The 288,358-nt window shown below is 41.8% G+C and overlaps 1 protein-coding gene across 1 annotated transcript; it reads left to right on the top strand.

Moving 5' to 3' along the window:
* Nucleotides 1–28,034: 28,034 nt before the first annotated feature.
* On the top strand, nucleotides 28,035–160,582 carry RB1CC1 (RB1 inducible coiled-coil 1). The gene is made up of 23 exons (XM_088469541.1): nucleotides 28,035–28,238; nucleotides 39,350–39,479; nucleotides 43,922–44,048; nucleotides 44,995–45,165; nucleotides 48,534–48,736; nucleotides 51,899–52,313; nucleotides 67,104–67,274; nucleotides 87,595–87,779; nucleotides 89,879–90,065; nucleotides 93,685–93,766; nucleotides 95,375–95,436; nucleotides 100,224–100,327; nucleotides 102,447–102,573; nucleotides 110,435–112,356; nucleotides 121,153–121,303; nucleotides 122,443–122,551; nucleotides 125,729–125,969; nucleotides 126,526–126,574; nucleotides 127,261–127,308; nucleotides 140,511–140,569; nucleotides 147,725–147,852; nucleotides 158,457–158,527; nucleotides 159,476–160,582. Exons 2-23 carry the CDS (start codon nucleotides 39,409–39,411, stop codon nucleotides 159,551–159,553), a joined length of 4,761 nt encoding a protein of 1,586 aa, XP_088325667.1. The 5' UTR covers nucleotides 28,035–28,238; nucleotides 39,350–39,408; the 3' UTR covers nucleotides 159,554–160,582.
* The last annotated feature ends 127,776 nt before the right edge of the window (nucleotides 160,583–288,358 follow it).

The following is a 288,358-nucleotide window of genomic DNA, read 5'->3' on the forward strand; positions in this document are numbered from 1 at the left end:
TGCTAGCAAACAGATTGGGATCTTCTTAGTATAATAACCACTAGATTGGGGTCTGCTTAGTATACTGGTCACCAGATTGGGGTCTTCTTAGTATAATGGCCACCAGATTGGGGTCTGCTTAGTATACTGGCCACCATATTGAGGTCTGCTTAGTATACTGGCCACCAGATTAGGGTCTTCTTAGTATATTGGCCACAAGATTGGGGTCTGCTTAGTATACTGGCCACCAGATTGGGTTCTGCTTAGTATACAGGCCACCAGATTAGGGTCTTCTTAGTATACTGGCCACCAGATTGGGGTCTTCTTAGTATACTGGCCACCAGATTGGGGTCTTCTTAGTATACTGGCCACCAGATTGGGGTCTTATTAGTATACTGGCCACCAGATTGGGGTCTTCTTAGTATACTGGCCTCCAGATTGGAGTCTGCTTAGTATACTGGCAATGAGATTTTATTCCTTATACATGTAGATCATCTCCACCTTGGGATAATTTATTTGGACACAGGATTTTTTTTCCTAAACTGAGAATAAGTGAGCTCATCACTACATCCGGAGGGTCTCCTGTGTATTTGGGACACTATCCCTAATAGATCTTGCTCTATAAAACAGTCTTCTAAACCCCATGGAGCGGCTAAGTGTGGATATGGTGTATTCATCTACATATTATATACCTCTACCTGTTTGTATTGAAGAATTGTTATTGATATACTAAGAGATATACTGCCCATCAGATTGGGGTATTCTTAGTATAATGGCCACTAGATTGGGGTCTGCTTAGTGGTTTGTACTGGTTTGTACTGAAGAATTGTTATTGATATACTAAGAGATATATTATATAGAACTTTTAAATGAAGAGGTCCTGCATAGTACTGACCAGAATGGACTCTTTTTAGTATAATAGCCAAAAAGGAGGAGGGCCCTGCTAGAGAGAGCTTACATTCAAAAGGGAACAGATTAAAATAGTGGCACAAGGGGGTGACATGAAGAGGGTAAGGATTTGGGGAGGAGGTGGGAAGGGTAACTACTCTCATATGTTCAAGTGCAGTATTAATTTAATAGAAATAGAGCATATTTTACTACAAGCATAGCTTCATTCTAAAACATTATAATGAGTGACTAGATATATTATATATTATTGGATTATATACGTTTTTCCAGGTTTATCTGGAGGTTTTCCATGCTTATGTTCACATTTCTTAGTTTTATAAATTTAGCTTATCTAATGGACCACTGCTGGACACAATAAATGTAAGACTGACAATTATCTTTATTTATTTTACAACTATAATGGACTATGGACCTCATTCAGAGGCGCTCGAATCCAGCGTATGCCAATTTTTCAAAGTGATGCCATGGGAAGTGATCACTTGCCAAGGCATAAGCACACCCACTTTGGCTGTGCGAGCGATCGCTCTGTGTATGCTGACACCCATTAGCCTATGTAGAGACGCCCACTAGCACACGTCATCTCCAGGAAGTGTATTAAAACATTGGTACATCGAGCACCATCGGTAGTGATCGCAGCGCTTGTGATTGCCTTATCCTGCCGCAAGCACTGCAAGGACTTCAGTGTAAAAAACAAGCATGTGACGTGTACTATGAAGCTGCATGTTAATTATGCACGCCTTAAAAACGGCGTTGAAACACTCAGGCACGCCTGCGTTCGCACATCCACTCCCCCGTTATTAGTGTCCTGCCCCTGTTACCACCCACAAACGGCCTCTCCTGTCACTCATTTCACTGGGCTGTCTTTGCTGGGCGAGCGAGCGGGCTGTGATCGCACAGAGTAGTTCACGCACGCGCAGAACGAAGCATGCACATGCGCGTTCGCAAACCATTGGGCCGCTTGTGAGTGCACAGCGCTTGCGAGAGACTCTGAATGAGGTCCTATGTTTCTGCCAGGTCATTTCCATTACAAGAAACTTATTTTTCCTTTCTCCAAATTGTTTATAAATTATGATACACAAGGACTAATATGAGATGCAAATGTCAGTGTAATGAGAATTACATTGGTAAGTAGTGGGGTTAGGGGGAGGGTTAGGAGTTAGGATTAGACACTAGGGGGGGTTAGGGTTAGCTACTAGGGGGGAGGGCTAGGTTTAGGCACTAGGGGGGAGGCCTAGGTTTACAGTGCCGGGTCAAGGAAAGTGAAAGCAGTCACAATAACACAGAGCACTTACGGTATTGCCAGATGTTTCCTTGGCGAGATCACAAGGGCAATTTATGCCGCAAACCCCTAAAAGAGAAAACAGATACCATAGTACCTAAATGACTCCATGAGAACATTATACAACTTAACGAGGCTGAATCACTTCATTGGGACACTGTCATCCTCATTTTATACTAATCAGTTATTCTATATAATTATACAGAAAAATAAATATGTTACAATGACATTTAAATAAACTGTAATATGCTCTATGATAGTTACTGAGATGTAAAGATTAGTATATGAATGGGATCCATAACTAGATATTATGGCAGAGCTGTAACTAGACATTGTGGTGCCCTGTGCGAGAAGGAGCATCAGTGCCCACCCCCCCCTCCATGTCATATTTTGATATTACTGTTAGTTTGCAACACTGGAGGGGACATGGCAATTGATACAGTCTGGTCCAGGGGCTCTTGGCTGCTAATATTGTTTGTCCCCATTTTGTGTGTTTAAATGCTGGAAGGTATGTACATAGGGCCTGATTCAGCTTGGATCGCAGTTGATAATACGCACGCAATCGGCTGATTGTTGCGTTCTGTGAAAGCATATGCATCGCAGAACTGTGATCGCAGACGCTACGCAGACCCATCAGAGTGATTGACAGGATGTGCCGTTTGTGGGTGATGATGGGGAGGTGGTCGGGGAAATGCTGGTGTGCTAGTGCGTTCGCACGCTGTTTCAGGGGCGTGTATAAATTAGTCACTGCAAAGCCATATGCAGCCTGAGATCTCATAGCGTGCGTGGCTGTTAGCAATTTCTGAGTAAGGTCAGGGCTTGTGCAAGTGTGTGTATGGGTCCGATGGTACTCATTTGTACCGATGGTTTCACTATTCTGCTGAGTATTATGGATGTGCGTATGGTAAAGTGGGCGTCTTTATGTAGTGCTGAGTTTGCAGTGCGATCGCAGTGGATTAGCTTGCTATCGTAGTTGAACTGTGCGTGTACTCAGTATTGCAATCCGCAGTGAATCAGGCCCATAGATTGAATAACACAGTTGAACACAATATATTATTCTCTGTAAGACACAATTTCCTAATAGTAGAGGCTGGCAGTAGTGTCCTTACATTAGATTACTAACATGAAATCTGTTGTGTAGATGAAAAATATCCCCATGGTGTAAAGTAATATAGTATAATATATGTAGTTCCAGTGAGTCCCTGAAACTGCTACATACATACTTTACATTTTTATATTAGCTTTACTATACAGTAGGTAAAATGGTGTAACTGTCAGTATGAGGGCACTTTGATATGTGTAACCTATTTACCTGCTGTAACTGTGCCCTAGAGTCCAGTGTGTCAAACTGACTCTCACACTGGGCGCTTCTATGTAGGATACTGGCGCCGGACCTGTAACGCTGCCTGCCGCTGTCGTGTCCTGCACGCCCAAGTTCCAACTTTCAACAAACAGCTTCTATTGGAACTGTGGGAGCTAAGGAGAGACGTCATGACATCTCTCCCGTCCCTGCAGATGGGTCAGCAGGCGGAGCAACCTGAGAGTGACAGGCAGCGCTGCAGCTACAGTAAAATAGCCGGGTGCACTGCTACTACTAATACATAGCAGTGGGCGCCCAGTGGCATATAGAGATTGTGTCGGGCAGCCGGTTCTGCCCTCAGGGCATGTGACACCCTAGTTATGGCCCTGTTATGGTATATGATGAACATTTAAATAGAACTAGCTAAAAATGTTTCATAATAAACCATTCTTATCTATAATTAACACTATTTTTTATTATGTTCAATTTTTATCCATAATTCCCATTGTTACATATTGTTCATGCGATATCAGCACAAAGTACGTACATGCATCTCATAAGAACAATGTCCCTGGAACTAAGCCTGTTCTCCTTCCAGTCCGGCCCTATGGAAAATAATACAGAAATAGTACAGTTACTATTGTGTCTGGTATATGTTGTGCATCAGGTATTCAATGGATTATAGTTTGTAAGTATAAACTTCTATTTGTTCCTCTTGTTCCCAGGTCAGTCGCTTCCTTTGCCTGATCTGCATTCCAGTCTTATGTAATATACACCCCTCCATTACAGCATACCCCAAGGTAGACTTTTTTTTGTTTTTTTTGAATATTGCACAGCTGTAAAGGCCAGCATATGTACACACATCCCAGCATGGTAACTTGTGGGGTAACTACAATTTGTATTGCTGCGATAAGATGTGATGTAGATTGTTAGTCCACAACTATAATAAACAGACCCCTTAAACATTTAATTACATGGTACAAAAATACCTCGAGGACGAGTCTCAGCTGAACATTGGTTGCTCTGGCGCCTTCAGGGATCTTGTAGGCCAGACTCAGATGGTGCGCCTTCACCTGCAGGAAGAAGGGTGACAGCTGAAAGTTAGTTACTGGGCACTGGCACACTCAGAGAAATCAGGGAGACAGGAGATTATGGATGGGTAACCTACGTGTCCTCACACAGACATGTAATACCACAGGTGTAGCTTTTATGACTGATTGAGCCTGTGGTAGATATTTTTAACATATGTTAATTGCCAGCTGAATTTCTAATAGAATTTCAGTATTTATTTATATAATACTACAATGGATGACTAGATAAAGTATATATAATTGGAATATATTTGTTTTACTAGAGGTTTTTCATGCCTTTGTTCACATTTCTTAGTTTTATATATTTAGCTTATCTTATTCCGCGATTCAATTCATCGCACTGCTAAGTTGGAGAATGACGGTTCTCATGAATTTACATGGATATTTAGTCGCGAGAACCGCCATTCTCCGACTAAAGTGCCGGCCGCAAGGCTGTTAGCGCACTTTTGTCGGGTTTCTCCTCGCACCCCCAGGAGGGTGCGAAAAGAAATCCTTTAGTTGGGCCAAACATCAGGCTGAATTGATTAGCTCTGGTAGCTCCCTCCCGGGGCTATTCATCATCGCTTTGATTTCAATCGTGGCCATGGATTTGTTCACTACCAATTATTTTTATTTCATTTACAACATATAAGATGTAAATGTCAGTGTAATAAGCATTACATTGTAGGACAAAGAAATATATAAATACTACGACATAAAAGGAAAAGATAAGTAACCACAATGACATTGAAAGCATTTACCACAGGTATTGCCAGGTGTTTTCTTGGCATAGGGATCATGGCCTCAGGTACTGCCAGGTGTTTTTTTGGCATAGGGACCACAGCCTCAGGTACTGCCAGGTGTTTTCTTGGCATAGGGACCACAGGGGGCAGTTTATGCAGCAAAGCCCTAAAAAGAGAAAACAGACACATTTGCACCTAAAGGACTCCATGAGAATGTAACAATAGCAAAGATTAGTACAATATAATAATGTACCCATAGCTACATATTATGGTGTGTTATGATTAACATTTATATAGTAATAGCTAAAAAAATACTTAATCACAATCTATTCTTATCTATAAATTACAACAATTTTCATCATTTTAAATTTCTATCCATAACTCATATTGTTACATATTATTCATGTGATATCTGCACAAAGTACTTACTCAGAGCGTCTCTTAGGACCAGTGTTACTGGAACTAGACGCTTTATCCTTATGGTCCTTATGGACTGGCTCTGTGGAAAAGAATATAGAAATAGTACAGTTACTACTATGTCTGGTATATGTTTTGCATCAATTAGTCAATGGATTATAGTTTGGAAGTGTAAACCCCTATTTGTTTTTATTGTTCCTGGGTCAGTTGCTTCATTGCCTAATCTGTAACTGTAAATACCAGCATATGTACATGCCTCCCAACCACCCAACATGGTAACTCGTGGGGTAACTACAATATGTATTGCTGTGATAAGTGGTGATGCAGATTGTTAATGTACAACTATGATAAACCAACTGCTCAATCTTTTCATTATAAGATACAAAAATACCTGGAGGATGAGGGTCTTCCAGCTGCCCTTTGTTTTCTCTCGTAGGCTCAGGGATTTTGTGGGGCGCACAAACACGGTTCCTCTCCACCTGCAGGAGGAAGGGTAAACAGCAGAGAGTAAGTTACTGGGCACCGGCACATTCAGAGAAAACAGGGAGACAAGAGATTATGGATGGGTAACCTACGTGTCCTCACACTGGGGCCAATTCATCAACTGATAAATGGCCCTGTAACCATGCGGAAACGCTAGTTTCCATATATTTAGGCTATTCATCATCATCAGGGGTCCCAAATGGACCACCTGATATTCAGCAAACTCCGAAACTGAAAGTTTTTAGAGTTTGCTTCCGAGAACAAGCGCCATCCTTCAGCTTTCGGAGTTTGCTGAATACCAAGGGGGTCCTATCAGACCCCTGATGAGAAATGGCCCGGTAACTTAAATATGAGGAAACTAGCATTTCCGCATGGTTACCGGGCCATGCATCGTTTGATGAATAGGTCCCTTAAACTTTTAATTACATGGTACAAGAATACCTGGGGGACGAGTCTCAGCTGAACATTGATTTTTCTGGCACCCTCAGGGATCTTGTGGGCCAGAGTCAGATGGTGCACCTTCACCTGCAGGAGGAAGGGAGGATAGCAGAGAGTTAGTTATTGGGCACCAGCATACTCAGAGAAAACAGGGAGAAAGGAGCATATGGATGGGTAACTTACGTGTCCTCACACAGACATGTAATACCACATGTGTAGCTTTTATGACTGATTGAGACTGTAGTAGATATTTCTAACATATTTTAATTGGCAGCTGCATTTCGAATAGAATTCAGTATTTAATTATATAATACTACAATGGATGACTAGATATATTATATGTAATTGGAATAAATTAGTTTTACTAGTTTTATCTGGAGGTTTTTCATGCATTTGTTCAATTTCTATATTTAGCTTATCTTATTGGCCGCAATTCAATTCAGCTCGCTGTTAAGTCAGAGAATGGCGGTTCTCGCAACTTAACATGGGTGTTTAGTCGCGAGAACCAGCATTCTCCGACTAAAGTACTGGCCGCAAGGCTGTTAGCGCACTTTTGTCAGGTTTCTCTTAGCACCCCCAGGAGGGTTGGAGAAGAAATCCTTTAGTCGGGCCAAACATCAGGCTGAATTGATTCGCTCTGGTAGCTCCCTCCCGGGGCTATTCATCATCGCTTTGATTTGAATCGTAGCCATGGACTTGTTAATTACCAATTATTTTTATTTCATTTACAACATATAAGATGTAAATGTCAGTGTAATAAGCATTACATTGTATGACAAAGAAATATATAAATACTACGACATAAAGGAAAATGTAAGTAACCACAATGACACTGAAAGCACTTACCTCAGGTATTGCCAGGTGTTTTCTTGGCATAGGGATCATGGCCTCAGGTACTGTCAGGTGTTTTTTGGGTATAGGGACCACAGCCTCAGGTACTGCCAGGTGTTTTCTTGGCATAGGGACCACAGGGGACAGTTTATGCAGCAAAGCCCTAAAAAGAGAAAACAGACACATTTGCACCTAAAGGACTCCATGACAATGTAACAATAGCAAAGATTAGTACAATATAACATGTACCTATAGCTACATATTATGGTGTATTATTATTAACATTTATGTAGTAATAGCTAAAAAAATACTTAATCACAATCTATTCTTATTATAAATTCTAGTAATTTTCATCATTTTACAATTTTATCCATAAGTCATATTGTTACTTATTGTTCATATGATATCTGCACAAAGAACTTACTCAGAGCATCTCTTAGGACCAGTGTTACTGGAACTGGGTGCTTTGTCCTTATGGTCTGGCTCTGTGGAAAAGAATATAGAAATAGTACAGTTACTATTATCTCTGGTATATGTTTTGCGTCAGTCAGTCACTGGAATATAGTTTGGAAGTGTAAACCCGTGTAAACCCCTATTTGTTCCTATTGTTCCTGGGTCAGTTGCTTCCTTTGCCTACTCTGTAACTGTAAAGACCAGCATATGTACATACCTCCCAACCACCCAACATGGTAACTTGTGGGGTAACTACAGTATGTATTGCTGCGATACAGTGCATCTGGAAAGTATTCACAACGCTTCACTTTTTCCACATTTTGTTATGTTACAGCTTTATTCCAAAATGGAATAAATTCATTTTTGTCCTCAAAATTCTACACACAATACCCCATAATGACAATGTGTAAAAAGTTTTTTTGCAATTTTTGCAAATTTAATTAAAAAAACAAAACTAAGAAATGACATAAGTATTCACAACCTTTGCTCAATACTTTGTTGATGCACCTTTGGCAGCAATTACAGTCTCAAGCCTTTTTGAATATTTCACAAACTTGGCACACCTATCTTTGGGCAGTTTCGCCCATTCCTCTTTGCAGCACCTCTCAAGCTCCATCAGGTTGGATTGGAAACATCAGTGCACAACCATTTTCAGATCTCTCCAGAGATGTTCCATTGGATTCAAGTCTGGACTCTGGCTGGGCCACTCAAGGACATTCACAGAGTTGTCCTGAAGCCACACCTTTGATATCTTGGCTGTGTGTTTAGGGTCGTTATCCTGCTGAAAGATAAACCGCCACCCTAGTCTGAGGTCAAGAGCGCTCTGGAGCAGGTTTTCATCCAGGATGTCTCTGTACATTGCTGCATTCATCTTTCCCTCTATCCTGACTAGTCTCCCAGTTCCTGCCCCTGAAAAACAGCCCTACATCATGATGCTACCACCACCATGCTTCACTGCAGGGATGGTATTGGCCTGGTGATGAGCGGTGCATGGTTTTCTCCAAACATAACGCCTGGCATTCACGCCAAAGAGTTCAATCTTTGTCTCATCATGGTCTAAGAGTCCTTCAGGTGCATTTTGGCAAACTCCGGGCGGGCTGCTATGTGCTTTTTACTAAGGAGTGGCTTCCGTCTGACCACTCTACCATACAGGCCTGATTGGTGGATTGCTGCAGAGATGGTTGTCCTTCTGGAAGATTCTCCTCTCTCCACAGAGGAATGCTGTAGCTCTGACAGAGTGACTATCAGGTTCTTGGTCACCTCCCTGACTAGGGCCCTTCTCCCCCGATCGCTCAGTTTAGACGGCCGGCCAAATCTAGGAAGAGTCCTGGTGGGTCCGAACTTCTTCCATTTACGGATGATGGAGGCCACTGTGCTCATTGGGACCTTCAAAGGAGCAGATAATTTTCTGTACCCTTCCCCAGATTTGTGCCTTGAGACAATCTTGTCTTGGAGGTCTACATACAATTCCTTGGACTTCATGCTTGGTTTGCGCTCTGACATGCACTGTCAAGTGTGGGACCTTATATAGACAGGTGTATGCCTTTCAAAATCATATCCAATCAACTGAATTTACCACAGATGGACTCCAATGAAGCTGTAGGTACATCTCAAGGATGATCAGTGGAAACAGGATGTACCTGAGTTCAAGTTTGAGCTTCATGGCAAAGGTCCTGAAAACTTATGTACATGTGATTTTTTAGTATTTTTTTTATTATTAAATTTGCAAACATTTTACACATTGTTATTATGGGGTATTGTGTGTAGACTTTTGAGGACAAAAATTAATTTATTCCATTTTGAAACAAGGCTGTAACATAACAAAATGTGGAAAAAAGTGAAGCGTTGTGAATACTTTCCGGATGCACTGTAAGTAGTGATGCAGATAGTCAATGCACAACTATGATAAACCGACTCCTCAATCTTTTCATTATAAGATACAAAAATACCTGGAGGATGAGGGTCTTTCAGCTGCACTTTGTCTTCTCTTGCAGCCTCAGGGATTTTGTGAGCGGCACAAACATGGTTCTTCTCCACCTGCAGGAGGAAGGGTAAACAGCAGAGAGTTACCGTGCACTGGCACACTCAGAGAAAACAGGGAGACAAGAGATTATGGATGGGTAACCTACGTGTCCTCACACTGGGGCCAATTCATCAACCGATAAATGGCCCTGTAACCATGCGGAAATGCTAGTTTCCATATATTTAGGCTATTCATCATCAGGGGTCCCAAATAGACCGCCTGATATTCAGCAAACTCCGAAAACTGTTTTTAGAGTTTGCTTCCGAGAACAAGCGCCATCTTTCAGTTTTTGGAGTTTGCTGAATACCAAGGGGGTCCTATCAGACCCCTGATGATGAATGGCCCAGTAACTTAAATATGAAGAAACTGGCATTTCCGCATGGTTACCGGGCCATGTATCGTTTGATGAATAGGTCCCTTAAACTTTTAATTACATTGTACAAGAATACCTGGCGGACGAGTCTCAGCTGAACATTGATTTTTCTGGCACCCTCAGGGATCTTGTGGGCCAAACTCAGATGGTGCACCTTCACCTGCAGGAGGAAGGGTGGATAGCAGAGAGTTAGTTACTGGGCACTGGCACACTCAGAGAAAACAGGGAGACAGTAGATTATGGATGGGTAATCTACATGTTCTCACACAGACATGTAATACCACAGGTGTAGTTTTTATGACTGAGCCTGTAGTAGATATTTCTAACATATTTTAATTAGCAGGTGAATTTCTAATAGAATTTCAGTATTTAATTATATAATAGTACAATGGATGACTAGGTATATTATATACAGTATAATTGGAATAAATTAGTTTTACTAGTTTTATCTGGAGGTTTTTCATGCCTTTGTTCACATTTCTTAGTTTTATATATTTAGCTTATCTTATTGGCTGTGATTCAATTCAGTGCACTGTTAAGTCGGAGAATGGCGGTGCTCGCCACTTAACATGGGTGTTTAGCCGCGAGAACCGGCATTCTCCGACTAAAGTGCCGGCCGCAAGGCTGTTAGCGCACTTTTGTCGGATTTCTCCTCGCACCCCCAGGAGGGTGCTAGAAGAAATCCTTTAGGCAGGCCAAACATCAGGCTGAATGGAAAAGCTCTGGGAGCTCCCACCCGGGGCTATTCATCATCGCTTTGAATTGAATCGTGGCCATGGACTTGTTCACTACCAATTATTTTTATTTAATTTGCAATTATAATGGACTAGATTTTTGCAAGATCATTTGTATTACAAGAAACCTATTTTTCCTTTCTCATATTGTGTATAAATTGTGACACTTGTGGAGTAATATAAGATTTAAATGTCAGTGTAATAAGCATTGCACTGTATGACAAAGATATATAAATACTAGGACATAAAGGTAAAGTTAAGTAACCACAATGACACTGAGAGAACTTACCTCATGTACTGCCAGGTGTTTTCTTGGCATGGGGTCCACGGCCTCAGGTACTGCCAGGTGTTTTCTTGGCATAGGGACCATGGGTTCAGGTACTGCCAGGTGTTTTCTTGGCATGGGGTCCATGGCCTCAGGTACTGCTAGGTGTTTTCTTGGCATAGGGACCACGGCCTCAAGCACTGCCAGGTGTTTTTCTGGCATAGGGACCACGGCCTCAAGTACTGCCAGGTGTTTTTCTGGCATAGGGACCAAGGCCTCAGTTATTGCCAGGTGTTTTTTTGGCATGAGGACCATGGCCTCAGGTACTGCCAGGTGTTTTTCTGGCATAGGGACCAAGGCCTCAGTTATTGCCAGGTGTTTTCTTGGCATGAGGACCACGGCCTCAGGTACTGCCAGGTGTTTTGTTGGCATGGGGACCATGGCCTCAGGTACTGCCAGGTGTTTTCTTGGCATAGGGACCACGGATGACAATTTCGGCAGCAAAGCCCTAAAAAGGGAAAACAGACACATTTGCAGCTAAAGAGAATGTAACAATAGCTAAGGTTAGTATAATATAATAATGTACCCATAGCTACATATTATGGTGTATTATGGTTAACACTTATATAGTAATAGCTAAAAAAATTCTTAATAACAATCTATTCTTATCTATAAATGACACTAATTTTCATCATTTTACATTTCTATACATCAATCACATTATTACTTATTGTTCATGTGATATCTGCACAAAGTACTTACTCAGAGCGTCTCATAGGACCAGTGTTACTGGAACTAGGGTCCTTATGGGCTGGCTCTATGGAAAAGAATATTGAAATAGTACAGTTACTACTATGTCTGGTATATGTTTTGCTTCAGTTAGTCAATGGATTATAGTTTGGAAGTGTAAACCCCAATTTGTTCCTATTGGTCCTGGGTCAGTTGCTTCCTTTGCCTAATCTGTAACTGTAAAGACCAGCACATGTACATACCTCCCAACCACCCAGCATGGTAACTTATGGTGTAACTACAATTTGTATTGCTTCGATAAATGGTGATGCAGATTGTTAGCGCACAACTTTGATAAACAGACCCCTCAATCTTTTCATTACAATACAAATGAATACCTGGAGGTTGAGGGTCTTCCAGCTGCACTTTGCTTTCTCTTGCAGCCTCAGGGATTTTGTGGGGGGCACAAACACGGTTCCTCTCCACCTGCAGGGTAAACAGCAGAGTTATGCTAGGTACACAATGGCCGATCATATTGATACAATATATCTGCTGGCCGTCGGCCAGTGTGTACAGACAATATGTCTGTGAACCGTGTCGTTCAAAGACATATTGCATTGGCTGTGCTGCACAGCCGATGGACAGATATGTCTGCAGACATATCTGTCCATCGGCAAGTGTTTACATACCACTCGTACACATACAGCGGCAGCCGTGGGGAGAGGGGCGGCTCCGATCCGCCTCCCTGCCAGTGGGACCAGCGGCTGCCAGATAGATGATGGCAGTTTAGTGTGTATAAACGACCATCATCTACATATATATTTGCAGATCACTCGATCTGCAGATATATCTTTTAGGTGCGTTACCACCTTTAGTTACTGGGCACCGGCACACTCAGAGAAAACAGGGAGACAGGAGATTATGGATGGGTAACCTACGTGTCCTCACACAGACATGTAATACCACAGGTGTTGCTTTTATCACTTATTGAGCCTATAGGAGATATTTTTAACATATTTTAATTGGCAGCTGAATTTTCAATAGAAAGTAAAAGGACACATTCCAACCAATCTTCTAATAAAACTGATTTTGAATATTCCTAATGATTGTTTTATTTAATAATAAATCCCTTGTTCCACCACAGTTATACCCAGTAACATAGATAAATATGCCGTTACCACTTGGGGGCTGCTCACCAGTGTTTTGATGTGCTTGGCCTTGCTCCCATAGGTGAGTGTGCTGCGAGAGTCTGCATAGGCAGCATCCGCAGGGCTGATGTGTGTGATCATCACCATTCTGCTCCTGCCACTCAGTGCGCCCTGTGATAGATAAAGCTCTGGTTATAGGGGAGATCACCGAGGAATCCTTAAACATTGTAATGAGCAGTTTAAAGATCTACTACTATTGTTTTATGCTATGTTTGTGAGAAACAAATGATTACACTAATTACTAATATCATGGTTGATTGCAGCTATTATCTGAGATAAAACAACAGAACATTGTGTTAGGAACAATATTCCCGATGACTGGTGTTCAGGCATAGATGCTGTGGCCACATCCCCTGAACACAGGACCTCAGCATTTACAATGGGGGTTGGCCACACCCCCATACACTAGACCACACACATCTTTAGTACCAGGGCATAATAAAGTCTCTTAATGGCCCTGCTTGATAACTCACATTCATATTCCTAAATGCTTATATACCAAAAAGCTATCTAAGAAGTGACTAATGCTACTTATACATCAGCTATGGGTGTATCCAGGGGCTTATTAAGAGATGTCAGTTCGCTGACGGCAACCGGGGAGAGAGGAGGGGGGGAGTGAATACGGGCCCCCACCCAGGGGCGGATCTAGACTGTTGTATTAGGGGGGGGCGAGATAACGATTAAGTATGCCCCCCTCCCCCCCTTGCGGCAACCCTCCCTCCCTCCCTCATCAACCCCCCTCCCGGCAACTCCCCTCCTTTACTTTCACTTACCTCCGCTGCTCCGGTGATGTTCTCCCATCCTGCACTGTGACCCAGTCAGCTGTTTAATGCAGCAGCTGACCAGGGTCACAGTGCAGGAGCCGGGAGACCACCTGACTGGAGGGAGGACATCACCGGAGCCCCGATCTTCGTTCCCTGGACAGAGGTAAGTTGTTTTTTTTTTTTTTTAGCAGTGATCAGCGTGTGGTCTATTTAGACCACACAGCTGATCACTGGGTGTGTGGAGCTGGCTGTGATCGCTTCCTCCCCAGCTCCTGGGTCAGGTGACAGCCTGTCACTGACACATCCCCCTAACTGGGAGACGGGAGCTCCGATCACAGCACAGCCCAGCCATTATCATATCTCTCCTCTGAACTTAATGATGCAGAGGAGAGAGATGATAATGGTCGGACAAACTGTTCTAGGGGGGGCGATCGCTCCAATCGCCCCCCCCCCCCTGGATCCGCCACTGCCCCCTCCTCTCTCCCCGGCCCCCTCCTCTCTCCCTACTGAGTCTACTAAGCATGCGTAAATCACCAGGAAAATGGTGCGTCAGCAATTTTCCTGGTGACTTCCTACTGCACATGCGCAAAACACTGTAAAAATAGCGCTACTCCGTGGGACTTAGGAGTGGTAAGTATAAAATAAAAAAAGGTTGCAGGGTGTGTGGTGGCCCCCCCCTAAACCGCACACCCTGCACCCATTAGAAATAAGCCCCTGGGTGTATCTATAATGGGTGCAGGGTATATGGGTTACATGTCCAGTGGTCTCACACAGCACACCCTGCACCCTGCATAGTAATAACATACATTTAGCAGCCAGGTCAATTTGCTGTCCCGATAATTGATATGGCTGCCTGGTCTCTTGCGTAGCGCCATGATGCAGTTCCTTAGGGCCAGAAGGGAGCGGTTTATATAGCCACTTTCTTTCATGGTTTGGCCAGTGTTCTTAGTCTGATATAGAAACAGAAAAGATAATGAAAACACATCTGACTTCAGGTGTGGATGTGGTACAAACACAAACTATGATTAAACTAATTACACAATTTACTTCATTTGTGTCCTAAGACAGTGATTCCCATTCACCTTTATTTTAGTTAGTGATATGGGTAGAAATGCTTTTCTTACTACATGTAATTTAACCTAAGCTACTAAAGAAAACAAAATGTAATTCAATTATTAGTATGATTACATTGATACTAGGTTATGTTACTAATTAAAAAATAACGTTAATCTAAATTTTATATAACTTGTTATGAGTAAGGTCTCAGTGAGTCGGGGGGGGGGGGGGTCACAGAAATAAATGTATGTAACCAAGGGGGAAATGGCCGGTAACAGATTGGGAATCACAGCTCTAAGAGGAGAAAGGCCACACTTAGGCCCGTACTCAATTTGGAGCGAAAAGCCGTTTTCGCGTGTTTTTGGAGAAAACTTTTCACCGATAACGTCATTTTCGCCTGTTTTGATTTTACCCCATATTCAATTTGGAAGACTTTCCACCTAGACGAAAAGTCAATGCAATGTAATAGGCGGAAAAGTTTTGCCTATGAATAGCAGGCTTAAAAAAAGTGCAGAATTGGGGTTTTGGGGCGCAACGTTGCGGGAACCCTCGTGCAACCTTCAGACAGTCCTCCAAAGGTAAACTGTTTCAACTTTTAAAAAAAAACTAGTAAGGACACCCAAAAAAATCACTTTGAATTTGGGGGTGAAAAAAAATATTTGGGAGGACAAAGTTAAAAACTAGCGAACTTGACTCTGGGGGGTCCCCAAGTATGCCCCAGGTGTTTTTTTCATTGCAGGGGCTTGCGGCAGGTGGATTTTTCACGATTTTTTCAAGTTAACTTTAGCAACTTTAAAATATGCTGACCCCCATTTTCAAGTACCCCAAATTTGCTGGGATGTTATTTTCTGCAAAAAAATCCCCCAGAATGCTATTCTGCACCACTTATATAAAAATGCTATTTAGCAGCTATTGAGCCCGTTTAAAAACACCAAATACATTCAGCAAGCCAAATCGGGGGGTACCATAGCTAACCCCCATGTCAGAGCATCTTTTGGGGGGTGTCAGGCTGATTTCCACATGGAGCTATCGTGTTATGTGTAGCGCGACTTGTAGTGCACGGAGGATAGATGTATGTGGACACATCTGTATATTCTTGAAAATACATTGTATGTTCTTCTTTGTGATTGCGTGGGTACTTTCTAGGTGCTCTGGTTTGCTGCAAAATCATACTGGCCGGTGAATTGGCTGCTGGTCCCAAAAAATTGACCCCTGTATGTGAGTGTGCTAGTGTGTGTATGCTAGTGTGTGTATGTGAGTGTATATATGTGAGTGTGCATGTGAGTGTGTGTATGTATGTGTATATGTGTGTTTAGACTGTAAGGGGAAAATTTACTAAAGTGAGAGTTTTTAGAAGTGGAGATGTTGCCCACAGCAACCAATCAGATTCTAGTTAACATCTAACTAGACCTTCTAAAATATAATAGCCAGAATCTGATTGGTTGCTATGGGTAATATCTCCACTTCTAAAAACTCTCACTTGGGACTGATATGATTGAGAAATATTCTCTCCATAGAGTAGACAGTGGGCCTGATTCAGCAAGGATTACAACTGCGAATGTAATCGCAATTACGCACGCAGTCTGACTGCAAAGATGTGCTAATCCTCTGCGATCGCTATGCCATCACAGCACAACATAAGGTTGCGCACTTTACCTCACACACATCCGTAATACTTAGCAAGACTGCAAAACCATAGGTAACATCAAGTACAATCACAGCCTCACGCACACTTGCACAAGCTTTGACCTTACTCAGGAATTGCTAACCTCACGGCATGCAGTGAGTACACATGCTGCGTATGGCATCGCAGTGGATAATTTATGCACGCCCATGCAATGGCGTTCAAACACACTGGCACACCTGCGTTTCACCGGCCAACCCCCTGTCACCACCCTCAAATGGTACTTCCTGTCAATCACTCTGTGATGGCCTATGTAGTGATTGCAGTCCGATTGCAGTGGAGTGTTTGCGCATATGCAGAACGCAACAATCGGCCGATTCCGTGCGTAATCATAGTTGTGATCCTTGCTGAATCAGGCCCAGTGACAACTAGTGATAAGGCATGAACTTTGCAGAAGGATAGCAAACTACCGATATTTACCTCTTTGGCATTGCAGGGGAAATACAAAGAAATGATAATGATATGTAAAATACAAGGGATACCTGGCATGCGCGCTCTGATCCCGCCAGGTCTACCATGTACAGCCGGCCCGTGCACACTCCATCACTGCTCGTCTGCTTTACGGTGACTTGTACAACAGCATGGGAGCGGGATGAGTTCTTATTGGCAGCTGTGGCTGCCTTAGAGCGGCGCTTATTCCCTTTAGTTAGTAATGCGATGGCCTGAAAAAGAAAGAGTAATATACAGTAGATGCACCAACACTCTTGTGGTTACGCAAAACAACTCATAAGGTTACACTTGCCCACTACACCAGCGATCACATTCATATGGGCTCTGCTTACCTGATTGTATTAGGTTGTACTTATATACAGTAACTTATTGTCATTTGTATCCCCCTTGTTCCATGTTGAGGAATCCCTTGTGGTCAGTGGCATCCCCCCCCCCGCGGTGACACCCAGTGTGGGGAAGAGTGCCATGGGCGCAGCCCAGCCACGCACCCACGAAAAGGGGGCTTGGCATCGGATAGGTGGCGTGGTCTCTGGGAAGGGGGCTTGGCCTCGCTGCCCACAGTGTCAGGAGCCAAGTGCTGCACTTAATGCTACAGTGCAGCACTCGGCTCCTGTCACTGAGGGAGAGTCTGCACCTTGTTGTCACCCCTCGGTGGGTGACATCCGGGTGCGGCTCACCCCCCCCCCGCACCCACCTTGTTACGCCACTGCTTGTGGTGCCTTATAAATAAAAGATGATAACAATAATATAGACAGGGATAACTAGTGGTGGAGCATGGACGCTGCATAAGGGTAGCACAGGCTAATGATAGTCACCTCCTCAGGACTGCTGGGGAAGAACTCTGCAATCCCTTCTATCTTGGTGTTGCCGTAGGGAACCTCTCTAATGTTCAAACATCCAGAGGACGGTCTTAGCAGATCCCGAACAGTTTCATTGTAGACCTGAAAATGTAAAGAAGGAATAATCACTGTCTGCAATACAAACATGACAAGTGCGTAATCCACATTTACTCTCGGGAAAGGGCATGTGTCACTTGTGATTCTCCAGATGCTGCATATCATAAAGAAAAGGTTTTCGGGGCCGGTACATACATGGCAGGGGCCCATCTTACCTTTCAGTTCTGCATCAGTCGCCTTACAGTCTCAAAAAAGCAGAGTAGGGGGTCGCAGTTGCCCCACTTAAACTTTGTTACGTGGCCATGTGATTGCTAGTTATACCTGATTACACATGTACGGGAATCACTTACAGTTGGGCACATATGTGCGCAGAATGTACGTGAGGACACATAAAAAACTTATTTCATGCATTTTTGGGGGCTAGAATAATCTCAATGCATCCAGCTGAAATACAGCATTTGCTGCAGGTATAAGTCAGGTGTAATAAGTGTGTATAGCGCACAATAACACAGAGATGGTGTATAGCGCACAATAACACAGAGATGGTGTAGAGATGTGGATTGATAGCGTTATTAGTATATTGTAAAGTAGCATTACCCTATTTTTACACAACTAATAAATGCTTAAGCGACATGTCCCATATAGTGTAAATAGATACAGTGATTGCATATAAAATAAAATTATTTTACATACTCTCTTCTTCTGCCTGTTCCCATATTGCTTCAATATCTCCCTCTCATCAGGCACTATCCCCTCTGCATTCAGGCATGCCCTTTTCCCCAATTATTACACAACCTACCCTTGATCCTAGCACTCTCTCCAAATGCCGACTCATCTCTCTAATCCCTTTTGCCCACAGACTCCATGAGCATATTGTTTACAACTGCATTACAAGCTTTATTTCCTCTCACTCCCTGAATGACCCATTTCAGTCTGGCTTCCATACTCTCCACTCCACTGAAACTGCCCTGACGAAAGTCAGCAATGACCTCCTTGCTGCCAAGTCCAAGGGCCATTACTCTCTGCTCATGCTCCTCAACTTCTCTGCTGCTTATGACACTGAGGACCACCCTTCTCCTCCTGCAAATCCTTCACTCTCTTGGACACTGCTCTCTCCTGGCTGTCCTCTTACCTCTCTGACTGTTCCTTCTCGGTCTCCTCTCATGACTCCAGTCCCCCCCCCCAAATTCCACTAACAGTAGGTGTCCCCCAAGATTCTGTTCTTGGATCTCTCCTATTATCCCCCTATATATTTTCTATAGGTGAACTCATTGGCTCTTTTGGCCTACAATATAGTCTCTATGCTGATGGTACTCAGATCTACCTCTTCTCCCCCTCCCCCTCCCACATCTCACTCATGTCTCCAAATGTGTCTCTGCTATCAGTCCATAAAATGCTGCATCCATATAAATGAAGAATAATAATAATGTTAATAATAATAATAATAGTGTTAATAATAACAATACTAATAAAAACATATCACATATTCCTCACAAATTTACCTCAGCATATGACAACGAAACAGAGAATTTATTCTGCCCTCTCTGCACCTCGATGGTCTTATATAGATCTTTCAGAGTGTGGAATATCACTCCGGGCTCATGACCATTGCCCATCATGGTAAAGGTCTTCCCGGTGCCTGTGATAAATATAAAGGTATTAATCATACACTCATTGACGTTACAAGAAAGAATGGCAGATATGTAATTATACAATGTGTCGTGTCAGTAATGAACAGTGATAGACATCATGTGACTAAGCCAATATTCATCAGTTCACTCTCTCAGGGATGTCACCGCTTGTTAGTGAATGGGTAGACTGTGCACTATTGCATATTTGTTTTGCCCATAAAATGCTGCCTCCACATTTGGTGATGGGTGCACCTATTCCCTGGTCAGTGAGCGTTAGAAGCAGCGGTAACCACAGCCATTTACAAGCTGACAATGTAACAATTAAAATGTAAACATCATTTAAGATGCTATATAAAAATCAAATATATGCACATTTGTTTTTTTTTTATTCAGCACAAAACAACATAGTTATGTGATCCAATACAATTTTACCAGCACTACCACACTTGTCACCATTCTCATGCTATTACCATGCCCCAAATAGAATAGTTATCCTTAAGAACTATGACTTGTGCCCTTATTGGATGTTTTCAGTTCAAATGTTAATCTATTATCCTGTATCTGTCATCACTATACTGAGGATTCAGTGCTCAGACCCGGATTGTGCCATGTACCTAACGCCTCACTTTCTGGAACCACCTGAATAATTACACAGCCCGTAAGGAAACTACTAGCTCACAATTACTAACAACAATACAGATGGTCCACATGTTTTACCACCACTCATTTCCCCAGCTCACTACTTTTACATATACAATATAAACAATTATACTTATGTATTAATAACATTAATATTACCTGTAGGGCCGTACGCAAATAAAGCAGCACTGTACCCCGAGATGATATTATCCACTAGGTTCTTCATTGTGGACTGATAGACATGCTCCTGAAATGAGACATATTTATTGATGATACATAAGCAATCATGAAAATAATGTAACATATGCCCTATACTGAATAAGGAGAAATGATAGCTATACAAGCATTAATGGCTGATGCTACAGTCACATGTGATGATAAATTGTTCTCATGAGCTATTTTACTCCCTTACAAGATGCAGTATGAGCAGCGCTGACATATGTATAATGTATGTGTAGAGTGTGTGGTGCACATGGGCACCTGAATCCAGGGGTGCCCACACCGCACTCCATACACCCATTGTATGTACGGAATCGGTATGAAATACCGTCAGCCGCATGTATTTAAACCAATCTAAACCAAACCCTCCCCCCCGCGGCTGTCTGCTCCCGGCGCCCGGCATCCCTTCGATCGGGATGCTGGGCGCCGGTCTCCCGGCGTCGGGGAAGACGCCCGGCATTTCACCCTCACCGGGATATGACAGTCGGGAAACCGGCTGCCGGTATTAAGGCAGCCGGCTTCCCGATTGTATACCGTATGTACTTACCATGCAGCTGTCTCAAAAAAAAAATCTACATTGTGGCACCAGTTTCCCAGAGATATATAGTACTGTATGTCTGCACAATAGTCTCTGGCACTGTACCAGAGACTACACCTAGCGTACAATGGTTTGGAGAGGGACCCGTTCAGAGACTACACACAGGAACCCTCATCTCATAAGATGTCCCTGAGTACTGTATTAAATATATTAACTTTTATTATTCTTTGTAAATAGTTCAGGATTACAATCACCTGGGTAGCTGCTTGATCAAACACCTCATTAAAGGTGAATGTCCTCTCCCTGGTCCTGCAGCAACGCAGGACATCATCAGGATCCTCGCCAGGGTCCTGCAGTAGTACTGTCTGTACGGAAAGGGAAGACACATGTTCATTATATGCCACAGTCTCTACAAGCACCTCTGCGGCTGTAGCAGAAGGTCTTGAGTCCGGTTTATAGTAATGGATAAAAGCAAAGTCACACATGGGAACGTGATCTGGAAGTATAGTCATATTTGTCAGCATTTCAGCACAGTTTCCAGGAACATTTTGCTAATATCTATATAAACTCTTCTAGCCACTGGTTCTTAGGCCCATAAGACACAGAATGGTCTAACTCATAAGCCTGGGGGTCTGTCCAACTGTGAAACATATTATAATAACTTATTGGATTGTGCCTCAAGTGGGTTGCCCCCTATTGTGTAACTACAAGTCAGCATAATATGTGCATGACAAATATCCCTACTGAACCGAGAGCCCTGGATTGGGCAGATAGGGTGAGATCGAAGATGTTATCTGGCCTCTCTGCAGTATAAACATAGACACATCTCCTCCTCACATTAACTTCATAGGATATAGCAAAAGCAGGTGCTGCATGACCACGCAGACCAATAGGAAGCCACAATGAAAGAGATCACCACATCCTACTGGTCTGTGGGGTCACATCCCTATATGACAAACACATTCAACTGGTTAGTAAGAGGGAGGAGCAGTAAGGATGGCCATCGGTATGGTTACCATCGATAGCAAATTATAAAGTGGCCATTGATGGTAATCAACTATGCAATTTACGACCATCGATGGCTTTGCCAAACAGTGGTCATCCCTATTCCATGACTGACTGGACTGTAGGTCAATCAGAACTGGGGGGCGTGGTTTTGTGGGTGTCAGGGGCGGAGCTATGCTCAGTGTCCCATCACCTTGAAAAAAAAAAAAATGACTATTCAGTTATGTTCTTCTATCGATGGAGGGAGACCATCTGGTTCTCCCCCTTCAATGGGAAAAACATTCAAAATCGGCCATAAACTATTGATGATTATGAATGGTCGATGGCCATCCCTAAGGAGCAGCTTAGGAGCCCTGCAATGGTGTTTTGCAGCATGCCCAGCATTTGAACAGTCCATGATTTCCCCATTTCTTGTGCACAAACAGGTAACACCTGGCATTGGTTATTACTCTAAATTGCTTATGGGAATATGAGGACTGTGGATAGCGTTCAACCTCTGATACACAAAGCAAAACATTTTCTTTTTATCATATTTATAAACACAGATATATATATACAAAGTGAAAAATTAATTAAACAAAGTAAATTTAAGAATAATGTATTGATAAAAAAAAATCTATTTATAATTAACTGTGTTAAATGTTAAACTATTTCAGTTGTTTAAACTAAAATAATGTTATTAGCATTTTCTTACCTGCGGCCCAAGCTGCTGTATAATGCATCGGGCGCTGCTCTTAGCCTCTGTCCTATTAAATGGACGGATGCACAGAGCGACCTGTGAAATAATGAAACATACATAAGAACAATGCAGGATTATTAATACCAAATTAATCTCCCAAACCAGCCTATTCTGTTCCGAGAGAAAAGACAATTGTCTTGGTCTGACTTGGTTATGTGTAATAAATTAAGGACTATTTGACCGTTGGAGCCAGTTGTACAATTCCAAACAGTGAAGGAGGGTGTCCCAGTGGTACTGAACCAAATCCCGACATTTTAACCTTCAATAGGGGTTTTCCACAACTTTTCACCTGTTCAAGGGGTCCCAAAAAAATGCTTGCGTTAACACCTATACAGAATTAATGATCGATAACTGGATGGCTAATCAACAGGCCGATTTTTTTTTTTTAAACACTCAAATTTGACTTTTACACTCGAAAACGGGTTTTCAGACCTAATGGAATTTTCCCCATAGTGGCAAAAACAAAAACCACTACTATAAAGCAAAGCAAACAGTGATATAGATGCACTTCCCTTTGTATAACAGCATTTCACAATATTTTTGCTTTTATTTTACATAATTTGAAATCAGAACCTTACATAATAATTAGAAAGTCTGGAAAACTACTAAGCAAAACACAAATTAATACTCCATAGTAAATAGTATAAATACAGAGAAAATTGATTATTTATAACTAATGTATCTATCTCTACCCTGAACTTATATGAAATCATATAACAGTGACCTATTATCATTACCCATCTGTAATACAGTGAGTCCATGGCGGCTCTATAAGAGATACTTACAGTCATTTGATGGTCTTTAGGATGGTTATTTCCTGTCTTCCTCATCGTAAAATCATTTTATCCACTCAGAAATGAGAAGAGAAATATCTGTACTGTCACTAGTCCAGCAATATCAGATATGACACAGGAAGCATCCAGCTGCCTTATTATACCCATCACACCTCCTATTGTGGCATCATCAGCTGCCACTATGACATCACTAGGTGCCCTGTCAGGGGGGCACTGCCATGTATCTCAGGTGATGTGATGATTACATGACAATAAATCAAAACACATAATTGGGATGAGCAGAAATTTAATCATTACACACAGCAGTGATGTGTATTATCTGTGCACTGTGGGCCTGATTCAGACCCGGTCACAAGCGCTGAGTGCTCGCAACTGGGTCGATGGTGGCCCAGAGCATATGCGCACGATGGAGCCAGCTCCATCGTGCGCATGCGCAGGACCCGGATAGCGATGGGCAATGCGTCGCTCCGGGTCTCGTACCAAAGGGGGCGTGCTGTTGATGTTGAGAGACAGCACGCCCCCTTTGGTGGGGGGGCCTGGGGGGTGGCTGCCCAGACGGAGGCGTTCCCATGTGAATGCCTCCGTTTGGGGGCGGCCCCACTGACATCACAAATGATGTCAGTGGGAGAGATTTCGGCTCTGTTAGAGCCGAAATCTCTCTGGGGCTTGCGGCAACAAGACCCTACCACAAGGGTCTCATCACAAGCCCGATGGTCTTGACCATTGCGACCATCTTCCTGGCCGCTCGCTATAGCTGTGGGTGGTCACCCACGGCTATGCGAGCGACCAGGAGGCCGTTCTAAAAAAAAAAAGACCAGCCCTGATTCAGAGTGAGCGAACCCATAAGGAACAAGGTAAGCTTAACCCTTATCCCTAAACCTAACCCCCCCTGCCGAGTGTCTAAACTTAATCTCCCCGCCCCCCAAACCTCCCCCCTAGTGGCTAACCCTCCCACTAATCCACTAATGCCTAACCCCGCAACCTAACCCTCTTCCTAATGCCTAACCCCACACCCTAACCCCCGATTCCCCCTAACCCCAGATACTTACCTTTGGGATGCCGGCGGTCGGGATACTGGTGCCGAGATCCTGACGCTGTCAGGATTTCGACGCCGGTATTTTAGCTGTCGGCATCCCGCATGCCCAGATGCTGACTACATACCTCCCAACATGACCCTCGCCAGGAGGGACACAATGCTCTGAACCTGGACTTGCCTGGTAAGAGGCGGGGCTGCAGCGCAGTTCAAAAGTAAAATAGGGGAGACACACCAACTGCCATTTCACACGCTGCCAAACATCACTGGCTGGGACTCACTGGCAGTTGCAGACCCTCCAACATGACCCGTTCCATTAGGTACAAAATGCTCTGTTCCTGGACTTCCCTCTTAATTGATGATTGCAGCCACCTGTGGTGAAACACCTGCCTCATCAATTACCCAGTTCAACACAGGTGACTGCAATCATACATTAGGTGGGAAGTCCAGGAGCAGAGTGATTTGTACCTAATGGAACGGGTCATGTTGGAGAGAAGGCAGTTGGTGTGACTCCCCTATTTGAATTTTGAACTGTACTGCAGCCCCACCCCTGGAGCCGCCACCAATCATAAATTACCAGGGAAGTCAAGGACCAGAGCATGGTGTCCCTCCTGGAGAGGGTCATGTTGGGAGGTATAGTGTCAGGATTCTGACTGTCAGGATGCTTCTGTCGGTCATCTGACCAGCAGCATCCCGACTGCCAGGATCTCATACCCAACCCCACAAAGCACAGCCAGGGACAAACAGAAGCACACAGCAGAGCCAGCGACTAACAGCAGCACACAGCACAGCAAGGGACTAACAGCAGCACAGAGCACCAGTGTTTCCACTTTTGGGTTTTCTCCCTCCAGTTGTTTGGCAATGTTAAGGTATACTGTTTCCATCTTTGGAGTTTTTTTCCCTGGTTGGATAAAATATTTTATTTTTTTCTGTAGTTACAGTAGTTGTGGCAGCTCTCCTGTTAGGTAATCAGCACAGCATTTTATGAAAAAATGTGTCAGGGAATTTTTCCTGGAAAACCAAGACAAAAACTGGTAAAGACCAGGAAATCTGAACATTTGAAAGTGGAAACACTGCAGAGCACTTCAGGGACAAAGCAGAACACTGCAATCATGGACTAACACCAGCACACAGTATTGCCAGTGATTAACAACAGCACAAAGCACAATCAGGGACTAATAGCAGCACACTTTGCTTTCAGGGACTTAAGTTGGGTACACATTGGAGATATTGGCCCGATATAATGTTTCGAACGACATTTAGATGTGTCCACATCAGGAGCATTTGGGAAAATGTCCGCCACCATTTTCCCAGCGATTTTTGCAAAACAACGGACGGGTAAGTATAAAGACTAAGGGGTCTAGTTACTAAGCAGTGTTAGGAGACAGAGTGAAAAGTGATAAGTCTGTGATAAGGTGCCAGCCAATCAGCTCCCAACTGTCATTTTTCAAACACAGCCTGTGAGATGACAGTTGGGAGCTGATTGGCTGGCACCTTATCACAGACATCACTTTTCACTCTGTCTCCTAACACTGCTTAGTAACTAGACCCCTAAATGGGTGCAGGGTGTGCGGTGTGGGCCCCCCTGGTTCCAGACTGCACCCATAGATATGTCCCTGGTCCACATACATCTAGCCTCCTTGTGCGTTACACAGCCCTTCAAGTCGCGACATGCTGTGGCCTGACTTAGTAGCGCTGAGTGTCTATTTGTTTTCAAATGCGTCTTATTCTCACCACAGCTGCTGACACTGTAACGTAGCTTTTCGCGTGCAGATACACCCGCAGTTACACACAGAATATAGGCATGCTGCATATCATCTTCATCAACAGAAACTGCTTGTGCGTTCTATTCGCATCAATGTGCGAATGACACATTTGAAGGCAAAAACTTGCACATAAAAGACGCTCGGTGATATTGAGTCACACGGCACTCAAGCGTTATGTGTTACGTGACTTGTAGTGCTCGGAGGATAGATGTATGTGGACACATCTGTATCTACCAGATCGCTCTGTGTGTACGGTCAATCTGAGCGATCTTGTGGTCGTAAGCGATATCTTCCCATGAGCCTCGCTGCACAGCCAACCGGACGATATCACACATGGCGCCATACAAGGTAATGAAGGACGGACTGAGGGATAGTTCTGATGTATACAGCAGATACAATATTTCGACCCATCAGCCGCCATATTGACCAGGTAAACATCGTCTAGAACCCGCGTCTCCCCCCCCCCCCCCGAACTGGGAACACTGGTCTCTGAAGCAATCAGACTAAAGCTGGCCACACATCTAAAGATTATCTGTCCAACTAGCTAACTAGTTGGTTGGTTGGCATGAAAATCTGGTAAGGTATGAAAGCAAATGACAATCAGCAATTTGCTCCCAAACGCTGGAAAATGGACCAAAACTGTTGTTTGAACAAATAGTTTAGATCAAACATTTAACAAACTTGTCTGAACGACCATTTTCATCTGTTTTCTGGCATTTAGAAGCAAATTGCTGATCATCGTTTACTCCCATACCTTACCAGATTTTCATTCCAACCAATCAACAAGTTGGCTGGTTGGATGTAAGTTGGTCTAGTGTGTGGCCAGCTTAAAGAAGCCTCTGATCGCTTCAGAGGCCAGCGTTCCAAGTGATGCATTGCGCGGGTTATGTCCTGACGTCACCCACGATGTGAAGAGCCTGCCCTGCGCTCCTGCTGAATCTAGTTAGATCCAGTCAGAGGCAGCGCGAGACAGAGAGGGAGTCAGAGCAGTCAGGTAAGTACTGGGCTGGGGCTCTACTTTAGGGGGCACTGCATAAGGGCCAAAACTACAGGGGGCACTGCATAAGGGGCACAACTACAGGGGGCACTGCATAAGGGCCAAAACTACAGGGGGCACTGCATAAGGGGCACAACTACAGGAGTCACTGCATAAGGGCCAAAACTACAGGGGGCACTGCATAAGGGCCAAAACTACAGGGGGCACTGCATAAGGGGCACAACTACAGGGGGCACTGCATAAGAGACACAAATAGGTCATGCTCCTGCAAATGTCATACCAAAGGCGTTCGCACAAAAATGGGGCATGGCCATGTGACAGCTAGGCCACATCCCATTTTGCGTGTGTGTTTCCTGTCGGCTCTTTAGCTAAGCTACAGGTATTATTTGTCTCTGACTGGTTGGCCACCCCGGGTCTAGTGTCTACACAGCATAAGCAGCACACAACTGGTGCAAGACTAACAGCAGCACAGAGCACTGTCAGGGACAAAGAGCAGAGCACAGCATGGCCATTTACTAACAGGCTCAGCAGCACACAGAATATCAGCAACAGCATCACAGCAGATGGTCACAGCCCTGCCCAACTTCCCCTCCCCTGTGTGTGTGTGAGACCGTATGTGTGTGTCTCTCCTAGAGTCCCAGTCTGACTCCAGTACAACGCGAGATCTCGGGGCACTCTCGCGATGTCAGATCGCCGCCGGAAACAGGCAGCAGCCTGAGCGATGCTGAGTCGTCAACAACAACAACAATAACAAAGGGATCTGCTTCCAGACTGCCGCCCGGACTCTGCCCTGGTAGGACGGGGTCACAGGTGGGGGAGACAGGGAAACGTCACTGGGGGAACCGGTGCGGCTCCCGGTTGTGATTTACGTGTAGAAGGAGCAGACAGCTGACAGCCCCCCTCCCCGGCCTGGGATAGGAGACCCAGGCCTGTAATCCACCATCCTCACCCAGCATCACAGCCCTGTGCGAGACATGCCATCTCCGTGTGCACAGGGCCACCAGGGTTGTGTATGCGAAGGGCCACAGAGCCTTCCTTATATGTCTGAGCACTACACCTGCCACTGCATTGTGTGACAGCACAGCTTGTCTGTACTCTGTATATGCTGTGACAGCACGCCAGTCTTCCTGTAAGATATAGAGATATATATAATGCCCCATGGTCAATGCATAATCATGGTGTCTCAGGGGTGTACAGCTTTATTTATTTTTTTAGTGGGGGGCTATGACCCATATACTTACTCATGTTATGCTTTTAGATTTTAAGTTACTTCTAATTGATTTACTGTTCTCTATTGTATTACAGTTTTGCACACAATATTAAAATAAATTATATGTGGTGTATGCTGTGTTATAAACAAGAGGATCATGAAAACAGTATCATAATACTTGATTTGGGGCCTGACGTATTTAAAGCCATTGTAGAATGTTCTATATACGTAGTTCCATAATATTTGTTGTTATGACCCCAACAGCAGATATTGAATGTACTAAATTGCTGCCACGTTAACAGCGCTGTTGTGTTTTGGCACAGTCCTTCACATACGCTTCATCTTTCATTCCATATACCTTAGTCAGTTACCCTTGTTTATCTCCTGTTAACCATCAGGTACCCAACTACACCTGCTCCCAACTTGTTCTCTTTGCCACATTTGGCTAAACTTGTTCTAATTTAGGGCCTGATTCAGACCAGCTCGCAAGCGGGTCGATGGTGCCCTACTGCGTATGCGCACGACGGAGGGAGCTCCGTCGGGTGCATGCGCGAGACCCGGCTAGCGTCGGGGTAGCCGTCGCTCCGGGTCTCGCACCAAAGGGGGCGTGCTGTCGATGTTGATTGACAGCACGCCCCCTTTGGTGGGCTTGCTGGGGGTGTTGCTGCCAGACGGAGGCGTTCCCATGGGAACGCCTACCGTCTGAAGCCGGCCCCACTGACATCACTAGTGATGTCAGTGGGAGTGCTTTTGGCTCTGATAGAGCCAAAATCACTCCTGGGCTTGCGGCAGCGAGACCCTAACGCAGGGTCTCCGTCGCAAGCCCGATGGTAGCGATGGTCTTGACCATCGTGACCATCATCATGGACGCTCGCTATAGCTGTGGGTGAGCGTCCAAGAGGCCGCTCCATTTTCATGTAGGAGGGCCCTGGTTCAGAGCGAGCGCTCTGGTCAGAGCGTCCGGCTCTGAGGGCCTGATTCAGAGCCGCTCATAAGCTGCGAGCGATGTTCGCACAACTGCGCATGCATATGGGTTGTAATACGCATGCGCGAACCAGTCATTGCGGTCGGAAATTGTGTGCTCGCAAAATAGCGAATGCCTGCTAATTTGAGTGACAGAATGAGGCGTTTGTAGGTGGTAACAAGGGAAGGTGCTTGAAAACGGGGAGTGGAGATCCGAACGCAGGCGTTACAAACGGTCAAAACGGGTGTTTTAAGGGTGTGCATAATTAACAAAGCAGCGTCATCGACCACGTCACTTGGTTGTCTTTTAGCCTGAACTGCTCGCATGATTGCGGTAGGAAAATCCTACCACAAGCACTGCGAGCAGTTCATACGCCTTTCGATGTACTCGATTAATCTAATAAACAGCGGAGATGACGTAGGATGTGAGCGGCCAGGGGGCATTTTTAAAAAAATAGCGAGCGCATGTTTCGTTCGCTCGTTCAGACATAGAGGCATCAACAGACCGCAAAGAGCGAGCGCTGTATTTAAATATCCAGCCCCTTTTTCTGAACGAGCGAGCGCAAATAGCGTCCGGCTCTGAATCAAGCCCTGAACCAGGCCCCTAGTTCCACTCTGTTAGCATCACATTTTGTTTGCAGCTTGTTCTAAACACCTGATGCAGCTATGACATTTGCAGTGTAGTCAGGTACCATATTCGATACATATGCAAGCTTCAGCAATAAACTAGTCTGTGACACTCACTCGTGTAATTCACATGTGTCCCAAATTAAAGGGTTTATATGGCAAGTGTACGCATTAGCATAAGGTTAGTTATTTTTTTTATTAACATTTACTTATATAGCAAGGGCATTCTGTTGTGCTTTACATTTGGGAACAAAACAGTATTAAAACAAGACTGGGCAATAACAGACAAACTAAAAGGTATGAGGGTCCTACTCACAAGCTCACGCTCTTGTCCAGATCATCAATGGGAAACATTGATAGTCCGGGACTGATGGATGTTTTTTTCCATTAATGGCAGATGAGTACTTGCCACCACTGATGGATTCATACTGATATTTATGGAGACATGTCAGACTGTTCGCATAGAACACGTTTCTTACACATCTGTCCTGTGAGTGGCTTTGCAGTTAGAGATGCTTATGTTCCTCCTTCTCAATGCTATATCAGAAAATTAGGTGTTCTTGGCCCCGAGTCTGCAATGTGATGATGGGGTGTCCTGTAATTGGAGGCAGTGATCACTATTCCCTGTGCTAGGAGAAAGTACAGTGTTTTCCCACCAGTATACTGTATATAGTAGCCTACACTAGGTGGAAAACGACAGGGCGGGCAAGGAGTGACAGAAGATAACCTGCTGCAGTACACATGGATCTGAGTGTTACACTATTTTGAGCGTGCAGAGTAGCAACACTGTCTAGTGTTACACTAATTCACTCGTGTAGGGAATTGATCATCACTGTGCAGTATTATACTTCACTAGTGAAAACGTTGATGGTTCAGACCATTATTGGTTTCCCGGAGATGGTTGCCTGACATCGATGACAGAGTGATAGTGACATGATTGATGGGCACACCTTTAATGTGCAACCCTACATTAGCATCTTAAACCACTTACCATAGTCACATATTCCCATACCTCCCAACATTAGATTATTGTCACTCGGGACATCCGTGCGCCGAAGGCGCACGCTCACGAAAAGGGGGCGTGGCTTGCACGTGAAGGGGCATGGCCTATCGGCACCCCCCGTTTTCATCACTAAGAGGCGTGCCCAGCATCTCCGAGGGCTGCCCCCGGGTTTCCCTCCGTACTGTGAATAGATGCTGTGCGCATGCGCACAGTATCTATTCTCGCTCTGCATACACTCTGCTCTGCTATGCAGAGCAGCGGTGTATGCTTCCCCCAACTTCCCCCCCCCCACCGCGGGACGGGACTGTCCTGCTGAATGCGGGACAGTTGGGAGGTATGTATTCCTGTTTGCACCAAACTTTGAGACACACAGCAGTCAGCCACAGTACTTTTCCATTCACTTGTTGCACCTGTTATCATTGGGTTAAGCTGGGTACACACTATGCAGATCACTCTGAAGATCAGATAAATGCTCTGATACTCAGGGGTAAATTTACTAAGATGAGAGTTCTATTTAAGAAGTGATGTTGCCCATAGCAGCCAATCAGATTCTACTTTTCATTTATCTAGCTCCTTCTAGAAGATAATACCTGGAATCTGATTGGTTGCTATGGGCAACATCACTTCTTAATAGAACTCCCATCTTAGTAAATTTACCCCTCAGAACGGTTATCTGATCAGTGTGCACCCCATATATACTGAGCTATTATCATCTCAGTGTGTATTTTCTTCTATTGGATTGTGACGTCAGTCATCTACATTTTTAAGACGCTCATAAGATGCGTCCTCAACATCCGACCATTACAGGAGCAATTAAAGCCATTTATCATCAGCCCTTCTCTCCCTTCTAACCACGTTCCCATCAGGCCCCGCTCACATGTCCAGCAGGACCTCCCCCCCCCATCCACCTTACATCACTTACATGAATATCAGACCGCATCTCTTACATGCCCATCTGTTCTGAGAAACATATTAAAAGAAATGTAATTTCACATCTAAAATAGATTTGAAAAATTAGGAGATGCAGCCATTATTATTAGAGATGATTTGTTTTGTTCTACTCTGTTCTTTTCACCAAATTAGCACAAGTTCAAATTTATCCTAATGGCTATCCAAAACACGTGAGACCTGAATAACCAATAAGATGCTGTTTCTCAGATCCCACCGTAACCGTGTAGGACCAAACCGCTCATCCTAATAATTATAATGATTATTATTGATCACTGCAGATGCAGCTAATATTACTGTCATTATTACTGATCACAGGAGAGGATGCAGATAACAATGATAAAAGCTGTTATGGCCAATAAATGTAACATTATTATGATTTATGGAGAACAAGGTAAAAGGAGGGACAGCACCTCATGGGTTGGCATACTTCTAGTACAAAATTCCTATAAATTCAATGCTTATTATTTATAGTAAGTTTGACTTACACAACACAAGACCAAACAAAAAAAAAAATACAGATTAGCTTTAGATTTATTATTTATTTTATTTACAGTTTCTTATATAGCGCAGCATATTCCGTTGCGCTTTACAATTGTCAACATTGATAGAACAAAACTGGGTAATAACAGACAGATATATAGGTAGGAAGGCCCTGCTCGCAAGCTTACAATCTATAGGGAAATAGGCATTGATACACAAGGATAGGTGCTATATATTGCATCTTGGTCCAGCCACAATGCACAGTTTCTTGGTTGGCTGCAGGATCCAGTCACACAGGAATGTCGGCCAAATGTCATGAGGATGTGAGAGAAAGACAATGTGTGAGATTATGTGTGGACTGTAAAAGGGGATGTAACTAGATATGGTAACTATGAAGGTTGTGAGGGCGGTTCTGGGATCTGATAAGCTTGCCTGAAGAGGTGAGTTTTCAGGGATCGCTTGAAGGATTGGAGACTAGAGGAAAGTCGTATTTAGATAACCCTAAGTAGCAACAAATGGAGTCCTTATTAGTTGAACCTAATAAGATGGCGCTAGTATATAATTAGGTCAGGAGTGCTCATACTGTATACTATCACCATTTTGACTGATCTCAGGATGCGGTGGGTGTAATAATAACACTGATATCCTACACTGCAGCTCCGAACTCACCACCCCAGGTCCTCTTGGACAGCTGCTTTCTCTGCTCTCTAACCCCAGCTTTCGAGTCTGCGCAGCCCCAATGTTTACTCACCCCCTCCCCCATATACAGCCCACCTCTATCCCCGGTACAAACGCCCCGCTCTCCTCACTTACATGCTACTGCTATTGTATAAAAGATCCCCAGGGATCTTGTGTCACCAGAGCCACCCTCTGATTGGCCACTGATCAGGGCAGCCTGCAGTATAAATCTTCTGAAAGTACTATTATCCAGGTGACCCAGCCTCTGTCATTCAGCAAGTGGGGAGAGAACCCTCGTGTAAACCTAGGAAATTTAAAATGGAGATTTGTCTGTTTATATTTGTTTTCCATCCACCTGATGAGGTTATTGTAAGTTTCTCACAATGTTCAACTCACTGCAATCACTTTTGACCTATTCACACCACAGTGCACCATTTTTATATGGTGATAAATATGAAACAGTCCATTGTGAAAAGGCTTTTAGATCAAAGATACTGTACATGCCAGTGGGTCTTTTTCATTAAAGCTCTGTTGCCTTCACTTTTTTGGCTTTAATAGAATATGAAAGTATCTTCAGTCTATTTTTTATTTTATTTTGAGCAGATGACAAACCATGGATGAAAAAAGTGATAATAGGCGATCAGTGTGATACGTCTTATGTTTGGTTATCTAGTTAAATAAGAGAATACTGATTTAATTTCTATACTCCAGATAGATACTTTTTTGAAAATCCTTTAAAGCCTACAACATTATTTAGCTGTGACAGAGAAAAGGAAGTCAATGGGGTAATTTCAGGGGATGTAGTCAGCATCCTTGCAGACAGGGATGCCGGCAGTCTAAATACCGGCGCCAGGATCCTGACCGCTGGCATCCCGAAGGTAAGTGTTAAGGGTTAGACACTAGGCGGAGGGTTAGGGTTAGGCACTAAGGGTGGAGGGTTAGGTTCAGGCACCGGGGTAAGGGTTAGGTGTAGGGAACTTACCTTCCAGTGTTGGGATTGTGAGTGTCGGGATGCCGCTGTTGGTATTCTAACCCCATTTCAGATAGGGACAAATTACAGGTGTTGCCTACAATGTGCCTTTGGAGCACCAGCAATGGTATCCTAAACTGCATCAATTTTGTTCTAAATTCACCCCTAAATTGTACATTTTCAATCACAGACCTATATGGGTGCTTAATAAAATACATGATTTAGGGGCTATCGTGAGTGCAACATAGGAGTGTACTAAATCGCTAGCATCGTACCTATTTGAATCAACCCTAATATGTTATAGTAATACTGCTGGTTGGCATTATGATATAGCCGGTGTGCGGGAGTAGGTAGCACAGCAAGTAAGTAGCAGCCCATCGTGCACCCTCACCCCCTCCAATCTGGCATTTCACTTAACTGATGGGCACCAGCTAGTAGAGGGAAAATCTGTGTCTGTGAGGCTGCAGTGGTTGTATTCATTACAGGATGAGCCAGGGTCGAGGTAGAACTGGCGTTCGGCATCCTCGTTCTGGGGGTGGTGGCTACTATAGGGTGAGCTGGGGTCTCAGGTGGAGGGGTTGGCTGGCATCCTCCTTCCGGCGAGACGGTGAGCGACACTGTGACACGGCCGAACATCTCACTGCACTGACGTCTCATGTGGAAACGACTTTCGGCTACGTCACAGTGCTGGACGGCAGGGGCATTTTGCTGGGTAAAATGCCTGAGAAATATAGCATGGGAAGAACACTAAGAAGGCCTGATCCAGAGATGGATGCAAAGCCTATGTTTTCACAGTTTGCTGACGATTACATTACATGCATCTGAGTCGCACGGCACATGTGTTTTGATTGATACCCGTTGTCGCTCACAGTGAGGCTTTATTTTCAAAGTGATTGACAGGCAGGGACCATTTGTGGGCTGCAGTGAGGGGGGTGGCAACTCAAGCAGGTGTGTCGCTACTGTTTTTGGCCGTGTCTCAGCCTGCAACTACGGTCCCGTACGCAGTTGCAAAGGCTCTGGAATCTCAAGTCTGATTCCCAAAACCATAGGGTTAACTCTGTTGGACAATTTACTGATCTGCTTCCAATGGTACGTCTTTGTATGCAATTGCATTGATTTGTAAAGATGCCAGTGGGTGTCTAAATACAAATCTAGAAGACTGGGACATTTGCATATTTTTGCGATGAGCTGTGCAGCCATCTCTGAATCAGACGCATAGTTTAGATTTGTTTGTAATAATTCTGTGTTACCCCAGAACTCCAAGACAACACAGCACTTTTACTGAAAAAGTAACCAAATTAGTAGCAAGTGCCTTTTGCTTGTAAATAATTTGATGTTACCTTTTGAAGTGTTTCTGCCATAAAAATACAAACATCACGTTTTAATTTATTTTTAAAGTTCACTTCACTTTGAGGCCTAATTTTTAGTGATGTATTCTGCCTTTTTAAAACTTTTACTACAGTTACCTGATACATGCTTTGAACCGGTGTTTGCTGTTGGCTGCAAATATTAAAATCATAAATTTATTTTCTGTAGCAAGAAATCATTCTTGACTCATATAAACGTTGTTTCATTGGCATGAACATTTTACATAGCAGATATCCTGTGGTTGGTTGTGGCTGGAAGGAAGTGGATGTCTTACAAGGAAAAAGCATAACAAACATATCACCATATTTACAATCAAGATCTTAGAAAGTATTTAATTAGTGTTGGTACCCAGGTATGAACACTGCAACACACATGTCCAATGTTAGTTTAGCTTTCCTCGGTAAGTTGGAAGTGATACAGAACATCCTCTATTACCTCATATTTTCCAAGCTGAAATAAGTAAAAAATAAGAAAAAAACAAGAGCCCCAAATGTTCTGGCATTTGAATGTTGGGCAACTGCAATTTATAATTTTAGCTTTATTACGGTAAACCATGACTCAACGTTTTTAGAATGAAAAGCTGCCTAGCAATCAATCTACATCATGCATGTTATTACTTCCACAAATTCCTTATTGTGTTATTTGCTTCTTAATTGGTTGGCTTAAGGTGCCCATACATCTGACAGGTTTTTCCGCGATCCTGCGACGCGATCGGAAATGCCGGTCTGCCGGGGGGAAACGCCGGCTTCCAACATCGATGCTCAGCGATCTGTCGCAGGATCACTGAAAAATGACATGTTAAATGTCCCCGATTTGATGATCGCGATGGTCAAATCGGGAAAATCCAACATGTTGTATTTCTGCGGTGCCGGGTTGCAGCATCACGGGATCTCAGCAGTCCATTGCTAATGGATGGGCCCCATTACTCTCTTGCTAGCCATTCCTCTTACATTCCTGAAACTGCTGTTATTAGGCCGTAATGCACAGTAGTGGGGTGTTTTATTGTACATCTCCTGCAGTTACAAAAATTGTAGTCAATAAAGAAATAATTGCAGTGTACAGTTAAGTCCATGGATGTCTTGAGGGATCAGCTATAAAACTATGCCTCTCCCTTATGAATTCTCTAGGTATTATTTAAATTAGCTGGTTGTATGGGCAATTGTTCCTATAAAACTTATCATGTGATCGTTCAGAGCTAATGTAATAAAAGCTGTTGCCTATGTTTCCACCATTATCTCATTAGCCAGTGTTTGATATTAATATATAGCAAAGGCCATGTATTATCCCGCTAAGTAAGGTACATGAAATAAGGTAGAAGTCCACCATTCTCTTGTTTATTTACCTGCTGCAGTTTGCAAAGTTAGAAGAGAACTTTTACTTTTAACAGTTTGGCTGACTTGCTTTGCAGAAATCCACTGTGGTGATTGGTTGATATCAGGTAGGGGCAGGGCAAGACATGTCACAGTAGCTCAAATAACTGCATTCTCAGCTTTTTGACCTTTTATATATCCTGATGAGACCTATTTCGGAAGATGTGTGAGGATTATAGAGCTTTTGTAATATAGTAAAGAATACTTCCTCCGTTATGGAGATTGTTCAGTGCACCACTGTTAGTGCTACAGCTGCAAGAGACTCCTGCATTCCTACAGGTCGCTCTGATTATCTTGTCACTAATGTTCCCCCCACAAGCAACTCCTTACACAGAAGTAATGACAGCTATATGTAAAGCTGGATATACACACATCAGATATATCTCCAGATGATTGTTGTTCATACACACTAAACAACCATTATCTGTCAGCTGGCCGGGGAGCGCGTTACACCCTCCTCCCCTAGGTTTCTGGAGCATGTTTATGGGGGAGGAGGGTGCAACGCGCTTCCCGGGCCAGCGGGACCCACGGCCAATGCACAGATATATTGTGCATCGGCTGTGCAGCACAGCCGATGCACAATCGTTCACAGACATATTGCTGCTGGTACACACTGGCCGACGCACACAAGATATTTTGGCCGATCAATTGGTCGGCCAATATATTAGCCAGTGTGTACCCAGCATAAGGGTTGAAGCTAGTAATTGATGGCAGTTTTATTAGCTACTGTACAATGGGGCATTGGTGACAAGAATCTGTCGAGCCCTGCTTTTCCAGTAACATAAATGACTTAATCTCTCTCCATAATGATCCATGGTACACTAATAAAAAAATAAAAATAAAAAAAAAATTGCGATTAAGATGAGGTGCGTCTCTTTTCTACCCTAGTGCATGCTGCATTGTCAAAAAAGTTTGAACAATGTCGTGTTTACTACATTTATGCGTGTGGTTTTTCATGCATGTATGTTTTGCTGGTAAGTATTTTCTTTATCATTGTGTAAAATTTTACAATGCAGCTACACTTAAGGTACAGTCCTGCTAGAACGTCTGTGAACACTTTAGAATTCTCTGAATTTCTGTATGACTGTGACTAAATGTGTTCAGATCTTCATCTAAGTGATAACAATAAAAAAATACAATAAATCTAATAGCTTACAAAATGATATTCCTTTTAATTTATTAATTAAAATATTCCAATATTAAATATTTTTGTCTGAAAAAAGTATGTGAACCTCTAATATTCAGTAATTAGTGTAACCCCCGATAAGCAGTAATCAGTGTAACCCTAATAAGCAGTAATTAGTGTAACCCCCAATAAGCAGTAATTAGTGTTACCCCAATAAGCAGTAATTAGTGTAACCCCCAATAAGCAGTAATTAGTGTAACCCCAATAAGCAGACTACTTTTCTGAAAACTGCGACGATCTCAGCAAGTAGAGAGATGGAAGAGAGGTACAGGGCAGCTGGGATGTAAATATGCTTGCGGACTATTGCTGGTGCCTCAAGTGTAGGGTTAGTACATACCCAGCATGCCTTGCCACAGTTCTGCTATTTGGCCATGCTTTAACTGTTGCAAGGCATGCTGGAATTTGTAGTTTAACAACAGCTAAAGGGCCGCTTATTGCCCACTCCTGCTCAAGAGAGATGTTCCAGGTGCAAAACACACACAAGTCTTTGAAAAGGTAATTTCTTTCAGAATAACTGTATTTGTATACCATTTCATATATATATATATATATATACACTGTACAATTGATGCAAATGTAAGTATGATTTGATACAATAAACATCATTTCAAACTTCTTATATAATTTATTTACAAAATATGAACTTTTTTAAACTCGAGAGAGAGAAACAACCGGACCTGATTGAGCAAAATGAGTTATATTGTTGGATTTACTATGCACAAATTATAAAAGATCATTTAAAAAAAACCTTTACCACAAAAATGATGCAGAACAGTGTACTGTATTTGTTCATCGCTCGCACATGTTGAAAATTGGCAAAAACGGTCATCTCAACTTGTTGGAAAATCAAGACCTCAATCTGCATATATAGAATTGTGTCAACCTTTTGTTTATTGTTATCATCTATGAATTTATCTGTTTTCCTCAGTGTTTGCACATGTTTTTGTGGCAAAATAAATTCCTGGTGGGTACGTTTTAATCTTTCTTGCTATGTCTTTCACTTTAGAGGCTCCGTGTTATATCGGCAGTTCTGAAATGGGATTTGTGTGATTATTTTGTCTGTCCCACATGTAACATTATATTTTTCTTTTTCTCCAGTTTCTAAATGAGCAGACCAAGGTGCAAAGCAGTGAGCAGAGGAACATAGAGCAGTCATCATGAAGTTGTATGTATTTCTGGTGAACACTGGAATCACCCTTACATTTGACACAGAGCTTGCAGTTCAAACGTAAGAATATTTAAAGAAAAAATACTTTTTATTTTCTTGTTTTCATTTATGTTTTATTTCTTTCTTAGAAAACTTGTGGCATTCTGTTGCTTTAAAAGAAAACTTTCATTATGTTAAGTGCAAAAGCGACTTGTACATAGGTCTTTCTGTATAGTTATATCTGTATGCAGCAGAATCCCTGACACCAATAATGATGATACAGTAATTGTGAAAATTACAATTTATATTAAGCAATAATATTTTACACACAGTGATACTTGTAGTGTCAGTATCCTAACCCTCCCCCTCTTCCTACCCTTACCCTCCCTCCCCGGTGCCTGAACTTAACAACCACACCCCTACTGCCTAAACCTAACAACCCCATCTCTGCACTCTAAACCTAACCCTCCCCCTAATGCCTAACCTTCCCCATAACCGTAGTACTTACCGATGGGATGCCGATGCTGGGATTCTAAGCGCCAGCATCCCGACTGCAGGGATATTGACCAGATCCGGTGCCAACTAATCAGCTTTTAACTGTTATTTTACAGGCTGTGTTTGAAATATGATAGTTAGGAGCTGACTGATTGGTACTTTATGGGTGAAATTAAATTAGCCGTGGTAATTTACCGTGGGCTAATTGATCTTCCGTGACTATCTAATTAGCCCTGAAGTCAGCCAGCAGGCTGCATTTAACACATATTTATTTTCAGTTCTGAACAAACTAGAATAGATACACGCGATAATTAGCCTGTTATTGGGTGCAAATAGTGGGTTAACACATATGTCCGGGAATTTTTCCCATATTCTGTGTTTTAACACCCGATAACAGATCATTTATTGGGCAACAGAAAAAAAAAGGGGCTATAATTGAATACCCCCGAGGCTACCACCTTTTTTCATCCCCGATATATTATGATTTTGATTTTCTCACTAACTCCCTCCAGGGCTTGATATACTGTATATTCCCCTAAGTTACTTCCTGTTATTAACTGTACCATGTCCACTGTATCTGGGACATTGATCACGACTGATCGTAATTGAATGGAGAGAAGAGAGCTATGTATTAAGTTACATTTTAACTCACCCTACGTGTTCATCCTGATATCTTGATAAATAACATTCCAGATGCTGATAAATAATTTGTTTTACAATTGGCCCAATGTAGTAAGCTGATTACAGAAAGTTTAGAAAAGCAGCATCAATGAAGGTTCACTGAAAATAACATTTTGGGAGGAAATGAAAAATAAGTATTTACTGTATTATTTGATTGCCTCCAGCAGTGGCTGTGTAGTTTCTTTATTTTGGCGAAAGGGAAAATTGAATTTGAATTAAGTTTTAATGCTGGTGATCATGACCCCCTAAAGTTCAGAAGAGCAGGAATTTAGTTCTTTTACTTTAATCGAAGCATCAGCATTTAAAAATCACCTAGATTTGGTCATATCTAATCTGATATGTTAATATATCCATTAGTTATCGTGACTGCTCATATATCACTCAAATATGCTACATAGACTGATTTGTTATAAGAGCATATGGTAAGATAGGGGGATATTATTTAAAAGAATTTACCAAATAGAAGATGAGAGTGAGTTGGTAGTTATTATGGCAGGACTCCGCTCAAAGGTTCAGTTTACTCTGTTCACATTTAAATCTAATGTGTATTTATATGTGATGCATTGCTGGTCTGATCCAGCTGGCCAGTGAGTCAAATATAGGGAAATGTTTTGTTGATGCCGTCGAGTCATGTACAGGAGAAAGCATAGGGCTGTTGTGAGCTTTGGGGACCCGGCGGATTGGGTTAAAGGTGCATCACAAGTAGGTAAAAGAACATATATTTAGGGGTAAATTTGCTAAAGGTTAGGTTTGTTTTCTTGGTTGGTTTTGCAATCCACCCATTTACAAAAGGCAAAACCAACAAAGAAACAACCAAAGGGCGACTTTAGAGCAATGGACAAACTATCGATTGCTTTACATAGACCTGTATATAAACTGCAGATTCAATAAGCATCGGCTTGCAAAGCTGACTGAAACCGACCAAAAATGTACATCCAACCTACCCCATTAATAGCCAGGCCTATGTCAGATGTGTTGGTGTGAACTCTTGCATAGATCACTATAGTCTATGCAGTCTAAAGGTGCGTTCACACGCAGCAAGTTTTTTTGACGACTGAACAAAATAAAAAACTATTACCAGGCTCGGACCTCTGAATCTGGGTTGGTATTGGAAAATAGAAAGGGGGGTGGGCAGCTTGGAGTCTTTCTCTATTTTTCCAATAACCAGCATTAGTCCCCGTGCCATATTGGCAACCAGCTCTAAACTGGTTAGCCCTAGGGTAGACCACACATGGGGTCACCCTCAACAAGGACAACCACCCCTGGCTTTTGGGTGCGGACATAATAGTTAAATAATAATGTTTTTTTTACAGCTGATCTACAGGTAACAGAAAGCCTGCCAGGGCAGGATGGCACTTGTCGAACCACAAGTACCAGCATGCCCAGACAATTTTTTTTGTAGCCGGCCTCCTGGCGAGTGGCCAGGTGATGGTCGCGACCATCGTGCTTGCAATGAAACACTTGTGGTAGGGTCTCATCTGCCACAAGCCCCAGAGAGCTTCCTGCTCTGATAGAGCAGGAAGCTCAGTACTGACATCACTCGTGATGTCAGTAGGCCCGCCCGCAAATGGCAGGCGTTCCTTCGGGAACACCTCCATTTGGCCAGCCACCACCCCCCCCCACTACCCGCCTACAAAATGGGGCGAGCTGTCGATAAACATCGACAGCCGCCCAGTTTTGCTGCGAGCCCCGGAGCGAGTGATTTCTCGCTCGCTCCGGGGCTCGCGCACGCCGCACGTGCGCACTGCCTGACCATCGACCTGCTTACGAGCGGGTCTGAATCAGGCCCGAAGTTCTAACCCTAGTGATCTAGTTGTGCATCATATGTGGAGGCTGATTGAAATGTTTTCAGGATGCTTGTAATCTGGAGAAGTGGTTTGGATAGTGTAGTGCAGTGGTTCCTAAACTGGGTGCTGTAGAGCACTTGCCAGGGTGTCATGGGTTGTTTGTCCAGTACCAAATAACATTTTTAGTCAATGTGATAGGCAAAACAAGTGCTAGTGGTTGCCAATCAAAAAAATATATGGACAAAAAGAGGCGCTGCCTTGTCAACCACCACATAACTGAACCTAAGGGTGACAGGTAAGCACAATTTACTGTACTTCATTTAATAACTGTTGCTATATTTCTCAATTTCCCGAGGATAAAATACTAATACTCTAAGGCGCCATGAATCGAATATGTTTGGGAACCACTGGTGTAGTGTACTGTATAACATGGTTTGCACATAAAGTAATGACAGAATAGTTAAAAGAAAGTTCAACAAAAAAAAAAATACTGTGAAGTGCAGGGGATATGACTGTCCTGGACAATCTCCTAAGTATATTTGAGCTTTGTATCTTGTGTTATATCAGTAAATTTTATAACAGGCTTTTATCTTCCCTAGATCTAAAAAGATGTGGCCCACCCCTGTGAAAAGAAATCAGGCATCACTGTTTAATATCATTGTATCTTGCCCAAGTCCAGGCTTTACATTCCTTTTTGGCTATCTGTGTGTCTTTTGGATGAGATTACAATGGAAAAGGAATTACAAGGATTACAATGGAAAAGGAATACACTTAGGTTCAGCTTTTAACACTGGATCTCTGGCGGCATCTACAGTGACTGATTTACTCTCAGCCTGGTGCCAACAGATTTCCATCATATGTAATACCATGATATCCTCTCTTTCGTATTATTATCTATTTGTTGTCTGATAAATGTTTGCTTTATTATTTTATACTTTTTTCATGCTAAAACATTTTTACTTACGACTAGTATCCAAAACACACAGCCTTTACTAGCGTCTTTATGTTAACTCCACAGCCGATGGGTGTACTATTGAGACGCCCACCGGCAGTGGCATAAATCGATTGATGTGCGTACAAAGACGCACTATCGGTGGACCATTGGACATTGCACCTGCCTATGTCACAGGGACCATGACACAGTCGCTGACATCAACACGCCCGCGACACCCTGGTTTGTTACTGCCCAGAAACACCCATGGCTATCTTCGTCCACCGGTGGCAACCATCGGAATCCTTGTGTAGTGTGTGTCAGATGCATGCGCACAAGAAAAGTAAGCGTCAGTGCTTTCCCTGTGTCCGACTCCCACAAAGTGGCTCTGTTTAACATTTCTTCCATTTCTTATGTTACAGTGTACTAGTGTGCTCTGTCCTTGTTCCCGATTTGAGTGTATTTTGGGTAAACTCAATATGTACAAATGGACCCCACTATTTATTTTAGATATTTTTAAAACCAAGGGTTATAATGATTATTAGAACATTATTTTCTACTGCTGAAGTAAAAAAAAAATATATATAAATATTTAATTTAGACCTTTGTCTTTTTATGTACATAATTAGGGTGACTGATCTTAAGCATGCTATCCAGTCTAAGTATAAGATCGCTGTTCATCACCAGATACTTGTGGTAAATGGAGGAGAATGTATGGCACCTGACAGGAGGGTCTGTAGTTACAGTGCTGGTACTGTGAGTAATAATATTTCATTATATCTTCTTTATTTGTGTAAAGTATAAGCAGCCATAGATATTTTAGTTTTGACAAGAAGATTATTACTTGTCTGATCTGTGATCCTTTGGGTCATTTACCATATATTGGTATTTTTTTTAAAAGTGGGCTGTTTCTATAATCGAAGTAGTAAGGTTAGAGTCCCAGCCCTGGCTCACAATTGGGGGAATGTGAGCGGGAGGGCTAATGAAAGCAGCAAACATTGGGGCTTCTGCTTTGTAATGAAGGAACGCGTCTGGTAGCGCTATTTATCAAAGTACTGGCTGCTCTGCAGTCACCATTATCCGCAGAGTGTAATTGTTATACTAATAGGGGCACTGGCTGTGGGAAAACTGCCTGGTCACTGCAGGTATATGCTATATTAATAGGAAGGTTTGGAGATGAAAGGGTATTTGGTCAGGAGATTGACAGCGACAATTTCACAAGTGAGTCTGTTGCCACTGGCATGCCAACATGGGTGTAATGCTACTTAATGCATCTTACCCTTGTGCAGTGTTATTCTAGCACCATGCACCAGTCGCAACCCATGTAGTTCTTCTTTCGTGCATGGGGTGTCGCTCTCTGCTGTGGTGCTTCTAGCACACTCTGGTCTTTAGCTCAGCAGTTTGTTGCATTAGCAGAGTGTGCTAGAAGCACCAGAGCAGAGAGCGACACCCCAGGCAGGAAAGAGGAACTGCACGAGTGGTGACAGGTGCAGGGTGCTAGAATGAACACTACTTTCGGATGTTATAGCTTTTGACATCTGTCAATCTCTTGACTATATACTCTTTCATCTACAGTGCTGTTTGACAAATTATGTTTTTAAGTTTATGATACAATATGAATATTAATATGCTGCATGTTTTCTTATTCACAAGTCTGTAGTACATATTTATGCTAACAACCTTTTTTTTTGGGTGATCACAGGACACCAATCCAATATTCCTGTTCAATAAAGAGATGATATTGTGTGAACGGCCTCCGGTTATTCCTAGAACCACGTTTTCAGCAGAGAATGAAATGGAATTGAAGGTAGAAGAGTCACTTATGATGCCTGCGGTATTTCACACAGTCGCCTCCAGGACACAGCTTGCAGTGGTGAGAGATTTAAATGTATTAAAGCCTGACAAAAGCATAATAAACTCAAGTGGCCAATGGATATTTGGAAGGTTAGGATATTAATATGGAAAATACATGTTGGATTGGAGCAGGAAATTATTGTAATAGCCAATTCCATTATACGATGCGGGGACGACGGCACGATTACGATGCCGTCGTCTCCCGCGGGGTGAACTGCATACACTGAACGTTCAGACGTTCTGTGTATGCAGATCAATCATCCCCGAACATGGCAACCTGACAGCGGTCGTCAGGTTGACCGTTATGTTTGGGCGATGATTGATGTTAAAAACGACCAGCGGTCGCGCGCATCACTGGTCGTTTTTAACCTTTTACTGCCCGATTTGCGGGCGATTACCAAGTGATGGAGCGATAACGACCATCGTTATCGCTCCATCGCTAGGTTTAATCGCCTAGTGAATGGGCAGCATAACTCCTGGCTTAAAGATGCAGGCAAACAGTGCCAACAACTCTCAGGTCCTTACTTTCAAGAGTGTGGTTTTTTTCCTGACATTTCCTCTGCTTTGTCAACAGTTAGGACATATTGACACGTGTGCTCAAATGTTTGTGAAACACGTGCTGCTTTTAAATAGACACTACAGGTGTGTCCTCATTCACCTAGCCTCAGCCATGCGGAGCGAGTGAGCCACGCCGAGAGGTGTCGCTTGTTTTTCACGTCTTATTCGCCTCAAAATGTGTTTTTGACGCAATCGGATGTGACAAACTGTTTTACAAGACTGCACTAATTCATGTAATATGCAACACTTGTATATCTGTGTGCGACTGAGCCTGCGTATGAAGCACAACAGGACTTGGCGTGGAAGAAAGCCTCGGCCACTGCGTCATAGCTGTCATGGCCAGGGTTTCTCGGCATGGTGGTCACCGGGTTATACCTGTGAGGTCATTGTGGCGAGGGGTCTCTGGCAGTGGTGCTGGTGTTTGGCGAGGGGCATTGGCTATGCGTGGTTCTGTGCGGGCACATTGTCACTGAGGCCTGGTGGTGTTTCCGTTCCGTTTGGCATGGGCGCCGCCATATTGCCTCAGGTCATGTGATTCAAGCTGTCCAATCCTGGTGCGTCTTGTGCTCTTTCCAGCCAGTCACAGTACGGCACCTGGTATTTAGGAAGGTTCAGAGCCTTCATTCATTGCCAATGCAATATGTTTCTCAGCTGCGGCTGAGAGAGAGTACCTGTGCCTTACCTGTCTGCCTGAAAGCGCTACTTGCCTGTTACCTTGCCTGCTCCAAACCTGCTGGACTCACCCTGCACCCTCCATTTACCTTTCCCCTGCCTGAGTACCTGAACCTGCTGTTTCCCTGCACCTTGCCTCACACTCTAACTCCCAGCTGGACTTCATTACCTCTGCCTGCACTTTGTTACAGCTCACCAAACCTGCATACTGGACATTTCCTGCCTGTCACTATCTGGACATTCTCCCATTTACCCCACCACAGTTATCAAGTGCACTTTAGTGCTAAACCTGGACATTTTCTTTTGCCATTCCCATGTCTGCTAAATCACTTATTAAAAACTCCACCTTTTTATTTAAATCTGCTTCTGTGTCACCACTCCAGGTCCACAACAAACCCAGATCTTCACAGTAGCACTTCATATACAGATTCAGACTTAATTGCACAGAAATATACGTGTTGGATGTTAAATTAATCAGTGCAGTCTTGTGAAGAGGTTTTCTCACATCAAATTGCACCTAAGACGCAAAAAGATGCTTGGTGCAAGCCAGACCGCACGCCAAGAAGGGCTGTTTTAGTCAACTGCAACAATAGTAGATGAGGACACGTGTAGATTGATACATGACACATTTGTCCAACTTTTTTATTTTGATGCATGGAATTTTTTTTATTTTAGCTTCCTCTGTCAATTACAAAAGCACAATGAGTTCATCTCCTGGGCGCCACATATACTAATAAATATATTCAATAGAGGAACTTATCTTATATTGTAGAGTAAAATTTATTTTTCGATGTTCTTTTATACAATATGAGAATGACTCAACACATGTAAACAGAAAAAAACAACAGAAATCTAATGCACACAATTCTTATTTTAGAAATTGTACTAAAATGCATCAAGGAATTAGTCCAGAAACCCAACAGACTTTTTTTTTTTTTTTTTTTCTTTAACACCATCGAAAGTAAGTGACTAATCCCTTAACATGCGTCTGTTACTAATGTTTCTACAACTGTTAGGGGTATACCTGCAGTAAATGCATGGAATTAAAGACTGTTCACTTTAGAAAAACAGAACAGTCCAAAATACAAGTGGTTATTGTGTCCTTGCAAACAAGCTATATTGTCACCTGAGCCGAAAGGCACAATATTATTTGTATATGAATTTGTGCTGACTATATTGTACATGGCAATCAGGCGTTTTGTGAATGGATCTCAATTCTTTGGACTTTGTCATAGTGTGCACACTATTTACAGCACGCTACTGTAGTATCGGCAGTGAATATCTTATTTATAAGGAACCTATGGTATGTATAGAACTTATATGCTATAGGAATTCATCAACCAGAAAAGATCAATTCCGCTGTTCCCCTCTTCTTCCCCCATTTCCTTTATTACAACATAAAGGTATTTGCACAATGGCACATACAGTAATCACAAACACGTATAGATTGTACAATTGTTTATTTTTTTTGGATCACTTGATTGAAATTTGCTGGTAATGTCTTTGGACATCACCACTCTTTTTATACCATATTGCTTTAAACTTGCCTGCACGTATCTAGTGTATCTTGCATGGTTAAATGGGAATTGTACCTGGAGATCTTAGTTGCATTTGTGTTTTTGGAATAGAGGGCAATAATCTAACTATGCTACCTGTGATTTCACTGCTGTCTTCTAAAGGTGCATACACACGTAAAGCTTTTCTATCCAACCATCCAACTAGTTGATTGGTTGGAATGAAAATCTGGTAAGGTATGAAAGCAAATGACAATCAGCAATTTGCTCCCAAACGCCGGAAAATGGACAAAAACTGTTGATTGAACAAATTGTTTAGATCAAACATTTAACAAACTTGTCTGACGACCATTTTCATCTGTTTTCTGGCATTTAGGAGCAAATTGCTTACCATCAGTTACTCCCATACGTTACCAGATTTTCATTCCAACCAATCAACTAGTTGGATGGTTGGACAGAAAATCTTTAGGTGTGTATGCAGCATTAGTGAGGTGTTGTACGCTGCATGTTCCAGTACATATGGCCAGATGCTGATTAGTATTGAAAGACGACAAGAACCAGGAAGAGAAAGTATTTTTTTCTTTAAATGTTAATGCTGTATCTAATTTCTGCTAACATCTATATTATAATTACTTATTTACAGGAAATGTATGAGGTAGCCAAGAAGCTTTGCTCCTTTTGTGAAGGTCTAGTTCATGATGAACATCTTCAGCACCAGGGCTGGGCTGCCATTATGGCCAATTTAGAAGATTGTACGCATTCATATCAAAAGCTGCTTTTTAAGTTTGATAATGCCTATTCCAAGTATCTGCAATCAGTAGATGAAATGAAGATGAAGTTAACAAAGTAAGTTTGTAAAAATAAGTAGATTGTTACTACTTTATTTTAAAAGCCTTATATAATGTGCGTTTTCTCCAATTATGCTATTTCTCCAGACACATACAAATATGCGTCTCCCATATTCTTTGGTTTTCACCTTTTTTATTTTAATAATATTCCCTTACATATACTATAGATGCTGTCTTAACTTAAGCTCAGCGCATCTTATTGTCATGTTAAACTTTTTCAATCAGTCACTTATTCCCACCTCTTATTAATTAACAAACTAAACAATGTTACCGCATAAAGTTATGAGCAGCAATGACTACAGTATGAAATGAACAGTTGTCCTGGTAATTGGAAGAGTCAAGAACAGCTGGGTACACACTTACCCGACTCAATGGCCGACCCACCAGCCGATATGGTAAGATATACACACTTGCCAATTGGGCGCTCAATATGGCCAGGCATCACAACTGGGCAAGCATTGAAATTGCCCTCCCAGTTGTGATTTCCGTGTTGGCAATTCCTGCAGCCAGTGTATGGGCGGTTGGTTGGTCACCCATACACACAGCCAGACGCACCGATGTGGATGACGTATCGGGTGTACACACCCACCGATGCACTAGTGATATATCGTTTGTTGTCCGAAGTGTGTACCCTACAGTCAAAGTTGGACCACCTTTAGCCTAGCAAGTACATTTTAAATTGCCAAATGAGGCTGCCAGAGGTTTCCCATTAATATGGCAAGTGTAAGAAACCGTGATGCCATGGACAGAAAACAACAGAAGTCTGAAAACATTCTGCATTAAGAGTAAAATTTTACATTATATACTAAGGTGGAACCTCTTAAACACTGGTCCAAAGAGCCCCTGTAAAGTTATGGTCTGTTAATGCAATATGCTAATGTAAAGGTGGGTACACACTGGACGATGTGTGCTGGGGCGATATTATCGTACCGCAGGTACACATCTGAACGATGTAATTAACGACGGAACGTTCGTTCGTATTAACATGAACGGGGCCGCATACAACATCGTCAGGATTGATGTGCAGCACATAACTGTAATGAAAGTTTAATCAATATTAACACACAAAAGATAACAAAGTTAATTTCAATATAACTTAATTAGTACAGAAGTTCTTTAAAGATTTAGAGACCCACTTTGCAAGTTGTACAATAAGATATAATTACAGCAAGAGCTAGTTATTAACAGGGTACACAAGACCCCAGGTAAGTAACCTTTGGGAGTTGTGCTTGTTTGTTACTATCACAAAAAGGCATTATTATGCAGACCATTAGTTTATTGGCTTGTACTTACACTGTGCTATATATGGCTTTGTCTTTTTGGCTTTGTTGGGTCACTTTCAACTATGTCCTTATTTAAACATTTTAGGACTGCTTCTTACAGTGACTGCAGGAGAAAGCATATTATTACTAAGCAGCTGCAATCATTTGCTTCCTGTGTAAAACATCTTATATGTTGTATCATATGTACATGGCTTAAGAGCACAGAATGACACCTGAAAGATTGTGCAACGCATTTGGTAAACGTTACAGGAGGTCTTTCAAATGCAAATACATGAATCCGAAGCTGGACATTCACTTTTAAAGCAATACATATATTTTGCTACTTACCTTATGTATAAAAACCAACACATATACTGTACATTCAGACTTTTAAAATCAAGATAAATCTGTAATCAGGGATGTTCTTCAATGTTATCCATACGTTCTATCTGTAAGATTTGAAGGACACTGCATGATGTATTTTATATTTTAAAATGGATTATACATTTTTGTATGCCCATCCCCAGCCCTTTCTACCATTTTGCCCACCTTTAAAGGTGTTTTACACGTGTGCTGATAGGGCACATAAATTGGGGCTGAAACTATAACATTTAATTCTTTTTATAACTGCTTTAAAACTGCATTAAAATGAAGCAATCTTGAGAACTAGCCGGTTACATTGTGGTGTAAATCTTCGTTAAAGTGGGTACACACAACACGATATTTTGAACGATTTGGCTGATTCCGAAGCATCGGAACAACAAATCGCCCAAAATGTGTAGTGTGATACCGATGCGCGCTCTCGGCGGTCTTCCATCGCATCCACAGATCTTCTGTACATGCAGAAAGATCTGAGGATGTCGCTAGTGATGCCATGCTGCTGAATGCAGCATGGCCCCTGCTACCCCCACGCTGTAGCTGCCAGCATAGGCATGTGTGTATGCACTTGCCGATGCCGACACCCCTGCCGGGTCCGTTGCTAACAAGGTCGGTACACATTAGACATTGGCTAGTGTGTACCGGCCTTTAGGGTAACAATCATGGAATACTGTAATCTTTTCCTAATGCTGCCTCCTTTCCCCTAGATTATTATTCAAATATATATATATTTTTTTAAATAACATTGAATTTTCCTACCAAAGCTTGTCTTGTGTGTCACATAAGAAACAAAACTCTTTTTGGTAGACTAAGAAAATGTTATACCCACTTGAACTGGTCTAAGGTTTGGATTACTCCAAATGTTATTTTCTCATAACAAAGTACTATTTGCCTGGGATGCGGCATTCTGCTTTTACATGATACAGCGACATGCCTAGAAGGTTTTGACTGTATAGCGTTGTTCATACTGTGCAATTGCTTTTTGCCTGGTTCATACAGGCATTAGTTCTGTCAGTGCCATGTCTTTGTGAATCGCCCAATGCCACATCCTTGCAGAGTAGAAAGTAGCACTGGACCAATAGAAACATTAGAGGAACCTGTTAGCTCAAGTAAACACAACACCCTAACTCATACATAATAATTAGTCTACCCTCAACACTCAATCATAGTAATGTTTAAGAAGTATTGGTGATTTCACACTTAAATGCCTGCTTATTAATGTAAGCCCCAGGCATATAGAACTATGTACATTTTCATCTTTGTGAACTCCAATTAAGTGAGATGTTGGAGTTCTTTAGGTAAAAAAATGGGATATTTTACTTCCAAAAAGTAGCTTTTATGGTAACATCAACCCAGAAGTTTTTTGTTTTCTTTTAATAAACCTTCTCTTGCAGGTGACCTAAAACTTGATATGGTCACGTCTATTCAATGTCTCAATTGTTACAGTGCCTATTTTGTAAAATGTAATGTATATTCCCTGAAAACATTAAATGCTTATATTTGAAATATCCATTCTCTAGTTTAGGAACCGCTGTTTCTGTCATGGCCAAGATTCCACTGCTAGAGTGCCTAACTCGTCATAGCTATAGGATGTGTTTAGATAGGTTGCTGTCTTCTACGGATAGAGATGTTGATGAACTGGAGAATGAGAAGACTACTGACATGGTGCAATATGATAATGAAACTAAACTGAAAAATATGGCTTTGCTAGCCTCTCTTTCTACATCTGGGGAATGTGCATCACAGGAAGTACGTGGCAGTTGCACTGAACACGACGTTATGGATTCTACTAGCCAGAATATGGAACCTTCAGAGGAGCAGCTGGCTAATGACAGCCCATTGTTCAATGTTTCACTGCTGGACTGGATTAATGTACAAGATCGGCCGAATGACGTTGAGTCACTGGTCAGAAAATGTTTTGACTCTATGAGCAGAGTAAGTAACTGTACTACACCCCATTTGTATTTCTAGATACAATGTGCATCTGTTAATGTCAGTTTTCAGAATACATTTTAGGGTTCACTTAACCCACATGAACTAAACCTGTCTGTGTTTTAAGTTGTTGTTTATTTGCATTTTCATATAATGAACTAGTTACCACAGTACAATAGTTAGTGTAGTAGTGGTGGCAGTAGTACACAATATAAAGGTATCTTCATAGTGACATCACAAAAGAAATTTAGGATTTTCCACATTTTATTGGCATTTGCTGTAGTTTAAAGAAACGATTCCTGTTGAAGTGTCTGCTGTATTCTTAAAGGTGGCTGAAAAATAAGTTTAATTAATTACTCTTCTTTTGCATAATTTTCTTTTTCCTATATGCCTAATTCACACATTTGTTTCTCAGGTACATGTAATTTTATATATGGAATAAGCCATGCTGCATTGTAAAGGGTGTGTGTGTGTGTGTGTGTGTGTATGTATATGTGTGTGTGTATGTATGTGTATGTGTATATATATATATATATATATATATATATATATATATACACACTGCAATTTAGATGTGAATTTGGACACACCCCTCCCAGCTATAAATCTCTCCGCACATTTTACATCTGCCCCACCTGCAGTGCATGGTTTTGCCAAGTTGCAGAGTTACTTGCTTTATTTGTAGATAGACCCTGTATTAACTTTTTCTTTTAAGTAAAGTATTGAACATTGTGCAGTAAATGATGCGTGACTCTTTCATCATGTAACAGGTTGAGCCAATAAAATATATGGGTATAAGGCCATAATAGAATATGTAACAGCGTAGCAAGTTTTCCCAGAATTGCATAGTCATTTCAAGAAATGATTTTCTATCCATAACTCATGCATTATTTTCTTCATGTAACATCCCAGTCCTTTAAAAATCTTCAAAAACTTTTGTTTTTATATGATTAGTAACAGCTTTTTTTCACACAACTTCTTATTACTATTTCTCTGTCCATCAGCGCATCTTTCTTAGGTCCTGTTAGTAAGACAAGTGACTTTAGTTCACAGAGGGTTTTTATGTGTGTGTGTGTGGTGTTAGTTACTTGCCATACATCTCGCATGTGGTAACTGGCACAGTTGGCAGTGGCAAGTACTGATTGACACTTGCACCAATTAGTAAGTGTGCACTAAGGTTCCCTAAGTGTGATTAGAATGGGTAAAGAAAGAAGGGTGGTGTGTGTGTGACTGTTGATTTGAGAAGGTTCTCAGAGATTAGAAATAGAACTGTATTAGAGTGTGACCTGCGGTTAATAACAGGCCGTGTTTTGTTCTATTGATTTGTCATATCCTATTTATACAGAGGGAAGGAGACATGATATAATTATTTTATCATTGGTTTGGAGAAGTAGGTGTGTATACTTTGCATGTGTTGTTAGTGGGTCGCTTAGGGGCCTATGTATTAATAATCGCGAAGCTGCCGCAATTAATAAGGTGTCATGTCGCGGCGGATATTGTCATTTTTAGTGAAACTATCCTTGCTATGTACAAAGGGAAACTTGCAGGAACAGTGGTTGCAGTATCCGATGTACCTGCGAGTTACATCCCCAAAAGTTTATTGAAGGGAGATTCTAGATTTTAGTAAGCCATCAATGCTCCACCACCAAAACATAACACCTACTTTTTAGGAATATAACTTTTTTGCCGAATGATTTAGTTATTTTGATACAAAAATATATTCATAAATACTTTGATATTAATTTTGAAGAACAAATGATTGGATACATTCCCAAGCATTGGCGCGATTCCATCAAATGTATCAATAGTTTTGATGCATTATTTTGTTGAACTGAAAAGGATACAAGTCATTAAATTTAATCATATAAATGCTAACCACAAGCTCTCCTATTTTGTGGTGGATACAGAAGGGTATGATATGAGGATTATGAAACCTGACTTTATTTTGTCTGTAAGAAATTGAGTTTGTAACTGTATGGCATTATTAACATTGCCAGAAAGTTTTGAAGGTACAGTACATACCTTCCCTTTGTAAAATCTGTATGCATTTAATTCATCATTGGACAGGGAGAATATTATATTTGATTTAGTGTGTTGAGAATTAATAGATTGCTCTACTCTGAATGATAACAGTTCATATTTGACTGATGGAAATTAGCACAAAGGTGGAATTCTAAATAAATCTAAATGAGGAAATAATTCCTATATACATACAATTCAACCAGCGCTATTTAATAAAATAAATAGGTGACTCAACATTACTTAGAAAGAACAGTACAACATTAATGGTGTGTATATGATTAAAAATTTTACGCGTATTTATGCAAAAAAATATACACATTGGCAACTAACAGTATCTCTTAATACTTAGTGTCCAGTTCTGTGAGTGGATACACTGTTCCACTTAATGGTTCCTAAACAGCCTCAGTCCATATATATGATAAAATTCACAATAAAGACTTTGGGGACTAGAGTAATTTTTGAGGGCAGTATAATAAGATGTATTGATGGTTAAATCCAAACAAAGAGGTAGTTGCCTGCCAGCAGCACAGTGAGATCCCCCTCTGGGTATGTAATTACAGGCAAGGTGTATGAAATCTGGAACACTGTGTGTTTCCCTCATGCAGCGATATTAGGCAGAGGTAGTTGTACGCTGGCAGCACAGTGACATCCCCCTCTGGGTATGTGATCACAGGCAAGGTGTATGAAATCTGGAACACTGTGTGTTTCCCTCATGCAGCGATATTAGGCAGAGGTAGCTGTACGCTGGCAGCACAGTGAGATCCCCCTCTGGGTATGTAATCACAGGCAAGGTGTGTGAAATCTGGAACACTGTGTGTCTCCCTCATGCAGCGATAGATATTAGGCAGAGGTAGTTGTACGCTGGCAGCACAGTGACATCCTCCTCTGGGTATGTGATCACAGGCAAGGTGTATGAAATCTGGAACACTGTGTGTCTCCCTCATGCAGCGATATTAGGCAGAGGTAGCTGTACGCTGGCAGCACAGTGAGATCCCCCCTCTGGGTATGTGATCACAGGCAAGGTGTGTGAAATCTGGAACACTGTGTGTTTCCCTCATGCAGTGATATTAGGCAGAGGTAGCTGTACGCTGGCAGCACAGTGACATCCTCCTCTGGGTATGTGATCACAGGCAAGGTGTATGAAATCTGGAACACTGTGTGTCTCCCTCATGCAGCGATATTAGGCAGAGGTAGCTGTACGCTGGCAGCACAGTGACATCCTCCTCTGGGTATGTGATCACAGGCAAGGTGTGTGAAATCTGGAACACTGTGTGTTTCCTTCATGCAGTGATATTAGGCAGAGGTAGCTGTACGCTGGCAGCACAGTGAGATCCCTTTCTAGGAATGTGATCACAGGCAAGGTGTATGAAATCTGGAACACTGTGTGTCTCCCTCGTGCAGCGATATTAGGCAGAGGTAGCTGTACGCTGGCAGCACAGTGACATCCTCCTCTGGGTATGTGATCACAGGCAAGGTGTGTGAAATCTGGAACACTGTGTGTTTCCTTCATGCAGTGATATTAGGCAGAGGTAGCTGTACGCTGGCAGCACAGTGAGATCCCCCTCTGGGTAAGTAATCACAGGCAAGGTGTGTGAAATCTGGAACACTGTGTGTTTCCCTCATGCAGCGATATTAGGCAGAGGTAGCTGTACGTTGGCAGCACAGTGACATCCTCCTCTGGGTATGTGATCACAGACAGATATATGAAATCTGGAACACTGTGTGTTTCCCTCATGCAGTGATATTAGGCAGAAGTAGCTGTACGCTGGCAGCACAGTGACATCCTCCTCTGGGTATGTGATCACAGACAGATATATGAAGTCTGGAACACTGTGTGTCTCCCTCATGCAGCGATATTAGGCAGAGGTAGCTGTACGCTGGCAGCACAGTGGGATCCTCCACTGGGTATGTAATCACAGGCAAGGTGTGTGAAATCTGGAACACTGTGTGCCTCCCTCATGCAGCGATATTAGGCAGAGGTAGTTGTACGCTGGCAGCACAGTGACATCCTCCTTTAGGTATGTGATCACAGGCAAGGTGTATGAAATCTGGAACACTGTGTGTCTCCCTCATGCAGCGATATTAGGCAGAGGTAGCTGTACGCTGGCAGCACAGTGAGATCCCCCCTCTGGGTATGTGATCACAGGCAAGGTGTATGAAATCTGGAACACTGTGTGTTTCCCTCATGCAGCGATATTAGGCAGAGGTAGCTGTACGCTGGCAGCACAGTGACATCCTACTCTGGGTATGTAATCACAGGCAAGGTGTGTGAAATCTGGAACACTGTGTGTTTCCCTTATGCAGCGATATTAGGCAGAGGTAGCTGTACGCTGGCAGCACAGTGAGATCCCCCTCTGGGTAAGTAATCACAGGCAAGGTGTGTGAAATCTGGAACACTGTGTGTTTCCCTCATGCAGCGATATTAGGCAGAGGTAGCTGTACGTTGGCAGCACAGTGACATCCTCCTCTGGGTATGTGATCACAGGCAGATATATGAAGTCTGGAATGCTGTTTGTCTCCCACATGCAGCGATATTAGGCAGAGGTAGCTGTACGCAGGCAGCACAGTGACATCCTCCTCTAGGTATATAATCACAGGCAGATATATGAAGTCTGGAATGCTGTTTGTCTCCCACATGCAGCAATAATAAGGGAGTGTGCCGCTAGAAACTGCAGATGTCCAGCATCAGTTACCTTCCAATGTGTTACACCTCAATTTCCCTGATACAGGTCAAGTTGCCAAGTTGTAAAGGTTAGCAGTAAATTAAAATCCCCACTCCTCTCACATGTTGGAATTTGTAATGAGAATACAGAGAGACATCCTTGGTTCTCTAAAGTCGCAGGTCATGCCTGCGTCATGAGATGACTTTAATGAGTGCTAGTTCAGTCATGTGATGACAGACAAGAGACTTACCTATAGTTGTGTGTATTCATCTTACTACACATTTCATGTACATTTATCCTTCTCCCACACTAACAACCTTCTTCTTCAAATTAACACTAACTGACAATAAGTTACATACACTTACCATACCTACTGTTACACAAATTATATTCATTCCACATCTCCTTATACCTCTAAATAATTAGTGTTTCATTCACAAATACAGACATTGCATTATATTTCCCTCTTTAGTACGTAATAAATGAAATCCATATCAGTGATATCAAAACCGAAACCTTGGGTAGACTATTAGTTGTAGCTCAAGTTTGACCCATTAATAATGACTTTATGTCTTTATAACAGGTGTGATATGTTTTGTCAACATTCATAGTGTCGACATGAGAATGTTGAGATGGTCAAAACGTGGGCAGGCTGCTTGACATGCTCGCTGGGTAAACGATGTGTGTACACAGCGACCTCGCCAGCGATGGACCCGGCGGGGGTGCCGGCATCGGTAAGTGCATACATAGTTACCGATGCCGGCAACGATGAACAACTACGGGTGGGGGAACGGGGCCATGCTGCATTCAGCTGCATGGCATCGCTAATGACATTCCCAGATTGAGCTGCAAGTACAGACGACTGGGCATGTTGTTAGCGACCTGTGGGAGCGCACATCGCCAGCAATCTAGTGCGTACACACTGGACGCTAAAATACATTTGGCGTAACGATGTCATTATCGGCAAAATCGTTTAACATGTCGTCTAGTGTGTACGCATCTTAACTCTCCGTTGCTGGTTCGTGCAGAATGTTGGCTCACGCTGACATGTATAACTGTTAACATTATAAATGTCGACACTTTGACTACATCCCCTTTATAACACCATCCTCACCACCAAGTTTATTCTCTTCACAAATAAGGATAGGGATATATATTTTCTTATGTCATCTTTGCAGTGCCACCTTTACTGGAACACAATTGTGGCTTGCATTTAAAGCTATATCGAAGAAATAATGTATATAGAAAATAAAATGATCTAATACACCTCTGTAGTTAGACAAGTGTCGTCATGTTTACTTTTATACAAACATATCTGGCTATGATGCATCTGAACTGCTTATTTAAACTTTAATTCTGAAATGAAAACTGTAGGTTTGGATGGAGACTGATGAGTTGAAAAAAAAATGTATATAGTCTGAATGGAAGGTGAGAAAAAACATATACAGAGTATCTGCTGGTGTCCTTGCTCGTTTTAACAGCCCCACGCTGTGCCACCTATATGTAAAGCTAAATACATACTTGTACAATCATACTTGAAATCCAACTCTTCTTCCAATTACACTTACAATTGAAAGTCCAGATGAATATGCAGATTCATGCATACACTCAGTTACAATCTACCATGCGCTCTGTGATCCTCATCTCTTGAAATCATCTTCTGAAAAGGTTGTGACTGCGGGAGCATGAGCAGAAGTGATTGATTGAAAGTGCGTATACACTCCCAGGTTTGTCAGACAGCAGATGCGACTGGTTTTCTTGAGATAAAACATGATTGTGGGTGCGTACACAATCTTACAAAATCTCACCAAAGGGTCTTGGATCTAATGATCTGTCAGACGATTGTATAGGTGTGTAATTGGCTTTAGCTTCATGAGGAGGGCTATCTACTTCCACTGCTTGGAATTTATTTAGTGATTGTGCAAATGGAATGTGGGAGCAAAGTAAATTGTTTTATTTTATATCGTAATTATTATGGGTGAAATTCTCAGTGTGAAAATATTCATATCCTTTCAGTAATCTATTAAGCAAGATATGCCTTCTTTAAAAACAAAATTTAAAATGATGTAAGAAGAAATCGTTTAGTCGCCCTAACAGCGTGCTGAATTTAATAGTTCCGGGTACTCCTTCCCGGCGCTATTAACAGTGAGCTGAATTGAATTCCCCCCATAGTGTATTTATCAGGGGTTATGTAACATGTTCTGATATTACAAAACCGATGGGATATCGTCGAATTTCAGCTGGTTTTGCCTTTGTGATTGCTGATTTAAATTTAGTGGCGGACTTGCTGAAATCCCACTGGTTCCGTAATATCAGAACATATTGCGTAACCTCCATCATCTGATACAAATGATCTCACAAATGATGGTAATGTCCCATCCAGTTGATCACAGTAGTTACTGTAGTGAGCAATTGAATATTTATAAAATATAATTACAAGGGTATTTCTGATCTTCCAGAATTCTGATAGAATAGTGCGAATCAGCTTTTTGCGGATTCATTGCTAGTGTTTAGTGAGGACATTTCATTCAGACCTGTATGGAGACGGCTAATTCCTCAATGAATAATCGGAACATCTAGACGGTTCCTCCGTTCTATCACTCCAATGAAAATTACTCTTTTTATTCTGTACAGGATGAGAATTTCTAATTAAAATAGGAGTTGGCCACTCTGCGCTATGTAATCAGCCTTTACACGTTAACTCTCCATCTGCAGATCTCGTAATATATAGAGATACAGTGATATAGTAGTAATTTGAAATCCGATGAATGCACGATAATTGATAGTTACCTACAGTAGCTACCGTATAGTTATACTTTTCCTGTTCACATAGTTAGAACATAAAGACAAACTACTACAGTATATCAGCCGTCTAGAATATCAGAAGTACGAGCACCCTTGCAGTAATCTTTTAATGGTGATTTTATATATTCACCAGCCTAATGCTAGGTACACACTTTAATGATCTGGCCCACTGTTCGATTATTGTTTGGGAATATGTTGTGCAGCAGGTCAGATGAAATCGTATGAGCCTACTGCTTTGCACACTACAATTGGCCATGGTAGCTGCATACACACTGTGATAATCGGACCAATCAGTCGTGAGTCAACTGCAGGATGGGGCATTAACATAACTGGAAGATGATTTGTATCATTCAGTATTTCACTATATGGGACACGTTAGTTATTATTATAGTAATTCTGCTATATCTTTACATAACTTTGGAGAAAAAGAAAACAAAAACTTTAAATTTGATCATTGTCTATATATGTAATTGTATTATTTTTTATTTGAGTCATGTCTTTGTTTTATGAACTCTGGCAAGAGTTTTAATCATTTCCTTTTGATACATACATTTGAATTTGTACATCACTTAGACACCTTTTTTTTTCTTTTTCACCAAAGTTGTATTAAAGATTTTGGCACTATCATAGAACTAGCTGACCATATGATGTTGGTTATATTATTAGACTTTTTTGTCTTTTTCTCTGTTGCTTGATTGAGCGCTATAATACTCTCCATTTTCACCTCTGTTTGGGTTGCTTTTAATAATATATTTTATTTTAGTAAACTTTAAGTAAAGATCATCCTACGCTTCTTGACCAAGTTTTGACCTGTTCTCCTAATTGTGGTAAAATATATTTAGAAAAATTTGTTCAGCCTGATGCTGTCACTGTGACATTTCTCTCCAAATGATGTGGTTCCTTTGCTACAATATTGAAGATTTTACTTTACCTCTTCAGACCGTAAATTTGAAGGAGTTTTAAATTAAAGTTATTCATAAACTGCTTTTCTTTGTTGAAGTCTCTGAACTTGATTTGATAAAAACTATTTTGTCCTTGCTTGCTGTCTGCTATAATATATTATGGAACAAGAACTTCTATTGCTGCTTAAGTTTATCATCTTATTGAAGTGAAGGTCTTGCACAATTTTTCAACTGCTCAATCCTCCAATCTCAATTGCAACATATTAGATTGTGGTTTAGAAAGTACTAGGCCCGAGTTTTTTGTCTGTGTAGAATTTCTTTTCATGTTAATATTTGTAAATGAAGAACATCTCAAGATTAGAAATATTACTCAGAAATGTAAAGGTTCATAGTCCATAGACCAGTGGTTGTCAAACTCTGTCCTCAGGACCCCACACAGATCTCATTTTCCAGGTCTCCCAGCAGGTGCACAGGTGTAGTCATTACTCACTGACACAGGTGGAGCTAATTATCTCACTTGTGATTCTGTGAGGAGACCTGGAAAACATGCACTGTTTGGGGTCCTGAGGACCGAGTTTGAGAACCTGTGCCATAGACTTAAAGGCTAATTCCAGCCTGAAATAGAAATAAAATGTTTTAGTACCAGTGATTGGTGGATCTGGCGACTTGGCAGAAAATCATCCGTACTGCTCCAGCAATGCTTCTTTTGGGTTGTCAAAACCGCTCTCTTCTTCCCAGTTTACCTAATGCCACCCAAAACAAATTTATTTATAGTTTGTGGAGTAAGTTTTTAAGCATTACCTTCAGCTACTAAGCTAAGCTACTGGTTTCACAAGATTATTATTATTTTGTATTTTTTACTGTCATAAATCCTTAGTATATATTCATCAATGACTATTGCATATGTTTGATTTAGTTTTGGGTGAAATTACCTTGACTGAAATAGAATACAAAGTTTCACATGCTGCCAATTGCAGATCTGGCGATCCGGTAGGTCCCTTGATGTAGTGTTCATTCTAGCACCCTGCATCTGTAATAACCGGTGCAGTTTCTCTTTCCTGTCTGGGGTGTCACTCTATGCTCTGGTGCCTCTTGCTTACTCTGGTTTGTATTTCAGCAGTTTATTACATCATCTGAGTGTACTAGAAGCACCAGAGCAGAGCGTGACACTCCAGGCAGGAAAGAGGAACTGCAAGGGTTGTGACAGGTGCAGGGTTCTAGAATGAACACTACCTGAAGCATGTAGTGTTCAGAGCAGAATATACTTTGTATTTATTATGTGGCAATTACTCTTAAGAAGTATGACTTACAGCTACAAGTAATTTTAAATTGCACGTAAATTAACCCGGAAAAGTTACATACAGTATCTTTTATAATGAAATAAATGACAGCATCTGTGATTGTATATAGTACACATGTATGTTATAGATTACAGGCAGCAAAAAATTTAATGTGTGCTTTGTAAGAACTATGCATAGAAATGTGTTTTCAACTTTTTGTAAGAAAGTTTGCTGTATTTGGTTATTTGGTACACATTTATTAACGCATTCGTTTCCTGACCTGCCCTCAAAATGCAAATCATTGTGTAAGTTAATTTGTTCCATCTGGACCTGACTCACTAATGTGCCTAACTACTGGCACAACATGAAAGTAACAAAAAAATCATAAATAACTAAGACTGGTATTGCATAATATAACTGAGTACAGAACAGTTTAGTGGAAACCTCTCTGTTTGTGTTGGATATACCATATAAGGTCGCAGGAGGAGCCGGTGGCAAGCAATGACATGGATTAGCTTTATTCACTTAAAAATAAATTATTATTAAGAAGTATCTCTGAGTCTATTTTAAAAAATTATTCTTCACAAGATGTTTAATTGTGTATTTATTGTCTGTAGATCTATTAATTAGCACAACCAGAGCAAATGAAGGATCTGGAGTGCACGACAATTATTTTGTCATGGTTTAGATAGTTCAAAGTAAAATAGAGAAAATGTGTAAATTAAAAAAAAAAGTTAAGTGCAAATTATTTTATTTGGACTTTTGCATAAAATATATCTTTTGATCTAAGTTGTTATTGGAGCCAAACAAAGGTTTTCCCATAAAGCTTAGAACTATTTTGGTTCAGATGTGTCACTGAGGGGAAATAATTTTATTTATGTGTGTATTATTTTTAACCAGTTTGAATTTTTTGTTCTCAAATGTTTATCACTTTGGGTGATATTTTAACACTAATACTTAGTCTAAAAGCACATTTCTTAGGCTATTAAAAATGAATGCATGTTTGACTGATAGACCAAACAGAATGGGCCCATATACAGTATAAAACCCCTTCTGACTTATTTTTGCATCTGTTTCATTGGTGCAGTTCTAATGCTGAGTACAATTCATTTACTTTCTATAGCAATGTTTGTTAGGAGAAATTGTTCCGTATAAGATTACCTTCGAGGCGCAATAATCAGCGCACTTCTGACACTCTGTTGAAGACAGGAAAAATATTAAGAAATTATACAAATTTTTCTAAATACTTGCTTTGTACTTCAAAAGAATTGTTGGTTACAGCACTGAGGTCTTGGATTCGATTCCCACCATGTCCTTAACTGTGTGGAGTTTGTATATTTACACTGTGCTTGCGTGGGTTTCCTTGCACACTCCAAAAACATACTGGTAGGTTAAATGGCTCCCAACAAAAATGTATCCCTAGAATGTATGTGTGTGAGCATGTGATAGGGAACATAGGCCCTCATTCAGAGCTGCTCGCTAGCGGCAGTACGCTCGTTCCGAGCGATGTTCGCACATCTGCGCATGCGTACGGTTTTTAGTACGCATGCGCGAACCAGTCAGTGCGGCCGAAAATCGTTTGTACGCTATATAGCGAGTGCCTGCTATTTTGAGTGACAGAATGAGGCGTATGTGGGTGGTAACAGGGGAAGGTGCTTGAAAACGGGGAGTGGAATTCGAACGCAGGCGTGCTTAAAGGTCAAAACGGGCGTTTTAAGGGAGTGCATAATTAATACAGCAGCGTCATTGACCACGTCACTTGTTTTTTTTTAACTCAGAACTGCTCGCAAAATAGCGGTTGAAAAAACCAACCACAAGAATAGCGAGCAGTTCATACGCTGTACGATGTACTCGATTAATCTAATAAATAGCGGACATGACGTATGGTGCGAGCGGCCAGGGGGCGTTTTTATCAAATAAATGAGCGAATGTTTTGCTCGCTCGTTCAGACTTAGAGGTGTGAACAGACTGCAATTTGCGAACGGATCATTTGAATAGCCACCCCTTGTTTTTGAACGTACGACCGCAAATAGCGAACGGCTCTGAATCAGGCCCATAGGCCCTCATTCAGAGCCGCTCGCTAGCAGCCGTACGCTCGTTCCGAGCGATGTTCGCACATCTGCGCATGCGTACGGTTTTTAGTACGCATGCGCGAACCAGTCAGTGCGGCCGAAAATCGTTTGTACGCTATATAGCGAGTGCCTGCTATTTTGAGTGACAGAATGAGGCGTATGTGGGTGGTAACAGGGGAAGGTGCTTGTAAACGGGGGAGTGGAATTCGAACGCAGGCGTGCTTAAAGGTCAAAACGGGCGTTTTAAGGGAGTGCATAATTAATACAGCAGCGTCATTGACCACGTCACTTGTTTTTTTTTAACTCAGAACTGCTCGCAAAATAGCGGTTGAAAAAACCAACCACAAGAATAGCGAGCAGTTCATACGCTGTACGATGTACTCGATTAATCTAATAAATAGCGGACATGACGTATGGTGCGAGCGGCCAGGGGGCTTTTTTAACAAATAAACGAGCGTATGTTTTGCTCGCTCGTTCAGACTTAGAGGTGTGAACAGACTGCAATTTGCGAACGGATCATTTGAATAGCCACCCCTTGTTTTTGAACGAACGACCGCAAATAGCGAACGGCTTTGAATCAGGCCCATAGATAGTAAGCTCTACTGGGGCAGGGAGTGATGTGAATGGACAAATATTCTCTGTAAAGCGCTGCAGAATATGTATGCGCTATATATATATAACTGGTAATAATAGTAAATATTATGTTTTGTAGATGAATTGTACAGTATACAGTACAATTTAGTCATTTTACATTTTGTTTTTAACGGGGTGAATTCAATTTTCTTCATGGAGATGTAACTGCTGGGTTAGGTTCCCGGAGCTATTCATTTGACTATGAGTTTACTGCTCTGGCAATTGAATAGCTTCGGGCACTTAACTCGCGAGCTATATCCCCATGAAGAGAATTGAATTCCCTACAAAGAGAATTGAATTCCCCCTAAAGACAAAAGCTATTTTTCCAGAACAACACTGTGTAAAACTTGATTATACTGCTAATCTCTTGAATCTTTTACACCTCCCTACTACACCCACTTTTTTATTACCTTTTGGATGTCTATTTTGCCCTTCTTTGGACCATTACATTTGATAGTTACTGTCTTATTGGTAATCTACTGTAATAAATGCTGATACTTGACAAATTCTGCTTTTACAATAAATGATTATGATATATACTATGTACGTAGCTAGTGCAATACTCACACCAAAACTATCTGAGCTAAAAAAACAACAACAACAAAAACAATATTTGACTTAATTTTTTTTAATTGTTTTTTTTTTGTTTTCTTTGAAATTATGGTTTAAGAGCAGTATAAGAGTTTCTTTGCAGATGCATTGTGCAGCACTACTTATTTACTTCTCATGACTTACTGTAATGTATTTGAATATATTTATAATGTATATGAATATATTTAATGTAAAAGGATTAGTCAAGTGTACCTTGAAAATTGGATTTGATTACAATAATTTCTGACTGATGATTATTTTGTGAATAATTATGAAGCCAGGAAATCTTTGCATACACAAGCTCATTGTGAGGTCATTTGCACATTAGTTAATATGTTTATATAGTGTTGAGTTAGTCAAGTGGGTTTGAAAAACTTTTAGTGGAGGGGGTGATATGTGAGCAGGAACACCAATAACAAGCTACAGGCACTCTCAGTCCACCCCACCCTCATTTTCTGGCAGGTGCTCAAAAGGAACAGATGAACTCGGGAGGGTGGTGGCACCAGGTGGTTGAAATGATTCACCTGGTGTGTCCTTAGTTAGTGTACAGTGTGGTTAAGTACAGGGGATTGAGAATATCAGTAATTTCAGTAGAGACAAGGGTTCTAGCTGCATACACCACAGGCAAAATGTAATATGAATATGTACCAACTAAGTAAATAAGCAAAGAGAAAGAGGAGGACATTAGACTACCTAGAGGAGTGCCTAGTTCTCAGGTCTGGATGATCTCTTCCAATAGACTGACTGCACCTGTAGGGTGTATCAGTTACATGAGTCCAGTATTACTTCATTGGCAACGTAGAGCCATAAGTAGGTGCAAAAAACACAAGTGTGCCGCTATTCTAAGGATTTTTTTTCATAAAAAAAAAATTCACAAATTAAATCCACCGTTTATTTGAACAATTTGAGATCTCTGGGCTGATGGAGAGTTTGCTGCAAATTACCATCAATTACGTTTGAAATAGCCAAATGCAAATAAAGTGTATTTCCACTTTTATGCAGGGCATGAGATGCGTTCCAGTTGCTAAGAGTAACACAAGCACCTGCCTTACGCCAGGCGCAAATGACAGGCACGTCCCATTTGCACCTACCGTATGTTATAAAGCATTTATTTTATATGCAACAAATGCAATTGCTATTGGGCATCAGTTACATTACAACATCTTCTCTAATACAGCAGAATAAGTTCCCCATTTTCGCATACACAAAAAAAAATTAAAAGGAAATTTGCTTACACTCGGTCACAAAAGCATAATCTATGCCCAAGTGGTGACTTTACCACCAATCCGTGTCAGCGGAGCATCCGCAAACAGCCAAGCGTTTTACTGGTGCTGTGGGCCATCATCGCCTGCTTTTTGCACCTTCCCCTGTCCACCCATACTGTACTTGTCCTACATTAGAACGCCCCGTTCCGTCCTTTCAGGCACATGGAAACATAGAATTTCACAAATCTGCATGGGCACATATGCCGCTGGGCACACACAGTCCATATTCATGCAAGATACACTATGCCAATTGGGCTAGTACTCGCTCAGCATCAACCCCATACTCTTCAGACATCAATGGTTCATTTTAAAATGATCACAAAATTCTAACTAAAGTACTGTCAGGGTATTAAAAACATCACAAATTGTATACATTATTGATTCTGTTTTGCATTCTATTAATATGTTAAATACTAATAATTAAAACTTTCATGTATTGTCACAGATTATGTTAATGCTTTCCTATATCTTTTACATATTCTTTGAAAATGTGAAATGCCAAACTCTTTTATCATGTTTTGTCTTCACTAAAAAATAACATTGTGTTTTGAAAATTGCAGCTGGATCCGCGAATAATTCAGCCATTCTTGGCCGAATGCCGTCAAAATGTTGCCAAATTGGATAATCAAAACATGAAAGCCATTAAGGGGCTTGAAGATAGGCTGTATGCACTGGATCAGATGATTGCTGGCTGCAGTAGGTTGGTTAATGAACAAAAAGAACTTGCTCAGGTAAGTGCATACATAAGCAGACTGACCTCTACTTCTTTGTAATGTATTCAGAATAATTTGCACAATGGCAAAATTCTGGTATTTATTCTAAACTGGTTAAATCTTTAAATGTAGTAATAACTTTCAGAAAGCAATCAGTCGTCGATAACCGTGAAGAACAGAACCAAATAATAATTTTTTTTAAACTCTGTCAATAAATGCAAATATTTATTTAGTGTTCCCTCTAGCTCCGGCGGCAGGCAGGGCGCCGGAGCTAGAGAGGGCAATCTTGTGCGCGCGCCCCCTTTTCGTCATACTTGGGGGCGTGCCCGGCGCTTACGGACATGCCGGGCAGCCCCCAAGTGCTGCAGAAAGGGAGAATAGACGCCGGGCGCATGCGCCCGGCGTCTATTCTCCGGCGGTGACCTGGTCACCGCATGTTTGTCCACCCGCAGGACACTGCGTCCCGCAGGTGAGAACGGCTCCCGCAGGCTGTTAGGGCAGGGCGCTTTTTGCCCTCCTCCTGGAGGGCAGGGTGCTTTTTGCCCTCCAGAAGGAGGGCAGGGCGCCGCGCCCCGCTAAAACAGCCTAGCGGGAACGCTATTTATTCACATTTTGTCTTGTAATGGCCATGTAAAAGCTGTTCAGGCAACACAGTCACTTTTATAGTTTATACAAACTATGAGCCATTCTTTCAACTCAGATGTGCTGGTTTCATCCTACTAGATACCATGATCAGTAACTGCACAGAGTTTTAACATGGTTTCAACCTGTCTCCAACATATACTGGAGGCATCCATTTTGTTACCTGAACCAATATCAGAGTACAGCCTATAAATGCACTAGAAAATGGCGATACCATTGTAGCCAACATCATTTTGTTATGTCAGCAGTGTATAGTTGTAGTCTGTTGAAGAAGTGCTAGTTGTTGTTACATTATTTACTAACTAGCTGTTGCCCGCAACTTTGCCCACAATGAAATTGCTTGTACAAACATTTTTTTTTATTTGAGGTGTTCTAGTTGTATTGCTTTGCATAGGGGTCCTGTCGCGGGAGTCGCCCACGTGACCATCAGCGCTATACAGACTGGTGACAACACCGCCTTCACCCACCACTTATACCATTGTCACTGTGTGCCCTGTGCACAGACTGCTATGTAGCCTTTCCTATTAAAGTAAATGTGGGCCCAAAACACCTCTCCCTTACCGGCCGCACGCATGGTGCCACACCTGTCTCTTGCATTGATGTTGTCAATACTGTTTGTTTTTTTTATTGCTCAGCTGTAACTTGACTGGTTATTTCTAGGAGTTTCCACTCCAAAATCATGAAAATCAATTCAGTAGTTATTACATTAATCCGTGCAATCTCGTGAAGCGGTTTGTTGCATCACATTACAAATAAGACATATTTTCAGGCGAAAAAGGCGCTCAGTTCAAGCCGAGTTACACAGGACTTGGCGGCCAGGTGTCTTGCGCTACATGACGTATTGAGGCTAGGTGTATGAGGACACATCTGTAGATTCAATTTACAATGAGATTATTATTGAAAAAAGTTGGGCCTCTTATGATTCTTCTTCCCTTAGCTGGTATAATAAAATTAAAAATGTCCAATTATATAAATCAAGAGAAAAATCTTTTCCAATGTTTATGGTCCTATGGTTATCTAAGACCATAGGACCATTTTTGGTACAATTACAATTTACAGAAAGACTGGAAATGCTGCATACAGTATATGTATGTGTATATAAGGGATCGGTATGGATAACGTGAGCCTGGCGGTTCAAATCCTAATGCCGGCAGTCCGAACAGCGCAGATCCCGACAGGGCAGGTAAGTAAGCTATCCCTAACTTTCTCCCCCCCCCAACCCTAACCTCCCCCCCTAGTGCCTAACCCTAACCTCCCCCCAGTGGTGCCTAAACCTAGCCCCCCCCTCCCCGCACCCTAAATCTATCCCTCCCGGTGAGGTGCCTAACCCTAACACCCCTCACCCTAACCTAACCCTCCCGAGGGGGCTGCCTAACAATAAGTCCCCCCGGGAGCCCCTAAACCTAACCCCCCCCCCCTTGGCTGTCCGTTTGTGACGCCCGGCTTACCTTTGTTCGGTATGCCAGGCGTTGGGATTTCGGCGGGTTTGATAATGATAGGCATCGGGATTTCAATGCCTATCATTCTTCCCGTACCGGGAAATGACAGTCGGGAGGTCGGAGGTCGGCATTTCGACCGCCGGCTTCTTGACTACATCCCGTATATAGTTCCAATACGCAGCCAAAGGACACCTTACATTATGTCTTGAAATAATTACTTCTGGAGAAACCAGCCTAACATAAAAATTGTTCCTCTATCGATTATGACAGGATTAATAAAAGACTTGTCATGTACCAAGCTGTCTAATACTCATACAATTAATGTATTTTCTTAATGATGGATATTGGCATTTGGAAATTCAGCTGCAGTGCTAAGTATTGCTTTGTTTTTCCTGTATATACCAACTTGGATAAGATAAAATGCTTAGACAATGTTAATGTACAGGCAAGAGCTTTAAGCACATTTAGGAGCTGTAACTAAGATCCGATTATACATGAGGAAATTTTGTTAATGACCCTGTAAAGAATTCATCCTGACATCTCTCATCAAGCTTCAGAAATTTTACATATTTTCATGACTCTCTTAATCACCCACATTTTATCTACTTGGCCAGTCATTTTTCCTGATGTCATAACACAGGGAGGCCTTCAGGGTGCTGCCAAATTGGGTATAATTTATGACAGGGTCAACTATCGTAGTATACAAGACATTCATATATTACTGTTAAAGCTCTATATTGTCTTTAGTGTAAGCTCATCTTTCAGTTGCTTCAGGGCTAAAGTTGTAGTTACGCCAGAACGCCGGACACCGGAATCCCGAACGTCCGGACCCTGGTATCGTAGTTTACCCGGAGATGGGGGAGGGGGGTTAGGTTTAGGCACCCCAGGGAGGAGATTAGGGTTAGGCACCCCCCTGGGAGGGTTAGGCTATGGAGAGGGGGGTTTAGGGTTAGACACCCCGGGGGAGTTTAGGTTTCGGGTGTGGTAAGGGGAGGTTAGGGTTAGGCACTAGGGGGGATTAGGGTTAGGCACCAAAGAGTGAGGGTTAGGGTCAGGGGGGTAGAGGAGCAGGGATAGAATACTTAGCACCCCTGTCGGATCTTCAGTGATCGGGCTACCAGCGTCGGGATTTGAACCAGCCACCGGTATTTCATACCCATTCCTCTCTCTCTCCCTCCTGTCCGTTCTCTCTCTCTTTCCCTCCCTATGTACCCCTCCATCCCCCACTTACTCCCCCCCTCTCTCTTTTGCTCTCTTATACATTGCTGCAACAGTTGAGAGTACAATAAAACCATTGGAGGAGAGTGATTAAAATGTTTTCATTGCAGTGTCTTCTTATGTGGAGAGTGTAGTAAACTGCTTTAATAATTGATGTGTTCCAGAATGGGGAGTGTTAGGATTTTCATTTGTTACATATGTTTGAATCAGGAGTTGTGCCAATATGCAGCACAAGACAGCAGACTCAATTTTGTATCTATAATACCGTAAGTGCCCATGGATCAAGGGGACCCAAACTGCACCTTGCCCCTATTGAATATTTTTACCTTTAGGCCAGCACCATTTTCCCAGAGACGTTTGCATGCAGGTTAATGCAATGTCTGCGGAATGCTCATGCGTAGTAGCACAATGCCACAGTCCTCACTGAAAATGTGCTGGCGCAAGAGGGAACCTGGCACATGCTCCCTCGGACAAAATGCCTGTGGGAAGGCATCTAAAAGAGTAAAGCAAATGCTTTGCAGATTACTCTGATAACCTTCAAGAGAGATGTGCACTGTATGATGGGAAATAATCTCTGTAGGCTTTGTCACAAGCAATTGTAATCTGATGTCTAGGGAACGGGCTTTCCATGTTGTAACACTGTTCATTTCAGCCATCAAAGAGAAAACCACTTTAGATACATATATAATGGCAGAAACTTGGTAAAAGTGTTTTAAAACCAAAGAGATTGGAGTGGTTTTGCTGGTAACTACAGTGCTTACTATGACATACAGTACATTTTGCCTGAACCATTACTATTGGTATCTCCAATGATGGCTGTTAGTTATATCACTCTGATCCATGCCATTTAAGCGTGTAAGAACTCTGAAATGCACATGCTCCCCACATTTTTGTTAGATAGTCCACACAACTGTTCTTGAAACAAAGTAACACCATCCGAAAAGGCCCCAAGGATACAATTTCTGACATATAAATGGTGATGATCAAGTAAAAATACTTCTGCTGCACAGTGTTTGAGTGATTGCAGACAAGCGTAGCACAAAGTATTGATGTGATTCATCATCTAGTTGAAGAAGTCGTTACATAAACAATTTTAAGAATTTGTCTTGGGCATTTTTATAGGCATGATCATAGTACTTAATATAGTATGGTTTCTAAATTGTGGTCGTGCCATTTTTGACTAATCCTGGTAGGCAATGATACAATCACTGTGGCATTCTAAATCATAGTCTGTAAAGAATTTAACATTGATCGTTGTTTTATGAATAATTCTTAAAGGAATTGTCCAGCCAGAAGTTGTTTTTTACCAAACTTAATTTCTTCTTCCTCCATTGGGGACACAGGCTTTACGCTGGGTATAGGTTGGTGGGTTGGAGTCCAGGCACCAGACTCCCCCCTCCCCCTATATCTCGCCCCCCAGCCACCTCAGGTTTGTGTTGGTGCCTGCAGAGGGCACAATGTGGAAGCTGTACTAACAGCTTCATAGGTTTAACTTGTATTTTATTTTTACTTTTTTCCTGTTTTCAAGGTGTCCTCCACGTACAACCTCCGGTTGTACCACCGGTGGCTCCTTGGAATTTGTCTCTGGTTCTTCGGGACCTTCAGTCTTCGCCAGTTGAGCCCTTTGACATTGTAGACATTTGTTGGCTTACCTGGAAGACTGTCTTCCTCCATGTCATAGCGGGTGTCGGACTTGAGCGCATTATCTTGTCACTCTCAGTTTCTAATCTTTCACCAGGACGGAGCTACCCTTCGGACACGACTAGGCTACTTTTCTAAAGTTGTTTCTAAGTTCCACATCAATCAAAGGCTGTGGTTCATTCTTTTCAGGTTCCGGATTCCTCACCGGAGGAGGCTTCTTTGGATGTCGTGTGAGCTCCGGATTTACGTGGACAGGACAAAGGACTTGCGTAGGGCAGATTCTCTTTGTCCTGTATTATTTTCACAAACGGGGCTGGCTGGCTACTAAGATGGATCTGTGTTGACTATTCGCCACGTTTATGTGGCGGCGGATATTCCAGCACCGGCCATGGTGATGGCTCATTCAACCTGGTCGGTGGGAACTTCGTAGGCAGTGCAACATGGTGCTTCTGCGAAGCAGCTGTGTAAAGCGGCCACATGGTCCTCTGCCAATACGTTTCTAAAGTTCTATATTTCTGATACCCTGGCCTCCCCTGATGCGGCTTTTGGGGGAAGAGTTCTCAGCACAGCTCAGGAGCATCCCCTCCCTTAGGGGAATAGCTTTGGGACGTCCAAGCGTAAAGCCTGTGTCCCCTATGGAGGAAGAAGAAAAGGAAATTTATGTGCTTATTTGTTAAATCCTTTTCCTCGTTTCCATAGGGGACACAGGGCGCCCACCTTGACGCACCTGACCTGCCGGGGCTTTGCTTTGCTTCCGGTTCTCCTTTTCACATTTCTTGTGTGTATGGACCTGAATGTGTGCCGATCTTCCTTCTCCTCCTTCTCGCCCCTGGTTTTAGGCTTGATAACTAAACTGAGGTGCCTGTGGCTGGGGGCGGGGTATATGGCGAGGGAGAGTCTGGGCTGTGCTAAACAAGTTTAACTGTGTGGTTCCCGGACTCCAACCAACCAACCTATACTCAGCGTAAAGCATGTGTCGCCTATGGAATCGAAGAAAAGGATTTAACAGGTAAGCACAGAAATCTACTTTTATCCATCAAAAATTATAGATATCCTTATTTTCCTCCTATCCTGCCACCTCTTCTCTGAACAGAAGTACCAGTACTCATTATAAGGCTATGCTCATAGTGCAAAACAAGTGGAAAATGTGCACCACAGGTTTTCACATGTCACACTGAATTATAAAGCAGGGCCTGTGACATTTTCACATGTGCTCTATCTGTGCATAACAAAGTGATAGGACTCTCTTCTTTTGTTCCTAGGATCACACATTGGTACCTTGGTGCATTGCAAAAGCTTGTAAGCGGCACACAAAAATCAGCACAGTTGCTATGAGAAATAGTTTTTCTCACACTATTTTTTGATTGTTCTGTTTTACAGAGCTCTCTGTAGACATATATAGCGCTTTACAGTACTGCCGCCTCTATAATTTCACTTTGACTTGTGTCCCATTCTGGTCCCAAAAAAAACATGAAGCTAGCCAAGCAAATATACTGTATGTGTCAAGCCTTCTAAAGAGTAGAAAAGTGGAGAAGTTGCTCATAGCAACCAATTAGTTTTGAGGTAGCATTTATTATGTACATTCTATAAAATGATAGGTACAGTAGAAGCTGATTGGTTGCTATGGGCAACTCCACTTGTCCACTTCTCCATTATGTAGAGGGCTTGATCCATCTCCCCAACAGTGTTTTTGAAATATGTATAAATTCTTGTTTTATGGTTCTAATGAAAGCCGCAGATACAGTCCAGGTATTGCAGCAAAGGAGCTGAAAATGCTGTTTAGTAAAAAGGCACCTAAGTAGGGCAGTTAACATACTTAAATTAATTTATAGTGCATTATGGGGGAACTCAATTAGCCACGGTAATTTACAGCGAGCTAATTTATCCCCTGGAGCTATCTACTTTGCCCCGAAGTCCAGTGATGTGCAGTCACTGAGATAGAGCCTGTCCTGTTATACTTGGGTATACTCCAGAGTTTTGACTATAAAAATAAGAAAAAATATTATAAATATCTTCTTTGTACAGTATTATTCTAATCATTGTTACAGTCAAAACTCTGGAGAAAAAAGTGTATGGCAGGTGAGGCTCTGCCTCCCCCTGTCTACCTTTTCCGCACATCCCTGATTAAAACACACCTAATTTCCAGCATTATATACTGCTGCACTTTTGTCTAATGCCCACATGAACCCTCAGGTTCATATATGTATCTGTTAATCTGGCTCTGATACTAGCCAGAGCCTCCCCAGCCATTTACCTCATGGCAAGTCACTGCCGAAGTCAGCCCGCAGCACTGCACTTAATGCGTATTGTTTTCAGGTCTGACCAGACCCAAAAAGATATACGCGTAAATTAGCCTGTTATCTGGTGCAAATAGTGGGTTGACACATAGGTCTGGGAACTTTTCCCAGATTCTATGTGTTAATTACAGATAAATTATGCAAGAAAATAGGGCTGTTAAATCCCTAGGCTACCACCTGTATTTACCCCCAGTACCAGTAACCAACAAATACATTTGATTTTAATATCTTGTTCTATTTTTTGCAAAGTGTTTTTTTTTTTTTTACCAACTTTAGGGTTCTATTTGCACAATGCTCTTATGTAAAGGTGCCCACACACATACCGACCTGCACACGATCCCACGATGTGTGCGATTTCCCCTGAACTCTCCCCCGGCAGCTCCTACACACGATTAGTAGGAGTAAAAAGCATAAGATCTATCGCGCTTCTTAACTTTTTTTTTTTTTTTCCCCAGAGCATTTTGTCCCAGATTGTCAGATCTGCCCTACTGCACGGCAGATCTGACGATGCGATGTGCGACCAGCGGGGACGCGCATCGCATCGTGATCGTGAGTTAGGACTCACGATTTCCTCACGATTTGGCCATATTTTACACAATCTGTCGTCACGATTCGTCGGAATCAGCCAGATCGTGTAAAATATCGCTATGTGTGTGGGCACCTTAAGAATTGTGTGGTGGAGTATTTTAGTGCAAAGTGAATGACACTCATTATGGTAATAATATTATAGTATAGTGCTCATTACTATACGTGTTTGCTGTAGCAATTTCCAACTTCTCCAGCACTTGGATGCACTAATATGCCTGGCCGGGTTAGTAACAAACTATTGGTAATGGGTTGCTAGACATTTGTTATGTAAAATAATGTTTGTACCAATGATGATGATCTGTGTTAGAGGCAAAGTCATTATAATAGTGTGGAATATGTATAGGATTTCACAAGAGGGAGTACAGCTTTTTTCAAGTAAAGAGCCATAATATATATTTATTAAAAATTATCAACTAAATAATGTTCAACGTGACTTTCAGTTGTTTTTCTAATTGTTGCAGTGCACAGAAAATAATACAGTAGTTCAGATTAAAGGAATATTTCAAACATGCTGGGTTCCATATTCAACAAAATTAAGTATTTTTTTTTATTTTTAACTTTAAAAATAAAATGTGATATTTTAAAATCATGTGAGTAGGATTTGGGCCCAGGTTTTTTTTTCATCTACTCAACACATTTAAAACAAACCCCAGGCAGCGTGAATAATGTACCCATGGAACCGTTCATCCAAACACTGGAGGCTACTCGATGCACCCATTTTTGTTCAGAATTCCATGGGTCGTGCGTTTGAAGACAAATCGGAAGACGCAATCTCTTTTATATCCTTGAGATGTTTTTCTTATGGCGCTCCCCCTTCCTCTGCATTCATTTAAAAGCAGTAAGCCTAATAGCTCCTATCTTTGAGTTCAGCTTTAATATAATTTCTTTATGCTGCTTCCCCTGAAGGATGAAATATGAGCCTTTGTATTCACTGTAAAATACCTGCAGAGACGCCTATATAGTCTTTGCTCCTTCTTCTTTATCCCTCTCTCCTTTACAGATGAGCGATTCTATTTATGTAATACTGAAGTCATGATTGAGGCATGCTAAGCAGAAGTCTTTTTGTTAAGTAGAACTAATATGAAGTATTCTAAGAGAACTACAGGGTCATTCCACACCACATCAACACAGGGTTTCAACCTGACCATTTCAGATTGTAATGAAATTTGGTATAGAAATTGATTCCTTGGGTGTGAATATACATTAAAAGTCTTAGGCTGATATGAACAGTCTTTTTAAATTGCTTTTGCAGCTAACCTAATTGAGCTTTAGAGTTGGGCAAGGTCTCATTTTAAACCTTGTTTTATGGGCTTTTATATTATATATAGCACATCAGTATGTTTCAATAACAATAAAAAAGAAACATTTTTAAAATTTAGATTTTCTCAAAAAGCCATATTTTTTAATTTTTGAAAGAACACTCTCAAAAGTCTTGAACGACATTAAGCACACCCTGCCAGGGACACACTAGACGATATCGCTCAGGGAGCATATCGTCTAGTGTGTATGCTCCATTACACTCCTAGCGCACAATACTGTCTAATATAAATAAACACATTTAAAAATGGTCACATAAAATATATAATGAATAATAGAATACAATTTTAAATGCGCCACACCACTGGTATTCAAAAGTAGTTATAAATTTATTTTAAAAAAGTATTTATGTAACAGTGTTTAAAATATTAACATATAGGGGTAGCTTTCTACAAGGCTAATACTGGTATACAACATATACAGCATTTAAAAAATTGGACCAATATAACAGATGTCAACACATTATGTAGATTATCTTCTTCAATTAATAATGTTGATCGCAGTCCCAATTAGTAGTGGGGGGCATCCACTAGACGATTTTATCCCTGTCCAACCTCTTAACGATTTTGCCTTGAAGTTTCCCTTGAAATATGACCTTCCACTCTGAACAATATGCAAAAGATTTGCAAAAGATTTGCAAACGATTTGCAAAAGATCTAACAATAAACTATGTTGTTTTAATCACTGATTGAGAGCTTTCAGCTATAGTGGGCAGACAGTGGTTCATCGTTTGATCGTTCAGCGTGAACGATGTGTAAACGATGTGTAAACGATTTGTAAGCAATCAAGTGAAATTGACCTGCATGTTCAGTCGATGGAGGAGACGATCAAACGACCAGCGGGAACGCGCATCATACATCGTTAGAAACAATTACTGCACGATTTGCAAACGATGTTTGAACGATTATCGAACGATTATCAAACGATTTTATCATTATCGTTCAATCGTTCAACTTTATCGTCTAGTGGATACCCCCCTTTAGTATAGTTATCCTCAAATAGAGGTAGGGCATACAATAGTGTCTTTGTATATATGCACACTTTGGACAGGGCCAGTTGGTAGAGTTGAACTTAGCTGAACTTAGGGCCTGATTCAGAGCCGTTCGTTCAAAAACAAGGGGTGCTATTCAAATGATCCGTTCGCAAATTGCAGTCTGTTCACACCTCTAAGTCTGAACGAGCGAGCAAAACATACGCTCGTTTATTTGTTAAAAACGCCCCCTGGCCGCTCGCACCATACGTCATGTCCGCTATTTATTAGATTAATCGAGTACATCGACCAGCGTATGAACTGCTCGCTATTCTTGTGGTTGGTTTTTGCTACCACAATCTTGCGAGCAGTTCTGGCTATAAAATAACCCAGTGACGTGGTCAATGACGCTGCTGTATTAATTATGCACACCCATAAAACGCCCGTTTTGACCTTTAAGCATGCCTGCGTTCGGATTTCCACTCCCCGTTTTCAAGCACCTTCCCCTGTTACCACCCACATACGCCTCATTCTGTCACTCAAAATAGCAGGCATTTGCTATATTGCGAGCACATGAATTTCGGCCGCACTGACTGGTTCGCGCATGCGTATAACGATCCGTACGCATGCGCAGATGTGCGAACATCGCTCGGAACGAGCGTACTGCCGCTAGCGAGAGGCTCTGAATGAGGGCCTTAGTCTCTTGGTGTCCTTATGCTGCTGTTGGGGAGCGGGTTAAGCAAACTCTTTACTGTACCTGAGGGCACTGTTAGTGACATTGATTAAATGGTACCACGCTAAACCAAAAACAAGTTGTCTTACATATAGAAACTATTCTTAAAATTCTCCAAATATATACATGCTGATTTTACTGTCCTTCATTGGGATTATGTAAGAGGTGGTCAGTATTCAATTGTTGTCCCTGTATTTATTTGATCCTTGTTCTTCTTGTCTAAAAAATATTTGCTGAAATCAATGAACTAGAATTGTAGATCACAGTAGATGATCCTATTCCTATATCTTGGGTTGTTCATGTATCCCCTTTTTAAATCTAACCATATTGAATATACAGTATTTGCTCAGTTTAATTATATCTACAATTTTTAAGTTGTGTACAATATTCAGCTTTATAGTGATATTAAACACCACTGCATTTATTTTAAATAACATGATGTCCATTTTTGGACATGCATCTCAAAACTTTTACATTTCTATATAATAATCTTCCTGACAGAACTGAAGTGTTTATACTATGCTGGCCATCATGCTGTGCAATAAAGACTTGCCATTTTAAATGACTTTGGGTCAGTGCAGAAGCTGGGTCACCAGTTTAAAGATCCTAATTACCAGAAATACTTTGTACGTTTGGGCAGATTCATACACAGGATCAGTGCTCAGTTACAGCTTAGCTTTGGTGGGAAAGGGTGTGTACATGTGATACAAAAATGTTGCTCTCCACCTATACGAATGGATAAAGTGACATTTAGCCATTAATACCCATGGAGCATGGCTTGTAGTTACTGGAATTGCTGACTTTGGATAACAGGAGTAGTGTGGCACAGAAGCAGGGGATCTGTAAGTGCTAGATGACAGAAACATGTGACGATGGATGGTGTTAAGTGCTACACTATGAAAAACCGGAAATACTGTAATACATTCACTGTTGTTGTGTCTTAATGATTTATACAGTGCAACAATAACGATCATCCTCTCTCTCCCCTCCTTACCTGCTGCACCATTCTGTAAATCCCTACGCTGGCTCCCCCCTGTCCTCCTGAATCCCATTAATGTTTTTCGTCCAACATAAAAGCCCTTTCAGAGAGCTCAAATCTCATCATGAAATAGTCTCCCTATGTCTGATGTGCAATTTGACTCGTCTCTGGGAACCATTTCTCACTCCTGCCTACAAGACTTCTCCAGTGCCTCTGCCCAGCTATAGAATGCTCTTTCACACACACTCGGGCTCACACAGTGTTAACATGTTTAAAGAGTCTTTGAAAACCCATCTCCATATTGGAGCTTATGCTGCCCCCACCATTGTATCCACACTAATGCACCCTCACACCAGTCCCAATCTCACACAGCATTTACTTTCTCCGCTGTACCCTTTTCCCTTTAGATTGTAAGCTGTCTCTGGAGCAGGGCACTTTCTACCCTTTGTTTTCATGTCTGGAGTATTTTCTCTACCTCATATGTCCCTACGTTGTATTTACCTTGTTTTACCCACAGTCTGGTGCTGCAAGCATTGTGGTGCCTTACATATCAACATTAATGATTATTATTTTGAAGACCTTGAAGGGGTGCAAGAGTGTGGTTGGGAGAAGTAAGAAGTTTGTTCAAAAAAGGATTTAGAGCGAGTGACAAATATCAATAGTGATTGAGCGAGGGAATAAAGGAAAAGGAGGATGAATCGGTTGTGGTAGAGAACTTGAGACTGATGTAATGAGAGAGTGTAGGAAAGTATTAGATAGATGGATGAGTTGCCCAAATGTAATGGTCTGTGAGTTGCAGTCATTTGGCGATTTAGCAGCTAGATTTATAGTGGTAATAATTTAAACCGCAAAACCAACCCTGTATTTACTAAATCAGATTAATGCTTAGGTGTGGGCCACAATCTGAAATTAAGGTATAAGATAGAGGGCAGCAGGATAAGATAAATGCAGAATAATCAAGCGGTTGTTAAGTGGACATCAGATATAAAGAAGAAATGTATGTACACACAAAATGTCACAGAAGTAGATAATACAAATAATCGATTAGACTCAAGGAGAGTGGCTCTAGACTGCACACCCTAATGTAATGAGAGGTGCTATCTTGCTGAGATTTATAGCACTACGCATAGAAACAAATGGATGCAGATGCACTATGCAATCATTACTAATCAAAATGTAAATATATATTACAAATTAATATCATATAGAAGGCTGTTAGCATAAATTTGGCCAAAAATATGGGCCTGCCCCCCACTGTCCAGGTCACCTCTTGTCGGGAATGTCCAGAAAAGCCTGGCTGGGCCACTTCAGGGCATCACCACTTATCACTTATAGTCACATTTTTTATAATTTTCCTTGTTTGTTTTTTATCTATGTATTTTTTCACACATTTTATTCTTGTAACACTCTTTACACTGAGTATCTGCCGTCACACACCTGATAATCTGTAACACTCCACTGCCAACTTTCACCATTGTGTTGTCCTGGGGTGGTTTTTGGCTGGGCCGGTTTGGGGGCGCCCTTTGCTCTAGATGTGAACCCCAAAGTGTTAGGGACTTGCCCGATAAGAGGTGATCTGGACGGAGGTGGGCAGGCCCATATATTTGGCCAAAGATATGCTAACAACCTTTTATATGATATTCAAATGTAATATATATTTCAAATATGATTAGTAATGATCGCAAAGTGCATCTGCATCCATTTTTTTATGCAAAATAATTGATTAGAGAGTGTAAGAATTACTGCCATACCATGATTTGCTAGTTTATAGTTTAGTCACCCTATAAATTTAAATGAATTAGTTAGCGGAATACTCTTGCTAAATGAATACTAATTCTGTAGAGTCTGCTTGGCAGTGACTACTTATCAGGGACGTATTTCGCTCTGACTTCATATCCTATTGGCTGTCTAGACTAGAATTGTAACACGACAAATAATTTCTTTTTGACGTTTAACATATAGTGGCTATTGTATCTGTGTCAGATGTTCATTAAATATAGGCACAGCCCCAACTACATATAAAAAAATCTGACATTTCATTGCCTTTTCAGAATCGCTAAATGCAAACAAGAAAAACTAAAACCGTTTTAAATAGACAGAAAATAACTATTTTGATTCTTCCACCAGCTGTGGCTAAAATCGTTTTTCTGCTTAAATAGAGCTGTTATGAAGAGTCTACTTTTCACTATAAGTATAAGATAGCCAACCACGAGTGTGTCCGTTTAACTATTGGTTCTTATAGCTTGTGTTTAAATATAACAGCAGCATGTAATGGGGAGATCAGTGTAGGTGATCTGGTATGCACTTAAAGCCACATTATGTTTTAATCCAGGACCAGGCAGTGCACAGTTAGATGGTTAGTACATGTGGTTCATGTAACAATGTAACCTTTGGAAATGATGGTCATTATTATGCTGAAGTAGTAGCAAATAATATATAAGTGTATGGCAAGCACTGAACGTAAGCAGTAGCTACTTGGCATCACTCCACAATGAAATACTGCTATATGATCATTTGACTTAGTTAGAGTTGATATATTGCAGGTGGAAAGTATTTTAATTATTTTCCATTAAGGGATGAAGTAATATGATCATTTTTACAGTAAATGCTAGAAATATGTAAACAATTAGGTCTGTCACAAACTTGTTGGATTACTTTTCACACATGCAAGCTGGAAAAAGTTTAGCTAAGTACATATTGTATAGCAAATGCTATTACTGGATAAGGCTTCAGAATCAAGCTCTGTACGTATTACTAGATACAGTCATATAGATAAATTATAATTATCTACCTGTAAAAGTGCACCACACAGCGTCATGCAGTTTTGTGTTATAGAGCATCAATGGAAAATAATAATACACTATTAAATAAATTACATTTATGCCACTTCATCTTTTTTCCTGCATATTTGTTTGAAAAGTAAATTAGGGATTGTTTTTTTATACTTAAGTGGCAGTAATATTGGCAGTTCCCATTTGTGCACCATTTGACAAAAAGGGGTATATTTACTAAAGTGCAGGTTTTTAAAAATGGAGATGTTGCCCATAGCAACCAATCAGATTCTAGCTATTATCTTCTACAAGGTGCTAGATAAATGTTAAATAGAATCTGATTGGATGCTATGGGCAACATCTACACTTCTAAAAACCCGCACTTTGGTAAATATACCCCCAAGAGTTTCATTATGTGGTTAATTAAGGCACATTCTTCATAAAATCACATATCATTATGTTGCCAATTCCTTCTCTCTTGCACTTCATGCTCAAATTTTAAATTGGTTATTGCTGGGACCTGTCCTGTGACTTGAAAATCATGTGACATAATATCATGTCATGTTTCCCAAACATTGTCTTCAAGGAGCCTTAGCAGTGCATGTTTTAAAGATCTCTTCAGCATCACAAGTAAAATACTTAGCACCACTTGTTGATCTTTTAAAATTGTGACAGACTGTAATAAATACTCCTGTGATGAATACACCTACTAGGAAATCTGGAAAACCAGTGCTGTTAGGGGTCAGTGAGGTCTGAGTTTGGGAATCACTGGCCATATATCTTATCATTTAGTGCAGTTCAGCTTTTTGACTACAAACAGATGGGTGATGAGCCTAATGTCATTAGAAGGTATTTAACAGGATGTAGTGCAGTTAGTGCTATTTCACAAATGCCCGTTTTGCTCGGCCAGCTAAAAAACGTCCAAAGCCAGGACGTTTTTTTTCCGGCAATCAGTAGCTCTCACATGCAACGGCTTTAAGCCATTTTTAATGCTGTGGTTTGTTTTTTAAAGTAGCAGGCATGTGCAGCAGCAGCAGATGGAGTTGTGAGCGGGTATAAGGTAAAAAAAAAAGCCGGTGTGTGAAAGGGAACATTGAAATTTGTGCTTCAGTGATGGCACGGACACAGCATGGCAGCCGTCCTTGTCAGTGGTTATTGCTGGCTGTAACACGGCGACCGTGCCATGTCCATGCCGTCTGAAAGGACCCGTTTTTCATGCATTATTAGAAATACGACATGGCAAAAAAAGGCCCAGTTTTTTGCCGTCCGGTGAAAACCGGCAGGTGTGAAATAGCCCTTACTCTAACATTATTTCAATTATTTTGCCCTGAAACCTACAGTTATTAACTGATGGTTTTCTCTGTGACAGTGTTCCACAGACTAAAGGGGCCTATCCATTACCCGACTTTGTGAAACCTCCGACCGAAACCAGGAGGTTTTGGTCGCATTGTTCACAAAGTCGGGTAATGGATAGCCGGCAAGGACCATGAGCGTGCACGCTGGGTCCTTGCTGACCCCAACTATCTACTGAACATGCCCATCAACCTGACTACGCTCGTCAGGTTCGGCATATTTAGAGATAGGAGGTCGGGCTCCGGCACTGAATGACGTTCAGTGCGGGCACTGCACCTCGGCGACCTGAAGGTCTTAACGCTAGACGTTCAGACTTTCAGGTAACCTAATGGATAGGCCCCTTTAGATAACCTGTCTCTATTTAGGTGTTGGAGGTACTTATATTGTGCCCTGCAATAGTAACTGTGCATTTCTTCTAAAATAAAGGTGCCCTTCTATTCTTCCCTATCCCACCTGTAAAATAGTGAGCGATATGGTAAGAGCTTCATAATGCATGGTCATGTGGGCCAGCTTTCTCTGTAAGGCTTGGGCAGGGTAGCTGTGACATATTTAGAAATCACCTTGGAGAAAGCACTGTGCAACTCAACTCGGAAGTTATTAGCTAGCGTGGGCTCTCTGTTTTAAAAGTGCAGTCCAGCTCTCTTGTGTTCCAAGCTCCCTGTATGTAGAGCAATGCAGTTTTTATACTTGTGTTTCTACAATGAAAATGACTTTCTATGTTGGTTTAAGATACCTTAAATACACAGTTCATGAACAACATGTAGCAGAATTGTTAGCTGTGGAGTTGTGTGTTTGATTGTGTAGTTGATTGATTCAGACTGTCATGTTAGTTTGCTGTTCACTTTTGGAGGACACACGGTGTATGGTAAATATTAGGTGCCAGCTTGCAATCACTGGGAAATAGCATAAGACAATACGGTATGTCATGAACTTGGACCATATTTCATCTGTATTCTCTTTCCAGTGAACTATGGTAAACTAGTTAATTCTGATGTTAAATCCCACTGCTAGGTTCATATTACAGATAGTGCTGTCTTGACCCTGTTGCTAATCAGTTTCATGACTACTATAATCTAAATCAATTACCTTCCACTTCATGAGAAATGTTCCGCTCATTCCTAGAATCCACAGAATACTGTATGCCAATTAGCTTGTATGCCACTGCTGACAGCAATGGTTCATTCATGGTATAAACAAGAGGTGCGCTCAGTAAAATAGATGTACATGTGTGTGGTTTTGCTCACATATGTACATTTATAAACAAGAGGTACGCTCAGTAAAATAGATGTACATGTGTGTGTTTTTGCTCACATATGTACATTGATAAACAAGAGGTACGTTCAGTAAAATAAATGTACATGTGTGTGGTTTTGCTCACATATGTACATTGATAAACAAGAGGAACGCTCAGTAAAATAAATATACATGTGTGTGGTTTTGCTCACATATGTACATTTATAAACAAGAGGTACTTTCAGTAAAATAAATGTACATGTGTGTGGTTTTGCTCACATATGTACATTGATAAACAAGAGGTACGCTCAGTAAAATAAATGTACATGTGTGTGTTTTTGCTCACATATGTACATTTATAAACAAGAGGTACGTTCAGTAAAATAAATATACATGTGTGTGTTTTTGCTCACATATGTACATTTATAAACAAGAGGTACGTTCAGTAAAATAAATATACATGTGTGTGTTTTTGCTCACATATGTACATTGATAAACAAGAGGTACGCTCAGTAAAATAAATGTACATGTGTGTGTTTTTGCTCACATATGTACATTTATAAACAAGAGGTACGTTCAGTAAAATAAATATACATGTGTGTGTTTTTGCTCACATGTATATTTATAAACAAGAGGTATGTTCAGTAAAATAAATATACATGTGTGTGTTTTTGCTCACATGTATATTTATAAACAAGAGGTATGTTCAGTAAAATAAATATACATGTGTGTGTTTTTGCTCACATATGTATTTTTATAAACAAGAGGTACGTTCAGTAAAATAAATATACATGTGTGTGTTTTTGCTCACATATGTACATTTATAAACAAGAGGTACGTTCAGTAAAATAAATGTACATGTGTGTGTTTTTGCTCACATATGTACATTTATAAACAAGAGGTATGTTCAGTAAAATAAATATACATGTGTTTTGCTGAAATTACTATTTTTTGTAATATTTCTTACTATGCTAGTTTAGGCAGTTTATCTGCTACAATATGTCATGATGTCCCTATGAACTTTCTTACTTGGGTGATCTCTCATGTGATGTCTGATAGCTTCTTATAAAATGTCAGTTTTATTTAGTTTTCCTTTTTCCTTTCATATTGACTGGTCACACATTGTCCGGAATCTCTCTCTGGTCTGGCAGCATGTGACTTACCACTGCAGTATGTCATGGTCCTCCTAAGATCTTTCTCTTATGTGGGTGATCTGACATGTGATGGTAGTTAACCTTTCCTGGGCTTTAAAAGGATGTTCTTGTCATTATGCCTATCTGGTGCCTTACATAGAATGTATGACCCTTCTGAATTTATATATAGGCACCAAAGGTGTAACTCAGAAAGGTAATGAGATTCGTGTCGACTCAGGAGCAAACACTCAGGTGAGTCATTAGTACAGACAGCTGGCAAGAGACACTGCTCTATACTGCAAGGTGTAGTGCAGGGGTGGGGAACCTTTTTTCTGGCAAGGGCCATTTTAATATATATAACATTATGTGCGGGCCCAGTGGAAGCCACGCCCCCTTTGTGTGACGTCACACAGGGACGGGGGCCACAATCGCCAGTGATTACAGCAATACCCGGAGCAGCCTGAGAATATTCTGGAGAGCTGTAAGGGCAGCGGTGTGACCGCCTGAAGCGCTCTAAGGATGCTCCAGGGGGCACTGCTGTATAGATTCCTGCTGCAGGCCGACATTCTAGGCACCCTACTAGCCAGATGAGGCTAGCAGAAAAAAGCTCAGAGGGCCAGACCAAATGAATCCCAGGGCCTTATACGGCCCCCGGCCTTTGGTTCCCCATCCCTGGTGTAGTGGGTATGTGGTTATTAGGACCAATAGGTTCCATGCCCATACCTGTGTGTATTGTATGCTTTTATAAGTATTAAAAGAAAGAAAAAAACACTGCAAGTAACTGCCCTAAGGCAGACACTGCATCTCGTTCACTGTTTGTAAGTATGAAGTTAATTTGTTCTGGTTCATTAAGTGACACTTTCTGTAAAGTCACATCTAAAAATATCTATTTTCCAGCATTAACTGCTATTACCATTGCTTAAATAGTTTGGAAATTCCTGAAATGTAGACATTACAAAGTCTGATGCATATTTTCACAGGCTTTGGGTGTCTCTGAGAAGTAAAATTCCTTTGAGGTCAGCATGTCAGATCACCACTACAGTTTCTGTATTTTCTTTCTTTTCATATTGACTGGTCGCACGTTAAGGACAGTCATCCAGGAGTCTCTGTACTGGGAGCATGTGATTTACCCGCTGTAATCTGTCATGGTGCCCCTAAGCTCTCTCTTATGTGGATTATCAGTCATGTGATGGCTATTGCTGCCAATTAACCTTCTCTGTACTCCTATTAGATGTCCTTGTCATTATGCCTCTCTGGTGCCTCTCTGGTGGTCTCTGTGTATTTGGTATAGGCACCACAGGTGCATCTCAGAAAGTTAGAAAGCTTGGTGAAGAGTGCCCCAACAATTGTACTCGCTACCCTGTTCTGTAGGGCCCCATTTGATCTTAACCCAGTACTTAAAAAGGAAAGATGGGAAGGCTCTTCATTATATATGGAAACATGCTCCTTCCTCCCATCTACCTCATTTGTGTCACCCCTGTTTGTCTTCCCCTACCTTTTAGAATGTAAGCTCTTACGAGCAGGGCTTCTCCCTACTTTAGTTTCATCTACTTCTTACTCACCACTAGGGCACCTAACACTTCATTGCTTATGCTCTGCTGTTTATCTGGGTGTTATAGTCGCTAATGTAGCAATGTATATTATCCATGTCCTGGTCTTGTATTGTATTGTTCTGTAAGTCGCTTGTCTACAACTTGTTTATGTACTTTGTAAGGCGCTGTGGAACATTTGTGGCGCCATATAAATAAATGATGATAACTTTAACCCTGCCCCAAACCCCCAATCAATAAACTTGATATTTTTATATTCACATTTTTATAGTTCTTTAATGCTTTATAAAGAATTAAACTAGCTTTTTTTTTAATACTGGTGACATGTTTGGTTTATGCAGGACAGTTTTTGTGTTATAAAAAGCAATGTTCTATATATTATTTTTTTATATTCTAGCCAAATAATGTAATATAGTATTGCTATGTCCTTATGAAAGTAAGATCAATAACCTGCAGTATTCTGTTTTCTTTTAGGGATTTTTAGCCAATCAGAAGCGGGCTGAAAACTTAAAGGACCCTTCTGTGTTACCTGATTTGTGTTTGAGCCATGCAAATCAGTTAATGATCATGTTGACAAACCACAGAAAACTGTTGGATATCAAACAGAAATGTACCACTGCCAAACAGGAGCTTGCCAATAATTTACAAGTTCGATTAAAGTAAGAATTTATTTCTTCTGAAAATATATTTATATAATGTCACTGCCATTTAGTTATTTAAATAAAAATTGTGTTTCTAATGTGCATTTGGCTAGTCTGAGCTCTTTTATTATAATTCATCATCGCCTGATCATCCTTTTTGTTCCATTTGGATAATTGAAATGGTCAAAGCAGCACATATTATTTCAGGATAGGTGTGCAAACCTTGCGGGGGCAGTAACCTGTCCACTTGTGTGATTCTGTTAGTAAGGACAAAGCTGCAGGTGAATGGAGAGGAGTGGACTCAGATGGAGCATTAGGTACTGAAAGCAGTGGGATATAGGTAAATCATCTTATATATCCAACTTGTTCATTTATGTCTGCTTAAACCAGCATATTGAAAATCTGAAAATGTTCTGGTCCCTTTGCTTGTTTAAAATATGTAAAACACTAAAGGTGCGTACACACACTAGACGAGAGTGGAACGACTGCACGATAACAACATTGTAATCGTTCTTCATCTTGTGCAGTGGATAATGTATCGTTAAGTGCAGGCACCCTCCCTCATCCCCGAACATGCCCAACCTGTTGTTATCGGAAGATTGGCCTGCATATTCAGGCGATGATAGATGTCAATAAAGGCCAGCGGGAGTGCGCATCGCTGGTCGTTTTCGACATTTTACTGGACGATTTATGAACGATTAATGAGCGATTGAACGATAACGATGTCGTAATCGTTCAATCGCTCATTTTAATCGTCTAATGTGTACGCACCTTAAGATAATACATAAAATGTATGTTTTTTTCATAATAATTGCATTATACCTTTCAATAGGCATTTATTCATTGTTTGTATCGCATTAATTAACCCTGTAAAGAAAAAACCCAAATGCATACGTTTGTGATTCATTCCTTTTGACACCTATTTATAGGCTTTAAACAAGTTTATATAAAGAATAATTCCAGGCTTATGCTGGGTACACACTGGCAGATATATTGGCTGGCCAATATATTGGGTGCCCGACGGCCAATGTGTACCAGCGATTTGTCTGTGAACGACGTTGTTCGGACATATCGCGTCTGCTGTGCTGCACAGCTAATTGCAGATATATCTGCAGATATATTTGTCCATCGTGCTGTGTGTACGGACCCATAAACTTAGAGCAGGGGCCGCGGGAAAGGGGACGCGACACACCACCGGCCAGATGATGGTTGTTCAGTGTGTATGTACAACCACCATCTGCAGCTATATCTGTCAGGTGTGTACCCAGCTGTACTGTATATTATTTTGCAACAAACATGTTCATCCAGCTAACAGAAGTGTGTGTGTGTGTGTGTGTCCACTGTAATTTGTCAACACTCAACCCAGTTACCTACTAATCAGGAGAGCCCGTTTAAACCCAACTGCAAACAGCACTGCGTACAGATGTGTCAATATACACTATTGCTACAGTAGCACCAAATAGACCATCTCAGTGCGCCAGGACCTGTGCGACTTGGATTGTGCCGAGCTTGTTTTTCGTGTCTTCTTCACTTGAATGTGCGTCTCAGCTGCAACAAGATGTTACAAAACCCCTTAACGAGACTGCAATGATTGATTTGATGTGTAACACTTCTAAATCTGTGTGCAACTAAGTCTATATCTGTATACGAAGAGCTACTATGCAGCGGTCACGGCTTTTTGAACGCCAAGTTCAGTTGTACAGATTCAGACTCAGTCGCACACAGATATACAAGTGTCGGAAATCAAATGAAAAGTGCAGTCTCGTAAATCGGTTTTGTTGCAACTAAGACGCACATATGAGCGAAAAATACAGTACGGCGCTCGGGGCAGCTCACTCACACCAGGCGTCTTGTGTCGTATGGTGTATTGAGGCTAGGTGTATGAGGACAAATCTGTATGTACCTAACCAATGTGATGACTGAATAATGTCACTGATTGTACCAATAGCAAGCTGTTAGAGAATCAGACTTGGGAGTGACCATGGCATGGGAACCCACAGATCTGCTATTTAAGGGAGGAGGTGGTTTGCTTATGCTATGCCTACTACTTGTAAATTGAGTAAGTGAATGCAGTGCTAGAGTAACATGTAGTAACTGAAGTGTCTGTTACTTTACAGGTGGTGCTGCTTTGTAATGCTGCATGCTGACCAAGATGGGGAAAAACTCCAGGCTTTATTCAGGCTCTTAACAGAGCTCCTTGAAAGGGTCAAAATAGTGGAGGCACTTAGTACAGTGCCTCAAATGTATTGCTTAGCAGTGGTTGAGGTTGTCAGGAGGAAGATGTTCATAAAACACTACAGAGAGGTGAGTGAATAACACTATGCTTGCACATTGTTTTGTCTGTTTTTGTATACCTGTGTGAATGGCTTACAGGATATAAAGTGGTTGCTTCATTTGGACAGTGAGATCACTCAGCAACTCAGCAAAAATAGCAGGTTTGTTTCCTTTATAAAGGTCAAATTATAATAATTCCTCCCGCTGTTTCTCAATGACTGTTGCTTGTGAAATAGCAAAGCGGTTGCTCCATTACAGAACAATATTGAGGTGAACAGTATAACTGCTTAAACAGGATGTAGTTTATATCCCGGCGTTTGGGACACCAGTCAGAATCCCAGCACCAGCACCCCGACTGTAAGTATTAGGGTTATGGGTTAGGCACTAGGGGGAGATTTAGGGTTAGTCACCAGGGGAAGGTTTGGGGTTATGCAGCGGGGGGGGGGGGGCAGCGAGGTTGGGTTTAGGCTGCGGGGAGGGAGGGTTAGGTTTAGGGGGAGGGTCAGGATACTTACCAACAAGTGCCAGTATCCTAACCCTCTTGGGATACCAGCTTCAGGATTAGGAACGCCGGGATCCTGAGCGCCGACATCCCACACCAACCCCGCTAACTTTAAGCAGGTTAAGTTGCAATAAACTAAAAACTCCATGTTACACTGAGGAAGGTGTATGGATAGGTCTCATCTACAGTGGGAAGGAGGTTAGGGTTCATTTAAATTAGGCTGTGGAAGGTAATTAGGGTCAGGCTGCAAGCGGAACAGGGCATACAGGCTGTTTACCGATGCTCGTAATGTCAATTGCGTATTTTGTGTTTTGGCTAAAATCTCTGTTCGGAATATTATAAAGAGCCTCTACTGTACCTGTATTTGATTTTAATTTCCTCTCAAAGGCTGGGAATTACATCCTTCCCTTCCCACTTCTTTCTCAGCCAACACATGACCATGGACCAGCTTCCTAACCTACTGACATTCACTCGCTGAACAGGGGCCAATGTAATAGGGTGAGCGTTTAGAAAATATGAGAGAGAACTCAATGTAATAAAGTCACAGAACTGGGAAACTCGCATGCTTTTCAGACTCAAAAACCTCTCAAGATTTAAACTCTCATCCAGATGTTTCCTGTTTTGAAAATACAACTCGATCAGTGTATTAGTGAGAGAGTTTTACTGCTAAACTCTCATATTTTCTAAACTCTCACCCTATTACATTTGGCCCCAGGTTACACCGTTCTGTGTTAAAACCGAAACCAAACGGTTCCGTTTGAGACACAGTGTTTGCAGTGGCAGCAGTAACAGCCTCACTTACATATTGATTTTGCAAAGGAAGCACTTAGTTATAGGAGAACCTCCTGAAGCACAAGTTACACAAATATCGATGTGGGACTGCTGGTTTTATGTACTATTGGACACTGTAAAAATGTAAGCATACAGAATAATTTTGTAGAGGTCTGCATTAGGCTGGGTACCCACTGGCTTTTCAACATTGATTGTTCAAGCACCAGCAACATAACATGTCAAATGTACTTGAGGTCAGCAAGATCGTTGCATGATACTGAGGTGGCTTCAATGCATTCGAAATGAAATGAAGACGCAACACTCCTGATCAGAAGTGCCAAACCAAGTGTGTATGATGACATTTGAAACAGTGTGTTCCAATGTCACCCCATTTACATGAGTTGTCTTAGCTTTAGAAGTGGTCACCGGTATGAACACAAGTGTGTGTATTTACAGTGGAAACGGTGTGTTCCAATGTCACCCCTTAGCATGAGTTGTCCTAGTTTGAAAATAAAAATAACAAAAAGCTGGTGAACATACTATATGTATTTTGAGCTTAGTGTATATGCAGCCTTTATAATATAAAAGATTGTTCTTTCTTTTTTTTAACTCAAAAAACTTCAGTAGCAATATTTACTAGTCACTGTTTTCACCAGCATTGTTACAGTTTGTAGAAAAAATCTAAATCATGATTGTGTAAGCCCTGTGCAGTATTTGCAAAGCCATATAACGAACAATAGGTGGTAACCTGCGCACTACATGGTGTATTTTTGGTAATTATCTGACATTTGTGACTTTTGTGCAGTTTGTATATATATATATACATATATATATATATATATGTGTGTGTGTGTGTGTGTATGTGTATATATTTATATATATATATGTGTGTGTGTGTGTATGTATATATATATATATATATATATTATAAAATATGGGCCATTCCGTGTAAAATCAACACACCTCACCAGCTCAGATTTTGTTAAAATTTGTTTTATGGAGAGAATATATGTAATCTAAGAAAAATGCTAATTTTTATTTAAATATATCATGCCGTTTCCAAAATATGGCTATGTAAAGTTTTCAAAAAATCAAAAAAAATGCACAACCAAAATACTTTTAAATCACCAAAGCAGCTCTTCTAATTAAGATAGAGAGGTGGGAGTGGAGTAATTTTACTGTGTTTTTTATGCCCTTTCCTATGATATACAACACAATAGTCTTTGTGAGGAAAAACTTTTTGCAAATTCAAACTGAAATTTTTGATCATGATTATTTCAAAAAGTGCATTGACAAAAAATTCTGGAAATAGTCTATACTAGTGTTAAATGTTTGTCAAAAATTAAAAGTGTGAGGATAATGGGTTCATAGTTAAAAATTATTTTAAAGCAAGGTAGTTCATTCAAAAAAGCCAGGTGTATTACAAGTAGTAAGCATGATACTGTTGTGTTCCCTGAATAGTTACTGAGTGGCTGAAATGATTATTCAAAAATGTTTCAGACTCAATATAGTAACTATTCAGTGACTATAATAGTCCCTGGCTTCTCTAAAGTACATCAAAAATATAAAATCTATTATTACCTATTATTACTTGTAATGCACCCTTCTTTTTTAAATAAATGACTTTTTTGTAAAATTATTTTTAACTATGACCATTATCCACCCACTTTTAAATTTTGAAAAACATTTAACATTAGTATAGCCTATTTCCAGAAATGTTTAGAACTTTTTTGTCAACGCACTTTTTGACATAATTAATGATAAAAAATTTCAGTTTGAATTTGGAAAAAGTTTTGCCTCACAAAGCCTATTGTGTTGTATATCATAAAAAAACACAGTAAAATGACACCACTCCCACCTCTCTAGCTTAATTAGGAGAGCTGATTGTGTGTCCGATTCAATTTGTAAATAAGATTCATTTAAAGGTAAAAAGTTGCATAAAAAGACGCTCTTACCTACCGAGTTGCATGACGCTCACGCGTTATGTTTAACGCGACTTGTAGTGCACAGACGTAATGTACGTGGACACATCTGTAGCATAGGACGAATACTGATGATAAATGAACAAAATGCAATTTGAGAACTGGTCAGAAATGCTGCTTGTACAGTGAATGGTCCACACACGGTTTGGTATGTTTTTGTGAACCTAGCTTTTGATCAGATAACTGTGCCCTCGTTGGCCTTAAAGACTTTGTCCATAGTGTTACACTAAAGACTGTCTGAAGCTGGATACATCCTCACAGGTAGTATATTGCTCTGTGCTGTTAATTTTTTTAAACTAAAACAAGCTATGACTTGTGTGTTGTGTGTTTACAATTATTTCTCAATTGATATTCAAATTAACGGCAGCTTTTATTAATATTGTTCCCTCGACAGTGGGCAAATGCTTTAGTAAAGGATGGAAAATCTCTCTATGAAAATGAGAAGGCAAAAAGGGAAACTTTTGGGAAACTGTTTAGTAAGTATCTGTTATCGTGGTATCTCACAAACTAGAATCTAGTGAGCCCTAAATGTACTATTTAGACTAAGACAATATTCATATGACAATGACATGTTCCTGCTTATTCTTAACTTTTACCAACACCCACAATCTTTAATTCAGATGATATTGTCTTCTTGTGAGACGTCATACAATGGGATGGGCTCTATTAGGGTTGGATGTGTGAATTATGGCAAATGACTACTGCTTTCTGTCTGGTGCATTTATCTACACTATTATTATTATTATTATTATTATTACTACTACTACTATTATAATAGTGCTTGAGGTGGGATATTAAGCAGGCCTATCCCCTACACACCTCTGTACATTACACATATATTTGAACACATAGCATATAACTAAATTCTACATTTATCATTTGTTAAAGCTGCATTGTCACTTCTGTGTTCACATTTATCATGTAATCATGAAGTTTGTCATCAGCTACATATATTATGAGTGTGTGACCACTCCGTGTACTGGAAGATAGGTCCACAAGACTTTGGATGGGCCTGGGTGCTGTGAGTGTGTGGCAACTCTAGTCCACACAGAGGCCCAGGTAGTCCATACCCGCTCCGTACCTCTAAGCACCCCTGCTGGCATACTTAGTGTGATCTTGAGAGATATCCTGTGATATTTTCAAGTTGCCAGCTTCCATTGGCTCTAAATGATCATGTGAGCACCGTGTCACAGCACTTTCTGACTGAGGAAAATAAGTCAGTGTCACAGATAAGGGCATCTTTCACAGTTGTTTTCACACCACTGATGAAAGAGAAATACACACGTGACGTATAACAGCTAAAGTCCAATCGTTTTTTTGTGCTCTGAAATCTTGTAATCATTTCTGTATTCTTAGCAAATAAAAGTAGCAGAATATATAAACATAATTTTTTTTACCTTTTTTATTTTGTGGCTATTATGGTATCTCATTTTATTTGAAGGAGACACATTAAGCATAGGAAAACCTACAATGACGAGGGATCAGTTGGAATACACGGGCTGTGGTCAGGATTCTGACAGTCAGGATGCCGACTGTCACAATACCTACAGCGGCATCCCGACAGTTAGATTCCCGACATATTCCGGTGGTAAGTTTCAGGGTTTGGGGGAGGGTTAGGTTTAGGCTGTGGGATGGGTGGGTTAGGGTTTGGCTGCGGGAGGGGTGGGTTAGGGGAAGTGTTACAACACTTACCAAAATCTGTCGGGTTTTTGACCATCAAGGATGCCTTTGTTGGTATTGTGACCATTGGCATCCTGACCGTCGGGATCCCGTACACAACCGAATGCACTATGCTGTATCTTTGCAAACTTGAAGATGTTTGTACTTTTATGTGCTTGTCCCCTAAAAAAATGGCATCTGTTTGACCTGACCTAACTGTAAAAACTGTATAAAGATGTGTTCTCATACACCTATCACAAAGTCCATGACGCGCTAAACAGTGCTATTTGGTGCAACCTGAGGATAGGTATAGGCGGACATTTTTGTACTATTGCTTTTATTCACTTTGAAATCTATTAAGACAACTAAATTATGTTGTTTAGTTTACTATTTACTAACTTCTAATTCCATTTTTATTCATATAGGGAAATCCTATTTACGCAATCGTCTCTTTAGAGGACTTGACTCTTGGCCTTCATCTTTCTGTGTATGTAGAATTCCTTTTTCAGTCCTTCTTTGATACTTATATGTTATTTATTGTTTTATTAGTCATCACAATAAGTAAACATTTGTAACCAAGTTTCTAAATAATTGCAAATCAATATTGTGATATTTAAATTTATGAACCAAAGGGCTCATGCACATCGGTTTTTGGGGCTGAGTCTTATGGAGCATACACACGGTCAGATTTGTCAGACTTGTCAGATGAACGATTTGAACGATTTTACCAAAGTTTTGAACGATTTGAATGATTTGAACGATTGAACGATTTTTGACTGCATTAAAATGAATGGAATCGTCCAAGTCTGACTGCAAACACATCAGATGTCAGATATCGTTATCTGACAAACGGGAACGCGCATCGTTGATCGTCCATCGTTCAGGTATGTCAGATATGTCAGATTTTCCTTCAGATATGAACGACTGGACGATTTTTAAATCGTTATCGTTTATATCTGAAGGAAAAATCTGACCGTGTGTATGCACCATTAGTTGGGAGCAGAAGTGTCTATTGGCGGTTGCCTGTCTGCGACTTTATGCAAATAACCCTACTTAGTCCATCCCTGTTGTACATCCATGCGTCTGAATGTACAAAGACTGAGATGCCCAATTTCAGTGTCTGTACATGCCATAATAACGCACCATCAAACTCACACCAGCCCAATGGCAGGTGATGGTTCTCTGCTGTGGAGGCAGCCATTGTTAATTTGTGTATAACTGAGACTGGAGCCATATAGAGGAGGACAGTGGTTGAAGGTTTTGTAGGCGAGTGAGAGTAGTTTAATCTTGATTTTATATAGAACAGGGAGCCAGTGAAGCAACTGTAAGAGGTGGGTAGAAGAAATGGAGCAATGAGAGGAAAATAAAGCAGGCAGCAGTGTTGAGTATAGACTGAAAAGGGGTAAAGCGTGAGTTTGCTGGGCCAGTGAGAAGATTACAGTTATCTAGGCATAACATGGTAAGGGTGTCAATGACAATTATAGGAGAAGATGTATCAACATTTTTAAAGAGCACAGATGGAGAAGTTACCTACAGTATAATAACCAATCAGATTTTAGCTATCATTTATATAATGTAACAGATAACTGTTAGCCAGAAGCTGATTGGTCCCTCTGTTTTCTTTAGAAGATGTTATACATCTCCCCCTTTAGGGGCATATTCAATTAACTGAAAATTTGCCAAAAATCTTGCACATCTGAGTTTTTCCCTCAGGTGCTAGATTTTTTAGATTTTTTCCTAAAATTGGTTGTTTTTAGGAAAAATTGTTGAGACTTGCTTCGGGACCCCTTGGATACCCCCCTTCCCCCACATGTCTAATTAAACATTTGGAAGTTTACAGTTAGCTTAATTAGTCCATAATAACTTACCTTCTGGCAGCGCTATCCTCCTCCTCTGCTTCCCCGACGTGCTGGAAGCCTTCCTCCGTCTTCCCAGTATCTGCTGGTGTCTGTGTGTGTGGTTTGCTGCGTGTGTGGTGTGTTTGACCCCTACTCTGTGAGAGATACTGTCAGTCAGTGTGTGTGTGTGTGTCAGTCAGTAGGCAGTGAGATAAATACGACAGCTGGCTATTGGAGCATCCAGAACACATCGGTGAGTGCCCGGTGTTCCATGGTTGCATAATTTTTTTCTTTATGAACACCGCAGGTATCAGGAGCGCGCATACCTGCGGTAATTCAAAATTGGTCACGAGTTGGGCAAATCCCTCACCCAGTTGAATGTCCATTACTGTCTTACAGGCTGGGCAAGTGCATTATTTTGGAAATATTATGTAGGTGGAAGCAGCATGATTGAGAAAGGGACTGAGGCCCTCATTCAGAGGCGGTCGGAGGATGCAAGCGGTCGCTCAGAAACTGGGCGGCCGCTTGCATCCTGACTGGCCGCCTCTGTTTCGGTCGTTAGGCTGTGGGTTTAAACCCACAGCTCTAACGACCGCTAGGGTAGGGTCTCACTTGTCGTAAGCCCCGGAGAGCTTCTGGCTCTGTCAGAGCCGGAAGCTCTCCACTGACATCACTAGTGATGTCAGTGGGGCCTCCCCCAAACGGCAGGCGTTCCCATGGGAACGCCTCCGTTTGGGCTGCCATCCCCCGGCCCGCCTTCCAAACGGGGCGAGCTGTCACTCAACATCGACAGCTCGCCCCCTTTGGAAAGAGACCCGCTACGACCGGCGCTGTCGGTCGTAGCGGGTCTCACGCATGCGCACGAAGGAGCCGGCTCCCTCGTGCGCATGCGCACTGGACAAACATCGAGGCGGCCGTGCGGTCGTAGACCGTATGGCCCCCCTCTGAATGAAGCCCTGAATGTGGGGAGAGAATAATAAGAGAACAAAATGAGAGTGACAACCTGACAGTGGACTTGGGGAGTAGAGGAAAGGGAGTGGGTGGGATAAGTGCTGGCCTTGGTGGGTAGAAAGACAATGGCTTCAGTTTTACAGCTGTTTAATTCAAGGAAGTGTTGGATCATCCCTGAGGTGGCCAGCAAGCAGCAAGTGAATTGAGACCATATGGAAGGAGACAGCTCAGTGAAAGAGAGATAAATTTGGGTGTCATTGCGGTACACGTGATTATGGAGACTGAAGGAGCTGATAAGATCATTGAGGGAAATGGTGTAGAGGGAGAAATTATTTATATTATGTAAAAGCTTCTGAATGCTGCAGCCAATGCTGAAATTAATGCAAAGCAAATGAGTGTAACAAAGTGTGTGTGTCAAGAGAAAATTGGCATATTAAAAATCCCAGACTTGCCAATTCATACCCTTTTCCGGTCTTGGTCGGGGTATCGAGATCTTTCAACATGTTGAATATTCCTGATCTCACAGCCTCAATCCATCGCAGATGTATGGGGGGCATTACTGTCATGCACCAATTTGAAAAGCTTTTTACAGCAGGACAGAATCTATCTGCATGCTTAGGACAAAACCACACAGAGGTTACTTGCTTTTGCAGGTATTTTATTGCTTTTAGAAATGTGTCTTAGACATACTAAAATATGTTAAAGTGGTGATTACAGGGTTTGAGTTGAAGTGGCAAAATGAAGCTCTTAAACTAGTTTGGAATGGTAAAATACCTGAACAGACTGTATACAACACATTTGCTTATAACATTGTTGATATTAACTCATTAATGTCTTATTCCCTGACATTTTAATATGAGTGTTCTTCTGTGGAGAACTAGAGAGTAGACGTTCACCATTACCCTGTGATTGCAGTGCGTCAAAATTCAAAACCATGACACCTCTGATTATAACACATGAAAAGAAGAAAAAGCCCTAAGCACTAAATTGTAAGCACTTAACAGAAGGCACAAACAGGATTATACACCCCTGGAGAGCACTGTTAGTGACAACCTGCTTCAGGAGTCATAATGTGTTGAGTCAGACAGTGCAGATGTATCCTTTCCTGACTGTCAGGTGCTGGTAGTGTGTTATATTTGCATTGTGCTAAGGGGAGCAACAATTTTAATAAGTATACTGTTCTTGCTCATGTCAATAATGTATTATTGCATTAATGTCCATTAGCCTAACTAAGAAAGTATAACTAGTAGACTTGTAAGATTGTTTTATTTCATATTTGTTTTCACCAGCTATAGATGTTAGGGCCTGATCCAGAGATGTACGCTAACCCGATGGTTAGCGTACATCTCCGATGTTTAAAGGACTGCACATGCGAGCCCGCTCGCAGTGTGTCCCAGCCACAGCCTGATTGACAGGCTGCGGCATTTGGGAGGCGGAGCGGGGGCGTTCCCTGGCAGTGTTACCGGAAATGGCGGCACGTCACCCCCGAATTCCAGGAGTGACGAGGCCAGGTCCTTCGTGGGTGCACGCAGACTTCCTGGCCTTGCAAGCTGCCAGGACCGGGTCAGGCTGCAGGAAGCTTTAGCTCCCTCAGCCTGGCCAATGGAACATCGACAACAATCGCGACCAATGGTCACGATTGTTTCGATGGTGACCCCAGGCTGCGACCAAGTAAATGCAGTAAATGCACCTCCTTCTGCATTTGCATTTGAAATGGACAGAATTGGATCTGAATCAGGCCCTTTGTCCTTTACTTGAAGTAACACTATATGAGAAAGCTATTTATAACATTCATAATGTACATTTATACATGTGAAAGGTTGCAAATCTAATTAACATTGTGCCAAGTACATTCATATTAGTGCACAGGACAAAGGTATTTACCTTTATCCACCAGTCAAAAGTTTGTAATCAACTTGTGTGCCGTACTAGAAAAAGTGAGAGTACCTGGTAGATGCGCATTAGAGCACCTTTTCCTGTGCACCAATTATCATATATGCACCTACTCTCACCCTTCCTTATTTTGAATTTGGTATTTGTCCTATCTGTTGGAAACAGTATCCTACCTTACCTATTCAAGTAATGTGATCAGTGGCTGTATACCGACATACCACGTGTGTGTCACCAGAAAATAATTTGATTTAAATTAAGGAACCCATACATTTGGGACTGATTGCCATAGTTCCCCAATTCCCTGACTACTTGGTCAGGGAAATCCAACATGCTGGAGTTCCCTGATTTGCCGAACCCAACCAAACAATTATCGGGATTGGCGAGTTGGGGATTTTTCACATGCAGAATTTCCCCAATTCCCAGACGGACGCCAATCATCATTGCTCTCTGATTATGGTTATGAATGCCGATCAGCATTGAGGAATTTGCTGCACTGTTGTATGGCCCACATTATTCACCATTTTTTATTTCACTTTTAGAGATTTCTTCCCTCCCCCACACACACTATTAACAAAATTGTATTGCCATTTAGACTCGAAAGCCAAGGAGGTTCGATAGTGAGCTACCTGATATCTCTGTAATCGACCTGCAGTTTCTGCAGTCTCTTTGTCCTCCAGAAGTTCAACTTTTCCTCAGGTAATTGACCTTAATTTTTTTTTATTTTCCTGACATGTTTATGAAAGTGTTTTCTCAAAACCGTAAATAACTATTTACATATTTACCATCGTAACAGTGCTTTATTGGGCTTGCGAAGAGACATACACATAAAGATGTGTCTATTTGCTGTTTTAAGTCAAGAAATTATTGTACACTGGATATATACATTCCCAGATATGTTGTTCTTAATTTATGTCCATGTTTTCACAGTTTCTCACACTGACTCGTGCTCATTCTCTGCTCCCTATCCTTTTGCTACCTTCCTTTCCTTATAATATTTTTTAATTTTACAAGTTATTTTTATTGAAACACTGCACATATTCACAATCAAAAGCTTCAAAAACAACAGTACATTGAGTATGATAACATTTGGTATGTAATACAAATATATAGTATTGCCAATGTATTCATAAAATATTGAGATCACATTCACCAAATAACTGCATCATTCTATCAAATGCTTCGTAATTATAATTTTCGTAAACGTACAATGTGCTTTTTAACTGTAATACAATACAATTCTACAGATAGGATATTGAAAATTTCAAATATTAACAAATATAATCAATATCAAGTATTAACTAAAAAGAAAGAAAAGAAAAATAAATAAAATCTTTCTTCCACGCGCCCCCCCCCCCCGCACCCAGAAGAAACAAGGCTCCTTCCACATTCAATATGTTTCCTTGTAATATTTTAAGCCCATTTCAATAACATTCCCCATGGGATGGCACCTTCAGTCAATATTTCCATTTAATGTAGTGCTCTTTTTTTTATACTTCTTTCCGCCTCCAAATTCCCACTTGTGCCTGTGTTCTCTTCCCTTTCTGACCTTAACAAGTTAACTGCTGTTAGAGCATGCCTCAGGAAGCTTAAGAGGAATTAAGCGTTTTACAATGAAATCTCTAATTGCGTACTTCATGTATCTTTTTGAAATACAGTCCATTTTTCATGTTCTTATTGTCATTTTATATTGCTTCAATTGTGAGTCATAGGAGCAAGCAGGTGGTGATCTGGATGAAAATAAATCTTATTAAATTAAGGTTGCATTCAAAAGCAGCACATATGATGTCTGACATTTGAAATATAGTGCAAAACAAGTTGAATCCCATATCACTGTGAGGGTGGGGGTGGAAGAGATTTATTGTTTGAATGATTGTACATCCCTATTTCAACTCTAATAGTTTCATCAAGCCGAGTCTCTCAGGGATTATTTCAGTTGTCCATTCATTATAAAGCAGAATAGGTGCATTTAATCATAGAATTTGTCAACATTTTAATGCATTTTCCCACTAACAAGCATTTGTATTTAATAGGGAAATAAATGATGATAAATTATAGATAAATGTTTAAACAATTTGTTTTTTTTAATTGCTGATGTGTTGCACATTTTTTTTCAAGAATAAAGTGTAAATTACTTTCTTGGAAGAATGTCAGTTTTTAACAATATTTTATATATATGTTTTTGGTACATTAAAAATTGTAATATTTTTACACTTAGCTGCCAAACTACCCAATTGTCTTTGTTGATGATCCATCCAACATAACTTGATGATAAAATGATTTTTATACTTTGTTCTACTCGTGATACAAAGTTTATTTTTTTCTATTTTATTTTTTATCCTTTTTTATGACTGCATACCTCAGGGTGTGACTTTTTGAGATTAATTTACAGATTTGTGTCAGATATTAATGTAGAAAAAAAATAACTGCTCAGTTTTCTAAGTTTAAAGGGAGCTTTAACCATTGTTTGTTTTTTTTTTTTTAATTGCTTTGTTTTATTATGACACTTAACCTAACTTTTTTTTTTAGAACATAAACATTTGTTTTTATTATTGCAAGGAATCATTTTAGTATCTGAACTGATTTTTTTTTTTTTTACTGGATGCACTTTTTATGATTGACTACCATTAAAATGATTGCATACCTTTCAATAGAGGGTGTCCTATATAAACATTACAACACCTCAATCAATTAACAATGCATGTACAGGCTGAAAAAAAATATATGTATTTATTTTAAAGTCCACAACAAAGCTACGCTTTGCTAAATTACATTTTGTTTTTATTGTTGTAAGTATCTGTCTTCTTTCCACTCACAGGGTTCCTTTACTTTGTGATTTTGAGCCTCTACACCAGCATGTACGCGCTCTTCACAACTTGGTAAAAGCTGCACAAAGTTTGGATGAAATGTCACAGACTATTACAGATCTGTTAAACGAACAAAAGGTGTAGTACTGTATTTATAATCAACTTTGTTAGATCACTGAATGAAAGTAATAATCCAAAACAATATAATGTCTGCTTTAAAATCTTTATCAGTTTTCTAATCTAGTTAGCAGTGTTAATTTTAACAAAATTGTATTCTGTTCAAAGACAAAATAAAGAGTATGAAAGATAAATCTAGTGAATATGGTTTTAAATTACAATCAATATATATTAAGATGCATACAGATGTGTCCTCGCTTCAGTCGCGCCAAACAGCCCTTCTTAGTGCGCCAAGTCCTGTGAGACTATGCTACCACCGGACATATTATTTGCACCTTTTTTGCCAAAAATGTGTCTGTCACAATGCGATGTGACTGGGACGCACCAGGAGACTATAATGATTAATTTGATATGTGGCGCTTGTATATCTGTCTACGACTGAGTCGTGGAAACATAGAATTTGACGGCAGATAAGAAACACTTGGCCCATCTAGTCTGCCCCATTTTTAAACATATTGTTACCTCAACCCTTATTTCTACTTCAGGGTCCATAGGGTATCCACAGGATACCTTGGGGTATAGGTGTGACGTCAGTCGCAGGGCACCAAAGAGTTAAGCTTTCAGCCTCCCAGGATGCACTAGGTCCCCCTCCTATACCCCGCCCCCGGGCCAAGGCACCTCAGTTTAGTTTGGTGCCCGGCCGGAGTCGGGTGCACCTGTTGGAGTGGGGGCTAGAAGAGCCCCTGAAGCTTTTTCTTCATGCAGCTGTGGCTGCACATCTGGATGAACAGCATGGACAGTCAGTCCTGACGTCCATGCTGTCTTCCCTACACCCCGCCGGTACCAGAACGCCGGTACTGATCCGGGGATGCTGGTGGGCGTCTGGGGTCACAGCTAGAGGTGACCCCAGATGCTCCGGACCATGGCCGGATTCAAGGGGGACAGAGGTAAGCAGCGGGGTCCCGCGGTGGGTCCCCGCTGATCACATGGTCCTAAGTCCCCAGGCAGGGGGCTCCCTGGGGACTGGCTGCAGCGTGGAGCCAGGCGACCAACCTGCGCTTCCACTACCCCCTGGGACAGCGGACCGCAGCAGAGCGGTAGCGCTGCGGCGTCCCAGGGGTTAAATGCATGCCAGGGGAGCGCGCCTTCCCTGTCTCACAGCCGGCGCCTCCCCCGCTGCACACAGCCCTCTCTGCACTGTGCTGACTGGTCCTGTGTCAGCGCTCCTCCCCCAGGCCAGCTTCTCTCTGCTCCTCGGCGGCCATCTTCTCTGCAACGCATGGTGAACGCTGCTGGAAGTCTGGAAGGAAGCATCGTGGTCTGGGTCCCCCCGCATACCTCTCCTCCGCTGTGGCTCAGGTCTGTGTATGCAGCGCTGTGTCCTACCAGGCCCTGTGTCTGTGTAGTTGAGTGATCAGCGCTGTTAGTGCAGGAATTGTTATTTCTCTGCATTGTATGTGACTGTGCTAGCGCTGCCTGTAACTTTTCTTCTCTAAACTGTCAGCTTTATTACTGTCCCTGTTCTTTCTGCTAAAGCCCTTGCGGTGCGGTGCTGCAGGGTGGTCTCTCGCCTATTTAATACTTAATTGGTGAGAGAGGTCACATACGTGGTGCCATCATGTCTGAAAGTGATTTTCCCCTCCGGCTACAGTGTACCACGTGCAAAGTACCGTTAGCGGAGGGGGAGGGTAGCGCGGAGGGCCTTTGCCGGCAGTGTTTGTCCATGGCGCGGCCTATTACGGTTACAGCACCGGTACAGGAGCCGCCCTGGGCTTGTTTCGCTCAGGCGTTAACAGCTTTAGTGGGCCAGTTAGCTCCACAGCCCGCGTTTACTCCGATGGGTTTGTCCCAGCAGTCTGTGGTGTCGTCACCCATGCAGGGGTTCCCACGACAATTGGTGGTACCCCACAGTCTCCCTATTTCCCCGCTCCCGGGTTCTCAGGAGCCAGCGTGGGTTAACTCCCTGACGAGTTCTGTACAGCACTTGTCGGATGTGTTGCAAGGGGAGTCTGTGATGCGGCCTCATAAAAGGCCGGTGGCGTCTCTGTCCGCTCCTTATGAGGATGACGAAGGGACGTCTGATGATGGGGAGATTCTGGATCCTTACGATCAGGAACCTTTCCATACTAAGGACGCTGATGCTAAGTCCAAAGTATATATATTCCTGGACTTATTCGGGCGGTCCGCACAGCCTTGGTGATTGAGGACGAAGTTCCCCCAGCGGCTAAATCTAAGTATGCCTTTTTCAAAGATGTGAAGGGCGATGCCAACCTGGCAAAAGATACCAGCCGCAGAGACGCCTGGCGGTGGCTTATCCGTTCGCGGATAATTATTTTGCTAAGTGTGAATCCCCTCCACAGGTGGATTCTCACGTGACCCGTCTTGTCCGTAGTGCCACATTGCCGATGCCATCCATGTCCTCCCTTAAGGATGCTACGGACCGCAAGGTAGAAATCTGCCTGAAGTCCGCTTATTCCCTTGCAGGGGGGGCAGCACGGCCGGCTATGGCCATTTGCTGGGTTGCCAGAGCGATGGAGCGCTGGGCGGATTCATTAGAGGCTTCTTTTGAATCCGACTGTCCGGCCGAACAGGCGGAGTTGATTGGCAATCTCCGTGATTCGGCCACCTACATCAACGAGGCGGCTCTAGACATTAGTACTCTGGTGTCTAGAATTTCTTCAGCAGCGGTAGCTGCTCGTCGCACCTTGTGGCTGCGATCCTGGAAGGCGGACGCAGATCCAAGAAAGGTCTGGAAGCGTTGCCGTTTACCGGAGAAGTTCTCTTCGGTCCGGATCTGGATAAGATTGTGGCCACGCTGGCGGCAGCCAAATCTGCTTGTCTCCCGTCGGCCGCTGCTCCTTCTGGTTCTGGACCATCGTCCTTTCGGTCATCTAGGGCCCAGGGCAGGCCCAAACCACAGTCGTTTCCTCGACAGGCTGGCCCTAAGAAATCGGTCAAGCCCCGGAAACAGGCATGGAGTACCAGACGTCCGGCCCCCAAGCCAGATGACAAGCCTGCGGCCTGACGGTCCGGGTCTCCCCTTGGGGGATCCCAGGGTGGGAGGCCGCCTGCTGCAGTTCTCCCGGTGTTGGTCGTTCACTACGACAGACACTTGGGTTCTGGAGGTGGTCTCTCACGGGTACGCCCTCTCCTTCCGGCACAGACCCCCGGCTCGATTCTTCACCACGGGTCTACCATCAGACCGGAACAAGGCTACGGAGCTGCGGAAGGTATTGCACACTATGCTCCAGGCTGGAGTTATAGTGCCTGTTCCATTCTCCCAGAGGGGCCAGGGTTTCTATTCAAATCTATTTTTGGTACAGAAACCCAATGGGTCATATCGTCCGATTCTCAACCTCAAAGCACTCAACAAGTCTTTGCGGGTCCCGAAGTTTCGGATGGAGACCTTACGGTCCATCATTCTGGTGCTGGAACCTGGGGACTACATGGTGTCATTGGACATACAGGACGCTTACCTGCATGTCCCTATTCTTTTGCGCCATCAACAGTTCCTCAGGTTTGCAATCCGCAGCGACCACTTCCAGTTTCGGGCGTTACATTTTGGCCTGGCAACAGCACCACGTGTTTTCACCAAGGTGATGGCGGTCATGGCGGCTTCTCTGCGGCTGCAAGGAGTCCGCATGTTGCCGTACTTGGACAACCTGTTATTGGTGGCAGGATCTCCAGAGCTCCTGTTACACCACTTGGACTTGACCATTGCACTGCTGCAACGGCACGGCTGGCTAATCAACTGGCAGAAGTCCACTCTAATCCCGTCTCGGAGGATTCTGCATCTTGGAGCCTTATTGGACTCGGGACAGCAAAGGATCTTCGTGACGGAGGACAAGATCTCTGCTTTACAGTCAAGGGTGCGCAGTTGTCTGCACAGCCGCCGGGTGTCCTTACACTCGGCGATGAGGTTACTGGGCTCCATGGTGTCGGTGTTCGACATGGTGGAATACGCCCAGTTTCACTCCAGACCTCTGCAGCACCTGATCCTGTCCAAGTGGAACGGGCTGCCTCAGTCTCTGAAGTTCCAGACGATTGTGCTCACCCCGGAGGTTCGCCTGTCCCTTGCGTGGTGGTTAAAGACGACCCACCTCAACAAGGGACGTCCGTTCTGGGTTCCAAATTGGGTCCTGTTGACAACGGACGCCAGTCTTCGGGGCTGGGGAGCAGTTTCGGGTCCACACTTGTTCCAGGGCAGGTGGACACCGACAGAAGCGGAGCTTCCAATAAATATCTTGGAACTCCGTGCGGTCTTCAATGCTCTCCTGCAGGCACAGCGGTTTCTCCAGGGTCACCCGGTGCAGGTCCAGTCGGACAATGCTACCACCGTGGCCTACATAAACAGGCAAGGAGGAACTCGCAGTCGGGCGGCTCTCGTAGAGGTCTCTCGGATCCTGGTTTGGGCGGAGCGCAATCTTCCGGCCATATCAGCGGTCTTCATCCCGGGAGTGCTAAATTGGGAGGCGGACTTTCTAAGTCGCCAGGACGTTCATCCAGGGGAATGGTCCCTGCACCCGGACGTTTTTCAACTACTGGTGGACAGGTGGGGTCTTCCAGAAATCGACCTCATGGCGTCCCGGCACAACAACAAGTTGCCGGTGTACGGGTCTCGCACAAGAGACGAAGGGGCGTCTCTGGTGGATGCTCTGTCCGTCCGGTGGACGTTCAGGTTCGCATACCTGTTCCCTCCGGTCTCCCTTCTTCCACGGGTAATCCGGAAATTCAAACAGGAAGGAGGGACGCTCCTGTTGATAGCTCCCACGTGGCCCAGACGGCACTGGTTCTCAGACCTTCAGGGTCTGTCCGTGGACAGTCCTCTGCGGTTGCCGCTACGACCGGACCTTCTGTCTCAGGGTCCTTGTCTTCACCCGGACCTGACTCGGCTGTCTTTGGCGGCGTGGCTGTTGAGACGGCCATGCTGAGGTCCTGGGGGTTTTTCCAGCTCTGTGGTGCGTACCATGTTACGAGCTCGGAAACCGTCTTCCGCGAGGATATACCATCGCGTGTGGCATACGTTCTTCCAGTGGTGTCGACCGAGAGGTTATGCACCGCGGGAGTTTCGTCTGTCTCGGATTCTCGCCTTCCTGCAAGCGGGACTAGATCATGGGCTTCGCCTTGGTTTCGGCCCTATCTGTCTGGTTTCACCGTAGGATTGCTACAATCCCGGATGTGCGCACCTTTATGCAAGGTGTTCTCCGTACTCAGCCGCCCTTTGTTCCACCTGTGGCGCCTTGGGATTTGGCTGTGGTCCTGAGGGCTCTCCAAGGACCGCCGTTTGAACCACTGGGCTCAGTGGATATTAAATGGCTAACAGCTAAGACTGTTTTCCTTCTGGCCGTTGCTTCAGCCAGACGTGTTTCTGAGTTAGGGGCTCTTTCTTGTAGACCCCCTTTCTTGGTTTTTCATGGGAACAGGGCAGTGCTCCGCACTCGGCCCGAGTTTCTTCCCAAAGTTGTTTCCCAGTTTCATGTTAACGAGGAAATAGTTGTTCCGGCCTTTAACTCACCGGGTCTTTCCGTGGGTGAGGCCTCTTTGGATGTTGTGCGGGCCTTAAGGACTTATGTTGACCGCACTTCTTTGTTTAGGAAGTCGGACGCTTTGTTGTCCTCTATGGCTTCTGTAAAAAGGGTTGGCCTGCTTCAAAGCAAACTTTGGCAGCCTGGATCCGTATGGCTATTTCTGAAGCTTATCTTCATGAAGGCCTACCGGTCCCTCCTTCTCTGAAGGCTCATTCCACTAGGTCTGTGGGTCCTTCGTAGGCAGCTCGACGTGGTGCCTCGGCAGTTCAGATCTGCAAGGCTGCTACGTGGTCTTCTGTCCATACCTTCGTGAGGTATTACAGGTTTGACACCTTCGCCTCTCAGGATGCTTCCTTCGGGCGGCGGATTCTCCTTTCTGCACAGGAGCGTCCCCACCCTTAAAGGATACTGCTTTGGGACATCCCCAAGGTATCCTGTGGATACCCTATGGACCCTGAAGTAGAAAATATGAGATATGGTAAGAACTTACCCTTGTTATCTCTATTTCTACGAAGTCCATAGGGTTCCACAGGACTCCCGCCCTGTCGCACCTGTGCTGCAGATGGGCTTTGCTCTGGTCACCGGTTTTCCGTCTCCCTCTGGTGAGAATGTGATTCTTGTATGTGTCCAGATCTTTGTTCTCTCTCTTCCTTCTCCTCCTCCGGCCTATGGCTTGGTAACTAACTGAGGTGCCTTGGCCCGGGGGCGGGGTATAGGAGGGGGACCTAGTGCATCCTGGGAGGCTGAAAGCTTAACTCTTTGGTGCCCTGCGACTGACGTCACACCTATACCCCAAGATATCCTGTGGAACCCTATGGACTTCGTAGAAATAGAGATAACAAGGGTAAGTTCTTACCATATCTCATATTTTATCCTTCCTTCTTCTGAAGGATATCCTTATGTCTATCCCATGCATGTTTAAATTGCTCTAGTGTCTTAGCCTCTACCACCTCTGATGGGAGACTATTCCACTTATCCACTACCCTTTCTGTGAAGTAATTTTTCCTCGATTTTCCCCTGAACCTACCACCCTCCAGTTTCAGAACATGTCCTCTTGTTATAATACTTCACTTTCTTTGAAGAATGTTTCCTTCCTTTACCTTGTTAAAACCCTTTATATATTTGAACATTTCTATCATGTCCCCCCTTTCCCTTCACTGCTACAAACTATACATATTACGGTCTTTTAGTCTTTCCTGGTACTTTTTGTGGTGTAGACCTTGCACCATTTTAGTTGCCCTTTTTTGTACAGTCTCTAATGTATTAATATCTTTCTGGAGATATGGCCTCCAGAACTGAACACAGTAATCGAGATGAGGACGTACCAATGATCTATACAGTGGTATTATCACTTCTTTCTTGCTGCTACTGATCCTCTCCCTATGCAACCAAGCATATGACTTGCCTTCCTCGTGGCTTTGTTACAATGTTTGCTTGCCTTTAAGTCACCTGAAATAGTGACTCCTAGATCCCTTTTCTCTTCAGCAGTTTCCAGTATAGTGCCATTAATACTATATTTAGCCTTTGGATTTTTCAGACCCAAGTGCATGATCTTGCATTTTTTGGCATTAAACTGTAGTTGCCACATTCTTGACCATCCCTCTAGTCTACCAAGATCATCAATCATTTGTTTTACCCCTCCTGTTGCATACCTTTGTGTCATCTGCAAAAAGGCATAGTTTCCCTTCAATACCATTTGCAATGTCACAAATAAAGATATTAAAAAGCACTGGTCCAAGTACAGATCCCTGGGGTACTCCAGTGGTAACATTTCCCTCTTGAAACTGCACTCCATTAACTACAACTCTCTGTTTCCTATCCTGCAGCCATGATCTTATCCATTCAACTATCTTTGTATCCAATCCCATGCTTTCCAGTTTATTTAACAGTCTGTGATGTGGAACAGTGTCAAAAGCCTTACTAAAGTGTAGATAAGCTATATCTATTGCCTCCCCTTTATCTAATCCTTAGTCACCCAGTCAAAAAAGTCAATAAGATTTGTTTGACATGATCTCCCCCCAGTAAACCCATGCTGTTTGGGATCCATGCAAATTGCTGGATCAGTCTCTGAACCAGCATACGAAGTGGACACTGCTTTTATCCACGCCAAGTAATGTTTAAAGGCTCAGTCGCACACAGATATGCAATTGTCACTTATCAAATTAATTGGCACAGTTTGCTGGTCCATACTAGTCACATTGCATTGCGACTTAGATGCATTTTTTTCCAAAAAAAAAAAAAAGACGCCCAACTCTAACAGAGCTGCATGGGACCTGGCGGCTAACTCACACCAAGCATGTTGCGCTGCGTGGCATATTGAGGATATTTGATATGATTGTGTTTATTATTTTCAGATTTCGAATGGTCAGCTCTCACCACAATCTGTTACTACACCAAGGATAGAGAGTGTAACTGAAGCTACAACTACTACCTCATCCAAATCTCCTCCATCACTCAGTCTTCAGGGTCCCATTTGTCCTTCTGTCATCATTCCAGGACCTTTAGAAGAACTCTCTCCAGACAGCATCGATGCTCATACATTTGATTTTGAAACAATTCCCCATCCAAATATTGAACAGTCTCTTAAACAGGGTTCTTTGGACTTGGATTCATTAGCAGATAGTCCAGAATGTGATTTTATGTCTGCAGTCAACGAGTTTGTTATAGAGGAAAATCCTGTTTCGCCCAACATAAGTGATACACAGAGTCCAGAAATGATGGTGGAATCTCTATATTCTTCTGTTATAAATGCAATTGACAACAGGCGTATGCAAGACACAAAAGGAAAATCAAAAGACGACACTGTTGAAAATATCTGTTTAAAAGCTTGTATGGAGAAGTGTAAAATTGTTGCACAAGAATCACAAACCAATTTGAGGAATTTCAAAGACGAACTTTGCCATTTGAGAATACTTGTACAAAGGGAACAGAGTCAGTTTGCTAGTGCTATTAAATCTGTTTCTGCCGATATTCTAAATTTAGTTGAACGTGCCAATTGTTCTCTTGAAACCAGATTAAAAGAGAAATATTTAGAAGAATTTCAAGTTTTAGAAATATCCTATGAGAAACGACTGCAGTTATCAAAGGAAGATATTGAAATGAATGCGGAAATGATTAACCAGTTGAAAGTTGACATTATGCGGTTAAACAATGATTTACAGACTAAAGATAATGAATTTACCGCAATCACAAGGGAAAAGGAAACACTTATTTGTTTGCAAAATGAACGGGATCAGAAAATGATCTGTCTTGAAAGCGCCATGAGGGAACAATCAGGTGAAATTCAGAAGCTGAAACGGTCAAGGGAAGCAGCGCTAGAGGATTTTAAGAAACGACATGCTGAAAATGAAGAAAAACTCAGACTTCTTAAGGAGGAATTTCAGTTTTTAGAGCAAACACACTTAAAAGAATTAGAAGACAATTTAAAGCTCAGGCATGCACAAGAGCTAGAAAATGTGTCGACTGAACATAAATGTTGTACAGACAAACTGAAAATGGATAGTAAACTCAAAATCGACCAATTGCAAGAATCATCTGCAGCAGCAGCTCACGAGAAGGATTCTCAGTTGCAAGAATTAAATCTTCGCGTTTCCAATCTCTCTGATATTAGATGTAAATTGGAAGTTGAGTTGGCGCTAAAAGAAGGAGAAATAGAGGAAATGAAGTTAATTTTGGAGGAAAGTAGAGCACAGCAGCTGGATGATTTACAAACCCAAGTTGACAAGAAAACGGAAACCCTGAAGAAAGAGATTGTTAGTCTGAATAATCTGTTAATAGTTCAGAAAGATGAAAACGAGCATGGACTAGCTGAGCTAAAAACTCTATTGTCAACTGAGAAAGATCAATGTATTTCAGAGCTTTTAAATAGGCACAAAGCGGAAACGAATTCTTTGCAGCAGGACATTAGCACTTTAACCACTGCCCATCATCACGCACTGGAAACTGAGAGTAGACTACAGGAAGAAATAAGTGTCCTACAGAATAAACTAGAAGACAGTTTGAAAGCACTTGAAAAACAATCCGAGCAACATGAGAAGTCTCTAAAGGAACAGAAAGAAATGTATGAATTGTCTATTCGGAAACTTGAAGAGCGAGAACAAATTTCGTTAGCACAGAAGCCTGAAAAAGAAGCACTCTTACAGAATTTTGAGGAAGAGGAATGTGAAAAAGAGGACTCTACATGCCTCGCCGTTACAGACCTCGCAATGCACAGGCAGATTGTTGAAAAAGAACTGTTGGAAAAAATCCAGCTCCTTGAACAGCAATTAAATAAGAGGTAGGATGAGATATTCATACCATTTACAAATATGATGAAATAATAAATTCATTTCCAATATGTAGATATTACTAAAAGGTTCATAATAGCAAATTTAAATCATCTTTATCTAATTTGATATTTGTGCAGTACATATAAAACTTTTATTTCAATCCATTTTGGCCCTAAATGTTTAGCGTGTCTCGGTCAGATCTTTGATGAATTGTCTACTTGAGGAACAAAGCTGTGGAATTTTGCCTTAAAATGTTATTTAATTGGTACCAAAAGAGAATTTTATAAATGATGTGCGGCTATACCATGTTGCTGTTGTTTGGCTAAATTATGTATTCTTCTAATACTTTCTTAAGCTGTGCCAGATTTTAGTAGAGACTTGTAGACACTTGACAAGTAACAGGTTTTAAACTCAATTATCACCAGATTGAAAAATTAAAGAAATGTGAGATATTTACCGCTTTTCTGTACATATTATTTTATGTTAATCTTATAAACTAGAGATGAGCGATTTGGTTTTGACTCAGTTCTTTTTTTGCCAAATTTGGGCAAGTTCAGATTTATTTTATTGGCTATCCAAAACACCTGAGAGCTGGATAACATGGGGTTTTTTTTGTATCCGAACATATCTGAGTAAAACTGATCCGCTGATCTCTACTATAATCACAGTTTTGTTCTTTCCTTGTACTCTATTTTTTACATGACATCTCTTCTAACCAAGGCCTCCTTTATATTTTCATTAATTTTCTAACCTTTTTTATCCACTATTAAACATGGTACAGATATGTCCTCATAAACCTAGACTCAATACGCCAAGCGGAGCAGTTCCCATTGTGACTCTGCAATCGCCAAATGTCTTTCACGTTTTTTTTTGCAACTTTTTTTTCCCCAAAAATGCATTTTAGTCGCGATGCTATCCGACTAAGGGCCGTATTCAATTAGTGGCGATTACGGACGCTATTTTCACCATCTGCAAAAACATTTGTCTTTTGCCAAAAACGGCAAACAGGCGAAAATGGACCAGGAGAAAAAAAATGCAAAATCCCTATTTTTGGATAGAAATCTGGGGATTTCTTTCAGAACCCTTTGGACACCCCCTAATGACAAATGACCCCGAAAATGTATCGTAAGTTGCGTACTTTGGCGAAAGACCATGCAAATTTTGGGTGAAAAAAAAATAAAAATCATTGAAAATATTAGTAAGCATTTTTTTTCCCCAGGAAACTACTGTTCCACGTAAATTGGGGGTACGTTAAAATGGGTGCAAGTATATTTTCGTGTCGTAAAAACGCAATTTTAAAAAGCGCCTGCGTTTCAGCATCCATATGTTTCAGCCACTGATACGTAGCGTTTCGCATGCAGATACTCCCGCAGTCGCACACAGAGCATAGGCATGCTGCATATCATTTTAATCAGCAGAAACTGCTTGCACTAACAAATCGCATTGCTGTGTGAATGAAGCGCATATGAAGGTAAAAAGTCACACGAAAAGACGCTCTGCGCTACCGAGTCACGTCACCGCATGGCATGACTAGAGAGGCTGTTAGCGCGCAAAGAGGCTAGATGTATGAGGACACATCTGTACATTTATTTTGTTCTGTTTTCTGACAAATGAGTGACGTGAGACAGATACTAACTTAGGAATCAATAACCTTTATAGAGTCATACCGGTGCACCATACATGAATGATTTACTTTAGAGGGTGAATGTAACAGAGGGCCTGATTCAGAGTTGGGAAAAGAGTAAGAAGAGCAAGTAACTGTGCATCTTGGTAAAATCATGCTGCACTGCAGGTGGGGCAGATATAAATGTGCAGAGATATTAAGATTTGGGAGGGGTGTGTCAAAACTGAACTCTAAATTGCAGTGTAAATATAAAGCTGTCCAGCATTTGTGGGCTACATGCAAAAGCAGCCAGTATTTACCATACACTGGCAAATAAAATAAGTATATATTTGCACCTCTTGTATTGCAACATGTCTTGTCTTCCGTGGCCTACAAGTCGCGCTACACATAACGTGGGAGCTCCGTGTGGCTTGGTAGCGCCAAGCGTCTTTTTGTGCAACTTTTTATCTTAAAATGCGTCTTATTCGCAAAGTGGTGCAAATAGGACACACAAGCAGCTTCTGCTGATTCAAATGATATGCGGCATGTTTATATTCTGTGTGTGACTACGGCTGTATCTGCATACAAAATGCTACGTTACAGTATCAGCGGCTGTGACACTGTAACGTAGCATTTCACATGCAGATACACACAGAATATTGGCAGTCCGCACATCATTTTAATCGGCAGAAGCTGCTTGTGCGTCCTATTCGCATCACTTTGCGAATAAGACTCATTTTAAGGTAAAAAGTTGCACAAAAAGACGCTCGCTGCTACCAAGTCACGCCACGGAATGGCGAAACTAGAAGGGCTGTTTAAAGCGCAAGGAGGCTAATCTGCATTAGGCCCAGAGAATGGGAAAAATATGATGTCCTCTGTATCCACCATCATTGTCCTGTCATCGATTTTGGTAAAGAGCAAGTATGCACATTAACGGTGTTTCTCCATAGTGATATTTACAGTATCTGTAAGTCAGTGTTGATAATTGAGGCCATCATTAATATAAAAGGTATACAAAGAAACTAGAAATGAGATGTGCCTTCAAAAGTGGAACACCTCTGTAGATTGTTGTCATTTGCTGATGCCTGCATTCCATATTTGCATACATACTGTATACATTCTGCTTTGTACATGTAAATGTATGTTTGTGTGTGTATATATATATATATATATATATATGTATATATGATGTGTCCTCGTACATCTTTGCTGCAGTTGCGCCAAACAGCCCCCTCGACACGCCAGCTGCCGTGAGACTGATAGCGTCGGGCTTCTTTTTTGCAGCTATTTTGTGCGAAACAGCATCATTGTTGCAATGCGATGCAACTACGAAGCACCAAATGACTGTGCTCATTCATTTGATATGCGACACTTGTATATTTGCGACTGAGTCTCTGATTCAGCATATGAAGCAACAGCCGCACCAATTTTCCACTCCTAGTTCCGTTGCGCTTCTTTTACAGCCTCAGGTGCACAAGTGTTGCAATTCAAGTTAATCAGCACAGCTTCCTGGTGCGTCCTAGTCGCAACGCATGGTGACTTAGACGCATTTACTGCAAAAAAAAAGACGCCCAACGATGGCAGAGTTGCACGTGATTTGGCGGCTCACTCACATCATGCATGTCGCACTGCATGTCACACTGAGGCTAGATGTAGAAGGACGCATCTGTATATATATTATTTCGTTTATACAAATTTCATATGAATGATACCATAAATTGCTCCAAACCACCTTCTTCATACTGCTTTATATCATTTCCTCATAGGCGGATGTTGATTTTGCTAACAATAACCTTGTAATAAAGTACACAATGTTACAATTTTTTCATGCTGTTATATGTAATCTTTAAATTGAATGAAGGGATATGCAAATGGTATGTTTGCTAAATATTTAAATGTGGCTATATACTCAGGGGGACAATTTCATTTATTAATAATTCATAAAATGTTAGTACATCTCACGTGAGATCACTGGTTCCCGGTGAATTAATTGGCTTATTTTTCCTTACGTTTCACAAATAGTAGCCTTTAATATTATCTGAAATTATTGATATTAATTTCAAATGTAATTATTTGTTCAAATAAGTTAATTAGGACTTATTTTTATTGTCTTCAGGGCCATAACTAGGGGTGTAACCAGTGCCGCTGCACTGAGCTCTATGGGCGGCACTGGTGTTGCCATATGGCTCTTGCTTCTGGCTAGCAGGGTGCCTGGTGCAGCACCCTGCAGCCAGTATCGCCTGCGGCAGTGCCACCCTTAGCGTCCTTAGGATGCTACAGGCAGACACCCTGCCGTGTGTATAGATGGACTTGCGGGTGCAGGCGGTACCGCCCCCCCTATGCATGACAACATGGCATTGTGCAGAAAGGGGACAGGGCATTGTTAAGCCGTGTTACAGCCCTGATTGCCTTATATTTATTAGGCACTACAAAGTGTACACAGTGCTGTACAGGGTAGACCTTAAAAGCATTTCAAGTGTGGGTCCACAGCATGTTGGGCATGGCTGCACCCATTTGTGGGTGGGTATAGCATGTGAGACGCACCCACTCACAGGAGCATGGCATAGCACCCAGCAGCTGGGATTAATGTAGTCACTACTGTATCAGGATGGCGGGACAGTCCCATAATATATCCATTTTTTATCAGGATTTATTTAGATGCTAAAATGTAACACACAATAATTAAAGTGCTACAACTTTAGTTTGTACATCTTTCATGTAAATAACATAATCAAAATCTATTTTCTGTCATAGGGATAGATGTATGAAAGACTTAATTTTGACATAACATCAGGTCATCTTAAACACACACATTCCGCAGCATATATCCTAACCCACTGCTCCATGCTCCTTCCTCACTATCTACCCCTCTGTGTCGCCCCTGTGTCTGCCCTTCCTCTTTAGAATGTAAGCTCTCACAAGCAGGGCCCTCATTCCTCACGTGATTCTCCTCCCCCTCCTCCCTATCTTTTACTTCTAACTCCCAAATTGGCACCTAACATTTGGTTGCTGAGGCCCTGCTGCTTGTGTTATGCAGCTATGTTTATAAACCATGTCCTTATCCTATATTTTTTTATATTACTATTAACTGTTTTTCTTGTGTGCTCATTTATATACTGTGTAAGGCGCTGCGGAACCTTTGTGGCGCCATATAAATAAAGTATAATAATAATAAATTATCAGAATATCAGAGCATTTGTACAATACACTGACAGCTAACAATAGGATTAATAAATAATATAAGCATTACACCACAGACTGGATAGGACAAATAACTGGGGCAAGGACTGGGCAACTCAGTTTGTCAGTTCACTACTCAAATGATGCTGTATCCAATGTATGACAAGCAAACACTAACAGAGTCGCTGAAGGGGAGACAAGGGAGCTGAACACTGGTGACCTGGATAGAGCTAGGGTAGTCAGGAGCTTACATACAGATGTTTCCTCATACATCTAGCCTCAATACACCACGCAGCGCGACTTGCCTGGCGCAAGTGAGCCGCCAGGTTCTGTGCTACTCTGCTTTGATCGGGCATCTATTTTGCCGATAATGTGTCTAAAGCTGGGTACACACTGTGCCAACAGGAGGATCCGCAGACATAGCAGCTGATGAGCTACACAGACTTACCGATCAGCCGCTCGATGTTTGCTCCCAGACATCACAACTGGTCAGTCATTTGACTTTGCCCGCTCAGTTGAACTTTCAGTCACTGGCGGTCCCTGCAGCAAGTGTATGGGCGGTCGGCTGACCGCCCAGTGTGTACCCAGCTTAAGTTGCGATGCGACTAGGATGCACCAGCAGACCGTGCTGTTTTATTTGATATGCAGGACTTGTAAATCTGTGTGCAGCTGAGTTTGTTTATGAACCACAACGGAATTGGAATGAAAAAAGCTGCAACCTCTATACAGCACTTGCTTTACAGATTCAGAGACTCAATCTCACTCAGATATGTACAAGTGTCGCATGTCAAATTAATGAGCACAGTCGGCTGGTGCTTCCTAGACTTCTTTTTGAAAACATGGGGTCATTATAGTGCATGTTCTTTACAATTGGAAAGTAAACAGCATGTATTTATCATGCTAATATCCTCTAGATTTCTAGTACATCAATTTTGCTTCATATAATTGTAGTTTTACAGATGTGTACTCATACACCTAGTCTCAATACACCATGTGGCGCGAGACACCAGGTGCAACTGAGCCGCCAGGTCCTGTGCATCTTGGTTTGCGCTGAGCGCCTTTCTCACCTGTAAATGCGTCCTAGTTGCAATCCGATATGACAAACCACTACCAAGACTACACTGATTAATTTGATATGTGATACTTAAGTCCGTATACGAAGCACAACGGAACTTTGCGTGGAAAACAGCTGCAGCCGCTGCATCATAGCTCTTTGTACAGTTGGGGGTGCACGATTTCTCTTGGCTGACGGGGTGTGAGTCTGTATGTGTTGCAAACACGAGTGCATTTTTTAATAGATTTTGTATACCTGTTTCATGTATCAATTTAATTTAGCTGTTTCATGTATCAGACACTTCAGATGCTCTTGGGAATAAAGGACCACAGTCTGGTTGCAAATATTCTTTGTAAAGCGCTGTGGAATACATGTGCACTATATAGTTAAATGTTAATAAATATAATAGAAGTCACACCATTGACCTCACCCAGCCAACATACATATATATATATATATATATATATATATATATATATATATGTATAAATGTAATTAATATAACATAAATATGAGCCTCAGCTCTTTTGCCATTACATCACCTACAGAGCAGCTGTTATAGGATACAGTTAAATTCTCAAATGTATATGCTTGTAATACTGTGGTTCATAGCATTTTATGATCACACCATGCTACGTAAAGAGGAGGTGAGAGGTTGTACTCTTGTCACGTGGAATGGTAATTTATTCTACAGCAAGGCAGGCATAATGGTACCCATACATCTGCAATATGTTGTCGGAATTCTCCATCCTGTTAGGGAATCAGGGAAATTCAACATGTTGGAAATCCTAGATTCACCGATCCCGACCAAAAATGGATTGGTCAGGGATTTTTAACATACAGTTTTTCCCCGATCTGCTGGTGGTATCGCCAATTATCGTTGTTCGCTGATCGGCACTTGTGATCGCCTATTGGCAGAATGGGCAGTCGAGGCTGTAGAGGTATGGCCCACTTAAGATCTATCACACTAGTCCAGAGATTCTCGAACTCGGTCCTCAGGACCCTACATAGGTCACGTTTTCCAGGTCTCCCAACAGGTGCACAGGTGTAGTCATTACTCACTGACACATTTTAAAAGATCTACAGATGGAGATAATTATATCACTTTTGATTCTGTGAGGAGACCTGGAAACCATGCACTGTTTGGGGTCCTGAGGACCGAGTTTGAGAACCTGTGCACTAGTCCAACACAACTAGCTAATGGGTCATAACGATGGTCTTCCTTGGGATGGATGAGATTGGCTGGTTCCTAAGTAAAGTAGCAATTCACAAATTACCCTTTAATTATGCTACTCATCTAATGATAACAGTTATCTTTAATGCAATAGTCTTTGTATCCTAGAAGGTAATTGAATTATTATTTTTCTCTGAGCCAATAAATCCAGAATCATGTGATGAAATGAAAGGAAAGGAATCCTAACTGCTGCTTAATGGAAATAACTTAATGTAATGTTTGTATGTTTGATAATACATAACGTGCTGACAGCTTTATTAGATAATCATGAATACTGGCAAAATGAATCCGCTAACAGCATTGTGGTCCAATTTAAATTCAATGCAAATCCTAACTTATATTTGGAAAAAATGAGAATAACAACCTTCAAATAGAGGTGTGAAGGGTGAGTAATCATGGACATTTGTATTGGTGTTATGTCAGTAGGATTAGTAATAAAATAACCAGGTGTAATTGTAAAACGCTTGTTACCTACACACAGCTAAGGCAAGCATTTGCATGGTCTAAACCAGGGCTCGACAAATTTTTTGTAAAATCTAGGAGCCAGCTTAAAAGTTTAGGAGCCAGACCATTGTCTGCGAGGGACAGTTATTGGCGAGTGGCATATATACAGAACCCTGTACAGATAGCAATACCCAATACACAGGGTACCCAATAAAATATTGCCCCCCCCCACCCCACCAGGCTGCAACACCTGCAGTGGAGTTAATGGAAGGCTCCCCCATACCCCCATAGGGACTTTCCCCTGACAGTCAAGTCGATGGAACAGGCTGAGGAAACTTGTTGGGGAACTACAAGTACCAGCAGGCACTGTAGGAGCCCCAGGGCAGGATTGCAGACTTATCTACCACCCGCTGTGGGAGCTAGGTGGGGTATCAGCCACTTGCTTTCAAAGCCGTAGTCCTCGTCCCCTGTCAAGTTGATCCTGCAGGTGTTAGTCCTAGGAGCCGCGGCAGCCCCAGCACCATCCTGCAGCCAGCAAACTCCTTCAGGTCCTGAGGCCTCTGGCAGAAGAACTCCACCATGTAGTCCTGCAGCAACTCAGTCAGGCCAGACAGGCTTCATCCCCTTTGGCGGGCAGTGACAGCGCGGTGGCTTGGCCTGTGAGTTAGTCTGTCTGTCCCGTCCCTGCCCCTTACACTCTGCAGACACTGCTAAGGGGCTGAGGCAGCTTCTCCTCCACCACACACGCACACTTGTAGGAAGGAGGAGACGGAGCCAGCCACACTGATTAAATATGGCGGGTACACACTCCTGTAAGCACCTTCTGAGGAGCGTTTTTTTTTTATATATATAGTTAGCTTTATTTGTAGTGTATCTGGATCTTGTAAAACCTAGTGGCCAGGACTATAATCTTGGTCACCCTGGCGACCGGGATTTGTCGAGCCCTGGTCTAAAACAATACTTGTTAAGAATGTTTCCCATCAATTCCCTAGCAACTTATGCCATATTAGTCATGATGTACTGACGTGATGTCACCAGTGCCTTGTGAATAGATAGGTAAGGTGCATGAATTTAGCCCACAAAACGATGTCTCTATGTGTGAATGACCTAATTTTATATAAACTGTGTTCTGGCTATTACTTATGTGTATGCATTGATACAGCAATCGCAAGTTATCTGCGGGATGTTCTAACCTATGCGGCTGCTTCATACTACCAGAAGCAGATAGGCATTAAATATATTTATTATTTGAAAAGCTCCGTTAACAAATCTTTGTTTTCCCTTGTAAGTCCTGCTGGACCCGCACATAGTTTGATCTGTGAGCTCCAGGAAAAGCTTCAGCAAGAGAAACAGTTATTTGCTGAGCAACTTGACCAGCAGGAGAAAAAGAAAACTGAAGAATTACAGACCCTCAGGATCTCCCTAATTGCAGAACAGCAGGTAATGTGTTATGTGTTCTAAGTTTGATGACATATTTCATATGGATTAAGTATGTCAAGACAACACTGTTGCTTGGACATGTTACTACAGGAATACAATTGTAATTCTAATACAAATATTATCCCATTTCTTTTCTATCGATTCATAAAAGGATATACAGTAGTTTATTTTTTTGGGAAGCTCAGAACTGGGGCAAATTTATATTGTGTTTTTTTTTGCATTTTTTTTAGCAGTGGTTTCAAGCCCCTCTCCCTATCCTGATGAGTGAGAGGGGTCGGCCACTTGCCCATACCTGCTAGAATCTCTTACATTGCAGAGAACATAGATTCTCTTAATGATCATGTTGCATTGAAATCTTTCTCACTGCTGGGAAAGTGGAATGTATATATCCTAAAAGGGAAGACGTTTGGGTTATTCATGCCCTTTTAGTGCAGCTATTTGTACTCAGCAACATTTTTTTCAGCTTCTAAACTTTTGACAAAAATATATATATATATTTTTTTAGATATAAACCATGAACATTTCAGTGTAAATATCTTACCAATCCCACTTTGATTATCATAGCAACTAACAAGCCGATAACACCCTTTTAGAGACATCACTGTAGTCTCCAGCAGGCTCAAGCAACATGTTCACCTTAGCATGATGGGACTTATAGTTCCACAAAACCTGGCGAGCCACAGGTTATCATCTCGTCTGTATACTTTTCTTTTCCGCACAGCTAGAGGCTGATTCAAAGCAACTTTACGCCTTGGCAAAACCTTGTTGCACTGCATGGGGGGCAGATTGAAATGTGCTGAGAGATTTCTATTTTAAAGGGGCATGTTCTAGATTAACTCTAAACTGGGGTGTAAAAATAAAGCTGTCCAGCATTTGTGGGCTACATGCAACAGCAGCCAGTATTTATCCTGCATACATAAAAATAATAAATGTATTTGCACCTCTAGCATTGCAATATGGTTTGTTCAGGTGCAGAGTTGCTTCCTATATTTTTGCTTTGCTCCCACCTCTGAATCACACATTAAGTGGTACAGAAATGTAGCTGACCCTGTCATAAATCACAGTACAGGCACCTAAACAATCAGAAGACGCTGTGCTTCATCCATTTTCTTTAAATTAAAATTCCCTTTTTCCTTTAGACCAACTTTAACACCGTTTTAACAAGAGAGAAAGTAAGAAAAGAAAGTATAATTAATGATCTGAATGAGAAACTGAAGAGTGTTACACAGCAGCAGGAGAGAGACAAAGGTAAGAATAGGCCTTCTATTTGTCACATATTCCATCTATACCTATGTGTAAGGTTTATGTTCCCATCATCAACCACAAATTATTAGTGTTCATGTTAGACCACGGGCAGGGCGCTGAGGGTGTGGGCAGGGAGTCTGCGCTCCCGAATAGAGGTCATGGTCGATCGGGGAGGGGGCTTGTTTTTGTGACACGCCCCACCAATACGTCACACTATGGGGCGTGCCCAGCACTTATGGATGTGCTGGGCTTCCTCTAAGCTCTCCCCTCATGGTGAGAAGATGCCTTGCACATGCGCACGGCATCTCTTCACTCGGCGGAGATCGGTCACCACAACATATACCACCTGCAAGACACTTAGGCCTGCGAATGGGGAAGGCACAGGGCATTCTGTTTTAGCGGGGTGCCGCTAAAAAGGCAGGGCGCATTTTGCCCCTTTAAAATCGAGCAGGCACGGCGCCGAACAGGCTAGCCAGAACACTATATTATTATGGAATAGTATCCAAATTATTATTAGTAGTAGTACTTGTAGCAATTACTGTACCAAACAATAATTTGTGAATATACATGTCTTGCACTTAGGCACATCTTACAGAGCTGCATGGCATTGCAAGTAATACATCTATTTATTTTACTGTTGTTGATTTGTAAGATGCACATAAAATACAGAAAATATAGATGAAGATGTGAAAAAAAGGGTATTGTGAGACACTTATATATATATATATATATATATATATATATATATATATATATATATATATATATATAAAAAATATGTGTGTATGCTGTGTTGTGCCATTAGGGAAATAAGCCCATTTTTCCTATATCTACAATATAGCAATAAAATGGCTGCAGTATCAAAAAACAACAGCAGATCCAGTCTTGTGCATAAGTAACATATAAAACCCTGCTTCTATTCCCATGAAAGTCGCAGTGCCCCCTGGAGGCCAAATGATTCATGCATTTGACAGTTGTACTTTACTGCCTGTCTACTGTGGACAAATTCTGTAACCATTGGTCTTAGTAATTATTGTACATAGTGTTGCATAAATGTGTTTGTAGTACATAGCTATAACTTGGAAACATTTTGGTTATACAAAGGACAGTAAAATTTGAATTACTTTTTTTGTCTGGCTCTTCATCTTTGGTCTTGGCATTTTTAACTCAGGAAAGTTACTTTAATCAAATGACACCGTGTGTCAATCAGGAACCAGTTATACTAGGTTTAGGACAATGATATCACTAGGATGACAGAATTGAATGGGGTGAACAAGGCTGTAAATGATCTTTCCTTTTTGCAGGTCTAGGAGCTGATTATGGAAAAAATGTTAACACATACACAAGGCAATTGTAAAACTATAGGGGGGATTAACAAATACGTTAGGCTTACTGCTTACTTAAAGACCAAAATGGTAACTGAACTATTTTGCTGTCATCTGTTTTACCTTGAAATTACAAAAAAAAAAAATGAGAGCATAACATTAATATAAACACCCTTAAATTCCATATATAAAAGCTGCATAGCACACATGGGAGAAACCATGTAAGGCTCTGAACCTGGTCTTCATGTAAAGTGGGCAGCAGTATAAATACCAGAAAAGGGCAGAGTTTAGTACTATTTTAGGGTTGGTTATGGGAGACCAGAGGTCGGGATGCTGGCTGTCAAAAGACCGACAGCGGAATCCACAAGCTCAGAATCCCAACAAGAAGTATACTAACCTTCCACCCTTCATCCCCTAACCCTCCCTTTCTGCTTCTTAACTTTAACCATCCCCCCCTAGACCTGACCCTCTCTTAATTACGATCGGGATGCCGGCTGTAGGGATACGGCGTCTGCATCTCACCCGATGTCGGGATTCTGGCGCCGGTGTTGTGCCCGCATGTCGGGATTCCGCCGACGGGATTCTGCCTGCCGGCATCCCGATAGTAGGTAAAGTAACTACATCCCCTATTGTATACCTTTAATTGTAAATCAATAATGTTATAAGCGTACATTTTATCGTTAAAACAAAAGCTTACCTGAGTAAGCCCCAAATAATCCAACGCCCAGTCAGGCTTCTAGTGATGCAGTCAGTAAAGTTTTACTGTAACTGAGCCCCAGAATGTGTTGCCCTGAAAATAACCGTTGATAATTTCCAATAATTTCCATCAAAAATGTCATTTCCTTTCTAGAACAGACATGTTTACGTTTCTCATATTTACTTACATACTAAACCACACGTCCTCCTTTGTTGCATCACTTTTGCAGAATAAATGCCTGCTGACAACAGGTCTGGTCACAGGCAGGCTGTCACTATAAGTCTCAGAAGAAAGGACTGTACTGTATGTTTCAAATCTTTACACATCACTGTGAATTTTGATGACAAGATACACCTACACTTTATGTATTATCGGTACACTTGGACTTAAATACAAATTGCCTAGTTACCTAGGTTCTCACTGTTTATTATTTGATATTCAAAATATCAATAGAGTTTTATTAGAAGAATCAAACATGCTAGAAAACATAAAACGAATATGCGTGCTCGGGGATGTGATTGCTCACCCTTGGCCAAGTGGCAATGCTATCACCTGTCTTGTGCTTCATGTTCTCACACTGTGTTCGCTTTATTTGTACTCTCCACGTGAAGCACCCGTTCGTACCGCTGGGGGAGCCTCTCTCCCCCCCTCATTTCTACTCTTTGTCCACCGTCTTCCCTTTCTTCCTCCTTTGTTTGTCTTAAGCCGGGTACACACAGAACGATATGCTCCATGAGCGATAACATTCAGTGCTTCCCCCTCACCTGCCGGGCTCAATGTAATTTCCGACATTGAGCATACACACTGATCGATACCGTTCAGTGACGTCACCGGCTGCATCCCCAAACTAATGTACTGGGTGAGTTGGGCTCGTTAGTGTGATTATTACTATTGTTTGAAAATGTTAAATTGTTGTGATTGTGTACTGTTCTATTCACTTTTAGAAAAGTGTGAACAATAAAATGAGATTGCTATCCATATTTCCATTTTTACTTGTCTGTTTTGTGTTTGTTTGTTTTATCGTTTTTATTTATTTTTCCATGTTTTGTGTTTTAGGAGATTATGTAGTTTAATATAAATATATATAAAGAAAGTATGTTTTTACAGTTGTGTGTACTGTATGTTGATATTTTCTCTTGCTTGTTTACGTTTCTCTAGATTTAATTGAAACTCTGTCTGAAGACAGAGCATGTTTACTTGAAGAGAAGAAGAAACTTGAAGAGGAAGTTTGCAAGCTAAGGAGTGTTATGTCTTCAACTCACGTGGCTCTTCCTTCTGAGCCTAGTGGAGCTTCCGCGCCTGACCTTCCTCTGGAAATGAATAGACCCTTTTATGATACCACTGTCATAGATGAAGACCGAATGGAAACCACTTTAGAAACCAGCATGACAGCTGTTCAGTAAGTGCAGTCAGTGTTTTTGGCTAAACTATTTTAGTGTATTTAAGCCTTTTACTGTCAACGTTAATGGTAACCTACTGGGCTTAACAGAAACAGGATATATAATAAAAGTGCTTTTCACAAGACTTACACAGTTTGAGAGATATTTCTTTCACACTGCAACATATGCTGCAGTAAAGCCTTGTAATAAATAATACAAATGTGTCTGAATTGTTTTGGATTTTTTGCACCTGCCCTGAATTGGTAATTTAAGCTCTTGTAAACATCCCTGAAAGCAGTCATGCCAATAAATGCCACTCTTGTCCCCAAACGTGTTAATTAACGCAGCTGGGGTGGGTCAAAAAAGTCCCCAGCTCATTGCATGACGGTGCTTGTTACTGCAGGTAGGGGAGCTGCTGAAGTGACAAACTAATGGAAAATAGTTTCTTCAGCCTAAGTGATGGGAAGGGTGCATTCCTAATGGCATTCGGTACTGTGTAGAGGGCTGCTCCATCATTTGCACTGCATGTGATTTTTGCACCAGCAAAGTTATATTTACGCTTGTTCTTTCTTTTAGTGATGTTATGTTGTCAGAAGAAAAACAAAAGATAATGCTGCTAGAGAGAGTAAGTAGCCTTTATTGTGATACTGAATAGCAGGTGATTGTATTAGCTTAGATATGCTGTGTGATAGAACATATATCACTTGTATGGTTGTTTCAGAATTTCAGTACTATCCCAGATAGAGGTGTTAATGCTGGTTCATCCAATCCCCTATTACACATACATGCCTACTCTCCCGGAAGTCGCAGGAGACTCCTGATTTTTTCCGGTAACCCCCCGCACCCCCGGCAGGGTAGGCACTACTCCCACATTCCTGCCCACTTCCTAGTGAAGTAAGCAGAATGGGGGAGAACTTCCAGGGCAATCACGGATTCCCGTGTAGGGGGCGGGACTTAATCACGCAATTCTGCAAGAATCGCGTCGTCATTTGGCCCCGTCCCTATTTAAATTTGCACCAATCATGACAATTTACCGCGAGAGGGTGGGGCTTAATGACGCGGACCATCAGGCCCCGCCCCCCATCGCCACCCAACTGCTTCTCCCGGGGAGGAAATAACAAAAGTCGGCAAGTATGCTATTACTCTGTTTTGTCACGCTGGGGATGTGTCATTTTGGTGGGAGAATAGATTCCCTTTTTACAGTTTTCTGTTTTTGGCAATTTTCATAAATTGAGTATAATATATTAAGTGACTTTTTATGAATGTTTATTTAATTGTAATGATCCATGTATGTTTTATATTTTTATTCAGACATTGCAGCAGAAGGAAGAAGAAAACAAACGATTAAACCAGAGATTGGTGAGATATTATTCTATTGTTGTTTAAGAATATAACGGCCTGTTTGTGCATTTGAAACACGTTATTATTAAAGTGGGTCTGTTACCTATACACTGCTGACAGGTGAGGTACAATGTGCCTTAGTGATGTCATTAGTTCCTAGCAATCTCTAGGCTGTCAGCTGTCACCAGCAGGGCCCTTTATATTCTCTCCCTCATGTTGGAACCTGTTGTTTTCAACCAGTTTTGTGTGTGTTGTGTCATTGTGACTGTCTGAAGCTGCTGAGTTTTATGATACCTACAAATAAACTATAATGATTTTGATATGATATATCAGCATTTCCTGGCTGCCTATCCTGTATGTCAGTACAGGCATCACTGTAATGTGAGCCTGGCATTGGGGTGTTCGTGTGTGTGTGTGTTTAATTAACTTACCCACATCATTTATTACCAGATTGTCTTTTTACTCAGCACTGTTATTGCCTGTCCTACATGCTTTACATTGCTCTTAGATTAAATCTCTATGTTCCCTCTTCTCACACACATCTCGTCACTTTCCTGTCTTTATTACATACTCTGTCTAATGTTAAATCTTCTCTTCAACCTTTATTTTTTATTAACGGTTGAAAATCCATCCCCCTATTAAGTTGTCACAATGTCCTCATGTCTAACGAATGTAAGATAGAAATGGAGCAGTAAAGAAAAACTATCACTGAACATCAGAATGTTACCTTTAATTGCACTGAGCCAATAATCAGTCATCTGCACTCTTTATTTATCTGAAAATACATTTTGTTCTGTGTTTAAAAAGAACTCATTTTGCAGTGCATACTCTAGTAGATTTATGTATTATGTGATTTGCTTGTGATCACATTGCTGCTCTATTACACCAGTAGGCTACAAATACAGTTGACTGTCCTGAAATAAATGTCTCTTAAGCCTATTAAATGTGTAATTGTTTAAACAAGTTATATGTGCTACTAAAACTGTTCTTTAAATGTAATTGAAGACACAGTCATATATGGTAATAGGGTCAAGATATGGTACGTTATTCATTGCACTGACGGCATAGTGTATGCTTCAGCATCCCTTTCAACACATGGTTACATTCTCTTCCTATTTTGTACTAATTAAATTCAATTATTATTGCAAAATGCAAATTTTCAGTAATATTACTCTTCTTATAGTGTCAAAAATAATGCAATACTTAATATAATAGCTTTAATTAGCTTTACCCTAATTTTAGTTCTCGAGTAAAATCTGCGGTAGCCCTTTTTTTTTTCAGCAGACACAAAATATGAAACTGATACTACAGTATAAAAGTAGTTTTCATAGTCAGTGTTTTGTGAGGGGGAAGTAACACTGTAATATAACAAACATAAGTCTTAACCTTTAATAATAATATTAGAAAACAAATATTAATTTAAATATAATGGGGATACGGTAGGAGGAGGATAAAGGGTGTAATCCACAAATAACAAAATAATTTGCATAAATTATAAAATAGAATAAGTTGCCTAAAACACAAGAGGACAATAGAGACTTGAGGGAGGTTGTATCAAACCTTCAAGAGAGATAAACTGGAAAAGTTAGCAACCAGTCAGCTTCCAGGTGTCATTAATCTAGCACAGGCTAAGTGCAGTTAGAAGCTGATTGGTTGCTAAGATCTTTTACCCAGCTACTCTGTGAGAGGCCTTTAGGTGCATACACACACAACGATTTTTTGAATGATTATCGTTAAACGATATCGTTTAACAAAATCGTTCACTTTCTGAGTCAAACGATGAACGATTAATGTTCATGCGCGTTCACGTTTGTAGTTTGTAATTCAGTCAGATTTGTCAACTCAACGATTTTCATTAAGTTAATATGCAAAAATCGTTTGTAGTTCATAAAAATCGTTCATTACATTTAAATGAACATAGTAAATGAACAACTTTAGTAAACGATTTTAGTTCATTTTTTCAAGGTAGAAAATTGTTTACTAAAATCGTTCATTAACTCAATTGTTGTGTGTGTATGCAGCTTAAGAGTTGGTTTCTAGTCACCCAAGTTTTGTTGGCCAGAAGCCTCTGTGTTCTGTGGCAGCTACTTAGGTATATCCAGTTTGGATTAGAGAATTTACCTTATCTGTGCAATTGGCTTATTTATGCCTCTGTTCAAAAAGTGTCTGCTGATGCTTCAGGTTTGGTATGAGTCAGGATCTGACACTTTATCCAATGTGGAGTGCAAAGTGGCACCATTTGAAACTAAGGTTTTCTTGCAGCTTGAGGATGAGATCATTGTGTCAGCAGAACATGGATGTCTTGGTTAGGGTGCTTCACCAGACACTGGATCTCTCACTATCTGAAATTCTGGAGGGTCACAACTCTTCTTGATTTAAGCATATGGTGAAGTCTTTGGTTTAGTTTCTTCCTACCCCAAGCATGGGTAAAGCCGCATAGAAGACTGCAGATCTTCTCCGGTTGTGTATACCTCCAATTTGAAGTTGACCATGGTTTGCCACCATCACTATCCCTGTTGTGGTGTATTATAAGGACAGTGCAGCTTGCAGGATATATAGTGACCTTAAGTACATTTTTGTTGCTGCTGGGTCCTCTTTGAGGAGTAACATGGCTTCTGCATGGGTGATCAAGGTGGTGGGAAATGGATGTTTGACTTTACGAAAGGCTTCCTGTTCAGTTGACCAAGAGCAGTGTTGTTCACCTTGGTGGAGCATGCCCGGGTTACCCTATAGTGACTCAGTGTAGTGGCTTTGGTTGCTGGTATATGTATATGGGTTCCAAGAAAGCCGGGGAATAGCTTTCATTCTCAGATGGGTCCTTATTCAGTCCTGTGCTGGGTAAGATAAATTTGCAGACCTTATGTGTCAAGAGTTCGTTATTGTCGGTTAATGCCCCTAGACATAGGGTTTCCTAATTTAAGTCAGTTGGTCCCTCAGGTTGCGTGTGAGGTCAGTGCTTTCAAGGTTAGCCCTCCACCACTGAGGGAGTCAGTAGAGAGGCAAACAGGCTTTGCTCAGTTTGTCGTTGTCCATGTTACAAGTCTGGCAATGGCTCCATAATTGCTGCTCTTCTATCATCTAAGGGTATGACAATCATTCCCTCAAGGACATTTTTTCTTTTTTTTTTTTATATTGCAGATACTACAATTCCACTGTTAGATTGTCAGTTAAAATTGACTCTTACACAGCATATGGTTTCTGCCGGAGGGCAAGATCCTTTTGTTGCAGGGTTTTTGAAATTTTCCTGACTCACAAATTGACGTCTCTTTATATGTGCTTGAGGGCTCTGGGAAAGACCTTCGTGGAGGTCCTTCCTGTTTTGCTCAAGAGAGTTCCAGGTCAAGCTTATTTTGAAATGGAATAAGTCTCACCATCAACAGTCTTTCTTCAGTTGGTGGAAAAGTGGGGTCAGCAAGACATTGGCATGATGGCATCTCAATTGAGTTACTTTATAAATAAAAAAGAAAAAGTTCTACTCCAGCAATCCAATACCAAGTGGATTACTAAACAACATTAGAGTTGAGCAGCTGTTTTCTTTAAATGTCAAGGAACATTTTACTAGGTCGATAAGTGATTTATGGACAGGGCAGCATTCAGTTTTGACTGAACATTTGTACCGGGTAGCCCCCAGTTCATCTGTTCATACATTTACCAGATTCTACAGGTTTAATGTGTTTACATCCTGGGATCCCATTTTGGAAGGAGGATGCGTTTCACTGCTTCCACTAAGCCTAGCCACTCTTAGAGACAACTTTGGGATGTCTCCAACTTTTATCCTATGTCCCCCAATTGGAGGTCTAAGAAAAGAGGAATTACGTTTAATCCTTCTCTTTAAATTTATTAGGGAAACTGGCCACCTCCCCTTTACGCTCTTTTTATTTGCTATATTTGTTGGTTGATGTTTTAGTCTTTCTGCCTTCTTGTTTGTTCATCTCTATCCTCCTCTGTGGTGTATGTTCTATAGAGGGACAGCACCACAGACTAATGAGTTATTTGAGTTATTTTTAAAGTGCTCCTCCTGCACCCATTATACTCCAATGTTTACTCCGTGTTGACCAATTGACTTATAATGATTTAATGTAAGTACAACAATCCTCTTTTTGTGGGAAGCATTTGAAGCTTCTAGTAATGAATTGAGAAATCTATTACCTTTGTTCCAAAATAGAGGTATCTTTTGACAAATCCACCATATGTAGTTAGTGGTTCCGTTATGTCCTCAATACTTTGGATCATATGTTCTAAACATCTTGTTGAGTTTATTGAGAGTATAATACAATCTATTTTAACTTTTAATTCACATATATGAAGTAACATGCAATTATCAAAGTGACTAATTTTATAACCAGTATATAAAATCTTTTACTCTTACACAAACTTTCTGTATTTGTCTTTGTTTTGGAATTCTAATATTACAGTACACAGACATTCTGTATTTGTCTTTGCATCAGGGGTGTATCTAGGGATCCAAGCGCCCCTGGCAATGTAATGGACTGCCCCCCCCCTATGCAGTGCCCCCTTTAGTAACATTTCAGTAGTAATCCCCCTATGCTGCATTACCCCCATCACTGTGGTCTGCCCTACACTTGTGGGCCCAGGTGACTTGTCCACCCCTTGGCTACTGGTGGCACTGCCGGGTGGCGCCCCCCGTTGGTCGGCGCCCCTGGCGAGTGCCATCCTGGCCAATGGGTAGATACGCCCCTGCTTTGCATGACTGTCTATCTCACTATTAGTTTTATAGAGAGCATTGCAACATCAAACAGCTGAATACAAAAATAGTGAAATTCAGACCCTATCTTAATTGAGATTTAATGGCCTATTTTTTTAACCTGATCAACCTGAAAATCATGCATAAATTCCATGATAATTGTAACTACCCTTTTTAACAAAGCCTGAATGCAGGAGATGTTATAGATACCTCCTGCACTGTCAAACTAACGTTGCAGACTGAAATACTCATTATTCACATTGGGATTTGCAGTCTGACCCAATTTAACAAGCTCCGAAAACCTTACAGTAGCTTCAGAAGGCATTAACAGGCTCTTTCCAATGAAAAGATCAAACCGAGTGTAAAGAGGAGTCTCATATTATCCCATCATTCCTTTAGGCTCTTTTTGAGTACTTACTCAGGAACACTGCTGAAACAGAACACTTCAGGGTAAACTTAGCCGCAGCGAAAGCGAGGTGTTAGTATTTGCTAGGACAGCTGCTTATTGGCTTAGCCCTCTATGCATGAATAAACTGATAAATAGCCCCCCCCCCCCCTAAAAGGAGGGAATGGCTCAGTGGTGGCACAGTGGACCACTGGGGACATAATTAGCAATGGGGATGCCATTAAAACTGCGTTAAGTCCCTGGGGTCTTCACCCAGTTCTCTCCTCCCATAACATTTGGCACACCCCAACTTAGGCAGCCTGCCGAAGGCTTCCTCTCCCCTCCTCACAGACGCGGGGCAGCCTACAACTGCTGTCCATCTGTCTTAGAGGGACATTGCTCCTGCTTCCCCTATATCTCATACAGCCGAGTGTCAGGTCATAGTTTTTTCCTGTAATATATGCAGAGTCTTGTATAATTACTTGTTTCAGACACTTCAGTTTACTTTTAAAGTTTATTTTCCAACTGTCTGTTACTCAGTTTGTAAAAAAGAAAAAAAGGTTCATTAGATCAATTGTTAGTTTTAGTAAAGCAGTTCTCTGGATAAGTGTGTGTGTTCCAATAATTTGGATTTACAAATATGTGTGCCATTGGGAATTCCTCTATGGCTACCCAGAAGAGGGGTGCTTCTATGTTGAGAGACAGTTCCTGCACAAACTGTCAGGAGAAATTGTCTAGTTTGGCACAGGATCATGATGTGCTTTTTGGGAACACAGCAAGTGGTTTCCTCAGTGGTGGCTCCCCTTCCCCCTCCTGCAGGAACCAGCTTGTGCTTCCAACCTGTCCCAGGCCAAGTTGTTCCAGGTCTTTCTCTATTGATGGATATTCCGCCGATCTGTCCTCTGGCGGTCGCAGTCCATCCCATTCCGGTTGGATCTCCATGGGTACAGGGTTGTCTCAGTCAGTACGGGGCCTAGCAATTTCTACCCCTTTTGCAATAGATGTTGTAATCTTCGTCCACCCAGAGATCTTCCAAATGTCAGAGCTTTACTCAGTCGGGATAGGTATCGGACTCTGAGGTTTCATCTTGTCCAGAAAAGGAAATTACACAGGACTCAGATCTAGAGTCGTCCACCATTTAGGGTGACAACCTAGTCCTATAAATGTGGAGGCATTAACCGATGTGGTCAAATCTACCTTTTGTCATTAGGTATTCAGATAGTACCCCTCCTCAATAGGCACCTTACTTTAAGCGCAAGAAGTAGAAGTCTATCTCATTTCCTTCCTCCACTCAACTAGAGGATCTCCTGGCGGAAGCTTAGACTCATCCAATAAAAGTTTTCCAGATATCAAAACAAATCTTAACCTTTTATCCCCACCCTTCTACCGACAGAGCAAAGTGGGATCACCTTCTCTTGTGCATGCTCATATAGCGAGACTGGAGAAATCTACCTAGTACATTTTTTTCGAATGCATGTGAGCTCTACGTTCAACTCTCGTTTCAGCTTGGGTGACTAAAGCTTTGGAGTGGTATTTGGATGGAAGATCGACATTTAATAGGTCGACAGTGCCAGATGTCGGCATGGTTAAAAGGTTGACATGTGCAAAAGGTCGGCACACAAACAGTCATCACATTTTTTCAACAGTTTTAGGGTTAGAAACTTGGGGAAGTGTTAGGGTTAGGCTGCCGTAGGGGACGGTTAGGGTTAGGAGTAGGGGGAGTGTTAGGCTAATTTTAGACACTAGGGGGATGGTTAGGGTTAGACATCAGGGGTAGGGTTAGGCACTAGGGGGAGGCTTAGGATTAGGTTTAAATCACAAAATAAAATGTGTCGACCATATTTGTGTTAACCTTTTGAATGTGTCGACCTTTTGCACTGTTGACCATTTGTCATCTTTTTGACCTTGTCGATCATCTGGTGTTGACCTATTCAATGTCTGTCTATTATACCACACCCCTTTGGAGCGGAAAGTACAGTCCCAGGAAGAGAGAACCCCTCGCTCAGACTTAATGTCCGTTATAGACAATATTCGGGAGCGACTTCTTAAGTTGAAGAAGAAGCTATTGACTCCAACTTCCTCTAGAGTTTTGGCTTTGTACGCAGAACATCATTAGTTGTCAGTTGCCCCTCCTTGCCGTCTTCCTCTCAGGCCAGACCTGTCTCAGGGCCCATGCCTCTAGCCTGATCCTACTCTGCTATCTTTGACAGTATGGCTATTGAAACGTCCCTCCAAAAGGCATATGGGGTATTTCAGACACAGTAGTGTGCACTATGATATGCACCAGAAACCAGTGTCGGCGGGCCTATTTTGACTGCTGCTCCTTGATGAAAATTGCATCCACAGCTGTCATCATTAACATTGGCACTTACGCTTAGTACATGTTGGGTGCAATAGAGCCATCAGAAACAGGTGTCCCTTCGTCATACGCACACACAATAGCTACACTCCCATGAAACAGATCTCTTGCGTCTGTTTGCAAGGTAACCACCCAGCTGACAGAGAGAGGCTTATTTCACTGATAGAGAGAAGCGGCCCACGCAGACGATGGGTGTGCGGGATGCAGACCATGTGCAGTTTGCTAACAATCACTAAATGAGTCCGCATGTGGACTTGCGTTCTACTCAGAATCGGACCCTATGAATGTAAATTACATCTGGATAAAATGTACAGGTCAATGAGACAGACCTGTTACTCTGTTGAATCGTCTATTGCACCACAGTTCTTGAAGTCAGTAATTAAAGTGACACAACCCTACCTGCTGTAAATGACTGTTGTACGTATTATACCTACAGTTGAAAAGCATATTTAATTTTCATTACACATCGTGTTTATTGCACCTAGAAACATATTACATTTTGTAATTCACATACATATATATACATGTACATGTGTATAATAACACACACACACACACACACACATACATATATATATATATATATATATATATATATATTATGCATGCATAGATTTGTGTGTATAAATGTAAGTATATATATATATATATATATATATATATGCATAGATTTGTGTGTATAAATGTAAGTATATACAATATATTATATATATATATAATAATTTATTTATTTATTTATTTTTTTTATAAATCTTTTTATGTCAAAAATAGTTATATTACAATGCCTTTCTTTGTATCATTGGCCTAAAGACTCACTGTAACATGTTTTTTCGGCAGACTCACTGTCACGCAAATTTCTTCTTTCTTTAATCAGAAAAATATGTATAAATTCTTCCCTTAGGAGATGTAGATATGTGAATGATGTATTGCTTAAGTGTAGAACATCTAAATGTTCTTGACCTCTTTCAGGAATGTACTTAATTCTGTTCCCGTGCTCCTCTATTCCGTAAATACTTCTTGATCTCAAACCTTATTACATAAATGTGGGAATGAGAAACCCATTGTAAATATGTCTGTTATTTTGAGCTCTGATGATAACAGATGAGGGAAATAATTATTTGTGCATTCTATAATTAGGACTCAAATGATGCTTCTTAGTCCAGGTTTTTCACTTTGATCAAGGGTACCCTAGGTTTGAATAGAATTGTATATCCAATGGACCAGTCATTGGTCAGAAGCAGATGTCATTTCCAAAAAATATTCATCAGGATGGAAATGCTCAGTATGTTTTATAACATCAAATTTAATCTAGCAATGTATTTCAATACAAAAAGAAATGTCAAATTGTTATTAGTGTTATTTTTTGTCATTATTATTCTCTTCGTTTTTTGGGGGTAATCATTGTTATTGCAGCTTTTAGCTGAGCAGTATAACCTGAGTCTAAAAGCCTTTTATAGCCAACAACATAGAAGAAAGTAGCATTTGGACCATATAGTAAATATAACTTAAGGTGCATATCCACTTACCGACTGTGAAATGAGAGCACGATTACGACATTATAATCGTGCTGTCGTTTCACAGTCTGTGATGAGCATATACTGAACGTTCAGTCATTCAGTGTAGGCACATCCATCATCCCCGTACATGCTGAACCCGATGTGATCGTCAGGTTGACCAGCATGTACAGGGGATGATAGATGTCAAAAACGACCAGCGGACCTGCGCATAGCTGGTCGTTTTTTACATTTACATGGCCCGATTTGCAGACGATTAGCAAACGATTGAATGATAATGATGTTGTTGTCATTCAGTAGGCCTGTTTAATCGCCTAGTGGATACGCACCCTTACAGATGTTCAGGAAGTAAGAGTTTAGTATACAAAAAAACAATTTCTTCAGATGTGTCCTCACTCACCTAGCGTTTGTGCGTTATATGACACAAGATGCTAGTCGTGACTTAGATGTCACACCACTGATATCCAATTTCGTACTTTGGCGTATTTTTCGCACCTTAGTCGCACACCAGAAGACTTGTGTATTTGGGACTTACGTGGAATTTGCAATTTTTTCACAATTGTAGAAGTATAAATACACACTATGCTGCATGGTGCTGCTCAGTCACATTAGTCCCTGGTCTCTTGCATTTTTTCTCACCAGTCGCGATGGTTGCTGCCCTTGGTCAGGCTGTGTAAGCCAAAGCTTACTCAGCCTGGCCGGCTCCTGGTCGCTTACGAGACAAGAAAATCTGTGTCCAACGACGCAGACCCTGGCCTCTACACTCCCAGGAAATGGGGGCGACACACAGCGGGGAGGGGGTGCCACGCCCATTCCCCAATGGCAGCAGACTGTCACTCACCTAACGTTTGCAGCTGTATTGCGTGCGAGAAAGCAGGACCCGACCTGCTCATGCGCAGTTTTCCTAACATCAGAAAAATGTGTGAATACCCGAATTACTGTCCGTACCTGAATCAGGCCCTTTGTATGGAAATCTACTAGTGGTGTACTGGGTACGCATACTTTGTGCTTTATCACTTTAGCAGTGTGAAAAAGTCTCAAATTAAGTCAAGTATTGAGCGGAAAAGGCGAATGGCTTGCGATACGGGGATTTGTGGCGCAATAGAAGGTGTAGGTGGACATGTCTTTATCTTTTACTGATAAAGAAATATAAAGCAAAAAGTATCAGGTAGGCAGTAGGTCTGTAGTCCAGTCTTCAAGGAACTGTACCAGTACATGTTTTCCAGATCTCCTCAGTATCACACATGAAATAATTAGTTCCAGCTGGGGATCTTTTAAAATGTGTCAGCCAGTAAAGAATACACCTGTGCAACAAATAAGAGATCTAGAAAACATGCACCGTTAGGGGTCCCTGAGGACTGGAGTTGGGACACACTTTAGATGTGTAAGGTAATCATTGAAAATTACATAATTACATAGAAAATGTAAAAAATGCGTTTTATCATATAGTTAAGCACAACTTTCCTCTATATGACTCTGAGGGGTAAATTTACTAAGATTCGATTTGGTCCCGTTTTTCAACTCTGATAGGATCAATCAAAAATGGACGTTTTTTTTTCACTTAAAAAATCGGGAATTTACCAAGGTCCAGGTTTTGACAGGATCATTTTGATTAATGGTGTATTTGGTCGATCCTGTCCGTTTTGAAGTCCCGATTTAACCGCCCGAATTTCTCTCCCGAACAAGCAGGCTGCACATTTCAGTGAAATATGTGCAGACTGTTTTTTTTTTTTAATTATTATTGGGGTTCTTTTTTTGTGACGTGAGGTCCCCCCCCAGATCGGCCTCGGACTTGCCAGCCGTCCCTGGTACCTAAAATTACGAGGGAACAAAACGAGTAGGGTTTCACCGTAATTTAGGTACCATCACCAGGCTGCAGGGCCAGTCCTGGTTTTAATTATAGGGGGGGGGAAATTGCGGCGGAGTTCCTCTATAATTAAAACCAGCACCGGACCCTTTCTAGCGGGGGTGCTGATTCCACAGCCAGGGGAGCCCTTTCACCGGGCCCCCCAGCCGCAGCATAAGTCCTGACCGCTAGTCAGCCCAGGCCAGGGATCCCTGGGCAGTTGGGGACCCCCCAATAAAGGGGGCCCTCTCTCCAGGGCACCCCTGGCCTAGGCTGATAGCCCGGGACTATCCCCGCCACCTCTGGGCGGTGGGTGGCGGGTTGATAGTGTATGTGGTGTGTAAAAAATAGAATTAACAACATTGTCTTTACAGTCGAACTGCAGGTCCCAGCAAGCCACCTTCGCATGCTGGTACTTGGAGAACCACAAGTACCAACATGCGGGGCATTAAGGGACCGCTGGTACCTGTAGTTCATCTGTAAAGAAATGTGTAAAAATAACACACATCACACACACCTTAAAAGTACAGTTTTATTACATACATACATACACACACATACTCACCTACATTACCAGGAGTGGTCCCCTTATCCAAAGTACAAAAAAACGAAAATCGTGATCAACGCAACAGTCAATGGCGGGAACCGCAGAATGAACTTTAGCAATCTGCGGCTCTCCATTGCCTTTAGTGGAGGAGCCATTTATTGGCTGAGAGAGACGGGGGCTCACCTCTCTCAGCCAACGAACGCACAGATACGGCTCTATAAAGGCCGAAGCCGTGTCTGAGCGTTTCATTCGGGAGATTTCAACCATCCTGGTTCTTATCTGTTGCGTGGATCGCGATTTTTGTTTTTTTGTTTTAATAAGACCTTGGATGCTTACTTTGGACAAGGGGACCACTCCTGATAATGTAGGTGAGTATGTATGTATGAAATAAAACTGTTCTTTCACATTGTGTGTGTTGTGAATTTTTTTACACATTTCTTTACAGGTGAACTACAGGTACCAGTGGGTCCTTAATGTCCCGCATGCTGGTACTTGTGGTTCTCCAAGTATGGGACCTGTAGTTGCATTGTAAAGACAATGTTGTTAATTCTATTTTTTACACACTACATACTTTATCAACTTTCCACCCACCGCCCAGGGGTTGGGTGGATAGCCCCGGGCTATCAGCCTAGGCAAGGGGTGCCCTGGAGCGGGGTATCCCTTTATTGGGGGTCCCCAACTCCCAAGGGATCCCTGGCCTGGGCTGACCAGCGGTCAGGACTGATGCTGCGGCTGGGGGGCCTGGTGAAAGGGCTTCCCTGGCTGTGGCATCAGCCCCCCACTAGAAAGGGTCCGGTGCTGGTTTTAATTATAGGGGGAACCCTACGCAATTTTTTCCCCCTATAATTAAAACCAGGACTGGCCCTGAAACCTGGTGCTGGTACCTAATTTACGGTGGAACCCTACTCGTTTTGTTCCCCGTAGTTTTTGGTACCAAGACAGGCTGGCAAGTCCGGGGCTGATCTGGGGGAGAGGGGGGACCTCACGTCATTTGTTTTTTTTAATTAACCCTTAGAACACACTTGCCATTCAGAAACATACACAAATCACACTGATTTGTGTGTGTTCGATGGCAGCTCACAGCTCAAGAGGTGGTGCATTTAAAACTTCTATTGAGTCCCTGATTTGAGTGTAAAACAGGCGACTTTAGCAAAACGAATAATGGTAAATTCCCGATTTGTATAAAAAAAGTGAAAAGTACTTCCAATTTGAGCCGATGGTGATATAATTTCTATTGTTCAAAACGGCCAAATTTGCGGCATTAAACCACCCGATTTCAACCTGAAAAAATTAAGAAATCATCCGACTTTAATAATAGTAAATTCCCGATTTGCAAAAAAGTGGTGATATCACCCGAAAATGCAAATCGGGACCAACACGAATGTTAATAAATTTACCCCTGAGTGTAAATCTAAATGAAATAATTGTTGCTGTATTGTTAACTATCAATTTTACATAGAGCTAAGCAATGACTTGATACCAGCAATAAGTAAATAATGCATATTACATTTCTCAGTATATCTCAGACTTCAGAATGTTTTGAGAAGAATCAAAATGAACTGAATTTTATGGAATTTGTAATCCTATAAATAGATATGTTATATATCCTCTGCGCGTGTTATATAGCTTCAAGAAATCTTTGCCAGCTATAAAGTTCAGATGTAGGCTGTTATGTGAATAAGTAAGAGCGCATTATTGGAGACCATTGCACTGCTTATGACCTATGTAAATAGCTTCCAGCAAGGGGTTCAGGCCACATTACACCTCTGACTTGACAACGTTCCAGCAGTAACTATTGTGCAACTAATTGTAACTTGAAAATTAATTACACTATTGATCTATTTTTTCACGTTTTTTCTTTTAGATGTCGCAAAGTTTGTCTTCGGTTTCTTCAAGGCATTCAGAGAAAATAGCAATTCGAGAGTAAGTTATTTATTTTCATATGAAAAAAAGATATGCTTTATCAGTGGAATTTCAAGATATATTAGTCATGTTGTTTGATTACAAAAAAAAATATTTTTTGTTGTTGAAATTTTCCTCCCGGTTCTTGTTGCCCTCCTATACTAGTAGAATAGGTAAAAGCATAGACTAACAGAAGGGCTGAAGTCTAACTACATTGGTAGCATGCAAGTGGTGGCATCTAAGAGTTCTCCTAAGGTTCTCCCGTTTCCCAATCTCCATCCATTAGAACAAGCACGAGGCAGTGGGAATCATATGTCAGGATGTGTAAACTGGGATCACAGGTTATCTGCCTTGTCATGGTGTGGTGGGCATTAGGGATTTTTAAGGATTAATGTTTAACCAGAGAAGGTACCTAGTGGGTATAAGAAAATAGAGCCATTGGACTACTAAGCATGTTTTGTTTTTTGTTTTGTTTTTGTTTTTAAATGAAACTTAGTGCATTTTATATAATCAGGGGAAAAGGACATGTGTTTGCTTCCATATAAATATTTACAGATGTCTCCACATACACCTATCATCAAATCGGTCAAAAAAGCCCCTTTTAGCGTTCCATGGACTTTGCGGCTTAGCCACGCCAAATCACTAATTTTTACTTAGTACATTATAAGCGGACTAATACGCAAAATGGAGGAAAGAGTACACCTTCTAGGGTAAGCAGACAAAGTACAGGTCCAATATGAGTGATCATCACCATGCTTCTGTGACTTTATACCAATTCCTTTGCGAAAAAAAAAACTATTAATCCAAAGTACCTAGTAAAAAGTATGTAGTCTGTGTAAAAAGGCAAAATACAGGTGCAATATGAGTGACCTGCTACATGCATCATTATGTTTTATCTGCAACTTTATACTAATTCCTTTGCAACAATAAAACTAATCCTAAGTAGCTAGTAAACGGCACACTATACGCAAATTGAGGCACATAATTGAGAAAAAGTAGCAAAATAGAGTAATAAGTGTAGAGCACAGTGTAGGAGGACACATCTATATAGCCGTAACCTACATGGTCTGTAGCTTTCGTTTCCTATTTAAATGTGCCACCTGGCTCTTATTATTTTCAAGACACGTGCCCTATGATGTCCTTGTAGGGCCTGGCTGACAAATTTTTTTTTGAGGTTAATGGGGGCAGAAATGTTAAATACTGAGGAATATGGCAACAGAATATCATTGTATCTGAAATAACAGATATTCTGTGCTGAATTTGCTAGCATTGGGTGTTTTGCTGATACAGGTGCATGGCATAGCCTTTAAAGTTGACATGCAGGTTACCTTATATGACAGAGTTGCTAATAACATTCACAAGCATGGGAATAAAGTTCCTGTACCTTGGCACAAAGCTTGGGCTGTTGGATATTCTGTTATATTGTTATGTAGTTCAGTACGAAGTGCTGATCACTGTTATTAGTGATTGTATAGAGTCTGTTTGTAGAATTGTTTATTGGTTACAATGGACAAGATGTCTGGTGTGTAATGGGAAAATTCTATCCGTCTGATCACAACTTTTGTCTTCAGTATTTTCTGTCCTGATAAACTCAATTTACTTACACATTATTCACCACTCTTTTACATAAGGCAATGTGTGCTTTGGGTTCAGTGGAAAATTAATGGTAGAGATGGGAATCCCTTATGACTGAGGAATAGCTGATGATAGTAAGGCCAGGTATACATCAGAACGATGTGTATCATGACCGACGGGATGAGATGTCAATTGGCCGTACACACTGAACGATATAGCACACGATTGCGTGCTATATCGTTTATGGCCACATTCAGCTGTATGCTGTGGGTCGCTGGGTCGTCACATCTGGCGTGCAGCACAGCAGATTGGATGACATCGAATTCAGCGGACGGGAACGCATGGTAGTGCATGCACATCAGACAATGTGTACAATATGTTGCTCAAATCCGCGAGATCTGAAAACATATCGGCTGATGTGTACCCAACCTTCTATTTTTAACTGGAAAGTGGTATTTAATTTCCGGTAAAGCACTCTACTAATTTGCTATCCAGCATTATTGGGTCTATTGTGTTCATACTTCTCTCTACCATAGTAGCCAAAACAAATTTACTTTCTTGCCAGACTCATGTGGATGATGAATTAATCCATTTAACCACAATGGATTGGATAAAAGAGAGAACCTGTCACATTCCTATTACATTACATTTTATTTTATACTGATGTAGTAATATGAATGCTATAATCCATTTTAGGACCGAAAGCTTCATAATAAATATTATTATGAATATACTCGTATATACTCGAGTATAAGTCGACCCGAATATAAGCCGAGTTACCTACTTTTACCACAAAAAACTGGGAAAATTTATTGACTCGAGTATAAGCCTAGGGTGGGAAATGCAGCAGCTGGTAGTGCCCCCAGTAGTAATTCTCCCTGGTAGTGCCCCCAGTGGTAATCCCCCCTTTTAGTGCCCCCAGTAGTAATCCCCCCCTGGTAGTTCCCCCAGTGGTAATCCCCCCTTTTAGTGCCCCAGTAGTAATCCCCTCCTGGTAGTACACCCAGTGGTAATCCCCCCTTTTAGTGCCCTCTGTAGTAATCCCCCCCTGGTAGTGCCCCCTGTAGTAATCCCCCCTGGTAGTGCCCCCTGTAGTAATCCCCCCTTTTAGTGCCCCCAGTAGTAAGCCCCTCTTGGTAGTACACCCAGTGGTAATCCCCCCTTTTAGTGCCCCCTGTAGTAATCCCCCCCTTTTAGTGCCCCCAGTAGTAATCCCCTCATGGTAGTACACCCAGTGGTAATCCCCCCTTTAGTGCCCCCTGTAGTAATCCCCCCCCTGGTAGTCCCCCCCCCCAGTAGAGAGAGACGTAATAAAAATAAAAATCACTTACCTGAAACTCCCGCTCCTGGTCCCGCCGCTAACATCTCCTCCGGCCGCTTTGCATGGGAGAGACGTCATTACTCATGACGACGTCTCTCCCATTACCCACTGCGGGAGCCGGAAGATGGCTCCCGCAGTGGGAGCAGCAGCAGCCAATGAGAGTCTGACAGACTCTCATCTGCTGCTGATTACACCAAACACACAGCTGCCGGCTCCGGCGGCTGTGTGTTTGTGCTGTGTAGCGCTGACCGAACTCCGAATGTGCTGAAAAACTCGGCTTATACTCGAGTATATACGGCAGTAATCCTCTTATATCTATGTGGCAAAAATAGACAGTTCTTTGCAATAGTTTGTTAGAGGCAAAATATTTGAAACTTAACTTTGTAGAATAAAATTCATGTAGCAATTCAACTGGTGAATTTTGAATGAAGAACTGAGATCAGTTTGGTGGCTACCTTGGAGTCGGCAACATGTGGCCCAGATCTAAGTGGATAAGACAAATGACACTAATTAAAAAATATATCTTAGGGTATTGCCTAATTGAAAGGTTTACAAATGCGGTCCTCAAGGCTCCCCAACAGTTCAGGCTTTAGAGATATCCATGGTTGAGCACAGGTGGTTAAATCAAATTGTCTGAGGTACTAATTAAGTCACCTGTGCTCAACCATGGATATCTCTAAAACCTGAACTATCGGGGATCTTTGAGGACCGCGTTTCGGAACCTGTGGCTTTAATTGTTTGTATGTACTTCAAAATATTGTGTGTTATTTGTATTTATCAGTGCATTCTTATAGCAGCCTTACTACTTAATTATTATTTTTCAATGACTAATCAAAAACATTTCAGCAGAATAAATGAAAATTGGAATGGAAATGGAAATCTGTAGTTTCCCTTTATATATATATATATATATATATATATATATATATATATATATATATATATTATCTCACCAAATGATAATAAAATAATATGCTTATTATTTAATAGGAATTTTTCACCCCTATATATTTTTTCACTTTAAACTACTTATCTTTCACGTGGGCCCAAAATGTTCTTTCAGAACATTTTGGGGTAGTTGTGTTCAGTGGTATTACTGGCTTAAAACATTTCTTCTTGTTGAAATAAATGGTACAGTATGCAATATAATAGGATGCCAGGGTAACATTTAAAAGTAATGTATACAGTTATGTCTAAGTTTCTGTTCTATAAATAAGCCGTTAAACCACACGCAAGACATGAAGTTTTTATTAGGAAAAATAAATTGCTTGTACAACTGATGCCACCATACAAATCCTAAAATATATGTACATGGGTGAATATTTACAGACTCATGTCTTTAAATTTAATGCTGTTTAGATGTTAAAAAACTTGCAACTTTAAATTTTGATTTAACTGCTTAGGTTTCATATACTGCCTTCTTCAGAATACAACTTCCTAACTGCTTTGCAAAGAAGAGATTTATAAAGATAAATTTGACATTTGTTTATTTTGCAAAACAATATTTATTAAAAATCATTGAAGCACTATTTATATGCATTCAGGCATGTCTACTTATTAATATTTGTTGAATAGTTAAAAATAAATCTCTACCATACAATATATATTTCAGGAAATTGACAAAACTGAAACAAAATAAAATTTTCTCGAACAGGCAGCATTCTGTACACTGACCTAAGAGCGATTCACAAATGAGGTTTCCCTCCTGTAATTACCCTTATTGTATGCAGCGTGAAGGTTGTGCTTAATTAAATTCGCCCCTTAGAGGTTAAAGAAACATGAACAATGTTAGTATTGTATACCTAAACATTCATAAAAATGCAACTCCTGGGTTAAATGGCAAATCTGTGAAGTTATATTTTGCTAAATAATAATCTTAATGATTTGTAGATAAATACATTAGACCTAATGCAGACTTTGGCCCGTATTCAATTAGATGCGAAAAGTTGGAGCCTATTGTACCTTCCGCCGCATTCACCTGTTTGAGATGCGAAATCGCGCATGCACGTCCCCGCGATTCGCTCTATTCAATTACAGAACAGGCGAAAACTTAAATAGGCGAATGCATTACAGGCGGAAAGTACTGAATAGATTGGGGAAATCAGTATGTACCCCAAAATAAGACGCTCTGACACTGGAAATCATTACAGATGTGTACTATTAGCCCTAATAAACATACTTTGTGTCCTTAAGTTGTGTTAAAAGCTTTCTAGAAGCATATTTGTAAAAGTGGTGAAGAATGATAGTAAACAGTATTGTTTGGTGAAAATAAATAGTCCAGTAAAATTTGGGGTACTTGAAAATGGGTGCTAGCATATTATTATGTTTCTAAAGTGCACTTTAAAAAAATTTGAAAAATCCACCTGCTGCTAGTACCTGCAATCCTAAAAACTCCTGCCCCATTTATACAGCCCCCCAAGAAACCTATTTTGCTACTTTTTATTCTTGTCACCCACTTTTTTTATTTTTTGCCCCAAAAATTACCTTTTTTGGGGGTGTTCTGGTTTTTTTTTTTTCTGATTTGTCCTTTGGGGGGCTGTCCAAGGGGTTCTGAATCAATTCCCCACATTTGCCCCCCAAAATAGAGATTTATCACTTTTTTCCTCCTGTTTCAGTGCATTGATTTTGCACTTAGGCGAATTGGTCCTGGAATTGAATTTGGAGATAAGACACAAACAGGCGAAAAGCTGCAAAAAGCACAAATATTTTGCCAATCACGGCTATTCGCCTCTAATTGAATCCGGCCCTTTGATGGAAATTGAGCGTGTGCCCACACTTTGTCTGCATAGAAAAGATGTGTTCTGTATATTTGGCAATGTCTATATGCTGTATGCAGTTGTACGCATCTTGCGCTTCCCCGTATCCCTATGGGCAGACTTGATTTGATATTCGTCATCATCATCATTGCACACTTGTATCAACTATATACTTGATGCAAAAGCTGTGCCTAGAAAGAGGCGCATCTACTCTTACAGCCAACTCTGCCCATGGTTCCATCAACATCCCCACAATGAACTTTGCCTAGATGAGAAAGCCCCATTACAGCCATGTTACACCTATTCAGTCATAAGTATAGATGTGCATAAAATGCGTACCACTCTACATTGCCCGTAGTTACTTCTACAGCTCTGAGAGCATCGGCAGTGCTATATCACACAAGATATGCTCCGAGAACATGCATATGTTCAGCATCAAGCCCACTGTCTTTCTATCTGTGCTGTGCTCATATATTTGTATTAATGTGCTGTTAAAAAGTTGATATTTTATCCAGCTAATAGGTGTCCCAAGGAGAATGTTTAACGCCCAATATGTCTTTGAAATTGGAAGCCACATATATTTTTATTATCAGTTTTTATTTTTACAACCCCAACTGATTAAATTATAATCAGAGAATGTTTATCGTAGTGCATCGCTATTGACTTTGAAATCTAATTTCCCTACTTTAGACCCACAAACAAAACTCTGCGTTTTTTTAATGTTTTATAACAATATATTTTTTTTACGTTGATAATAACATTATTAATTTAAAAATGTATGGATGATTGAGTTATATTTTTGGGGGCATGCAGTTATAAGGTTGACATGTCGATAGGTAACATGTCCACACTATCGACGTCTGAAATGTCGACATGTGAAATCCCAACATTGAGTTACCGCCGCTCTGTCAGAGCTCAGCGCCAAAACTGCTCCACACATGACTGCCAGAAGACTCCACTTGAGACGCTTCTGCCGCCTGTGGCAGGCAAGTCACCGTTAGACCAACAGAGATGGTTTGCTGACATGTCGACATTTCAGCAGATTCCACATGATAAATGTTGACATGCTAAACATGCCTACATTCCGACGGGGTCGACATTATAAATGTCGACCCTATATACCACACCCTTTTCTTTTTTATGCTTTTCCTCAGTATGGAGTTTTTAATGGATGACCGTCCTTTCTTTAGCCTCAAGATTTTCACAGGGTATTTCCTGAATGGTGGCAGCCTTATTTTAAAATGTGGAAACAGTGATAAAGCCACTTTATAGTATTGACTAGAGATTTAATTAACTCAAATACCGAGATTCTCTAATGAGTTTACCTTGTTCCTTAAATTTAAAATTGCGTTAGGTAGCTATAAAATGATCAATGCCACAACCTACAGTACCAATTAAAAACAATTAGTTGATCCCTAATAGTCACATAATTAAAAAAAAAATACATGAAAGTAATGACATGAATTGTGATGAAGTGAATGTTTTTTGTTTGTTTTAATATCTGTGTGTTTTTTTTATTCACAGCTTCTTAGTTGGTGATTTGGTACTTATCATCTTGGATGAACGCCATGACAATTATGTGTTATTTACAGTCAGCCCAACATTGTATTTCTTGCATTCAGAATCACTTTCTGCATTAGATCTAAAACCAGGTGAGTTTAGTAAGTGTCATAAATATTCGCAGAGAAGTGGTACAGTGTGTGTGTATGTATGTATGTATGTATGTATGTATGTATATATATATATATATATATATATATATAATCCAGATTAACCTGCACTCAGAAAAGTATCAAATGCTTGCCCAGGTGCCCTCCATACACTATCAAGTGTCACAAATACAACCGCCAACTGGTGGCACTCACGGGAATTTGTAGTAGTTTAAATCATCCACTGCACGTCACAGGATATAATTTTCCAATGTTTCAGATCATATTTAATCTTTTATCCCGGATACAGTGCGTGCAAGGTCTGGCACTCCCTATAAAATAATTGCTTGACCGGGTGCCCTCCAAGGTATTACAACAGTCTTACATGCGGGTGGCACTCCTGGTATGGACAGAGACTCCAAGGCAGCTCGATTCAATAGTCCGCAATGTAAATAGCGCCAGGAGATAGCTCCCGGAGCTATTCAATTGTGCACGGTGTTTAGTCGGAGGATGCCCGTTTTCGCGACTAAACACCCTGTTTAAGGCGCGAGAACGGGCATTCCCCGACATAACTTCCCGGCGCGATGCTGTTTTCCTGGCGCTAAGGGCAAAAAACAGCCTCGGGCCGGGACTTTTGTCAGATGTCTGCTCGCATCCCCGGAGGGGTGCGAGAAGAAATCCTTAGTCGGGCTTAGCAGCGCGGTGTATTGAATAGCTTCGGGAGCTGATTCCTGGAGCTAATCACATTGCGCAGAATAGAATCGAGCCCAAAGTTTCAAACTTTAATCTAGCATTTTCATGAGGACTGCAGAAAAAGAACAACAACATCTTACCTTATATCTACATCACCACACAGCGGCAGCACGCTGAGCTCAAAGCGGAATCAGTCCCCCACCAGGTGGCGCTGTACATACACATCATCACCATTGTTATGGTGTAGATATAAGATAAGATGTTGTTGTTTTTTTCTGTAGTCCTGATGAAAAAGCTAGATTAAAGCTTTGAAACGTTGACTGTACTATATCGCTGCCTTGGAGTCTCTGATCTCTGTCCGTACCAGGAGTGCCATCCGCATGTAAGATATATATATATATATATATATCAAGAAATAAGAGGTGCACTCACCAGGGACTTTCCAAGCAAAGATCTTATATTCAAAGTCACATCATAAAAGTCAAGTCGACGTTTCAGCCATATACTGGCCTTTCTCAAGACTAAACCACCACCACTAAGAGGGATGAACTGCATGTTCATACATGCATATATATTTTTTTTTTACCATAAACATGCTATAAACTTTAGAACATCCTTGTAAATCTCTCCCAGCTGTGCTTCGTGTTTCCAATCCCTTTAAACACGTGCTCCTGTATACTACACATTTTAGGTGTGTTTTGCCAAAGAACAAGGTTTACTTTCGCTCAATGGGGTAATTGTAATAGACTGCAGGTATCAGCGAGTTCAGTGCGAGACTGCCTGATTTTATAAAGTAGTCGTCAGTTAAAAGGCATTTAAATGACTGCTACTTCAAAGCATCAGGCAGTCTCGCAGGGAACTCGACAATGCCTGCAGTCCGCAGGCTATTACATTTGCCCCAATGTATCTTATATTATTTTTTTGCAAGGCCACATGGCTCTATAATTATTGATTATGACTTTGTCAAAATGTTTCAAGTTTCTTGCAGGTCATATATTCAAATATTCATACTTTAAAGGAAATTTACCTTTGTTAAAATAAAGTATATTTAAAATGTATGTACACAAATGGACTTATGTGCATAGAAAATATTGTCACTGCATAGATGTAGCCATTAAACCTTTTCCTGCACATGACAAGTCTATCACAGTGAGGTGTAGCAAAATAAGCTTGGGTACAAAAACAGACTATAAGTAGCAGTAACCTTCTTGAAAAGTATCTACTGACTCTTTCTAAATCAGAGTTAGTATCAATGAGAAAACATTGAAAATCATCGACATTAGTGCAGAATACAAATCACTGTCCACAGCAAGCAGACCAGATACAGGAAAACCCTAGTATGGCAGAATAATAATATTACTGTAGTATGTATGTCTCAGATCTCCCTATATCTCTTCTCTGTCCTGGGTCTTACCATGGCTGGTGGGGTGGGGTTTCTCCCAGTGCCAACCTCCGTAATGAGACCCAACTACACATCAGTTAGGTCAATTGACAGCGTATCAAAAGGAAAGGAGGGGATGATGTGTTACTACAGAAGTGTTTGCGGGGGTTGGATTTGTTTAGTGGTTTTTGCACGAATGTGTTATTACAGAATAGAGAGGGGAAATGTGTAACTCCCAATGCGGCACTCAGACTGAAGAAAAAAAAAGTTATGCATCCTTGGTTTTCATACTGTATTGTACTTTACCAAGCAGTAGCCAAAATTGTATAGAATATTTAAAATGTTTGCTTCATAACAGTTCCAAGCTGTAACATATACTGGATTCATCTAGTGACAAAGGAGACGAGATAGCGAGGGCACCGAAAGTACAGATGTGTCCTTACTCAGCTTTGTTGTCAGTGCGACACATATTCACTTCAGTTTGGCCAGATATCGTGCTAAGGTTTCGCACTAGCTTTACTATTGTACTGTACGTAACATAGCACTTTCAGATACACAAAAAGTAGAATAATATTAGGGAAAAAGTAGCATCCTATTAGCGTGACGGCTTATTAACATACAGAAGATTGACAATGAGGCTAATTAGCCGCGAAAAGTGCCGTTTGGAGAAAAGTTTTTACCGATTTGGACTTTTCGCCTGTTTTCAACTTATCTCCGTATTCAATTATAGTTTTCGCCTAAGCGGAAAAAAAAACAGGAGAAACGTTTTCTCTATGTATAGGTGGGCGAATTGGAAGTGCAAAATCACTGTCTTGGGGTGCAAATGTGGGGTTTTGGTCCAGAACCCTTTGGACACCCCCTAATGACTACTCAGTCCAAAAAACTTAAAAACATATTTGAGAAAAAAAAAAAAGTGTTAGAAAATAGGTACAAAGTGGGGGGGGGGCCTGCTACGTTGGGGGACTATATGGATGGGACAGGTGTTTTTGGGATTGCACAAAGCTATAGCAGGTGTATTTGTAAGATATTTAAAGAGACTTCAAAATATGCTAGTACCCATTTTCATGTACCCCAAATTTGACCTCGGTACTTACCTTTTCTAAAAGATATTGCTTTCTGTCAATTTCCTGCACTTATGCATATAAGCATATAACAACCAATTCTGACACTTTAAAAACACAAAATACTTTTATTAGGGCTATTAGAACACTTCTATATTGATCTCTAATGTGAGTGCAGCTTTTTCAGGGCTACAGACTGATTTCCCCAAAATCTTAGGGACTTTTCGCGAGTTTCACTATTCGCATGTTTGCCTTTTTGCATCTTTTGGAATTGAATACAGAGATAAGCGGGGGCGCGCAGGGAAAAAATATCGCCTAATAACACGCGAAGGTGGCGAACACATTGCGGCTCAGCTTTTCGCGGTTAATTGAATACGGGCCTAAAACTGGAAAATCATGTTGTCATACTGTACGTGTCTGGTCATAGATCGCTTTATTATACTGAATGACATGATTTTTCCATGTTTATCCACATTGCTTGTTTTAGGATATACAGCAATGTTGATTTGTCTGAATGCTCTTTGCACCTTTTTTGCTAATATTATGTTATTCATTTGCTACAGCTGCCCATCCACTAGGCGATTAACCTAACAATTGAGCAATAACGACTGTCGTTATCTCTCAATCGCTTGGTAATCGCCCACAAATCGGGCAGTAAAATGTTAAAAACGACCAGTGATGCACGCGCGCTGGTCGTTTTTAACATCTATCATCGCCCGAACATGACGGTCATGATTTGGGGGATGATTTTTCTGCATGCACTGGACATCTGAACGTTCAGTGCATGCACTTCATCCCTATGGGGACGACGGCACGATTATGATGTCGTAATCGCGTTGTCGTCCCCGCATCTAGTAGTGGATGGTCAGCATAATTCTGTTCAAATTTTGTGCAATTGGAAGTGCTATTTTATTGCATGTTTCATTTTGCTAAAAAGGCATGTTTTCAGATCATTTTGCACATTACGAATAGCCTATAACACAGGTTCTCAAACTCTGTCCTCAGGACACCAAACAGTGCATGTTTTCCAGTTCTCCTCACAGAATCGCAAGTGAAATAATTAGCTCCACTTGTGGATCTTTCCAAATGTGTCAGTGAGTAATGAATACACCTGTGCACCTGTTGGGTGACCTGCAAAACGTGAACTGTGTGTGGTCCTGAGGACCGAGTTTGAGAACTACTGGCCTATAAAATGGCCCACCACTGTGTCCATTACTGTGGCGCAAGACAGAAAGGGCTTTTGAGAGATTTTGGGAAATCTTAGTAAGGACACATCTGTACAGTTGGAGCCAGCTACAAGACTGGAGCTGGAATTGGTGCTCGCACACTGGAGTATGAGCAGGGATTCGGAGGTCAGCTTCTATGGCTGTGCTAGTAAGCTGCAACCTATCTACAATCTATCACTGAGTAGAGAATGATCATTTGTAATCTTAGAAACTATCATTGTATGTTACGATGTTTAAGTATGTTTCACTGTGTCACTATACATTAATAGTGAGAGGAGTTTTTTCCCCTGCCAGCACCAAAGTGTCTGTTTCATGCAAAAACCTGACTGATCCTTTATTAAAAAAAAAAAATTGACATTTAACAAATATTTATATCCAAGTAACATTTCCATTAAAATGTAAACTAAACGGAAATAAAACCGTAGTTTAATGTTGAAAGTTCTAGCGTTAGAATAGTGGTTGGTAGAGCAGCTAGGAGCTGAGAGTTTACCTGGTTCAGCACCTGGAGAGAGGCTGGAACCAGAGCAGTGCTGATAATATACAAGCGTACAGTATAGTTGTAACTTGAAGTAGTATTACTTTTAATATGATGCTGCAAATGTAACTAGAAGATTGGTTTATTTTTTAATCTAAAAAGAATATTTTTATTACTATGGAGTTGCATGTTCCAAACATAAATATTATAAACTCTCCTCCATCATTAAATCCCCTGACCATTTTAGTGTCCAAATTTACTAATGGGTACACGTAAACTATTTCAGCCTTGCACACACTGGGGCAGATTCAAGTAGCCGCGAGGTTTACCTGCCATTAATTGTTCGGCCCAGAGCTATTAAATTGAGTGCAGATACCCCAGCACATTAAGCGCCAGAGAGAATCTCGCAGCTCACAGATTCCAGGCACTAAACGCAAATCTATGGGTAAGCGCTCGATAGCCCTACATGGAAAATGTGTTAAACCTGGAGATTTACCTGCACAGTAAGAACCGCGGCTAATTGAATCTGACTCCGCTTCCCTGCTGCAACCTGCATATGCTTCAACACGTGCTCTGTTTTTATGTGCACACTTTTATGAATTAGGCAGAGGACACTGCTAGATGGTGGTCTGTGATTAATACTTTGCGCTTCTTTTAGAAACAGACAGACACAAAGCCAGTAATCTGTAATGAGAACCAGTGAATAAAATAAAGCTTTGTTTCCTTGCTCACGGCTCTTCGTGGTGTAATTTGCACTTCTTTATCTGTTTCTGTTTATAAACTGGAACTGTCCAGAATATTTTAAATTGAAATGGGTTCATCTCACAAGACAAGATGCTGGCACAGAAAACAAATAGTGTGGTCTGTTGTTAATGTGCAAACCTCCCTGACCTTTGAAGACTGCTGACTATGAGTCAGGCAACCTCACAGTTTCAAGCATCCAGAGGCATGAGCCACTGCAATATAACTATAGACATACTAGCAATTTGTTAAGGTTGATAGAGAAAAGAGCAGTAAAATATTATAATCTCCATAAATAAGTTACATACTGTATGCTTCTGAATAGCCGCGTCTAGTTTATTTTTCCGTGAATGACAAAACTTAATTTCCATGTGCAAATATCAGATTATTTTATTAAGTCTTTAGTCAGATATTATTGACACTGCTCATTAAAGACACAGTAACCTCAAATGTTCTTATGTGATATTCTCATTCAGTCAGCACTCCATATGTATAATATAATCAGGTGCTTGCAAAAAAGTGATGCTAATCAATCTATAGAGATCCACAAAATTCCACAATCTTCATTTTAGTTTCTTTCATCCAAACTTTTGTTAACATCAGCACCAGACTTTTTTATGACAAAGGGAATCGTGTATCCCCAAAATGTCAGATTATGGAGTAAATAAAATGAAGAATAACTTTTAATGGTAGACCGATATTTTGTTGATGTTGATTTATGTCTAGTACAAAGTAATGTATATGCTAGTCGTGATTTCATACTATCTCTATGTACAGTCTGATGCATACTTGCCTACTCTCCCAGGAGTCACAGGAGGCTCCCGATTTTTCGGGGGACCCCCCACACCCATTTCCAAACAATTTGCGGGTCCGTAGGGTGGGGCGGGGCTAAATTACGTGAATTGCAGCATTTAGCCCCGCCCTCTCCTCACGGACTTGCAAATCGTGGGGCTTTCCTGTAAATGGGGCGGGCCTAATGACAACTATAGTCAGGCTCCACCCCCTGAAGAAGACAGCAGCCAGGTCTCCCCCGGGAACGTGCAGCAAAAATTCGGTAAGTATGGTCTAATGCTGGATACCCACTATGTGTACCCAGCGATGAAACGACGCAATGTATATTGATACATCTGGCACGCCGTACACACGGCATGATCCAGTGTACGACATCGCTATATATAATTACATGCCTCGTGTAGCAGCATGGCATCAATCATTACATCGTCCCATTTGCTGTTCAGAACAGCAGATTGGACAATGGAATGAAGGACCATTGCGAAAGACGGATCGGGCATACACACTGCACAGTCCGTATGATATATATATATATCGGTCCACATCAGAACGATCTATCGTATGACAATAGTGTGCACCCATCTTAATCAGTTCAAGGATTTGTGATTTCCTCCCTATTGCTTGGTTTCTAATAGTTTCAAAGATATTTTCACAACCCCATTGATGTCAGGCTGACGGATTGTTGGAGCAGCACTGTGTTACCTACCTCTGTTCTGGTAGATCTATATATGTCAATTTGAACTTTTTTTATTTTCTATCCAATTTCTCTATAGTTTTAGAACAAACATTGATTTTCTGAAATACTTGTTTATGGTTTAATACATAGGTTCTCAAACTCGGTCATCAGGACCCCAAACAGTGCATGTTTTCCATGTTTCCTCACAGAATCACAAGTGAAATAATGAGCTCCACCTGTTGATATTTTAAAATGTGTCAGTGAGTAATGAATACACCTGTGCACCTTCTGGGTGACCTGCAAAATGTGAACTGTGTGGGGTCCTGAGGACCGAGTTTGAGAACCTCTGGTGTAATAGATTTGTCACAACACTATGGTCTTTCAGCTGATTGCCCGTTTTCCTTTCTGTGCTGCAATGCATTTAACTGTTGGATTTCTTTCCATGCATTATGATATTACAAAGACGCTCAGCTCAAACTGCGATGTTAATCACGTAATACACCAGGCTCTGTCAAACAGTGGCTCCTATGATGTGGCAGCAAAACGACTCTTGCAGAAAAGATGTATGCTTTGTTGATATTCTGAGGACATAGTATTAGCTGTGCATACCTGTTTGCCAGTTCTCAAACACTTTAACTGATTTGAAGCTAATATTTAGAATATAAATACACACGTATTTATTGTAGGACATTAAACTTCACCGTTTATGTCTAAACTGAGGTAAAATAAATAACATAAAGCAGCAGGGGCTATCTCAGGCAATTGTCAAACTAACCCTGAAGGTTCTTCAAATATAGATTGATTTGTATTTGAAAGCTTTTTACACGCTGTGAGCTCTCTTGGACTTTTGTTGTGTCTTAACTTAACCTTTTACATTAATATGATGGAAAGTTAGAGATTCCAGATAGTAAAAAAAAAAAAATCTATCCATTAACATCTGCATTTCAGTCCATGTATGCAAACATTTATATTTATTTATTTGTGGATTTTCTAAAAGGTCATTTTTATGTACACCACCGTTCAAAAGTTTGGGGTCACCCAGACAATTTTGTGTTTTACATGAGAACTGACTTTTATTTATCAAATGAGTTGCAAAATTAATAGAACATATAGTCAAGACATTGGCAAGGTTAGAAATAATGATTTTTATTTGAAATAATAATTTTCCCTCAAACTTTGCTTTCGTCAAATAATGCTCCTTTTGCAGCAATTACAGCATTGCAGCCCTTTGGCATTCTAGCTGTTAATTTGTTGAGGTAATCTGAAGAAATTTCACCCCACACTTCCTGAAGCACCTCCCACAAGTTGGTTTGGCTTGATGGGCATTTCTTGCGTACCATATGGTCAAGCTGCTCCCACAACAGCTCAATGTGGTTGGGATCTGGTGACTGTGCTGGCCACTCCATTACAGACATAATACCAGCTGCCTGCTTCTTTTCTAAATAGTTCTTGCATAATTTGGAGGTGTGCTTTGGATCATTGTCCTGTTGGAGGTGGAAATTGGCTCCAATCAAGCGCTGTCCACAGGGTATGGCATGGCATTGCAAAATGGAGTGATAGCCTTCCTTATTCAAAATCCCTTTTACCTTGAACAAATCTCCCACTTTACCAGCACCAAAGCAGCCCCAGACCATCACATTACCTCCACCATGCTTGACAGATGGCGTCAGGCACTCTTCCAGCATCTTTTCACTTGTTCTGCGTCTCACAAATGTGCTTCTGTGTGATCCAAACACCTCAAACTTCAATTCGTCTGTCCATAAGCCCGGAGAACCGCGTCAAGGAGCTCATTTGCCCAGTTAGTTTGAGCCACTGACTTTGTTTACCACTCCCACATACAACAGGAGGCACGCCAGCCGGCCATTGCATTACAGCATCCCACTACCTCCCACTATAACCGGGTGATTGTTGCCGAAGAGGACTTAGGGCCTGATTCAGAGCCGCTTTGAATCAGGGCGTGTTTTTTTTTCTCCAGGCCACTCGCAAAGCTGTGGGTGACCTGGAGTCAGTCGCGATTATCACGACCATGGGGCTTGTGACGAGACCCTGTGGTAGGGTCTCGGCTCCCGCAAGCCCAAGTGGACTTCCTGCTCTAATAGAGCAGGAAGGCCACTACTGACATCACTAGTGATGTCAGTAGGGCCGCCCACAAATGCCAGGCGTTCCTAAGGGAACACCTGCGTTTGTGCAGCCACCCCCCCTCCCCGCATACAAAATGGGGCGAGCTGTCACTCACCATCGACAGCAGCCCCGTCTTGTAGCGAGACCCGTAGCGACTGAGCTGCAGTCGTAAGACGGGTCTCTTGCATGCGCACACCAGAGGCGGCGCATGTGCAGTGGGGGACCATCGACCCGCTTGCGAGCGATGTGCACTTGCGAGCGGGTCTGAATCAGGCCCTTAGCCCCACACGGAGCTCACCAGAGGTTCACCCAACGGCTTTCACATACAGCCGCGACTCACCATCACCTCTAGCCCATGTTATGCTGTTGAAATGAGCCCGGCAAGTGTACAACGCCAGGTACCCGTTGGGAACGGATCACGGTTTTCTACCACTTTCTTCTATCATACAGGGCATTATTTGGACGGCATTTTACAGGTGACTAATCATTTCCCTTATGAGGGCATATCCATGCACATTTTCCTCACGAACTATTCATACTTAGAGGAATATTTACCATTCAGGAGTGGATATTTATTCATAACTACTTCAGTGAACCACCTCGTTTAAGTGATCTATGTATGGTCCTTAACTACTTGAATTGAAGTTCATCGGTTTATCTATATTACTATGGCTCATGTTATCATCTGGTTTTTTTTACCCTTTTTCATTACATTTTTTTATGTATTTGTGTGGTCTTCTGTTTTAACCAGCGCTCCACTTCTTTTCCCATGTATACATTGTTTAGCAGGAGCAGCACCTGCTGTGTGAGCTGCTCGCTAAATCAGTAATTTACATCTGTCCTGTCAGCGCACATTCATTTAGTACATCGTCTGTCCATAACACTTTTTTCCACTCTTCCTCTGTCCAATGTGTGTGTTCTTTTTCCTATATTAATATTTTCTTTTTATTGGACAGTCTCAGATATTCCTTTTTCTTTGCCACTCTGCCTAGAAGGCCAGCATCCCGAAGTCGCCTCTTCACTGTAGACGTTGACACTGGCGTTTTGCGGGTACCATTTAATGAAGCTGCCAGTTGAGGACTTGTGAGGTGTCTATTTCTCAAACTAGAGACTTTAATGTACTTATCTTCTTGCACAGTTGTGCATCGGGGCCTCCCACTTCTCTTTCTACTCTGGTTAGAGCCTGTTTGTGCTGTTATCAGAAGGGAGTAGTATACACCGTACCCCAAACTTTTGAACAGTAGTGTAGGTAATAGATGTTAGTGGACTGTTAGTTCCGTTAAGGTGGTAAAATACTGTAGATTTGTTGAATACTGAAAGCTTTTAAGGTATTTGAGAAAGCACAATGTTTGTGAGACGACAAAACTTGATGTAGAGACTGATCAAAATAAAACAGTTAATGCTAACCACTTTTTGCTTAATTTTCCAATTGTTTCTATAGCTTCTGGTTCATCTAGAAGACCCTGGGTTCTAGGAAAAGTGATGGAAAAAGAATATTGCCAAGCTAAAAAGGTAAACAAAATATACACCTTAAATTGTAATTTATATTCTGCTTGGTCCATGCAGGTAACTTTATAGATTGTGACGTGACAAATACAGTTTTACTGAGCATACCAATGAGAAACCAAATTGGAGATTGAGATTTATAAAAGCTTGGAGAGAGATGAAGTACCAACCAATCAGCTCCAAACTGTCATTTTTCAAATGCAGCCTGTAAAATAACAGAAGCTGATTGGTTAATACAATATAGTCTACATTTTTACAATTTATTTTTACAATAATATTATACACACCTAATGAAAGGTATAATTGTGTTTTTACTATTACAAAACATGGTGCTTTCCTCTCTGTCTTGTTATAGTAGACTGACGATGTGCTATTTAAATTGCCATATAGACCTCTTGTTACCTTATTTGTTTGGGCCCTGTGTGTCCACAAGCCACATGTTTTCAGAAGCTCCACTTTGAGAGTAGGATCATTTTGTAAACTGTGTTCCAGTGTTCGGTGTTTCTGTAAATGAATAGCATTACTATAATGTAATTCTAATATGTTACTGTTTAAGGCACTTATCTTATAGTTACTATTTTCATGTAATATTAATAATTGAGAGCTATACCCCAGACAATATATAATTTAGTACAGTGTATCAATGATGACTTTAAGTATCAGTTATAAAAATTAAGTATAAAACCACTACATACCCCTTTTTCTGTCCTTGCTATATTCTTGTACACAACACTGTTCATGTCATATAGTTCCCAGTAAAGGACATTAGTTTATGCAATGGTTTTGAACAATCATATTTTTTATTAAATTCCAATTTAAATCACATACTGTATGTCTATATATTTTATAAACTGTCAGAGTGGTTTCCTTTTCAAAGTTTTGTAAAATAAATGTCTTTTTAATGCAAGTTAAAATTGGAAATTACTGTTAAATGTTTCTTACATTTCTGTTTAGGCTCAAAATCGGTTTAAGGTTCCACTGGGTACAAAATTTTATCGCGTGAAAGCAGTGCCATGGAACAAGAAGGTCTAAACTTCCCACTAACCCTACTGTCGCACGTTATGCATCGACTTGTTCTTACCATACCATTCATAATCCAAACAATTGGTTATATAATTAAATTTTTTAAGGGTTATGTTCTAGAATTAAAAATCAGATGATTCTGTATATCTGCCCCAGTATTTTTTTAATAAACTACTTAGAAATGTGGACCAAGACAAGTTCATTCTTTCAAAGTGTATATTCTATGCATCATGTTTTTTTTTTGTTGTTTTTTTATGTTTAACCATACTTTCTGCCTGTTAAATATAAATTAGCTTGTACTTAGGTGTTTAATGTTAGTTACCAGCATTTGTCTCTTTGTGAATCACATTTATCTAAAGTACTGGCACTCTTCAAATCGTCCTTTATAATCTGTATAGATTCGGAGCGAAAGTGAGTGTGTATGGCATGCAGATAATCACCATTTTCTTTAATATGAGTTTGAAAAAAAATATGATATCTATTGGACTTTGTATATTTACTTAAATATGGCTTGTTAAATATTAATAGGAAAAAAATAAATACAGAAAAAAATATATAATTATACTGGCTGGTCACTGCAGCTTTCCAATGCACTTTTGACTGATTTATTTAGAACATAAACCGTGCTGAAGCAACCCCAGCCATATGGAAATCTTTTATGTTAAATAAATCATATTGATAAAATTGTATTTTATGGTTGAGTTTCAGGCAAAATAATTTCATTGTACATTAACCATATTTAAGTAACAAATTATTGTATTGCAAATACATGTAGACTTTTAAAACAATAAAGATTTAAAACTGTAAATGTTTGAAAATTGGTCTTTTAAAAAAAACATGTATACTGTATATATAATAAACACGTTATTATAGTGCATTATTTTATTCATGCATCTAAGTTATGTGAAATGTTATGCTCCAGTAATGTTGTTTTCCAATAAAACAAAGGGGAAATTGTGACTTTTCTTTTGCTACTTGCAAGTTTATGTTACAAATTATTTTTTGTTATAAAATTAATAAAAGGAGTGTTTTATGGGATGTGTTGTAAATATTATGGATAAAACATGTTGCGTGAGGGCCATACAAAAGTAAAACATAGATATAGCTGAAGTATTATATGTAATGGATTCTGATATATTCTTAAACACTTTTAAGAGTGAATTTTTTTAAAAAATGGATTCCAACACCAGTTGGTAAGACTTTCATGATCGTTCCTTTAAAACTAGTATCTATATGATCTATTCATATGACCACAGGAAAAACTAGCAATAAGGATAAAGAATTACCTACATCTTGTTTTTCTTAATGTAATGTTTGTGAGATTGTTTATGCCAATCCCGTCAAACCAAATTGTAGATGAATTAATTCCACCATCAGTATAAAAAGGGCTTCTTCTCTGTAAGGGAAGTCATACAATGAAATGCTTTACCAAGGTAGGCTGGTAAGGGCAATTCAATTTAAAAGTGGTTTGGATGCCTTTCTTACATTGAGTGATTGGTAGGTCCAGCTATAATTATTAAACTCCATTATCGGGGCGAAAGATTCAGAGAATTAATTATTTGTAGGCTCAAAATAGAATTTGTTTCCCCACTAAGGATGAATTGGCAGCTTCTATGCTAACTTTTTGGTTTCCTTTCTTTTGCTAGTCTTGGTTGAAAGGACTTTTGTGTTCATTTCCAACCTGCTCAATGTTTTACTCTTTGTTGACTGCAGTTTAGATATCTTTCTGCGGTGGTCTATGCCCTGCCTTTTTAAACATTTATCTGTCTCCCTTGACCAAGCAACTGATTCTCAAACTCCAACTCCATGCGTTGTCTTTCTGGTGACACCAGCTGGTTTTAAAGGTCAAGTGAAAATGCACAATAGCTCCATGAATTATAATGACAAGATGTTTTCATTGAACTATATTATGGAGGAGCAAGCATGTTCCTATCTGCTCACACACATACCACACAGGGTGCATGTCCTTTCAAATTTTCAGTAGCCATCCGGCAACCTCGCAGTGGCTATGTCAGCCAATACATGTCCACTACATTGTATGTACACTATATGTGGCCATTGCTGGTGTATTTAGGCAGTGCCAAATGCCAATGCATCCACATGTGTTATGTTACCATAACCAGGATTCTTGATATGCTGCACTGTGATTGTTCAGTCTTGATACATGTGGACTTCAGTGGAGCTACTATTGAAAAGGTTGTATGTTTTAAGTTGTAAAGGACTCGAGTGTCAGTTGTGTGTCAGCTAAAATCTAGATAAGGTCAGAGTGCAGTTACACATTTATTTAATATATAACAGGTTAATAATAAAGGGACAAACATAACATATATTTAGTTAGAGAATATGTAAAACATTTGAAAACAAGACAACTATAAGGTGGGGGAAGCAGTGAAAGTAGTAGGGTCAAAGTGTTGGAGGCAGCTGGGAGATCAATATACCGATAATTATCTGTGTCTGTTTAGACTAATTGGTATTATTTGCTTTCTGTAACTGAATAAGCAAATTGCTGCTTTAATAATCCCATTATTCGACATACCATTGCTGACACACATACCAGGGGGTGCTGGCCCCTGTACTAGAGCCTACTATGCTGAAAAGTGAATAATAAGTGAAACCATTTACCATCAATATGTTTTCTTGTTTTCTTCATAATGGAAGCCTGGAGGGGAGGGAAAAGTATGTTAAAGGGGATGTAAAATACACAGTACCTAAAAATATTTGTCACATTTCAGTCAGGGGATTGGATATAATCTCTATGTAGCTGGCTGTAGAGGTTGTACTAGGATTGAATGTATCAGAAACTAACTTGGATGCAACAAATCCAGTATGGTCAGCCCTGTGTTATTACCAGACGTAACCACCAATGATACACAAGGGTAACAGGAGCAGGAGATCTGGATCCCAGGCACATGGACCAATAGAGAGCCAAACAGAGTCCAAGTAGCAGGGCTGACAGACACAAGATCTGGCAGTATATATTGTGTTCAGTGCCCAGGTTACTGTAAACTGTTTCTTTATTCATATTTTGGGGTTAAGGGTACCCCTTATAGTGGCTACAGCCCGCAGATCCAGTTTGCACTCAGAACCCACCAATTTGTTGCCTTTACAAGATCTGGCACTGACTAGGTGTACTATGTAAATTTAAATGAATGAATGGGGAGGTCGCTATTGTTATAATGGTCACATGACCAAGGATTATAGATGCGTGAGCGCACGTCTGCCGATGAACATAGTGGCACATAGGAGAAGGAGGAATTTGCAGCACTCAGGAAGGACTTGCCTGGCATTGGACACCCTGCAGATTACACACCAGAGCAGGTAAGTGCATTTGAAGGTTTGGTGCATGATAATGAGTTACATGATCAGCTCACATATACCCTGAAAGTATATCCCACTTTGGCCCTTTATCCTCAGTTTCATATGTACATTACATCCAGAGATGCATAAGCCAAAACCTGAGCATGGTTGTTCTCTCCTATTCTCATCAACCAAGGTTGAGACCAATTAATTATGCAGTGTAGCTATTATGCAAAATAATAAAATAAATACATAGTTTCAATAAAGGAAAAAAAAACTCCTCATGGGTCCGATTCAGAGTTAGGAGCAACTGCCAAAACCATGTTGCACTGCATGTAGGGTACATTTAAAATGTGCAGAGAGATTTAGATTTGTCCTAGCTTATACTGTATATAAATTGCAGTGTAAAAATTAAGCCCAGCAATTGTGGGCTACATGTACTGTAAGTCACGGGGTATTTTTGTGTGTTTATACTGTTTATGCATGTTTTAAGGCTTTGTGAATCCCTTGTGGCTCCATATAAATGAAGGCTAATAATAGTTACTCTACATTAACTATTATATTAACTACTATCTAGAAGCAACATCTTGCCAAAGAGTTCCATCTAATGTCTCCCTTAAGACATTGGTTATATACATACCGATGTAAAAATATGAAAACTAATGTAGCAAGGAAATGATAATATACATAATATTCCCGTTTATAATTTAATATTAATAACATTAAAACATTTTAAAATGTCTTTGGCAATTAAAGTATATAACCGCATACCCTTTGAATTAGCAATGTTAAGAAAACAATGTAAGCTACACTATTTTATTCATTATCCTTTACTCTATACAGTGTCAACATTTCACCCCTAGGGGACACTGGAGGCTTCATGACAGAGGGGTATAGATGGTGCTAAGTGGGAGCTGGCACTTTAAATTTTAGAAGTGTGACTAGGTCCTCCTCCTTTATACCCCCCCCCTACAAGCCCAGTCTGAGATTGTGCCTGAGACGAGCTGGTAGTGTTACCACATTCCTAAGGGTTTTCAGAGTTTTATAATAGCGCTGAAGCTGACAAGCTATGAAGAATGGCAGGCAGCATCTGCCCCTGCCTGTCTGCTCTGTTGGAAGCTGCCAAATGAGACCCACTCGTAAGTGCAGTTAAACTGGGGTCCCTGACTACAAAAGAGACCACTGTCTCTGGGGGTACTGCATGCCGCTGCACGCAGAGAGGTCCCCTGTTAGTCTAACCGCTGCCGGCAGCCAGTATGCACTGGCTACCTCGATTAGCGAGGTAGCAAGGTTAAACATCACAGGTGGTCTTTATTTTTTTATAAACAGCAGTGGCTCCGATTAACGGAGCCAGCCAGCACACAGTAGCGGCTTTGTGTGGTCTCCCTCACACAGCGTGCTTTCTACACTAAAGTGAGCGCCATAGCAGGGGGGGGAGCGCGGAGCCTGACTCTGGAGTCCTGCTCCTTCTGCCCATCGGCCCCAGCTCTTCTCTGAAGTGTGTGCTGGTGGCCATTACATGGATGACACTGTATGATGCTGCGCTGAGACTGAGAGCCAGACCTGTCCTGTAAGTGCACAGTGGGGTTTAGGCTTGTTAGGAGAGCATTTAGGCAGACAGTAACTACTTTATTCTCAATTAGTTACTTGTTTATAATGCCTAGCATTTTTAGCATTGTTGGAAGCGCTTTTGGGGGCAAGTGTGATACTCCTTTTCTGCCATTCTCTCCTACTTCTGCATATCTCAGTCTTTATCTGTTTACCCACTACACTTTACTGTTTTGTGTGGGTTTTGTATGTACCATGGCTGGAAGGGACTCTAAGGCTTCTCAGAAGTCATTTACCTGCGAAAAGTGTGCAGAAAAGTATACACCGGGGCAGTCATCTTGCCCCACATTTTGTGACTAATGTAATCCATAGCAAGATTCTCCACGGACGATAGAACTGCTGTCTTGGGTGGAACAGTTTGCATCCTTTATGTCACATCTCTCTGCTGAGCTGGAGCCTTCTTGTAAAGAGAGAAATTTCTAGATCAGCTACTATAGTAGAATCGGCATGCGCTCGGTCTTTAGCTACATCTATGGAAGGGATCACAAAAGCCATGGCGTCCCGTGCCACGTCATTAGGACCCTCACTGCAGGTCTCAAAAAAAGAGACCGGCACCCTCAGTTCTCCAGTCGGACGAAGAGGAAATGCCAGCTCTAGAGGAGGGCGAATATACTCAGGATTCACCTGAGGAGCTCCAAGAGGAACCTGAGCCTGTGTCCCAAGGGATAGAAGGGATAATTTCTGCAATTCGACAGGTATCGCAGATAGAAGATGATGAAAAGGGGCCTGCATGGACGTCTTTTTAACCTAGCAAAGGCAGGTTACATCTTTTCCAATTTCAGAAGAACTAGATTCTCTTCTGGTTTCAGCTTGGGAACATCCGGATAAAAAATTTCAGATATCCTGGCAGTTATCTTCCTATCCTTTTCCTGCAGATAGCAGAAAATCTTGTGAGACTTCTGTCTCTCATCTATCAAAAGAGACTAGTCTACCGGTCCCTGGAGCCACATCTTTGAAAGAGACATCAGACAGGAGACTGGAGAATATGCTCAAGTCCATTAATACAGCTGCCGGGGTGACTTTGCATCCTGCGATTGTAGGCTGCTGAATTAACAAAGCTATTGCGGTTTGGTCAAAACAGTTAGCTGGTGGGATGAGAGATCGATGAGAGACTAGCTCATAGGGGAAGCTGTAGCCTACCTTGGAGACGCATCCAAGGATTTTGTAATCTCGCCTCAAGAACTTCAGCTCTGGCGGTTTCAGCGCGCAGGGTGCTTTGGCTTCGTCAATGGCAGGCGGACACGGAAACAAAAAAAACTGTGGAAGGTCTTCCCTTCAAGGGAAGTGTCTTATTTGGAGCTGAACTTGATTAGTTGATTTCTCAGGCTACTGGGGGTAAATCCACTTATCTTCCTTTGGCTGCTCCGCCTCCTAGAAGGCCCTACTCAGGGCCCTCGTTTCGGTCCTTTCATTCCCCGGGTCGTTTCTGTGGTCACTCCAGAGGAGGACCTACTTCCCGTAGTTACAGAGGTCATGGCAGATTCGTAGCAACATCTGCTCAACAGGAGACTAAGGGCATGATTCAGCAAGGAACACACAGGAGAGAACGCATGCACTCGGACAATGTTTCAGCTCTGCATATGCATTGTAGTGCGCAAACTAGTTATTGTGATGAGTACTGCATATGCAGAGGCAACGCAGAACCAGAGAAAAGTGATTGACAGGAAGTGCCGTTTTGTGGGGTGGACGGGCAAACGCAGGCGTGCCTGTGCATTTGGATGGCGTTTTAGGGGCATGCATATTTAAGCCCTTGTGGTGATGTCCGTAGCCTGAGGTCTAGTTGCACGCAGGAAGTGGCACACATCCTGCGTGGAGTCAGATCAACCACTAATATGCTAATGTGTTCGATGGTTCTCGATGGTAACCGATGTCTCCACTGTCTTGCGTGGTATAACAGAACGCACGTTAAGGGAAGTGGAAGGTATTGTGTTTTGCTAGGCGTCTGCTTATTCTGCGTTCGTATGCATTAGCATATACTCGCAGTGGATGGGTGTGTGCGTCTGCATCCGTGCGTTCCTTGCTGAATCAGGCCCTAAGTCCACTACCAAACTTAGTGCATGACGGGTTTCCCTCTCACCTGGGGGACCCCAGGGTGGGAGCATGTCTTTGGGACTTCAAAGAAGTATGGACGGAATCTTGTACAGATGCTTGGGTTCGGGACCTCATCACCCAGGGATACAAACTAAATTTTCTGTTTCTACCTCCCCCTCGGTTTTTCACAACAGGTTTGCCAGTTTCCAATGACAGGAGTGTCGTATTACAAAAGGCGAAAGACAAACTTCTGTCCGCGAGGGTTTTGGTCCAGGTTCCCAAGCATCAGACCAGACAAGGTTTCCACTCGAGTTTGTTTGTGGTTCTGAAGCCGGACGGCTCAGTCAGACCTATTCTGAACTTGAAGGATCTCAATCCCTACCTAAAGATTTTCAAGTTCAAGATGGAGTCTCTTCAGTCGGTTTTTGCGGGACTGGAAGAAGGCGAATTCATGGTATCTCTAGATATCAAGGATGCCTACCTTCACATCCCAATCTGACTGCCTCACCAGGCGTTTCAGAGATTTGCCATTTGGAAATCACATTTCCAGTTTAAGGCCTTACCTTTCGGCTTATCATTAGCCCCCAGGGTATTCACAAAGGTCATGGGGGTGATGATGGGTCTCCTTTGGAAACAAGGGATCACGATTATACTTTACCTGGACGATCTCCTTCTGAAGGCTCATTCCAGAGAACAATTACTGCAGAACATCGCGGTGACTCACAAGCTCCTCATAGGTCACGGGTAGATCCTGAACTTTCCCAAGTCTCATCTTCATCCGACATAGGCTCCAGTTTCTAGGAATTATTCTGGACACACTATGTCAGCTGGTTTTCCTTCCCCGGGACAAGGCAGCCTCCATTCAGGAGATAGCGAGGACGGTCCTTCGACATCATCAGGTATCGGTGCACGTGTGCACTTGACTCCTGGGAAAGATGGTGGCAGCATTCGAGGACATTCCTTACGGACGTTTCCACTCCAGAACGTTTCAACTCTACCTCCTTTCCCAATAGTCAGAATCCCATCTTTTCCTCCACCAACGCGTGGAGGTTAAGTCCCAGAACTCGGATATCCCTTCTCTGGTGGCTGAACTCATTGCACCTTTTGGAGAGCAAGAGATTCGGACAGTGGCATTGGACTCTCCTCACCACAGACGCGAGTCTGAGAGGTTGGGGGACAGTGCTTCGGGAACACCACTTCCAAGGCTGCTGGACCTCACATGAAGCGAATCTGCTGATAACCATCCTGGAATTACGGTATTGTTCTACATTCGTCAACCAGCACATCACCTGTTGCGGGGCTGAGCAGTCAGAGTCCAGTCTGACAACGCCATGGGAGTGGCGTACATAAACTGACAGGGTATCACCCAAAGCAATGAAGGAAGTAAGCCACATCCTACTCTGGGCAGAAAAGTTTGCGGTGGCGATTTCAGCTATTTTCATTCCAGGTGTTGACAACTGGGAGGCAGACTACCTCAGCCAGCAGGACATGCACCCAGGGGAATGGGCGCTCCATCCTCAGGTGTTTCGACAGCTTGTCCAATGGTGGGGTCTTCCACAGGTCGACCTCATGGTGTCCAGACAAAATCATCAACTGCCTCTGTACTGATCTCGGACGAGAGACTCGGAGGCAGTTGCAATGGACGCACTATCAACACCATGGCGGTTCTGTTTTGTCTACCTGTTCCCTCCTTTTCTTCTCCCTCAGATTCTACAATGCCTCAAGAGGGAGAGGTCCAAGGTTCTCTTATTGGCTCCGGATTGGCCCCGCAGAGCTTTGTATTCCAACCTCTGCCTTCTGCTGATCAACGATCCATGGCCCCTACTTCTGAGAGCAAATCTTTAGACTATCCAGACTTAAGGCGGCTACGTTTGATGGCGTGGCTGTTGAAAGGGCCATATTGCTATGAAGAGGAATCCCATCCAGGGTGATCCCTACTATGCTTCGAGCCCGGAAAGAAGTTACTTCGAAACATTACCACCGTATAGGCGAGAGTCGCCTCCTACAGTTTTTAGTCTAGTCAGACTCCTGCTTTTTCTGCAAGCAGGCTTCTCGGACGGACTATGCCTGGGTTCCCTGAAAGTTCAAATTTCGACACTGTTGGTATTTTTCCAGAAGAGGCTTGCCTTAATTCCAGATGTTCAGACCTTTTTGCAAGGAGTTATCCGGTTACAACCACCTTTTGTGCCTCCGACGGCCCCATGTGATCTAGATCTGGTCCTTTCCTTCATACAATCTCCACTGTTTGAACTTTGGAGACTGTAGAGTTTAAATACATTTCATGGAAGGTGGTACTTCTACTCGCGCTGGCCTCAGCTAGACGGGTGTCGGAGCTTGGGGCCCTATCCTGTCGTCCCCCATACTTGGTATTTCACTCGGATAGGGCGGAACTCCATACGAGAATGGAATTCCTTCCCAAAGTGGTTTCGGCATTCCACATCAATCAACCTCTTGTGGTACCGGTTCTTCCACAGGATTCCCCAACTTCAAGATCCTTGGACATCGTTAGAGCTCTTCAGATCTATGTGAAATGGACTGCACCTATACGTAAAACAGACGCTTTGTTTGTCTTATATGACGCTGCTCGTCATTGTTGGCCAGCACCCAAACAGACTCTTGCCCCCTGGATTTGTCTGACTATCAGTCAGGCATATGTGGCCTCCTCTAGGTGGCGCACAGAAATATTATCATATTTAATATAATCAAAAAACTTAACATTTATTAGATATACTTTAAACATTTCCTTTTATCCCTAGGACAAGAGCTAGCGAAATATAAGTAAAAAATAGAGAAGTAGTGATAAGAGATGTAATAAAGAATGTGCAATAAAATAAAGTTGACCCTGCTGTGTGTCTGTATTACTATTGCTGCGTGGTTTGTAGAAGGATATTAAGGTTAGACTTTAGGTCACATAGGTAATGAGAAAGTGAGAATTATAATATTTTCTTCAAGTAATGAGAAAGTGAGAATTATATTATTTTCTTCAAGTTAATCTTACGGGAACTGGTAAATGTACAATATTCGTCCTTGACAGGTAAGGTAGAGTCTAGTGTATAGATCTCCACACATATATCCTGACTCCTCCAATCAATACCTATATTCCACTTATTCAAGTATGGTGTAATGTTTATTATAATAAATCTAGATATATCTTGCTATTGAATTTCGCATTTATTGAGGTTCAGTGGATTAACTGATACTCCTCTAACCATATAATATTGTTATAAACAATTTATGCTTTCAACTTCTGTTCAGGATCTCCTATCCTGTCTTTACCTATGATGGTATACCTGTATATTACTTATATAGTCCGGGATCAACATATAATTGTTGTCCCTAAAGTGATCTGTAGTAATCTTATGTCTCACTGCAAATTGTGTTCCCATTACTACCATCTAAACATTACAGAAGGGATACATTGTTGCTCTATTGCCAAAAAGTTATTATTTGGAAAAGTATTATAAAGGGGCTTGTTTGTATCAAAGAACCCTTTGAGCAAACTAATGTCTACTGAATTTTTATTATCCCTGCAGCGTTTTCTTAATCTGCATGTGCTTCCTCCAGTGACTACTGTCAAGGAGGGGAGGAGCTAGTCACACTTCTAAAATTTAAAGGGCCAGCTCCCACTTAGCACCGTCTGTACCCCACTGTCATGAAGCCTCTAGTGTGCCCTATGGAATCGGATAAAGGGCTTTATCAGTAAGTACCAAAATTCTGTTTTTCCCCAGTGCTGTACATATGTAATTAATTAGTAGTTCAATTTCTATCTAAATTTGATGAGATTAAAAATATTATTTCTCTCAAAGGTAAAATAATTTCAGGAAAACTGGAAACTCAATAGAGAATTGATGATAATATAAAACAGTTATGCAGAACTGGATTGCACCTTAATGCAGCAGTGATTGTAATTAGTAAAGTGACGTGTACCTTGCTATCTGTTACCTTTCTTGATACTGCTCTCACGTGTATATTGAGCCATCATAAAAAAATATATGGGGGGGGGGAGAGCATGCAGAAAGGCAGAACTGATATGGAGAAAGGCAAAATTTCAGATGCATCTTTTATAAGTTGACATTTAAATATTAACTAAAATTAGAAAAACAATCTTACTTTTCAAATATTGTAAATGTTAATAATGCTCGGCTTTCTTTTCTATAATTGATTGTTTAATAAACCCACCACCAGCTATCCCATCAGAGTTTTTTTCATTGCTAAATGTGTGACACTTGCTGCTTTATTGATAAGATACAGTAGCTAATAATAGGTCTCAGATTGAAGAAACTTCAACAGAATCATGAACTAATTTCCTACAATCAATTAGTAAATGTATCAATAAGAGTATCATAGCAAAATTTGGCTTAATTTGACAATTTCAAAGGAAATGCTTTCAACTCTTATATCATCCTTTAGATCCATTTTTATAAAATAAAGATTGTTTATATAATAAACTTTATTGATTTCTGCCTATGAGATAATATTCTTGTCATGTATTTCTTATTCTCTAGACTTCATTAAAGTATATTATAATATAAATCAGTAAACATGGCATAATAGGAACTACAGTGCTTCAAGGTCCACCGACAGTAGTACCGTGACTGATGTGCTACCATACACCAGGTCGGCAGCTGGGCTTCCTTGGTAACGATTATATAAAGTTGCATATATTCAGAGAGTTATCACTGTAAAACTCTGCTACTGTACACATTAAATCTTCAGCAGTAGACATCAATTAGAAAGCTCTCAATATTAATAGCTGTGTTATAAAATCCTCACTTGGTGGTTACACTCGCAGTACAATATTTAGACTACATGCAGGTGGCTACAAATTGTAATAAAGGAATATTAGAAACAAAAGGAGAAGTGATAGTGGAGAAGGGGGAGAAACAGTATTTTTATGTAGGAAATAACTGTTAGAGCAGTAAATCATTCTAAGTGAATGCAGAGCTAGGACTGGACATCTAGGGATACACAAAAATATTTGTCAGAGCTCTCTATGTTTTGCTGCTTACATCGGAGATAGCAGAAGGGGATCTGCTGGACATGCAGGATCATCATTCAAAACTGTAATAGAAGTGTCCAGAATTTCCTTGAATTCCTTTCTATAAAATGTATTCAAATCAAAGTGTGTTGCTAAATTCACACTGCACATGTCTGGTATGTGAACGCACACAAATGAGCTTATGCCGACCCGCATGTCTTTTGCTTCCATCTAACCTTATGACCAGAGTCAGGATGAAGTTGAGTTTGGTAGAGGCTTTCTCAGGAATACATACAAATTACTGCCGGACACAAGTCCGGTGGTCCCGACAGCCGCAGGCCGACATGGCTGAAAATCCCGATCGTCCGCAGGTAAGTATGAACTAACCTAACCCCCCTAACCCTCCTTAGGGGGTGCCTAACCCTAACCTTCCCCCTAGTGTCTAACCCTAATCCTCCCTCTAAGTGTCTAAACCTAACCCCCTTCCCCACCATCTAAACCTAATTCCCCCGGGGGGGTGCCTAACCCTAAGTCCCCCCGGGGGTGCCTAACGCTAATCCCCCCCCCCCTAGCCTAACCCTAACCTCCCGGGGGGATGCCTAACCCTAAGTTCCCCCCCGGGAGCCCTAAACCTAACCCTCCCCAACGCTGCTGTGTGCTGGGCTGCAGTTGGAGATTGCACACTGCTGTTGAGCAGCAGCAGTCTCCTCTCTCTTTGGCCTGCGGCGCTGCACAAAGGTTTTATTTTCTGAGGTGGGCGTGGCCACGCCTCCTGTGGATAGGCCACGCCCCCTGGGCCTGGGCTGTCTTTCTATGGCCCTCATTGCAGCATGGAGTGTTTTAATAGCTTATGTATGTGTTTCAAAAACTATAATAAGATAAATGAGATTAAGCACCCACAAGGATGGAAGTTTATTCCTATCTGATCCTCCTGCGGCCCCTTCTACCAAACACTCGACAAACAACAATTTTATCATGCATTACCCAGAACAAATGTGATTTACAGGGTTCCACTGAATTCAGGGGGGGGGGAAATAAACATAATAGTTGAATTACAGACAGTGCTGAAGGGAATTTAAACTATAACAAAATGATAGAACATAAACAAACCAAAATAGCTCACATTAAACATGTAACTAATTAAATTATGCTACACATTAAATTACAATAAATATGCAGGCTGTAATAGATGTCATCCAAAGTTAAGTGCTGTCCTGAATAAAATATAGTCCAAGTACAGTCTGAGAACACATACATGCAATTTCAAATTGTTACTGTAGTCCTGTAGGAATATGAGTGTTTCAATTGAATCATCAAGTGACAGCTAATAAGTAAAAATAGGCTCATGGCAATAGGAAGTCCCGGATCCAAAGGAACTCCACTGATGGCAATCCACAGTAGGTAAATGTAAAGAAGTAAAACATCCCCGGTCAAGACCTTCAGAGAATAACTTTAAATATATGATAATACCTCCTTGTTGGTGCCAGTGTGTGAGTGCATTCTAACAACAGGCACACAGGAGGTAGTGCTTTGGGATGCTGTTCGCTTGAATTCATGTATACCTCAAACTAACACATCCGGCTGCACCCTTCTGGCTCTTGTACATTCAATTTTTGTCAGTGCCTATCTGTAAAAGATTTTGTGCGGAGCTGTATTATGATGCACACCCTTATGACATGTGGCATCAATATACCACCACCCCTCAAGAGGGAGGGACACACCCTACTCCAAAAAAAGTCATGGAAGTATGCCACTTGGTACAAATAGACCGCAGAGCCTGATGGGGACTGCAGTCTGTAGTCACAAACTGGTGATAGCATGAGAAATAAGCTTCGGTTTGTGGCGAGTTATACTCTTTTCCTATTAAGGATTACTTGTTTGCTATTTGCTTGAGAATTTACTATGATATTAATATGTTTGTATATTTTAGTTTTACTAGACACTTATGTTGAAAAAGACGCCGCAGAGCGTTGAAACACGTCCTAAGTGTCTTTATTTCATGAACATCATCTGCCCAGTGTGACCCATATTGCTTACATAGCGGTATTCCTGGATTCCATCGTCCGCAGTAATCCATGTTGGGATATACACAGGGTATGCATATGTTATTTCTATGCATTTAATAAGTTGATGGTGGTACAGCCATCTTTGTGATTACTTCTGTTTCTTTTTGGGATCTTTTTTTGGACCTAAATTATACGTTGTTTGTGGAGCAGCGTATGGGAGATAATAAGGGAACTGCTATGGGTTTATAACATACCTTACAAAAGTAAGCATACTTGTAAGCATCTGTGCATGAAACTTTGATCACGTGTGGGGTGCTCATCACGGGACTTTTTAATACCCCTGAAAGGAACTTTCTGGATTGGGACTCTTCACTTATCATTTTCAGTACCCACACATTGGGGTGTGAAAATTTAATGTTGAACATTATGACAAAATAGTTTCTCTTGATGTTTTTTTGCATATGGACTTATATACTAGAAACATCTGGAGTTTGAAATAAGAATTGGAACAACTTTATTAGGCGGATTTGTAAGATCAATTTTATTTGCACATCAGGATCCTGTACCTAACCCACATATGATTTTTATAATTTTATCTTATATTCATATAGAAGGGTAAGTGTCCCAAAGAAACAGGTGCAATATCTTGGCTGATGTACTTCTACTGTCGCGTCATTTGCCTAAGCAATGAATGATCGGGATGAGTGGGTGATCTGACGGGTGGCTACTGCAGAATGATAGCAAAAGAGTGGCTTCTGCTGCAGCAATGCTTCTTCCCAGGTCACGCTTTTATCCTTAGACATTGCAGCGTAACCCCAGCAGACACAGCACCGTGAGAGAGCGAGTAACTGAAAGTAGCTTCCTTGGTATTGCTAGGTGGCAGATATACCCAGTGCTTCCTGCTGCTTGTAATGGGGTCTGGTCCGTGCGCATATCAGAACTCTTTATACTGTATGTGACATACGTTTTGCCTCTGAAAGAGCTTGTTCACACACTGCCTTCTATTTCATTAAGAACCCCTTCTTAAGGTCTAAGATAATGTTTTATAATTAATTATTTTTGGATCAGAATTTGGAATAAATGGCATGAATCCATGGATCCATCCTGTTTTTTGTTTAGCTTGATGGGGGTGTAATGGTGTGGGGAATTTTTATTTTGGTACCCATTAGGACCCTAAATACCAATTGTGCATGGTTTATATGCCGCAAACTACTTAGTAGTATTGACTGTTGTTAACTATGGGCCTGATTCAGATTTGGGAATGGAGAGAGAGATAGCACTTAACTGTGTATCTGGACAAACCATGTTGCAATGCAAGGGGTGTAAATACATAATTTTTTTTTTTTGCATGTAGGGTAAATACTGGCTGCTTTTACATGTAGCCCACAAATACTGCACAGCTTTATTATTACTCTACAATTTAGATGTCAGTTTGGACACCTCCCTCCCAAATCTAAATATCTCTGCACATTTTAAATCTGGTTTCCCCAAGATGATCAGTTGAGAGACATATCTCACTCTGTTCCCAACTCTGAATCAGGCCCTATTTCCATTTTATGGCCACATTCTACCCATTTTCTAATGGTGACTTCCAGCTAGATGACGTACCATGTCACAAACCACATATCATCTCAAGCTGTTCCCACAAACATGACAATGAGCTCAGTGTACTCCAATACTCTCCTCAGTGACAGGATCTCAATAAAATAGAACATCATGTGGTACAATAGCAAATATACAGCATGAATGTGCAGCCAACTCTGTAGTAATTGCTGGATGCTATCATGGTAACATAGACCTGAATATCTAAGGTATGTTTTTTTAACACCTTGTTGAATCAATGTCATTAAGAATTCAGGCTGTTTTGTGGATATCATATCCAGAATGTGTACCTAAGAAAGTGGCCACTAAGGTCATTCATACTGTACAGATGTAAACAGCTACTAGCATAGAAGCATGCGCGGAGCGACTCGTGGATAGTCCCAGAGAGGCTCATATAGAGTTGGAAACATTTTGCATCAAAAATGCAGGAACAAAGGACCTGATTCAGAGATGGTTGGTATTGCAACCGCGTTCGCAGCCGCTCTCGGAAAAGTGGTTGCTGGGAATATGCAAATGCTTATCTCAGCCTTCCTTTTTTTCTCAACGATGCGATAGAGTGTGTGAGCAGTGAGACCCCCACATTCAGGTTATGTGGTCTGTGCATTTGTGATGGAGATTGTAAAACACCAACATTGGTGTTGCACCATTGACATTTGCATTAGCTTAGGGCCTACTCTAGCTATTGTCCTCTGAAGCATTGTATTTGTGATGGGAAATGTAGCAACCTTCCCAGACACGGCCGTAGCACTCCCATGAAACGATCACTTTAGGTCACCCTAAAGTGTACATGTTTCAGTCACAGAGGTGACTGAAACGCGTAGTTGTTCCTGGTGCTTTGATTATCTTTCCTTGTGCGGTTATTGATGAATTACCTACCTGAACGGCACACAGCAGTCAGCGGCCTAGAACCTTCATACCTGACGAAGTGATGGCGGCCAGCGCTCCGCCTTAAAGACTGGATTGATTGCGGCGCGGTGGTTACAGCTTCTCCCGCTTGCCAGCTACAATCAGCGGACGGTGAGTCAGACTGGATCTGATGCTAGGTTACCTGGAAATCAACAATCCAATTGAATTGTTACTAATACCCCTTTTACATCAGAGCTAAAACCCGGGCTTTTGAAGGGTTAACCCGGGCAGCTCCCTGGTGTAAAAGGGGAGAGAGTTGGATCGCCGGGTCGAGTGACCCGGCAATCCAACCCAGGTAACTAGCAGGGTTTAACACGGGCGTAGCCCGTGAAACACTGCCGTGAGAACAGCGCACTCCGGGTCACGATGATCTGGAGTGTGCTTCTAGCCGGCCGATTGGTCCGGCTTCAGTGGCACTTGGAGATGATGTCATCTCCAAGCGACCACTTTCACTCCACAAAAGCCGGGTCTATGCAGACCCGACTGCGGTGTGAGCGGCGCTGACTCAGGAATATCCCGAGTCGGCGCCGGCAAAATTCCGGGTCTGATCCGGATAGGAACTTTGGCCCTCATTCAGAGCCGTACGCTCTGAATGAGGGCTGGGCTCCATTTTCATGGAGCGTCCTCCTGGACGCTCGTATAGCTGTGGGTCACCACCCACAGGCTATACGAGCGTGCATTGTGATGGTCGCGATGGTCGAGACCATCGCGACCATCGAATTTGCGAGCCGGAGCCTGCGGTTGAGGTTTTCAACCACAAGCTCCGGAGTGATTTTGGCTCTATCAGAGCCAAAATCACTCCCACTGACATCACTAGTGATGTCAGTGGGCCGGCTTTTGACGGGAGGCTTTCCCGTGGGAACGCCCCCGTCAGGGAGGCACGCCCCTGGCACGCCCACCAAAGGGGGCGTGCTGTCAATCAACATTGACAGCACGCCCCCTTTGATCGGACACAACGAGCGAAGGACTTTCCTTCACTCGTCGCATCTGGCGCATGCGCACGACGGAGCTCCCTCCGTCGTGCGCATGCTCAGTCCATAACATCGACCCACTTGCGAGCGGACAGCCGCTCGCGAGTGGGTCTGAATCAGGCCCTTTGTTCCAACTCCAGGTCAGACCCGGAATTTAGGTGGAAAAGCGGTATAAGTGGTGTTTTTGGGATTAACCACTTAGGTAAAAGGAACACTTTACTTGTTCAAGCTGATATTATCTTATATACAGGTTCTTATAGTTAATGTAACATATTGTTTCTAATTCCTATTTTAAAGTTATGTTTATATGCTATGTATTGATTACAATCTAACTCAGGGGTTCCCAACTACGGTCCTCAAGGCACAACAACAGTCCAGGTTTTAAGGATAGCCATACTTGAGCACAAGTGTCTTAATCAGTACTGCAGTTATTTTTATTTGAACATCTGTGTTCAAGCATGGATATCACTAAAACCTGGACTGTTAGTGTGCCTTGAGGACCGAGGTTGGGAAACACTGATATAACTTGATTATACATATAGAGGTAGTGATTTAAAATGCTTTTACTCTAGACACTGCATATAAGAGCTAAAGAGAGAGCTACATATACATATACATGGTGTGATATTTATGCTGCTTTTATTGAGATACATATGGTATGAATAAATGTAATTGATTGAACTTGCACTCCAGGTCAGACTCTTCTTTCTTTATTTGTTTAGTTTTGTGAGGTTGTTTTACATATTGTTATATAGTACCTGTCACGATCCTGACTTATTTCCCTCACCATACTGATTTGTCCCGTGACTTACTTCTGCTACCTACTCTGCAGGTCAGGATATCCAGATTGCCTGCAGGCTGTAGCATGTCTGTATTGCTAGCTCCTGGATTCCCTTCTGTACTGATTGCACACCTGTGAGTCTCCCTGTCTGTGAGAGTTACAGACTCCTGACTACAAACAAACTTTGCAATTCAGCTAATGTGTTGAACCTGGACTGCAGGAATCATGTGGATATACTGCATCCAGTTCTCTTGTGCTGACCATTCTCTCTGCATAGCTCCAGTGTGCAGCATTGTCTTCTCTGAGGTGCCAGTGTCCAGCGTTCTCCATGTGCTCAGGAGACTAGGTGCCGCCATGACATTTTCGGTCAGCTGACCGCTGATCCTCCAGTCTCTGTCTCTGCAGTGAGCACATGATTCCATACACCCCTCAGCACTGGTTTCCTTTCCTCCAATCATATTCACTACAGCGGACACCTGATTCTATTAGTTAATCAGGACAAGCCATGGGGGATATAAGGAATCAATTGAATAGCAGTCAGTGCCTTGGACAACACGTCTCACCTCTGTGCTACGTGTCTAGGCTCCAGACTCCTGCAGCTGTGGAAGTCTTTACCAGTAATCATCCCTGTCCAAAAACCAGCAATCGGTCCCTATCCAATACCAGCACCATCGGTCCCTATACGATACTTGAACCATCGGTTCCATTATCATCAGCTGCAACCGGAATCATCAGATCTCTATCATTGACACCTGCTTGTCTGTGGATCTGGGGTTTAGGCTTCAGCATTCTCAGAGAGTTCTAGATAGAGTCCTTGGGTGACCCTACCAGGGGGCCGCGACCTGCACACCAGTCGCAGCGAAATCCAAATCTCCTTGTGGGGTTTCCTGGAGAAGACCGCTGGTGTGTTTAGACTCTATGCCCTTGGCTAGGGTATTAGCCAACTACTTGTACCTATCTAGTTCTCAGTCCCCCGAATTCAGTCTATCTGTGCTATCTCCAGAGTCCAGTTTATCTGTGCTATCTCCAAGAGTTCAGTCTATCTGTGCTATCTCCTGAGTCCTGTCAGTCTGTGCTAGTTCCTGAGTACAGTCTCCTTGTGTTCCTTCACCATAGTCCTGGTCTCCGCCAGGCTCCGGTACCTGAGCTCATTCCTTGAGTTCTATCAAGCCTACTAATCTCCAGATCCCGAATTTCTCCACTGAGCCAGAAACAGTGGTATATGCATTTGGTTACTGCTAAGCAAAACAATAGTATATATGCCTAGTTTACGCTAGGAGAAATTAATTTACACTGTTAATAGTAAAGTTACAGTACACAACTCATACACAGTCCAGTAGTATGAAGTATCATTTACATGGAATAGTCTGCCCGTGTCTGTGTAAGAGGTAGTGCGGTGCAGTGCCTGCTGCCATGCAGGTGTACATCTGTTCCTTACCTTGCGTCGCACCCTCTCACCTTCAGGCCATGTGTTGAACAGACGGTCCTGGAACCTCCAAACAGAACACGGACACGATGACCTAGGGGGAAGGAGACGAGGTGAGTACCGTCCTTCCTAACGTCGACCGACACGCCCTACCGAACCGAGGGATAAATTCAGGTTTTAAGTGAAGATCATCATTGGCACTTTTGGCCTCAGATCCCGAATTTTCACCTATCGGTACTCACGCACCAGGTGAAGATCCGTCCTTGCACTGGGTTGCAAGGTTCACCGTCTGCCCAGAAAGAAGGAAGGATAGGTAGTGACAAACAAACAGGGAGAGACAGTACACACAGATATTGCTCACCGTGTCCACTCCTGCTCTTCGTCCGCTCACTCGCCTACAGGTCCCTGTAAGGAGATACACAACACAGCCGTGCAGGGCCTAAACCTATGTCACGCAACTACACATACTAAAACGATATAGCCCTCAACCTACAGAGTGTGTAGTGCGACATGTAAAACAATGACTGAACTTTTACCCTGCACAGAACACCAAACACAGACTATAAGTATACAAGAGCAAAACACGGTGCTGTCCCTTTTAAATGCCTGCTTCCTACCTATCCAGAGTTGGCCAGCTCCTCTTCTCAGTGACTGGGGAAAACACTACCTCATTGGTGGGAGCCGTACAGCTCTCCACCACTGCTCACACCTCTGATCATCTATGCGGGCCTACCTTTCTATATGAGGGGCACACCTAATGGGCTCAGGGCCCTGGGCCTAACGCCCAGGGTCTTACCAGTGGCTCAGGGCTTATGCCTGTCTACTGCAGGGTACTCAAGGGACTTGGGCCTACTTCCCAGAGTCCCGTCTCTATTTTGCAGATACACCTAGGGGCCTGCCTAATGGTGGGATCTGGTAGTGGCCTGGGCCTAATGCCCAGACCACTTTTTATGGGGCTCAGGCCTATTTGCCTGCCTATCTGTGGGGCTCACTTAGCGGTCTGGGCCTAATGCCCAGACCACCTTATATTTTGGGTGGCTCGGGCAGTTGCCAGCCTACTTTATTATTTAGTGACCTGGGCCTAGTACCCAGGCCACTCACACCTGATTAAGGGCCAATCCTTTTAACAGGGCCTAATGCCTGCTATTTTGCCTTGGGCCTTGTGCCCGACTAATTACCCACGGGCCTAGCGCCCGACAACCCTGGCGGTCTAGGGAGGGGGGTATATGGTGGGCCTCACGGAGGGCCTACCTGCTATGTTGGAAGAGGGTGAGGGGGGGAACTTCGTGACGCTCTTTTACTTCCCTCCCCCGCAGTCCTCTCCGGTCCTCAGCCACATTCTTCGGCCGCTGGCCCGTCCTGGCCAGCGGCGCCGCCTCTTCTTTTCTTCTTCCAGTCAGCGCCGCCTGTCTTCTCTCTTGACAACAGCGTCTTCTGGCCTCTTCTGCGGCCGCCGCCCCTGTTGACACGTTGATCTTCCGCTCTTCGGGAGGTCTTCTCTCCTCCCTCTCCGCCACCGAACTCCCTTTTCCCGCTCGGCGCCGTCTGATACAAGATGGCGCCAGTGGGCGGGGCTATGATGCGGCGAGCCGTGATTGGCTCGTCGTGTCTGCCTCCTATTGGCTGCTGGCCCGCGAGCCAGGTGTGGCTCGCGGCCAGAGCCAAACATCCGCCGCACGGAGCGCCGCGCCCAATGCCTGACCGGCGCTGGGAGCAGGTACTCTGTCCCAGCATCGGCTACCCGCCGCTTCTTGGCTGTCAGACACCAAGCTCCACTGAGCTTGTGCCCGGAGCCAAGCTTCTCCCGGCGCCACAATACCGCCGGCACTGATGAAAGGGACCAGGCGGTCCCTTCACCAGGTGCCCACGGCGTCTGCACCGATGCTAGGGACATCACTGTCCCAGCGCCGGCAACGGCTCTGTCCCGCAGAGGACACATCCCCTCTGCCTGCCCCTGCAACTATGCTGATGCTGGAATCAAACACTTGATCCCAGCACAGCCTTCCACATCTGTATAGTGTTAATAATAAAAAAAATTGCAAATGTAACTTTAAAATACTAGTTAAGTTCAATTCAATAAAGCACTTTGGTGTCTTCCTCTAAAATATCAAATGAGAATTTACTTTCCTGCTGTGGACCAAAATAATTCGAATAAATAACAGCAGCCACAGCGGAGATGGCAAGACGCAATTACCAAATCAGAAGCGGTTGCCAATTGTCATTATCATCAATACATATCTTGCACCAGGTGTCAAGCAGCCTCGCGACAGGCGTATGTGCGGCTTTCTTTTTGTCTCTGTGGGACTCAGCCAATTCGTGCTCGCCACCTCTATTGTCTGTTTCTGCTTTTCTAAGCGTAAAATGGTGTGAGCGCGGTATGGGCCTGAATCCGCAAAGGCATATATGTATACATTTTTGCACAAAATGCACCCCCCAAAAATACACATTCACTCAACTCTACTTCAACCTTGGAGTGTGGAATAATTCTGTGCATTGAGTAAAGAGCCAAGTATTTCTCAGCTGTGAAACAAACATGCACTATTGCTGAAGTGTTTATTGCAAATGTTAAAACATCTCACATTATAAAAGTGGTTTTATGTAAGTGTCATTTCAGAATAAAGGAGTCAAGTACTAAGCATTTCCATAACAAGTGTCTGACAGCATATGTAAAATTGCTGGGATTATGCTCATCCCTTAAGAATGAAAACATACTACAATGACTTATAATTTATATATATCTAACTTGTCAGACATTTCATTTTGCAATCTCTGTATATTTAAAATGGAAATTCTGTCAAACAAAGATGTAAGAAGTAATTGCAAAAAAATGCAGTTTACATATTTGTTGGAGGGCTCAGACTTCCCAAAACTTTGGTAAGAATCGAGAAATCCCTCCTTATTTTTGAAACGCCTTTTCAAGCCATTTAATGTTTAAAGTGAAAATGTGTGAATGAACCACCTTTGTGTGGTACTTTTTGTTTGTTTAAAATTGTTATTTAGATTATGCTGCTTAATAATGTCCTCAAAGTACCTTGAATTTGTGTGAAAGGTGTTATGGCGAGTGCTCTGTGCTATCTCCTCATTCCTACTCCCGGAGCTGGAGGGTCCCCATAGTAAAGGAGGTGTGCTGACGTCATGTGAGCGACCTCTGACCTAATGCACTATTGTGCATGCGTGCCCAGGGCCGGATTAAGGTCTGTGGGGGCCCCTTATGCAATGTCCCCAGTAGCAGTGCCCCTTATGCAGTGCCCCCAGTAATGGTCCCCCCTATGCAGTGCACACTGTAGTAATGCCCCTTATATAATGCCTCCAGTAGTGCCCCCAGACCCAGTAGTGGTCCCCCCTTATGCAGTGCCCCAAGTAATGGTCCTCCATATGCAGTGCCCACTGTAGTAATGCCCTTATGCAGTTCCCCCAGAAGTGGTCCCCCTATGCAGTACCCCTTATTTAATGCCCCCAGTAGTGGTCCCCCTATACAGTGCCCCTTATAAAGTGCCCCCAGACACAGTAGTGGTCCCCCCCTATTGCCCCCAGTAGTAGCCCCCCTATACAGCGGGGCCAGTAGTTGTCCCCACTATGCATTGACCCTAGAAAATGCCCCCCAGTGCCCCCATGAAGCAGCCCCCTATACAGTGCCTCCTATAGCGGCCCCCCTATGCAGTGCCCTCTGTAGTGGCCTCCTCCCCTATGCAGTCCCCTGTAGCTGCCCCCCCATGCAGTGACCTCTGTAGCAGCCCCTCCCCTATGCAGTGTCCCCTGTAGCTGCCCCCCCCCACCATGCAGTGACCTCTATAGCGGCCCCTTCCCCTATGCAGTGACCTCTGTAGCAGCCCCCTCCCCTATGCAGTGTCCCCTGTAGCTGTCTCCCCATGCAGTGACCGCTGTAGCGGCCCCCTACCCTATGCAGGGACCTCTTTAGCGGCCCCCTCCCCTATGCAGTCTCCCCTGTAGCTGCCCCCCCATGCGGTGACCGCTGTAGGGGCCCCCTTCCCTATGCAGTGTCCCCTGTAGCTGCCCCCTCCCCTATGCAGTGTCCCCTGTAGCTGCCCCCTCCCCTATGCACACACAAACAAAAAAAAAATCACCACTTACCTGAATTCCCGCTCCTGACGCAGACGGCGCTGCCCGCTCCGAGTCCCGGCTCTTCCACTACACTATGGGAGAGACATCAGCGTCATGACGTCTATCCCATTATCAGCAGATGCGGGGGGAGCCGGAAGTCGGAGCTCATGAGTGAGCTCCGGCTGGCTCCCTCCATTGTGCAGCAGCCAATGAGAGTCTGACTCTCATCGGCTGCTGTAACATACACACAGCTGCCGCCGCCGGCGGCTGTGTGTATGTCACTGTGTAGTGTGGACTGCGCTCACTGCGCGGTCTACACTACACTAGCGGAGGGGTCACTAGCGGTGGGTGCAGACAGTGCACCGCTGCTAGTGGGGGCCCCTCCGGGTGTGGGGGCCCAGGGACGACCGCCCCTGTCGCCCCTCCCTTAATCCGGCCCTGTGCGTGCCTTTACCTCACGTCTTCCTGTTCATCCTCCATAGGACTTGAATGTGCCCAAGAATGTCTTCTGAGGTAGACTGTGCCAGAAACACACTGTGGTCCTTATATACACCACTATATACACTATGTAGACAAAAGTGATCGGACACCCCTACGCAAGCGAAATGTTGTGCTCCTTCAGCAGACACATGTTCGTGAAGGTATAAAATGAGAATTGTAGAGATGTTCTTGATAGCGCTGTGCTCCCTAAATTGTAGAAGTTCTACGGAAACAACTAATATTTTTATCAGGACAACAATGTCACCTGTCATGTTTCCAGGGTGACGCTGGACTGGTATACAGAAAATTCGGTAACCCGGATGAACTGGCCAGCGCAGAGTCCAGATCTTAATCCCATTGAAGACCACTGGGACTAATTGGAGTGACGGGCACATTCAAGGCCGACTCAACCTTCTTTAGTTTCACAGTTGGTCACTATACTTAAGGCTGAATGGCAAAACATACCTCCTGATGTTGTCCAGGAACTTGTGGACAGTTTGCCAAGAAGGGTGTCTGCAGTAATGACTGCACGTGGTGGACCTACAAAGTACTGACGTCAATAAAATCTTGTTTATCTATTTGCTGTGTCCAATCACTGTTGTCTACATAGTGTATATATGAATATATAGATAGGATGCTGTTGATATCTCAGCAATTGATATCAGTAGGCTTTCAAGTAGACAAGGATGGCGATGCTGCAAAAAGTCAAGGGTGAATCAGTTGTCACAGACATAGAAGAAGTACAATTTGTGCCGGTTCTATGAACCAATCTCATTGCTATCAATGTACTGGAAAAGAAGTGATGCAAGGCCCAATTCATAGAGGGACAAAGTGTTGTATGCAATAAAAGAGGGACTGTAATTGTAATAGCAACTTGGTGCAAACAACTGTACATTGTAGACACTGAGGAGTGTTTTGCGATGGTGGCTTCAGATTCCAACCAGTCTGTGGAACTGTGGATTAGTAGACTGGGTCACCTAGGATATGACAATGTACAGAAACTTCTAGATGGCATGGTGACAGAGATGTCGGTGAACAATCCTGAAAGACCAGAATGTGAAAGTTGTGTGAAGGTTAAGCAAACACTTTGCCTTTTAAATTCGCCAGCATTCAGAGCAAAGTTACCATTGGAACTAGTGCACATCTGATCTGAACTGATGGAAGTATAGTCAATGAAAGTTAACTGCTACTTGATGATGCTAATTAATGATGCTACATGGATGATGCATGTATACTTCCTGAAAGCTAGAAGTGAAGTAACCAGCAAAATCATAAAATACAAGAGTTTGGAAAAAACTCAAACAGGCCTAAAGATAAAAGTGCTGAGGTCTGACAATGATAGATAAAATGAGAACAGAGATATAGCTTTCTTTCTAGAAATGAATGGCATTTAACACCAACTAATGATTGCCTATACACATGAGCAGAATGGCATGAGTGAAAGAGCAAACAGAACAATCTTTGAAAGAGCACAGACTATGCTAAGTGATGCGGGTCTGGATAATAGACTCTGGACAGAGGCAGTCCTAACTGCAGTATACGGGGAATGGGTTTGAAATCCCGATAGTCAGGATACCTGCTGTCAATATACCGTCAGCGGCATCCCGATGTTCAGGATCCCAAGGGTCGGGTAAGTATAGTAACCTTCCCCCCTTCTACCCCTAACCCTCTGTTTCTACATCCTAATGCTAACCCTCCCCCAACCCACCCTGTTAGTCCCTAACCCTCCCCCCTTGGTGCCTAAACCTAACCCTCCCAGTGGTGCCTAACCCTAACCCACCCTCGGGGGTACCTGACCCTAATCTCCCCTAGCCTAACTCTAATTCCTGTGTGATGGCTAAACCTAACCCCCCCCTGCGGCTAAGTCCTAATCACCCCCACTATAATTACGTTCGGCATACCGGCTGTCGGGATTCCTGCGTCAATTTTTCACTTACTTCGGTATTCTGGCGCCGGTCTTCTGGCCGGGTAGCAGCATTCCGGTGCCAGGATTTCGGCAGCCAGGATGCCAGGTCTAGGTATATTTACATACTGTATACGGTCCTCTAGAATCGAGCACCTACAGAGGCAATTAAAAGTAAAGGACCATTGGAGACGTGGTCTGCTAAAAACCTAAGTGTCAACCATCTCTGTGTCTTTGGGTGCAAAGTATATACCCATATCCCTAAGAAAAAAAGAAATACAAACTAGACCCAAAGTCCATCTCAAGTATCATGTCTGGATACTGTCTAGAATGTAAAGGGTATATATTGTGGGACATTGACGATCAAAAGCTTGTAAAGACAAGAAGAAAGACTCCTGTCCGCACTGGTGTTTGTAGTTTGTTATAAAAAGCCCCTAATATGATTATGTACATTATCATTGTATACCAGAAAGTAGGGGGTGCTAGTTTAGGAAAGTTGACATTTGGTGGTCAGAAAGTGATATTATAACCTATTGACTATGCAGGATGCTTCCTGGTCCGACATATACTACAAGACGTGCGGATGATAAGTGTATGAGAACACATTTGCAGGTGTGCCGACAGCCGGGCCTGGGTGATGGAGGTGTGGCCTAATCGTGTGAGGCATAGCCACATCCCCTTAGGGGAAAAAAGAATAAAAAGATGTTTGCAGCGCCGCTGGGGAGGGGGGCCTTGTGAGTCCCTCAGCCCAGAGCAAAGCTAGTGTATGCACGATCAGTGTGATCGCTCCCCACACAGGCATAGGAGACTCCCTGTGCAGGCGGTGCCGGACCCCCCAGCAAGCACGGGCCCAGGTAATTAGTAAGTGCCCCCCCCTCTCGGCACACCTGCACATTTGTAACATACCTGCCAAGAGTTCCTAATTTTGGTGACAGTAAGGGTCGTAGCTGTCAGAAAATGTATGTGTATTTGACTGAAATAATACTAGTAGAATAACCTAATGCAAGTGAATTCCTGGAAAAATTATACAATACAGTTCTCATTCTCCGGTGGGTACTGTACAATACAGAATTCAATCTCTGATGTGCAGTGTACAGTATAGAACCCATTCTCTGCTAGATGGTATGCAAAATAGAGCCCATTATCTGGTGGCATTAGTGCAACACAGACAGGGGTGCTGAGAGAGGGGGGAGCGGGTACAAATTACCCAGGCCCGGGCTTCCCGAGGGGCCGAGAGGGGGCCTGGGTCTGACGCCGCCCCCCTCCCTCACAGCAGCCCTGCACACAGTGTGTGCTGAGCTACTGTGGGAGACTGCTCGTGGCTGCTAAGTCTCCTATGCCTGTGGGGGGGAGCGATCACACTGATCGCACCCCCCCTGGCCTTGCGCCGGGCTGAGGGGGCTCACAGCGCCTCCCCTCACCAGCGTGCAGCGCCGCTTCATGGCGCTGAAAGTTTTTTTGTTTTTCGAAGGGAGCATGGCCACGCCTCCCGCAATTAGGCCACACCCCGTTACCAGGGCCCGCCGCGGCTCTTGGCGGGCCTGAACACAGAGCCCACTAACTGGTGATTAGTACACAATTTAGGGCTAATTCACTGATGGTCAGAGTAAAATGCAGAATCCATTTATTTCTGACAAGTTTATTATCCATAATGACTATTTTACAGAGCTTATTTCCTCATGGCTAGCACAGTCTTCAGTCTTTGGTGCTTCCGTCTCCAAGTCAATTTCAGCTGCTGTGATTACTGGCTTATAGCAATAATAGTTCAATGCAGACTACAAAAATGATGTACAGAATCATCAAATACTAGAGTTGGCTGATCACTTTCAACACTACTGCTCTAGCAGAGGCATATTGTGGCTCAGAGGCATTTAGCAATCAGGTGGCCTGTGAGTTTCCGCTGGATGCAAACCTGCATTGGTGTGGGTGGTGTGTTCAGTTATTTTTCAGTAGGTGCTCTTATAAATGGGAGATATAACTATAGTTTAGAGAGCTTTCCTCCATGCATCTGCTTGGTATTATTACCAGTAGTGATTGCCAAACCACCTGTAAGTAGCTGATAAAATGTATATCAGTTTCTTTGAGCAGTGTCTTACTACCTGGGGAGCAGATAGATAGACCTGTTGAGAGACACTGCTATGTCCTTATGTAAGTACGGTATATAAATGCTGTTCTGTGTGATTTGATATTAGGTCCTCCCTTCCATAGAGAGGGAAACTTCTGTTTAGTTAGAGCCAGGCAGGGTAGGATTTATTTTAATTTGTTTATTTTGTTACACATATGAACTATAACATCCAGAGACTGATCCTTGGAGACTGGAGATTGGCCCGCTGTGCCAGGAATGTTCCCGCCCCGTATAAGACTTGATCAATATATGATCAGATGTTTTAGATGTGGTGGTTTGGGCCATGCTGATGCTAATTCTCTAATCTCTAACCGCTGAACCTATGCACTGTAATACTGCTTATGTAAAACACAGAGTATTTAGCCTGCTCTGCAGAAGAACAGCCTGAGCCAGATAAACAAATGTGTATAATTACTGTAGAAGGCAAATGGGTAGAGGCTCTGTTAGATTACACTTATAAAAGCTGAGTAGGTGGACCCCTCAAAAAGTCAGTGGAAAACTATTGGTGTAACCTGTATACAGTACATGGAGTACTCTGCATTATGATACTGCTGAGATGACCATAGAAACACAGGACCTCATTCAGAGCCGGTCGCACAGAGCATGTGGTCAGTCTGAATGAGGGGAGGACGTCTTGAATTTTAACACCCACAGCCTTACGACTGCCTAAGGTGATGGTTGCGATGGTCAAGACCATCGCGACCATCGGGGCTTATAACGAGACCCTAGGGTAGGGTCTCCCTTGTCGTAAGCCCCGGAGAACTTTCGGCTCTGTCTGAGCCGGAAGCTCTCCACTGACATCACTAGTGATGTCAGTGGGGCCGCCCCAAACGGTAGGCGTTCCCATGGGAACGCCCCCGTTTGGGCTGCCACCCCCCCGGCCCACCTTTCAAACGGGGCGAGCTGTCAATCAACATCGACAGCTCGCCCCCTTTGGATCAAGACCCGCTACGACTGGCGCTGTCGGTCGTAGCAGGTCTCACGCATGCGCACGACGGCGACGGCGCCATCGTGCGCATGCTCTGTGGGGGGCCATCGACCCGGTCCGAGTGCATCGGCGCTAACGACCGGGTCTGAATGACCCCCACAGTGTGGTCCCACGATAGTCACTGTGGGATTGGTTCTTTATTTGATGCTGGATATTAGAGTACAGTATATTGTGGAGAGATTTTTCCCATTTCTGGAAGCTGTGGGAAACCCAATATCTTTCAGAAGTAAATAATTTAAACCTGTTTGATAATGTTACTGATACAGTGACAGTAGAAGTGTTCTCTTTTTTAAGCATGATTGGGGAGTCAGAAAATGACGAGAGCAACAGTGAGGCTTGGAATTATGTACCTACTTCTGAAGTAGAAACAATTTTGTTGAACCAGTTGACAGTATGCCTGATTTTGAGGTAAGAAAAGATATCTTTGTCTCAGAACAGTTAAATGATGGTAAAGGCTAGAGCATTAGCTAACATTTTTGATGGAAACCCCTCGAGCCTGATAGTACTTGTCATGCCCTCACATGGTATGACAAGATTTGTTGTATCAAATGTCCGAAAAAGGAGAAGATATTGTGGAGAAATTTATAGTTACTAAGGCATATAGAAGAACAGTGTTAGACCTGGCTCATGGTCACATAACTGCAGGACATCTAGGGGTAGATAAAACCTCTGAGAGAATTTTGAAGCATCTTTTCATGTGCCCATAAAGACGTATCTGAATACGGTGCATCCTGCCTTGAGTGTCAGTACAGTACCTTGCTCCCAGGCCACGTTATAGAAGTCTGCTTGTCCCATTACTCATTATTGAGGTCCCATTTGAGAGAATAGCTATGGATTTGGTTGGACCACTAATAAAGTCTGCGCAGGGTCATCAGTTTATTTTAGTAGTAATGAATTATGCTACCAGATACCCGGAAGCAATACCATTGTGCAATATGGCAATAATGACAACTGCTACATGTCTTTAGCAGAGTGGGAAAACCCAAGGAGATCCTAACTGATCAGTGTACCCTATTATTTTATACCAAGAATCATGAAAGAGTTGTGCTGCCTGTTTAAGGTTACTCAGCTAAGGACCTCCATTTATCATCCTCACACTGATGGCTTAGTGCAGAGATTTAACAAAACTTTAAAGAGTATGCTACAGAAAGTGGTGGATAAAGATGGGAGAGATTGGGATTATATGTTACGCTATTTATTGCTGGCCATATGAGAGGTTCCACAATCTTCCACAGGGCTCTCATCTTTTGATTTGCTATATGGGAGACACAAAAGGGGATTGCTGGATATTGCAAAAGAGACATGGGAGTTGCTACCCAGTCCTTATAAAACTGTTATTGAGCAAGTTTCTCAGATGCAGGAAAGAATAGCTGCAGTTGTGCCGATAGTGAGGGAGAACTTGAAACAGCCCTAATGGACACAACAAAGGATTTAGAATTGCAATACCCAATTACACACCTTTGCTCCTAGGGACCTTAGGGTCTCGTCGCAAGCCCCGATGGTCGCGATGGTCTTTATCATCGCGACCATCAACCTGGTCGGTCGCTAAAGCTGTGGGTGGTAACCCACAGCTTAGCTAGCGACCAGGAGGCCACACTTAAAAATACAAGCGGCCGCCCTCATTCAGAACGAGCGCTTGCTTCTTGCGAGCGCCTCTGAATGAGGGCCAGAGTGCTTATTTTGGTTCCCATGGTAGAATGGCAAGGGCCATTGGAAATCATAGAAAAAATGGATGAGGTTAATTATAAGGTGTACGTAGTACTTCGAGGTTCCCCTGTGCACACATGGGACCCCACATCACACTGCATAGCTACACCGCAGGGTAGCTGTACAGTTACCTTCTCCTTCCTCTCTCCTATCCACTCCCACCACTCTCATTAGAGGGACTTATTGTAGGTGCCTTGCACTGCTGATTTGCATCAGGGCACCCTTCAGATTTGTCTATCTAAAAACAAATGCCGATGATGCTCTTTGCTTTCCTGTGCTGGTGGCTGTGACTCTCATCCCTTGTACAATTCCACAGGCAAACAAGGGACAGTAGATCACAGATCACAGTGAGTGCACAGATCTAATTTCCTGACTAACTCTTGGAGGGAATATTACCTGTGATTCCTATTAACCATTGGAGGAGGGGCTATACATCTAGCAAACAATTATTATTCATTGCATTGTTATTACAACCCTGTACAGTACATATTATCCTGTGATGATTTATCCTGTGGTGCAAGCATCCATGCAATGTAATGTAATGCATTTTCAGAATTATGACTACAAACTTGCAGTGCTGTTTTTAAATTGTTCAATTGTGTCTCCTATTTGTTTTAAATGTTTTTTGCACATATTTTTGCCTTTTTCACATATTTGAGTCACGTTTTACACACATATACACCTTTTTGTTTCTTTGTACCACTGTATGTATGTTTATTTTCCACACAACGGTCTGTTTCTCTATTAGATTATGATTAATGGATGTCTGACACATGCTCAGGTTTGATGAAATTCTCTACATGCATGTTATAGAGCTTATGTGTTTATTTACAGACATCGATTTGCTTTGAAAAAAATTGCATTGTTTTTCTATTGAGTGTTTCCTATAGTTATATGGTGTTGGTATACCTTTTAGAACATTGATAGATTAAAAGTTATGTTTTTACTGGGATCTCTAATAATATTGAGTGTGTCTCAGATATAGAGGACTTTTTTCTTTCCTCTTCTTTGACAGTTATAAAGTGTAACAGCCTGGGAAAAGAAAGCCAGAAGAGATCTACCATATAAATCGTATAAAACCTTGGACAGATAGAGTAGCTGTCAGCCACCCTGGTCCCTCTGCTAACCGCAGTACCTTTGGGTCTTGAAGTAACAATAGCCAAAACCCTCTCAACCATTCAACAACATGAGGCAAAATAATTTCTTGTAAGAAATACAGATTAGTTTTGTGACATACCTGGTAAAACAACAGTCAGAGGAGAAGAAGAAATGAGAGAAAGTAAAATGACAAGAGAGCAAAAACATGTACACAATAGATAGTGCACATACAGGGAAACACATCCAAAGAGGTAAGAGATTTCCCAAACAGGAAATCACTATTATAAACCAAGAATTCAGCCCCCAAATTCCACCCTCAACTATTACAGGACTATACAAATCAGAAAATAAAAGTGGACACCACTTTACATTTTTAACCCTTGTCATATGAAATTACTTCTGTTTTCCTTAGAATCTAATCCCATGTAAACACCAAATCAAACCATTACAGGATCATTTGTTTATGTAAAGACTCTCACGGGGCCGTAACTATGGTGGTGCGGCCAGTGCCACCGCACAGAGGGCGTGATTCAGACCCGCTCGCGAGTGCGATACGTTCACAAGCGGTTTGATGGTGGCCCAGTGCGCTTGCACATGATGGAGCCAGCTCCGTCGTGCGCATGCGCGAGACCCGGATAGCGATGGGCAATCCGTCGCTCCGGGTCCTGTACCAAAGGGGGCGTGCTGTCGATGTTGAGTGACAGCACGCCTCCTTTGGAGGGTGAGCTGGGGGAATGGCTGCCCAAATGGAGGCGTTCCCATGTGAACGCCTTCGTTTGGGGCTGGCACCACTGACATCACGAGTGATCTCAGTGGGAGAGATTTCGGCTCAGTTTGAGACAAAATCTCTCTTGGGCTTGCGGGAACGAGACCCTACCACAAGGGTCTCATCACAAGCCCAATGGTCGCGATCGTCTTGACCATTGTGACCATCTTCCTGGCCGCTCGCTATAGCTGTGGCTGGTCACCTACAGCTATGCGAGCGGCCAGGAGGCTGCTCTAAAAAACCAGAAGGCCAGCCCTGATTCACAGCGAGCACTCTGTCAGAGCGACCGGCTCTGAATCAGGCCCAGAGCGCAGGGTCCCCTGGGGCAGAACTGGTCGCCCACCTTAAATTTTTATTTGCCCACCAGCTGCTATATATAGAAGCAGCGGTGTGCACCAGGCTCCTTCACAGCAGCCCCTGCCATCTGTCAATCTCCCTCGGTTGCACCCGCACGTAGCGCACTCACTGCATGGTCTGGGAGACTTCATGACTTCTCCTATCCACACTCCCACTTGCACTGGCAAGAGTGAGGACTGCAGTTGTATTTTGGCTCAGACACTAGCAGGCAGGTAGGATCCAGCCTGGGCAGTACTCCAGTCCAAACACAGGTGTCAGTCACTCAGCCTGTGCCTGGTCATAGAGTATTATTGACCAGGTGAGTGCTGCTGACTGCATATAGGAGAGAGAGCCTCGGGGAAGAAGGAGGTGGAGGGGGGGAAGCTGGTTCACAAAATGACCTGATATTATATTACTATTACAATTATTTTTTTTATTATACTGTGCCAAGTATGATGTTATAATGTAGCAGTTGACAAATAAAAAATAATGTCTGCATCCTGTGTCTTTATTTAATAAGATTATGGAAAAAAGAAGACATTATTGTATATTTGATGGCCATCTGCTACATACTTGACACAGGTGGGATAATTCTAATTTACTGGGCAGGTGAGTGCTGCATCTTTGGGGGGGGGGGGGGGGCAATGATCTATCTCGTACAGGGCACCAGATCATCTAGTTACAGCTCGGGACAAGGGATTATTAGTTTCAATGAAGTAACTAATTGGTGAACACTCTAATTAGGGTTCATATACTTTTATAAAATCCACCTGCTGCCTACCAGTGAAAAATAAAACCAAGGATTCTTTGTGAAATAATTCTCGGTACTTCAATCTTATTATACATTTCTATTACACAATAAGACATACAGGGAAACAAAGTTTGAATCCACATTTTTAATTCTCCATATATCTTTACCTTTTATTTCATCTTTACCCCCTTATAATGGTAAATTATCAGGATTGCATTAAATTTATTATACTGCCTGTTTGCAATATATTTTTAAGGTTTATCTTTCTTGGATGTAATTCAAATCCCAGCTGTCAGGATACCAGCACTCAGAATGTGTTAAGGATCGGATGGTTAATCAGGCAAGAGTTGTCGGAGGGCTGCTGCAAGTTGACTAGTTGTGGCCAAGGGTAGAAGATGAAGTGCAGCCTTTGGGCTGATTGATAAAGACTAGTCGTGGCCAAGAGCAGGAGACGAGGTGCAGCCTCTGGCCGATTGAAGCAGCATTGAGGGCTGCTTGATATTGGCCAACTGCGGCACAGAGCAGATGATGTGAGGCAGCCTTTGGGCTGTTAGAGCAGCCTTGAGGGCTGATTGATATTGACTAGTCGTGGCCTGAGGCAGATGATGTGATGCAGCCTTAAGGCTGTTGGAGCAGCCTTGAGGGCTGATTCATACTAGTCGTGGCCTGAGGCAGATGATGTGATGCAGCCTTTGGGCCGTTGGAGCAGCCTTGAGGGCTGATTGATATTGACAAGTCGTGGCCTGGGGCCCCAGGGCTGGGTGCAGCCTTTGAGCTGATGAGACTCTGGGTGAAGTGGTACATGGATGGTAGAGCTGCTACCAGTGCCGCTGGGATGACACTGGCGACATAGTGTTGGATTGCGCACTTGCTGCCGGGATGACACTGGCGACAGTGCGCCGAATTGCACATTGATGATGCGGAGATGCGTCCAATGCTGCCGGGTTGACACTGGCAGTGATGCGCCGGATAGTGCACTGGAGACGCTAGTTAGAGACCAATGCCGCTGGGTTGACACTGGCCACGGGACGCTAACCTGCACACTCAATGCAGGGAGGCAGCTAGTGTCGCCAAGTTGACACAAGCCGCCGGTCAAGGATTTGGCACTTCTGAGAGAGGAAGTGCACCGTGCCGCCTGGATGACACAGACAGCATGAGGAGGTGGACTGCAGACCATGCCATCTGGATGGAACAAACGGCAGCAAACAGACACAGCAAACTGGCTCAGGAACTCGACTGACTGAACAGGAGACAGGAACAACCGGAAGCATGAGAAACTCTATCACCGGCATCAGGGCAGCACTGTCAGCAGGAGGATATGGATTCCAGAGCCAACCCAGACTAGTCCCAGAATTACAAATGGTAGGTAGATGGAGAACTAGCCCGGTGTTCGCCTCGCACAGCACTGTCCGTGAGGCGGCTTGTGACAGAATGCCTGCACTGGAATCCCGACACCAGTCAGAATCCCAATGCCAGCATCCTGACCATCGGCAACCCTATGGTAAGTAGTGGGATTAGGGTTACATTTAGGGGTTAGGCGCTAGGGGGAGGTTTAGGGTTAGGCACTAGGAGGGAAGGGTTAGGTTTAGGCTGCGGGTGGGAGGTTAGGTTTAGGCTGCAGGGCGAGGGTTAGGTTTAGGAAGCGGAGGGTGGTTAGGTTTAGGCAGTAGCGGCTGCTTAGGTTTAGGCTGCGGAGGGGAAGGTTAGATTTAGACTGTGGGGGGGAGGGTTAGGTTTAGGGGTATGGGTAGGGTTAGGATACTTACCAACAGGTGTCGGTATCCTCAACTAGTCACGATGCCGGTGTCAGGATTCTAAATGCCGGGATCCCAAGCGCCGACATCCTGTACCTAACCCTTCTTTTTTTTTGGAGGAGTATGCAACAACTATAGTACTCAATACAGAGTATCTATTTTTTCTAATTATCATCTCATCCTATACAGCTGACATTTTGAAATTAACTGTTTAATTGGTGTATGCCAGAGGTTCCCAAACTTGGTTATCAAGGAAACCTAATGGTCCAGGTTTTAAGAATATCCATGATAGAGCACAGATGGTTAAATCGTAAGACTGATGTACTAATTAAGTCACCTGTGCCCAAGCATGGTTATCCTTAAAACCTGGACTGTTAGGGTGCCTTGAGGACAGAGTTTGGGAGCCTATGGTATACATTGAGATAATACTGCATTCAGCAAATGGTTTTGAGAATGCTATCTACTGAGGTCTTTAGAATGGACATATTGCAGTTGTATGTACTTTTCTGATTTGGAGCAGTGTTCTTGTACTTGGACTAAAAATTATTTGTGGAAATACAATAGTGTTGTTTTGTGTGTTTATTCAATGTTGTGTTATCTTCCTTTGTACTGATAGACATTCCCAGTGCAATGTTTTTGTGACCCCTTAGTTCTTCTTACAAGCACATATAAAGTATAAACATGTTTTGAGGCTCTATAGATCTTGACGTCTAACTGTTATATTATGTTTGTTCAATGTTAACATTTAAACAATAAATACATTACAATTTCATGGTGAATGTTTTGTACATTACTGCTCCAGCTGCTAATGCTGTTTCCCAAGTCACATAAATGAATGAGGACAATTGTTTTAGTTTTGATAAGAAAAATGTAAAATTATATTTGGAGATGTTTCAGCAATGTAAATGATAGACAGTAAAATTGATTTGAAGAAGTTAACATAACTTTTACTAATTCCTTTGTACAAATAAGTGCTGTCTGATCCCCGGACTACATTAACAGTTCCAAACAAAATTCCATTTGATAAAATCTAATTTGCCTATAAAATAAAAGTAGCTATATAGTTACAGTATGATGCCTGGTTCGGTACTTCTAATATATAATGGCTCTGATTTTTAGTTGTGAGTAATGCAGTTGCAACCTTGGATGCCTACAGCGATTGTAAGTCCTATGCAAAGTATAGTAGAGACATACGCATCTATGTGATTGCATCTATGCCATAGTACTGCTCCCAGCTTTTCGGCAGCGAGTGCAGCCATCATCCCTTGTGGAGTTGCAGTGGCGGTAATATACGCAAATGCCAGTTTCAGCCTCCCTCTTGTATAATAGCGAGTGACGGAGCGTACAAGCCCTGAAATGCTCATGTTCAATATCCTTGGATGGTGCAACGCTGCCGGTGGTTCAATCCACAATCAGTGCACCATCAACACTTGCACCAGCCTATTTTCAGGTGCAGTGTCTCCTTCTTAACTCTGTATAAACATGGCCTCTGTGGCTGCTGCTCTGCGACTAAAAATGCATCTACGTTTGCAGATGTGCCCATAATAAGCTCATGAATTTGACTTTTTTGGCAACACTGCAGGCCACCTCCCAGGAATGCCCATGGTCTTGCACTGCCAGTTCTAATGCCAATGATCCTGAATACTACAGTGTGTCTGTGCATGCACTCAGGTGATCACGTGCTGTTTTTGGCTTTCAGGACTTTTTGCGCATGCGCAGTAGCAAATAATCGCTCATCTCCGCCAACATCAGCATTGCATGCAGTTTGCCACCACCTCTGATTATAGGCCTATTATGGTTATGCCTAACTGTGTACGACATTGCTGGCAATTTGAGATTCAACTATAGTACTGCACCTTTGTAAGCCCATTTGAATATTAGGGGTAAATTTACTAAGAATAGAGTCTGATCAAGTTTTTGTGATTTGCATCGCCGAAACTCGGGTGATTTGATGCTTCTGAAACTCACAAATATACTAAATAGTGAGTTAAGCTGTGACCTTGTTGGCCGATGTTGAAGCAGATTGAGATTTCTCCCCCTGAGTAGCAAGTTTAGGTAGAGATTACTCACCCAAGATTGCAGTGTTTTCTCTCTGCCAAACTCTCCCGAAAAAGCAGCCTGCACATATCAGTGAGATCTGTCAAGACTGCTTGTGTGTTGTACCTGTAAAAAAAGATTAATATTTAAAAAGAACTGATTTAGTGTCCCCCCAAAAAAATCATAACCAGCCCCGGGCTGCACAGCCAGTCCTGGTTCCTAAAAATATGTGGAAAAATATGAGTAGGCACTGGGCTGCTGAGTTGTTTCCTGGTTTTAAAAATAGGGGGAAAAAATTGTGTTGGGGTCCCCCTATTTTTAAAACCAGCACCGAACTTAAATTTAGCTGGGGTGTAATGCCATTGCAAGGGAACCCTATCACCGGGGCACCCCAGCCAAAGCATTATCACCCCAAGCCAGTCAGCCCAAGCCAATGATCTCAGGGGAGGTGGGGACCCCCAAATAAAGGGGTCCCCCTCTCCCGAGCACCCCAGGCTTAGTCTGAAGCCCGGGGCTCTTCCCCGCACTCCTGGAACAGGGGTAATAGTAGTGTAAAAAATTAGAAACTATTATTTTTGTACCGTGGAACTACAGATGCCAGCATGCCTAGGACTGGCTGAGCAGCCTGGGGCTGGTTATGCTTTTTGGGAGGGACCCTGCGTCATATTTTAAACATTTCACTATTTTTTTGGCAATTTACAGGCAGAAACATACATGGATCACACTGATCTGTGTATGTTTCTGCAGAACTCGCAGCTCATAGGCAGATGTATTGATTTCACGACTTGAGTTTTGTCCGTTCTCATGAGAGTTTTGAAACTCTCATCTTGGTAAATTCCTGAATCCTATCTCATTAGTGAAAAGTTACTCGAGTTTAGTCGATGGTAATTGAAGAGAGTTTGCTAACTCTAGAGACTTTTCCGGTAGCAAAGGAGATTTCTCTCCTGAGTTTGACATTAGTAAATTTGAGTGGAAAACCACCTCAAAACCGCTGTCAAAACACATTTTAGAATAGAATAGAACAGGGCTGTCATTTAGAAACTGCTGCAAAACCGCCACCAAACCCTGGGGTTAGAACCCGCCGCTTAGTAAATTTTGCCACATGTCTGTGCTCTGCTGCACTCACAGATGCCCAGCATGTACATCGTAGCACTTTCACCAACATGCTCCAGTTTTTGCTCAACCTCATTTAGTGCTCACATTGAAAGTGATCATATTTGTATGCACACGCTGATGTAATGATCACAAGTAGACACAATTGTACAATAAATATGCAAAATCAGTGAGCGATGAGACATGAGTGGAACCACCTCTGTGGCAGGAAGAGAGTGTAGTGCTGGGACAGGCGCATTTAAATATCCACTCCAGGATCTAGGAAAATAAAACTTCATACTGAGTGGGGGGAGGGGGAGATAAATTGATAGGAGTAAACATAGAATAGAAATATACTGTATAGTGGGATAGAAAGATGAATGTATTTCTGAGTGTTATTAGAAGAAATGTGGATAAAGTAAGAATTAAGGATATGAGGAGTGATAGTTGGAATATATGCATAGGTAAATACGTTGTTATGTATCGGGATTGTTATGTAGAGATAAATAGAGTTATCTAAAATGAGGATAATTTAGACATGGGAAGGAGATGGTATAAGATATAAAGTAATATGCTGGAAAGTACAGTAAGGGAATGAATATGGGAAATAAGATGCTAACAGTAGATCATACAGCAAATGCAAAGAATTAGAAAAAACTAAGTACAAAGGTAACAATGATGTAAAATACTGGTAAAATATAGCAGTAAAGTAAAAAAAATAGTAACTACATAGTAGTGTAACTTTGGGTGGATTTTTGGGGCATGGGTCCCCTGGATTGCTTTGGTTGATCTGCCTCAGGGCATCGCATTATAACATATTTTTCCTTTTTTGCTCATTTTAACACTTTTACTGTTTTTATATTATATTTGTATTTTCACTTCTCCATCCTATATATGCAGCCGTAGCTGCTCTTATCTATCTTACTTTACACTTCACCTTTCTCATTAGAGGGATGCCCTGGGGTGGCTTGGCTGAGTTGGTTTGGGGGTGTCCTGCACTCTGGATTCAAACCCTAGTATGTTAGGAACCTACCCTACAGAGGTAACCTGGGTATGGTGGGTAGGCCCATAACCTTGGCCATGATTATGCTAAAAACCTCTATTTATTTATTGCAAAATTTTATTGCATAAGGTATTTTTATATAATTAGTAATTTGGAGCACTTGTGATTTGTCTTTTTCTGTGCCTCCATTAATAGTCTCAACAGGTAGCACCTCCGATTATATGTATTCAGGGTGTCATTATGTTGTCATTATGGGGTATTGTGTTTAGAATTTTGAGGACAAAAATGAATTTATTCCATTTTGGAACAAGGCTGTAACATAACAATATGTGAAAAAAGTGAAGGGCTGTGAATACTTTTTGGATGCACTATATATATATATATATATATATATATATACTGTGTATATATATATATATATAGAAAATTGTTAAAGAAGAGCACTTTTCTGGTTTTTATTGAAATTTAAGCAATTCAAGTCCAGTGAACAACATGATACAAAGCTATGTGGTGAACTTTTAGAGATTAAAAGAAAAAAGTTGGGGTGGAGGATAAATACATATATGTCCAATAGGAATTCAGCATGGTGAATGAAAACACTCAACATGCATTGCGGCATACGGCGAATGGGTATGGCCAGGGGTGTATCTAGGGATCCAAGCACCCCTGGCAATGTAATGGACTGGCGCCCCCTCCCCATGCAGTGCCCCCAGTAGTAACTCTCCAGTAGCAATCCCCCTATGCTGCATTGCCCCCAGTAGTAGTCCTCCCTATACAGTTCCCCCAGTAGTAGTCCCCAGTTGTAGTCCCCCCTATGTTGCATTGACCCCAGTAGTAGTCTCCCCTATACAGTGCCACCAGTAGTGGCAACCCCCCCTAAATTACCCCCAGTAGTGGACACCCATATACAGTGCCCCCAGTAGTGGCCACCCACCTAAATTGTCCCCAGTAGTGGCCACCCCTATACAGAGCCCCCAGTAGCAAGCACCCCCCATAAATTTCCCCCTGTAGTGGCCACCCCCTATTTCAGAGCCCCCAGTAGTGGCCACCCTTATAGAGTGCTCACAGTAGTGGCCACCCCTATACAGAGCCCCCAGTAGTGGCCACCCAATAGAGTGCCCCCAGTATTGGCCACCCCTATACAGAGCCCCCAGTAGTGGCCACCCCCCATAAAGTGCCCCTAGTAGTGGCCACCCCCTATTTCAGAGCCCCCAGTAGTGGCCACCCCTATAGAGTGCCCCCAGTAGTGGCCACCTCTATACAGAGCCCCCAGCAGCCACCCCCATTTCAGTGCCCCCCCCAAACACACACACAAAGAAAAAAAAATACAACTTACCTGATCCCCGCTCCTGACGCGACTGCTGCTGTCTAGTCAGAGTCCCGCCTGCTCCTCTCCTGCATGGGAGAGACATCATACGTCATGACGTCTCTCCCATCACATGCTGCTGCGTGTTTGTAAACTGTGTAGGGCAGACCGCTATCACTGCGGTCTGCCCTACACTTGTGGGGCTGAGGGACTTGTCCACTCCTTGGCTACTGGTGGCACTGCCGGATGGCGCCCCCCCTTTGGTTGGCACCCCTGGCGAGTGCCATCCTGGCCAATGGGTAGATACACCCCTGGGTATGGCAGCCTAACATGTCATAATTAAGAAAGTCAGAATGCCAGCAGTGGGATCCTGATTGTGAAAATGCCAGCAAATATTAGTATTTTCAGGCTAACCCTTACCCTGACTCTCACCCACACCTCCCACAGCCTAACCCTAACCCTACACCCCAGCAGCCTAACCCTATCCCTTCCCACCCACAGCCTAACCCTCAGCCCCCTCCTTTAGAGCTTGCTTTCTTGTGTGGGTGCAAGAACTAGAACTTTATCACCTGGGTAAAAATAGCAAACTACTGCCCGAGTATCATAATGCTTTTTCTGATGCTATTGGGTTTGATTTAAGTGTTATTTTACTAACGGCCTTATCTGCCTCAGCCTGCCAAATAACTGACACAAACTGAACTATAGTACTGTACATTGGATTTTAGGGGTTCTGCTGCTCCCATCCCTCCTTAAGAATGTCTAGGATATCCCTGGACTGTCTTACAAACAACATTTCCAACTGACTGAACACAGTTGAGTCCTGTGGGACTTCTCATACTGCAAACATTAATCTAATCATCTTCTTCAAGGTTTAGTTAAAGCTATCAACCAGCCTATCTGTTTGTGGTTGATAGACTAAGGTAAAGAGAGTTTTGACCCCAGTAATTGGCTTAACTCTTTCAGCAAATTTGACATTAAAGGGGAGGCTTATTCCATCAATTTCTCTTTCCAGACTATCAACCTTGTATATAGAAAAAGTAATTATTTGGCTATGGTATTTGAGTTAAAGTTGCACAACGGTTAGACTTCCATAGAGCATATAACATAGTCACGGATTACTAACATGTACTGGTGCCTCCTAGATGACTTTTCCAGTAGCCCTACCAGGTCCATACTTATCTGCTTGAAAGAGACTTGTACTACCAGAATAGGAACCAGAGGAGAGGTATTCTGACACACTGGGCAGATGGATAGCCAGCCAGTAAAACCTAAGTAACACTTTCCTTTGTCTTGTCCCTTCTACAAAGGTGTGTGAGTGCAGTCTTTAAAATTAAAGGTATGTGTACCTATGGTACTAACAATTGATTAACTTTTTTCTGTTGCACAAGACATTTTCTGAAGCACTGTACTGCTTCACTTGAGCTAGCTCCTTACACAAGAACCTAGTGGTTTGTTCCTGAGCCACACTGACCTTCAGCACTTGGGCTTGCTGCTCCTGCTGCGTAGAGTCTACACTCATCAAAACATCCTCCTTGTTCATACTGTCATGACCAGGGTTTCGCGGTGTGGAGGTTTGCGGTCCTTACCAGATGAGGGCGCTGTGGTGCGGTCCTTTTGGCAAGGGAGCTGGCACATGGAGATGGGCAGTGGGTATGCGCAGGGGTCTGTCAGCGTTGGGCCATCCTGGCAAGGGTAAGTCTAGCAGCATCTCAGCACCACAGGTACATGGGCGCGGCCATCTTGCCTCAGGTCATGTGATATAGTGGGCCTATCCGGATACATCAGGTGATCTATCCAGCCACTCACACTCTGCTGCTGGGTACTTAAGGGGGTTTAGTGCTCCCTATAATTACCAGTGCAACGTGTTTCAGCATCAGCTATGAGAGAGTTCTCTGCGCTCCTGAACCAGACCTTAGCTCCGGTGTTGCCTCAGCTCCTTGCCGGTCCCTGGCTCCCTGCAAACCTGCACCACTCTACCCTGCCTTGCTCCCTGCTGTGGATCAAGTCCTGCTCCTTCTACCTACCCACTCCTCCCTGAACCTGAAGTTACCAAACCTACCAATTCCTTCCTGAACATATAGTTCCCAAGTACCTACTCCAGCCTGCACCTGAGTTTACAGCATTATCCGGATTACCCTGTTTAGCCATCATTTCAGCTTTACCTGCTTTCCCTTTCAGCAACTATTACAACATTTCCGGATTACCCTGTTCAGCCATCACCTCAACATTACCTGTTTTTCCTTACAGCAACTATTACAGCATTTCCAGATTACCCTGTTTAACCATCATCTACCCTGCTTTTATCACTGACTTACTGGACTTTTCCTTCAGTTCCACAGTTACCTCAGTTAATCATGACTTTATTTTAGTTCTATCACTGATCCGGACATTCATTCATTGCATCACTATTGTTCCTTCAGTCACAGATGTTAATCAGTATTATTCTTGTATATGTCTACTAGTACTTACATTAAACAACCTACTTTTCACTTTAAATCTGTTCTGGTGTCTGCTCCTGTCACCACCCCGGGTCCACAACAAACACAGATCCTAACAGTTTGCTCTGGCCAAATGGACTCGGCCACAGGACAAGAGTCCAGAATGGATTTAATTTAGAGCATAGCAACCCGGTTGGAGAGTGTGGAGACTATGCAGCGACAGATGGCACAGTTTGTGCAAGAATTTGCACTCCGTCTGGATACTGTACAAGCTACATCAACTGCTACTAGTATGCTTGCAGTTACTCCTATCCCCACTCCTGTGATTTCTGCCTCAGGAACTACTCCTCGGTTGTATCTTCCCACACCTGATAAGTTTGATGGCAGTCCAAAACTGTGTCATGGATTTCTCAACCAGTTCGATGTGCACTTTACTTTGCAACCCTCTAATTTCCCTGCTCCTAAAACTAAAGTGGCTTACATTGTATCCTTGTTATCCGGCTCTGCCTTAGAATGGGTGTCTCTGCTCTGGGAGCGTTCAGATCCGCTTCTGGATAATTACCCAGAGTTTCTAGCAACATTCAGGAGGATTTTTGATGAGCCTGGAAGAACAACTTCTGCTTCCTCCAGTATTATGAAGTTAAAACAAGGAACCCGTCCTGTCAGCCAGTATGTCATTCAGTTTCAGACGTTGGCATCTGAGCTCAAATGGAATGAAGAAGTCTTAACATTGGCCTTTTGGCAAAGTCTATCAGATCAACTAAAGGATGATCTAGTGACTCGTGAATTACCCTCTAGTCTTAGTGATCTAATTTCCCTTTGTAATAAAATTGATATACGCTTTAGAGAGCGCCAAGATGAAAATTCACAGAGCTAAGCATTTCCCTTCCCCTACCCGTCCCACTCCCTCCCTTTCTGAGGAAGAACCCATGCAGGTATATCATACCCATCTTTCTAACGAAGAACGGCAGAGACGCTTTAAAGAGAACCTTTGTCTATACTGTGGAGACTCGGGTCACCTGGTGGCTTCCTGTAACCACAAGCCGGGGAACGTCCCATTTCTAGCTAGTTCTGGGTGCACTCAGGAGCAATTCTTCTGTCCTCTAAACGTATTGACTCTGTCTTGTCCATAGTCTTAGATATTTATTCTAGCCCTGTGTTTGTGTCTGCCCTTTTGGATTCGGGGGCAGCAGGGAATTTCATATTGTCGCGTTTGGCAGATAAATTACAAATTCCCTGCAGCACCTTGGATCATACTGTCTCCTTGACCTCTATTGATAGTAAATCACTTTGTAATGGAACTGTGTCCAAGAAAACACAACCTGTTTAGTTCGTGTTGGAGCCCTCCATGTTGAACATATCAGTTTTTTTGTCATACCCAAGGCTTCCCATGAAGTCATACTTGGATACCCATGGCTGCATAAGCACAACCCCCGAATTGATTGGAACACTATGCAGGTTCAGTCATGGAGCGTGAAATGTCAAGAGTCTTGCCTTCCGAAGACCAACGTTTTGTCACGGTCACTATCCCCTGATAGTGGTCCGGAAACACTGCAGAATTCACCTGTGCTTGGGTCAAAAGTTTTGGCAACAATACAACTGCAACCACCTGTTGGGAAGTCCTTTGCAACCCCAGGAGGGGTGACTCCAAGGCCTCAACCCCAGAGGATGTCTCTAAGGTCTCAACCTCAAAGGAGGTCTCCAGAGCCTCAGCCCCATAGGGGATTTCCAAGTGTTCAGCCCCAGGATGGGGTTTTCAGTTCCATACCTCAAGAGGAGGTTTCAAGTCTTGTACCCCAGGAGGGGGTTTCAGGTTCCAGTTCCTGTTGGACCAAAGCTGAGGATGTCCATGCTTCCAGACTTGTCAATAAACTCCACTTGGCTCACCCTGAAAAGCCTAGAAGGTGTCCTGAAGCCACCCGTAAGGGGGGTCCTGTCACGACCAGGGTTTCACGGCATGGAGGTTTGCGGACCTTACTGGTGAGGGCACTGTGGTGCAGTTCTTCTGGCAAGGGAGCTGGCACATGGTGACAGCCAGTGGGTATGCGCAGAGGTCTGCCAGAATTGGGCCATCCTGGCAAGGGTAAGTCTAGCAGCTTCTCAGCACCACAGGTACATGGGCACGGCCATCTTGCCTCAAGTAATGTGACATAGTGGGCCTATCCGGATGCGTCAGGTGATCTCTCCAGCCACTCACGCTCTGCTGCTGGGTTCTTAAGGGGGTTTAGTGCTCCCTATAGTTGCCAGTGCAATGTGTTTCCTGTTTAGCCATCATCTCAGCATTACCTGATTTCCCTTTCAGCAACTATTACAACATTTCCAGATTAACCTGTTCAGCCATCACCTCAGCATTACCTGATTTTCCTTTCAGCAACTATTACAGCATTTCCATATTACCCTGTTTAGCCATCATCTCAGCATTACCTGCTTTTCCTTTCAGCAACTATTACAGCATTTCTGGATAACCCTGTTTAGCCATCATCTCAGCATTACCTGATTTCCTTTCAGCTATAATCACAGTATTCCCGGATTCCCTACCCTGCTTTTACCATTGACTTACTGGACTTTTCCTTCAGCTCCACAGCTTACCTCAGTTAATCATGACTTTATGTTAGTTCTGTCACTGATCTGGACATTCATTCATTGCATCACTATTGTTCCTTCAGTCACAGTATTATTCTTGTACATGTCTACTAGTACTTACATTAACCAACCTACTTTTCACTTTAAATCTGTTCTGGTGTCTGCTCCTGTCACCACCCTGGGTCCACAACAAATACAGATCCTAACACACACCATTCTGTTTAGAGAGGTGGAATCTTTCCCCCCTGAGCATTCCGAAATGACACTACATGTTAAAGGTGTGTTAGGTACACAATGCTTTCAAGAGTATTCAGCAGAGCCTTAACTAGACTTTTTGGTGCCCTGTGCCAGAAAGAGCATTGGCGCCCCCCATTTTTCAAATAGGATCATAATGCACCCAAAAAAGGGGAATGGCCTCATGGGGAGAGGTGCTGGGGATGAAATAAGAGGAAGCTACAAGGAAAAATTATAATAAACATAAAATTTACAGGTGCAAACAGCGCCCCCTGTCCTACGGTGCCCTGTGCCATGGCACAGGCCGCACTACCCTAGTTACGGCCCTGGTATTCAGATCCACTTCGCAGTACTTTATTGAAGGTTCCGTAGAGGGAGATTCACTAGCAAAGAAAGGCTCCTTTCTTGTGCACTCTTATTTGCAATTCATTAAAACTCAACTTTTAATATAATGTTAAAATGACAAAAAACAGTTAACAACAACATATAAAATATACATATGAATAATTTTCTTATCTTATTGATAGCTTTTTAGTTGTTTAATTGTTGTATATATACAATTTACTGTATGTCACAAAGGGTATATATATCCTATAAGGTCTGTTATTGTACTGTAGATTGCAAAAGGAGTACTGTATATGATCTATGTCACAAAGGATATATATTGCTAGGGGGGTTATTACATGATATCAGAATTACCATCAAAACGTAGGTATATATTAGTATAATGTAACCATAATAATATTGTACAGGGAAACAGATGCCTGTCAGCATATATACAATAATAAAATATTGTCTAGCAAAAGAGGTAAATCAATGTCCACTACATTAGCTTGGTCACATATACAATAATTAATATCACTCCACGGTATAAGATATATAGGGTCATATATATTTGCAGCCATAAACAATGGTCCCATGTACAGTAAGTGTGAACAGAAAAAGATATCCAGACGCTGTGGAAACTCTCTGCCTCTGCTCTCAGTCTGTGTGTTGAGGCAGTGAACAGATGAAAGAGCAGAGAGAGCAGCACTGGATGAAAGCAGAGAAGACACATTTCTACTTTCATGAAGGTTCGTTAGTCACCGCTGTTGTATGAATACATTGCAGGCAGTAACCAAAAAGGTTCTCTTATAAGAGAGTGTGCGAAATACCTGCATAGAGGAAGGTGGCCTTCATTTACATGTTGCTGTGGCAGGTGTTGTCCCTGTGAGATGTGATTTCCCTTGAAGTTGGGACCCATGTGCCCAGCACGGGAACTTGAAAGTCATACTTGATAATGCGCTTTTCATCTTCGGCTTGTTCATATCAAGAACTTTTATCTTAATTTACAAAAAATTTTAATAAGAGATTTAGGGGTTTATGTATCGGGCAGTGATAAGTGTGTAGAAGTACACCAGTGGAGAAATTGTCCATAGCAACCAATCAGCTCCTACCTATTATTTTTATAGAATGTACTTGTTAAATGCTACTTCAAAGCTCAGTGGTTGCTATGGGCAGCTTCTCCACTGGTCCACTTCTCCATGCTTTTCACTGCTGGATACATCAACATCAACCTGTTACTATGAACAAGTGGTATAATTATAGCAATCTCAGCATAATTAGTGGATATCATAAAATTATACTTATAGGTATTAAGAACAGGCCATCAAAATATTTCCTTTGCGCCATACGTACTGTAGATTTTACAAATTAAATAGATGTTACTAACGTAATTTCCGATAATAGTAGAGTCAGGAAATTACTTTTGGGGTCTAATAATTTAATTGTAGTCTCTTATAATTTATAATAAGACATTATATTCTTAAAAACCTATTTAAAAAGTCAAGGAGACTGTAATTAGTATTATATGATATGGTACTTCAGATTAATACAATAATAAGTGTTATTAATGTCAAGGGACAGATATATATTGGTTGTGCATCATTTTGCTAATATGTAACTTGTATATATTAACATTCATACCAGCTAGTGGAAAGCAGGTATGAATAGCTTCTTAACTGTGGTAAGAGATAATATGGAAAAAAATGTGGATATGTAAAGGGAGAAATGGATCAATGTGAAACTAACTAAAAGTTGGGTCAGTTGCAGGAATCCTATAAAATATATTAAATTGTGTGATGTTATAATTGTTAAAATGAAACAGCTTATTGTGATCACGCACTGTTGTTCTTACAGTGTGGAAAAGTAAGGAAACTTTAGAGGTGGATAGAAGAATAGCTATGTGAGAGAATAAAATATGTGATTATGTAACAGTGTAAAAAGATTTTTTAATAAGCAGTTTTATGAAGTAAAATATGCAACGTGAGTAAAAGCACAATTGCTGTATTACTGAAGGTGAAATAAAGGCATGTTATCATAAGATAGATAAGATTAAATATAGCATAAATATATATCATAATAAAAATATAAAAAAAAAATTATTGAAGGTTTTTATTAGAAAGTTGTAAAAAATACATATATCAACTAGGGGTGTGCACCGGCCACTTTTCGTGTTTTGTGCTTTGGTTTTGGATCTGGATCTTTCTTCGTGTTTTGGATCTGGATTGGTTTTGCCAAAACCACCCTTCCGTGTTTTGGGTTCTGGGTTTTGTGTTTTGGATCTGTATTTTTTTGAAAAAAAGCATAAAAACAGCTAAAATCACAGAATTTGTAGGTTTTTCTGCTCCTATGCTATTATTAACCTCAATAACCTTAATTTCCACTCATTTCCAGTCTATTCTGAACACCTCACACCTCACAATAGTGTTTTTATGTCCAAAAGGTTGCACCGAGGTAGCTGGATGACTATGCTAAGCGACACGAGTGGGCGGCACAAACACGTGACCCATCTAGGAGTGACACTGCAGTGGCAGACAGGATGGCAGTTAGAAAAACTAGGCCCCAAACTGTACATAATGCAAAGAAAAAAAAGAGTTGCAAGATGGAATTGTCCTTGGGCCCTCCCACCCACCCTTATGTTGTATAAACAGGACATGCACACTTTAACAAATCAATCATTTCAGCGCCAGGGTCTGCCACACAACTGTGGCTGAAATGATTGGTTCGTTTGGGCCCCCACAAAACAAGCTGGCAATTAATGTGTCCCTGCACAAACTGGCTCTACGGAGGCAAGATGTCATCCTCATCCTCCTCATCCACTGATTCCTCACCCTCTTCAGTGTGTACATCCTCATCCTCACAAAGTATTAACTCGTCCCCACTTGAATCCACCACCACAGGTCCCTCTGTACCTTCTGGAGGCTGGTCTCCCTGGAAGAGCTGATAATTCATTTTGATGAACATCATCTTCTCCACATTCTGTGGAAGCAACCTCCTACGCCTTTCGCTGACAAGGTTCCCGGCTGCACTAAACACTCTTTCGGAGTACACACTGGAGGGGGGGCAACTCAGGTAAAATAGAGCCAGTTTGTACAGGGGCCTCCAAATTGCCTCTTTTTCCTGCCAGTACAGGTATGGACTGTCTGACATGCCTACTTGGATGCTGTCACCGATGTAATCCTCCACCATTCTGTCAATGGTGACAGTATCATATGCAGTGACAGTAGACATGTCAGAAATTGTTGCCAGGTCCTTCAGTCCGGACCAGATGTCCAAACTTGGTCCTGCCTGCCCTGCATCACCGCCAGCGGGTTGCTTAGGATACCTAAGTTTTTTCCTGGCAGCCCCAGTTGCGGGAGAAAATGAAGAAGGAGCCGTTGACGTGTCACGTTCCGCTTCAGCTGACAGTGTGTTCACCAGCAGGTCTTTGCACCTCTGCAGGCTTGTGTCGGCCGGAAAGAGAGACACCACATAGGCTTTAAACCTAGGATCGAGCACGGTGGCCAAAATGTAGTGGTCTGATTTCAACAGATTGACCACCCTGGAATCCTGGCAAAGCGAATGAAGGGCTTCATCCACAAGTCCCACATGCCAAGCGGAATCGCTCCGTCTTAGCTCCTCCTTCACTTTCTCCAGCTGCTTCTGCAAAAGCCTGATGAGGGGAATGACCTGACTCAAGCTGGCAGTGTCTGAACTGACTTCACGTGTGGCAAGTTCGAAGGGCTGGAGAACCTTGCACAACACGGAAATCATTCTCCACTGCGCTTGAGTCAGGTGCATACCCCCTCCTTTGCCTATGTCATAGGTGGATGTATAGGCTTGTATGGCCTTTTGCTGCTCCTCCATCCTCTGAAGCATATAGAGGGTTGAGTTCCACCGCGTCACAACCTCTTGCTTCAGGTGATGGCGGGGCAGGTTCAAGAGTGTTTGCTGGCGCTCCAGTCTTCGGCACGCAGTCGCTGAATGGCGAAAGTGGCCAGAAATTTTTCGGGCCACCCAAAGCGTCTCCTGCACGCCCCTGTCGCTTTTCAGAAAATTCTGCACCACCAAGTTTATTGTGTGAGCAAAACATGGGATGTTTTGGAATTTGCCCAGATGTAATGCCCGCACAATATTGGTGGCGTTGTCAGATATCACAAATCCCCAGGAGAGTCTAAGTGGGGTAAGCCACTGGGCGATGATTTCCCTCAGTTTCTCTAAGAGGTTGTCGGCGGTGTGCCTCTTACTGAAACCGGTGATACACAGCGTAGCCTGCCTTGTAACGAGCTGGCATTTCTGAGATGCTGCTACTGGTGACGCTGCTGCTGTTGCTGCGTAAGGTGATACATCTACCCAGTGGGCTGTCACAGTCATATAGTCCTTAGTCTGCCCTGTTCCACTTGTCCACATGTCCGTGGTTAAGTGGACATTGTGTACAATGGCATTTTTCAGGACACTGAGGACACTTTTTCTGACGTTTCTGTACAGTCTCGGTATCGCCTGCCTAGTGAAGTGGAATCTAGACGGGATTTGGAACCGGGGACACACTACCTCCATCAATTGTCTAAATCCCACTGCACTAATGGCAGATACCGGACGCACGTCTAACACCAACATAGCAGTCAAGGCCTCAGTTATACGTTTTGCTTCAGGATGACTGCTGTCGTACTTCATCCTCCTCGCTAAGGACTGTTGGAGGGTCAATTGTTTAGTAAAAGTAGTGGTGTTCATACTTCCTCTCTGGGATGATGAACGACTCCCAGCAGCAGCAACAGCAGCAGCGGCAGCAGTAGGCGTAGCAATGCAGGATCCTCCGGAGGAATCCCGGATAGGAGAGTCAGTCATGCCAGTGACATGGCCTGCAGGACTACTTCCGATCCTGACTAAGGAGGAAATTGACGAGGAGGGAGTTGACGGTGTGGTTTGCAGGCGCTTGGATACAACAGGACAACGGGATTTAGGTGTCCCTGGACTGCTTACGGTCTTAGCCAAAGTTTCTGAACTTGACAGTAACTTTTTATGAACGCACTGCAGGTGCCGTATAAGGGAGGATGTTCCTAGGTGGTTGACGTCCCTACCCCTACTTATTTCACCTTTACATATGGTACATATGGCAAGACAGTTGTTGTCCGGATTTGGATAGAAATATTGCCAGACCAAAGAGGTGGAATGTTTGGTCTTCTGCCCAGGCATGACCGTGATGGGCTTTTTCATCCCACGGACAACAACTGTCTCCCCCGGAGCCTGATTTAAACAAACCACATCACCATCAGAATCCTCCTCGCCAACTTCCTCCTCAGCGCCAGCTACACCAGTATCCTCATCCTGTTGTACTTCAACAGTGACATCTTCAATTTGCATATTAGCAAGTGGACTGTGGGTGCTCCTTTCAGCACTTGCAGGGGGCGTGCAAATGGTGGAAAGAGCCACCTCTTCCCGTCCAGTGCTGGGAAGGTCAGGCATCGCAACCACCACCACACTTGGACTCTCCTTGGGGATTTGTGATATCTTCTTAGAAAGCACAGTTCTTCGCTGTGCTTTTACCAGCTTAACTCTTTTGATTTTTTTAGTGGGAGGAGGGCTTCCATCGTCATGTGAAGCTGAACCACTAGTCATGAACATACTAGGGATCGACCTTAGCCGTTCCTTGCCACTCCGTGTCGTAAATGGCATATTGGCAAGTTTACGTTTCTCTTCAGCTGATTTAAATGTCTTTTTCAAGGTCATTTTCCTGAACTTTGCCATTTGGGATTGTATGTGCCCTCTACTATGACATTGGGCATCGGCCTTGGCAGACGACGTTGATGGCATGTTATCGTCTATGTCATGACTAGTGGCAGCAGCTTCAGCACTAGGAGGAAGTGGTTCTTGATCTTTCTCTATTTTATTTTTATCGGAGAAAGTTTGGTCCTCCATTTATGTTATATCAATTTGATATATACGTGCGGCTAAACACAGAAAATAATTTTTTTTTTGGTTTGGACTGGAGTGTACTTTGGGGGTTACAGCACCCTTAACGGTCAAGCCAGCCGGCCCTTTACTTATGACACAGGCGCACGCTTGGCACTACTTTGTTGATGCACGTGCGGCTACTGCGCACACAATTCACAAACACAGAAAATAATTTTTTTTTTTGGTTTGGACTGGAGTGTACTTTCGGGGGTTACAGCACCCTTAACGGTCAAGCCAGCCAGCCCTTTACTTATGACACAGGCGCACGCTTGGCACTACTTTGTTGATGCACGAGCGGCTTCTGCGCACACAATTCACAAACACAGAAAATAATTTTTTTTTTGGTTTGGACTGGAGTGTACTTTCGGGGGTTACAGCACCCTTAACGGTCAAGCCAGCCGGCCCTTTACTTATGACACAGGCGCACGCTTGGCACTACTTTGTTGATGCACGTGCGGCTACTGCGCACACAATTCACAAACACAGAAAATAATTTTTTTTTTGGTTTGGACTGGAGTGTACTTTCGGGGGTTACAGCACCCTTAACGGTCAAGCCAGCCGGCCCTTTACTTATGACACAGGCGCACGCTTGGCACTACTTTGTTGATGCACGTGCGGCTACTGCGCACACAATTCACAAACACAGAAAATAATTAATTTTTGGTTTGGACTGGAGTGTACTTTGGGGGTTACAGCACCCTTTAATGGTCAAGCCAGCCGGCCCTTTACTTATGACACAGGCGCACGCTTGGCACTACTTTGTTGATGCACGTGCGGCTACTGCGCACACAATTCACAAACACAGAAAATAATTTTTTTTTTGGTTTGGACTGGAGTGTACTTTCAGGGGTTACAGCACCCTTAACGGTCAAGCCAGCCGGCCCTTTACTTATGACACAGGCGCACGCTTGGCACTACATTGTTGATGCACGTGCGGCTACTGCGCACACAATTCACAAACACAGAAAATAATTTTTTTTTTGGTTTGGACTGGAGTGTACTTTCGGGGGTTACAGCACCCTTAACGGTCAAGCCAGCCGGCCCTTTACTTATGACACAGGCGCACGCTTGGCACTACTTTGTTGATGCACGTGCGGCTACTGCGCACACAATTCACAAACACAGAAAATAATTTTTTTTTTGGTTTGGACTGGAGTGTACTTTCGGGGGTTACAGCACCCTTAACGGTCAAGCCAGCCGGCCCTTTACTTATGACACAGGCGCACGCTTGGCACTACTTTGTTGATGCACGTGCGGCTACTGCGCACACAATTCACAAACACAGAAAATAATTAATTTTTGGTTTGGACTGGAGTGTACTTTGGGGGTTACAGCACCCTTTAACGGTCAAGCCAGCCGGCCCTTTACTTATGACACAGGCGCACGCTTGGCACTACTTTGTTGATGCACGTGCGGCTACTACGCACACAATTCACAAACACAGAAAATAATTTTTTTTTTGGTTTGGACTGGAGTGTACTTTCGGGGGTTACAGCACCCTTAACGGTCAAGCCAGCCGGCCCTTTACTTATGACACAGGCGCACGCTTGGCACTACATTGTTGATGCACGTGCGGCTACTGCGCACACAATTCACAAACACAGAAAATAATTTTTTTTTTGGTTTGGACTGGAGTGTACTTTCGGGGGTTACAGCACCCTTAACGGTCAAGCCAGCCGGCCCTTTACTTATGACACAGGCGCACGCTTGGCACTACTTTGTTGATGCACGTGCGGCTACTGCGCACACAATTCACAAACACAGAAAATTATTTTTTTTTTGGTTTGGACTGGAGTGTACTTTGGGGGTTACAGCACCCTTTAACGGTCAAGCCAGCCCGCCCTTTACTTATGACACAGGCGCACGCTTGGCACTACTTTGTTGATGCACGTGCGGCTACTGCGCACACAATTCACAAACACAGAAAATAATTTTTTTTCTGGTTTGGACTGGAGTGTACTTTAGGGGTTACAGCACCCTTTAACGGTCAAGCCAGCCCGCCCTTTACTTATGACACAGGCGCACGCTTGGCACTACTTTGTTGATGCACGTGCGGCTACTGCGCACACAATTCACAAACACAGAAAATAATAATTTTTTTGGTTTGGACTGGAGTGTACTTTGGGAGTTACAGCACCCTTAACGGTCAAGCCAGCCGGCCCTTTACTTATGACACAGGCGCACGCTTGGCACTACTTTGTTGATGCACGTGCGGCTACTGCGCACACAATTCACAAACACAGAAAATAATTCTTTTTTTGGTTTGGACTGGAGTGTACTTTGGGGGTTACAGCACCCTTTAACGGTCAAGCCAGCCGGCCCTTTACTTATGACACAGGCGCACGCTTGTCACTACTTTGTTGATGCACGTGCGGCTACTGCGCACACAATTCACAAACACAGAAAATATATTATTTTTTTAGCACTTGGGGGGAGCACCCCTGATGGACAGAGCACCCCCTGGACAACACTACAGCACCCCTTTAGGACTGGGACACTGCACAGGACTTTGGAGTGGACACAGCCCCTATGGAGAACTGACTGCACAACACAGTCCAGCCAGCCCCTATGGACTTTGAAGTAGTGGACACAGCCCCTATTAACAACAGCAGCACAGCACAACACAGCCAGCCCCTATGGACTTTGAAGTAGTGGACAACAGCAGCACTACACTACACTACACTACACTACACAGCCCTAACTCCCACCCTCCCTCTTCACTGTCCACAGCCGAGTGAGAAAATGGCGCCGACGCGGGTACCTTATATAGGATCCAAAACCCGCGAGACTCGGAAGGCGGGATGATGATGTTTTGCCTCGATTTCAGATCCGAGTCAGGCGGGAAAAGTCGAGCCTGACTCGGATCGGACTCGGATCGGGGGGGCTCGGGGGGGTTCGGATTTCAGAAATCCGAACCCGCTCACCCCTAATATTAACCATATAATATCTGTATTCACAAAATAGCAGAATGTGGTTAGGTGAATAATAAAATAATTAAGAGTTTTAACATTTCTACTAGACAAAGGAGGGGTGTAAAACTGGGTTGAGGCTTTTAGTTATCTGTCTTGGTATGGGAAGGGGTCTAGATAAATTATCAAGAAGTCTTAAAGAGATATGGAGGTGTTGGTCTTCTTTTATTAGGGTGGTCATGTATTGAAGATAGATTCTTACAGAAATTACTAATATCTACCATTTTAAATATAGTTAAATTAAGAACTGTGTATAAGACTTTTATAAATTAGATTGGGAGGAAGGGATGTGGTCACCATCCTGGCGGTTGGGATGCAGGTACTGAGAATACTGACGCCAGGATCCCAGTGCCAGAATCCCAACCACTGGCATCCCGATGGTAAGTATTAGGGTTAGGGGGAGGGTTAGGTTTAGGGTTAGGGGTTTAGAGTTAGGCACTAGGGAGAGGGATAAAGGTTAGGCTGTGAAGGGGAGGGTTTGGTTTAGGCTGCCGGGGGAGGGTTAGGGTTTTGCTGTAGGGTGGGGTTAGGCTGCAGGAAAGGTGGGATAGGGGTTAGGGTTAGGCTATTTACCTTCAGGCATTGGGATGTCGCTGTCAGTATTCTGACTGCCAGCATACCGAACGCCGGGATCCTGTACCCAACCCGGGAGGAAGACGCCAACATTTATGAATTCATTAGGACCATTTGGTTTACAGGTACCTCTAGCTTAAATGTCCATTTGCTATCTTTTTTTAACCAATGTCTTAATAATGTCTCCTCCTCTAATGTCTGATTTGACTCTTTACAGACCAAATACCCTAAGGTCTTTAAAGGTATTAGGATGATTGTAGTCAGTGGTGTCCCTACCTGTACTGTGCTGGCAAACAAAGGGGCATGGCCTCATGTGAGTGGGCATGGCCTCATGAGTCGGGCGTGGCCTCGCAGCCCGAACCCCCGTTTTTTGTCACACCAGGGGTGCCAGAGGTGCAGGCTGCCCCTGGGGACCAGCCTGTGTGAAGTGCTGGCTCCCTTACTGTTCTAGGAGCCAAGTGCTGCATTACCCGGCTCCTGTCACTGAGGGGGAGCCAGCACTTTTGTGTCACCTCTCGGCTGGTGACACTTGCACCCCCCTTGTGACGCCAGTGATTGTAGTGGAAGTGATTGGCTACAGTTGTTAGTTGTTTCCTGCAGCTAGTATCAATTTTAGCCTTCCTCACATTCCCTATGTGTTCAAGGTCACTTGTTTTAGCTTCTTAGTTATCATGCCGTTATATTTGACGTTGCACATGCATGTAATGCAGTTGATGACATTGGTTGTATGATCGTTTATAAAGGCCTTGATGAATTTTTTTTGCCATATTTGTCACTGATTTCTGTTTGTTATTTATCTATATGTTCACAGGTACCCTTGATCTTATTCAGATTTTGTTCTAGCCTTTTAAAATGGCTTTGGACCAAATGGTATTTTAAATTAGGTGAACATTGCCAGCACATAAAGGACCTCGTTCAGAGTCGGTCGTTGCGGCCGCACGGTAGTACACTTACAATGTTTTTCTTTCTGCGCCTGTGCACGGCTAGCAGTGCGCATGTGCGTACGAGCTCTACCGATCACAAATACTGTCGGTCGTAGGGCTTCCGACACGGAAGTGGATTGCTAAAGTTGATTGACAGGAAAGACCGTTTGTGGGAGTATACGGGGGTGGTGGTCTGGAAACGGAGGCGTCCTTCAGCGTTTCCAGGCGTTTTAGGGGAGTGCATAAATTACCTGCTTCGTACAACCAAGAATTGCGGATACATGAAAACGTCACTCTACGAACAGGATGATCGTCCAGGCTAAGGTAGACAAGAAGCGTCCGTAAGCCACAACAGTACAATCGTTAATCTGATGTTCCCTGCGATGTTTCGATTTTGAACCACACAAACCAAGCAGCTAAGATTGCTGCATTGTAACTATTAACACTGCTAATTACCTTGTAACTCATTTCACTTGCGTGTGCATTAGTGAATTCATAACCAAAATGTTTCTTTGTGATTTTTAACCAGTTTTTTGCTCAAACAGTTTTTAAAACATCTAGCATTGTGTTTTGTGTAGCAGCCTTTTCAGATACCACACTGTTTAAACCTTGTATACATTGATATAGTTAAAGATAGACATTTTTGGTATGAAATTATTTTATTTTTGTGAAATTTGCCTTTCATCACAATGTCAAGAATAATTGTTTATGCAACATTTGTATATAATTAAAATAAATGAAAAAAAAAAAATTTTGGTTAAAAAAAAAAAGAGCTTGAGACATTGGTGACCAGAAATATGGGGACTGGACAACAGGTGAGGTAGGAGATATCCAGGGCTACTTGCGTCGTTTGGGCCGGCTCGGAGGAAGAGGTAAGCTACGGACAGCCGACTGGCGTGTAACACGCCGTCTGGCCTGACCAGAGGTAGATGGGATTTCCTCTGGCCTAGGCATAGGGCTCTCCATCTTGCGGGGGTGGCTGTTGGGCTGCCAGAGGTGGTGGTCCTGGGAGGAAGGCAGTCTCGCTCCATCATGGCAGGTGGGTTGGCCTACTCTTGGGTATTGGCCAAACGATCTAGGGCCCCAGCAATGGTCTCCAGGGCCACCGCCACCCTCATCGGAGTGGTCTCCATCCTCAGAAGAACACATGTGTTATCCTGAGTTTGGGAGACCAACCTGGTGAGGAGAGGCACTGCTCGGTCTGATGTTTTCCCTGGAGTAGACTCCACAGGGTCCCCAGATGGAGTACTTGGATCCTCCCCTGCAGAGTTCCCATCTGTGCTGGACCCAGACCTGACCTCAGGAGCAGGCACTACCTCCTCTGAGTCTGGAATATAAAATAAAATTTTTTATTTGTTTTCCCCCCCTAAAAAACAGAGACGTTTCAGCTTTATACTTTTTGGCTTACAAAATTAAATTACCTTCTTGCACATGTGGAGCATTGAAATTGGCCATGTCAGTGTCCATAGTGGACACGCCGACTATCTCCTCTTCCGTCACACATCCCTGAGCCAACGTCTCCAACCTTGTCAAGGCCAGCTCCTCAGGGATGGGACCACCACCTGTCCCCGCAGCATGGTCCACCCTACTCCGTAGCTTCCTCTTCAGTTGGTACTTGAAATTCGTCCAGCTGTCAATGTTATTTTTGAAAATTTAAGTGTTCGTTTTTTTAAATAAGATCAAGCTTTGGACTTCAGTACACTCACAATATCATTTTCTTACCGTTTTTTTACGACTTTCTGTTTTCTGTAGGTTGTCCCCACACCATTAACAGCCCTGGATATCTCCTCCCGAATCCTGTCTTTCGCTCCAGCCCCCATATTTCTGGGTGCTTTGTATAGGTTCTCCATTGTCATGGTCACCAATGTCTCAAGCTCGATCCGTGAAAATGGAGGGTTTCTTGGCCTTGGCCTGCTTGGGCCCGCCTCCTCCTCCTCTACTGCTGGGCTTTGATTCCCAGCACCTAAAACTATTTTTCAAATAGTTCAATTTTTTAAAAAATTGTATGGGAAATATGACCAGTTCTTGTTTTGTGTAAAAAATGTGACTGGAACTTACCTGGCTCAGTTGGCCTCTGCTCACTATGCTCCTCGCTTGCCATTCTGCTAACCTGTGAGAGAGCATGAAGAATACTGCTTCTGCAGACTTTTTTATAGATGTGATCGCATCCCTGGATTGGTTACCCGTGCATCCTTATTTCACTAACTACAAATGCACACCTTTCCTGCATTCCGTAATCACTGCGTGGGTTGGGCTAGATGTGAGAGCATCCCTGGATTGGTTACCCGTGCATCCTTATTTCCCTAACTACAAATGCACACCTTTCCTGCATTCCGTAATCACTGCGTGGGTTGGGCTAGATGTGAGCGCATCCCTGGATTGGTTACCCGTGCATCCTTATTTCCCTAACTACAAATGCACACCTTTTCTGCATTCCATAATCACTGCATGGGTTTGGCTAGATGTGAGCACATCCCTGGATTGGTTACCCATACATCCTTATTTCCCTAACTATAAATGCACACCTTTCCTGCATTCCATAATCACTGCGTGGGTTGGGCTAGCTGTGAGCGCATCCCTGGATTGGTTAGCCGTGCATCCTTATTTCCCTAACTACAAATGCACACCTTTCCTGCATTCCATAATCACTGCATGGGTTTGGCTAGATGTGAGCACATCCCTGGATTGGTTACCCGTGCATCCTTATTTCCCTAACTAGCACACCTTTCCTGCATTCCATAATCACTGCGTGGGTTGGGCTAGATGTGAGTGCATCCCTGGATTCGTTACCCATGCATCCTTATTTCCCTAACTACAAATGCACACCTTTCCTGCATTCCGTAATCACTGCGTGGGTTGGGCTAGATGTGAGCGCATCCCTGGATTGGTTAGTCGTGCATCCTTATTTCCCTAACTACAAATGCACAACTTTCCTGCATTCCGTAATCACTGCGTAGGTTTGGCTAGATGTGAGCACATCCCTGGATTGGTTACCCGTGCATCCTTATTTCCCTAACTACAAATGCACACCTTTCCTGCATTCCATAATCACTGCATGGGTTTGGCTAGATGTGAGCACATCCCTGGATTGGTTACCCATGCATCCTTATTTCCCTAACTAGCACACCTTTCCTGCATTCCATAATCACTGCGTGGGTTGGGCTAGATGTGAGCGCATCCCTGGATTCGTTACCCATGCCTCCTTATTTCCCTAACTACAAATGCACACCTTTCCTGCATTCCGTAATCACTGCGTGGGTTGGGCTAGATGTGAGCGCATCCCTGGATTGGTTAGCCGTGCATCCTTATTTCCCTAACTACAAATGCACAACTTTCCTGCATTCCGTAATCACTGCGTAGGTTTGGCTAGATGTGAGCACATCCCTGGATTGGTTACCCGTGCATCCTTATTTCCCTAACTACAAATGCACACCTTTCCTGCATTCCGTAATCACTGCGTGGGTTGGGCTAGATGTGAGCGCATCCCTGGATTGGTTACCCGTGCATCCTTATTTCCCTAACTACAAATGCACACCTTTCCTGCATTCCGTAATCACTGCATGGGTTTGGCTAAATGTGAGCGCATCCCTGGATTGGCTACCCGTGCATCCTTATTTCCCTAATTACAAATGCACACCTTTCCTGCATTCCGTAATCACTACGTGGGTTGGGCTAGATGTGAGCGCTTCCCTGGATTGGTTACCCGTGTATCCTTATTTCCCCTACTACAAATGCACACCTTTCCTGCATTCCGTAATCACTGCGTGGGTTGGGCTAGATGTGAGCGCATCCCTGGATTGGTTACCCGTGCATCCTAATTTCCCTAACTACAAATGCACATCTTTCCTGCATTCCGTAATCACTGGGTGGGTTGGGCTAGATGTGAGCGCATCCCTGGATTGGTTACCAGTGCATCCTTATGTCCCTAACTACAAATGCACACCTTTCCTGCATGTTTCAATAATTGGGGTTTGTTTTCTTTATTTAAGGCAAAGCCAAATGTTCCCTTACTTGTGGGTTGTAGTTGGAGTGTTTGGTGGTGCAGGAGATGTTTGCTAATAGTTAAATAGTTTGAAGTTGATTGAGAGGTGCTTGTGTGTGTAGTTTGTGAGGTGTTTGTTTGAAGTTGATTGAGAGGTGCTTGTGTGTGTAGTTTGTGAGGTGTTTGTTTGAAGTTGATTGAGAGGTGCTTGTGTGTGTAGTTTGTGAGGTGTTTGTTTGAAGTTGATTGAGAGGTGCTTGTGTGTGTAGTTTGTGAGGTGTTTGTTTGAAGTTGATTGAGAGGTGCTTGTGTGTGTTGTTTGTGAGGTGTTTGTTTAAAGTTGATTGAGAGGTGCTTGTGTGTATAATTTGTGAGGTGTTTGTTTGAAGTTGATTGAGAGGTGCTTGTGTGTGTAGTTTGTGAGGTGTTTGTTTGAAGTTGATTGAGAGGTGCTTGTGTGTATAATTTGTGAGGTGTTTGTTTGAAGTTGATTGAGAGGTGCTTGTGTGTGTAGTTTGTGAGGTGTTTGTTTGAAGTTGATTGAGAGGTGCTTGTGTGTGTAGTTTGTGAGGTGTTTGTTTGAAGTTGATTGAGAGGTGCTTGTGTGTGTAGTTTGTGAGGACTTTGTTTGAAGTTGATTGAGAGGTGCTTGTGTGTGTAGTTTGAGAGGTGATTGTTTGAAGTTGATTGAGAGGTGCTTGTGTGTTTTAAATTTTTTTTGTATTAATTTATTTTGGTTGTGTTTTTTTTTTTTTTTATTATTTTTTTAGTGTTCTTTTTTTTTGTGTTCCTTTCTTTTTGGGTTGCTTTTTTTATTGGTGTTCCTTTCTTTTTTGTGTTTGTTTTTCTGTGGTGTTTTTTTTTGTTTGTTTTTTGTGGTGTTTTTTTTGTGTTTGTTTTTTTTTGTGGTGTTTTTGTTTTGTGTTTGTTTTTTTGTGGTGTTTTTTTGTGTTTGTTTTTTTGTGCTGTTTTTTTGTGTTTGTTTTTTTGTGCTGTTTTTGTTTTGTGTTTGTTTTTTTGTGCTGTTTTAGTTTTGTGTTTGTTTTTTGTGTTTGTTTTTGTGTGGTGTTGGCTTTTGTGTTCCTTTTTTGTGGTGTTGGTTTTTGTGTTCCTTTTTTTGTGTTGTTGGTTTTTGTGTTCATTTTTTTTTGTGTGTTTTGTTTTTGGTGTTGTTTTTGTTTTGCAAAATTTGATTGCTTTGGACTTTGAAAACCCCCGTTAGTTTATGGGCTTGATGCGGTGACTTTTTTTGTTTGGTTGGCCGGCCTTTTGTCTTCTTCCTAAATCCAACATTATTCGAAGAATCAAGTAAGTGTGCCAGCCTACTGCATTTTGTTTGTTATTTTTTTTGGATCAACAATCCTAATCTACATTATTTTTTGTTTTTTATTTTCATTTTTTTTTATATATTTCTTACAGATGTTTAACAGTCCTTTTTGGTCTGGAATCAGGTAAGTGTCTAGTTTTTCAAACATACACTTATTTTTTAGTTTATTCTATTTTTTTTAACCAAATGTTTGGGGAATATTGTTTATTGTTCTATTTTTTAATTTTAATTTGGTACATTTAACAACAATTCATATTTTCGAGTTTAAAAATTAAGCATGGTTTTAACACTAAAAGTAGTAATATTGGTTTGTCCTAAAAAATGGTTTTTTTTTTCCCTCTCATTTTTAAATCGAACAACAAATACACATGTAGTGATTTCCGAAGATGGCACTGCCTGACCCTGTAAGAATATGCCCCACTATTATAAAGCTAAGTATTTTTGCACAAAATTTCACAATACACTCTGGAGAACCAATTAAAAATATAAATTAAACTTTACAGAGCGATGTTGGACAGCTAATAGTGGCCATGTTGACCCCCACCAACCTTCCTCAGCCTCCTCCTGGGCGTAGGCATAGGAGGCGTGCAAGGGCCAAGATATATAGAACATGTGTCACCCTTTTTGGAATGCCTGATGATGTGGTTGTTACCACTTTTCGCCTGCCTCCAAATATTATCCTAGACACTCTTTCAATAATAAAGAATGATCTAGAAAGTCAGATTAACATTCCTACAGCAATCTCACCACATTTCTGCACCTCAGGCTCCTTCCAAACCACTGTGGGGCTGGTGGGTGGCCTCTCCCAGCCCTCATTTTCACGGATCCTGAGGCATGTGCTAGATGCATTTTTCAATCATCTAGCACATTTTATTAGTATGCCTTTGGATACGGAAGCCCTTGATGTGGTAAAGCAGAAGTTTTTTGAAATTGAAGGCTTTCCACACATCATAGGGGTAGTGGATGGCACTCACATAGCACTTCAGCCCCCTGTATGCAGGGAACAAATATATAGGAACCGCAAACATTACCATTCCCTAAATGTAATGGTGCTATGTGATGCCTCCCTCCAGATCCTCTCCCTGAATGCAAAATTCCCAGGCTGCAGCCATGATGTGTATGTGATCCAGCATTCAGGGATTTGGCCCAAATTAAGCACACTGCAAGTTAGAGACGCGTGGATTCTTGGAAAGTAAAAATCCAGTATGTCTTTCTAGTAATAGTGTAAACAGGTTCTCATGGTAATGTATATCTTTTGGTGTCCCATTTCCATCAGGTGACAGTGGATATCCTTGCATGCCCTGGCTGCTGACTCCTTATTTGACTCCCACACCAGGGCCCCAAACTCAGTATAATGCCACGTTTACAGCCACCAGGCAGGTGGTGGAGCACTGTATCGGCCTTTTAAAGGGCCGGTTCCGGTGTCTCCATCACTCTGGTGGTGCACTCATGTACTCGCCGGATATGGTTTCTCGCATTGTGGTCCTGTGTGGGATTTTACACAACATTGCAATAAAGAGTCGAGTACCCATGCAGCCAGAGGAGACCTTGCCAGAGGATGGCCCCCTGGAGGAAGGTGTTGTGATGCTGTCGGGGTGGGCCAGACACGATGATGTCATTTCACGTTTTTTTTAGGTATGCATATTTACATTTTTTTGAAAAGAAAATACAATTTTGCAAACTGTATTTTAATGTGGCCCTTTTTCTTTTGTTTTGTTTTCCTACCAACAAAATCACAACACTTTCCAAAACATGGATAAAAAATAGAACCCATTGGCAATACCCTGTATGTTTTTGGACAACTAACACATTTTACATGGATATCCCCCAACATGTTTAGTTAATTTGCCTTTTGTTTTAGTAATTGATATGTTCTCCATTCCAAAATCTGTTTGTTTTTTACTATATTTGTTTAGGTTTGACTAAGCCAGATGTTTAATTTGCCAAAACCATGAGGACATTTGTTATGTGTGAATCTGTTATGTTTTTTTTTTACCATTAAAAGCCTGTTGGCAACATGTTTGTTATGTAATAAATGTTTTAAATGAAGAAAAAAGGTTGTTGCTTGTTTGTTTTAAAAAATTGAAAGCCATTTTGAGGTGTATAATGTATGCCAACCCATAATTGAAAAATAAACAACATTACTGCAAATTTTCTTAAGGTTTACTAATACATGTTTTAAGTTCTTACACTATGGAAAGGCACCCACCTTTGTTCCAAAATTTTTACACATGCAGAATTACACCCTTTAATGTGTGGCAAAAAAGAGGACAAATGTCGGAAATAACACAACTTTATTTATTTTTTTATAAATGTCATAAAAATGTAAAAAAAATAAATAAAAAATACAACACATCCTCCAAATGCCCCACTAATCTTTGGAGGCAGCAGTAGCCTGCATTAAGTAACCCGTGGTCTCTCGCAGCTCCTCCCAAATTTCCCTCAGGATGTTGGTTAGATCTGTTGAAAATTTGTAAAAAATGCGGAAAAAATACTTAATTACAATTAGAAACATTTGAACATTACACATTATTCAATGTACCAAAAAGTGTTTAAACATGGATGTTACAGTGTGTTTGAAAGTATCAGACACACAACATTATTAATAGGTTTCTACTTTTCTGTTGTTCAACTAAGTTTAAACCCTAACTATGTGGCATAAGCCAAAATCTACTATGATGATGTTACAAATAATGGGAGATGTATTCTTAAGTCATGATGGCCATATCCTTAAAACACAATGCACGTATTCACTTCTAGAATGTTGTTGATAAACCAAAAAAAGGTGTTTTTTTTTTTGCTATAAAAAATATCACTTTGCCTAAGTACATTAGTACATTTTAAACACAGTGTACACAACATCAACAAGGGTAGTCTGGTTCCTAGCATCTTTGCAAGTTTGGTGACAGGTTTTTTTACATTGTAAAATACTAATCCAAATTTAATCATTAGTTCCTCAAACTCAAAAACATTTTTGAAAAAACAATAAACCTATATTTTTGAGGACCCCAAAACAAAAAAAGGGCCAGACAATAAACATAAGGTTGTAAGTCTGAAAAACAGCATTACTGCGCAATGATGTTAAACCCCATACAGCAAATTTTCAAAACAACAAAGAAAGCATAGAAATTTAAAAAAATACATGGATAACAACACCCCCAAAAATTAAAATAAAAAAAACATACCCTGAGAGTGTTCAGACACAGCAACAGATGGTGCCGGCGAAGCTTCGGGTATGGGTGAATATTCGGGAGTGGGGGGAATGGTTGAAGGGGAAGTGGAGCAGGAAAGATCACAAGTGTCATGATCCAGTGCAAGAATTCCTCTGTGGAGGATGGTGAGCTGAGGGGTTCGGCTGACTAGGAGAGTGACTAGACTAGGTCTCCTAGTTGCGGCCAAACCCAGGCTTGGCTAGACCTGCCCAGAGGCGCGGAGTCTAACTCACTTGGTGGTTTTCTCCAGTGACCCCTCCAATTGGGATTTGGTTTTCAGCTGCACCAAGTGAGCAGGTCGCGGCCCTCTGGACAGGTACCTGGGAATGGCAGAAGACCGGAAACTATAATGAATGCAATATGACTGGAGGTGAATGGAATGAATGAACTCTGGAAATTGAACTGAATGCTATAATACAGGCATGGACTGGAAACAGTTAAGTATGCAGAAAAACACAGACATATACTGGGGATTGCAAAGGCAAGAGCAGAGAGGACTCAGGGAATATATGGGAATGCTAGAAATGATTGAAGCTGATTACCAGAGACAAGACGCTGAGCAAAGAACACAGACATATACTGGAGATTGCAAAGACAAGAGCATAGTGGACTCAGGGAATATATGGAAATGCTGGAAATGATTGGGGCTGATTACCAGAGACAAGACACTGAGCAAAGAACACAGACATATACTGGAGATTGCACAGACAAGAGCAGAGTGGACTCAGGGAATATATGGGAATGCTGGAAATGATTGGCAGAGACAAGACACAAAGAGAAGTCAGGCTTACACTAGGAGAGTGCTAAATGCAAGTGCAGATTTGCACTGACAAGACACAGGGCAGATTGACACAGATATGTGCTGGGAGGTCCAACTGTGGGCTAATTAATACCAGCAGGTAATCTGACACCTCAGTGACACAAGGAAGCTGCAATACTAGCAGCACATATACAAAGACACACAGACATAGAAAACAAAACAGTCTGGATACTGGGAGAGAACTACTCTCAGACTAAGAATAGCTTGGAAGCTAATACTGGAAACTGGAGAACTGTGAACAGGCTGAAGTAACTCTCTGAAAGATTAGCACAGAGCAATGCTGGTATCACTGGAACAGAGAAGAAGAAGAACAGCAACTTCCTGGATTTCTGGAGGTGGATTTATACCCAGGGGTAGCAGATTACTGGAGCACAGCATCAGCTGACTGAATCATGCTACCATAGGTTAGGAGCACTGTCACATGAGAGGAACTGTCATGGCGGCACCCATGATGGGAACTCCGATCCCCAGCACACACAGCCGACCATGGAAGCTCGCAAAAAGCACCTAAGGCAGAATACTCAGCCCCACATCCATCACTGCACCATACGTCTGACTGCAAGGAAGTCAGGAGAAGCCGGCAAGGAGGTGAGAGAGGCCGATCCTAGGCTGAACCCTGACAGTACCCCCTCCTTTTAGGGTGGGCACCGAACACACATAAAGGCTCAACTGGAACTCCTCAGAAAGACACAAAAAATATATTTGAAAAACACAGGAAACTCGAAAATCTTGCTTGAAGATACAATAAGAACTGTAAAATTTAGAAGAACTAGGTTCCCAATACCAGATGGATTCTGAGACTAATAATTGGAAGAAATAGTCAACTTGGTCCAAGAAACGTTGGTCACCAGGAAGTCATCGATTCTTCTTCTTTTTCCGAGACTTTTTAGAACCACTTGAAGAAGAAGAAGACGTAAGTTGCAAAGTGTCTTTCATGGGAACAACTACGAAATAGTTTTTTCATCATACTCAGGATCATAGGCCCTGATTCAGACCCACTCGCGAGCGGCTTTCCGCTCGCAAGTGGGTCGATGGTCTGCACTGCGCATGTGCACGACGGAGGGAGCTCCGTCGTGCGCATGTGCGAGACGCGACGAGCGAAGGACTTTCCTTCGCTCGTAGTGTCTGATCAAAGGGGGCGTGCTGTCAATGTTGATTGACAGCATGCCCCCTTTGGTGGGCGTGCCGGGGGCATGCCTGCCAGACGGAGGCATTCCCAAGGGAACGCCTACCGTCAGAAGCCGGCCCCACTGACATCACTAGTGATGTCAGTGGGAGTGATTTTGGCTCTGATAGAGCCAAAATCACTCCTGGCCTTGCGGTTGAGAAACTCAACAGCAGGCTTCTGCTCGCAGTGGCGATGGTCGCGATGGTCAAGACCATCGCGACCATCATCCTGCACGCTCGTGTATGCTGTGGGTGGTGACCCACAGCTATACGAGCGTCCAAGAGGACGCTCCATATTTATGGAGGTGGGCCCTGATTCAGAGCAAGCACTCTGGTCAGAGCATCCGGCTCTGAATCAGGGCCATAGTCAGAATCTGTGTTATAATTCATCATCCTTATGCCTCCTTGAGTCTTATCCTTCTGGACAGGTTGTTTTTGTACTGGATCTTTTTGAGAAGGATTCAAAGAAATGCATCTTAGCTTAATAGCAGAGGGTGGTACCCCAGAACTTGAGACTTTGTTGAGATGAGTATCCTCGAGAAAACTGTAAGGATAAGTTGGACCAAATTCTTTTATGACTGCCACTTTAAAGGCTACTAAATCTGACAGCATCGGATCCTTTGAATCATAAATAGGCTCAACCCAGTCCCAAGCTTTACCTCGGAAAGATGAAATGATAAATTTTACTACATTAGTAGGCTTGATTTCAGACCATGGAGAGGATTTCATAATAGCGATGAAATGATCCACCAAAGCATAATACTGCGTTATATCTCCATCAAAAAAAATGCACATAGAAACATCAGATGGATCCTGAGGTATACCTTTAAATGTAGTGGTAGCATCATCTTGTGAACCTCTTAACGGATTGGGCACTAAAACATTTGACTTTGACACAACACTAGAAGATTCTTCCTTGAGTAAAGAACCGGAGATCTTTCCTTGGGATACAGATTTTGAAATCCCTTTTTGAGATGTAAAACATGAGACTTTCCCCTGGACTATGAGACTTGATACCCCCTGCCGGGGTATATAACTAGAAACCTCCTCTGGAGGTATAATGCTTGAACCCCCATCTTGGGGAGTAACACTTGGAAACCCTTGTTCTTGGGGTACAAGACTTGAGACCCCCTCCTGGGGTAAGACACTTGAACTCTTCTTCGGAAATGTAATACTCGAAATCCCCCCTGGGGGATGGCACTAGGAATCCCATCCTGGGGTGAGACACTTGAAGTCCCCTCCAGGGGAATAACACCATGAACCCCATCTTGGGGCATTACACTGGGAACCCCATCCTGGGGTAAAACACTTGAATTCCCCTCCTGGTGTATAACACTGGGAACCCCATCATGGGATGAGGCTCTTGAAATCCCCTTCTGGGGTATAACACTGGGAATCCCATCTTGGAGAATAACACTTGAAATTCCCCCTTGGGGCACAACACTGGGAACCCCATCCTGGGGTGAGACACTTGAAGTCCCCTCCAGGGGAATAACACCACGAACCCCATCTTGGGGCATTACACTGGGAACCCTGTCCTGGGGTAAGACACTTGAATTCCCCTCCTGGGGTATAATACTGGGAACCCCATCTTGGGATGAGGCACTTGAAATCCCCTCCTGGGGTATCACACTGGAAACCCCATCCTGGGTTGGAATACTTGAAATCCCTTTCTGGGGAAGAATATTTAAGGCTCCCTCCTGGGGCATAACACTAGGAACCCCCTCTTGGAGTATAGCATTAGAGGCCCCTCCTTGGGGTACGACACTTGAAACCCTCTCCTGGGGTATAGAGTCAGGAAACCCCTGTTGAGGTACTTGACTTGAGGCCTCTTCCTGGGAAACAAGATTTGAAACCTTCTTTTGGGGTGAGAGACTCAAGGCCCCCTCCGGGAGTACAGAACTTGACACTCCCTGTTGGAGTATGGGACCTAAAACCCCCTTCTGGGGAAGCTGACTTGGCTTTTCCTTTCGGGGTACGCAATATGAAACCCCCTTTTGGGATGCAAGAACACAGACTTCCTCCTGGGGTGAGTGGCTCAGAACCCCCTTTTGAGGTATGGAACTTGAGACCCTTTCTTGGGGAGTAACACTTGAAATTACGGCCCGCTCCTGGGGCATAACACTCAAAACGAAGGCCTCCCCTTGAGGCATGAAACTCAAAACAAAGGCCCTCTTCTGGGGCATGGAACTTGAGACCCCCTCTTGGGGTGCGAGACTTGAGACCCATCCTGGGGTGCGAGACTTGGGGCCCCCTCCTGGGGTGTGAGACTTGGGGCCCCCTCCTGGGGTGTGAGACTTGGGACCCCCTCCTGGGGTGCGAGACTTGGGACCCCCTGCTGGGGTGCGAGACTTGAGACCCCCTGCTGGGGTGCGAGACTTGGGACCTCCACTCGGGGTAAGGAAGTTGAGACCCCTCCTGGGGCTACTGACTGGAGTCCCGTATTGGGAAAAACAGAATCCGGACTGGGACCGATGGAAATGGAATCCGGGCCGTGACCAGCAGAAATGGAATGAGTAGTGTCCCTGACTTTAGAAGGTTGAAATATCCTCCCAATATTTCTTAGACGAGGGTTGAAGCATCTTGTAGCAGGGCCCCAATCAAAAACTATAACTTTCTTTTTCCCAGTGGACATCACCACCTTATCTGTAACTGAAGAAACGGGAATCACTGATGGATGATGGGGAGCACTGAAAGCACAGACATTGGGAGTCACACACTTGTCACCACTTCTCAGTGGGCGCAGAGTACAGTCCTTAAGAAAGTGATTGTCATAACCGCGATATAAACAGAGATGCAGTTCCTGGCGTCGCTGACGTTCAACCTCAGTAAGTTTAGGGCGCAGGAAACTTTGATGCTTTACTTTAGTTTGTTTGTAAAAGCTGTTAGTCAAGTCAGGAGTAGCACTAGAAAGCTTGGGAATAACTTGAAAAATTTTGGGACGGAGATTTTGTAGTTGTTCTAGAAGCCAGTAGAAACTCTTGAAAGGTTCAGGGTCACGCATATCAGAAAATTGGGTAACCAGAGGACACTTGAGAAGTTCACTAGCTTGCACAGAAAATTTTTCATCTGTAGGTGTAATTGAAACTTCAGAACCAAACTGTGGAGAATTCACTGGTGGAACTTGTGGTGTGTCTGGGGACAAAGCAGCTAGAACTGAATGAATAACCATTATTTGAGTAGAGAGTTCTTGCAGCTGCTGTCTAACGGAATGCAAAGCTGTCTCCTGTGCAGTCACACGAAAGAGTAAATCCTGAAACCCTGCATCACCCTGGAACCCGGCGGCTTCCATATTGGGCTGTTCAAACTGTCACGATCCAGTGCAAGAATTCCTCTGTGGAGGAAAGTGAGCCGAGGGGTTCGGGTGACTAGGGGAGTGACTAGATTAGGTCTCCTAGTTGCAGCCAAACCCAGGTTTGGCTAGACCTGCCCAGAGGCGCGGAGTCTAACTCACTTGGTGGTTTTCTCCAGTGACCCCTCCAATTGGGATTTGGTTTTCAGCTGCACCAAGTGAGCAGGTCGCGGCCCTCTGGACAGATACCTGGGAATGGCAGAAGACCGGAAACTATAATGAATGCAATATGACTGGAGGTGAATGGAATGAATGAACTCTGGAAATGAAACTGAATGCTATAACAGGCATGGACTGGAAACAGTTAAGTATGCAGAAAAACACAGACATATATTGGAGATTGCACAGACAAGAGCATAGTGGACTCAGGGAATATATGGAAATGCTGGAAATGACTGGGGCTGATTACCAGAGACAAGACACTGAGCAAAGAACACAGACATATACTGGAGATTGCACAGACAAGAGCAGAGTGGACTCAGGGAATATATGGGAATGCTGGAAATGATTGGCAGAGACAAGACACAAAGAGAAGTCAGGCTTACACTAGGAGAGTGCTAAATGCAAGTGCAGATTTGCACTGACAAGACACAGGGCAGATTGACACAGATATGTGCTGGGAGGTCCAACTGTGGGCTAATTAATACCAGCAGGTAATCTGACACCTCAGTGACACAAGGAAGCTGCAATACTAGCAGCACATATACAAAGACACACAGACATAGAAAACAAAACAGTCTGGATACTGGGAGAGAACTACTCTCAGACTAAGAATAGCTTGGAAGCTAATACTGGAAACTGGAGAACTGTGAACAGGCTGAAGTAACTCTCTGAAAGATTAGCACAGAGCAACGCTGGTATCACTGGAACAGAGAAGAAGAAGAACAGCAACTTCCTGGAGTTCTGGAGGTGGATTTATACCCAGGGGTAGCAGATTACTGGAGCACAGCATCAGCTGACTGAATCATGCTACCATAGGTTAGGAGTACTGTCACATGAGAGGAACTGTCATGGCGGCGCCCATGATGGGAACTCCGATCCCCAGCACACACAGCCGACCATGGAAGCTCGTAAAAAGCACCTAAGGCAGAATACTCAGCCCCACATCCATCACTGCACCATACGTCTGACTGCAAGGAAGTCAGGGGAAGCCGGCAAGGAGGTGAGAGAGGCCGATCCTAGGCTGAACCCTGGCTACAAGGAGGGGAGATTTGGGACATTTGGGATGAGTGGGCAGGGGAGGGAGGAAGACTTGGGGAGGATTGGAAGAGGGAGGGAGGGTTACTGGAGGAGTATGGTAGTGGGGAAGGAGGGCTGGGTTGAGGAGATGCAGGTGAGGGATGCTGGTTGGTAGCTTGTCTTTGCACTCGGCGTGCCCTTCTCTGTCTCCACTGGGCTTCTAAAATGTAAACATAAAATTCAAAAAATAAAGTTTTGAATTTCGGTTACACAATTCAAGTACACATTCTGTACAATAGGGACAACATACAGGAGGGTTTTTGAACATTGACTAAAATAATTGGCAAAGAAACATACATTTTTAACAGTCCACTAATTAATACTTTTAAACAAATGCATACTTACGTCTGCATAATTCTTGAGGAGCGCAGGCGACCAGCGGCCCTGGTCTGACCAGCGACGCTCTATTTGGGCAATGTTTCTGCGAAACCCCGCTGATCGGAGGGCTCACCTCACCTCCGCATAGGCGGCCCGTTTTGTCCGATTTGAAATGTGCGGCACAGCCTGGGTGATACGCCTGTCCATTATGTTTACCAGGACAAGCAGCTCTCTCCTGGTAAACGCTGCGGCTCTCATGATGGCAATGGGCGTTTTTACAGAAAACATGAAATATACATGGGGTAGAAAAAATATGATTGGCTAAAATATTTACACTTTCATCAAAAACACCACTATTGGCCAATCCTTTAATCATGTGTCCCGAAAAATAAGGTCACATTTGATTGGCTACAACACGCAGTGTGCAATTGCAAACATAAGAGTGCAAATGATCCTAACACAAAATGCACATGCATTTATAAAGTTAACACAATTAGCAAGTGGTCATTCACAGTTAATAAACCTTACTTTGTTTTTAACATTGTGTGAAAAAATAAGAACGGAGAAAACAACCACAAAATGAACAATAAAGTTTATTGACACATGAGAAAAAACTCATTTGAAAGAACAGCAAGAGTTAAACACTTAATTAGATTATTGCCAACAAGCTAGTAACAAGCTGATCGATAGTCCATGTAAACATGACATGTGACCATCAAAACAGCACATACAGCCGCAAACATCAGAACATAATTAGCATACAGCGACTGACAGCGCCTGACTACGATTGACTCGATCGTTCGTTCAGATCAGTCGGTAGCTAGAGGAGGTGCAGTGCTAACGAATGGGCGTCACTTTGTTTACGATCGCCCTGCCGTACGATCGGATTTTGCGGTCGTTGGTCGTACGACCGTGCGGCCACAACGACCGACTCTGAATGAGGTCCAAAGGCCTTTGGGTCTGATTCAGATGTGGACACTTATGCATTAGCAGCTGCAATTTTTTTCGCAACTGCCATCCAAAAAAACCAGCTAATACTACAGCCACCTGGAAATGTATTGAGATGTCCATTTACAGCCTCGCAGAACCAACTGTGTACAAATATGCAGTGGTAGTCACAGATTCTTCAATAATAAATCATCTGAGTAACCATATGGTAGCGCAGAATGGCAGAGGGGTCTGAGACACTGGCACCATATTTTATGTGTACAGGATCACAGTTGTAGGCAGATACATGCCCCACAAATGGTCATGACAAGCTCACATTTTTGCTGCAACTGTCTGTTACCTTCCACAAAATGGCACCTGTCTGTCAATCACTTACGAATAAATCTTCACTACAACTATAGTCACTTTTTGATTGCAATTCAATTGCCATGTGTGCACATTGCGGCTAAGACAAATGCGCAGTTTACAGATAATCACTTCACTGCATGAACATCAAAATAGTGTCTACATCTGAATCAGGCCCTTTGTTCTAAGTGTGGTTGCCAGGTTTAGGTTTGATAGTAAGATTGTCCAATACTTGTTTATCATGTTCCTTATTTGTCACCATTCCAGACAAAAATCCCCTAATAATCTTAATTTAGGTGGTCCTTATTTTGTTTTGTTTTTTTCTCTTGGAAAGTAAACATTTCTCAAATCCTTTTCAATAATGATGATTCTGCTTTTTTATTTACCTTGAGCTATACCCCCTTTTTTGAGTTGTGTGTTCAGCTCTTTACTTTTTTCTTTGTGCATTTCATTATAAGAGCAATTGCATCTTAATCTAAAGCTGGCCACACATCTAAAGATTATCTGTCCAACCAGCCAACTAGTTGATTGGTTGGAATGAAAATCTGGTAACGTATGGGAGTAAATAATGATCAGTAATTTGCTCCTAAATGCCAGAAAACAGGTGAAAATGGTCGTCAGACAAGTTTGTTAAAGTTTGATCTAAACAATTTGTCCATTTTCTGGCATTTGGGAGCAAATTGCTGATTGTCATTTGCTTTCATACCTTACCAGATTTTCATTCCAACCTATAAACTAGTTGGCTGATTTGACAGATAATCTTTAGATGTGTGGCCAGCTTAAGGAATTCTCTCCTCAGAATGTTTTCCACTGTTGTTGCCATACTGTTTCTAAAAAACTCATTTGCAAGCGTCCCATCTTGATCTCTGTACATTTTCAGGTAAAGAAAAGTGATTTGATCCCTGCAGACTCCATGAAAGTCTCTACCAATTACACCGATATCCCCCACCTGTTTGTATCCTTACTGTGCTCAGGAAAGTGTAAGTGGCTAATCCTGTCTGCAGTATGAGCCATCAGACTTCCTGATTCACTTTACATCTGTTTGAATGATATTTTCTTGTATAGATTAACAGTCAGGTGCATAAATATTGGGACATTGACAGAATTTCCATATTTTGGCCTCTATTCACCACCACAATGGCTTTGAAATGAAACAAACAAGATGTGCTTTAACTGCAGACTTTCAGATTTAATTTGAGGGTAATTACATCCAAATCAGGTGAACAGTGTAGGAATTACAACAGTTTTTATATGTGCCTCCAACTTTTTAAGGGGCCAAAAGTAATGGGACTATCTACTCAAAGCTATTTCATGGACAGGTGTGGGCTATTCCCTCAATATTTCATTATCAATTAAGCAGATAAAAGCTCTGGAGTTGATTCTAGGTGTGACATTTGCATTTGGAATCAGTTGCTGTCGACTCTCAATATGAGATCCAAAAAGCTGTCACTATCAGTGAAGCAAGCCATCATTAGGCTGAAAAATCAAAACAAACCCATCAGAGAGATAGCAACAACATTAGGTGTGGCCAAATCAACTGTTTGGAACATTCTTAAAAAGAAAGAACGCACCGGAGAGCTCAGCAACACCAAAAGACCCGGAAGACCACGGAAAACAACTGTGGTGGATGACAGAAGAATTATTTCCCTGGTGAAGAAAAACCCCTTCACAACAGTTGGCCAAATGAAGAACACTCTCCAGGAGCTAGGTGTATATGTGTCAAAGTCAACAATCAAGAGAAGACTTCACAAGAGTGAATATAGAGGGTTCACCACAAGATGTAAACCATTGGTGAGCCACAATAACAGGAAGACCAGATTAGAGTTTGCCAAACAATATCTAAAAAAGCCATTACAGTTCTGGAACAACATCCTATGGACAGATGAGACAAAGATCAACTTGTACCAGGGTGATGGGAAGAGAAGAGTATGGAGAAGGAAAGGAACTGCTCATGATCCAAAACATACCACCTCATCAGTGAAGCATGGTGGGCATGTATGGCTGCCAATGGAACTGGTTCCCTTGTATTTATTGATGATTTGACTGCTGACAAAAGCAGCAGAATGAATTCTGAAGTGTTTTGGGCAATATTATATGCTCATATTCAGTCAAATACTTCAGAACTCATTGGACGGTGCTTCACAGTGCAGATGGACAATGACCCGAAGCATATTGCAAAAGCAACCAAAGAGTTTTTTTTAAGGCTAAAAAGTAGAATGTTATGCAATGGCCAAGTCAATCCCCTGACCTGAATCCGATTGACCATGCATTTCACTTGATGAAGACAAAACTGAAGAGAAAATGCCCCAAGAACAAGCAGGAACTGAAGACATTTGCAGTAGAGGCCTGGCAGAGCATCACCAGGGATGAAACCCAGCGTCTGGTGATGTCTATGCATTCCAGACTTCAGGCTGTAATTGCCTGCAAAGGATTTGCAACAAAGTATTAAAAAGTGAAATTTAGATTTAGGATTGTTTAGTTTGTCCCATTACTTTTGACCCCTTAAAAAGTGGGAGGCACATATAGAAACCGTTGTAATTCCTACACCGTTTACATGATTTGGATGTAATTACCCTCAAATTAAATCTGAAAGTCTGCAGTTAAAGCACATCTTGTTTGTTTCATTTCAAAGCCATTGTGGTGGTGAATAGAGGCCAAAATATGAAAATTCTGTCAATGTCCCAATATTTATGCACCTGACTGTATGTGGCTTTTTTGCAGGTAAGTATAACCACACTTTTTAATGTGATTCTATTCACATGTATTTTTATTTTCACTAGTCTTTCGTCATTATGTTGTTGATACTTATTGATATTTGTTGTTACTGTGCCCTAGGTATTCATTTCTGTGCATAATGACCACAGTATCCGAGGCTATGACAGCCAAGGTATGCTATCAGTGGTTCATTTGTATCCCACACAGCAGGGAATTCTTGGTGATGTCATATCATTGATTGCAGCCGTCTTTGGTGTTTTTTGGCTTGAAATTCTAGCTGTTTAGGGGCCTCTAAGTCTCTACCAAAAATATATGTTGTTGTTGAAACAGATGTCAGGCAGATGCATTGATGTATGATACTTCATTAAAACAACTTGTTCTTCAATATTATAAGTGAGTTCAGGGTCCTCATTTTTTTCCCTGAGAAAGTAGAAATGGCGGCACTTGGAGATTGAAATGAAGTTAGCAAATGTGACCTTATTCCAACATATCAGTGCACCCAGACTTTCATCAGGGAACATAAAAACAGTGAACAAACACTCAGCTAAATACCCCCAAGATATTACTTTACTGTGGGCTTGAGTTCTGGCAAACAAATGAATATTCAACAGTGCAGTTGATGTATATGGGATTGAGAAACAGACAGATCTCAGGTGCACATCTCCAAATTACTGATAATATATAAATGCAATAAAATTTTGCAATCAATAGAGGTTTTTAGCATAATCATGGCCAAAGTTATGGGCCTACCCACCATATCCAGGTAACCTCTTTAGGGTAGGTCCCTAACATACTAGGGTTCAAATACAGAGCGCAGGACACCCCTAAATCAGCGCAGCCTAGCCACCCCAGGGCATTGCCATAGCTATGGAGAACATTCGCCTATCCGCGTTTTCGCGTGTTTTACTAGCATTTGTGGACTGCATGCTAAAACAGCAAGTGTTTACTCTGCATACAAAAAAATAAAATAAATGTGTTTGCACCTTTGCATTGCATGGTTTGCCCAGGTGCACAGTTACTTGCTGTTTATTTGCTTTACTCCCTGCCCATAATCTGAGACAAGGATAATTTCCTCTCAAATTAAAGCACGTTAATATAATGTTGCATTTAAAAAAATCCAATAAAAAATAAGTAGATATATACTTTATGGTAACACTGCCCAATAATATAGGAACAAAAATAAACAAATATTGATAAATAAGAAAGTACTGTGCTAGAAGTAATATAAGAGTTATGTATTTTAACAACAAATGACTAGTTCTCATGTTATGCAAGTCCTGATATAACTTTGAAACCTGCACTACAGTGGTATACAGTACATACAAAAACAATTTATATTCAAATAATAAATACAAGGAAAGTAACAAAATATATAAGAGGAAATCAGGTTAATAAGTTTAGAAACTGAGAAATAGGATGACTCTTAAACAAGTAAGATGAATCTTAAACAAAGTAAACAACTAAAAACCATAAGCAAAATTATAATATTGGGCAACTAAAAGATAAACCAGGGACAACAATTAACAGAAATAAAAACTAAGTTGGAAGAAAAAGCTATAACACTTGTGGCAATAACCCATGCATGCCATTGACCATGGATTGCTAGTCCACACTGTGCAGTTAAGTCTAAAATATGAAGTTTTAGTAAAGCACATGATAAATATGGCATCCAGTCTAATGTAGGCCTTTTTGTATTTGCTGGTAATATTGTCTGTTGATTACAGGTGATCACCAGACATTGAGTACAAAGGGGACCCATCATTAGAATAGATTAGTATACCTGTGACAAGGTGGTTAAATATGGCTGAAGGCACTTACCTATTCCTGGAATCACCAAGGGATGTCCGGGAATCTGTTAGTCAGGATGTGGGGGCTGGATTCATATTGGGCAGTGCCTTTACAAGTTTTTCTGGCATGGTGGATTTTGAATCCAGTGAGATTCAAACTCCACCCATGGCCTCAATCTGTTTCAATTTGGCGCCAACCCTGAGCCAACAGTCGCTCATAGCAAGTCATCCAATAAGGCGGCCAGGAGAATGGTCCTTGTGAACCACAGAACCCAAAAGGATATTTTCCAGATTCTGGAGGATATCTATAGGAATAACTAATGCACTGCCATTCTTTAATGACCCTTTTTTGTCTGGGAACAGCAGGAAGAAGAATTGTTGACTCAGTTTGCTAATGTGTTACAGGAGCTCATGGGGGGAGCTATGGAGAAGAGATCGACAAAGGTTTGGGGACCCTGATCAATATAAACCAATTTCTGCAAGATCAGTTTACCATGGGACTCAAGAGTGCTCCTTTGCAGAAGATAATACTTGATAAAATTGGCCCGGATGAAGCGATAATGTTCCACCAGATAAATACAGATGACTTGGCCATAGATCGAGATACCATTTTTGGTCCATGTGCGATGGCTGCCCAATGGGACCCACCTGCCTCAACTACATCTAAAGAGAATAACCCCCTGATGAGTTGTGTGAAGGATCTCATGGAGACTTTGATGTCAATGAAGGGAGAATTCTCACAGTCCTCCTACATCCAATTTTCAAAAACTAACTGACTCCTCTCCTATTCAGAATTCCCAAAAAGCATCCTTGTGCACTAGGGCTACCGCTGCTGGAGGTAAATCTTCATCACATAAAGGCACCAAGAAGACTAGTTGTTTTAAACAACAATTGACTATGAAACAAGCATTTGCAAGAGGAACCAAGCCACCATTCTTTTGCACAGCAGGTCAATGAATCTGGTTTTAGACAATTAGTCTTGTGGTCATGTGTCCCTGCTACCAAATTTGATCTCAATTCCATTTTTACCAGAACAGCAATTCCTTACTCGTACTAGGACATTAAATAAAAAACTATTCTTGGCCTTGAAAATGCCATTGTACTGATTATTCACTACCCACTAACTTACAGATACTGTATCTGGACAAGCAGTACTGGTCAAACTATAGATTATATGGAGGAAAATAATGGAGTGTGCCAAAGAATGTGGGTATGTGAATTCAAATGCTAAGTAATGTGTAAATTAATCCAACAGGATTGCTGCTTCTAAAAGAGGTGCTGAGCCTCACACAAAAGTCTGACAGAGAAAGAGAAAAAAAGAAAGAAGTGCAATGCAACTGATGAAATTAATAATAAAGGTATTTAATAGTGTTGATAAAATAATTAAGTCATAAGGAGTCAGGTTCAGGAACCATTAAAAATACAATAAATTATTTAAATGATGAATATTGAAATGGATTTGGTAAACATATAAATTGGAACAAATCAGTCAATTAATACAGATAAATGTATATATAAAAAAATATAAACACAGCTCTAATACCCAAGAGTTAAAAACCCTGCACAACCAGAGAAGTTGGCAATCGTATTGATGCTAGGAAACTTGTAGACATGCAATATCTAAAGAAAAAAAAAATGGATAGTAAATAATTCACAGTCTGAAAAATTTAAATTAAAAGATGTAACCACTGAATGTTACAATGAGTCCAATTGCAGTCCAAAAAAATTATTGTGACAAAAGAATGTTTTGTAGCAGTCCGCACTAAAATACCGACAGTATTGCAATTAACAGATCCTTTGTTAAGCAGTTGGGTTCCTCTCATAAATAGAAATTAATGAAAAAATATAAAAATATGTAGACAGAAACACATGTAAAAAATATTCATAGTCTGATGAGTAAGGTACCTTACAGCTGGAGGATAACCGAACCTGGTTACCGGGGAAAGGGGGTGTCCTGTAGGCTCCTGCCTCCTCACCTTCCCCGACTGAGTGTAGACAGACCGTAAATGAAGCCAATAGTGTGGAGATGATCAGATCTGTGTATGGCGCTGCTGCCAGCAATAGCATCTGTCTCCAATCGACAAAGGAGCAGGTAAGTAGATACAGTCCCAGTTGTTGTTAATCAGCCATGTCCCAAGGCTAGCAGCCGGAGGTTATCCACAACAGGTGGCGCCAAAGGCAGGGTGACCCCCGGAGCTGTTGTAGGAGCCATTCAGTGTATCTCAATCCTGGCAATGATACAGACACAGGTGAATCAGTGCTGCTGCTTGTGATCAGTGCTGTGCTGTTTGTCTCAATAGAACAGTGTGCCGCTTGATGCGTTTCTCAGCGCAAAGGCTGTTTCCTGGGTTGGTGTTCAGTATCACATTGAGCAGCAGTAGTATCAAACATACAACACCAGCTCATTCTCAGGCAGGCTACTCTCTGTATAACTGGCTTCACTAAGAGGCATACTGGGGTCAATCTGCATTAGCAAAATGGCTTACCCTGCTAAGTTTCTCCTCAAGATTTGTAATTTCCAGTAATGCAAGTCGCATTGTATGAACATTACAACTGGGTAATTTTGAACATGTACCACAATAAACTTGGTGGTACAAAATTTCTTAAAAACTGACAGATGCATGCAGAACATGCTGACTGTGACCCTAAAATTTTCTTGGCATTTTTGGCATTCAGCAACCACATGTAGAAGATTGCATCAGCTTCAACAACAGTACAATTTGCCATGACACCAGCTGAAACAAGAGGTTGTAACCAGGTGGAATTCCACCCTTTATATTCTTCAGCAACTGGAGGAACAGCAAAAAGCCATCCAAGCTTACATAATAAACTATAAGATAGGGAGAAAGAGTCCATGTTACCTTAGGCCAGCACAGTGGAGAAAACTCTCTGTTTTATGCAAACTACTAAAACCATTTGAAATTATAACCAATGAGTCCAATCATTAATTAAACTACTGGTAAAGAAGCTAAATAATCTAAAGGAGGAGATGAAATGAGTATGTTGAACTTGTAGATTTAGTAATTTTTTTGCTATGCAAGGACCAAAGTGTTTGCAATTGGATCAGTACATTTTGGCAACCATGCCTGATTGTAGGTTTAAGTCATGTGAAGTGTCTTTCTTTCCAACTAACACAGATCATAAGACATGCAAAGAACTCCTGGTGAGCAAGTTGTCAGCTCAAGTGGTACATGACATGACAATATATCTCCTGCTTCAGTTTCTTCTGCAAATACTGCTGCCAGCAGAGATCCACTGGTGATGATGATGAGTCAACTCATGCACCAGAGTGAAACATAATGGTATCTTGTCAGGTTTATCTCAATATGAAACAGTAAGCATCAATAGAATGGTGGGGGATTATTTTAATGATAATGTTCAAATTAGCATATCACACAGTCCTTTTGAATACTAGGAGAAATAAAGGCAATTTGGAGCCCCTTGTACAAACTAGCTTTGTTGTACTTAAGCTGCCTACCCTCCAGTGCATACTCAGAAAGAATGTTTAGCACATCCTGAAATGTTAAGAGTGATCAGTGTAGAAGGCTACATCCAATAAATGTGGAATAACTGATGTTCATAAAAATTCACTTAGGAAGACCTTTACCGCCAATTACAACAAAGTATAGAGACTCTTGTAATGATGGATTCCAGTGGAGATTAGCTAATATGTGATGATGAGGATGATAATGACATCTATCAACTATGACAATGATTAACAACACTGTTAGCTGCCTTAAGCCCATTGGTAGCTTGGTTTGTGAAGGCAGTGTATATTACTGTACTTTGCTGGGGCAGTCCCTGTTTCCAGAAGCTTCTCCAAAAATAGTAGTATCATCAAATCATATAATCATAATTAATCATTATCAACTTGGACTAGGCTGTTACTCTTCCCTGATCTCTAGTATTGTCCTGATGATTGTAATTTGCTGCTTGAATTCAGTTTCCACTTTAAAAATGTCATTGGAATTTTGTAAGCTTGTTTCTAACAGTTTATTTTCCATGTATCCAATTTGTTTTTCTTTATAGTTATTAGTACTGTTAGTAATCAATCTATCAATCAATGCTTTACCTGACTGCCACTAAATACTCCATCTCCATGTACATGTGCTGGCCTTGGACCTCTGATCTAGGTCTTTGTTAAAAGAAAACATTCTATAGGATCATATCATTTATTAAATTGCATTATTTCTGCCACTGCATTGCCACTATGTTTCATAGATGTACTAAATTATTTTTAGCTGCCCACATTAAATTATTTTATCTGTCTTTATCAAATTTAATGAGTCTAAAACCAAACCAAAACAAACACCTAGGTTGGATTTGCCAAAACCTTTGAGGGTGGTTTTGCCAAAACCAAAACATGGGGTCCACGCATATCTCTAATCAATGTGATCTAATAGTGCCACTTGCACCTCTCCAATAGAAGGGACAGATTTTTTTGATCCACTTATTGAACATTAGTTTCTTTGCTAGAGTAACTATAAGTATAATCTGTAGGATGTGCCCAATGTTAGTGTTTATGTTCCAAACATCAAAGTGAGCAAATAATAAACAAATAGTTAAAAATGAAAGATTGATTTAAAAGCCTAGTCAATAAAAACTAATAATCTTTTTATGAGCATGACCAAAAAGCATGTATATACATGGCATGTTCTATATTACGTTTTGAATAGTGACCAGGATTATCTGTCACTATATACTATATTTCCAGCAACCCTGAGAGATGTAGGCCCTGTAAATAAATTTCATATTGTATGAATCCCTTGGAGTCTAGAGGAACAGAGATTTTAATATTTTGTCTGTAGAAAACACTATTTTTTGGAAATCCTCAATGTCAGGTAGATCATGTGACCATCTAGTTTGTAAATTTAACCTTAACTGTACAGGGTCTCCAAGTACAAGATGTGGTATAAATATCTAATATGGTAGGTAGTTGTTTTGAGCAAGTGTAATAAAAACTGTATTGGGGATAGTCTGTAAGGAGCTTTGTGTGAGAGGATTTTTAGATACAGCATAATAATGGACCTGTAGATACATGAAAAAGCCATATTCCTCTCTTAATTGAGAAAAAGACAAAGGAAACCCACCTGGATAAAAAATTTCTCAAATAAGACATTTCCATCTCCAATTGGTATACCATGCATTTTGAAGGGAAGGGGGAAAATCAGGCTTACCCCAAATAGGAATATTGTCAGTGGAAGACTGATGTGAATGGCCAAATATGCACTGTAAAGCGCTGCAGATTATGTGTGCACTATATAAAAAAACTGGTAATGATAATGATAATAATAAGTCTTCAGTAATTTTTTGGTATTTGTTCTCCATACAGTATAAGTTTCTCTAAAAAATAGGTGATTATGTATTTCTGTAGGAATATGTGGTCTTTTGTAACTTAAGTAATGCCACAGGAACATATAGATAAAGGATTGCCTCTTCAAGGGCTTTATTAGTATAAGTTGAGAGGCCAATAGCCAATTGGATATGTATCTGAAAAATATCACCTGGGAAAATGTCTGGAAGCCCAAGGCCATTTTGCCTAGATAGTAAGATATTAATTTTAGGTTTTTTTTTTCACTTATCAAATACATTTTGTGAAGGCTCTAGAAAAAATCTTTATGTCTTTTTTGGTTAAGGCTACTTGTAGCTATTTTAATCCATAATGTAGGTCAATTTTACGAAGATAACAGTTAATTAGTGCAATTCTTCCAGCAGGAATATAGGAAGATGAAGCCAGTGGTCTAATTGTGAGAGTATGGCTTTAATACTAGGCATGACATTACAAGCATAGAAATAAAAAGTATTAGATTGGTTTTGAATACCTAAGTATTTAAGTATTTAAGAGTATTTCCAAATATAGGTAAAAAGAGAGGGCACTCACCAAAGTAGTAACGCTTTTCATTTAATCATGTAGAGACAATCCAAGCAGCATCATAGTATCGTCAACATTTCAGTCCCATAAGACCTTTGTCAAGACTGCAGCATATTATGCATCATATAGCCAAACAGCAGCACACATCCAGCAGCATGCTTGTCACACATAGTTTAAGTGAGGTATGACTAAGCTTAAGTTTAAATAATGTACTAAGTAGAGATGTACAATGACCTCATGTTTTGGTTCTAATTCATTGTCGTGTTTCAGATTTGCCAAACCCACCCTCATGTGTTTTGGTTTTGCATCTGTATTTTTTTAAATGATAAAAACAGCTAAAATCACAAAATTTGGGTATGTTTTTGTACCTACGGTATTTTTAATCTCAATAACATTAATTTCCAGTCATTTTCAGTCAATTTTGACCAGCTCACCCCTCACAATATTGTTTTCACTTTTCGCCAATATACTTTGAGCCAAAGGCTGCAGCGAGCTGGCTGACTAAACTAAGCAACAGAACAGCAGCACAAACGCATGGCAGTTTAAAAGAATGTAGGACATCTATGAAACATTGCCACACACAGTGGTAGACAGGATGGTAGTTTAATAAACTATATGCCCCAAACAGCGCATGATGCAAAGAATAGAGGTGCAAGATGGAATTGTCCTATGACCCTCCCACACACCCTTATGTTGTATATTAAAAAGGACATTTAACAAACCAATCACTTCAGTGAGAGGAACTGCCACTTTTGTGGCTGACGTGCTTGGTTTGTTTGAATGGGCAGCTAACAGTGTTGTTAATGATGGGCTTAAGGCAGCTTAGCTAACAGTCAATGATCTCTACAGTGGCAAGATCTTATCATCATTATAATCCTCACCTTCATCAGTATTTACATCATCTTCACACAATAATAATTCATTATTGCTGAAAGCCACCATTACAGAAGTCTCTGTTCTTTGACTTAATTGCTGGTAAAGGTCTTCCTCGTGGATTTTTTTATAAATTTTGATGAAAATTATCTTTTTCACATTTTGAAGAAATAGCCTCCTATGCCAATCGTTGACAAGGTTCCCAGCTGTGCTGAAAACTCTTTTTAAGTACACACTGGAGGGTGGACAGCTTAAATAAAGCAAATCCAGTTTGCACAAGGGCCTACAAATTGCCTTTTTTATCTTCACTGTAGACAAAGAGACTATTAGACATTTCTATTTGTACACTGTTATTACAATAATCCTCCACCATTCTATGGATGATGACCATATTAAATTGCATTTCAGTAGAGGTGTTACTAATTTTGGGCATCTCTTTTAGACCTGACCAGATGTCAAATAATGTGTTGTCTCATCCACATCACCAGTGGGTCTTTTGGGAAAGCTCAATTTTTTCCTAGCAGCCGCAGTTGCTGGAGAAACTAAAAGTGGAGACATTGTCGTTGAGCTGACAACTTTCAAACCAGGAGCTCTTTGCTTCTCTTAATATCTGTGTCAGTTGGAAAGAAGAATATGTCATATGACTTAAACCTAGGATCAAGCATGATCGACAAAATGTAGTGATCCAATTTCAAGATTTTGACAACCCTTGAATCCTGGTGAAGTGAATAAAGAACTTGATCTTCAAGTCCAACATATTTAGTGGAATCTATTTGTTTAATCTCCTCCTTCAGTTTCTCAAGCTGCTTTTTCAAAAGTCTAATTAAGGGAATCACCTGACTCAAGCTGGCAGAGTCTGAACACACACCACAGGTGACTACTTTGAATGGTTTTAACACCTTGCACAACATGGATAGTATTCTCCACTGCACTGGACTAAGGTACATTCCCCATCCTCTCCCTATGTCATGGCTTGTTGTGTAGGTTTTAATGATTTGTTGCTATTCCTGAAGTATATAAAGGGTGGAATTCCACGTTGTTATAAACTCTTGCTTCAGTTCATGGCATGGCAAATGTAACTTTTCTTGCAGCCGCGGAAGACTTCTACATGCATTTGCTCAATGGCTAAAATCACTAAAAATTTTTGGGCCACAGACAGCATCTCCTTCATGCCCCTGTCATTTTTAAAAAAAAAATCTGCACCACCAAGTTGATTGTGTGAGCAAAACATGGGACATGTTTAATTCATCCAGCTGTAATGTTCTCACAATATTTGTGGCGTTATCAGAAGTGACAAATCCAGAGGATAATCCACATGGGGTAAGCCATTTTGCTATAATATCCCTTGAGTTTTCTAACAGGTTGACAGTGGTATGCATCTTAGTGAAGCCGAGAGAGTAGTCTGCCTGGGAATAACCAGGCATTTTGTGCTACCTACTGCTGCTGAAGGGGATACACCCACCCAGTGGGCTGTCACAGTCATGTAATATTTAATTTGCCCAATACTGCTTGTCCAAATATGGTTAAGTGGACAGTGGGTACAATGGCATTTTGTAGGCTAAGAATTCGTTTTTTTTAAACCTCCTGGTACATGCGAAGAATTGCTTTTCTGAAAAAATGGAACTGAGATGGAATTTGGTAGCAGGGACACAGGTCCCCAATTAACTGTCTAAAACCAGATGCAGTAATGGCAGATATTGGACACAGATCTAATACTAACATAGTTGGCTTCAGTGGTCTGCTGTGCAACTGGGTGACAGCTGTCATACTTGCTTCCTCTTGGAATTGATTGTTTAACAGTCAATTGTTTTCTGAAACTACTACTAGTATTCTTGGTCCTTTTCTGTGATAAAGTTCTACACTCTGCAAAAGCAGGCATAGCACTCAAGGAATCTTCTGAGGAATCATGGATAGTGGAGGTCTCAGTTAGCCTTAGCAAATTGGATGCAGGACTAGCTCTGATCATTAATGAGGATATTAATGATGAATGGTGGTGGCAGTGGAGATCACAGGTACTGGGATCTACTGTAGCAGAGAGATGGGAGCTAACTGATGTCGGACTGCTTGTAGTTATTACTTTAGAAGAATTTAAAAATTTTGCCAAAAACTTTTCATGAACATTCTGCAAATGACTTAACAGGGAGGAGGTTCCTAGATGGTTAAAATCCTTACCTCTACTTTCTAAGGCTTTACAAACGCTACTAGGTAAAAATAATTCTACACATAACATGTGGATTTTTTTGTCTTATGCCCAGGCATGACAATTGCCTTCTTCTTATCACAGACAAGAACTGCTTCCACTGGTACCTGACTTACACAAACAACATCCTTATCATCTACATCCTTGTTAGCAGCATCAGCTACACAAATATCCCCTTCATCCTGTTTCACTTCCTCAGTAGCATCCTCAATTTCTATGTCAACATCTTTATTTGTGCTCATCCCCACATTGGCAGAGGGTGCAGAAATGGTGGAAGGAGGCTCTGCATGTCCTGTATCAGAAAGGTTAGGCTCACACATAGCACTCGTGGACATCCTTAGACTCTCCTTAAGGACTTGTAACATTTCTGAAGACATAGTTTGTTCTTTTGCCATAAAGTATTTTTTGAGCACTTAATTTCCTGTTTTTCATTTTGTTTTACACCTCTTTTAGTGAGGTCTTGCATCGTCATGTGAGGCAGTAGAAGATGCCTGACTGCCAGCGGTTTCAGCACCACCTCTCACAAATTTAGGTCAAGGCCTGAGCCTTTCCTTGCCACTGTATTTAGTGTATAGCATGTTGGCAAGTTTATGTTTTTCTGCAATAAACTTTCTCTTTAATAGATGTGGTGTCAATATAAAATATTATTTTGACTTCAGATTCTCAGACTTAAACCATCTATGCCCATGAGCACCGGCTTTAGTAGATGATGTTGATATTTTATATAATCATGAATTGTGATAGCAGCTGCAGCGTTAGTACTTGGTTGCTGCTCCTGCTGTCTATTGATTAATTGTTATGATCCATATTGATGCACTGCATAGATAATATTAATTAAGACAGTGGCCATTGACCTACTGACCAGTAGTGTTAGACTTAAACACAGTATCATGGCCTGAAGTTTTTTGAACACACATATTTTTTTTTGTAGAATATAAACAACTTCCCACCAATGGCGACACACTGCGCATATAACAGTAAGGTGGTGGCCCTTGGCCTACTGACCGTTAGTGTTAGACTTAAACACAGTATCACGGCCTAAAGTTTTTTGAATTCCACACAAATATTTTTTTGGTAGAAAACAAACAACTGCCCACCAACTGAGATGCAATGCACAGATGATATAAAGACAGTTGTCCTTGACCTACTGACCGTTAGTGTTAGATTTAAATACAGTATCACAGCCTGAAGATTTTTGAACACACACATATAATTTTTAAATACCACACACAAGTAATATATGATATAGATTATAGATGTTCCTGCAATATAAAAAATAAAAAACAATGTTTTGCTACATGCCTATCAAAAAACTAGCTAGGCTAGGATTTACTCAGTGTCACTTTGAAGTTGAACTTGAGAAGTTGAAGTTGATCTTGAAATTTTTTGCAGCTCTGCTGTCCTACACCTCAAGCAGTCCTGTGTCAAATGGCACTCGAATCACCGGTAGAGGGACTTATGTTGAATCCAAAACACGCAAGATCTGATGCTGGGAAGATGGCACGTTGCTTCATTTTGGAATCTGAAAATGGCCAGGAGATCTAAGCCAGGGCTTGGATCTACTTGGATCAGGTAAGTTTGTGTGGGTTCGGTTTTCCTGGAAACTGAATCCGCTCATCTTTCGTACTAAGGGATGACCCGCTCGCTAGGATGCATTTGCACACAGGCTGCCGATGTTTGCATTCTGTGCATGCATATTGCATATGCATCACAGTGCATGTGCGCAAACTAGTCTGTGTGCAATCGCGAAGCGCTCCCCCTTGTGTATAGATGCCTTGCTGGCTTGAGTGACAGGACGAGCCATTTGTGGGTGGTAACATGGGTTGGTCGATGGTAACGGGGGAGTGCCTGAGCATCTTAATGCCATTTCAGAGGCGTGCATAGTTAAGATGCAGCATCATAGTACACGTAACTTGGCTGATTTTTACTCTGAAGCTCTTGCAGTGCTTGCGGTAGGGTAGGGATTACCACAAGTGCTGCGTATGCATCCGATGGTACTCGATGTTACTGATGGTTGCATACACTTCCTGGAGATGACGTGTGCAAGTGGGCATCTTAAGATAGGCTGATTGGCATCTGCATACACAGCACGTTCGTACGCTAAAACAGTGGGCATGCAAATGCCTTGCTGTGCAACCGTGGATTTGCATACATTCGCTGTGTGCGAATGCATCTAGCAAGCGGGTCTGTATTGAGCCCTAAGTTTTATAATGCCCCTAGAAATGTCTATGGAGGATAGGGGTAAAATCTCAGATTTATGTATATTGATCCTGTATACTGCAAAGCAGTGGTTCTCAAACTCGATCCTCAGGACCCCACACAGTTCACATTTTGCAGTTCACCCAGCAGGTGCACAGGTGTAATCATTACTCACTGACACATTTTAAAAGGTCCACAGGTGGAGCTGATTATTTCACTTGATTCAGTTTGGAGACATGGAAAACATGCACTGTTTGGGGTCCTGAGGACCGAGTTTGAGAACCTGTGCTGCAAAGTATACCAAAAAGTGATATGATATCTAAGATAAAAGGAATCGATTTGACATGGTCAGAGACAAGTAATATCATGCCAGCTGCAAAAGTGAGATCTTCATTTCTATCGGACCTACATGGATACCCGAGCAAGATGTATTATTATGTAATGTAACTGCAAGCAGATCCAGGCCCAATGCAAAGACCAATTGGGATAAGAGGCAACCTTATTAGTAGCCGTTAGTTAGCATAGAGGAGGTTAGATTGGAATAGATCATATGTATTATATCAGTATATTGAGAGGTAATGCCAAAACATTAAATTGTCTCATAGAGGTAGCCCCAGACCACCAAGTCAAAGCTTTCTATGCATATAAATAGGAGCCCAGAAATTTGGCGGTGAGAAAAAGGAAGTTCTGGATCATGACCTGGCTTTGGAAGAACCTTAAAAAGTGGTGTGTTAAAGTGTAGGGGTAAGGAGTTGTTTGTTATAGGGGTATTTGTCAGTACCATCAGTCATGGACACCCATTATAAGCTGCTGCGGCTCACTTTCCCTCGCCGGGTCCCAGCTGTTACTAGGCAATCAGGATGTCGCATAAAGCTTCTTCAAGTCAGCCATAGGGGGTTCTGGTACTTCCCCCTTGCACCTGCAGCACATAATTCCTAACTAAGGGGATTGTTCCAGATGGCAGCGTAATTGTCCCCTGAGAAGGTAAAAGGCAGTTTATAGCATCCTTGCCTTGCAAGCAGTTGATCTTCCCTGCTGTGCACCTGTTCCTGTCCCTGAGCGCTGTAAACTGCTATCTCTGGTTCCAGTCTGCTCTGTGCCTGTTACTGTATCCAGCTGTACTCTTGTTCCTCTATTGAGTTTCCTGCTGTGCTGATCTATTGGCTGTGTCCTGCTCCTCAGACACCCGCTAGTATTGCCGCCATTACCACTGCAGCTATCAGTACCACTGCAGCACCTGGTACATACACTCACCCTGCACACTGCTCCTGGTCTCAATTCCTGCCTCCTGGTTGCCAGCATTAGCCACCTGTCTCAGAGAATATATATCTGTATGGGAGCATCGGCAGTTGTAGCTGAAGACCTCTCTAGTCTATGCAGAGGTGAGGAGTGCCCTTCGGCATGCGGGTTTTCGCCGCAAATTTGCCCAACTTGAGAGGCGGTGGTCGGATTTGCGCCGCCGGTCACCAGTCCTTTTGGCCAATTTGCGGGCGCTAATGCACCAACTTAAGTATGCATTTGTATAAAAGATTAAATTAGAGGACCCTAACGATGCTGAATTAGAACCTCTATACACTCCTTCCTATACCTTCTAATATCCTGCCTATACCTTCTAAAGATGACGCTATTCTGCGTACGCAGTCATACAGTAAATAAAGACTTCAGACCTGGAATCTGTGGTTCCAAAGCACAAAGTATTATTCAAGTAAAAGTACAATCAGTTACACGCTATTGATCCAAACACAATTAGGTGCAAAGAAATTATACAGACCCAAGTACAGTATACATATGCAGCGTTTCTGGACCAGATGTTAGGCATCAGCAAGAAACCCCTCGTCAATCAGCATTCAGCACGAAGACTAAAACCCAGTGTTGGAGCACACATATTTATACCCCCCAGAAATAGACAACACAATAGAGAAGTTTGTTGCTGATGCCATTGGTTTCCAATGGGGATGCATCTGTTACAGAGCATTTAACAGGCTGATTCAAATAGACCCAACCCAGCCTCCAACAAATGTGGGTCTCTGGTTTCCCGCCTCATGCAACATCCTAACAGTTGTTCATATAATATACATTTTGTTACTTGAAGTCTCTGCGGTCCATAAGTTGAGAATGCATGATGCGATCTCCACACCGTTAATACCGGAATTCTATTGAAAGAGTACGCATCAGTACAAAACCAAACATGGCTTACTTAGCATGTATAAAACCTTAGTTACCAAATAATCTTTATTTCACAGCATTTATACTAAATGAACAAACTTAAATCTTATACCTTAAAGCTTATGGAACCTTGTATGTGGATATGTAATGTGTGAGTATGCGGGGTTTGATAGAACGACGCTAGTTAACTTGGAACAGATGCGTGCGCATAAAGCTAATAAACAGCATTTTCATATAGGATCTTATGCATTCGCTAATGTGTGACTAGTTAACAGCGCAATTGTGCGTATTAATGTGTATATGAGGAATGGTGAAAGATGCAATGGCATGGTGCTAATAGTAATATCGCCATATGTACTTAAATGTGAATTTATCTAAAATGGCGTTTGGGTGGCCATTCGCAAAATGGCGTCTTGCGATCTAATTTCCAAGATGGCGTCTTGCGGCCTGTCGCAAGATGGCGTCGTTGCGATTCAATTTTAAACTGATCTTGTCTCAGCCAATAATCCAGCTTCGACAACCCTTAAAAATGTCTGTACCTTTTCAAATTCTTTTCCTAAATGTAAACAAACACTCATGTATGTTGTCCCTATTGTCCAGAATGTGTAAAGTGTACTTGTATTGTGTAGCAGAAAGTGCAAACTAAACTAAGATGTTATCCTTTTTTTTTTATTTTAGGCCAACAGCGGAGACAGAGAAGGGCCCCCAGAATTGCCCACAATGCAGGGCCCAACCTGCAGCCCTCACCCTCACCTTCCCCATCCACTCAACCCAGCCCTCCCTCCCCACCACCATACTCCCCCAGTAATCCTCCCTCCCTCTTCCAATACTCCCCTAGTAATCCCCTCCCTCCCCTGCCCACTCATCCCAACTCACCCCTCCCGAACCCGAGTCCTCATCCCAAATAACCTCTCCCTCGGAAAATTTCCAGCCATTTTCCCCTCCCACCCTTCCACCATCTCCAGCGGTAGCTGCCCCGGCACAGTAATAATGTTACTCAATATTTTGTGGTTATGTTTTGTCGCTGTGCACTATATTTTTTTTGAGTGGGCAAAAATTTTTGCCTTTTGGGGTTTTCTAAATGCTTATTAATTTGTGTCAAATTTGAAAATTAAAACAAAAAAAAAACATGTCACAGGACTTGTGAAGGTGATAGGAACCAGACTAACCTTGTTAATGTTGTGTACACTTTGTTTAAAAAGTACTAAGATGTAACTTCATTTGGAAAAGTGATGTTAGCCACAGCAAACAAACACATTGTACTTTTGGATTATCAAGAACATTCTAGAAGTGAATACGTGCAGTGTGTTTTAATGCTATGGCCATCATGAATACACCTCCCAGTTGATTTCAAATCATCCTAGGGTTTTTTTTATTATGCCACATAGTTAGGGTTTCCCAGTGTTTTCAGACATTAAATGTTTCAACATATTAATAATGTTGTGTGGAGTAAACTTTATAACACATCCTAACATCATTGTGTCCACCCACTGTTTGGGACATTGAATAATGTTTACTGTTAAAATGTGGGTCAGTTTTTAGATGTTTTTAACCTACAAATACATTTTTATGTCCACAGATCTAACAAGCATACTTGGAGGCATAAGAGAGGAGCTCACTCGAGCAAGTGGGCATCTTCTGGAGGCCTACTGCTGCCTACAGCGAATTGTGGGGAGTCTGCAGCGCTTTTAGTTTTTTTTACATTCGCACATTTCTAAATGTTTTCATTTAAAGTAAAGTTTGTGTTAAAAAACCATTTGTCCCCTTTTTTAAACCAATTAAATGGTGTAATTCTGCATTTCAAATAGTTTGCTAACAAAGCTGGTTGCCTTCCCATAGTGTAACTAATTCTAAAATGTCTTTTTTAACCTTAAGAACATTTGCAGTAATGTTTTGCTGTGGTTTTTTGGGGGTTGCCCTACATTATCCACCTCAAAATAGGATTCCAAAACAATGTACACAAAACCTTTTTTTTTTAAAATTTATTCAATAACAAACATGTTGCCAACATGCTTTTAATTGTAAAAAGCATTTCATAACAGAATAACAAAAATAAAATGGCCTCAGGTGTTTTTTACAGTAAATATCTTGCTTAGTCAGACATAAACAACAAACGGTAAACTCCAACATAATATTTCTATTTTTTTTTTTAAATATCACAAATTTCAACAAAATTAACTAAACATGTGGTGGTATATCTGGGCAATTTATGTTAGTTGTCCAAAAATAGTACAGGGTATTGCCAATGGGTTCCATTTCTTTTACAGTTTAGGAAAGTGTTTTTTTTGTTTGAAAAAAAAAATAAAATTAGTTTCACCTTAAAATACATTTGCTCTAAGTGTAAAATACAAACTTAACATAAAAATTAATACCTAAAAAATCTGGAAACCACATAATCACGTCTGCCCCCTCCGACAGCATCACAACACCTTCCTCCGGGGGGCCATCCTTTGGCAAGGCATCATCTGGCTGCATGGGTACTCGACTCCTTATTGCGATGTTGTGTAAAATCCCACACAGGACCACAATGTGAGAAACCATATCCGGCGAGTACTTGAGTGCACCACCAGAGTGATGGAGACACCAGAACCGGCCCTTTAAAAGGCCGATACAGCGCTCCACCACCTGCTTGGTGGCAGTAAAAGCGGCATTATATTGAGTTTGTGGCCCTGGTGTGGGATTCAAATAAGGAGTCAGCAGCCAGGGCGTGCAAGGATATCCACTGTCACCTGTTGGAAATGGGACACCATAAGTTCTACAAATTTTTAAGGAAACCATGTTTACACTATTACTATAGCTACATACTGGATTTATACTTACCAAGAAGCCAGGCATCACCAGCTGGCAGTGTGGTTAATTTTGGCCAAATCCCTGAATGCTGAATCATGTACGCATCATGGCTGCAGCCCGGAAATTTGCCATTCAGGGAGATGATCTGGAGGGAGGCATCACATAGCACCATTACATTTTGCGAATGGAAATGTTTTCAGTTCCTATAGATTTGTTCCCTGCATGCAGGGGGCTGAAGTGCTATGTGAGTGCCATCCACTACCCCTATGACGTGTGGAAAGCCTGCAATCTCAAACAACTTCTGCTTTACCACATCAAGGGCTTCCGTATCCAAAGGCATACTAATAAAATGTGCTATATGATTGAAGAATGCATCTAGCATATGCCTCAGGATCCGTGAAAATGAGGGCTGGGAGAGGCCACCCACCAGCCCCATAGTGGTTTGGAAGGACCCTGAGGTGCAGAAATATAACACCGCCAACAGCTGTGTAAGTGGTGTGATTGCTGTGGGAATGTTAATCTGACTTTCTAGATCATTCTTTATTATTGAAAAAGTGTCTAGGATAATATTTGGAGGCAGGCGATAAGTGGTTAAAACCACATCATCAGGCATTCCAAAAAGGGTGACACGTGTTCTATATATCTTGGCCCTTGCACGCCTCCTATGCCTACACCCAGGAGGAGGCTGAGGAAGGTTGGTGGGGGGCAACATGGCCACTAATAGCTGGCCAACATCGCTCTGTAAAGTTTTAATTTAAAAAAATTAGTTGTGGTGAGAATGTTTTTTAATTTTTTTTTTAAAAATACTTAGCTTAGTAATAATGGTGCATATTCTTACAGGGTCAACCTGTGCCACCTTCTGGAACCCCTACAGGTGTTGTTTGTGTTCCGAATAACTGTTTTTTTTGGAAAAGTAAAAAAAAGAATAAGTCATAAACAAGTATATTACTACTATTATTGGTAAAACAATCCTAGACTTTGAAATTGTGCAATATAAATAAATGACAAAATCACTGTTTAATTTTTAAAAAAACAGCCTAAAACATTTGTAAAATTGAAAAAATCTGCATAAAACCCTTTAAATTTAAAATTGACAAACTTTTAGGATTAAATAAATAGACACTTACCTGGATCCAGTACAAACTGGCCTGTTAAACGCTGAAAACAAAAATATAAAACTTGACTATAATTGTTGAAAGAATGTTCGTATTTTTTTTTTTGTATAAAAAAATGAAATATGCTTGCAGTAGGCCGAAACACTTACTGGAGTCTGCAAACAACGTTGTTATTTTCCAAAACAAAATACACGGCCACCAAAGCACACCCCAAAAGAAAACCTAAACAAAAAACCCACACCAAAAAAACCCGCAAAAATGAAAAAAAAAAAAATAACACACACCAAAAAAATTATTTAAACAAAAAAAAAACACAAGCACCACTCAAACAACACACACTAGCACCACTCAAACAACACACACAAGCACCACTCAAACAACACGCACAAGCACCACTCAAAAAACACATACAAGCACCACTCACACAACACACACAAGCACCACTCAAAAAACACACACAAGCACCACTCAAACAACTCCAAACACTGTAAACACTACAAATCCATTCCAGCCGCAAAAATAACTCCAACTACAACCCACAAGTAAGGCACCATTTGGCTTTGCCTTAAATAAGGGCACAAATAACACATTGATTGAATAATGCACGGGTAACCAATCCAGAGATGCGATCATATCTCGCCCAACCCACGCAGTGATTGAATAATGCAGGCAAGGTGTGCATTGTACGTAGGCAAATACGGATGCACGGGTAACCAATCCAGAGATGCGATCACATCTCGCCCAACCCATGCAGTGATTGAATAATGCAGGCAAGGTGTGCATTGTACGTAGGCAAATAGGGATGCACTGGTAACCAATCCAGAGATGCGATCACATCTCGCACAACCCACGCAGTGATTGAATAATGCAGGCAAGGTGTGCATTGTACGCAGGCAAATACGGATGCACGGGTTACCCATCCAGAGATGCGGTCACATCTCGCCCAACCCACGCAGTGATTGAATAATGCAGGCAAGGTGTGCATTGTACGTAGGCAAACAGGGATGCACGGGTAACCAATCCAGAGATGCGATCACATCTATCAATAGTCTTCACAAGCACTAGTCTTCATGCTCTTTCACAAGTTTTAAAAATGGCAAGCGAGGAGCATGGTGTCCAGAGGCAAAATGAGGCAGGTAAGTTTGAAACACATTTTTAAAAATTGTCAATAACAGTTCATATGTTCCAAAAATGCAATATTTGGAAATAAATAACAACAACTTATTGAAGGTGTTGTGAATCCAGTACCACCACGAGAGGAGGAGGAGGCGGGGCCCAGCAGGCCAAGGCCCAGAAATCCTCTGTTTTCGAGGCTAGAGCTTGAGACATTGGTGACCATGACAATGGATAACCTTGTACATGCCCCAAGAAATATGGGGGCTGGAGCCAAAGAGAAGATTTGGGAGGAGATATCCAGGGCTGTTAATGCTGTGGGGACAACCCACAGAACCATGAAAGTCATAAAAAAAAGGTAAGGAAATCATATTGTGAGTGTACTGAAGTCAAAAGCTAGATATTAATATAATAAACTAACTCTGAAAAAATTATAATTAACATTGTCAGATGGACTGGTTTTAAATACCAGCTCAAGAGGAAGCTACGGAGTAGGGTGGACCATGCTGCGGGGACAGGTGGTGGTCTCATCCCTGAGGAGCTGACCTTGACGAGGTTGGAGACGTTGGCTCAGGGATGTGTGACGGAAGAGGAGATAGTCGGCGTGTCCACTATGGACACTGACATGGCCGACTTCAACGCTCCACATGTTCAAGAATGTAAATATTTATTGTTTCGAAAATGTATAAAGGTAAAATGTGTATGCGTTTCAATAAAATTCAAAAATTAATTTTTATAATTTTATTTGCAGACTCAGAGGAGGTAATGCCTACTCCTGAGGTCAGGTCTGGGTCCAGCACAGATGGAGACTGCAGGGGAGGATCCAAGTACTCCTTCTGGGGACCCTGTGGAGTCTACTCCAGGGCAACCATCGGAACGAGCAGTGCCTCTCCTCACCAGGTTGGTCTCCCAAACTCAGGAGAACAGATGTGTTCACCTGAGGATGTAGACCACTCTGGTGAGGGTGGCGGTGGCCCTTGAGACCATTGCTGGGGCCATGGATCGTTGGGCTAATACCCAGGAGCAGGCAAACCCACCAGCCATGATGGAGCGAGACTCCCTTCCTCCCAGGACCACCACCTCTGGCAGCCCAACAGCCACCCCCACAAGTATGGAGAGCCCTATGCCTAGGCCAGAGGAAATACCATCTACCTCTAGCCAGGCCAGTCGGCGTGTTACACTCCAGTCGGCTGTCCATAGCTTTCCTCTTCCTCCGAGCTGGCCAAAACGATGCAAGTAGCCCTGGATATCTCCTCCCTCACCTCTTGTCCAGTCCCCATATTTCTTGTCACCAATGTCTGAAGCTCTTTTATAATTTCGTTTTTTTTTTATTTCTAACAAACAAAAATTATATATTTTTGATTGTTTGTTTATATTTTGTGCAAATGTTTGCATAACAATATGAAAAATGATTATGATTTATGGCTAAGTACAAAAAATAAACTAAATGTTTTTTTCAAAATGTCCATATTTGACTATATCTATGTATACATGGTTTAAAAAGTATGGTATCTGAAAAGGCTGCTACGCAAAGCACAATGCTATATGTTTTAAAAAAGGACAGAAAGAAATAAGTTAAAAAACCACAAATAAAGAGTTGTGTAAAGAATTCCCTAATGCACGCGCAAGTGAAATCAGTTACAAGGTAATTAGCAGTGTTAATAGTTACAATGCACAATTCTTAGCTGCTTGGTTTGTGTGGTTCCAATTAGAAACATCACAAGTAACATCGGATTAACGATTGTACTGTTGAGCCTTACGGACGCTTCTTGCCTACCTTACCCTGGACGATCATCCTGTTTGTAGAGTGACTTTGTCATTCTTCCAAAATTCATGGTCGTACGAAGTAGATAATTTATGGACTCCCCTAAAACGCCTGGGAATGCTGAATGTCTCCGTTTGCAGACCACCACCCCCATATACACCCACAAACGGACCTTCCTGTCAATCAACTTTCGCAAGCCACTTCCGGTTCGGAAGCCCTACGACCGAAAGTATTTTGCATCGGTAGAGCTCGTACGCACATGCACACAGCTAGCCATTCGCAGGCGCAGAAAGAAAAACATCGGATGCATCCGACTGTGCGGCCGCTACGACCGCCTCTGAATGAGGTCCAGAGTCCTCATACCAGCTAAGTACTCTGTTGTATTCAAGTGGAAACTAATTACAATGGGTCTTCTCTGAATAACGGGCCTGATTCAGCAAGGAATGCAGTTGCTAATATGCACACAATCAGTCGATTGTTGCGTTCTGTGCATGCGTATGCATCGCAGTGCACGAACTAGCAATTGCAATGGGAACTGCATTTGCAGAGGCTACACAGACCCAGAGCAGAGTGATTGACAGGAAGTGCCATTTGTGGGTGGTGACGGGGGGTGGTCAGGCGAACGCAGGCGTGCCAGTGCGTTTCAATGCCGTTGCAGGGGCATGCGTAAATTTTCCACTGCATGGCCATAAGCAGCCATAGCTCTGATAGCGTGTGTGGCTTTTAGCAATTTCTGAGTAAGGTCAAGGCTTGTGCATGTGTGCATATGGGTTCGATGTTACCGATTGTTTGCTATGTTCCCCAGTATATGGATGTGAGTAAGGGGAAGTGGGTGTCCTTATGTCTGGCTAAGTTCGCAATGTGAATGTACACGTTTAAATAGCACCGCTGATATTAGCAACTGCGGTGCGTGCGTATAAGCAGAATGCAATTCGTAGTGAATCAGGCCCAAAGTCCATATCTGTTTGCGGGGATTCCTGGTAAAGTCCAGTGGTGATCTTAGACTCTGAGCCATGGATTTTGGTTATGCCATTTTCATCTGTTTGCTTGTATGTGCTGTTTGTGTGTATTCTGTTACACTTGCTGTCTATTTTGAGCTCCGAGTTTATTGCAAAATTCTACCTGTATCTCATTGCACACTCCATGCTGTACAGTGACAATGCATCCGTGTACCTCGTGCATGCTACCAAAAAGCCACACTTTGTGTACTCAGCTGTACCTTTGCCATTTTTGCTTGCTGTGTTAAACACATCAGGGTATTTTTTGGCTCCACCCCTTGGAGTATCGCAGCTATACCTCTTTCAGTGTGTTCCCTGTAAAAGCAAAATCTACACAATATGAAAAATCTACAAGAGAAGTAAGGTTGTTATTCTTTAATATTTTGAAAAATTTCCCAGTCAAACCAACAGCACCCCTTGAACTGAAGGGTTTTAGAAGTTTTATAGCTGCTTCAATTTCCTCCTTCCTTACAGAGTTCAAAAGTATGGAGAAATGTTGGCTAGAGATTTGTGGTAGCTGAAGAGCTTTCCAAAATTGTAATTGGTCTCCAAATCAGAGGTCTCCCGAGACTATAGACAAGCATGGAACCATTGGAAAATGGTTGTAATTTCTTCCTCTGTATATCTTATATGACCCTAGGAATCTCTAAGAGCCCTGATGTCAGAATTGTGCCTGCTGCCTTGAAGTTGATTTGAAAGCAAGTTTCCTGCCTTATTTCCATGTTTATGGAAGTCCAATTAACTTTTATGGAGAGCTCTATCTCCCAGTTAATACTGGTATAGTACCTTTGTACATTTATGAAGGAAGGGTGCTGCTTCATAGTTTGGTAGGCACTAGTTAGCTCAGTTTGGGCAATAAGCAACATTTTTGTAATTTATTTTCTGACTGTTACTGTATATGAAATAGTGGTACCCCATAGGGTTGCTTTAATGGCCTGCCAATAAGTGACCGGCTCATGGGTGTGAGCAGCATTGTTAAAGGTAAAAACATCCCATTAGGCATGGAGCATTTTCTGAAACTTTTGTGAATTGGTCCAAGCAGAGAGATAGCACCACTGTCTATGTGTACCTATGTTAGTAGTGGATTTCAGTTTAACCCAGATAGAGGCATGGTCAGAGACTATAATAGGGTATATGGCTGTATAAGGATTGAAGTAGGTATAGATGAGGAAAGTATCCAATAATCAATTCATGAAAATTACTTATGTGTGTATTTGTATGTCTGTGTATTTGTATGTGTGTGTCGGGAGGTGTGTGTGGGGGGTGAAGGATGAGTATATTCAATGGATGTAAAATTGCAAAATCTCCACAAATCCACAAGCAAAGTTGTTGGCTCATGTACATGTATAGAGTGTAACACATTTGACTGTTTATCCAGCATATTAGGAGCCACTATATTAAAGTCACCTCCTAGCAAAATATGTGCATCAGATTAAGGGTACAAGTGGTTTATAAATTCTAAGAAAAAGGAATCATTATATAGGTTGGGTGCATAAATATTGGCAATGGTGTAACTTTGGTTGTCAACTGTAGCATCTACTGTGTAATGACATATCGGCCACTTGCGTCAACTGTAGTATGATGAACCATGACTTACGAGTTAGTATAGCAACACCTCTGCCTGTTGAATAATAAGATGCAGATGCTAGTACCTTATGTCCTAACATGCCTAGTTTAGTGTGTTCTACAGCAGTTAAATGGGCCTCTTGCAGTAAGGAGACATCAGTGTGAGATTTGTTTAAAAAAGGTAATTATCCTCATTCTTTTGATAGGTATATGAATTATTTTCATATTGCAGGAATAAATCTTTAATATTATCATATTAAATGAACACTGTTGAGCAATAGATAATTAGTTATTGTTACAGGTGGTGTGTTAGGGGGGGGCATGGGAAAAGGGGAGGGAGTGGTAGAGGACTAGAGTAAAATATAGAGGAAGTAGAGAACAATATAAAAAAAAAACTTAACCAACATTATTCCACAAAGAAACAGTGTAGATGAAAATGGTGAAGTTAGTAACATAAGACAATTCTCTGTTTGTGCCAAAATAAGAAGCAGCACTAAATGCTACAAACTTCAAATTTGTGTGAAACACATGGTGAATATATGAAAACAAGATATTAAATGTAAAAATAGAAAGCAAAATAAAGATGAAAAGAAAATATGGACATCTGAAGTCAGGGGAGTTTCTAGAGAGGAGGGGGCCTGTGAGCAGTCTCTGACACAGGCCCCCTCCTCTCTCTCCGGCAGCTGGCAGAGCACTGAGTGTGCCCAGAGTCTATAGAGTATGAGTGGCCATTTTCCCTGTACTGCGCATGTGCAAACAACTGGAAAATGGCCGCGGCGGCCATTTTCCAGTCATTTTTACAGCACCGGACCCCCGCCAACATGGGACTCCGGAGAGGTAACTAATATTATGGGTGCAAGGTGTGTGGTGTGGGATCCCCCTGGATTCAGGGGCCCATGTGCCCTGCACACCCTGCACCCACTATAGATACGCCCCTGTCTGAAGTATTGTTTATACTGTAGAAATGTCCTAAAATTAAGAAATATCAACATAAACTTTTGCAAAGTTGGGGCATACTTGCCGACAATCAGCTCCAGCCTTCCGGGAGGGAACTGATTTTCAGCTAACAGCGGGGGGTGGGGCCGGCCATTGACGCCACATTGGGGGGCGGAGCCGGGGGCGGGCCACACGATCATGTCATCGTGGCCCTGCCCCCTCTTCACAATGCTGTTGTTTTTGGCATTGTGAAGCAGGTGGCGGGGTCATGATGATGCGATACAGCGCAAATCGCGTCACCGCCCCCCTTGGCTGCGGCGGTTTCTAGTTTTTTCTGGGTGGAGGTCAGGAGGGTCACAGGCTTCTGGGAGGCTTGTCTGCTTTTCTGGGGCACCCAAAAATCGGGAGGCTCCCGGCCAAATCAGGAGGGTAGGCAAGCCTGAGTTAGGGTATGATATCACAATCATATGTGTACAAGAGTCCAAATGAATGCTGTATAGTAACAGGTTACAGTATGGTGATTAGGCAGGAAATCAGGTACTTATCCATATCAGTCAGAAGAAGCAGATCCCAGAGTAGCAGAACGTTTTAGGTCTTCTTCGATCAGAAATTATTGGGCTACTTAAGGTGAGGTAAAGTCTTTATAGTCTTTCTCATCAAAGATGCTAAGCCATGCTGGGTATAAAAGTGAAAACTTGTGGGCAGAACAGACCAATTTGGTGCCAAAAGGATCCATCTGCCTGTGTGCAGTAGTGACTTCATCTCTACTTATTAATAGACATGCGCTGTGATTATGCTAGAGTTAATGACTCGGCTTGGGAGGTTTTCTATATTACAAGAGACTAGGGATGATAACAGTAAAATGTCCACAGAGGGAAATAGGTCAAAGACTGTAAATATGGAATAGTAAAGCAAAATCCCAGTAAGAATATGTAAAGTGAGGCTTTTTAATAGCTTATAAATAGTCTATTAGAAAGTAGAAGAGGCCATGCAAGGCTATGCCCAAAATGGAGAATGTGAATGACATTATCTACAACATGAATATAAAATATTGTAGCAGAGTTAAACATATGATGGTTGGGTTCTCTAAGGAGTAATATGATTAACCCCAAGTGTTAAAAACTATAGTCCAGAAGAATAGAAGTACAGGGTACCACTGTACCTTTAATGGAGGAGGTAGTGCAGGGATCCATTCAGTATGATCCCTGTGCAGACATGTGGGACTCAATAATGTGGACAAAAATGTCTAAAGGCTGGTCTGCAGTTATGGGGGTTTACATAATATGGATTTTATAATCTGGCACCACGTTCTGGATGATGACATCCAGAAAATAGATCCAGAGGTGCAGTGTAGAGATTTGGTACCCAAGGCTATTACTGGAGCTGTTGCTCATGCCAAGGAGAACTCTCACACCAGGCAGGGGGGCTGCCACGGGATTCTGCCGGCAAATGAAGTCGGATCTGAGGTGGAACAGATCACCACAAAGCCAGTCCAGAGTGAGACAGAGCCTGGGTAGAGAAGGTCCATGATCCGGTGAAAGGTCTGCTGCTGCTGGAGTCACTTGTGACTGGAAAGGTCACCGGGAGATCATAAAGGTAATAAGAGGTATCCGGTTTTGTAAACAGTGTTCGAGAGGTAATATAAATGTCTTTTATCAGAAGTTAATAGAACTTACATACGATGTATAATACTGTTTCATTATTATATACAAAGAATAGTATAGTAATGACAGGTTTGTAGCATTATGAAAGCATACATAGAAAGGAAATAGTTTTTTTTTATAAACAGGCTTCTCTGATTGTTGCTCACAAACGCCAAAACCAGCAATTTGAGCATGCTCATACCCACAGCTCTAGATGCATTTTGCCATCTCTTATTCCTATGGTTGCACACCCTTTGAAGCTTCAATAAGTATTATCAGTTAAAAGCAGGTAGTGTCTAATGGCAGAGCCGGCCCTAGCCAAATTAGTGCCCTAGGCAAGATTTTGGGTGGTGCCCCCCTCCCCGTGGGATCCTGAAAAGGGGTGTGGCCTCACAGAAGGGGCCGTCATGCAGCACATCACCCCCTTATCCCAGCACAGCACAGTATCAGCACCCACCCTCATCCACCACACCTATCCCAGCAGTGCAGCCCTCTCCCACTAGTGAGCACCACAGCACCCATAAGGTGTGACTCACTACTATGAGCTCCGCAAAGGCCAATGGTGCAGCAGTACTCCCATGACCATTACTTAAAGTCCTTAATGAGCCTCTGTCCCCATGCGCAGAAGCTCATTCTGATTGTGTGATGCCTCAGAGCTGGCCAGGGGTTAACCATTAGCCACCATCCAGGTGCTCCGCCCCTCAAACTGCCACCAGCAGTTCTGCTGCTTCCCTCTCACTGTTTGTTGCTGCAAGGTCTGATCGGAGCTGTTAGTTGAGCTTCGATCATGGACGCTGTCCAGCGGCAGTAGCAGCTGCCAGAGTCTCTGCCCAGCCAGCAGCAGGTTCCTCGGCCGGGCCTACACCAAACCTCCACCGGCCCTAGAAAGGCTTGGATGCCCCTAGGCATTTGCTTAGTTTGTCTATGTCCAGGGCCGGCTCTGTCTAATGTTACTTTTTCTTGCCTGCAATGTTCATCGGATAAAATGTCATATGTGAGTGCTTTACACTTTTTTATTGTTATTACATTCTTCAAACTGACTCCAAGTCCTTTTGTTTCGTGTGAGAATATTTGAAATAGGAATGATACAGTATTTCTCTTTCATTTCCTTTGATTTTTGTAATTTGGAAATCGAGTTTCTTTGATGTACAGAATGAATGGATCACATAAAAAAGTTATTACATGCCCTTTTGAAATGAAGGTAATAATGTATTAAAATTGTTTGTCCCAGCACTTTAAAAAAAACAATATACAATAAGCTTTTGTTGGATAGAAACATACATGAATAGCAACTATGCTGAAAATACAGTACAGCTATTGAATTGCAATAGCTTATGTATTAGATGTTAAAGTGTGTCTTCAAATGGTGAGATAAATGGATCTCAAGTAAGATGACCAAAATATAATCAAAGTATTACTAATGTTTCTCCAAACGTATAATCATAATTGCCTTTATGTAAGCGTTTAGTGTGCTTCAACAAGTACACTCTTCATCAAATGTGTCATTGTGACAAAATAAATAGCTGTTATCTTGTTCAAGCCAAACACAAGTGAAACACATAAATTATTGTTCCCATTGAGTGAAATAAGTTTTCAAGTGTGTGGAAACCCATCAGATCCATTGAAATTAATTGAGATTAATTCAAAACAGTGACCTTTTTAGCAGCCATCCCTGTGTATAATGCAAGACAGGGGCTGGTCTCGAAATTGGTATGATTTACCGCCGGACCCATGTCTGGTGGTTGGAACCCCGACACCAGCATCCCAGCAGCAGTGGAAATCCCGATCATCCTGAGGTAAGTATTAGCTAACCTAATTCTACCCCCTAACCCTAACCCTCCCTTATGGGTGCCTAACCCTAACCTTCCCTCCAGTACCTAACCCTAATCCCCCCTCTAAGTGCCTAAACCTAACCCCCCCTTCCCCGCTGCCTAAACCTAAGTCCACCGGGGGGGGTGCCTATCCCTAACCTCCCCTGGGGGTGCTTAACCCTAACCCCCTCTTCCCCTAGCCTAAACCTAACCTCCTGGGGGGGTGCCTAACCCTAAGTCCCCCCCAGGAACTCTAGATCTAAACCTCACCCCCCGCAGCTATCCGCACTCAGCGCCCGGCGTCCCTTCTATCGGGATGCCGAGCATCGGGCTCCCGACACCTGTCTTTAGACCCTTGCTGGGATATGACAGTCGGGATTAGGTCCGCCGGCTTCCCAACTGCATACCCTGGCCTCATATAACCCATAGAAGATTAGAGGATATTTCCTGAAGGGCAGTTTGTAAAAATCACTGGATATCTGATGTTTTTGTAGCAGTTTGAGCTGCACAAATAGCTCTATAGAGTACATTTTATGGCCACAGACACCTACCAATCTGTGACATCCCAGGTTGAGGCCACATTTTCTCATCATTTCACCCTGATATTGGGGCAGATGCACATGGCAGTTAGGAGCTTATTGGCTGGTAGTTTATCACTCTCCAATTTATCACTTTACATCTCCTCTTCAATTTTGATTCTTTGAGGTTGTTGATAAGATAGTCAATTAAAACACAGATAGGGATAGTCCATTAGCGCACATAGTTGTTAGAAACAGCCACATTAGGACTATTATTATTCCTTCTATCCCTGTTGTTTTCTCAATAGGAGCGTATCATCCAATCAGGGAACTGACAGGCAGAGTTTATTGACTCATATATGTGTCATGAATAATCCTGTTAGCCAATTGGTGGGAAACTAAGTTTTAGCAACACTAAGAGTATTATTATTTCCTTCTCTAGCCTTGTTTTTCTCTCAACAGGTATGAGTCAGCCAATCGGTGAGCTGACAGGAAGATCCGATTGGCTCACAAATGTGTCATGAACAATTCTGATAGCTGATTGGTGGGAAACCGGGATATAGCCCTATGCAACAGGCAGTCGGGTTTATCCTATGACTAAGCTGAAGTAGCAAAACGCGCATCAGGACGCTGCAGGACACACGCTGTATGCCGTGCCCTGCATATTTTAAATGTGTTTCCATATAATCACATTCTTGATGGTGATATATGCAATGGATGCCTTATATGTTGGCAGCTAGTAGTGAATGAGATGCAGCACCATACCCAAGATATGTCTGTTTATAAACTAGGGTGATTCCTGGTGCTACTCATATATGCTACTCATGGGCATAAATGAGGTTGGGCAATTTTCCTGTGATGTATTAGACGTTAGCTACCATTTAAATAAATAGAACATTAGCAGCAAATAACATGGGAATTTTCTATGAATAATGATAAATGGATATGGAAACATTATGATCTGATTGTACCAACTTTTAATATATTGATTAATGAATGTGACAAATACATTTATATTAAATAAATATATTATATTTGTGGTGAACACTGGTTTTTAAACCACTTATACACTTTTCTTATTATAATTAATAAAATATATAAAAAAAAATTTGCTAACCTTATTTTATGGGTTCATTAAAAGTGATGTTTTAATATTTGTTGTGGGTCACTATGAAATATAAGATCAATTGGAAACAGTCCACGAGTGCCCCTCAATAAAAATACTTTGTCTTCTTTTTTCATCTTAGTACATCTCCCCCAAAGTCCTTAAAACCCTAGTGTCTACAATATATTGGTATGATGTCAAGGTTGCATTCTATATGCTCACAATACTTCCTTATATTTATGGACTTATGGACTGGACACATATTGTGCTGAGACCACCTCTACACAGGACAGCAGAATACATAAATCACCACCACAAACACTCCCTTAATGTGCAGGTAGTATGTGATGCAAAAATACATGTCATGAATGTTGTATTTGATAATGGACAAATGCCATAAGAATGGCTTCTGGGTGTATTCTCTATTTTTTTAATTATAGCTTATACATTGCATTTTTTTTATTTCCTATCTTTGTCTAATCCAACATACTGTATGTATGTTGTGTTTTCCTTTTCTGGATGTGGTTGTCAATCCTGAATGTTGCACTGATTAAGACTTCTGGCCACCTTAGGCTATTGCATTTGTAACTCCCCACCTTGAGCACTACTGTCTGTGAGACTGCTATACAATACAGAGATCATTCTAGAGACCACCATACAATACAGACAGTGCCCATGAGAATGCAATACAATACTAAATCTCTAGTAATGGTCTTTAATTGCATATCATCTGTGTGACCACATTAAAATACAGAGAGCATCAAACAGACTACCATACAATATAGAGGTCATCTTAGTTACATATCAACTTACCTGACCAAGGTACCTGAATCTAGCCATCTTTTCCTTCTGATTCAAACACATGTTGCTTCATGCTTCTTAACCTCCAAACAATGGACCAGTCTGCAGGATTCCTTCATTCATGCCATACTTGTCATTCCAGCCATACAATTGGTTTCAAGAACCAAGTTTCACTCCTCTTTTTCCATCTCACATTCTTTTCTATGCTCATTTTCTCTATCCAGCTGTTTCCACCTTCACCTTATCAATCCTTCTTTCTTCTTTTTTCACTTCTTACTTTTATCCTACTCTTTCCTGGTCCTTTTACCTTTGTAATAAATATCCAAATTCCTTCTCTCTATCCTGCTCTGCAGTTCTCCTCCAACCTTATTTTCTATTATTTTATTTTCCTTGTGTGTCATGTCAGGGACAGAGAGTTGTGTGCCAAGTCATGATGGAGGAGCGCAGCACACAGTAAGTGCTGGAGGTAAAGCATACAGCTACACAGTGATGGAGATGCTGCCTGGTCCTGGCACCCTAGACTGAAGTTTGATCAGTGTAATGGTTGATCAGATGCTGCATCTGCAAACTCTGGCACAACACAAATATAATGAGTCATGGATTGCCACCAGATGAGGATTAAAATGTACCTTTGGGCTTTTGAATTCCACGTAACTTAATAAATCTGGTGGTGTGCTCCTCTACTCTACTACCAAAGTCTCATATCTTGTGTTGGTTCACCATTGGCAATGTCCAATGTATTAATAATTGAATCTTATTGTCAACCACTAAAGATCAAACAGTTAAAAGTAGAAATAACTTTTTGTATTTTGTCTGAAAAATAGGCATACATTTGCTAAACCTGCTTTTAATGTCAGTAAATAATATTGTTTAGTTTTTTAGTACAAATACAAATATATTTGTTTTAGCATTAAACAGTAAATAAATAAAGTACATATAACATTTTTCAAAAATTAATTAAATAATAAAATGAATGTTTTTTTGCTGACGTTAAAAAGTTTAACTGTAGATTACTGATGTCTTTTATTTGGCAGAAGACTTCAGACATCTATCTGCACAGAGGGTCTGATTCAGAGTTGGATGGAGTGTTGACACCGCATGCTAATGGATGATGTTTTCAGTTTGCTTATACGTCCGAGTCGCACTGTGCCTGCATCCTGATAGTTACTGCCAGGGGACACAGATCGAATTTGGACACAGAGAGAGGCAAGTTCTGGTGGCATTTCAAGGAGGTAACAAGGGGTTACTAGCCAGGCTTAGGCATGTTGTGATTAGCAACTGCATATTTTTGCCATGTTCAGACGGATAATCATTGGGATTAGCGCCAGAGTCGGTAGATGTCACTGTATGTATCCCATCAGCTTTGGCATTAACATAAAGACACAGTCAACCTGTGGAAAAAGATGCACCCCTGAATCAGGCCCAGTGTATTCTGTCTTTACCTTGTACAAGCTCCATGCTTAGGAGGAGTTGTGAGTGCTGAATTTGGAGGATTGAGGGGCCTATTCATCAACACTAAAATAAGGTTTTTAAGGACATTTTCCTTAAATAACATTATTTTAGTATTCATGATGACACTTAGCACAGGAGATAACACTGATATCTCCTTTTTAAGTCCCTCTGCTTTAATTTCCACAGTCCCCATACATTAGTATGGGGATATGGAAATTATGGTATTCATCAAATTCCGAAAATTATGTTTTATTGGAATTTGATGGAGGTACTATCTGCCACTGTGAGCTCCCTCTGGATGCTCTGGTCCCTCCTCTGGCTCCGGTGGTTGCTCGCACACTGTGTCCTCCAAGCAGAACACAATAAAGTTTAGAAAAAAACCTTTTTTTTCCTAAACTGTACTGTGGTGTGCTGGGAGACCACGTTTCAGACCAGCAGGATGGAGCCGGAGGCTGCTGCTCGGCAGGCAAGTGCGGGACTGGGGGGAAGTGAGTGGAGGGGGGAGGGAGGGGGGGCACACAAACTTACTGCAGCTCTAGGTAGTGCTGCGCATGCGCTGGGTTTATGAATGTAACAGCACATGCCCAGCACTGTTTCCAGCTGCGGTAAGTTAGAGTAGAGAGGTAAAAGTATCTATTTCCCGGAAAGCTATTATCGCAAAAATGACAGCTTTTCGGAATAGATACTGATGGAGAGGAGGAATGATGAATTCCTCTGGTAATTAGGTAGAACTCCATGCGAGTTCTAAACCTAATTACCTCCATCGATAGGTATGAGGAATAGGCCCCATAGAAACACTGGTTTCTCTTCAGGTTGACGTTGCAGCTAACCTACTTACCAGTATATGATGTATTTTTCCAATAATAATGGTAATGTTTGCATTTTAGACTCTTTATTACTTGTTTAGAGACCACAGTGAAGCATTATTTTTAAAGTTTGTATATTGTTTTGCTCTAGAACTATAGATTTGATGCAAGGTACTAGTTGTTTGATTTTGGAACTGTGTATTCTCCTTAACTGGTGCATTAATCAGCTGAATTTGATTAGTTTGGCTGCACATAAAATCTTTTTGTTTGGCTTGAACTTGTGTAATGGATCTCTGGTTGTAGGTTGTAATATAGGTTGCTGAACCTCCACATCTGGATTTGGCTCATCTTCTTGTTCTGGAGGAGATGTCACATCATATAAAGTTCAGATCACAAAGCTTTTTCTCTCTCTTCAGGAGATGAGAGAGTCTCTGTTTCATCAGGAGCTGTAACTTGCTGTTATGCTGTATCTGATACAAAACATAAGTGTTAAGTATATATATTGTATAGATCAGTGGTCGAAGTGTGCCGGTATACGGCGGTATGATATACCGGCACTTCGATTTGTACAGTGAGTGGACACCTGTACATCTCCGTCCCCACTCCTAGCCTCATCATCAGCACTCCCTCTGTGTGTCCCCTCCCCTCCTCATCAATTGGCTGCTGCTGCTCGACTCCCGCGGAGTTACAGGACAGGTTAGCGATGGTCGGAAATGCGCACAGCCGCACACTGCTCCCACTCCCCTTCTCATCTCCCGTTGTGCCTCCCCCTGCTCCTGGCCACCATCGGGGTGCGAGTTGCGCTGGATGGAAGTCCCTGCTCCCGACCACATCTCCATTCACATTGTGCCTAACTGCTCCTCAATTTGCTGCTGCTTCTGGCTCCATTGGGTTGCGTGTTATCGATGGTCGGGACTCCGCTCCCTGCTCCCCGTCTCATCTCCACTACCGCCTTTGGATCACTCTCTAACACTGCCACTCACAGACACCATCTTCCAGACAGCCTGCCTACCTGGAGAATGTCTCCTCAGCTCTGCTGACTGTTACAGAAGCACCTGGTGAGTAATACCAACCAGAGTGCTTATGTGTGTGAGTGTGTGTTTTCCTGTGGGGGGCCTATATGTGTGTGTTTTCCTGTGGGGGGCCTATATGTGTGTGTGTGTGTGTTTTTTCCTGTGGGGGGCTATATGTGTGTGTGTGGGTGTTTTTTCTGTGGGGGCCTATATGTGTGTGTGTGTGTTTTTTCCTGTATGGGGCCTATATGTGTGTGTGGGGGTGTTTTTTCTGTGGGGGTCTATATGTGTGTGTTTTTTCCTGTGGGGGGCTATATGTGTGTGTGGGGGTGTTTTTTCTGTGGGGGCCTATATGAGTGTGTGTGTGTTTTTTCCTGTATGGGGCCTATATGTGTGTGTGTGGGTGTTTTTTCTGTGGGGGCCTATATGTGTGTGTTTTTTCCTGTGGGGGGCCTATATGTGTGTGTGGGGGTGTTTTTTCTGTGGGGGCCTATATGTGTGTGTGTGTGTTTTTTCCTGTATGGGGCCTATATGTGTGTGTGGGGGTGTTTTTTCTGTGGGGGTCTATATGTGTGTGTTTTTTCCTGTGGGGGGCTATATGTGTGTGTGGGGGTGTTTTTTCTGTGGGGGCCTATATGAGTGTGTGTTTGTTTTTTCCTGTATGGGGCCTATATGTGTGTGTGTGGGTGTTTTTTCTGTGGGGGCCTATATGTGTGTGTTTTTTCCTGTGGGGGGCCTATATGTGTGTGTTTTTTCCTGTGGGGGGCCTATATGTGTGTTTTTTCCTGTGGGGTTCCTATATGTGTGTGTGTTTTTTTTCCTGTGGGGGCCTATATGTGAGTGTCTTTTTCCTGCGGGGGCCTGTGTGTGTGTTTATTCCAGTGGGGGCCTGTGTCTGTGTGTGTTTTTTCCTGTGGGTAATGTGTTTTTTTTTTTTTTCTTAACGATGACAATGTGCATGTGTGTTTTTTTTTTTTCTTGTGTGAAGCCTATGGGGGCGATTCAAATGTTTTGCCGGCGGCTTTTTTTTTTAGATCCCCAACAGAGCAATTCAATTGTTGCTCTGTCAGGTCACGATAGCCGCTGGCTCCGGGATTTCTGCACACACTCAGGAGGGTGCGAGCAGAAATGTGTGTGAACCCCCCTGTTAGCAGTTAGCGCCCTATCCATAATTTTAGACGGGTTTAGCCGTTTTACATGGCTAAACCTCGTTTCATAGGCAGCGAAGAGGGCGATAATTAATGAGAGCCCAGAACAATTGAATAGCAAACTGGGAGCTCATTAATTATCATCACCTATAAAACATTTAAATCGCCCCCTCTGTGTTTTATTTTTTATGTTCTATGTGCTTGTTTCTTATTTTACTTTTAATGTGTGTGTTTTTTTTTAATGCGAATCCTATGAGGGGAATTCAATGTGCATAATGTATAAGAGGTACTACTACTGAATGGCATAATGTGTTTAAGGGATACCAGAGTGTGGTGCACTATATTGAATAAAAGGGGCGCATCTTACGGACACACCCCTCTGAGTGGTCACACCCCCTACAATCTTAAATTTTCCATACCCCCACTTCAAAATTCCCACTTCGACCACTGGTATAGATATAAGCAAACGAATTTCTGTTCATTGTGATTTTCTTTTTTACTGGAAAAAAGTTAGCATACTGCATGATTCTGTTAAAATATGTTTTTATATGTTTTAAACTCCTCATCTATGCAGGACTTTACAGGTTTTTTTTATCAATTTTAATGCAGTATGTTCAATATCAAGCCATCAGGGTACAGTGCATGTTTTCCAGAGGGCCTGAATCTAAGATGGATGCAGCTGCGTTCCCGGAGAAGCGAATGCGAGTATATGCAAATGCTAATATCAGTCCTTCCCCTGGTGTACAAGCATGTGTCTGACTGTGCATGGACTGAGATGCCCACTTTCATTGTCTTTGCAAGCTGTAATACCATCAATGTTTCTTTAGATGCCATTGTAGATGCACTATCGACACTTGCACCAACCCTATGGCAAGTGCAGATTCTCTGCCTGACTTGGGCCTCCTATGTCTTTGGCTGTGCATCAGTAAATACAGCCAACTGCATTGACATGCCCACAAGATGGACAATTTTTGGGTGCACTTCTAGCCACCTCCCAGTCACTGCCCTGGAAGCCCATCACTTTACCACCTGATAAGGGGTGTTTTTTTCCTTTTCCTTTTTATTTGTACACACCGGCCATTGCCAGCCTGTTTAATCCCAATATATCTGAAACAAATTATTCTATTTTTCATATAATAACTATCAGGTTATAATTAACATAAATATATGAACTTCGCAAAGTGTTTGACCAGAATTACATACCTTTTAAATCATTTGGATAATTTCCTTTCATAAAGATAACGATGCACACCAAGTGTTATAAGTAAAACGTTTTTATATATCAAATCTTCATAAAATCAATGCTTGTTAAAATAAAATATATACGATAGAGAGAGAGAGAGAGAGAATGTAATATATATGATTGCCGAGTGTGTGAGTGGGGGTTGTTGGGACCCTTTGTCCTATTGTTCAAACCGCATGGTCTCTGAACACAAACTCCATTTTGAAAACTCACATTGAAGACTCCCATAATGCCATGTTCTGTAATACCAATACCTTCACCCACTACAACTGTGTGATATCTTTGGACCAAAACAGTACATTCTATTGTATACCAGTGTCTAATATTTTCAACTTCCATGATATAACACTGCATCCACTATACTATACAAGCTTTTCAGATACTATAATGTTGTATAATACATATAAGCTGATTCCTCTGTAATAGTTAAAAATACCACTATACAACTCATAGTACACAATTCTATCATAATACTATAAAGCATCCACCAACCACATGGACCAACTTCAATTTCCATTGAACACATGGGTCAATGGGGGAAGGGGGAGAGCACATGGAATTTCCTTTGTTCACACCACATGGAGGTAGTAGTCATCTTTAAATGCCCAAACTATGATAATATATAACTTCACAATACTATCACAATATGGCTAGCAATCTGCAACTCCCATGGAACCACAACCACTAGCTGATATCAAACAAATATACATCTACAGATTGCAGCATTTCACCCAATCTCCATCCCAATCTCAACTACACAATGATACAGTCAGACCACGAGAATACAACACATGGGAAGGAAGGGGGAAAGAAGAAACTTAATATGTATATATCACAGCCAGCCATATATATAAAACTGAACCCAAATCACCGCAAATCAATCTTTATATCGTCTACTACAGATTAACACAAACCAAGGCACAACCAAAGCACCACAACCTGACAACCTGGCCTTTAACAAAGATTCCACTATAAACCACAATATTAATCACTACAAACTATCTATATAAGCTATAAACAGATTAAATCAAAGTTAGTTACAAATACCCATTATAGGCTAACTAATGTACAGTTTACTTAGCCATTATGAGCAGATATCTCCAGGCGATTGAAGCTGCATCTTGGCAGTCTTCTGGGGAGAAAGTCTGCTGTCCTTGTGTCTCCCTGGTGTGTCCTTGCAAGCATGTGTGTTTCTCCAAGTGTGTGTGAATGCCATCCTGTGTCTCTCTCACCTGTGAGGTGTGGTCAGAAAGGGAATATCCGATTGGTCAACTGGACTATTGTTCTAAGCTTTCCTGTGTGAGGCTTCAAGAGGAAAAAGCCTCTTGTTGGGGGTATGCTGTGGAGTTGAACACCTTAACAAATGCTAATTAGCTTGTATTGTGAGCTGGTTTCTGTTACCTCTATTGATATGCTGGAATAACCAGTTCTGTGTAAACTTCTAAGCTCTGTGAAAATTATCACATCTCATTTATATATTTTGGTTTTAGCTGTATAAGGAATTATTATTATTGGTTTTAATATACACACTGTAACATTTCCCCCTTTTGTGAGTTCAATGACATCTGACAGTTGAACTGACAGAAGCTTGTGTATTATAACTATTTTAGTGTATGTGTATGTGTATGTTCGTTGATCGTACAGGTGGTGAGAAGAGAGAGAATTCAGTTCGGAGAGAATCCTAACAATGTAATTTTCACAGTTCAAAATAAAAGGTAATGAAAGGGCGGAGAAGTAGCGGTCCTCTCCTGCTTCGCATATGTAGATGGAAAAAACCTTCTTTGAGTGTATGTAAGGATAAAAAATCTTTCATATTTGAACCAAACCCTTTCCTAATTTTTATTAACATTTGGGATCAAAAGCCTATAGTTGTCATCTTCACCACATGGGATGAGGGCGCACTTCTGGAGTGTTGTCATCTTGGACATCTGCTTTGGATGATCCATATCCTGGTCCTTCCGATCTGTTCCATCTGGTCAGCTTCCGATCTGTGTTCCGTCTGATCATCTTCCGTTCGATCATCTTAGGGCTTGTGTAGTCATGTCAGGAATATCGTCTGTCTGCAGCTGGGCCTTGTCAGCATCTAAATAAGAAATTGAGAGATATCAGTACTTTTGAATGTCTCCATCTTTCCTACCAAATCTGATGTCTTGTCTTCCATCCGATCTGTCTGCAGTCTTCACATATCCTGTTGTTGACTTGATTTGCCTACATGGACGAAAAACAGATTCTCAGTGCATTTGAAGTTCCTCCCACCCACTGTGATAGTTTAGAATTTTGTCTGCTCCATATTGAAGTTTCCAAAAATCACATATCATTAACATTGATGAGTGTTACAGACTCAACTTTACATCATTTTCTCCACTAGATGGCATTCAAGATCATACAATTCCTTTGTTTTTCTCATTTTCTATGAAAATATCCAAAAAAATATCCCTAATCTGGGAAATTCTAAATTTCCAACCTTCAAATACCCATATAACACCCCCCCTTTTCTCCTGACAATAATCTCTGTATTAATTGTTGAGGAGAATCAGGGAAGTCTTGGGCCATTTGATCTACTTTAACCTGAATTCCGATGTTCAGCGAAAATAGAAAGAAATGTTAGTTTACATAATACAGACATGCCAATATGTAACTAATTCCTATCTATTCCAAACATATAAACTGTTAATAGATATACCCAATTACTTATTAGTAATAACAGAAAATCATCCTGTGGAACCTGTTTAAATATAAGACCATTTTAAAACAACCTTTTAATGTAATTTTTTTTCTATTAAAAACCCTTAGTAATTCAAGGCATTACCACCTCTGCTGGGAAATGGATGTGTATTTCCCCTACTACTACTTTTCCTCCTAGGACCTGTGAGTGTCCCTACTGGTCGCAAGAGGTAAAACATCAAAATTACAGCAGGTGTTTTGGGGAAAAAAAACAACTTACATTCTGCTGAGTTATTGTCACTGCAACAATTTAAAACAGTATGATCATATGCATATTTTTATGATCTATGGCAGTCCCCCTGTTCTGGTGAATAAAACCTCCACCATTGGGTTATCCATAATACCTACACCACAATTTAACTAGATTTTACAGGGATTTATGAACACAACAATATCACGTTTGTGCCTGTTATTATCAATCACTTGAGATCTCTAAGAACTATTCCTTATTAACTGTTACCAATTACAACAGTTCCGATGTCATTTACCACATACGTCACTTCATGAGATATACACAGTATTTTCAGCTATTAATATTTCCAAGATCCTACAAAAAAGACCTTGTCCACCCATCTTCCAATTCCTATGAATTTGGTCAGGGGTTGCAATACTTACTTATTAACACTAGGGGATTTTTGAATCCTCTACTCCAATATACATATTTATACCATTATACTTTACCTGTATACACCTGGGATTTTAAAAATGAGCAGGATTTTATACCACCTGTCTGTTTTTAACCCATATTATACCATATACAGTCTTCAAAACAATTGCATATACCACAAACATTGCTATAAACATAAAAGTTAAATCCATTATCACCTGTCATCAGTATCATAAGGACGTCTACTTATTTACTGCAGTAATGACAAATCTAGATTTCCTTATTCCTGCTTTTCATATTATATCCCTACTTCTAAGGAACATCCCATGACCAACGTTCTGAGTATTACGCATATCACATTGTTCATCAATATTTATAATGTAATGTATATCACTGTCTAAAAAAATCATATTTCCTGCAGTCATATATATCTACCACATGACCTGTTTACCTAAAGGGAAACAATTATTTAGACATCATAACATCTGTGGCATCTTAAATTAAATTGTCCATTTTTACCTTTATTAAAGACTTCGCCGACCTGCGATTCAGTCTTTTTAAACCATATTCTGCTTACCAATATATATATAGAACGATTATTATAGGACTCATTGCAACCTGCTATATGATCCAATTAATCACGCCCTGCTTAGCAATACATCACCTGATCCTAAGCTTCACACCGGTGTCACCTATATATATCTGTCACAGAACTAAAAAAATGGGTTAAACACATATACCGCCCTTTGCGAGTTCCTTAATCTATTTACAGAAATCCATATCTATCTGAGTTATGACTAGTATACAGGGTCAGACTGGACCATAGGGGTACAGAAAACCTCCGGTGATCCCCATTGTTCCAGTCTGACACTGCTGGTGTATTACTTTTTCCTGTCTGTAATGGTGGAAATGAAGTCCTCAATCCTTACTAGATTGGAGAATTTATCTTACAGATCTGAGATCAGCCAGCGAGAGTAGCTAATTCACGCCATTCACAGATTCTCAGTGCGCGCTTCTCTGCTCAAAATTCTTACCGCGTCGCCAAAATGCAGTACCCGCTCAGACAACTATTAAAGACATGCTTCTGTAGGAAGTAATGGTTAGAATTAAAACAACAGAATGCCTTACATCATAGGCAATAATTGCTTTACCGTTATTATGGGACACGTCAAAAATATCTATGACATCTCAGATATTCATAAGCATCTTAAATCTCTTTGACCCTTGCTAACCTTTCCATACCGTTTTCTTACGTATCCTGTCCTATGCCACTAGACCCCAGACACCGGGTCGTCATCGCTTATGCTCTATGCATGTATAGTGACCAAAGCTTCATGTGAGCTAAACATGCAAGCTTTCACAGGGCTAATACCGCCCTTATATTCCTTGATAAAACACATCAAGTCCCTGATTATCTTAAACAATGTATTATGCATATTACGCAAACCTTCAAATCATAACTGTAAGATTATATGTGGTTTACATGCGATCTAATACACAGATAATACAGTATAGCACACCACATGTTATAACTTACTCAGAAGTGAATTTCTTAACCTAAAATAAATCTATAAACTGTTGTATTGCAAGGATGTTTCAGAAGTACATACAAACTCCACACAGAAATCGTGTGTACAGCACAAATTTCTGTTATGCAGCCATGCGTGTGTTCAGTAATGCCATATTACACAGATCCCTGTTTTCCGAGATTGTGTGTAAACCCCCCACCTTTTGTTCAAAATTAGACATTGAGAACAACAGAGGATAATGATTGCAAATCATAATTCACATTGGTGCTGAATTCTAGCTCCTGTATAAATCATGATTATTCTACCAAACATCATAAAATTTGCCAATTGTAATGTATGTTTGTGACATTATCAGAACACATGACATTGGAACAATCCTGCAATACATTGCAGTACAATAGGTAAAATACTTTTACCATCACTAAGATGAATTTCCAATTTACATTCGTTTGCTTCAAATATATGAAACATTTATTTGTGTTTTCTGCGATTAATTATGAATTCTCCAGTACTTTAAAACATTGGTACAGGTACAGTGCATGTTTTAATGTGTGACCTTAATGCACAAGTTTCACTGCAGATATGCTGCAGGGTGGATGATATACTGTGAATGTATTTGTGAGAAGTGTACATGCATGTATGTATGGGGGGGATATATATGATATACTGTATTTATATTTTAAGGGATATAAATGTTTTCCTGCACTTCCGGCAGATTAATATCTATAAATAAATAGTGGATTGCAATCTATCAGGGAAAACAATTATTTGTGTATATATATTTGCATGTGAGAGTTGTGTGCTTTTGTGTTGCTATGAATGGGGGATGGTGGAGCCTCATGGTAATGCAGCCATGATGTTGTAAAGAGATCTATTGTACCAAGTGTAAGTGTGTTTATTTTTTTGTAGTGTGTTATTGCAGATATGATATATGCAGCACAAAAAGGGTTAATACAGGGTACCTTGAATATCCAGGAGTCACCATTGCTTAGAGCCTGCTGTTCACTGTAACTTGCAGTCCTGCAAAATATGCTTGTTGGAAAGAGAAACTGTTACATATCTTGTGCAACCATTAACAAACATACTGTGAGAATTATAATTAAATCAGGCATCGCTGGATTGCCATTCTACAAGTGGCATCCTGTGTACAAACAAAAAAACAAACCTAACACAAAAAAAAAAAATGTGGGTTCTCTCTGCTTTTTTTTAATTGTGGGAATTAAAATTGTAAACAGCAACAATTATAAGTTACCACAATTATAAACAGACCTGTTCGGGGCGCTAATGATGATTTCCACAATTTTAAAAGCAGACTTGTTCGGGTGCTAATGATAATTTCCACAATTTTAAAAGCAGACTTGTTCGGGCGCCATTGATAAGGGGTGTTTTTTTCCTTTTCCTTTTTATTTGTACACACCGGCCATTGCCAGCCTGTTTAATCCCAATATATATGAAACAAATTATTCTATTTTTCATATAATAACTATCAGGTTATAATTAACATAAATATATGAACTTCGCAAAGTGTTTGACCAGAATTACATACCTTTTAAATCATTTGGATAATTTCCTTTCATAAAGATAACGATGCACACCAAGTGTTATAAGTAAAACGTTTTTATATATCAAATCTTCATAAAATCAATGCTTGTTAAAATACAATATAGACGATAGAGAGAGAGAGAGAGAATGTAATATATATGATTGCCGAGTGTGTGAGTGGGGGTTGTTGGGACCCTTTGTCCTATTGTTCAAACCGCATGGTCTCTGAACACAAACTCCATTTTGAAAACTCACATTGAAGACTCCCATAATGCCATGTTCTGTAATACCAATACCTTCACCCACTACAACTGTGTGATATCTTTGGACCAAAACAGTACATTCTATTGTATACCAGTGTCTAATATTTTCAACTTCCATGATATAACACTGCATCCACTATACTATACAAGCTTTTCAGATACTATAATGTTGTATAATACATATAAGCTGATTCCTCTGTAATAGTTAAAAATACCACTATACAACTCATAGTACACAATTCTATCATAATACTATAAAGCATCCACCAACCACATGGACCAACTTCAATTTCCATTGAACACATGGGTCAATGGGGGAAGGGGGAGAGCACATGGAATTTCCTTTGTTCACACCACATGGAGGTAGTAGTCATCTTTAAATGCCCAAACTATGATAATATATAACTTCACAATACTATCACAATATGGCTAGCAATCTGCAACTCCCATGGAACCACAACCACTAGCTGATATCAAACAAATATACATCTACAGATTGCAGCATTTCACCCAATCTCCATCCCAATCTCAACTACACAATGATACAGTCAGACCACGAGAATACAACACATGGGAAGGAAGGGGGAAAGAAGAAACTTAATATGTATATATCACAGCCAGCCATATATATAAAACTGAACCCAAATCACTGCAAATCAATCTTCATATCATCTACTACAGATTAACACAAACCAAGGCACAACCAAAGCACCACAACCTGACAACCTGGCATTTAACAAAGATTCCACTATAAACCACAATATTAATCACTACAAACTATCTATATAAGCTATAAACAGATTAAATCAAAGTTAGTTACAAATACCCATTATAGGCTAACTAATGTACAGTTTACTTAGCCATTATGAGCAGATATCTCCAGGCGATTGAAGCTGCATCTTGGCAGTCTTCTGGGGAGAAAGTCTGCTGTCCTTGTGTCTCCCTGGTGTGTCCTTGCAAGCATGTGTGTTTCTCCAAGTGTGTGTGAATGCCATCCTGTGTCTCTCTCACCTGTGAGGTGTGGTCAGAAAGGGAATATCCGATTGGTCAACTGGACTATTGTTCTAAGCTTTCCTGTGTGAGGCTTCAAGAGGAAAAAGCCTCTTGTTGGGGGTATGCTGTGGAGTTGAACACCTTAACAAATGCTAATTAGCTTGTATTGTGAGCTGGTTTCTGTTACCTCTATTGATATGCTGGAATAACCAGTTCTGTGTAAACTTCTAAGCTCTGTGAAAATTATCACATCTCATTTATATATTTTGGTTTTAGCTGTATAAGGAATTATTATTATTGGTTTTAATATACACACTGTAACATTTCCCCCTTTTGTGAGTTCAATGACATCTGACAGTTGAACTGACAGAAGCTTGTGTATTATAACTATTTTAGTGTATGTGTATGTGTATGTTCGTTGATCGTACAGGTGGTGAGAAGAGAGAGAATTCAGTTCGGAGAGAATCCTAACAATGTAATTTTCACAGTTCAAAATAAAAGGTAATGAAAGGGCAGAGAAGTAGCGGTCCTCTCCTGCTTCGCATATGTAGATGGAAAAAACCTTCTTTGAGTGTATGTAAGGATAAAAAATCTTTCATATTTGAACCAAACCCTTTCCTAATTTTTATTAACATTTGGGATCAAAAGCCTATAGTTGTCATCTTCACCACATGGGATGAGGGCGCACTTCTGGAGTGTTGTCATCTTGGACATCTGCTTTGGATGATCCATATCCTGGTCCTTCCGATCTGTTCCATCTGGTCAGCTTCCGATCTGTGTTCCGTCTGATCATCTTCCGTTCGATCATCTTAGGGCTTGTGTAGTCATCTGTCAGGAATATCGTCTGTCTGCAGCTGGGCCTTGTCAGCATCTAAATAAGAAATTGAGAGATATCAGTACTTTTGAATGTCTCCATCTTTCCTACCAAATCTGATGTCTTGTCTTCCATCCGATCTGTCTGCAGTCTTCACATATCCTGTTGTTGACTTGATTTGCCTACATGGACGAAAAACAGATTCTCCGTGCATTAGAAGTCCCTCCCACCCACTGTGATAGTTTAGAATTTTGTCTGCTCCATATTGAAGTTTCCAAAAATCACATATCATTAACATTGATGAGTGTTACAGACTCAACTTTACATCATTTTCTCCACTAGATGGCATTCAAGATCATACAATTCCTTTGTTTTTCTCATTTTCTATGAAAATATCCAAAAAAATATCCCTAATCTGGGAAATTCTAAATTTCCAACCTTCAAATACCCATATAACACCCCCCCTTTTCTCCTGACAATAATCTCTGTATTAATTGTTGAGGAGAATCAGGGAAGTCTTGGGCCATTTGATCTACTTTACCCTGAATTCCGATGTTCAGCGAAAATAGAAAAAAATGTTAGTTTACATAATACAGACATGCCAATATGTAACTAATTCCTATCTATTCCAAACATATAAACTGTTAATAGATATACCCAATTACTTATTAGTAATAACAGAAAATCATCCTGTGGAACCTGTTTAAATATAAGACCATTTTAAAACAACCTTTTAATGTAATTTTTTTTCTATTAAAAACCCTTAGTAATTCAAGGCATTACCACCTCTGCTGGGAAATGGATGTGTATTTCCCCTACTACTACTTTTCCTCCTAGGACCTGTGAGTGTCCCTACTGGTCGCAAGAGGTAAAACATCAAAATTACAGCAGGTGTTTTGGGGAAAAAAAACAACTTACATTCTGCTGAGTTATTGTCACTGCAACAATTTAAAACAGTATGATCATATGCATATTTTTATGATCTATGGCAGTCCCCCTGTTCTGGTGAATAAAACCTCCACCATTGGGTTATCCATAATACCTACACCACAATTTAACTAGATTTTACAGGGATTTATGAACACAACAATATCACGTTTGTGCCTGTTATTATCAATCACTTGAGATCTCTAAGAACTATTCCTTATTAACTGTTACCAATTACAACAGTTCCGATGTCATTTACCACATACGTCACTTCATGAGATATACACAGTATTTTCAGCTATTAATATTTCCAAGATCCTACAAAAAAGACCTTGTCCACCCATCTTCCAATTCCTATGAATTTGGTCAGGGGTTGCAATACTTACTTATTAACACTAGGGGATTTTTGAATCCTCTACTCCAATATACATATATATACCATTATACATTACCTGTATACACCTGGGATTTTAAAAATGAGCAGGATTTTATACCACCTGTCTGTTTTTAACCCATATTATACCATATACAGTCTTCAAAACAATTGCATATACCATAAACATTGCTATAAACATAAAAGTTAAATCCATTATCACCTGTCATCAGTATCATAAGGACGTCTACTTATTTACTGCAGTAATGACAAATCTAGATTTCCTTATTCCTGCTTTTCATATTATATCCCTACTTCTAAGGAACATCCCATGACCAACGTTCTGAGTATTACGCATATCACATTGTTCATCAATATTTATAATGTAATGTATATCACTGTCTAAAAAAATCATATTTCCTGCAGTCATATATATCTACCACATGACCTGTTTACCTAAAGGGAAACAATTATTTAGACATCATAACATCTGTGGCATCTTAAATTAAATTGTCCATTTTTACCTTTATTAAAGACTTCGCCGACCTGCGATTCAGTCTTTTTAAACCATATTCTGCTTACCAATATATATATAGAACGATTATTATAGGACTCATTGCAACCTGCTATATGATCCAATTAATCACGCCCTGCTTAGCAATACATCACCTGATCCTAAGCTTCACACCGGTGTCACCTATATATATCTGTCACAGAACTAAAAAAATGGGTTAAACACATATACCGCCCTTTGCGAGTTCCTTAATCTATTTACAGAAATCCATATCTATCTGAGTTATGACTAGTATACAGGGTCAGACTGGACCATAGGGGTACAGAAAACCTCCGGTGATCCCCATTGTTCCAGTCTGACACTGCTGGTGTATTACTTTTTCCTGTCTGTAATGGTAGAAATGAAGTCCTCAATCCTTACTAGATTGGAGAATTTATCTTACAGATCTGAGATCAGCCAGCGAGAGTAGCTAATTCACGCCATTCACAGATTCTCAGTGCGCGCTTCTCTGCTCAAAATTCTTACCGCGTCGCCAAAATGCAGTACCCGCTCAGACAACTATTAAAGACATGCTTCTGTAGGAAGTAATGGTTAGAATTAAAACAACAGAATGCCTTACATCATAGGCAATAATTGCTTTACCGTTATTATGGGACACGTCAAAAATATCTATGACATCTCAGATATTCATAAGCATCTTAAATCTCTTTGACCCTTGCTAACCTTTCCATACCGTTTTCTTACGTATCCTGTCCTATGCCACTAGACCCCAGACACCGGGTCGTCATCGCTTATGCTCTATGCATGTATAGCGACCAAAGCTTCATGTGAGCTAAACATGCAAGCTTTCACAGGGCTAATACCGCCCTTATATTCCTTGATAAAACACATCAAGTCCCTGATTATCTTAAACAATGTATTATGCATATTACGCAAACCTTCAAATCATAACTGTAAGATTATATGTGGTTTACATGCGATCTAATACACAGATAATACAGTATAGCACACCACATGTTATAACTTACTCAGAAGTGAATTTCTTAACCTAAAATAAATCTATAAACTGTTGTATTGCAAGGATGTTTCAGAAGTACATACAAACTCCACACAGAAATCGTGTGTACAGCACAAATTTCTGTTATGCAGCCATGCGTGTGTTCAGTAATGCCATATTACACAGATCCCTGTTTTCCGAGATTGTGTGTAAACCTCCCCCCTTTTGTTCAAAATTAGACATTGAGAACAACAGAGGATAATGATTGCAAATCATAATTCACATTGGTGCTGAATTCTAGCTCCTGTATAAATCATGATTATTCTACCAAACATCATAAAATTTGCCAATTGTAATGTATGTTTGTGACATTATCAGAACACACGACATTGGAACAATCCTGCAATACATTGCAGTACAATAGGTAAAATACTTTTACCATCACTAAGATGAATTTCCAATTTACATTCGTTTGCTTCAAATATATGAAACATTTATTTGTGTTTTCTGCGATTAATTATGAATTCTCCAGTACTTTAAAACATTGGTACAGGTACAGTGCATGTTTTAATGTGTGACCTTAATGCACAAGTTTCACTGCAGATATGCTGCAGGGTGGATGATATACTGTGAATGTATTTGTGAGAAGTGTACATGCATGTATGTATGGGGGGGATATATATGATATACTGTATTTATATTTTAAGGGATATAAATGTTTTCCTGCACTTCCGGCAGATTAATATCTATAAATAAATAGTGGATTGCAATCTATCAGGGAAAACAATTATTTGTGTATATATATTTGCATGTGAGAGTTGTGTGCTTTTGTGTTGCTATGAATGGGGGATGGTGGAGCCTCATGGTAATGCAGCCATGATGTTGTAAAGAGATCTATTGTACCAAGTGTAAGTGTGTTTATTTTTTTGTAGTGTGTTATTGCAGATATGATATATGCAGCACAAAAAGGGTTAATACAGGGTACCTTGAATATCCAGGAGTCACCATTGCTTAGAGCCTGCTGTTCACTGTAACTTGCAGTCCTGCAAAATATGCTTGTTGGAAAGAGAAACTGTTACATATCTTGTGCAACCATTAACAAACATACTGTGAGAATTATAATTAAATCAGGCATCGCTGGATTGCCATTCTACAAGTGGCATCCTGTGTACAAACAAAAAAACAAACCTAACACAAAAAAAAAAAATGTGGGTTCTCTCTGCTTTTTTTTAATTGTGGGAATTAAAATTGTAAACAGCAACAATTATAAGTTACCACAATTATAAACAGACCTGTTCGGGGCGCTAATGATGATTTCCACAATTTTAAAAGCAGACTTGTTCGGGTGCTAATGATAATTTCCACAATTTTAAAAGCAGACTTGTTCGGGCGCCATTGATAAGGGGTGTTTTTTTCCTTTTCCTTTTTATTTGTACACAGGCCATTGCCAGCCTGTTTAATCCCAATACATATGAAACAAATTATTCTATTTTTCATATAATAACTATCAGGTTATAATTAACATAAATATATGAACTTCGCAAAGTGTTTGACCAGAATTACATACCTTTTAAATCATTTGGATAATTTCCTTTCATAAAGATAACGATGCACACCAAGTGTTATAAGTAAAACGTTTTTATATATCAAATCTTCATAAAATCAATGCTTGTTAAAATACAATATAGACGATGGAGAGAGAGAGAGAGAGAGAGAGAGAGAGAATGTAATATATATGATTGCCGAGTGTGTGAGTGGGGGTTGTTGGGACCCTTTGTCCTATTGTTCAAACCGCATGGTCTCTGAACACAAACTCCATTTTGAAAACTCACATTGAAGACTCCCATAATGCCATGTTCTGTAATACCAATACCTTCACCCACTACAACTGTGTGATATCTTTGGACCAAAACAGTACATTCTATTGTATACCAGTGTCTAATATTTTCAACTTCCATGATATAACACTGCATCCACTATACTATACAAGCTTTTCAGATACTATAATGTTGTATAATACATATAAGCTGATTCCTCTGTAATAGTTAAAAATACCACTATACAACTCATAGTACACAATTCTATCATAATACTATAAAGCATCCACCAACCACATGGACCAACTTCAATTTCCATTGAACACATGGGTCAATGGGGGAAGGGGGAGAGCACATGGAATTTCCTTTGTTCACACCACATGGAGGTAGTAGTCATCTTTAAATGCCCAAACTATGATAATATATAACTTCACAATACTATCACAATATGGCTAGCAATCTGCAACTCCCATGGAACCACAACCACTAGCTGATATCAAACAAATATACATCTACAGATTGCAGCATTTCACCCAATCTCCATCCCAATCTCAACTACACAATGATACAGTCAGACCACGAGAATACAACACATGGGAAGGAAGGGGGAAAGAAGAAACTTAATATGTATATATCACAGCCAGCCATATATATAAAACTGAAGCCAAATCACCGCAAATCAATCTTCATATCGTCTACTACAGATTAACACAAACCAAGGCACAACCAAAGCACCACAACCTGACAACCTGGCCTTTAACAAAGATTCCACTATAAACCACAATATTAATCACTACAAACTATCTATATAAGCTATAAACAGATTAAATCAAAGTTAGTTACAAATACCCATTATAGGCTAACTAATGTACAGTTTATGAGCAGATATCTCCAGGCGATTGAAGCTGCATCTTGGCAGTCTTCTGGGGAGAAAGTCTGCTGTCCTTGTGTCTCCCTGGTGTGTCCTTGCAAGCATGTGTGTTTCTCCAAGTGTGTGTGAATGCCATCCTGTGTCTCTCTCACCTGTGAGGTGTGGTCAGAAAGGGAATATCCGATTGGTCAACTGGACTATTGTTCTAAGCTTTCCTGTGTGAGGCTTCAAGAGGAAAAAGCCTCTTGTTGGGGGTATGCTGTGGAGTTGAACACCTTAACAAATGCTAATTAGCTTGTATTGTGAGCTGGTTTCTGTTACCTCTATTGATATGCTGGAATAACCAGTTCTGTGTAAACTTCTAAGCTCTGTGAAAATTATCACATCTCATTTATATATTTTGGTTTTAGCTGTATAAGGAATTATTATTATTGGTTTTAATATACACACTGTAACACCACCCCAATTCTGATCTGTGTAACGCATGTGCAGTAGGAGATTTCAGACATTTGTGCACATGTACAGTTGCAAAAAATTGCTCTACTACATGAACATCGGTATTGCCTGCTGATTGCATATGACTCAGAATCCGGCCTAGATTCACAAGTGGACCCATTAGTAATACCCGTGGGTCAATTACAATTTGTCAGTCATTAAGCCCTTCACAAGTGGAACTCATGATAAAAAGTACTCTCTATACATTAAAAGACACTGATGAAAAAAGTGTTTAGAAAAGTCTTAGCAAATATATTTTCATATATAGAGACTACTTTTTATTATTGAACCATTTGAGGATTTTGAATACTACACTGTAAGTTCTTTCCTGGGACCTGCAGCAGCTGCTGTGGAAGTGATGTTATTGTGCTTATGCATGACAATGTCAATAAAGGGAGGGTCTTCAAGTCCCTCTATCTCCCCTACCCTGGCAACTACAAAGATGGGGGTACCCTCAACTGAAATCCCCTTGAAAATTAATATTTGGCGATAAGTGAGATCATCAGACATTAAGCCCCTGCATGGTTTTCAGGGATGGAAGATGTCCCTCAACCTAGCTTCCAATAATTAATCAGCACCCACTTTAGAAAGATCACCAAACAATATTATACTGTTGTATGGAAAACATATAATTGCCATTTATGGCCAAGACAGCATTCTGTGCCCTATGACCCCCATCAAGACATCTTTATCTCTGTAGGCAGTGGGCACCCACAATCAGGGCTGGATTAAAGGTCACATGGACCTGGGTCTGAAAATATTTATAGGCCTATAATGAGAAGGGAAGAAGCTGTGACCTGTGCTTTGAGGGTGTGGCCAGTGCAATGTGGGTGTATACAACTCCCATGCTAACAGCTCCACTGTTTCCCTAAATACATAAACATAGAAAAATTGCATATAATTGTGAGAAAACTAAAAAAACTATTTTAATACTTATGATTTATGGTCAACTGTGTGGCCAGCTAGGCAGCTGGTTTACATAATGCTGTCATACTAATGGGCCTATTTCTATTCTAT

This window comes from Taudactylus pleione, unplaced genomic scaffold, assembly GCF_031769625.1.
Source record: "Taudactylus pleione unplaced genomic scaffold, aTauple2 ptg000093l, whole genome shotgun sequence".
NCBI classification, from domain to species: Eukaryota; Metazoa; Chordata; class Amphibia; order Anura; family Myobatrachidae; genus Taudactylus; species Taudactylus pleione.

What these genes read in the sequence shown, in the direction of transcription:
- RB1CC1 (XM_088469541.1), top strand. Translation starts at nt 39,409, where the DNA reads ATGAAGTTGTATGTATTTCTGGTGAACACTGGAATCACCCTTACATTT. An exon ending in AACAAAAAGAACTTGCTCAG is followed by an intron (nt 67,275 to 87,594) that starts GTAAGTGCATAC and finishes GTTTTCTTTTAG; the next exon opens with GGATTTTTAGCCAATCAGAA. An exon ending in TGCATTAGATCTAAAACCAG is followed by an intron (nt 147,853 to 158,456) that starts GTGAGTTTAGTA and finishes TTGTTTCTATAG; the next exon opens with CTTCTGGTTCATCTAGAAGA.